Source organism: Aspergillus lentulus (genome assembly GCF_001445615.1).
Source record: "Aspergillus lentulus DNA, contig: Alt09, strain: IFM 54703, whole genome shotgun sequence".
In the NCBI taxonomy this organism is placed as follows: Eukaryota; Fungi; Ascomycota; class Eurotiomycetes; order Eurotiales; family Aspergillaceae; genus Aspergillus; species Aspergillus lentulus.
In genome coordinates, this window is record NW_028322117.1 from 788,744 (window position 1) to 1,064,424 (window position 275,681).

The following is a 275,681-nucleotide window of genomic DNA, read 5'->3' on the forward strand; positions in this document are numbered from 1 at the left end:
TAAAGATAAGTTACCTCTAGAGTATTATAAAAATTAAGAATATAATAATAGGTAAATAAGAAAGATAATTAAGAACCTAAGGTATACTTTATAAGACTAATATAATATAATAACTATAAATAGGAATTTTCCTCTAATAATACCCTTTATATTTATACTCTAGATTATAATAATATTAGTAGATTTTATATATATTTATAGATTTACTAATTCTTAAAGTAAAGTAAAGCTAATAGAAATTGCTCTAAATAGTAGAGGATTTTAATACTAGAAATATACTATAATTAAAGTATATCTTTATATAGAGTAACTAGTAATATAATTTATTTAGACTTATGTTATACTATAATGATTATTAATTATATATTCCTTAAGTTTCTGCCTAATATTACTATATATAATTATCTAGTGCCTATACTAATATATAGTATTATAAATAGTTTTATAAGTACTTAGTTTATTACTATTCTATTATTTATCCTAGTAAAGTATGGTACTAGATATTACCCTATAAAAATATAGATAGAGGTATACTTAAGGTCTTAAAGCTAATCTTTTTATTAGTATTAATATATTATATATATATAATTTTATTATTAATTTTATAAAATATAAAGCTATAATTATAATTTATAAAGATATATAACTTTTATTTACTATTTTACCTAAACTATATTATAAAGATCTAACCTTAGTATATATCTAGAAGAAAGTTATTATACTACCTTATTTAACTACCTAGATGTTAGTAGAATAGATAAAAGATCTTTATAATAACTAAAACTGTATTTTTAAACTATCTTTGTATAAATAAGTAGCCCTTTTCTTTTATATATAAGATATAGATTTTAGCTATATAGTTACTATTAATTAGATAAATTATCTAGTTATATTTAACTATTATAAATAACTTAGTCTCTTATTAGAATTTAAAGCTATAAATATCTACTATATTAATACTCTATATATCTATAATCTAGTAATTATACTATCTAAAGACTCTACTAAAGTATTATAAGTAATAGTAGATAACTCTATAATAATAAAGCTAAGTAATAATATTTAGATATATAGTCTACTAAAGATAGCTAGTAAGCTTAAAATGTAGCGGGCAGGGCCTGCTGAATGCTCAAGCCTACTAGGCACTCGCGATCTGCCTCAGGCACTAACAAACTCTTGTCTAGCAGGGACACCAGCAGTTATATAACTCTTATAGTAATTAATATAGTAATTAATCTTATTATATAATCTTGCCTACCATTTATATATTCCTTTTTATGTTCAGCCATCATGGTCCTAGTTAGAACCTTTTAGTGATTTCTTACCATCTAAATCTAGGTTATAGATTTATTAGGCTTCTAGCCTGTGATATTAGAAATTACTTGTTACTTGATAGCCAGATAAACCAGACAAACCAGATAAACCAGACAAACCAGACGAACTAGATGAACCAGATGAACCAGCTGAACCAGCTGAACTAGATGAACCAGCCGAACCAGATGAACTAGATAAACCAGCCAAACCAGCTGAACCAGCCAAACCAGCTGAACCAGATGAACCATAGAACCAAATGGAATAGCTAAAATAGATAATATAGATAGTATAGCTAGTATAAGCTATAATAATACATTATCACAGATATTAATATCACTAGAAGGACCTAATAAAGAATATATATAGTAATAGAATACTGCACAGGCAGACCCTATAGCCTAAATAGCCTAATAGTTATAGGAGATTATAGATTAAATAGCTTAAATAGAAGTATAGTAGATAGCTACTACTCCCTAGCTAGATATTACTAGCTAGACAACCCCTATAGTACTCACTCCTGCTGCTACCCCTATAAATAAACTACTAAGAAGGCTAAAACTAATTCTACCTAACCCTAACTAATATAATAGTATTAATAAGGCTGTGTATAATATTTTCTACTCTAATCTATTAAGGAAACTAGAAGTTAACTATTTTATATTTAGTAGCTACTATAACTATATATAGTATATCTTTACTAGGCTTAAGGGTTAAGCTGCTACTATAATAAGCCCCTAGATAGACTAGTACACCCAGAACTATGCTATAACTAGAGCTAATTTAGATTATATAATTAGCTAGCTTAACCTTATATTCTAAGATAGGAATTATATAGAGAAAGCTATAGAGGATAGAGTTGCATTCAGTCTGAGTTTGGGTGAGTTTAAAACCAGTTAGAACCAAACCGCTGTGATTTCAAGTCTAAATCTTAGAAATCAGAACCAAACCTGACCTGTTCTGATTTGGTTTGAGTTTCACCACAAAATCCACCACTAGGCCTAGCTAGGCCTAGCTAGGCCCCTACTAACTAACCATAGTTAGATTTAGTTTAATTTTAAGTGAGTTAAACTGCTATCATTCAGTGAATTTTTGCTGTTTTGAAATTTTAAATAATCATTAACTACCATACTATCTACCATACTATTACTATACCTATAGAAAATTAATATTTTTATATAAAATAAATAGTATTTATCATCATAATAATCTCTATTCAAAATATTAATTCAATATCTATAGGGCTGAATGGGTGGTGGTTAAAAGCATTATTAGATTATAGTGATTATCAAAGGTTAATATATATATATATATAAACCACCACTACTTTCATACCAACCTATAACAGAAATAATTATCCCCTTATATCTCAACAACCATTAGATATTTTAAGTTAATATCTATATCATTGGATAGCCTAGATCTAAACCTATCTAGTGATATCAAAATCATTAGATATATCCTGGAAATTAGTGATTTCTATCCAAAACAGTGAGGGTTGGTTAGTTAAATCTGATAAAACCTCAAAAATCAAAACTGATGGTTTTAACTGAACTTGAATTAGTTCCAACCTAGGGAAACCAAAACCAGTATAATTCCATAGGCTTAGAACTGAACCCTCACCACTGCAAGTTCAGTGAGGGTCAGATTTGATTTTAGCAGTTCGGTTATGCAACTCTAATAGAGGAGCTATACTATCTATAATAAGGTAGTTACCCCTTTAGTAATATATTAGTAGACTTTAACTAGCTATTAATAGAGGTGGGAGGTTATAGCTAGACTAATAATATAAAGTAAACCTTTATTAATAGCACCTTAAATATAGAGATATAGATATAGCTCTTTAGTATAGCTAAGGAAGTAAGCTTTAAAGGCTACTACTAGTAGCTATAGATAATCACAGACTAAATTAAAGCCTTTTATATATAAGGAGTAGCCTAAGCTAAGTAGTATAGGAAGGATATATAAGCTATAAGCTATAGTTATATTATCTATATTCCTATATCTCTAATAAATCTAGTCCTAAGTATACTAAGCCCTAGTAATCCTATAGATTAGGAACTAACTACTATAACCCTAGCTTACTAATATTAGTATATAAAATAGGTTAATAAGGCTGAGAGGTCTTATTACTATACTAAGGGAAGATACCTATACTATAAGGTCTTAGACTATATAATTAAAGACTATTAGTACCTAGATACTATTCCTCTATAGAGTAGGGAAGTAAAATTACTCTAAGCCTTCTAAGCTATTAGGCCCCTGCTTAAAGATAATAAGCTAGATATATAAGCTCTAGAGCCTACTAATAATATAAATAAGTTAGAAAACTAGCTACTCCTATGAAAAGACTCTTATAGGGGCTAGTTAAATAGTTAATATAACTAGAAAGCTAGTATTATTTATATCTTAAGAAAGAAGATATACTTATTAATTACTAGTAGTTTTAAAAGGCTATTAGATTTAATATTCTAGAATTTATAGTATCTAGTATAATTAATAAGGAATATAATTATTAAATCCTACCTAATATAGGATATATATCTTATATAGTTATAGCTAAATACTTTATATAGAAGCTATAACTAGAGTAGATTAAGATTAAGCCTATTAATCTAGAGAACTATACTAGTATAATAAGAAGTATTATCTTAATAATTACTTACTTCTCCCTAGATATTAGTAATAGCTATTAGTATATAGTCTATATATATATAATACTAAAGCTAGGTAATAGGACTAACTTAATCTTAGGGATCCCCTAGATAAGGGACTAGGGAGTAATAATAAAAGCTAAAGGGCCTTAGCTATAGCTTATAGATAAATCTATAATTAAAAATATTAAGAATAAGCTAAGGCTAGTAGTAAAATAGATTAGTATCTAGGGATTTACTATCTATAACTAATAGTAAAGAAAGAATAGGACTATATAGATCTTTACTATTAGTATTTAAGATATTAAGAAGGCCTTATAGGTTAAGGAGTATATTAACCTAGCTATAAAGTTACTAAAGTACTACTATAAGTTTCTTAATATATTTAACTAGAAGAAGGCTAATAAACTACTATTATACTATCTAGGTATAGATTACTAAATTAAACTTATTAAGAATAATAAAGGAAAGTTAATAGAACCTTTATAGAGGCTATTATATAGTATATTATAAGGAGAACTCTTAGTACTATAAAAGATATTAATAGAACTACTAGAGAAGGGCTTTATCTATATTAGTAGTTCTATAGCTATAGTACTAATATTATTTATCTATAAGCCTAGAGGTAGATTATAAATTCTATATTAACTACTATATACTAAATATAAAAATAAAAAAGGACTAATATCTACTTCTCTTAATTAATAAGACCCTAGAATATATCTTAAAGATAAAGTAGTTTACTAAGCTAGATATAATTACTATCTTTTATAAGATTTATATTACTCTAGGAGATAAATAGCTAAGTAATTTCTATACTTATTTTAGCTTATTTAAATAGCTAGTTACCCCCTTTAGTATAGTAAATATACTAAGTACCTTCTAATAGTATATTAACTAGACCCTTTAGGACTTCCTAGATAAATTTACCTCTATATATATTAATAATATACTAATCTTTATAGATAGTTCTCTTACTAAGTATTAGCTATATATCTAATAGGTGCTAGAGTATCTAAAGAATATAGGACTATAGCTAGATATTAATAAATATAAACTTAAGGTAAAGAGCACTAAATATCTTAGATTTATAATAAAAGCTAGTAAGGGTATATAGATAGACCCTACCTAAGGTAAAGATAATATTAGAATAGTAGGCCTCTATCTTTATATATAATATATATTTATTCCTAGGCTTTATAAACTTCTATTAATAGTTTATACAGGACTTCTTAGATATAGTATAACCCTTAATAGTACTAATATATAAGGGAGCCCCCTTTATATAGAGAGATAAGTAAATAGAGGCCTTTAAACTACTAAAGAAGATATTTACTATAGCCCTAATTCTTATATAGTTTAACTCTAATAGAAAGATAGTAGTTAAGATAGATATATCTAACTAGGTAATAGGAGCTACTCTATCTTAGTATAATAATAATAGAGTACTAAGGCTAGTTATCTATATCTCTAAGAAGAATATACCTGTAGAGTATAATTATAAAATCTATAATAAGGAGTTACTAAATACTCTTAAGAAGTAGGAATTAGAATTAATTAGCTTATTATAATTTAAGCTTATTATAGATTACTATAACCTTAAATACTTTAAGATAGTCTATAGACTTAATAAATAATAGATATATTAGTTATATACCCTAAGCTAATTTAACTATAAGATATACTATTAGCCTAGAAAGCTAGCTACCTACCTAGATACCCTATTATATAGGGATAGGATATAAATAATAATAGACTTAAGGTATATAATTATTATTTAGTGCTATTTAAGGTTATTACTAGCTAGGTGTATATATAAGTATTCTATAACTATAAAGTAGTATCTAACCTAGATATAAGGTTACTAAGTAAATATAATAACTAATATACTAAGCCCTATTATATAGTCTTTAATATAATATCTATTAGTAAAATACCTTTACCCCTAGAAGAATACTAGAAAGAAGCTATACTAGATAATATTAATCTATAAAAGATATACTAGGCTATAGAGGAAGGGGCTATATAATTCCTAAAGGAGTTATATATCTAAGTATTAATTACTAAGTATTTAATATTACTAAATAATTATCTACTTTACTAAGGCTATAAATAGGTCCCTAATTCTAAACCTCTATAGATAAGGATTATATAGGAGATCTATAACTTAGTATTAATAGGCTATCCTAGAAAGAATATACTATACTTAATAATTACCTAGAACTTCTACTAGCTAGAGCTCTCTATAGATATTTAATAATTTATATAGAACTATAATAAGTATAGTACTAACTATATATAGTAGTATAAGTAATATTAGAGATTACTTAAGCTATTATTAATCCTAGATTATAAGTAGTATAAGATAGCTATTAACTTTATTATAAAGCTACCTACCTTTAATAGCTATAAAGATATTATAGTAATAAGTAATAGGCTTAGAAAGGGTATAATTTTAGTACCTTATAAGTAAATAGATTCTAAGATAATTATTTAACTACTAATTAATTAATTTATTAGTTATTATAGTATTCCTAGCTAGTATAATTACTTTAGACTATAGTCTATAGTTTATTAGCTAGTTCTAGGAGTACTTTTATAAATAACTAGGTATCTAATAATATCTCTTAATAGCCTTCTACCTGTAAATAGATAGGTAGATTAAATAAATAAATATAATATTAGAGGCCTACCTTAGGAACTTCTATAACTATATATAGACTAATTAGAAGTTACTACTACTAATAGCCTAACTAATAATTAATAGCTAGGATATAGCTAGTATAGGGGTTAGCCTATTCTTCCTAGATTATAGGTATAATATTAAACTATTAGAGATTAAAGAGCTAGACTATAAGGTAGCTACTATCTATATAGCCTATTTACTAAAGATTAAGGCTAAAGTAATTATAATAAAGATAAGAAAAGCTACTAATATAGTATAGTTAGAACTAGCTATAGCCTAATAGTACTAGGAGAAGTACTTAAACTACTCTTACTTAGTAGCCCTATAATATACTATTAAATTAAAAGTATAATTAGACTTATAGAATATTTAAATAGATTACCTAAGTAGGAAGCTTAATATATAGTATATAAAGTCTATAGTGCTTAAAGCTATTAGATTATATACTTACTAATTAGATACTCTACTAGGTATATATAATATATTCTATATTAGTCTACTATATCCTACTACTAGTAATCTATTCCTAAGCTAGTTAAATAATAAGTACTAGCTACTAGTAGTCCTAGTTAATAGTAAAGTAGAATATACTATTAAGAAGATCTTACAGGAGTATAAGAAATATATTAGATAAGACTATTAAATAGAGTACTTTATTAAGTAGGTAGGCTATAAGCAGCCTACTTAGGAGCTAGCTATAAACCTTACTAATATAGTAGTACTTACTATATAGGAGGCATACTAGCCTTAATTTAAAGGGGGGGATAGTGTAGCAGATAGGGCCTACTAAATATTTAAGCCTACTAGGTATTTATAATCTGCCTTAGGTACTAATAAACTCTTATCTAGTAGGAACACTAGTAGTTATATAACTCTTATAGTAATTAATATAGTAATTAATCTTATTATGTGATCTTACCTACTATTTATATACTCCTTTTTATATTTAGCCATCACAGCCCTAGTTAGAACCTTTTAGTAATTTCTTACTGTCCAAATCTAGGTTATAGATTTATTAGGCTTCTAGCCCGTGACATAAAAATATACTTATAGCCTATCTATTAGTATAGATAAATACTAATATAGTTAGAGTACCTAAAAAAAGATAGATATAGACTTATCTTAAAGATAGCTAGGAATAATAAGTTAAGAAATTAGTAAAATTCTATCTATTAGTTCTAGATACTAGTAGATAATAGATAAAATATTTAATAGCCTATATAAGCTTAGATAAATAAGTTTTATAATAAATATTATACTATTAGGAGCTCTAGTATATATCTTAGACCCTCTATCTTAATCTATACTCCTACTACTAAAGTTTAATAAGCCTCTATTTCTATTCTTACTAGTCTTTATTATTAACTAATAATTAGTAAATAGAAAATAAAGAGCTAAGTAGTTATTAATTTCTATAGAATTAATATAGTAGTTATTCCTAATCTCTATCTAATACCGTTATAGATAAAAATTATAGCTAAGTATACTAGATATCTATATATATCTCTTATAGATATAATATTAATATTTTATTAGTAGCTATCATACCTGATTCCTAATAGTTTATAGATATTATTATATATAGGAGGCAAGAATACTTCTATATATATCCTATAGGCTTTATTAATAATATACCCTATATTTAATAATAAGTAGATTTAATTTTTAGAATAATAAGAATCTTTTATATATTTATATTAATAACTTTATACTGTGTAGTAAAATTTTTAAAGATTATATATAATATATATCTAAATTTCTATCTAAATATAATAAGATAAGAATAATATTATTACCCTAGAAAATATTTATTAGATTTCTATTAGTCTGGTTACTTAGATAAAATATATTATCTTTTAGTATAATAATAATAGAAAATAAATATATAGTAATCCTAAAGCTTAAGTTTCTAGTAACTCTTATAGACCTTATTACCTATATTAGATTTATAGGCTAGCTAAGAAACTATATATTATATTACTCTACTATTATTTAACCCTTATAAGATTATAAGTCTTAGCTATTAAGCTATATATAGCCCTATAAAGAATAAAGCTTAGAAATATTATATAGTGGGATAATGTTCATCATAATGGGAGTAGAGCCTTCAAATTATATAAGGGTAGGGGGTAGGCCTATAGCTACCCTATATATATCCTATTAATATTAAAGGATTCTAGCCCCCTTTTATAATCCTATCTAAGCTATTAAGGAATATAATAATCTAAATAACTATATATACAATAATAATAATTATTAGATATTACTATATACATATAGATTATACTAAACCTCTAATATAGTAGTTAATATTATATCCTCTCCTATCTAGACTAAACTTAGTCTATAAAGTTCTTGATTATTAATAGAAGTTATAAATCTAAGTTAGTATCTACTACTATAGTTATAGGGTTATATTATAGAGTTTAACTATTACTAAAAGATATTAATTACTAGATATAATATTTAAATATCTTTATTTCTTTATTAATATCTTTAAAATTAACTAATTATTTCTTTATAATTCTATTTTAGAATAATCTTAGTAATAGCTTAATATATTTCTATATAATAAGTAAGGGGTATAATTAGATTAATTTACTTAGTAATAATAATAAGTAAGTTACCTAAGTAATTAGTAACCTAGATTAGTAAATAAAAAACTATAATAAATATTACTTTATATATATAGTTACTTTATAGTAATAAATAAATAAAAATTAATAAAGATAGAATTAACCAATAATTATAAATAAATAAGTAAGTATTTACTACTAGTATATATAGCCTAAGTATAAATACTTCTAACTTTCTATACTTTATTATATATAATATTTTATAGTTTATAGTTTAATATCTTATCTCCTAGCTAAGCTTCTCCTTATATAAATTAATAGCCTTCTCTTATCTTTTTTAAATATAGATTATATTAGTATTCTTTATACTTTTTTCTATATTTATTTAGATAACTTTATAAGTATATTAAATATCTTAGAGTATACTAAGGCTATATAAATAGCTAAAGATAAAATTAACTATAAGTTAATAAGTTCTTAGATATTTTATATAATATTACTTAACCTAGTTTATAATATTAATTAGGCTACTTAAAATAAATAAGTTCTTTTAAAGAACTTAAAATCTAGATATATTATAATACTTTCCTCCTTGAATAATATAGTAATAAGATAAGCTATATTTACCTTATATAGATAATTAAGATATATTTTATTCTTATATTACTTCTAATATTATTTATTAATTTTAATAGTAAATATTACTCTCTTTATACTAATATATATACTAATTATATCTAGTATAATAAAGATATAGAGTATTTATTTTATTTATATAAGTCTACTTTTTAGATGTCTAATCTTAATATATATTATTTCTTCTCTTCTTTTCTATTCTAATTTTATTTCTTTCTAATTTATATAGTTATTTCCCTAAATAAGGTAGGCTTTAAGCTCTTAATAGTAATAGTCTTATAATATATAACTAGCCTTTTAAAAAAATTAATAAAATATTAGAATCTACTACTCTCTCTTACTTCCAAAACTAATTAATTCTTTAAAAAAAGATCCGTTATATTATATTTTTATCTTTTATTAATAAACCTAATTAGTCCCTAGGGATAGTAATATATTCTTAAAATCTTATTTATTATATATTATTAAGATACTCTCTCTTACCTACTTTAAATATACTTTTAAATATTTAGTAAATTCCTAATTCTTTTAAGCTATCTAAAAATTTATAATATAAGAACAAGGGGTTATTAATCTTCATAAATACTTTTTATATTTTAATAGATATATAGATTAATAATCTTATCCTCTATAATTATTATATTTATATAGCTAATATCTATAATTCCTTTAGGTTCTTCCTAATATTAGCTTCTACTAATTATTAGATATTTATAAGATTCTTTATTATATATCTATTAGATTTTAGTAATAGTATAAGTACTAAGTAGGTATAATTAAATAATTTAATATAGTCTAAATTATTTACTCTAGAACTTTTAAAGGAATTTATTATAGATAAGAACCTATTAATTATATTTATATTATAATTCCTATATTACTATTTTAAATTATATTTTTTTTAATTATATATATAAATAATTTCTTATTAGCTAGGGATTATATATAGTTAATATATTATAATTATATTTTAATTTATTTAATAATTAATTAAATTAGGTTATAGATAACTAGGTAATAATAAATATATATTATAAAAGAAGATAGAATAGTAATAGCTTTATTTATATATAAATATATACTTATACTATAAAAATAGCTAGAGATAGATATTTATCTTAGAGATATATTAGTTTATTTATAATATACTTTATTAATATCTTTCTAAGTAAGTTATTTATATTCTTATTTTTACTATTAGTTTTAAGATAATTTAGAGTTATTATATAATATTTTACTTTAAGAATCTTAATATATACTTTTATAACTTAGTATAGAAGGTTTATATTATTATCTAAAAGTAGTTCTTTAAATACTTTATAGTTAATAAAGATCTCTTTATAAAGGAAATAAGCTAATATTTTATCTTTTATATTAGATATTACTTTTATTATAATGTAACTATTATATAATTAACTATAATAATAATCTACTAATTATTATTTAGGTTTATTAATAAATATCTAATAAAATTAATTCTTTATTTTTTAAATAGCTAGATATCCTTCTTTACTATATACTATATAGTTTTATATTTAAGATTTAGTCTTAAAGACTTTATAATCTAATAATTTAGATAGCTTCTAGTAATCTCTTAAATATCTCTTTAAATTCTTGATTAAATATAGATATAAATAACTCTAAGTAAGATAAAATAAGCTAGATAACTAAACTAGTTATATAGCTAGGATATAAAATCTACTTAGAGAATTTTAAGATATAGTATTTTAATATCTTTATTAATATAGTATAATTAATTAGTAGATTAATAATTAATATACTCTATCTTTAATTAAAAGTTTAATATTAATATTTAAATCTTTACTTTAATATTACTAGGAATATTTAGATTTAGATAAGTTTAGTAAGCTATAAAAATATTATTTACTACTTATTTATTATTATTATATTATAGATAAACTAAGAGTAGGTACTTATATTATATTTACTAAACCTTCTTTAATAGAGTTAGGTTAATAACTAATTATATTAAGAATAATTACTTTAGTTCCTTTATAATATTATATAACTAGATTATATATTTAAAATTCTTTAACTTAATATATAAGATATTTTAAATATATCTTTATATTAGCTAGATACTGAAGGCTTTTATAATCTATTATAACTATAATAGGTTTACTACTATTAATATAATAATCTTATTATTATAATACTTTCTTAATTATAAGTTCTTTCTTATATATTAAGTAGTTCTTTTTAGTATTATTAAGCTTTTATTTATTAAATACTACTAGATACTCCTATCCCTTTTTATCTTATTAGAGAAGTACTATACTAAGTACCTATTTAGAGGTATTAGTCTTAATTTAATATAGTAGTTTAGGATTAGTAATCTTTAAAATAGGTATATATATTATAGTATTCTTTAGTATAATAAATACTTACTAATATTAAGTATTCTAGACTATAGATTAAAACTTCTTTTTATAAAATAAAGTATCTAATTCTTTTAAAAGTTTATAAAGAGGAGCTATAATTCTTATAAACTTTTATATAAATTAGTAATAGTATATAGCTAGTCCTAAGAATTATTAAACTTTATAGATATTTATTAATTTTAGCTATATCTTTTATAACCTTAAGCTTTATAAGTACTAGTTAAATAAATTTATTATTAATAATATAACTATAAAATTCTAATTCTCTTTTAGTAAATATATATTTAGAGATTTTTATATATAATTAATATTTTTGGAGTTAATTAAGCATCTATTAAATATAATCTTAGGGCTCTTTATCTAAGCCTAAAAAAATTAAGATATTATTAAGGTAGACTACTATAAAGTTAAGATCTTATATAATATTATTTATTATTATTTAGAATATTATAGGTATATTATAAAGGCTAAAAGGCATTACTAAGAATTTAAACTTACTAAATAATATATTAAAAGCTATCTTTAGAATTAATTATTTACCTATTTATAACTACTAATATCTAGAGAGGAGATTAAGCTTTAAAAGATATTTAGCTTAATCTACTTAATCTAGAAGCTCTTAAATTTATAATACCTTATAGGTATTCTTAATAGTTACCTTATTAAGTAAGTAATAGTTAATATATATTTACTATTTCTTATTAGCCTTAGGGATAATTATAATAGGAAAGCCTTAAGTACTAGCTAAAGAATAAATAACTATATAGTACTAATTACCTATCCTTAGTAGAATTTAAACTTAGTATGATATATATATAACTTTATTATTTAGTAATTAGATCTATAGTAGTTTAGATATTCTCTAGAATTAAAACTATAAAGGAGGTAATAAATTAGCTAAATATTTTAAAATAAATATATAACTAGAGCTATAATCTAATAGTACTTAGAGAGGAGACTACTATTTAAAAAATCTTAATATTAATAAGAAAATAGAGAATATCTAATCTAAGAGTATTTAGATAAGTATTAGTATACTTATAATCTTTTAGTTTTATCTTTATTATATTAAATATACTATTTTATAGAGGCTAATTCTCCTTCTTATTATTATTATTAGAATTATTATCTTCTTTTAGAGATTTAAAATTATTAAATACCTTATAGTCCTTAATATTAGAAGCTTTTAATAATTAACTAACTTATACTTTTATATTTAGTAGTCTTTCTTATTTCCTAACTACTTCTTATAATTAGATTTTAATTACTTTAGTATAATATAAGCCTAAGTATTATAGCCTTTTTATTTATAATTAAAATATACTTAATTATTTTAGTGCTAGATTTTTTATTTATATATCTCTTTTTTCTTTAGATAATCTAGATATACTATAATAGTATTAAGATTAATATCTATTAGATTAGTTTAATAACTATTAATTTTACTAAATAATTAAAGTTATATCTAAGTATATAAAAGAACCCCTTATTTATATTTAAAAAAATATAAAATATATTATTAAAAGAAGTAAGTATTATAATTTTTTATTTAATAAATATATAAAACTAGCTTTAAGTTAGTAATAAACCTTTAGATTAATATATTATTAAAAATTTTAAACTTAATATATTTAGTAGCTTTAATAAGAGAAGTAGTATATAATTATATTATTTAATTTTCTTAAATATACTTTTTATATTCTTTCTAATATCTATTCTCTTCTTTAATCTTACTAAAGTTATTTTAGATTTATTATTTAAAAGTATCTAAACTCTAAAGTAATAATAATAATTATTAAATTATATTTAATATTATATTTATAAATATCCTATTACTTTTTAGCCTAGTTTATCAGATAATATTTAATTATAAGAATTGTTTTAATTTTAATAGTAATTTTTTAAGTATAAGTTTACTTATTATAAAAGTACTTATTATAAAAGTACTTATTATAAAAGTACTTATTATAAAAGTACTTATTAATTCTCTTAAACTTCTTTATTATAGTATTTTTATTATATTTATTATTATGTATAGAGATAGGCTTAAGACTAGAGATCTTTTAATATAATTTAAGAACTTTAATAAAAACTAAAAGAGAATAGCTAGATTAAGAGTAATAAATATAACTCTTATATTATTCTTTAGCTAGATATAATCTTAATAATTATATATAGTCTACAGTTACTTAATCATTTAATTATATAATTAGTTTATTCTACTCTAGCTATTTTAATTATATCTTAAATAGCTATTATAAATAATTCTTAAAATTAAATATAACCTATTCTAAAATTATTACTACTAGTAGTAGACTAAGTTTAAGAGATCTTTATATTAGGAGATATAGGTTTAGTATTATTTATTTTATTAATAAAAAAGGATAGTTAATTTAGGGTTATAATTTCTAAATTTATACTTATTAATATTACTTTAAATCTATTAAATAATTTTATTAATCTAAATTTATCTCTTTTTCTAAGATTAGGATATTAAATATATCTTTATTACTTTCTAGAAGACTTAGAATCATTAATCATATTTACTATTATAATATTATATTAGGAAAGAGCTAAAATATCCTATAATAAATCTTTATTATCTTTAGTATATAGATTAATCTAAGGAGGTTAAAATAATTAATCTAATATATATCTACTAGTTTAAGAATAGTAAGGATAAAATATTATTAGTAATATTCTTAGTAGTATTATAACTATATATCATAGTTATACTATAATCTAGATTAAATTATTTAATAGATCTTTTAGACCTTCTTTATATTAGGTATTAAGTAATTACTTAATCTAGATATACTACTAGATATAATAATATTTATCATAATAGAAGGTAGAGCTTTTAAATTATATAAAGGTAGGGGGTAGGCCTGTAGCTACCCTATATATATTATACCTATATTAAAGAATTCTAGCCCCCTTTTATAACTCTACCTAAGCTATAAAGGAGCAAGATAATCTAAATAATTATATATATAATAATAATAGTTACTATATATCACTATATACTTATAGATCATACCAAACCTCTAGTGTAGCTGTTGATATTATAATAGTAATATCTAGTGATTATATTTATTATATATAATTATTTAGGTTATCACACTCCTTCATAGCTTAGGTAGAATTATAAAAGGGAGGAGGGGGGACTAGAACCCTTTAATACTAATATGACAGGTACAAGGGGCAGCTGCAGGCCTACCCCTACCCTTACATGCAAAAGCTCTACTCCCATTGCAATGAACATTAATCCAATATAGTAATATAATATAGACAGCTTTTAAGGTTATGAGATTTTAACTATGTAAGGAAGTTTATGTAGTATAATATAATCTAATATATAAATCTAATAATCCTAGGGGTAAATCTAATAGTATTAATAACTACTATAATATTGGGGTTTAGCCTGCCTAGCCTGTAGGGAAATCCTTACTTATAGTTTAATAAGATAGTAGAGTAAGGTGACTTAAGAGAAAAGTTCAGGGGAGTTGCGTCTGGGTCCTAGATCATTATTTAGGACATGCTACCCTATTATCATAGTAGTAGCTATTGATATAATATGTTCATAGATTAATGATTTTCCTAAGTGCTTCATACTGCGGAGATGGATATACACATCCTTGTCATGTGGTCATACTATACCACCAAGCACTAGTATGGTAAGGAGCTACATGACCTTGATGGGTCTTTCATGTGGTAAAGAATGTCAAGTTGGCAATGAATTTGAACCTGTAACCCCTAGTAGGCACAAAGATAATGGGGGCTATCTTTCTGGATACGGAAGGAATGCCCGGCTGGCGTCCTACCACTACACCAGCTTGCCGGCCATACCACTCTTGTAGAAATGCCCCAAGGTCTGTTACAGAACTTTGGCATGATTAATTAATCATACAGTCAAATTAGGTGTGGAGCATGGGTTGAGTTACACACAAGCATGACTAGGAATGTATGGCAAAATATGTGGTACATAAGAGTTGCCAGATTTGGTCTAGTGTCCAGTAGAATCCCATTCAAAATCCCCTCATCCAACTGCTCGCCATACTCATAATTACCATACAGATCCAGCAAAGGCGGTTGCAGTACCAATGACATCGATGTTACAAGCAATCAGGTATAGCCATGGCAAGTTAGCCATCATTGACCAGCTACAGCTCCCATACGTGGAAAAGTTCATTACAATCCAGACATCTGAAGACGCCTGGCATGCAATCAAGGAAATGAGAGTCAGGGGCGCACCGGCCATTGCAATAGTTGCAGCCCTTGCACTCGCGTCAGAGTTAAATACACTCATAGTCCACGATAAACTATCATCGGGAGCAGAAGAGGTGAAACTTTTTATCAGGGAAAAGTTGGATTACTTAGTGAGCAGCAGACCGACTGCTGTCAATCTCAGTGATGCTGCTCGCAAACTCGAATCAACCATTTCAGATCATGCGGATACCCCTGGTGCAACTGGGCGTACTGTTGCGGAGCATTTCATCCGCGCCGCAGAGGATATGATGACCAAGGACCTGGACGATAATATGAAGATTGGTAAAAATGGTGCTGAGTGGATTATCAAGCATGCACTTGCAGCACGCAAGTCAACAGCTACAGTTCTGACGCATTGTAACACTGGGTAAGCATTTGCCTTGATGATTGTGTTATCTGAGTACTGAATGGATTTATTAGCTCGCTTGCAACTTCGGGCTATGGAACAGCCCTGGGCGTGATACGAGCGTTGGCTTCAAAAATGGCCCTGGAACATGCATATTGCACCGAGACTAGACCTTACAACCAAGGCAGCCGCCTGACAGCTTTCGAACTTGTCCATGATAAACTTCCTGCTACATTGATAACCGACTCAATGGTAGCTGCACTGCTTGCTAATACGAAAGCTGAAGTGGACGCAATCGTGGTTGGGGCGGACAGAGTGGCAGCCAATGGAGATACTGCCAACAAAATAGGTACATATGGTTTAGCAGTACTAGCCAAATACCACGGCGTGAAATTCCTTGTTGCCGCGCCACTCACGACAATTGATCTCGGCACCAAATCGGGTGAAGATATCGTCATCGAGGAGCGGCCAGCAGCTGAAGTCACCAAAATCAAAGGGCCTGTCGATGGAGATCATTCAGCTGATATCGTGAAGTTAGAAACTGTGCACATTGCTGCAAAGGGTATCAACGTCTGGAATCCAGCATTCGATGTTACTCCCTCGACACTCATCGACGGCATCATCACTGAAGTCGGCGTCATCGAAAAGGAAACAGATGGTCAATTTCATCTGGAGCGGCTATTCATAGATAACTCGGCTTCGTGAAATTTCCCTTTGTATGACGATTGCTATTGCCATCATACTCCTGGGATTCTTTATTGTTCTCAATGGCAGCAAGGAGCCTGTCCAGCTGGGATTCCAGGTTTGTCAAATGGTCTTCCAGTGCTTCAGCTGCTTTTTCACCCCTTACAGAGGTCAGAAAAGTCTGTCGGATTCGAGTCTCAGGTGGAACCACGTACGAAGAGATATCCTTCAAGACCTGGATACTGTTAGCACTCTGGTGGGGTCTATTTGATGACTCTTCCAGGTTCATGTGCCATGGTTTTGCAGTAACATTGTTCAAGGCTTCATTTCCTGAATACGAGTGCGGATGATATTATAGAACCTACCTGCATATAATTCGGGGATAACCCATCTTTGTTTGCTTGGGACATTGTGATAAGTATTGGCTGGTTGTATCACGGGTGTGTTTACGAAGACCCGTCCACAGAAGCGGCGGCTTTACTAGGCAATTAAGGAATAATTAGTAATGTGTTAGCTAGTACGGCATAAATAAGTTTTGCTACTGGCGCACTTTCCCATGGTGGAGCCCCTAATGATTTAATATACACTCAGCTGCCATAGCTGTAAAAAAGAGCCATAATATTATGTAGTATTTAGCATACCCAGCATCGCTACACCAGGTGGTGCTAACTTGCGAGCTAGTCACCTAGAACTACTGGACTGTGAAAATTCAATAGGGTGCAGATCCCTACATACCTTAGAAATAATGGGAAACAGAATAGGAGGCACAAGGCCTCCATAGGGTGGAAAGGAAGTATAACCACAATATGCGGAGCTGACACAAGAGGAGATGAAACTTATCCCAGCGTGTGGGTTAATCCAGCGTATTCAAAATTGGTGTCAGTTCTTGGCGCGTTTTCAAATCAAATTCGCGCAACTTTACTTTTTAAATTGGACCTGGCACAAGGGGTTTACTTCATTACCCAATCTCTCCACCATCTAGCAGGTTCTCTTGTCTTTGGGTTATCATTGGATGATTGCTATCTTTCTGGACTGCCTTTCTATGGCTAAGTGGGTATAGACTACTACTTTAGGATGTCCTTACCCCGCGTTTTACTATCATGTATGAGGTCATGGGGTGTTCTAGCTAAAGCTAGATGCTATAAATTAAACAACAAATCCGAGCTCCAACCCTCCAACTGGATTGAGCATCATCGTTCTTGTATCGATTTGGTTCAGTGAGATTCTAACTATACGAGACTATCGCCTAAGTTTGGATTTGCTCTTGTATTCGATCAGGGTTAGACTCCATATACTAATCTGTCCATAATAACCATTCCGTCCCTCTGGAATTATCTGTGTTCGTTCGTTCGTAACAGAAACCTTATAAGGGACTTCAAGGTATGCCCATGGTACGGTTAGACAGATGCAGGTGGTCTGAATACTTGACTCTTGTTTTCTGCATTCAAACACATCCACAGCCCACACCATCCATTGGTTCGGTATCTCTGTTTCACTGATATTATATTCCTACCTCCTAGTGTACTGCCCAATCCGTTTCCAGTCCGATCAAGAGCCGCTCAAATAGCTTCTCTATAATAGTAAGCAATTCTCAACACACAGATACCCTGATGAAAGAGGATATCTGTTGGAACAAGGGTTACCCATTGGTCAATGTCAATGTGATGAGGTATGCTAATGCAAGTCTCAGTGACGCGTTCACACAAGCTCAACGGCCGGGATCACTCAGGACTTAGTGACGGAATGGCAGCCTCACTTGAGCATATCCCTCGGTATTTTGCGAAATCCGGGCCCATTGATGCTGATCCTAAAAAGACGAAAAAAGACGGAGGAGGAAAGGGAAACTGGTTGGTGTCCCTGTCATATAGCTTCAGTTGTCCTTTTACATCATTGGGTTGTATACAAGAACACCGCCTAACAGTGCGCAAGGGGCCGCTCTGGCGAGGAAGTCCAAGATTATGATTATACCTTCACGAACGCTCGTCGCCATTCAAACAGCAGTAGCCAAGGCATGGCGGGTTTTAGAACGAAGTTCGAGACCATTGAACCGGATCCAGTCTTTGAGCATCGCCTGCACGGTCCACGGAATGACTCTGTCGAGCATGGTGACTCGACGATCCACGACCGAAATGAAAGTGGTCAAACTAACAGCAATGACATCTAAGACCAGACAGAGGGGGCGGAATCTGTGATAACCTGTTATTAGTGCCGATACACTGTTGTCAAGGCACCATAATAGGATTAACTGAGGCGGATGGACCGGTACCGGAGTGAGTAGTGAAATGAAAGGCTATAATACCAAATCAATACGCTCACAGGCTCTTTATACCGTTGCTAGATGAACATTACCCATCAAGAATATTTGCAAATGCTGACGCTGACATCTGTAATCTGGGAGCCTCGGTAATTCACGAATCTGAACAGACGAACGGAGCATCAGTGTAAACAGAATACTTACAAATTTAGAGCAGACTCAGCCCGCGTGTGGATACAGCCCCAAGGATTCCTATAATAAGGATGTTCTTTTACAGGAGCGAGTTTGAGCCAGAAATAGCAGACTTATATCCTTTGTACAGCCCAACCATTGAACATTAGTATCATGCCGCTGTGTTTATCCCTAAGTATTGCAGAGAACGAGAAACATGATTAAAGCCACGACAACTGCGCTTTTGTGGACGGAGTTCCTGTTCCCGAATAGTGGGCCAGTAGACCATCGCTGAACTGCACCATAGCGCCAGTTGAATGATTAGCTGAAGATGCAACCGCCTCCTCCACAGAGATAAGGAGTTTCCTGTACCAGAACTCGAGTTTTCCCTCTTCAATCCGTTGGCGAAGTATATCATTTTCCCTGCTCAGATCGCGGCAAATCCTGCCGCGCTGCTCTTGAGGGTATGACGACAAAATAAAATCGAGATCTGACTCGTTAAGCACTACATCCAGCGGCGAGGATGGTACATAGAGTGAACGAGGATCTGCATCCGCGCAGTGTTCTGCGAGTTGAGTTCATCAGTATTCAGATAGTCAAATCCGCGAGATATGCTTACTATCTCTTAAACAAAGAGTGAGTGTTCGAAGAAGAGAGACACAGTGTATGTGATCTTCAGATTGATGATCTGTGTTGTCCGCATTTCTCTCAAATTGCCAATCGTCTCTGATCATGCATCTGCGCCACACAAGCTTCTGCAGAGGGACATGGTAGAGCGGACCCTCCTGGGTGGAAGAGTTCAATCGAATGACCCGCAAAGCCAGGTAGAATTCCTTGCCAAAGAATTCATTTTGGGTTTCCTCCGAAACCTGGCCGCCATCGATCAGTGTCAACAGATCGATCAGCTGGTCAACCCCGAGGATTTGCCGGCTGATCACTTTAGTGAGCAAGACAGATAGTACTTCGTGGAGCGATGGGGTGTCATTCACAAATTTTCCGAACTGGTCAATTGCTAGTTCAGTTTCAGCCTTTTGATCAATCGCGCCCTGCAAAGCTGGCATGATATAAGCATAGACAACTTCTTGGACAGCGTCTAATTCAGCCAAGTCCTCGAGGCGTCTTATTTCATTACCAAGGATGGGCTTGCCAGTTGCACTGCTTTCTTCCCAGGCTGCTAGCGTAGCAAGTTTTGACAAGGACAACTCAACGCGATGACACCACAGATCTGATTCACGCTCAAGAGCCAAGGTCTCCAACGATCGAGCAGCCGCTTCATAGTCGTCCTCACCGATCGCATCGTTAATCCAGCAGAGACGAGCGTAGGTCGGATTTTTGTGCAAAAAGCGGTTGATGAAAGGTTGAAACCTTCTCATCGTGAACAGAATCTCTGATTGACCCATCGATATTTGGCGAGTGAAGAAGGCATCAGCCCAGGGTTCGCCGAACTTCTCGAAGTACGTTGAGATTCTCCTACTGAGCTGTTCTGATTCATAGTTGGTGACATTTCCGGCATGTTCCGAGTCCGCCAATGTCTGGTCCTGAAGCTCAATAATGAGTTCTACCAAAGCACCCATGTCCTGGAATTTCTCCGCCAGAGAAATTGCCTCTTCTAGCTGCCCAATGCCAGCCAACTTGAATAGCTGCCACCTGCGCTGCTTGGTATGTGTTTGCTCGAGTTCAATGCCCTCATCGACTGATTTGGGATCATCCTGTGAGGAAAGCCACCTGACTCTTTCGTAGTGCATTAAACTGAGCACACGAAGTTGGCGGGCGCTGTTTTCCGCAATTTGCCGGACGAACTGCTGCTCCCGTAGATCCAAAGAAGCCGTTGTTTGTTGGGTCCATGCCCTACACGTATCGAGTTCTAGATCCAAAAGATGTCCCGTTTCAAGATAAACGATACCCTGAGACGTCCAGAATTCAGAGAGACCATCGTAGCCAGACGTCAACACGCCGTCCTCCATGTGCTCGTCTTCAAGCCCGTACTGACGAGCGTGCTCATCACGAAACCGAAAAGCTGTCTCCAAGACGGCCAAGGAAAGCTCACTGGCTTGCGCGATATCTTCTAATACCCTCCGCCCCTGCTTCGTAGAAATCCCCTTCTGAAGTTTGAGCCCCTTGAAGATCCAGGGAATAATATGTTCCATTCGAAACGTGTCAAAAAGAAACCAGTCGCGCACATTATCTTTGTCCTCTTGATACTCGGATTTTGTTTTGAATTTTTCATTCATCGACCCAATCACATGAGCCAAAAACGTATTCCCTTGGCCCATTGCCCGCCTCGCCTTATCCTCAAGCTTCCACAGGGCTCTTTGTGCAGCAAGTTTCTCCGCACTCCACAGTAGCTCGTACCAGGTTTGACGACGCAAAGGTTTCTTATGCTGCAGTAACAGACTTGCAAGATCATCTAGAGCTTTTGCTCGTAATCTCAAGTTCTGATCTAGAGTGAACGACGTGGCGGGAATATAATGAGAGGTAGACCGCAGCAATTCTCCGCAAATCTCAAGTGCAGCTTCCTCGATCTCTTGGGAGCTGAAGTCGAAGCCGCCTTTGTCAGTTAGATCGAGTGGGTTGCCTGGCCTCGTGCCGTAGAATACGGCTTGTTCGATTTTGGTTTTAGCTGTAATTTGAGCATCTTCAATCTCACTGCCTGCGCTTTGTCGAGGCCTCACTGCGATTCGAATGACGCCAAAATTTCGAACCATGACCAAGCATGCGGGGGAAGATCCTTCACCCAGTTCATCTTCACAGCCGCTGCCCAGTAGCTTGTAGTCAGCTCCGGACCGAAAGGTGACATGGTCATTGAAAGGAGAGGGAAGTCGATCGGAGTCTAGTAAGAGTTGTGAGGTGGGCGAGTCACCATATGAAACCAACGAGAGCAGTAACACCGACTGGCCAATCACAAGAAAGGCTGTCTGGCTCACTGTGGCTACATGTAACTTGATGTTGGGCTGCGGGGCGTCAGACAATGTCGGAGAAAAGTTCAAGTCTATGGAATTGGCAGCCAAGACATGAACTTCTTCTGAAAGCAAGAGCTGCACCACAGATATGCATCGACGACTTGTCTCCCGGGAAGGCGCCACAACCAGACAAAGCCGCCACGACTCCGCTCCACTATGCTGTAAACCTTGCGCATCATCTCCAGAGGACATAAGGGCAAAATCTATGATCTTTAGATCAGTATCACCGGCCGCTTCTGTGTGCTTTCGACCCAAAGAGCGACACAGATCCTGTCTGATATCAAACTGTTTCTTCATTATGCTCCCGTTACTCCAATGGGTGTCCCAGATCTCAAAAACTCCCGTCGTCGTGCCAACAATGATGTCCCGCTGCCCTCGTTGATGCGAACGGGCAGCCTTTACTGCAGCGACATCCTTCCTCCAGCAACCACCACTGAAGACGCTTTTTATGCCATTCAGTAGCCCACTACTGCTGCTTGAATTCCGAAGAAAATTGGCCATCACGTTCGGCCTTCCTTGAGAATCCCTGAAGGTAATGTGAGCGACCCTCCCCGATGAAAACGTGACAATTACACCGGAGGGCTCGCAGTTTATCACATCACTAACATATTCACCTGGGAGCAAGCCAGGTAGGTGACCTTGAAGCCCACTTTGTCTTTGTCTTGGTAGCCCAAGGGATCCAGCATGCGATATGGTCTCCCAGTAGATAATTCTTCCTGTATACGGCATGACTACCATTAAGCCTGGTATTTCGCCATTTGCGGAAGAAAGGAAAACCCCAAGGGGGGGTGCACCATGAGATTCTCGGCAAGATTCAGGAATTGTAAGTGTAAAGACATCCAAGGGGGACGATGCTGATGCAGAGGGAGAATATGGCCAAATAATAGCATGCGATGCCGTCAAGGCCAATGCATAGCCATTCGCTGTCCCGAAAATACCTCGAAAATCTACAAAAACAAATTAATACACTGGCTGAGACGGGCATGTCCATAACTTGCCTGAAGGTAGGCCTCGAATCTGGTCCGGGAAAGCAGGAAGTTGAGAGACCGTGTAGAAATCAGTCTTGGACTTTAAAGATCTTTAGCGTTAATGAAGAACTAGACAACACCCGGCGAGGACAACAAGGGAAGGCCAGAATCTTGAGGCTTTGGACACATGTCAGACTTACAAGCACAACAGCTGCGTTGACCTCGTTTGCTGGTCGCTTCAGTTCATTTAATGATCTCACTGGTAAAGATCTTTGCATGCCAGGTTTCTTCGCAACCGTTGGGTCGGACTCATCTCCGGTGTCGAGTCCTAGATCTCTTGGTAATCCTTTCTTACAGTCTGACTGAGCCTCCAAGGAACGCCCAGGACTCTCACTCCGCAGCGCAGAACGTTGTCTTTTAGCATCCGGTTGCTTCACATACTCATCAGAGCTAGTGCGCTGACGTCTTCGTGGGTTGCGCAACGAGGCCACGGAGGAGAGTCCTGCTTTGGGTACGAACATAGTTGCAGGGAGGTTGTGATGTATGACGACAGAATGATGATCTCTGTTGCTGAATCCGGTACACGCATATAGGTGGCAATCATGAAGCAGTAAGGTCGATCACGAGGAGTAGGACTCAGAGACAGCAGGGCTGGTGCAACAAGACCTACCGCTCCTCATATCACAATAAGCAAAAACAAACTATGTACTGAGTTTGGTGTACAATGCCAAGGGAGATATGAGAAGGCGGTCAGGTGCCCTGTGAGCTCCACATTGGATGTCAAACATATCAAACACGGATACCAATTGAGAAGGAATTCAGTACTCCGAATAGTCCGTAGGACGGACGGAACATAGGTACGGATAGAAGACATGGATATGCTTCTATGGAACAGTTCCTGTGTGGTATGTTTTGTACATAATAAACATGTTGATTACTAACCTTGCAAAGGCTATAGAGATATTAGTCAACTCTCGGTTCTACAAGGGGTACGTTACGAGTTCAGTATCACAATGAGGCAAGAAGCAATTTAATAATATGCAACGATAGTACCTAGTTAAGACTTCGCAGTTTGCTGCATCTGTTCCTTTTGAGAAAATCAGTATTATGGCGTAATAGGTACCTTACTTTCATGATAGATACCTTGGATAATAATCAGTGGATATTCATCAACATAAGTAGTAAATTTACAAGCCTATAGCGGATGTAACTATTTATTGCGAGTACGGTGTACAAACAGAGGTACCATATTGTTGTGATGTTTTTGCTTGTAATCACATGATTTTAACTTGACTGAAGCCTTAGAATCTACTGGCTCTTTATCAACAGTATCTTACCCATCGGACGCTCGTGTGTCATAATACTTCTCTAGAAGACACCGTTCATAATGCTCACATATTATATCCAATATGTTTGTTCCGAGCCTAAATGATTATTATGCTTTTATAACCACTAAATCATGTTGCTATTCCTCTGTCCGAGATACACCACTGTCATCCGCTATGTCTGTGGTCGATCAATCTCGAGGCTGAGCCCCCATCGCCAAAGTATCGCTCCGCACTCTACCACAACAAAATTGCACACAGCTCTATTCTTTCCCGGTTTGTCATACCATATAGTCCCAAAGATCCCTATTCCTGATGCTGATATAGGTCCAGGTCATGGCGTACAGCGTGTGGGAATGGCTAACTCCTGGGTTGACAATTTTCCTAACACGGCCAGACCATTCTTAGAAGAGATGGACGATGCTTTAGGATTCAACCTGTCTCGAACTATAGCAAATGGCCCAAATTGCGAGTTAAACAAGACTGAGAATTCCCAGCCTGCTATCATGGCGACGTCCATATTAATTCTTCGCATATTGGAAAAGGAATTCGGTTTCGACACGAAATCTCGTGTGAATGTAACACTTGGACATAGCTTGGGCGAGTTCTCTGCTCTGGTCGCTGGTGGCTATCTTAAGTTCGGAGACGCGCTAAGATTGGTTCGCCGTCGGGCGGAGATTATGGCTGAATGCACCCGTCAAGCCTCTAAACAATCCGGAGAAGACTATGGCATGGTAGCTCTGATTTGTGAACCGGATCATCTCGAATCTTTACTTTCAGCCATACATGAATTCACAGGTCATCCTTCCCCCGACTTAAAGGACGATTCGAGCCACGGATTACCCACAATTCAACAAGTTATGATTGCCAACATCAACTCCAAAAACCAAATAGTACTAAGTGGGAGTATTCCGCGGATTACGACTCTTCTCGTCCAGCTTCGCCAATTTGGTGGCCACGACCCACGTGCTGTGAGGTTGAAGAGCGAAAGCCCGTTCCACAATCCCATCATGGCGCCAGCTGCAGGGTATATGAGACATGAACTAGAATACGTCGACATTGAATTTCCCTCACAGCTGCCGTGTATATCAAACGTCTCTGGTCTACCCTTCGAATCAAGGGACGACTTGAAAAGCCTTTTGTCTAGACAATGCGTTGAAACCGTTAAATGGTGGGACAGTATTCGTTATCTTGACCAAGATCGAGGAGTCAAAAGATGGATTGGCATTGGGCCAGGCAAAGTCGGCAGAAATCTGGTCGGCAAGGAAGTTGGTAAAATTAACACCAAAGGAGGTGGCGTTTGGGCTCTTAGTGATCCCCGAGAGCTGGAGAATGTTTTGATGGCGCTGCAAAACACTGAAATCGACGTCTTAACTCAATGAATCTGCGATCCCCCATTATATACGTACTTCTCATTTGTACCGACACAATCGAGCCCTGCTCATTACATACGAAACTTACTGATAAGTCGCCGGACTTGATACGCAAATTTCCATCCAAAATGTAGCCCGGTGCTTTGATGGCCTTAAATCCACACTTTCCCGGGCAGTCACAGCACCCTATTCTTTCGAGTAACTTCTAATCTGAAACAAATAGTCTGCAACTTGAGAGACAAATAACCTGCTCAAGCCACTCTAACGTCTATGAAGCATCAGGTGCAAGTCTTTGTGGCAATTTCCTTGGCCGGTGTGGATCACTCTGAAGGTGTTCCTTGCTAGAACAACCAGACTGCCTCCTGTAGAGTTGTCTTGCAATTCCAATTGCGTTTCTCATTGTGCTGTCAAAACGAGATTCACTTCTGTACTCAGTACAATCATGAGCTATGCTCAGCGAGGGTAGCTTGAGTAACCATGGATAATCGGCATGGGCTTCCTGGCCCTGCAAGCAATCGGTGAAGCGCTAGCTCGCATTTCTTATGCTGCTCATTCTTCCATGCATCTTGCATGAAGACAGGTATGACCTTCACTTCCGCAATCCTTCAGACAAGTTGCAAGGTCCAAAAGTTGCCTCAGGGCAGGGTGAAGTTCGCTCACAATTTCGTCCATGGTTGTGTAAGTTCTAGCCGATCAGGCAGAACAACGTGAATCAGTCTCACAATCCGCGTCTGTCCGCTATGTTTCATTCAGAAAGTCCGTATATTTCCCGGGGGTTTTTGGCCATTCCAGAGCATTAATATGTTTTGAGTTGTCTCCCCAAAAGATTTAGGGGTGAGAAAGCTCAGAGCCCAGTCATTCCCGGAGCCCAGGTATCGCCGATACGCTTGACTGCCGTAATGAACTTTCGGTCGACGATTTGCGATGCATTCGAACTCGATGTTGCGGTCTTCGCAGTAGGCGTATAATCGTCCGGAAAGTAAAACGGGTTTTGTAACAGTTGAACGTATGCAGTTTGCAGCTCTCGGAAAGCCTATCATTCGACATTAGCGCTTCCATGGAACTTGCGGGCTCTCTCGAGAGTGTTGCAACGTAAGATGGTAAAAACGTGCCGGCTTCAAGTCCGATTCCCTCAATGTCGCCATCGCACCGATGCCCAAACTTTCGGCCCCAACACGTGTTGGTTGCCCTATTGTATCCACCACGATCAAGAACTTCACCCCAGTGGTTGTTAACCAGCCATACGCGGCTAATCGTTCATCGATCGCATGCAAGAGGCCCAGATCCTGGCCGACTGAAGTCTTTTTCTGCCGTACCTCAAAGACATCAAGGCATGCGTTCAAGGAGAAAGAGAAATCTACAATGGAGTCTTGGTACGGTGGGAATAGTGTGATATGGAGAGGATTGTCCTTTGAAAGGATTAGTAGAGGCATCAAATAGCAACGGATCGTCTCACAGCCTTTCCAATCACGCATATGCAGGCAATCTTGGGGCCTGACATCGCTTTGCGTGTGTGAGGCTCTTTTAGCTCCCTGGGTCAAAGATCGCTGGAAGTAATACAAGGGAAATGATTAGGCAGGAGAGTAGACTGGCGGAGTACGAAGGGAATAGCAGAGCACTGTTCCCATCAGGTCAGGAGGACCCGCTTGATCTTTGCTCCTCCTCATTTTGATGATGGCACCACGGCGCTGATAAGCCCGGGTAACAACCACCCAACCACTTCCACTTTCATTGAAACACAGCATCTACAACAGAGTCTTTTCTCACATTCGTGAACGGAATCTCTGCATTAATGATACAATAGATTGTAGGCAGAAATCAATGCAGTCTAGATGCACTTAAGTTGTCAAATCGAGTGACCTTTCTACAGTAAAATGAATTCCCATTATAACAAGCCCCATCAGGATAGATCAAGTATTAATGGACCAAATGTGATTAATCGAAACAAACAAATGTCATCATCGTAGGGGTCTCTGCGGTTACCATCTGGGGGTTCGAACTTCGAAGACATTGGAGTAAAGTTGGATTCAGAACTGTATTATCTTCCAGTTACTAAGCTAGAGCGGCCATAGGCTCGGTCGTCTTCGGCGCAACGGCGTTACCTTCCTAGTTTGGAGCCGGAACGGAACACTCGCAACTCGTACCTCAACCATTTCATTGCCACTGGGCTTGCAGGGCCTTTGAGCAACGGAGGTTCTGTTCCCCTCAGTCACCAGCTACTTCTTTATCTGATTAACAGGCGCCTCAGATAAGGCAGAAGTATTATCCCAGTATGCTCTTTACTTCTAGGCGCGCCGTTCTGGGCGCTCTCCGCGGTACGTCTATTTTTCTGTCTCCTGGCATTCGTCGGCTCATTTGATATAGCGCGATCAGTCACAGTTCCATGCCTCTTCAGAGCTCAACAGCTTGCATTGCTGTCCACCTCTCCAGTCAAATCAGCGACGGCACTCGAGCGTCAGGCGCAGTCCGGGCAGCCTTTGACTGCATCTGGAAAAGTGCGAAAGGAGGTGCCCTTGCCGAGCCAGGAAAAGAAAGAGGGTGCAATGCAATATGTTCTGTTCGTGTCCTGCCCCATTTACGTACATGCATACTGAACGTCCGATCGTACTAACATGGTCGTTTGTAGTACCACACTTGACCAAGTCGCCAATTGGGCCCGCCAAAGCTCCTTGTGGCCGATGACCTTCGGTCTCGCCTGTTGTGCTGTCGAGATGATGCATCTGTCGACACCTAGATACGACCAAGATCGCCTGGGAATTATTTTTAGAGCTTCACCTCGCCAGTCAGATGTGATGATCGTGGCTGGTACACTGACCAACAAAATGGCACCGGCCCTTCGACAAGTTTACGATCAGATGCCTGATCCACGCTGGGTCATCAGCATGGGAAGTTGTGCGAATGGTGGCGGCTACTATCATTACAGCTACTCGGTCGTACGAGGATGTGATAGGATTGTTCCTGTCGACGTTTATGTCCCTGGATGTTCGTCGAACCTCCCTCTTGACTCGTACTTTGAGATTATTCTGGAGAGCTCTGCTGACGTGATATAGGCCCACCCACATCTGAGGCATTGATGTATGGAATATTCCAGCTCCAGAAGAAGATGAGACATACAAGAATCACACGCATGTGGTACCGCCGTTAATATTGTTCTTGAGGAATGGGTGGATATCATTAAACCTTGGAAAATGTTGACTATGGCATTGTATTCTTGCGTACCTAGGAGACATACCAGTGCATACAACGAGCCAAGTGACCTTTTGACTGATATGTCTTCGGTGTTCGGATTTCGCTCAATTTACCAGCTAATACGGGCTTATCATTTGCTATCTCTCTTTCTGACAAACGTGCCACCTACCATTGAACGTAAATGGTTCAAGCGATCTGGAGCCCTAGCATTCAGGTACCTGTTCGTCTTTGTTGTGAACCTGAGATCGCTTGAGGCAACCGCCTAGCCGTTGACCATGACACCGCCATTGGGATGCAGGCTTTGTCCCGAGATGTAGCTACTGTCATGACTTGCAAGGAAAACAAAGCATGTTGCAACCTCGCTAGGTTGGCCTGGGCGACCCATGGGCACGGAGCTGAATTGTTCCATTGCAGAAGTATCCATAGTGGATGGGATCAAGGGAGTCCAGACTAGAAGCTATGTTAGAGACGACCTTTGCAATTATCCGGCATCGAAACTTACTTGGACCAGGGCACACACAGTTGACTCGAATTCCTTTCCCAATTTGTTGGTTGGACAATCCTCGAGTGAACGCAACGATTGCGCCCTTCGTAGATGTATAGTCAAGGAGGTCACCTCGGCCAATATAATGGTTAACAGATGCACAGTTGATGATCGTCGAGCCAGATCGCATATGTGGTAGACTGTACTTCGACAAGTAATAATAAGGATGGATGTTCGTGTCAAAGGTGCGATGCCATTGGTCCCTAACGAGATGGTCAATTTGATCAGCTCATGCGAGAGCTCTCTCTTCTCGTGTGCTGTGGGGGCGCTGCTAGTGAAGAGGAGCTCAAAGGACTATGGTGGGGGATCAGAGCATACTCATCTAGCTCGCTGATGTCTTGGACCATGTTCTGGAACGCTGCGTTGTTCACCAGAATGTCAATTCCTCCCAGACACTGAAGGGCGACGTCGACCACTTTCTGGCAGTTCTCCCTTTTCCGGAGATCTACTGCCAAGCAGTGACATTCTTTTCCAGCTTCCTGCACTCTTCTCTTTGTTTCTTGAGCATCTATCTCTTCCTCGGGCAAGTATACGATTAGGCTAGATGCCCCTTCCATTGCAAACAGTATGGCAACAGCGCGACCGATCCCAGAGTCGCCACCCGTAATGATAGCTCGCTTTCCAGCGAGTTTCCCAGCTGCCTTATATGTCTGGTATCCATAGTCGTCGGTCGGTATGCGGGTTGACGCAGGCTTGGGATCCTCCAGTTCCGCCTGTAGCCCAGGCTTTCTCTGATGCTGGATTGGGATCCGGTGACCTGCAGTACCGATGAGCATGGTCAAAGTTGATTCAAAGATGCGGACTTACCAGGCTGAAATTGTGATTCAGCACCGCTTGCTGGCTTTTCCGTGTACTCTTGCATGGCGGTGATCCAGTAGCAATTCGGACGATCTCGAATCGACAACTCACAACTTGCGTATATTAAGTAAAATGCAGCTTTCTGAACAAGTTAATGCGCGAGAAAAGAATTTTGGAAGATAATCACGTCAAGTTATAGTATCGCAAAATCCCGCGCATACGGCCATGTCTGCCGCAAGATCACAGCGTCAGGATGACGTTTCAAGCAACACAGAACCTAGGAATTGAGAGCCACGAAACATCTTCGAGATATAGCCAGCCACGTACAAAACCCACATCGCAATCATTACTTCGAGCTGGCCTAGGTGGTGACAATAGAAGTTCCTATGCAGATGAGCCTCGACAGTCTCCTTGACGTGACGTTATCAGGCAACGAAGAACTGGCATATGTGATGATTCAGACCGTCATGAGCACCTTATCTGAGGAGAAATGTAGTTGATATCCCTTCAAAAGTCCTCTCAGAAAGTTCTCCGAGAGCCGGACAATCGTCAGCGAGACATCACGTCCATAGATTGATATACGGTCTGCTTATCACTTGACTTCATCAGAGTTCGCGATCAGAACTATAGTGCTGGCCTCAGAGCAGTTGAACTGGTGGAACTTTGAGGCACCAGGGTATCCGGATTGTGGGAAACACCTCAGTTATCCTGGCGCGCACAAACTCTTGAGGAAAGGCCATATTTACACATTGAGGCTGCACTGTTTGATCTGCAGTGGTGCTTTACCTTCTGTAGGGCGGAGAGATGAATAAGATTTCGAAATCAAGGTAGTCTTTTAATTACTTTTCCCATTGTCGAATGAAGAATAGACCTTGGATCTGATATTGATGTGCTTGTCACGCGCCGCGGAAGTTTGTAATTGGGTTAGTACCTTACCCTAGGACTGAAGACGTTGTGAACTTCTGAGGTTTTTAACAATCTCAATACAGCAGGCTGGGAGCAGCAATTGGTTGAAGTTCAGCATTAAGGTATGTGAGTGACCCAGCATTCATTGATATTATTAGGGAGGTGCTCCGTAGTACAGAGTACTAAGGTAGTATTATCATTATCCGCCTCTGGACCGCACTGGTTAGATACCAATAACATTATAACACAGCCAGGCTCAAGTGGAGCGGGAAGCTTGGCAGAGAGTTTTCTTCATTTTCGTTTTTCATTTTTCATTTTTTTTTAAAGGAAAAAAACCATAGCCTCAATTTCCGACTATTCTTTTTCCCTTCATATTTTTTTTTTTCTCTTTCTTCTTTGCTCTCTACAATAAATTCCCCTTCTCTGTTCAAACAGCGCGGGCCGATGCCCTCTCAGGCATTTCTGCAATGGACCAAACGGTAATGCAAGACCAATCTGAGACGACAATCCAATGCACAGCATCCAGGTCGACTCGCAACGGATATAACATGCCTATCGAATCAGCGTTATCTACACCGTGGGTTTTTCTTAGCCCGACAACCTCGCTGCATGCGAATACAGTTGATTGTGCAAAGTACTTTCTGGATTCCCTTGCCCTGTCCGTCAGCAATGCACAGCTTGCTCGTCAGCGCGTTATGCGGAAGCGCAAGCGATCGGATTATGAGCAAGAGACTCTGCATAAAGTATTACAGTTGAAGGAACTATTTGTGCAAGGATTTACTTCCGATCAAATATGGGAACAGGCCACAAGAATACTAGACTCTGCCAAGCAGGAAATTGAGCAAGATTCCGCTCTGATTTCCCAGCATGTCGAACCAGCTTTTCTGGACGCAAGAGCGTCACCCGTTCAGTCACGAGAGGCGAACTCTGAAAATATCTCTAATCTTAGTGATATGTCGGTTTCTTCAGAATCGGCCGCTGATCGTTCAGACCGCGACTCTGCTTCTGATGATGATATGGAAGATATGGAATCCGTACCAGAATCACTGAGCATGGCTGAGGGCCACTCAGACGAAGATAGTAGGACTGATGTGGAAGAGTCGGAGAATGATAACCACAATAGCCGCGATACCTACGTACAAGACGCGTTCGGACTGAACGACGGCTTTTTCTCCATTGACGAATTCAACAAGCAGTCTGAGTTTCTCGAGAGGCAAGATGCAAAGGGCGAAATAGATGACGATTTGGAGAGCGATGAAGAGGAGATAGACTGGCACGTCGACCCCTTAGCTGGTGGAGGTTCTGTGCCTTCCCAAACCACACAGCCAACAGCACAGAGATCGAAGGGTTCTTTCGAGGACGGAAGTGAGAGCAGTAGTGACGAGGAGGGGCCGACTTTCGATAACGTCGCCGTCGAAAATGACATCGATTCAGAGGGTGACGATGCATATGCAATTAGTGCGGATACCACTAATTGGATGAATACCAGTGATATCAAGTACTCGGACTTTTTTGAGCCTCCTCCACGGAAGGCGACTTCCACGAAAACGCGTCCTCTTCCGAAAACACAACCTCATAGGGCTCCTGTCGAAACTGACATCGATCGCGCGATTGCTGACGTTAGGCGCGACTTGCTTGAGGACGATGAGTCGCTAGATGGAAACGATTCTTCCGATAATGAGCTAGCGGGTTCTAAACATCAGCATTCGGCTCATGAGAAACAACGTGCGCGGATTGCCGACGAGATCCGTCGCTTAGAGGCTGCTAATGTGGCGAAGAAAGATTGGATGCTTGCTGGTGAAGCTCGAGGCGCTGAAAGACCTATGAACTCCCTAGTTGAAGAAGATTTGGATTTCGAGAGGGTGGGAAAGCCGGTACCTGTTGTCACGACGGAACTTTCTGGGGACATTGAGGAGTTGGTTAAGCGTCGAATATTGGCGAAGGAGTTTGATGAAGTAATACGCCGCCGTCCTGGGATTTCGGAAGGGCAGACTGCAAAGAAAGGGAGATTTGAGCTGGAAGACACCAAGCCTCAACAGAGCCTGGCCGAGCTCTTTGAGACTGATCATCTCAGGGCCACAGATCCAAACTATGTCGACCCGAAGAATCATAAACTTCTACGAGAACATACTGAGATTTCAAACCTTTGGAAAGAGATAAGCGACCGCCTGGATACGCTGTCGAACTGGCATTACAGACCGAAAGCTCCTCAAGCAAATATCAACGTGATCACGGATGTCGCTACCATTATGATGGAGGATGCGCAGCCTGCAGCTAGCAGCGCTGTTGGCGGGTCAGCGGCCCTTGCTCCTCAGGAAATTTACGCTCCGGGTGATAACGGCAAGGTTGCTGGAGAAGTAACACTCAAGAATGGAGAATCTTTCGCCAAGGATGAAATGACGCGCGATGAGAAGTCCAAGCTAAGGAGGAAGCAGAAGAAGCAGAGAAAGTCTGACTCCGACCCTGCGAAAAAACAATCAGGGAAAGCCGCTGAAAAACAACAAATCGTCTCAACGTTGAAGAAGAGCGGTGTCAAGGTGATTGGTAGAGAGGGCCACCTCACTGATGTTTATGGTGCCAGAGACCGGGAAAGCACCGTCAAAACTGGCGCCGATATGCTCAAGCTGTGAGATTACAATCACCTCCCGTCCATATCCGATGACGGAGTATCTGGAATACATGAATTTTTTTTGGAAAGGCAGAGGCCTGGTAGATTAGCGCATTTCGGTCGTCTTGTAGCTATATATCAATATATGAAAATCTAGGTTGCCTCTTTGGCGTTTGCTCATTCTTCTATTGCTCTAAGACTGCCGTTCTCTGGTCTAGATTTCAACCGGAGTGAATAGAGAAAGATATTCTCCCTTCTGTATGTATCCGCTTCAGGGTCGTCACGAACCTCCTTGACATCAAAGACCCTCTTAGCTGCTTTCATGAAACGGAGATCTGCTCGCCTACGCCTCTTGAAACAGAAGTAGCAAACAGATTCGGGTCCCAGCAGATCTTGCAAGGTAGAAATGAGAAGGGGGAATGCCGGCTCGAAATAGACGCAGTCTGCAGCGAGTACGATCGCAGGATGTGTCGGTATACAGTCTGGGAGAGGCTCTCCCCAATTTAACATTGTGGCCGCCACTGCAGTTGAGAGATTATTCAGCTCAATGTTCGTTTTCATCAAGTGTAACATTGGCTCTTGGTCTGTGACGTAGATGGGACAAGGACCAACATTGCACCCTCGTGCAACCGCGAGGCCCACAAGGCCCCCGCCAGCTCCTAGTTCAACTCTAGGTAACAACGCATTAGTATAATCTCAGACGGAGCGATTGTTGAGGACTTTCTAATAAGAAAAATTGGTAGTGTACAAACATCGTCTTGTTGGAGAGATTATTGCGGTGTTGCCGCAGCAAGTACTTGGCCAGGACAATCCCCGCTGGCCATAATTGACCACCGCAACCCTCTTTGAGGTCTTCTTTGAGGATCAGAGGCTCTTCTAGGAGACCATCAAATGAAACCAACGTATTTCCAGCCGATTTTAGCTCTCTGACAGGGACTAAGTGTTCGCTGACATCGAAGGTTGCCACCAGATCGGATGATGAGGGGTTGGCAGGAATGATTGCTTCCATCGGGAGAAAATTTTGCACCCACGAATGATTTCTTCTGAGGTTAACAAATGTCTATCGAAGAATGTTAATCAAATTAATTGATGTGTAAAAAGTCTCAGTCAGTCACTAACGCCTGACCATCAAAAAATATAAATGAACCAATAGGGAAAGAGAATTGAAGAAGATTATGTACTAGGAAGTAGGCTCAGAAAAGATGACAGGAGAAAAGGAGGGGAGTCCATGTCCTTTGATAACTCTGATTGGGCATTTCTCCAAAACGAGGAGAAAATTAGGTAGGGACGGAGAAATTAACGATGTAGATCTGCTGCCCTTTATCTAGGCTCCAGATAGTGGCCTTCGAAACTTCATAGTTATCTTTTGTCTATCTTTAAATAGATGAGGCCTTGGCCGATGAGATAAGATAGTGTTTCTCTTGTCCTCAAATCTTCTTCGTGCCTTCTCCCTCGTGTCCTCAAATGTGGACCATAGAGAGACCAGAGGACATGTAAATTCGTTGCAATTCTACTTTAGGCCTCTAGTCGGAAAGCGGAAATACAGGCCGTAATTCTTGCTAATGTCCTACCTGGAATGAAGGAAAATGATTTTTCCTTGCAACTTCATATGTGGGTTGAAGAATTGGCAGAATGAATCGGCTCAGCGAATGTAACTCATGACTGTTGAGGATGGATCTGGCCATGCTCTGTAGTGTGAATAGCAAGAGAGATTAGTGTTCGTTTGGTTGGTCGACGCCTAAGAGTACCTACTACTAAAATCTTTTACTTCACCGCCCAAGCAAGGCTAGTATAAAGATACCTATTGAGAGGCATCATGTATGTGTGTCTATTGCTTGACGTCATGGCCACTGCCCTTCCCCACACCAAGGGATCTTGCTTCCAGCCTCCTACCATGACCGTTGGTAAAACCGACTTTATTACTGAGCTGCCTCGATTGATTGGTCCGCAACATGACTCGAACCCCCATATCGGGATCTTCACACTGCAGCTCGTCGGCGTGTCCTTGTCTTTAGATCATGACGACGTCACTGCGTAGCCTGCCAAGTACCTACTGTATGATGGCAACCCCATGTGACCTTGGTTCAGCAGTGTTCAAATAACGAATCTCCCCCATTCAACGGACGTCAATTTTGTTGAGATCCCACAACCTAACAGAATCATTGTCACAAGGCGATATTTCCACACTCAAAATGACCACTCTCCACTGTAAGTATGGCCCCGTCTCCGGGCCCTGTGGTCCCACTGATCATTATAATAACTTGAATCGGCCAGATCTCCCTCCCGTGAAACCCTCGGCGATTGCGATGGGTACTATCTTTACCCATACAGCTTCACTGGGTATTCTCGCACCTGTCTTTGGTGATACTTATCATCGTGCGCAGGCTGCCAATTCCAAGGAGGAATTCATCAAGTCCAAGGAGGCTGCTGGAGCAGCGGCGGCTTGGGGTAGCTCTCTGGTTGGAAGCGCCGTTCAGACTTATGGTGTTGCCGCCCTGATCAATGCTACTGGAACACTGAGCTATAAGGGGGCTGCTTATTTGGGAAGCTTGATTTTCATGGCCAGTTCCGCGCCAAGTGTGAGTATTCCGATTATCTTACACCAACTTTCACATGATACGCTAACCTTGCATTCTGTTCCTAGTTCATAAGCCAAATCTTCACTGAAAAGCGACCCCTCGATACTGTTGCTGTTGGTGCTGTCAGCAGGGTGTTTGAGACAGTTGGGCTTAGTCTGTTCCTTACCTGGTGGGGTACTCGCACAAATCCTTTTGATTAGGAGCGACTCCTGGTTTATAGTCAGGGAAATCATGATTTTGTGAATTAAAACCTAAATTTGAATTAAGCCGACATAGGATTCTATTGCTTGCTCACGCCGAGTCTACAATCATGCAGGGACTACGTTTCGGATCGTAGCTAGTTTAGGTGACACCTAAAGAAGGATAATTTTGACACTTTAGATTTCTTAGAAAAGTCGGATTTAACGGCCCTGTCTTCCTTGCCCATTGCTGTATGCGATTGTACGTTCGAATTTGAGGACATGGCAAGTCACTTCGGATCATGACGCCGTAACTGCTCTAAATCTACCCTTGGTAAATAATATTCGACATTCTGTTTGCCGTCCTAACTATAAGGCATGGCGACATTGCTCTCCCCATGACTGGTTAATATAGACGAATAGAGAGAACATAGAAGTATTCCCAGAGCATATAAATTCAGTCTGATACATGGTTGTGGAAATCACCTAGCGAAACTTTCTATGCACATGTAGCTAGCTAGGATGGAAGACTGGCTCTGCATTATCAGAAAAAGGCTGACATTGCCATCAGCCTGCTCTATCGTACCCTCACCGCGGTTGAACATTGTTCGCTAATAGATGGTCTACGTGCCAGGACAGAAAGAGGATAACAATTCAATTCGGATGTGCAGTTAACGAGTACTTAGACGAAAGTCCGGCAAGGATACCTAGGTTCAAACGTAAGCTGGGGTAACAAAATGCGGAGATGAAGACATACACAGCAGGATAGCCTTGACCTTGACCAAGCTGATACTTGGCCGCAGAGGCGTTCAGATTACAAGGAATTGGCGGCAGACCATCGGCGCCCAGAACGCCCTGAATGCCCCTCTTGTCCTTCTCAAAGATGGCGGCGAGGCCACGCTCTTCTCCTTGTTGTTTAACCTCAACCAACTGCTGCTCTCCTGCCTGCCCGATCTGCAGAACGTCATTCTTCGGCACTGCCCGGCTGCCTACTGTAAGAAGGCCAACAGCATCTGCCTGGTTGACTGTGCTAAGTCTGGGGTAGTTTCTCCGAACGTCGCGCTTCCAGTAAGGGTTGTCGGCAATGTCTGCTGCTGGAACAGTGACGGGATCATCATAAGATTGCGGCGGGAGAGCACCAGGAGTCGGAAGTCGATATTGCGAGTTAAGTGGTACTCCGGTAGAGCGATTGGGATCGACGGCAAGAAGACGGCGAAGACGTTCCCATATCCCGGTAGACTGGACGGTGTATTTCTAATTATCAAAAATTAGAAGCGAGAAGTACCACCATCAGAATAGTAAAATGCCTACCTTATGAACGGCTATCGCGTTCGATGCGGACTTGGCGGCTTTGAGGACGTCGCGAGCCATGATGGAGATCCTATCCAGTTTGCGTGTCAGCCTCACAATGCCTCCATTGTCTCACTGTCCATGATGAAGACCAGTATAATGGCCCTTTGGCTTACTTGAGTCCTGACCTCCTGAGGTTCTCGTCTCAACTATATGTATATTCACTTGCCCTACGAAGGGACGGAATCAAGATGGCTGTACTCGGATGGACGAACTGTGAACGGACATTTTGTTTTTCCGACACCATGCCTCCTGATACCCGAACATCCACTGGCGATCGGTAAGAAACGTACTCATACAACATGTAAGAAGCTTCCCTGGCTGATATCTTAATGCAAGAATGAGCTGTTGACCCGTCGCGCTAAACTAATATGTGGAGTTTCAAGTGAAGTTTGGTGTAACAGAAGAAACTTTGCTGAATCTTGGTCAGATAGGATATCTCGACCTCGCAAAGTGACCGCTAGAGATATGGGATTTCATCTCAAGCGCCTTCGTGGCCACACCTGCAGATATATTGTGACAGGAGTAGGACCATTGACCGAAAATAATAAGTTATAGGTTATCCATCCCTTCATCAAAAATAACACCCTTTGGACAGAGTGGCTATACTGAACTAGAACAACCAGTAGTCATAACCATGGCTTTCTTCATTTTCGTAGGTGGATTGGATTAAATTTCTCTTTCATTGCAAAGATTGTCGACGTATGAAGTATGACATGAGGTATGAAAAGCGATCTCAGGATCATTGATATCACATGGGGCTTAGAGCTGAAACGTGCTCTTAAAAATGTGACACCTAAACCCAACTTCCATCATAAACTTCCCGTCATTCTTTGGTCTGTCCCTGCGTCTCTTTGTTACGTGCTGAGATCAATTGCTGTACAGCATCCACCGTTGCATCTGGCCCACCAGGTTGCAAAAGTAGGACCTTTCCATGCTTATCAACAGCGAAAACCCCCCTTGTCGTGCCTCTAGGAGCCTTCTTAAAACCAAGAGCCGAAATGAGAGTAGACGCTGTATCGCATAGTAGAGGATAGGGGAGGCTCTGCTTGGCTTTGAACGAGCTGTTTGCTTTGATGGAGTCCGCCGAAAGCCCATATATCGATAGGCCATTCGATGTTATATAATCATACTTATCGCGAAACAAGCAAGCTTGCTTTGTGCCTAACAAGCGATGAGCGTTCTTTCGACTCCCGGGATTGTTAAAGTCGTTGCAGGAGCCAGGAACTATAGCGCAATACCGCTAACGAGAGGAGGGATGCAACCGCTCTTCCCCGAAAATTCACGGAGTACTACTCTCGGGACGTTCAAGGAAGAAATCTTGGGGGAGATAAACTCACAGCCAGGCGTGGACGCTCTCGGGTACGTGAACAAAACAATCCCTGATTTGCTTGTGTCGACGAGATGTTTGAGGGTGGTTTTCGTCCCATCATTGAGTTCTACCTCGCCACCAAAGTTATCCAAGTCGATAGTGTCACCGACAGTTGGAGGTTTCTCGTATGAGACGTGCGTAGAGCGCTCATCTTCCTTGCTTAATTGTACCGAGGTTGGACTGGCCTCCTCACTCGTCTCTTGTATCCTTTTGCTCTTTTTTTCTGTGGCAGGGGTCTGTGAGGGTGCTTTCCGCTTCCTGAGTTCTACCATGACGTAAAAAACGATATTCGAATAGCTGAAGGAGCAATTATCCTTAATGGGTGGTATGTCGTCCGCGTCTTGTGAGATGCTTTAAATGCTGAGGGAGCGAGACCGAGGAGGGCCTAGAATACCTTTTACCGAGGAGGGCCTAGAATACCTTTTATATGTTCAGGATCCTTCTAGCAATGAACATCGGGATTATGTACAGTTTCACACCGACTTTAATTTCCATGTTGGGAAGCAGCTACGACTGCTGCGAGTTAATGAGCCTCTTTTCCCGGTGGCTTAAAATGAGTTGACTGCAATAGTAATAGACCATAATAGCAACATTGAGAAATGGTAAATGTTTGGGTCCAGCAAGAAAACTACGAAGACAAAGTATGTGTAACAAGTAGCAGGAGATCAATCGGTGTACCTGATAAGACAATTATCATTAATTCATTATTAAAGCATCGTACAGGATCATTCCATATCGCTCTTCGATCTATCGCTTGTTATGATTCATACAATTTTGAACCCATGTTCAGTTCTTATAGAGAGGTCGATAGATAGTAAAAGGAACATTCAGGTAGTTTATGATGCTGTCGCATTCTGACAGCCGAGAAATTCCGATCCCTGACCGAGCCCGCCTTTTCCCCGGGTTGTTTGCGAGTCGGATATGCTAAAATTTTCTTCTCCCGCGTTCCACTGCACGCAAGCCTGTGATCGCCGTCCAGTTTCATCATTTTTTGAAGGCCTTCTTACTCATCCAGTAGTTGGATATTTGCCTCTTCTTTTATGCCCTTCCTTACTGTTGTAGACTCTCTTTAATGAACACATAGACCTTTGCCCTTTTATACGCCATCTTATCGATATTCTCGAGTGCTCAGCTTGTTTGAATCCATTTCGACTGATTCGATCAACACGACGTTCTGCAGACTACACTTTCGATCGTGCCTCTTTAGCAAGCGACTCGGTTGCTTAGCGATCCCTGCTTCTATCACCGTCTCCAAGATTTCCCCGTCATGAAGGTCTTCTCCTCGACGTGCACCTTCGATTATTCTTGGGAAGAGGTTTCGACGGCGAACTGGCGCAAATATTGCCCTTGGAATGACAAGTCGACCCATGTTGTGGCGGTAGACACCATATCAAGGACGGTAGATCCGAAGACTGGCATTGTGGGTTTTCCTATCAATACTATCATTTTCTAAATCTCGGACGAAATGGCTAACCTGGACGCCCCCTTCAGTTGCGTACGGAACGCCTCATCACATGTGATCAATCAGTACCGCAATGGGTTCTCTCACTGTTCGGGGGAAGCGCTACTTCTCATGTATACGAAATCTCATATGTTGATCCTGGGGCAAAGAAGGTCACTATGTGCTCAACGAATCTCACGTGGTCTAACGTGTTGAACGTGAGAGAAACTGTTATCTACCAGCCTTCGTCATCAAAACCAGAGTCGGTCACGGATTTCAGTCAAGAGGCCAAAATCACTGCCCTTTGCGGCGGCTGGCAGAAAATCAAGAATAAGGTAGAGGAGGCTAGCATCGAGAGGTTCAGCCAAAATGCCAAGAGAGGCAGAGAAGGTTTCGAGACTGTCCTTGAAATGAGCCGAAGGGTTTTCGGCGAGCAACGTGAGTTCGAGAACAAGAAATTACAGTCCTGAGCTGCCCATTTCTTGCTGAACTCGTCACCATCATAGTCATTAAGCGGCTGCATTTGCTGGCGTTTCTTTAGTTGTTCTATCGTTGTTGTTGTCGATGCATGCGATTGAGCCGGCGTTCTGTTCAGTTCCATCTGCTTTTGTGGTCTCACTTTTGGCGCATGCATACTCCTTACACTGGACTTGATCATACTCATCGGCTTTGATGCCCCGATTCCTACGATGTTAATGGCTACAAAAGTGATACCAACCCATGCTTGTTGATTTATCTCCTCTCGATATTATGCTAGTCTCTTATGTTTACTGGTTCTGCGTGTGCTAAGTGAAACATGTGAAGCAATATATCGTGTCTCATTAATCTAGAATAGAATAGATCTTGTCCTTTCCTTTGAAGGATCAATTCATAAATATACCTGGCACCAAATTTATTACCCACCTCAGGAGCATCCGCCCTCCTTGATCGAAAGGCCCATTTACAGCAAATGCCAAGCACCAGTTCTGGGACTTCCGCAAGGCGACATTGCGATTTGAATCAGCCTAGAAGACCGCCCAAAACAACACGACTGACACCAGCTATTTCATTCTTTGCGCTGGTTCTACTTGCATCCTCGAACTCTCGAACGACGCCTGTGACCATTATCTTCCGAAGCTTTGCGTCTGCCTTTGAGAACATCTCGCCCAAAGCAACTGTGCATACAGACGGAGTGGAGACCAAAGCGGTGAGCCTGGTATAGCAGTCAATTAATACGTCACAAAGAGTGGCGAAGGTTTCGAAATAATCCGGCTCAAATGGTAAAGACGGCGTCAAAAGGTAAGAATATTCCTCGCCCGGGAGAAGTTCGGAGGCTTCACTGGTGGGGAACGAAACAACAGCGGCAGCTGCTGTCGTAGACGAAGTGATGTTCCCAGTCATGGACTTCAAGTCAGATGGGTCGCTAGATTGCATGGGAAGACCAATCTCCGTTGCAGAGCTAGCCCTCCTGCCCTTGGTTCCAGCGTGCGCCGCTCTTTTGAACATTTGCGGGATACGTGCTCTTGCCAGAGTTGATGATGAACTTCCATCCGGTGGGTGGACTTGCTGAAATGCCTCAAACTCAATCAAAAGCGCGTTTAAGGCGCGTAGGTATTCTGACGGCGATGAATTGACGTCCAAAATTGGCGGAAGTGATAATCCGAGAAGAAGATAATTAATGGCGCGACGGGATAGTTTGCGAGGATCAAAATAGGGGATTCGGCTGATGTCAGCTCGAGAGAAGTGTACTGTGTTGAACCAATAGATACGACCTTCATGGCTGTAGCTTTATCAGTTGTTGGATTAATGAAGAAGGGCTGCTTTTTGCTTTGAACTCACGCTTTCCTAAGGTAATCCAGAGTGGATATCCTTTTGGTAGCCATGTCGTGAATATGCTGATAGATAGCTCCAGCGCTCTGAGGACCGAACGATCCTCCCCCACTTGTCAAAGGAGGGGGCCCACCCCCTCCTACACCTTCATGTCCAACACTTGATTTGTTTGTGTCTCTGCGAGAAAGGCTGGGGGTAAATGTTGACGATATCATGCTTGAACTGGGCGCTGGACAAAGAGCAGCTCCAACAGTAAGTGAAGCAGGCTCCTGCCTGCTCTCATAGAGATAGCTGGTGAAGACTCGTTTGTGCACAGCAGTCGGGAAAAAAAAGGTCGGTTTACGAGTTCCGGATATGCCTCGACCGATATTGCTCGATAATTTGGAGATCTATGTACGGAGTACGGAGTAGCTAAGTCCCCTGCACGACAATAATGCATGGGCCCGGCCCTTAGTTGATCCTGGGGGGTTCCGAGCCAGGAACGGGTTAGCCCAACCCACAAACCCCGGGAGGGCGCGTCCACAATAACAATAACGGTATCCGTACATAGGATAGCCAATCTACCAAAGGTGCATTCCAGTCAAAATGCTCTTGAGCGTCCCAAGGAACTGGACGTCACGGCGGAACACTGGCCTGCTCATCAAGGTGCCAGGAGAACCATAGTTTATAGTTAATCTTGACCAGGCAACTGTTTATCCGTCACTTATATCAATTTACGCGGGTAAATTGGAATAACTCTTTGGTTCCCAGTCTCGTTCTGCCTACCTGATAACGGCGCCTCATGCGTCCATAGCTACAGTTGATATTCTCTGTAACAGCTAGACTACCGTACAATAGAATAACACCCCACCCAACCCCACCTCCTTTTGATTCTGTAATTTCTGGCTTGATCAAGTCGCCTTGTCGCATCAACCTTCGAGTTTCGCCGATTTTTGATACCAGACCATTTCCACACCAAAATCGACGCGCTCGTCTACATTACAACAAGGATCTATTTGCTAATTGCCAAAAAGCGCCTCTCCAAACTATGAGTGTGTCGCCTGAAGAATTGGTCCCTGCGCCAGGACACTGGCCTGTGGATCCTCAGGATGATGTACCTATACGGGAAGATCGTATCTGGGTAGATGGGTGTTTTGACTTTAGCCATCATGGTGAGAAATCGTTCTCAGCTGCTCTCAAGTTATAGGTTTCCCTAATCAAAAGTGACTGAATTGATGTAGGACACGCCGGTGCTATGCTTCAAGCCCGTAGACTGGGTAATGAACTTTATGTTGGTGTACACTCGGACGAAGCAATTCTTGAGAACAAGGGCCCGACAGTAATGACGTTAGAGGAACGGTTAGTCTTTTCCTTAAAAACCCGGCAGGTCAACTTAGATTGCTGATAACCGGTACCGTGCTTTAGGGTAGCTGCCGTGGAAGCATGCCGCTGGGCCACTCGTTGTATTCCACGAGCACCTTACGTAACTTCCCTCTCATGGGTGTCACACTATGGGTGCAAGTATGTCGTTCATGGAGATGATATCACATCTGACAGCAATGGAGAAGATTGCTATCGATTTGTCAAGGCAGCTGGGCGCTTTCGCGTTGTGAAGAGAACTCCTGGCATTTCAACCACCGATCTTGTCGGCCGTATGCTCCTATGCACCAAAGGGCACTTTATAAAGAGCGTCAAAGACACCCTTGCGGGAGTAGAGGGATCCGACAATCAGGAAGAAAGGAAACAATTCGGTGTGGAGCTAATGCAAAGGATCCGGGACTACGCAACAGATGAGAGTGGCTTGCGTCCTGGTCCTCAGGTTTGGAGTTGGACCGGTTCGAAGCCGGCGAAGGTTAGCGACACGGTTGTAGAAGCTGGTGCGTTCGAAACTCTAGTAAATGGCAAAGCAATCAAGCCAGGGCAGCGGGTAGTCTATGTGGATGGCGGCTTCGATTTGTTCTCCTCGGGTCACATCGAGTTTCTTCGACAGGTTCTAGAGCTTGAGGAGTTGGAAGGCCGTCGACGAGGATGGTATGACACGGAACAGGTCGAGAAGAGACTTCACGACTTCGGTGAAGACTATCCCCCGGCTTATGTGGTTGCTGGCATTCATGATGATGATGTGATTAATCACTGGAAGGGATTAAACTATCCTATCATGAACATTTTTGAGCGGGGACTCTGCGTCCTTCAATGCCGAGTATGTTCCTTTCCCTCAATCGATGGTTCATACAACCTCTAATGATTTCTCCCAGTATATTCATGCTGTTATTTTCTCCGCGCCCTTCTCTCCTAGCCAACTGTATTTGGAAGCCATGCCATTTGGTGTCCCGAATGTTGTTTATCATGGGCCAACAACCTTCATTCCACTGACATACGATCCTTACACTGCTCCCAAAAGAATGGGTATATTTAGGCAGATAAGCGACCATTCTTTTCAGCATGTGAATGCTGGTGAGATTGTTGATAGGATACTCAGAAGCCGTGAGGCTTATGAAGAGCGACAACGCGCCAAGCTACAGAAGGGCATTATTGAAGAACTGGTTAAATCAGAAGAAAATAGTCTGGCTGGGGAACGGGGTGCACAGTGACTTGATCTCTTTGTAAAGCATCATGGACTAGTCGTTAAGCCTGTCGTCAATCAGATTATAAAGCTAATCATCTTGCAGGTGAAGTTCTGACTCTTTATTTGACGTTAATACCAGCTCAAACTAGAGATTATTATAGTAAAGTAAATTTGACAGTGCCAGTATAATGCCAACTAGATGAGCACAATTTGTAGCCTTCGTGTTATTGAGTAGATCAAAGGTAAAAATCACGTTCTCGCCTTTTGAAAATATTAGTACAGCACAACATAGAAGAATAATTCTACAATGAAGAAGATGAAATCATGAATGAGTAAACAATCTGCCCTTTATTGAACCTCACGCATAAGTCAATCAGCTGCCACCAGGACCCCTTTCTCCTCAAGCAGCTTTGCGAGCTCTCCGTTCTGATGCATAGACATCAGAATATCGCAACCTCCAATAAACTCCTTGTCAAGGTATAATTGGGGTATTGTTGGCCAATCGGAGTATTCCTTTATACCTATGGAAGGCCGAGAGATTTAGCCAGGCTGAGACTCACACGCAAATACACACAACTTGCTGTTCCTGAAAAGGTGTCACTATACATACCCTGACGAAGCTCGGGATCTTCCAACACGTTGAACGCGACAAATTTCTTCGGGTCAACCCCCTGCAAACCCAGAATCTGTATGCTGGCTCGAGAAAATCCACATTGTGGTGTCTCCGGAGTACCCTTCATGAAGAGAACGACAGGTGCAGACGCAACGGCTTTGTCGATTGCCGACCTTGTTTGTTCAGAGAGAAACCGGGCATGGAGGGCATGCGGCAGTTGGAAAGCCGTGAATCGTGTAGTCGAGACAAGTGGTGACCGGGAAAAAGGTCGGAATGTCTGGATGGATACAAGTGAGCTCATAGTTGGCGAACAGATTCGAGGGCAGGTAAAGTAGAGAGGTATGCTTGACTTACTGACGCGAAAGCTTGCCTTGAGAACATCATATCTTTGTCAAGACTGGCCGGGCTGAACTGTGGAGAAAGTTTTATCTGATACAGATAAAATGCTTGTGATATTCTATAGACGTACTACCGAAAATAAAGGTAAATGGCGAACCTTATCATGTGACGTTAGCCCCCGTGGCTCTCAGTCCCCGCCATGAAACACAGGTACCCCACAGGATCGATACTTGGGATTGCGGATGAAAAAGCATTGTCCGGATCGCATCGCTGTCAGCCTTGAATCGTCACTGACCTATTTAAATAAAGGGCGGTGCGTGCGTGACTCTATCAGTCAGATGCTTGGATGGCCCTTGGCAGTCCTGCTCGATCACTCGTATCCACGACGGCTGACATCATCGCATATGATAACGGTTCCTGTCCGAGTGTAGTCATTTTGTGAAACGAAGTTCAATGGAAGGCACTGGGACTTTCTCAGCTGAAGAGCAATTCAAAGATAAGAAAATACACATTCTTTTAGCAGCAAGCGGGAGCGTGGCAGCGATAAAATTGCCAAATATCGCTGAAGCTCTTGGCCGGCACAAAAATGTCTGTATTCGCATCATTGTGACCAAGTCTGCGGAGAAATTTCTTTCGGGTCAAAGCTCAGAGCAACCTCTACTCGATGCGCTAAAGCAACTACCTGCGGTTGATGCTATTTACCGAGACGAAGACGAGTGGAAAGACCCCTGGATTCGCGGCGAGCCCATTTTGCATATTGAGCTTCGAAAATGGGCCCATGTCCTACTTGTCGCCCCTTTATCGGCGAACACGCTGGCGAAGATGACAATGGGGATTGCGGATAATCTGCTTCTCTCCGTCATCAGAGCGTGGGATACCACTGGGAAAGTAGACTTTGGTCTCAAAGACAGAAAGCCTGTGGTGTTCGTTGCTCCAGGTGAGATGTGTTAATATATACTTGTTTACTGTCAAATTCTGTTCTAACTTTCAATAGCTATGAACACCGCGATGTGGAATCACCCGGTCACTAAAAGGCAACTCAAGATCTTAACAGACGAGTGGGGGGTGAGTGGGACAAATGAAGAAGGTTGGGTCTCTGTACTTCACCCCATCGAAAAATCTCTTGCTTGTGGTGATACTGGTAATGGTGCTATGATGGATTGGAAAGATATAGTCAACGTAGTAGAGCGTCATCTTGGTATCAGTAGTGTTAAGATAAAAGATATTCACTGCGGGAGTTGAAAGTAACCTTTATCCTGTTCTATGTTCGTGAGTGCTATCCTCTTAATGTAAGTTCTTATCGCTTTTATACAGGCCAGTGGTTTGAGCTATATACTCAGAGAACATCCCCAAAGTGATGCCGCCCCCAGTCAGCAAACATCCGTTCTTAAACCACCACCAGCAGTTCTTGACATTCTTCAATTGGACCTTCCAAATCATAATACCGAGAGAAACGGCTGCGCTGCCGCAGGTGCCGACGAAAAAGATGGGTCCAGCACCTGCTGCTACTCCTGCAGTAGCGAGCAGCGCTACTTGAACTGCTGCCAGACCAGAAAGAACTGTCTTAGTGTTATGCTCATGCCGAAGGGCAATTGACTTGATCCCCGCCGCGACGTCGTCTTTGATGTCCATATGTGCGTAGATCATATCGTACAGCACTGTCCAGGCAACACAGCTAGAATACAAGGCTGCTGCGGCTTCCAAAGCAGCATGGTTGCTAAGAAGATCGACACCCAGTGCTGGAAATCCCATGATAGCACCCCATGAAAATGTGAGACCCAGAACAGCCTGAGGGTAGTAAGTGACGCGCTTGGCGAGAGGATATGTCGTCACCAACAGGAGGCTGGGAATACCATACCAGAGACACTGGGAGGGAAATTGTAGCAGGACAGCTAATCCGGCTAGAAGTTGGGAACAGGTGAAAATCAATGCCTTCTTAGGAGATAGGGCGCCTCGCGCAATAGGCCGGAATTTTGTGCGTTCGACATACGGGTCCAGGTTCCTGTCCCATAAATCATTGATCGCACAGCCGGCGCCTCTCATGATTAATGCACCCGTGAAAAAAAGACCAGTAGTGCCAAGAATCTGCATGGGTGTGGCAGATGCCATAGGTGCCGCGAGGAGTGTCGAGAAAACACATGGGAAGAAGAGGTAGTATGTGCCACTAGGTTTATCGAGGCGTATCAACTCAGCGTACGGGATCCATGATTCGGGAAGAGAAGCAACGAAGCCTTTTTGGGGAGGTATATAGTGTGTTGCGGGGTTATTGTCCGTTGTGGCTGCTGGGCGATCTGCCGAGGATGGGGACAGGGAAGAATGTGGCCGGTATCTCATGAGAGATGTTGGCCCCTTCGTGATCGATGACCTGGGTTTGGCAGTATACGCTGATTGACGTCCTGTTGAAATGACCCTCGACGAGGTAGTCAAGGAATTGCGATTGCAAAGTAAGCGGTAGCGCTTGTCGTTCAAGAGACTACTCCCTGTTCCATAACGTCTGCAAAACTGATCAAGACGAACAGGAGGGAAGTAAGAGAACTGCAATCTCATTTTATAATGAGCTGTGATCGGAGAAGCCTCCACAGATTCTTCCTCAACGAGATTCAGTCCGGATAGAGCTGGCCACCTGATTCCTACCGCACGAAACAAGAGTTAGTCATGGATAACCAAGAAACAGCTAGAGCTGAACAAAGCTGGTTTATCACCGGTCAGATTACTCCGTACCGTGATTGAAATAGCACCAGTGCACTACCAAGTGTCTCACCACAATTAGTGTACTCCTAATTAATAGCAATATGACATCTGGAAGGGCCGTTTGGGCTTCCTTCTCAGTCTCCCCAAGATCAAACCGTCGTAGCAGTAAGATGCATGTACCTCTCTAAATCAAAATTGCTTCACATGTCCGCCAGGGTTCACACCTGTAGTTGATCCACCTGCCCCAGAGAGGAATAGCGCATGCAGGTAGTACCTAAGTCCTGGACTAATCAACACAAGGTGGGTTGACCTTCAAGGAGGACGCGAAGTATCGACTGTTCCGAAGTCGAGGATGTTGGGACATCCATAAACAACCTGGGACTGGGACACTACCCTACTATGACTAGTGAAGCAAGCTTCAAAGTCATTGTAGACCGCTACCAAAGGAACAACAACAATTCGAATTGTTTCCTAAAAGTCGGCCGCGTTCGATCATTACCTCCATGCCAGCGCGACTACTAGCCGCTCTTTTACAGTTATACCATACTCAAGCGAATATCGAACGACTGCTTGGTCGCAACACGGCTGCACACATACATCTATTTTGTTTATGAACAGACGGGCAGCTCTGCCTTATTCATTGTGAAGCATTTGAAAGTCTTCCTGGCTGAGACAATGCGCGACTGCCGGCTTTCTCAGTAACACATCGCGATTGGTGACAAGGCAGATCAAGCAATTCTGGACCTTGACGAGAATTTCTTTCGTAACTATCAATTCGTATACGGTCTTCGAAGCAAAATGCCCGCCCAGCGTCCCCGTGCGGCTTTTGAACCAATTCCACTTGATCTGGACGTCGCTGCACTCGTGGAATCTACAGCAAATTTTGAGTACGTGGTTAGAATCCATTGCAACTCCATTGATGAACACGGTCTGGACAATTTCGACAAACTCGTTCGCTTGCACGTCATTCTAGGCGGAAAGCCGTTAGTGATTGAAGGTTTTCATGAGAGGCTGGACCGCTCTGTGTTCTCTGAGAAATGGCTAAGGAACCATCATTCAACGAAGAGTAAGTCTACAAGCTTAGTGATGCTGTCTCGCACCTATGAATTCCCGTCTGATCTCAAACCCGCATTTCAAAGAGGAGATTGCTCGAAATTTGACCACGAAGAATAATCTTCCCCTCTCGATTGGCCACTATCTGAAGAACATGCCACTGTTAACTAATCAATGGAATTCATTCAATTACAAGAACTCTGATCGACAGCGGATCTATCTAAAAGATATTGATTGTCCGCAGACATGGCACGATCATTTGAAGAATCTCATTCCGCCACCCCTTTTTTACCTGAATAAACACCCGGAAGCATTCCAAGGCCCAGGTGGAGAATCAGTCACAGCTAATGAAGGGCACCAGACTCACGCGGAACCCGGAAACAAGGTTGGAAGACCTGGTGACCTCATGAGCTGCCTTCCGGCGAACATGAGCGCCGAAAACCTCATGTGTTACATCGGTCATGAAGGCACCTATACACCGGCACATTATGAAATGTGCGCAAGTCTCGGTCAGAATATAATGGTTGAGGCATCGGATGGCTCAGTTGAGTATGGTATGAAGACTATACCGGGGTCGTCCATCTGGTTCATGACGGAGAGCAAGGATCGGCGAGTCGTTTCCGAATACTGGCAGTCGACACTGGGCCATGACATTGATATCGAGGATCATTTCGCGCAGATCAATGCCTGGAAAGCCGCTCCATTCAGAACGTATATCGTTGAACAAAGGCCAGGTGATTTTATTCTGATTCCTCCGCTGGCAGCGCACCAGGTCTGGAACCGCGGAACAAGGACGATGAAAGTAGCTTGGAATCGAACTACTGTGGAGACTCTGAGCCTAGCCTTGAGTGAAGCCCTTCCGCATGCTAGGATGGTCTGCCGGGATGAGCAGTACAAGAACAAGGCAATTGTGTTCTATTCGCTTGAGCATTACTCAAAGCTCCTTGAGAACGTCGATGGGAAAAGTATGGATGGCAAGCAGCAACTGTTGCTCAAAGACTTTGAGCACCTTTTCGCACTATATACCCAGATTTTGCTATCTGAGAGCTTCTCACAGGATAAAGCAGAAGAGAAGGACGTCGAATACATCCCCTTTGACAGTAACATCACCTGTTCATACTGCAGGTGCAATATTTTTAATCGATTTTTGACTTGCCCGTGGTGCGCGGGTGGACAGACTGCCGATGGCGAAGACCCCTACGATATCTGCATGGAATGTTATGTCATGGGCAGAAGCTGCGCTTGCCTCTCGAGATTAAAGTGGGCTGAACAATTTCCTTGGAGTGAGCTGACCGGGAAATATGAAAAATGGCGCGACCAAATATGTCGGCTCAACCAGAGCAACTCGAACGGTCAGATCTTCTGGCCCCTCGCCGAGGAACGAGCTCGCTACGGCAAGAAAACGCTAGCTGAGATGTGCCAGGGGGAATTGAAAAGACGACCGTGGGTTGATATCACCAAACCAGTGACGCGTAAGATCGAGGACAATTTGAGCGATTCAGAAAGTCCCGCTCGAAAACGGAGGAAGACTCGCCTCAGCCACGAATCTGATGAGGGTGGTCGCTGCCACATCTGCAAGTATATTGAGCCGATATGGAAGCTCGCTTCTTGCGACTATTGCAACCAAAACTACTGTTACGGTAGTCTGTTTAGAGCCTTCAATATCCAACCACAAGAAACCATGGAAGTGTATCGTTGGATGTGCCCTAAATGCCAAAAGATTTGCAGTTGCGCAGCGTGCCGTCGAGACACCTCGATGAAACCATTTGAACCAACCTGTACACTACTCGGCCATGATACAAGGAAAATAGCGGATCCTCGCAGTGTGGAAAGCCTGGTCGACTTCCGGCAGTCGAATCTCAGGTGGTTAAAAAAAGCAGGCGACGATGAGATAGAAAGACTGAAGAAGCATCAAAAAGAGGCAGACGAAAAGCGTCAACGGGCTATGATTGAATATCGTATTCAGTTGGAAGATTCTCCTCGAGTATCCGCCCCGGCGACGGAATATGGCGGCATACCAGTCGATCCCGCATTGGAGAAATTAAGTGGCTCAATCCTTACCCCGCCAGATTCCATCACTCCGTGAGAAAGAAAGTTCTTAAAATGGGAGAGAACCATAACGTGTCCGGTTCGGCTTCATCTCAATTAGGCGGTTTAGGACAGATCAGACGCAAGTATGACAAACCAGTCGTGGTACGATTCACCGAATCAATGAGAGAGGATTAGTCTACTCGGCGTTTGGAAATCAGTATGGGGGTGATATGCAAGGAGTTTTGTTCTTTCAGGCCCGGCTCTATCGTTGAAATTTGAGCGCATTTTGGAACCCCGAACCATGCTGCCATTCGTCGCTGATTACATATAGAATATGTTAGTGACAAAATAAGACATCCCAGAGAGGAACAAGCGAACCTAAGGTCGTTCGACAAGCACAAGATTCGCCTAGGCGCCCTTGTAATCATAGCGGAGGTTCTCAAGATGCCTGATGTCGACGGACGCCATTACTTTCCGCGCTATCAAAATGGTCGCGAGTATTGCTGTGGTGCATAAGCTCTCGCACTTGAGGCTAGAACATGTCAACTAGAAGGTAGTGGCGGGCCCGAGACTCACCTGCCGGGATGAAATATGTAACGACCGCAGTCGGCGAGGCCATGATAGACGCAAGCGTCAATAATGCACACAATGCAGCGTTAGTAGGGATGGCATATTTTTGGGCAGACGTGATGAGGTCTGCCTTTGTGAATGGCCTTTTCCCTTTTGGGTCTGCACGCTCGATTGCATGATACTTCATAGTATAGGCCGTCAACAACAGGGAAATGACACTTAGAATGGAGAGAAACCGTTCAGATAAAGCCGATGAGCTTGAGATAATCGGTGGGACGTATATCGTTGCTGACAAGAGGGGAATGACCGAGAAGATGACCTATATGCATCATCATATTTAGCTCTGATTTCTGTGCTGATAATGTCAAGGATAGAGGAGAGTTCACAGTATACTCGGAATTCCGCTTGTCATTCTGTGCCTGTAATTGTCTAATTACGACGTCTTGTTCTACAAATCTCTATCAGTATATAGTATATACGATGAAAGACACATAACAGACCCTCTTCGTCTAGCTCTTCTCGGCCCTGTTCATCATCACCTGAATCATCAGGGTATCGAAACGCTTTGCGAAGTCTTGTAGTAGCCATGAATCAGATGTCTAGCTATATTGACCGAGGCCGTAGCATGAAAGTTGAGGCAGCTCTTTGGCAACAGAGGAGAAGGACCTCCTTAAGACAATCCAGCGTGACGTACAACGGCGGTGGCTCGGAGGGTTGGTTTGTCTTGTTTGGCAACTTTGTTCTTTTAGGTAGTCGCTGGTGCAGGACATTCTACCATCTGGGCTACCACTCACTGCATAACGGTTGCCTACTTGTTACTCGTCTTTTCCCTGCTCCTGTTAGTCCTTTCGCAACTGATCTGATAATGGCGCTTCTTACTGCGCAAAGGCGCATTGGCGTTCCCCGAGCCTTCCTGTTTCCTCGCCGCAATATGCCTCCTCACCGCAGTCTCATTCCCGCCCCCAAGGCCAACTCGGGCCCTTTGATGGAGCGACGGGCGGATCGAGAGCTTCCTTCTATCAATACTGAGAAGCGCCGATGGATCAAGACGCTGCCGATATTTGTGGTAGTTGTGGGAGCTGCAATGCTTGGCATATTTAATTACCAAAAGTCGTCGTCGAGCGTCGTGAGCAGCACGCTATATGCCCTTCGAACTTCACCTCGTGCACGGGAAATCCTGGGAGACGAAATTTACTTTGCTCAAAAGATACCGTGGATTAGCGGGGAAATGAATCAGCTTCATGGTCGTATTGATATCTCCTTTTGGGTGAAGGGGACAAAGGCTCAGGGAAAAATGCGGTTCCGAAGCATTAGGCCGGACCGCATGAGCTTTGTGCGTGACTTTACCTGATACACCACTTTCAAGACCCAGCTAACAGCTATCGCTTCCGAATAGTTTCGCACTGAAGAATGGAGCCTAGAGACGGAGGACGGCCAAGTCGTGCAGCTCCTTGACCATGACAGTGACCCTTTTTCCCAAAGCAATTGAACCACCATTCGGACATAAAACCCCACCGAGGATCATTGGCACACATGATTTTTATAGGTTTGTACATCGGAGTAATCTTCATGCATAGGATTAGGCGTTTTTTCGGCTTCGAACTGTCAGCTCCACCGGCTATAGCGTGTGGAGAAACCGTTCGAGTGATTCGGAGGAAATGCCAAACAGGATATCATTTATGTATCATATACAGACGCCGCTCTAGAAACAGGATAGTGTAATAGTACATTGAAGGGGACAAGACTCCAATATCTCCTCATGGGCTATGCAGCCGATTCGGATACAGGTGCAACCTCTGGCCAGGGCTTTTTGATAGCGTCCTGGATCCTGACTACGCATCCTTTAGGCCCGCTGACGGAACCTGCAACAAGATCAGTATCGACCATTAACAATGCTGTATTGAACGTTGGGTAGCGGGAAATATACCGTTGACAACGACAATACCGTTCTCTGCGTCAACCTTAAGAACTTTCAAGTTCTGCACGGTATTTTGCTCATTACCCATGTTCCCCGCCATTTTCTTTCCGGGATACACTCTGGAACCACCACCTTGACTAGGCCCGGCTGAACCAAGCGACCGATGGGTTAAACTGACACCGTGACTGCGGTCCTGTCCGTGGAAGCCGTGTCGCTTCATCACACCGGCAAACCCTTTACCCTTAGAGTTGGACCGGGCATCGACATACTGACCTTCCTGAAACCAGTCTGCATTGATTATTTGGCCGACAGGTAAGAGGCCACTCTCATCTTTGACACGGAACTCGTAAACGTGTCTCTTTGGCGAGACACCGTTGGTCGAAAAATGGCCTAAGAGTGACTTCGTCACATTGCTGGGATGCTTCCAACCGGCACCGACCTGAACGGCATTATAGCCATGCGTCTGTCTTGTCTTGTGTGAGACGACTTGTACTCGATCGAGCTGCAGAACAGTGCAAGCGATGCGTTTCCCAGTTTCGGCATCGTATACAGCGGTCATTCCTTTCTTGATAGCGATGGCACCGGTCCGGAGAGGTAGAGTATTCGCCTTGCGTTCCAAAGCAGCCGTAGTCGTCGACTTAAGCACAGGTAATTCAGGACCGATATTGAACCGAGAGGGTTTAGGTGGATTTAATGATTTTATACCGAAAGATCGTACAGACACATTGCCAGTGATAGTGAGCGATTGAGGACCCAGGAAGAGAATAGGAAGCTGCATCAGCTTCCTTGACAGTCGAGGCGACATAATGAGTGATCGTTTGACCGGTGATTGAATGATAATCGAAACAGTCTCGTCCCTTCGGCTTTCTTTTGAGATTTTCCCAAGCTGCGGAGAGCGTACGGAGAAGGGCTAAGGCGGTCAACGGCGTTTTGCCTGTGGTGTCAATATCGGGTAAATATACAACGGCCAATGGGAGTCCTTACTGGGGCGTATCTCTCACCAAGCACTAGTACAGATGATAAGAGGAACGGTACTGATGGAAGCAAGTTATTGAAATGGAATTTCATTATGCTAAGTCCGGGCGAAGATCGTTATCCAGGTGTATCCGTCGCCTGCACAGAGTCATGCAGAGCATGTCATCCCGGCGCCCGGACGTATCGGCACGCCGAGCACCGGAAACTGTATGGAATCCTCAATTAGTAGCTTATTATTTTCTTCCCTTCGTGGCACGTCATTAAGAGTGAAAGCAACAACTCCTGACAGGCGCCCTTCAGCTTGTTAATTAAATCTTCTAAGGCCAATTGTTCAACAGCTTGGGTCCTGCAATACCCTCTTAATCATGTCTTTGAAATTCATATCTACACCGCGGTGGTTTTCGCACTTCATCGATCAAGCCGGCCATGCGCCCTCATCATCTTTTTTCAGAAAGAATGTCACATCTTCACAGACACTTTTTACGAGCAATGTAGTTGCTTCATTCCCCTCTCGTCGAGCATTTGCTTCCTTCCCCGCTTGGAAGTCCAATCCACAATATCCATTTTTTCCCCGCCGATCGGGGTCAACTACTACTTTTACATACAATCCCCCCAGCACTCTGCAACGGTCAATCTTCCGGCGATTCAACTCATCGAGGGCAAATCAATCGGCACGGCCGGCTGAGTCAGGCTCGCTGTCTCAGCGGCTGAAAAAGCTGTCCAGGGAGTATGGCTGGGCTGCGCTGGGTGTTTACCTGCTGTTATCAGCCATGGATTTTCCCTTCTGTTTCATTGCGGTCCGCCATTTGGGCGCAGAACGAATAGGCCACTATGAACATGTCGTCGTCGAAACAGTCAAAGGCTTATTCGGAGCAAAGTCTGCGCCGGAGGAACAGAGCCAGGAAGAGGTCTCAGCTGCCCAGTCTGGCCAGCAAACCGCAGAAGCTCAGAAGAAGAATAATGGCGACGGACCCAGTATGATGCCCCCTGACTTGTCTTAATCCCTGTCTCTTCGCTGAAGTTTTGCTGATCCGTACATTCTTTTCTTTGCGCAGGTTTGTGGACTCAGCTCGCCCTGGCGTATGCAGTTCACAAGAGTCTCATCTTCATTCGCGTACCCCTGACCGCCGCCATAACCCCCAAAGTCGTCAAGGTCCTAAGAGTATGGGGGTGGGATCTCGCGAAGCGGAGGCCAAGGGGCATGTAAGCTCCGGAATCGCTCCTAGCGAAGTGCACTTCGAACATGTCGTTGAGCCCTAGGTCACTTCCTACTGTGGAAAATGATCATGTCTTTGCAAATATTGTCTTCTCTACTCTTATTCTTATTGGCATAGCGAGTTGTAAGACTAGAAGGTGTATTATAAATGGTTGTAGTTGCAAAATCTAATATCAAAGAGACGTCGCACCATATTCTTGCCCACTTGCACATTTCCAGCCGGGGTATTCCTCTCAAGCGATGCTGTTGAACAGTAACCAATAGAGCTGATATGCAAAAGAAAAGTAGACATGATATAGCCGGGCATCGACTACGTTCCCCGGTAGAGACAACAGCGATTCCATAGATAGGAAGAGACACCGGGGACGCCAAACAGTAGAAAAGCGAAAACAAGGAGCCAGCGACAGATGAAGTCAAAAGCCCTCAGGGAATGGAAAGCAATAACATGTCTACAACGACTCAATGAACATCCACCCAAGGTTGATCAAAGATGGCGGAAATATGGACCATAATATAACTGATCGAGACAAGAGACGAAGAAACAGAGCACTACATGTCAATCATGTCGTTGAATCTCAGAATGCCGTTGGCTTTCATAACACCATTGACACCGTCAGGCATTCGGTATGCCCACTCGGCGACACCCATGGTATCAGCAGCTGCCAGAGGATTTTTTCTCTCTGGTTCTTCATCTTCGTCGGATGTATCGGCTACAAGGACGAGACCAAGGCCTTTGATTGTTTCCACAAGAGCTGGGACAACATTCTATAACACGTCATGGACGTTAAGTTAGCTGTAAATCTCTCAATTTTTTGGTGTCGAATGTAGGTTGTGACATTGTGGGTACGCGATAACGAAAGGGGGGAATAACGACGTACCAGAAGACTAGAGCGGCATATTAAGCCCATGAAGTTGTTGCTCTGCGCAATACGTGCTGACTCCTTGATTGACATTGACGTTCGGCCACTGCTGTCTACATCTGGCAAGGAGCCAATATCCCGAGCCAAGTCCCGAATTTGGCCGAGATCATTGCAAAGCAGTACCGGAACTAATAGTCGGAGCTCAGGATTAGCCATAGAAACCAAGGCATGTGCGATAGCAATCACTTACAGTTCGGCTGCTTCCAGTTAAGAGCTGTACATATATTATGATTATACGAGGTAAAGACGACAGAACGTAAGAAGTCCGGATTGTGCTCTCTTGCAACACGCGCATGATCGAATACCTCAGTTAGAATGGCATCCGCGAAGCTATTGACGTCGGCTAGAGATGTCATATTCAGTTCGCGTTCCTCGGCAGGTGACGGATAGAGAATAGATAGATTGACGCTGACGCTGATCGGAAGGTGCCGCAGTACTTCCCGCAAGGAAAAAAAGGATGCTGCAAGAAGACGATGGGTTTGTGCAATATTGTTGGTAGCGTTCTCTTTCAGGAACTGTATCGTCTCAGCTTGATTCACGCCTCTCTCAGCGCCGACCGACTTGAATTCATTGAATGACAGGTGGCAGATGGGTATTTCCACACTATGATGCTGAATGGTGAATCGCGGATAAAGCACAGGTACTCTGTCCCTGGTGAGCTGTACAAATAATTGAACATGATCCCCTGACAAGCTAGACCCTGTCACCAGGCCATTGTGTTCAGAGTCGAGCGCACTGGTCGCCTTCCAATATGTCGCAAAGTGCGTAATCTCGAGAGGATCACCATGGTAAGGTTTGATGACTTGAAAGCCGAACCGTAACTGGCCGATTGAGCGTAGTCTAGGATCAAAGAGTGGCAGAGTACATGACCCGGTACTGGATTTTTCGGCCCTAAACACGGTAGGTAGAGCGACACTTTTCGCAATCACTTTCGAACCAAAGGTAGGAAAGACCTCAAAATCAACAGCAAATGATTCTAGGTTATCGACATGAAATGAGATGGTCCTCGAATCTTCCTGAATAGGGAGCATGATTGTGCGAGGTATTAAATCGGAAAGCTTCGACGAAATGGTTAAGCGAGCAGCAGGATGGCGACCTGCTTGGTCAAAGCAAAGCGAGCCTGAGCTACCTGGCTCGAATAGAATTTGGACAAATACTTTCTTATCCAGGAAGTTGTGTCCGTAGCGTCTCAAAGGAATGATGGGTGGGGGCAGCGAAAGGTCAGGAATGCCATCAGCAGTGTCCATGTCACCCGAGTCCGCTATCTCGTGATTCATTGTAGTCGAACTTGGTTCCTGCAACCTCAAGCCATTGAGGATATCGAGGGGCTTTTGAGGTAATTGTGACTCACTACGATGAGACCACAGAAGGAGCATGCATTCCAGGTGTCCTTCCCATGCGGCATAGTACATCGCGGACAGCCCTTTCTCATCGACAGCACTGGCGTCGACCCCGAGTTCTAGTAGGGTACGCAAACAGTTCACACAACCTTCACTCGCTGCGTGGAAAAGCGGTGTCCATTGATACAACTTGTCCCTTTGGTCCATATCAGCTCCGTGCTGTTTGAGAAGGAGCAATAGTTCTGGGGGCTGGGAAGCACGTGCAACCATGTGCTGAGGGTAGAGTCCCTCAGCGTCCGGAAGCAGTTGGGCATTTCGTTCGAGAAGCATTCTGACTATCGGTATTGAGCCGTGCTGACAGGCGAGGTTGAGAGGAATATGGTCTGATTCCGATGCCGGTCCAATGCGAGCATTGTGCTGGAGAAGCTGCTCAGCACATGTCAACTGATTCTTGACGATGCTATGAATCAACGGTGTAAAATTGTTGTGATCCGCGGTGTCTACAGTATCAGGGCCAACAGCCAACAGCTCGCGCACCATATCAACGCGACCATGCATACAAGCATAATGCAGAGGTATCCTGCCGTACACATCTGCTCTGGACACATCGACCCCTGCTGAGATACCTGTCTTGAAAACAAAGCCCCGCCCTGAAATGGCGGCTTCATGTAAGCAATTTCGTTCATTGATATCATCTTCGGCATTGATATCAACTAATCCACTCTCCAGAAGAACTACAAGCACTTCATCGGAGTATTCGTTGATTGCTGCGAGAAAGGCCCGAGTCGCACGATCCCGGGCATCGGGGGCAGTATGAAGCTTGGCAGTCCACTCGCGTAGGGTTTGCAGATTGCCGGTAGTGGCAGATTGCAGGATTTGCGCATCGAGATCTTCCTCGTCGGTCCCAAAAGGCGGACCAACCCGGTCAGCTGGACGGGCTGTATCAAACTGGATATTTTCGCCTTCCGCCCATGCTTCGAGTTCTAGGCGAGCTGTGGTTGCTCGGTCTGAAAGATCACGCAAGACGTCTCGATTGAAACAAGGTTGCACTTCGACGGCTCGATGGAGATACAGCTCCTTCATGCGAGACTACCAGAAGAATAATTTGTGAGTCTGGGACACGGGAAAAAAGGGTAGTACCCAATGCAAAGAGCATAAATTCGTTCCAACCTTTGATGTTTTATCCCACTACATATGCCGTCAGCCGCGGTTTCCAGTAATTTGTCAACCTCTCCGTTTTGGGTGACGAACCTTTTTCAGAATTTTGGACATAGCAGTCTCATTTATTGCGACAAATTGCTATCGCAGAGAAGATACACCGTATTAGCACCAGAGAGCCGAAAAGCTAATTCCAATGAGGCACACTCACTTGTAATTTGTTCAAGTCGCCATCGAACTGTTGAAACCCTTCGATCAAGGCCACGAAATTGGCTGGAGCCTTGGAGTGCGACATTGCCCGAGACTGAACGACACGTTTCTTGTCCAAGAGGGTTTTCAAGCGCAGAGAGAACTATCCTCCAGTCAGCCATCGTCATATGGGGACACTGGTTTTGCCCGATAGGACAGGATATTCAAACCTCGGATTCTTTCTGTAGGTAAAAGGTATTGACTTTTTCAATCTCACGCTCCTATATTGACGGTTACTCAGTATTGGCACATGCATCGGTGATTGCAAATTCATACAAGTCGGAAGAAGAACACTTCCTTATTCGCGCGAAGGGCGGTTTGCGCATCGGGAGCATCCTGTCCTGCAGCAGTAGCCTGCGCGGGCAATTTGGGCGTCGCGCTCAGTTGCTTTATGAGCTATTCGCAGAAAGCTAGTCAGCAATAAGGAAGCCACCGTCTGTAACCAAAAAGGACCGACCTTCTTCAGAGCCTTGTAGTTCACAAAGCTGGCGGCATACTCCGGAAGATCAAGCTGCCTTCGTTGAATCTGCTTCCCGAACTTCCTATATATTGAAAATAATGATCAGCTCCATAATGCCCTGAAAGCAGTATTACTTGCGCCATCAAAAAAAAGAGAAAAGGATTCCTAATGCGCCGCCGGAACCTACATCTTGAGAAGTTCTTGTGTGAAAGTAAACGGTTCTTGAACCGACGAATACCCCTACTGGCGATCAGCGTCGAACAATGAGAACCCGGATATCGGCAGTAGCAGATCGTACACCGTCAATTGATCGCGTACGAAGCAGAAGAAGGGAATGAACAGGTCAATCCGGAAGGAAAGGATGAGGGAAATTCCTGCCCCTCTCTAAGCTCGAGACGACGACAGAAGCACGATGATGTCGAATAGTCGAGTGGGTCAAGACGACAGTCCGAAATCGTCAGTTGCGGTACGTAGTAGGAATAGAAACAATATCGGTAGGCGTTGTCCGGTTATACAAATGAGAGGCCACTGATCCTCGCAATGTGATAGTTTCGAGCTCGAAGGCGGAGAGAAGAATGCACACATCCGGACCGGGCCAGAGAATCAAAAGAAATGAAAGAGGGGGAGGCCGGACATCTGTCGTAAGGGTCCCTGTTGGTTGAAGACCCAGAGTAGGAAGGAAAGAGCACGAGAGGCAGATCGGGAGGTAATGCTATAGAGTGCCGTCAAGTGTCAAAATAATAGTAGTAATTAGTAGGTAGGACCTCGTCATTGGGGGGTCTCGCTGGCAATTGCGGGCTAACAATGCCTATGGGAGGGGCTTTTTTGACCCCGCTTGTCTGGAGGGGTTAAAGCAAGTTGGAAGAGGATTGAAACCAGAATAATAATAAAAAATAATAATATATAATAATTAGGGAAATCGAGACGATTTGACGGTGATTATTATTATTGATAACGAGCAAGGGCAGTATGTACCAGAGTATCGACGGAGACCTAAGCTCTCGCCGCAGGACAGGAGAAACTAAGGTATGTACTAACGCCCTTACTAAGGCGGAACAAGAGAGTGGGGACCTCTGGGTAGCTGAATGCAGCAACCAATCACCACAGCAGATCTGCCCACGTTCTGACTATCTGAACAGCCAGCATCTGTCGGATTTTCTCTGCTGTATGGATCGAGGGCTGCCACTCCAGAAAGCTAATGTAGCCGATTAAGAAAACTAGTCCCCTTTGATTCTAATTGTTTGTTGCTGACTTACTCCGTACTCAGAGAAGTGACAGACACCAACCATAGGCTGTTCGAGGGCAACGTGTTCTGCCGAATCCGTCTGGCAGCTGTGGCTAAGAAAATCTATCTCTTCACTCGGTCTGCTAGACGCGGCGGTTGCCTGAGACATCAAGCCCCTTGCTCAGTAAGGTAGCAACCGCTCTGAATTGACTTAAGCTACTTTGAGTGGACGCTTGGTGATCTGATCATCCGAGTCATGTCTACTTCCCTCAGGCACATATCGCCGGCTCTCATAACTAGTATGGTATAAAACTATGTGGTAGGTACCTATTATCAATACAGGCATTCCGTTCAGGTGGATTAGTTGGAACTTAGGGCAGGTGCCTTACTACCACTGGCCGGCAATACTTCAATGATGATTTGTACATGGTAGATAATACATTCTATGGTTGGTTCGGTAATTTACCTTAGCAGTTATCTGTCTTCATAGTAGGTAGCTACCGCGCCCTGCAGCTTGGCCTTCTGAAGATATGAAGTTTGAATAGATAGCATACCCTCGGTCTCGAGCCAATCATCGGAATATTCAAGTCTTTGATCGTCATCTGATGTCAGAGTGCATATTACGGAGCCTTAGTATCTACTTTAAAACCTTCATAGTTCACGGTGTTGCCGCCGCTGCGCTGATCCCTGCTTGGTATATTTTTAATACTATTCATCAGTAGCCAAGAAGATTGGCTACTTATGCCGGCCTTCTCATAGAAAGACTCTCGCAGTGTCTTCATGTCATTTACTACCGGAATAACTCACCCCGATTGTCTGTGTAGGCTGGTGCTACACCGGTGGTTCCCACCACACCTGGAATACTCCGCTATAGTGTGTGGAGCAATCAAGGGAATATACACGAACGTGGCTGACGAAAGTACAAAGATGACACTGTATGTATTTTAATGTGCAACTCTCTCAGAAGAATTACAGGACCATTGCATCCAAATATACAAAGCTAAGATGCAAGCAGTGTGACTCGACCCCACAACCTCGATCCAGAAAAGTCAAAGAATAACATAAAACGCAGATGGCCATGGGAACTGGAGATATTCATGCACGTCTGGAGCCGGTTCAGAATCTCCAGCATCTCGGATATCAAAATCAAAATGCGAATCAACAGCAGGCAAGCAGCCAGAAGAGAGCCCAGAAGGACACAGCGGTGTATAAAACTGGAAAAAAAGAATAAGAGGGAAAAGACGGTGCCTTAAGAAGCGGGAATACAGAATCTCATGAACATAAGCGAACTGTTAGAACAGAAGGTACATCGAGCGAAGGAATCATGGAAAAATCCTCAAAGGATGGGCTATGGAATAATGAGAAGAGCAGAAGAGAAGTAAGTCCAAGAAGACAGATTTTGAGCGAAGAAAACAAGAACGGCGAATCGTGATGGAAGGAGACTAAATGCTGACGGCACAAGATAATACCGAACGATTGGTCAGTAAGGTGCAGTGGAAGAGGCCGGCCCATATCAATTCGAGTCCTTTGTCAGTATCCTGCGGCCGCAGAAGCACTGGACAGGACTCTACCATATTCGGCAAAGACAAGGAGGCTTCATGTCATCCTTTCAAAAGTTTTGGGCGATGCCAGCGTTTCCTTGTCGCGGGAAGACCGCCGGGTTCTCGATCCGCGTATTGCGCCGGGCCTGGACATCTCGAATCACAGGCTGATTCGGGACATACGGACCGTCTCCATAAGCCCCGTACTGCCCTTGCATATCACTATAGTATGGATTATCCTCGTAGAAGGCAGCAGCCGGATGGGTGCCAGACATATGGCTTTCTTCCGAGGCATCGGATCTATTGGCTGCGGAGTAAGCAGACGAAGCATTGGACGGACCACGGTGGATGTCAGCGGTGCGATTATTAGAAGCTGCAGGAGCAGCTCCCAGGACCCCGATTGGTTCAGTTTCTTGCATCTGCCCTTCGGAAAATTGGATGGTACCGTCGCTCGGAGTTGCAGCGTGATGGTAGCCAGGTGCACTTCCAGCTTCCGACATAGCCAATCCCGGCCCGGCGCCGCTCGACAAATTCGTCGATGCTTTGCGGCCAGCGGAGGTCGTTCCCCAACCCCGATATCCAGATGCGTCCTCCTTGGGTTCGTATGCAGCGCCGCCACCCATGATGGGCGGTAGAGTCGGATCGTTATTCGGATTGAATCCGTACTCCTCCACCTCTTTTCTTCGTTCTTCCTCCGCCGCTTTCTTTGCCTTCCATTTGCGCCAGAAGTACAAGGCAGCTAGGATGATCAAAGCAACGGAGACGACGGGTACGACTACCGCTACAGCGATTGTGCCACCAGCAGAAAGTCCAGAACCACCCGAGCTTCCTCCTGTAGACGATGCAGTTGCTGACGATCCGGATGATGTAGTTGTCACTCCATTGGCTGAATTTCCAGTCGGGAGAGTTTGAGATGTAGATTCCGTCGAAGTAACGTAAATGGTCGTCGGTCCAGTATTTGTATTGGTAGGTGATGCAGTAGCGATAGTTGTGGTGACGCCGTCGGGGCTCCGAGAGGTCTCGGAACTGGTGGATTGTGTGGTCTGTGCAGTCGTGGTGGATGAAGTGCTTGTCGTGCTTGAAGTGCTTGTACTACTTGTACTGCTAGTCGTTGGTGGTTCTGGTGGAGTGGACGTCGTTGAAGTAGTTGATGAAGTGATCGAGGACGTTGAAGTTGGCTCGGATGCGGTGGGTGGAATTGACGTCTGCTCAGCAGTTGTTTGGGCCGGCGTACCGCCATTGGCGTTGACACTCGTCGGAGCTGCCTGTGCTGTTCCTATAAGAATCGTTAATCGACCGTCTGATCGCGATTGAACGGACCAATTCTGATAGAGAGGAAACCATCGTGGGCAGGCTGGCTAATCCATACCAGAAGACATGATTCAGTCGCTCTCCTGAGGTGATACTCTCCAAGAGAAATCTAATGGTACAATCGGGAGCGCAAAAATCCAGACGCGCAGATAACGTGGGTACAGTCGTCTTGTCTTTTGACGCGAACGGCGCTTCCAACTAAGTTGCAGGGTCGAGCAATTCACTTTCTCGACGTTGTTGGGGATATCAGCAGACCGAAGGTTGACCGACCGTGATTTCGTGGAGGGCGAGCGTGGGCCCGAAGTCCCATCAACAATTGGGAAAAGAGACAAAAGTATGAGAAATGAAACAAAATAATAGTGAGTGAGAGAAGAAATGATAATGAGTGGCTGTCGACTACGACACAGTAAACGATTGCGCGCGCAGCGATTATAGGAGTTGCAGTCAAATGTGGTCAGAATTGAGGCCGACGGAGGTACAGTCTGCGGGACGGTTGATGATGATCAGGGGCGAATCGAAATAGAAACGTCCACCGGGAAAACGCAGGAAAGAAACCTGGCAGGTACCTACACAGGCTCCATGAGATGACAGTGGAAGACAATAACTGGAGATAGATGATAATAGGTACAATATAATGGTAATGATGAGGTTAATTCGACCGTTTGAGAAAGGAAACGGTTCGAAGGACGAAGGAAAAGCGAGTTAAAAGAAAGGGAATGAATCGAAGTGAGAGTGGAGATGCAGAGAATATCTAGTAATAATACAGATAAATCATGGATCATGAATAATAGATTCCATTGCTAAAGCCGGTTTCTCTAGTGGTATTCATCCCTAGTGACTTTTAAGTGGGCTCAAATTCTTCTACTTTCTCTTAAGAGGTGACCATATTCGGTACATATCTACCTGTTGGCAAATGTGTATACTAAAGTTCCCTGGTACAGTAGTATCTAGCTATTTAATGACATATTAAAGTCTTCTATTTTCAAGACTAGCACCTTAGGTTCTCGCGATAGCTCTGACTTCATTTAAGACCATAGCTAAATAAAAACATTGTTGTACATTCTTTAAAGCAAATGTGTCCAACAGTTAGGTACCACTAAGGTACTGAATTTGGTGTGCTTGCTGTAATTGATTACCATTCACCACTGGCCCATGGAACCCTCCGGTATTATTAGCAAAAGACAAATGCGGCCATGCGGTCGAATGGATTACAGTGTACTCCAAACATCCATGTACTTCGGAAAAGGAAGTGCGGAGTTACTGCAACCAGCATGTATATTTAATATAAAGGTTGTTTTCATATTTTACAACGGAGGTAAGTTAGTTCCTCATGCTCTCAGCAACAGCATCTTCTTAACTAAACAAACATCTGGGACCGAAGTGGCCTTTATTTAATGCTTGCGTCAACAGTATCCACAGAGGAATTAGTTCGCTAGATCTGTACATACACAGCAGTAGGTAGTTACTATATTTTCTACCCCCAGTATTTACTCTGTACATCAGTGTCTAGGTGAGTGTCGATTAGACAGTCGTCTACCTTACAGACAAGTGCTTCATGGCCCAGAGCACTAGGTGGTAATTTAGTGGTCTTGAAGTAGAATATCATCGCTGATTGGTGGAAAACCAAACGGATTCTTCTATTAGTTAGTACTGATATGGATACCTCGGTCATGTACGGAGCGGAGCAGTCAATGACTGAATAACAAACAGCATTGTGTTTTTCTATTTTTGTTGTTATCTCTCAGTCAGCATTAGCTCTACTTTCTCACAGAGTATGTTTCTCTCTCTTCCCTCGTCCTCCCTCAAGCTTTTCTGCGTATCTAATAATTACCCAAGGTTGCCCTCACATTGAAGTATTAGAAAGCGACCGCCGAATATTTTGTACATGCTTTTCCGCAAGTGGACTTTGGTTCAGTTCAGACGATTATGAATTACTCCCGGGCCACAGCCCTAATCCGTTGTGCAGAGCGGATCACCTCAGCCCATATCCATGGATAGGATCAGGACTACAGTCAACAGTGCCGGGCATACCTACTTACCCTACACCGGAGTTAACTGACAATTTTGTACCATGAATGAAGGGTATCTCTCGGAACCAAGGCTACCCTCGCACCAGTTCACTACAATAATAAATATGACTAACCAGCAGCTGTTCAGCTTGTGTTCAGACCTTACCCACGATTAGTCATCTAGCATGTCCAGGTAACTAAGAGATAGTCCGCACTTACACTCGCAGGAGACTAATAAACTCGTTAAGCCCATTCTGACCATGGATAATCTTGATAGATCTATTATTCAGGTGGTCTTGCATTGACATGCTATTTGTTTAGTTCTACTCTTTCCAAGTCCGTCACTTGCATGTTTCTACGTAAGAGTTGCTGCTTGGGAGAGCAGGTGGAGGTATAATTTCCGATATATCTCGAGTCTAGGAATAGGTAAGTAGAAGAACACATGGTTATATTCAGACGAACACACCATATGGAGAAGCGGGAGGATTTCACTTTGTAAATCCACTGTCGGTCTGAATCCAGATATTCAAAACAGAAATTTGATTTACCGGCTGGGGGCCAGAGATCAAACCAGGACCCATCATCTCGCTTCTGAGTACTTGAAAGATGAATTCGGGTGTGGAGACAGCACCAAGTGAAAGAATTTTAAGTATAGTCTATTTCTCCACAAGCCAGACTCGCGCCGCTCAAGGAAGAATTCAAAAATAGAGCCTGAGACGCCTGACGGCACAAAGCCATGCTCGACTTACTGTTCTTTAGAACAGTATGCGGAAAGCAGGAAATGATCACAATCACACTAACAGAACAAAGCCCCATTCACAGACAGTATCTCAGATTTCACTGCCGCTAAAGCCTTGAAATCAAGTAGATAGGAAGATCAGAGAATAGAAAAAAGAAAGAAAAAAAAAGGAAAAGATCCAGCTTCATATATCTTATGTACCCCATGGACGTAGAATTGCCAGTAACATTGATCCCAGTTTCTGGGGAGACAGCGCCCATTCCGGAACAAATAACAAGAGAAGGTCGTGAAGTACCCTAGCGACATTGTGGAAAGATAGTCATCACCTGGAGGAGCAGAAAATCAAATCTTGACGATAGCTTTCTATGTTTGCCGCATATCCCATGACGGACGGAGATTGGACATCAAGTCATCCTTCGTACCTACAGTCTCTGGGGGAAGCCGGCTGACCCGATACGCACCCGTGCGAATGTTATGCAGATGAGCGGCAGAGATCCCTGTGCGGTTGCTATGAATGCTGCCAGCGTCGCTTGCGGTCTCTGCGTTCTTGAAGCGAGGCGGAGGCGCGAAATCAAGGTTATCGAACGTTCCTGATTTACGCAATGCATGCCTAAGGAGATTGTTAGTTTTGTGATCTAGATCTTACTGGAATACAGACTTACGGGCTTGGTATCGGCGCGAGCTCATCGAAAGCGGAGGCAAGAGGTGTACGAGCAGGTGCTACCGGAGTGTAAGGGCGCAGTCCACCAAGAGGTGTCTCTGCTCGTCCTTCCTTTTTGTCCTTGAAGTTCATGCCTGGGGCATACTCGGCAGCGATCATAAGGGAATCCTCTTTCAGCAAGTGAGGAGAAGGTAGAACTTGAAGAGGTGATGGGGGCGGCATTGGCTTGCGAGGAGCTCGAGGCCCGGGCAACCGATGAGAAGCCGAAGAGAAAGCACGAGGTCCCGGATAGTTGGACCGATCGCTGGCACCACCCACAGAGCCTGTAGCCATATGCCTGGCAGCTCCTTGGAAGCGGGGTGGTGCGCGGGGGGGCGGCGTCATGGCACGACGATTGACGGGCTCAGCGAACGGTGCTGGAACTGCATCGTAATATTCACCAGTGGTAGGATCGTAGACGTAACCATCATCCTGAAAGTATTCTGGACCGTATTCCTCGTAGATAGTTTCCCTGCCCGTCTTAGACTCGTCAAAGTACTCCTTGTAAAACGACCGAATACGGTTGGCACGCTGCTCAGGATTATCTGAGGGATCCTCTGGAGGCAGAGGGCGAAGTCCCAGGGTGAATCTACGTGTGTCACGACGAACATCAAGGCTTTGATTCTGAGACTGCAGCGGCTCCTGGGGGATAGCAGGAGCTGCAGCATAATGTGGGGCCGCGTCACGCTTCTGGGCATCTTCAGCCCCGTCGACATTCACTGCCGGGATCTGAGGATGAGACTTTCTATTATCACCATAGTCGCTCGCTGCATCGCTCACAGGAAGTGAAATTCGAGGTGTTGGCATGGACGGTGACTGCTTTGAAGGCGAAGTCGAGTCAAAATTGGTCGACTGATCTTCATGAATGGGACGACTGTGTTGTTCACGGGTGTCTAGATGCAGCTCCAATGAAGGGTCCATGGCGTTCTTGGGAGGTTGTTGAGGCAAATTGTCATGGCGGGACTCCGAAGATGATATGTCCTCGCCGCTGTCGGCATGGCCACCTGGCGCTGGACTTGTTCCACGGCTACCGCTGACTCCCGGTATATGAACAGGGCTCAAACTGCGTGGCAGATTCAGCTGCAACCCCACATCCTGCCCATTTCCTTGGCCCGGCGGACTGTGCAAGCTACCACCGTCCGAAGGAGCATTATACAGTGGCGGTGACGAACGCGAAATTCTCTGGGCGTTCTGCAGTAAACCTTGGTTCATGTCATCTCCTCGCAGACTGGCTTTACTCTGTGATCTGGAGAATGCCGACGTGTCATCATGGAATCCCCTCGGTTGCGATCTGATAGATGCATTATCACCGAGGAATGAACTTGCATGGCGGTACTTATCGTCATCACCAATCATAGACCGTGAAAGGGAGTGTAACGACTCCCGGGAACCATGCAGACCAGGAGGAAGGAGATAGGGGCTTGGACCTATGTCGAGGGACATTCCCTTGGAATGCATGTTGCTTCCTTTCTCTGCCTGCGTCATTTGTTTAGACCCAGCTCTGGGTTCCAAGTCTAAGCCAAAATCTAGAGATTTATGCTTGTCATTGGCATCTTCCTGGCGAAGCTTCTTCACATTCCGCCGATGCAGATAGAATAGGACGATAATGGCGCATACAATTGGGATACTGGTCGCTCATCAGCCCATGCATAAGAAACAGACCAGGAACGAGAAATCCACGTACACTGCGCCTAGTACAATCGGCAAGGTCGTTGTACTGGACGAGTTTGTATATTTCTCGCATGCACTGGAGGTGTCACCCTCAGGACAACGGGTGCTTGCGAACGTCGTAGATGTTGACGGCACCCTTTTCACAAGGGTTGGACCTTCGGTGCCAACCAAGAGAGGCATACGGTCTCGAGGCACAATGTCTGGTCGACGCGGCGGGGAACGCACGGACATGTGGATTCCATGACGGGGAAAATGTTGATGTTTGGGATGATGATGCATGGTCGTCCTAACTCGTCTGGTCTCAGTGACTTTTTGAGTCGGACGCCCGATACAAAGATCTCTAAGGTCAGTGGACCCCTATAGTCGTCGGGTCGATTCGAAGGGGCGGGGATTGCAATGAATTGCGAGGACCAGCGATCAAATCCAGCAATCGACGGTCTCTAATCATGAATGCAAGAGTACGGGTGGCATTAGCTGGGCAAAAAAAGGCTTATAGGCAGGCCAGAGATGGGAGAATATCGCTAAACAGATTGGATTAGCAGGGTAGCGAAGGCAGATGCGCTGCCGAAATTGACACTGTTCGACCAAGGAGCGAACGGGAACGGGTTTTTCCCCCTAAAGGAGTGGAAACTGAAGCCAGCAGACTTGAGTAAATGAGTGTGAGTGACCTCCTCGAGGAGACCAAGTTAGAGAAACTGAATCAACAAGCAAGCAAAAAGGAATGGATAGGATGATAACAATAATGGAAGAAAAGGAACAAGAAAAGAGAGAACGACCAAGGGGGATAACCACTAAGGAGAGATAGCGGATATTAGACTAGCAGGTGAGGTTAGTGCAAAGATGAGGAGACAGTACAGAGTAATAATAACAATACTTGTACTAGTCACACTTGTGTGCTAAGCTTGTCCATACCTCTCCGGCTCTCCACCTAGCCTCACCTGGAGGTAATATTTAAAATCCATAACAATAATACGTTAATAACCAACATGTAGATCCTCTGGCAAGGTAAAATTCAGCTGTTGACCCTGATTGTTTTATGATAATGAAGTTTTAAAAAAGCTTCTGGGTTCATTAACTAGGTAGGTAGGTACCTTGCTGTACTCCGTAGATACGGAGTACACAGACAGCCATAGGTAGCTTAACACATACAGTTGTGGGAAGTAGGTAGTACAAACAATTTCAGGCACGACTGTGTGTGAACCAGGTACCTCAGTACCTAGAATACCTACAGGTAAATGTAAGGAGTCTGAGATCCTTCACCTCTCCGGGTAGCTTATTTTACAGGTAGTCCATGCCAGGTACTGCTGTACTTTATACTTCATAATCTGTACCTACTCCATATATGATACCACCTCTGCACTCTATGAGATAACCATCTGTCTATTCTCTCTTGCCTGGGATGAGAGACAGAACTGCAAGAGGTAAAGGACACTCTCTTGGTACCACTAGTCAGGTACGCCGTACGGATACCAATCATACAGGTTTGGTACCTGAAAAGTGGCGACGGGATGAACAACCAAGGGTTTCATTAGCCCCACTTGAACCCCCTTAATTGAAAATTATTGGTGGCTTTGTGCAAAGTATATATTATTAGCAGGTCAGCTCAGGGGTAAGACTTTCTGTGTTGGCAACGGCAAGAGTCTAGACTATCTGTAAGGTTTCTGCAACTGTTATGAGAGGTACTCTGTATGGAGTACGGAGTAAAATGGTTAACTAACCATGCTTAATTGCTTATACTGATCATTATAAAACCCCTCCCTACTGCTTGGGTTGCTTGGAACAAACTATGGAATAATTGCTAATGGACTAGATAACCTAAGAAAACTATACAGCAATGATATTCCTTGACCCTGCTCAGCTCTTTAAGCTGACACTCAGTTTTATCCTACAATATATGAGTCTTGATCTCTGAAGTACGTAGTTATGTGAGGGCATGACGGCCGCACTTATTGCCTGAATGATACCAGGCCGCCTGTACATTGTCAAGACAATTATCTGCCCTTTAGGACGTGGAAGCTATCCTCCCTGAATAGTGGTATGGATACGGACCCTGAGGAAGCCAATAGGCGCAGGGACTACTAGATATAACAAAGCTTCAACTCACGCATGTGCGTTGAGTCCGTTGGATTCCTCTCCATATTATTCGTTGACCACTAACCACTTACCATCAATTGTCCATAACTAGTTGAGGGAGTTTACTTTAAAATGAATTTGAAAATAGATAGCATATTCTATGCTTTTAAAATGGCATAATTCTACTGTGGTTCTATTTCTTTCTTTGGTTGCTACTAAGGACATGCAAAGGGTTCTCTTCATATATGTGATTTATGAGGAAGGTGTCAAGTTAATATAATGCCTCGGATGATACATACTAAGTTGTATAGGGTAGAATGTATAATATCTCTCATACATACCACTGCAGTAGTCAGGTCATCAGCTAGTGGACTAGTCAAAGTTAGTGGAGGGTTGCCATGATAATATGTTCAATATTGCTTTGAGGATCTATATGTAGTGTATTGAACATGCTTCAACCATGATCTTTATTTTTTTAGCTGTGATTCCTTCCTTTGCAAGGGAGCAGCATACATGATCATATAAAACATCCTTCACTACCATCTTTCTGAGAAAGGCTATAGTGAGTCTCATGTCCTTTATTGAATTCATAATTTCATATATTATAATTCCTGAAAATTTAGAGTCTACTACAATTTCTATTATTATCATCAACGTAGCATGGGCACGAGGAGGAAATAAGGTTATTTTTGCTCCCCTTTCAATTGTGCAGCATCATGACGTCAAAAGTAGAGCCCTACTGTTGCCGACGCCATCAGATCGGTGTCCGACCTGCCATACAAAATTCTATTTCTGTTTTGTAGCAACAAACTCATAGTCCAGACATATTGGCCATGCCTATCTACTGTTATCTTCGTTTCTTTAAATACTTCCTGTATTCTTCAACAATATCATGGAGAAGACAGGGTGAGTTGCGCCCCTCTCTTCCTTGAAGATCATGCAGTGATTTCAGACATGAACCTGGCCACAAAAAGTTATGTCTTTTTGTTTAGGAGGCCAGACTTCAATATTGCCTTTTATCACCAGTGACAGCAACTAGGTAATGGTGCTACCACTCTTACATAGTACTTACCTACCTATGTACATGACTGATTGCTTACCTGATGATGATGGTGACGGATGATGATGCCTAAAACAACCTTGGCCGCTTCTTTCTATGTGTGCCTCTTGCAGCCAAATCAAAAAAAGCCCAAATAAAAAGGGTCAATTTCTGAGAACAATATCCCTATCCATGCACTGATTGTATGGCTTGCATTACGAACAATAGAGCCTTAACTGTGGCCGCATGGAGCAGAGCGAAGCACAAAAAGACGTGGACATCAAGGAAAATTCCTCGTGTCGGGATTTTCTCCGAAGAGGCGGCTTGAGATCATCTTCAAGTAAGTCCAATTTGCCGCTATGGTTGGGTTACAAGCCCACTCGAATCGCGTAGCTTCGCACAGTCTACTTGATTCGCCTCTTCAAGTGGACGCCCGTACGATGCTGCTTTGGAAATCTTGTCTCAAACCAAATTCATCCCTATCGATATGTTATAAACTCTCCGTCCTTCCTGCCTCGCCGAAGGGAATTCTCCTAATTTCTGCTATGATCTTTAGCACTCGTCTTCTAGGACGCGTGCGTCATTCTCCGCATGGATTCATTGTCGCGGGATCTCGAAAAGGCTGAATTGGAGGCATACCGAGCCCCAAGCCGCTATCAGAGCCCCAATCATGGCGGCCGTGCCTCTCGGTCTGACTTCCTCTCATCCTCAGTCACGTCTTCCAGCTCGTCAACGCAAGCGCAAGAGGGCGACTTGTCGCAGATTCAGACTGCCCAGACGCTACGAGGTGCTGGTCTAGAACGACATCCAACAGCACTCAGTCGCATTGCGACTCAGAGAAGCCAGCATAGCGCCACTGTGGGTGCTCTTAAGCCACCCGTGTCAAAGAGGCCTCTGGCAGAATTTGGCGCAGGAAAGCCATATCCCCCACTGCTTCCAGAGAGAGAGGAATATGTCGTCGAGTTTGCTGGTCCGGATGATCCTCTGCATCCTCAGAACTGGTCTATCAAGAAGAAGTAAGACTCTCAGGGTTTGCGTCGCTCACCTCAGAAGACTAATGGCAACCAACCTCTGCATATAGGATTGCAGTATCCGCCATGCTGGCATACACAACTTTCAATGCGACTTTCACAAGCAGCATCTACTCTACCGCCAATTCTGTTGTGTCATTGAAGTTTCATGTCTCGACCGAAGTAGGTACTCTGGGCCTCTCACTGTATGTCTTGGGGTTTGCGTGTGGTCCAACATTTTTCTCGCCGTTGTCTGAGCTACAAGGCCGGCGTCTACCCATTCTGGTTGGCATGTTCGGCTTTACCGTCTTTCAGTTTGCAGTGGCTACCGCAGAAAACCTCCAAACGATAATAGTATGTCGTTTTTTCGGTGGCTTTTTTGGATCGTGTCCCATCGCTGTTGTTGCCGCGGTGTTCTCTGACATCTATGACAACCGCCATCGAGGCCTCGCGATCACGGTTTTTACCATGACAGTCTTTACCGGCCCGCTCTTTGCTCCTTTTATCGGTGGCTTCATCGTTGAAAGTTACCTAGGCTGGCGTTGGACGGAATACCTCACTGGAATTATGGGCGCCTCGGCTTTTGTTCTAGATTTGTTCTTTCTGGAGGAGACATATCCTCCGGTTGTGCTAATCGGGAAAGCTGCTGAGCTACGTCGGCGAACGAAAAATTGGGGCATTCACGCGAAGCAAGAGGAGATCGAAGTTGAATTTGGAGAGCTTATCCGCAAGAATTTCAGTCGTCCACTACGGATCTTGTTCACTGAACCGATCCTGCTCCTGCTAAGCATCTACATGGCATTCCTCTATGGCTTGCTATATCTATTCTTGACCGCATACCCAATTGTCTTTCAGCGCATCCACGGTTTCAGTAAAGGCGTTGGGGGGCTTCCTTATTTTGGGATAATCATCGGCGAATTTTTGGGCGGGATATGTATTATTATGCTCCAACCATGGTATAACAGACGACTGAGTGCGAATAAGGACATACCCATTCCCGAATGGCGTCTACCCCCGGCCATTATAGGTGGGGTGGCCTTTTCCGGCGGTCTTTTCTGGTTCGGTTGGTCAGGGTACAGATCTGATATACATTGGATCGTGCCAACTCTGTCAGGTCTCCTCACCGGCTTCGGACTTTTCTGCATTTTTCTGGAATGTCTCAACTATATTGTCGATGCCTATCTCGTCTTGTACGTCGCTCCCTCCAATATGTCTCCATCAGAAGCTATGCTGATATCTTGCCACGTAGTGCTGCTTCAGCCCTGGCTGCAAATAGTGTTTTGCGTTCTATAGCTGGCGCAGGATTCCCACTTTTTGCAACCTATATGGTACATTCGACCCTCCTTGCTAATTCCGCCTTTTGACGTCTCGTTTCGTACACTGACACGCGCACAGTTTAATGCTCTAGGCGTCAACTGGACTGTGACTATTCTTGGATGCGTCGCTGCCATCCTGATGCCCATTCCGCTCCTCTTCTACTTGTACGGACCCAAGATCCGTGAGAAGAGCAAGTTCGCAATGGAATATATTGTAGCCGTTCAGGCTCACAACGATGAGCATGCAGAATGACAATTTTTATCTACCTCAGTACGGATACAGATGGCGGCTCATTCAGGAGAGGAGAAGAATCATGGATGGTCTATGCGATCGCGCCTGATAAACTTGGAACCTCCGTGATGGACCATCTTGAACAATTTGCACATACCTTATTGCTTGTTGAGCGTCTCGTCCTATCATATAACTGGGCAGGATCGCGTTCAAAAAGTTTCGTTATTTGACTTGCGATACCCCTATGGCTTGGATTTACGTTGGTCTTGTCTTTGGCGTGACAGCAGATGGTTTGTACAAGGTCATTAATCTCAATGACAATAAGACGACGTGTGTACATGTTGGAATCCAGCAGGAAGCTTCCAGCGCCCGAATCTCGTATGAGATTGCTCTTCAGAGAGAATCGGCGTTTACTCCATATGGAGACATTAACGTCAGATACTACTGGAATACTGTCGCTTCATTCCATGGTCTTTTATTACATTATGTACTCTTTTCTCCCCCTCTAGTAAGATAACGTCAACCCAGCTTTAACCAGAATGACATGTGGCCGTAACCTTGATTTTGACGCCAACGTCGATACCGCCTCGCCTGCCCGGTGCGTGTTGTGCTATTTCAAAGCAAATACCAGCAGTGGGAGGTGTAAAAGACGCAAAACAAACCCCGGGATAGACCCAGGCAATTGTCAGACAGGACCGCCATTTTGTGACACAGAATGGAAGGTCGGCGTAAAACAAAAAAAAGGAAAATCATGACAAAGACGAGGAAAGAAAAATTAACACATTGATGGTGCCCATACAAGAATAGACGAGGAAAATGACATCGGGCGGAAAATGTACACCAAACCCACAAATACAAGATGAAGCCCTGTTCAGAACGAGAAATCTTTTTCGTAGACAAAGTTAAAACGGCCTGACATTCCGGATAGCAGAAGATTAGTGACGGATGGGGATCTCGGGCTCGAAAAGGTAAAGAAGGAAAACCATGTCGGGGTTCTATTCACGTCGTTTCGTAATGCTCGAGTTAGTCGTCAAAAGATCAAGGAACAAGGAAGTAGTACATGAGAGACAGAGAGGAGGGCATGGAAAGGTGGATGGAGTGACGTCATTCGACCCTCTAATTGACACAATGGGTTTCGTAAATCAAGTGGTTATCATCAGTAGGCTGATCAAAGATCCGGCTGAATGGCGGATCAGAAGACTGCGCTTTGTCATCGGGAGTCGTTATCACGCCCTCCTCCTTGCGAATAACTTCTTTCAGGGCTCGGGTTACCACACCGGCTCGTATGACGAGATCATGAAGAGACTGCGTATCAAACGGGAGCTTTTTGGAGCGCAAACAATGACGACCGCGGAGAGCGGGGTCATGTGAAACGCGTTGTTGATAGATCAGATCCAGAACCGACTTCGCTTTGGCAGACGTGTCACAGGAGACGCTGAGATTTGGAGGTAACTTCTCGGAAAGCGAAGCTCGCCAGGAATCCCCGCTTGTCCGCTTCGACGGATCTGCTAGGTTGGACGACTCGCCTTCAGAGTCATCGAAACTGAAAGTAAGGGAGGTCGGTGATCTCGGAGGGGAATCATTGTTTTCCTCATCGTCAAGCGTGGCTAAATTGACGATACCCTCAGCCTCCTGCCAGAGCTCACTCGATGGACCTTGAACTATATTCAGAAAGCTGGCCCGGTGACGAAGACGTTTAAGCTCCTCAACCAGTAAGGTCAATTCCTGGACCTGCCCGAATTGTCCGTGAAGGCTCGCTTGACGTTCCAGAATGGCTGCGGGAACTATCATGCCCCGTCGAGAACTCGTTCTACTTGGCCGCATGTTCTCGTTGTCCACTTCTGCATCGTCGAACTCGAAGTCGCTGTCCCAATCCTCGCTAACGCCTTTACTACCCAAGCCCCAAGTTCCAAATTTTCCAGATGTCTGACGAGATTCGCTGGCGATTGTAGGTTCTCTCGCCACAGGAACACTTTGGCTGCGAAGATGCAATGAGTTCGGACCCCTCCGCCCTGGAGCACGACTGCCACGGAACTCAGGGCCATTTTTCCCGTGAACAGTTCGGGGCCTTTCGTCCATTCCCGAGGCGTCGCGGTCGTTTCGAGACTGTTCCGACCAGTCAAATATGTTCATTTTTCGGCATGACCCAAGCGACTCTTGAGAGACGCTGCGCAATTTGTGCAGTGCAAATTCCTCGTCCTGATCATGGGATGAATTTGAGTGGACGTGAGCACGGGTATCATTGCCTTCGGCGTAGAAGTTGGAAGCTACCAGAGGATGACGGGGAAGAATGAACGGTGAATTCGTCTCACCAGGCAAGGCGGCAACCGTGCTGCGAGCATCTTCATCTTCGGATAGGTCCGAGGGAAAGGATACCCTGCTGTCTTCGCTGTCGTCTAGTTCTGCTATCTCACGGGCTCTAGCCGTTGCACCAGAAACCGCATCGCTGTCGATTCCCAAGTCGCATATAGCCGGAGCCAGTCCAAGCGGCATTCTTGGACCGCGAGGCTCGGGCGCTTCGATTCTAATCTCGTGGTCCGCAAGACTCTCTACTGGATCCTTGTCAAACATGGTTTCAATCTGCGAGCCCCGAGGACCGGAGTTGCTACCGATTGTGAAGTGAGTGCGGATTGAGTCAAATGCGGTATCAGTCAAGAAATCTGATTCATCTTCATCGCCAGACGTAAAAATACGGGTATCATCGGACCCAATCGCGGATGAAGCTGGATCTGAGGCCGCGATTGAATGGCGTTTGGGACGTTGGCGGACGGACCACAGGAAAGTTAAGTCTGAGGTGCGAAAGAATGCATTCTGGTATGCTGATAGTGCTACCGCGTCCGATGTCAAGGGGCGGTTTCCGTAATCCCGACAGAGACCCAGCTCCGCTTTGTACTCTCGAAGATATGAAGGCGTAATAGAACGCCGCGATCTCATGATCTTCGCCGTCAGGAACTTAGGATATCCTGCCTTGAACGCGTCAGGAGGCCGACGGAAGATGTTTGGGTCGGTGATGTTACGCTTCCCATTTAATTGTCTCGACTCCGAGGTGGCCGCTTTCGAACTTGGTAACTCTGGGAGGGGTGTCGATACTGCTCTCCTTTTTGGCCAGACCGGAGGTCCACTACTGGGCTGTTTGGAAGCTGCTGTGCTTGAGCCTTTTTCAGGTGACTTCGGGTCCGCTTCGTCGAGTACAATAGAAGCAGCCCCGCTGTTGCTTTCCACTAGGGAAGGTGCGTCTCGGGCACGCGGTGGATCATCAAGTTTGAAGGGGTCTCGAAACTGGACTGGAGAGGCAGGAGCAAACTCATTCGAAGTGATGTTTATTGCAGGTTCTTTCACCGTGATGGAGGTCGCCAGAAGAAGCGCTGGGAGAGCATCCGGGCTCGGTAGGATCCGCCGTAGAGCTTGTTCCTTCGGTCTTGTCGCAGTGGACAGTCTTCGGGCGAGTCTCTCGGTCAGCCCCTCCAAACTGGCTCTTAGATATGGCTGCCATGCGCCCCCCTCAATGTCAATGGAGGAGCTTGCCTCGACAGAATGCGACGCGGGATTTATGATAGAACCAGGTTCAAAGTTTAAGCTGTGAGTTGTTCTATGCCGTAATATTTCAGACCGTTGATAGCTCGTCGCAGGTCTCCGCAATTGCGAAGGTGCCCAGGGCGACGATGGCGCATGCGCAGATGAAGGTAGACCATTGGAATGCTGCGAGGGGGGTCGCTTCACAAGCTTGTTTGGTACTCTGCGCTGACTGGACAGCCGTGATAAGCCTGGGCTTGTGGGGTCATTGGACGATGGAGACAATGGACCATTATTTGAGAGGTGGCTCTCCTGCGGCTGGATCGACAGACGTCGCAACCAAGAAGAGGATGGTCGTCGGGAATGCGAGGGCGTATCGCTGTCCTCTTTTAGATGCGAAGGTGGACTGGTCATTGTATGGCCTCGACGCCGACGTATTACACCCGCAAATGAAGACTTTCTCCGAGACTGTGAGTCCCCGGAATTAACCTCTGGTGAAGCGACATCGCTGTGAGGCTGGGAAGAGTCTGCGATATGATGTGCTTTTACATCGCAGACTGTGGAGGGAAAAGAAGGAGAATCTGGAGATATGGTACCGAAAGCCGGCGATACAGTGTTGTTTGCTGTAGGCGCACGATAGTCACGCAGGAGGGTCTTTCTTCGAAATCTACCTTGTTTGGAGGAAGGTCGATCTATGCGACCGAGAGCGAAACCGGTCGCTGCAATACCGACAGTGCTGACCGCACAGAGCTGACAGAAAGCGAGACGAGTTAGTGTCAGGCCAGTCAAGCAGTGGTCGATCGCAAACACCAGTGGAGACAGATCAAGAAACTTTGCTGCCCGGAGATCACGCGCAGAGCTTCCTACTGGCGCTCAAGGGTGGTTTGATTAATTCTCTTTGTAGAGAGAATGGAATTTATGGCAGGAAAATGGCGATATCGCAGAGGATGAGGGAAGCGGCGGACTTACAGTAGAAACATGCTCCATCCTCAGAGGGTGCTGAGAACAGTGTCAGACACCACAGAACTCAGTCCAGCCACATGGGACATTCCTGTCTGCATAATCATGCACAAGGAGGAATTATTTGTAGAGAGATAAGGCTCAATAGGCGCATGTAGAGAAGAATGCGACAGTCGAATGAAGCAAACCAGTGGCAGTTGTGAATGAGGGAAGTGAGAGGTGGAAAGCTGTATGAAGATACACCCGCCGTTGAGCGCAATAACAACAATAATAATAAGAAGCGGAGATTGTCTGGGGGGTAAGGGAGGGGCCGCTGCAGCTGAGGCGAAATGTCAATGTAGGTACGGGAGTACACTGCAAGGAAGTGAAAGAATGGGGGAGGGGGAGGATTGTAAAGAATGCAAGAATAAGACGATTGTAGTAGTAACTAAAAATAATAAGGAGAGAAAGATGATCATGAAAGAATCAGATTCTGGCTTCGCTGCTCTTTTTCTTGCAGAAAGTCGTCGTGGAGAGGATAACAATTCTAATAATTATTGGAGAGGAGCTCAGCTCCCCAGAGTGAGCAGCTGGGAAGGATCTGGGTTAAGGAACAGGAAATAAGAATAATGCTCGAATTGACCACAGGATAAAGAGAGGCATGGGACGCAGCCACTAAGTAGATACGGGAGCATCAGAAGCTGGTTAGACAGGTATGTAAGGAAGGTAGGTAGTCCTAAACAGTTTGACAACTTTATTGACTAGTACTATTAGGCATTTTTAGCTTCGACTCCTCCCACGGGCGATATTCTTCTGGTTCTACTCCGCAGTCTAACCGTCTCCTTGACTCCTTGGTCCGCCTTTTTTACACTTTCGGTAGATAGTGGCATCCAGGGCGGAATATCAAGATTCTAGATACAGCACTTAATCGATGCTTGGTTGGTTCTATGGTCATGCTAGGAGGATGTCAACTCTCCGAAATCTCCATGTGGCCAGGCATTAGCTATTTCCAATGACAGACGATTCAATCGAGAATTCGATAGTCATACATCGTACAATAATTATGATTGTAGTCCTTGCCTTTCGAATCAAAGGCTATTATTCTAGGAATATCAACCTCAAACAAGTGATCGATAACTAGTACATTCTCACGGGCCACCATGCTTTGTTTACTTCCATCTCACCAGGCAAAAGTTTCTACCGGCATACTCCATACAAAGCAATGAACTCACAAGAAACTAGGTCACCGCCATAAGGTTTCGACAAGGTCTAGCCTTTTAGGACGGTGTTTGAGCAGGGAAAAGCGGTGGAACCGGGAATTTTTCTCTTTTTTTCTTTCTTGTGCACAAATCTGGTGAACATCTACTGCTGTATGGACTATGGAACTTGAATGCAGCCCCATATGGATATAGGCCACAAGCAAGCATCTTGAGGTAGAGGAACTGATGAGCATGAAACGCAGCCAGCCAGTTGAGGTGACAATAATTGGACCCACGACCGGTAAAGGTACCTACTTGGTAGCCCTCGCACTCATTATCACGGATATTGATTCAAAGGAAGGATTACCAGAATAATTTATTTGTCTCTATATTTTTTCTTTATTATTATTACTAGCCATAATAACAACAAGACCTGTTTGGTGCATCATTATTTGTGATTGAGCCTGAGGAGCTGCAGGTGGGAGGAGCTGGAGCATTAGCGCGCACGATCTTGCTAGCCAGCAATCTCGATCAGTGGAGGAGCGGGATCGGGATATTAATATTAGCCTACTTAGAAGTAGCCGCTGGGCCAGTTATCATTTCAGCTCCCTTTGAATCCCTTACATTCCCGAGATGACGACGATGAAGGGAATAGATGACCCTCAATTGATCATGCTCTATTGGATTCTTAACTTTCTGCCCTAAACAAGGACGGTTTCGTATCATGATGTGATTTGCGCCCCGTTCGGCTTTCCCGACTCCATCCTCGCTGTCCGAATGTTCGTACTACTATTTAACCTAATATATTGAATCATCAAGGGGCTTGAGCTTGAACTTGAGCTTGAGCTTTTCGAGGCAACTTGCTGTTCAGGAAGGCTGTAACGACTAAAGAGTAATCATCATAACCATGAACCCCTAATTGATTAGAGGATATCTCCGGTTCTCCACTTTCTGAGGCCTTTTTTCCCTTGCCGTCGTTAGAAATGGGATGGCTGGCTGGGGAGAACTTGTTGATAAACTAGGCCAAAAAGCCCCCTCGGCCTCGGCGAGGTTTCGCGCCTGGCGCTCAACTTGTGCAGTTGACGGGGCAATGTTCTTTTCTAGCGTTTACTAATAATCTATCGCCAAGCGAGGAGGCGTTTGACCACTAAAGAAGAAAAATTAAATATCTAGGGCGATCTTCTGAAGGTATCTGTTGTTTATGCTGGTTGTTTCTTACTCAGTAGTGAGTCACCCAAGCAAACAAAAGAACACCATGTTTCTTCCATATGGATAAGGTGACTTTTTACAGTATCTTGTGTTCCTTGGAAATAACTTCCCGACACCCAGTCTTCCATAAATCGAGGTGGATACTGATTCCTAGACGGTGTTCCAACGGCGGTATTAAAATTTCCAAGCTCTCTGTTATCCAAGGGAACAAACGGGATCGTCACTGCTTTCCAGAACCCAGAATCCAGGTACCTCATTTCAGCCATCTTGATGTCTCAACTTTCCGCTCATGTGGATTGCTATGACGACACAGCAGAAAATAGTCACAAATCCATAGCCGATGGAAGCCCATCCAGTAACAAGGGAAAGCACTGGTACAATTGATCCGATATGATGCTAATTCTTGCTTACATTTTGTTATTCATGGAAAATGGTCTTGTGTCTCGGATTCTCCAATTAACTATTGCCTCTGTACTGTAAGTCTTTACAACTGTCAGCGGTCAGGATCGGTAGGCTCATCAATTGGGCAATTTTTTGTGATGAATCCATTGCACTAGAGACCCCTCCAGCCCTCCAGCCCTCCTGTGTGGGAATCTAGGAGGGAACGTGGCCCGCACCTGCAACTGCAAGTTGTTTTCTTTTTTCCTTTTTCCCTCCCTCGAGGCTGTAGTGAGGTAACGGTGTAAGAATAATTTCTCCGAGATTCCTTCTGACTGGTCTGGCCTCTTACCTTCTCAGACGCGAAATCAAAATGTCATCATAATCATTGTCGTCGAACTCGTTATTAATATTGCTTCACGGAGGAGCACTAGGTAGAGATACCACTCTGTAGAGCTGCAGTCGCATGCCAATAATATATACATATATATCATCCGCACATCATTTGTGTCGCTCATTCTTATCAACCCGAGCCCTTGTTTTTCAATATTTGAGCATCCCAGGTGCGCGATTGATCAATATCCTCCAAGTTGATCCACATAAGTTGGGAGATAGGTGATACCTTCCGTTGGAAAATTTACGTTGATCCATCTTGTCTAGTCCAATTCTTTTCTAACAGCTAGGCTTGTTTTACAGAGGACAACCTCGCTCTCTCGCGTGGACTTCAAGCTATCTACTCTGTAGATACTACAATTGCGGCTCTTGAATGTTCAGCGAAATTCCACAAGCTTTCTAGCTTCTGTAAGCACATATTTTTTTCTTTTCTTCTTCCCCCCCTCTCTTTTTATTTTTATTTTTATTTTATTTATATATTTTTTTTATACCCCTTTTCTACCCGCGGTCGCTCTGTTGGTTGAGTATTTGCTGAAGAAGATGCGTCAGTTTGGATGTTTACTTGCTTAGGTAGACACAGCCCGTCCACTCCAAACCATTCCAGTCTACGGAGTAGAACAGCAACGACCCTTCACTTATCTAGGGGACCTCACAAAAAGAGCATTTCAGTCCCCTGCTAGTTAGCTTGAAGCGAGCAGGCAGTTGAACCAGATTACCCTTGTTCCGGCCTAGAAGATAGTGGCAGACTGTCACCCCGGACAACACTCATCTAGGGGCGTGCCATCGACACTATCAAGGACTGCGGAGTGTGTACTTACCCCTTCAAAGTCATGGATAGCCGCGCAATTATCGTACGGTAGTCACTATTTTTATTCGACCCTGCTACGGAGTACCAGCTCCTTGATTGGAAGGCAAACCAAACCAGGGTTGCCAGTTCCTTCAACAACTGTCCTCCTAATGCTGATCATCATGAACTCAAACCAATGATCCTTGCCAGGCTCTGTCGACTGGGTGCGACATAGACTATTCAACAGCCAGCATCGTAGTATCTACTATCTACTGGCTGCAGCATCCCTGCAATGCAGGCAAGAGACGCTAAATAAGGCGGTCTGTGTTTCACGAAACTGAGATATCTGCGGAGTAGACTGGAGACGCATACATAGCCATTGTTGTTGTCGTTGTTCCACGCTTGCGGTTCCCTTGACTCACAGATAGTCTGCGTGAATCCATCTGAGTATGGCAAATTTACGAAATCTTCTTACCAATATGAAGATATGACAGTGGAAGAGACCATCTTCTTTACTCGATGTTACCGAGAAACCCATAAAGCAGTCTAGTCCTTGAAGGAGACATTAGGAAGGCGGTCGACAGTGGCAAAACTCCTCAACAGTGTCTCAAACAATCAATGTGCAGAATCAAACCAACAGCATTTCGACTCCCTTTTTCGCTTTTCTTGAAAATTTTATATTTAGTCATTATATTCTCACTTAACGGCCATTCAAACGGGAAGAATTGTCCGTAGAATAGTCAAGTGTCCGAAGTAGCGTGCAAGACTTCAAGCCATCTAGGCCGCCGCCTCGGTACAGCTCTTCATCCACAAATCCGCCACCTAAGATCTGCCGACAACGAAAAAGGCGGCGCTGCATCTGAATCACAACAGGCGGAGTTGATAGAGCGCGCCTTTCTACGAAACTCTATAGGAATCTAGCAGACCGTCCACTGTATTTTGCAGCTTTCCTATCAAATCTCGCGACGTCAAGCTTGTCGAAAATGGAGGCTGAACTCCAGGCACAAATTCCTGGCTTGGATCGTGTGATCTCGGAGTATTCTGTGGTAAGTACACGAATTGTCTGTCGTCGCGGCCTTTGACATTCATGTCCTAACACGTATAAGGGCTATCTGACTCACGCCTCAAATGCTTATGTCGAGGATGCAAATGCTCCGTCACCATTATCGGAAGCCGCCGACATGGTGACAGAGCTTCTTGTTTCCGCTTCTGGAGACTTCTCCGAACGGAATGAAAAGGCCATTCGGAACCTAGTCGAAAAGTTCATTTCCTCACTGAGCTCATCTGATGGCGTTGATGCAGAGCGCAGGCAGATGCCGTTCACTGCAAAGAAGCTGGACCAGGCCATCCATGTCGGCTCCCAGAGGAACATGTCCTCCACCCTCGGCCTTGCTGGAGGTAATGTCGACCTCGAGTCAGCCAACTCCAGAAAGGTAGAGTCCCGAGTGGACCGCAAGAAGCTCGAAAAAGCAGAACGGAAGATTCGTGCCAAGCAGGAAAAGAAGCAGATGAAAACAGTGCAATACGAAGCATCCCGTCTTCTCAACCAGCCAGACAGCACGCTGTCCTATGAAGAGTTCTTCATGGCTGTCAACCCACTTCAGCTGGGATCGGATTCGCAGTCTAAAAGCAAAGATATCAAGGTTGACAGCATCGACATTTCCGTGGGCGGTCACCGCATCTTAACCGACGCGTCCCTTACCCTGGCTTACGGACGCCGCTATGGTCTTGTGGGTCAGAACGGTATTGGAAAGTCTACTCTCTTGCGTGCTCTGAGTCGCCGAGAGATAGCCATTCCCAGCCACATCTCAATTCTACACGTCGAGCAAGAGGTGCGCTTATTTAGTAAACTCTCCCTCTGGCGGTTGTTGCTGACATCAGCTTTCAGATTACGGGCGATGATACCCCGGCAATTCAGGCTGTTCTCGACGCAGATGTTTGGCGGAAGCGTCTTCTTGCAGAGCAAGAGGTGGGCCCCGCTCTATGGCCTCTTCCTTTGAGAGTGAGTTAGCTGACGTTTTGCAGAAAATCAGCAAACAGCTTGCAGCAATCGAAGCGGAAAGGTCGTCTATGGCAGACACATCGAAAGATGCCGCCAGGCTCGACCATGAGAGAGAGGGTCTCGATATAACCCTGAACGATATTTATTCCAAGCTGGCCGAGATGGAATCTGACAAGGCAGAATCTCGCGCTGCCAGTATCCTAGCCGGTCTCGGCTTCTCACCGGAGAGACAGCAATATCCTACGAAGACGTTCTCTGGTGGTTGGCGAATGAGACTGGCCCTCGCACGGGCTTTGTTCTGCGAGCCGGACTTGCTTCTGCTTGACGGTGAGCTCCGTGCCTCTCAATTCCGAATCAAGCATTAATATTGACCTAACGCGATGCAGAACCTTCAAACATGTTGGACGTGCCATCCATTACCTTCCTATCCAACTACCTCCAGTCATATCCCAGCACTATCCTTGTAGTGTCTCACGATCGAGCGTTCCTCAACGAGGTGGCCACAGATATTGTGCACCAGCATTCTGAAAGACTAGACTACTATAAGGGAGCCAACTTCGGTAAGTATTTACTCTCTTGTCCTCTGATGAAATTACTAATAGACTTCAGATTCCTTCTATGCCACCAAGGAGGAGCGGAAGAAGATGGCCAAGCGCGAATATGAAAAGCAAATGGCAGAACGAGCCCATCTGCAAGGTAAGTTATTCTTTGCCCTATTGTGGCATCTGGTTGCATGTTTCTGACGACAGACACCAGCCTTCATCGACAAATTCCGTTATAATGCCGCCAAGTCATCCGAAGCGCAGTCAAGAATCAAGAAACTGGAGAGAATGCCGGTCCTGGAACCTCCAGAGAGTGATTATGTTGTCCATTTCAAGTTTCCAGATGTTGAGAAGCTTTCCCCCCCGATTGTACAGATGTCGGATGTCTCTTTTGGCTACAGTAAAGACAAACTGCTCCTCAGAAATGTGGAACTCGACGTTCAGCTCGATTCCCGTATCGGTATTGTTGGGCCAAACGGCGCTGGTAAGACTACGGTGCTGAAACTGTTGACTGGCCAACTCCAGCCAACATCCGGCTTGATCTCAACCCATGCAAGATTACGAATCGGCTACTTCGCGCAACACCATGTCGACGCGCTGGATCTTACTACTAGTGCGGTGAGCTTCATGGCCAAGACCTATCCCGGAAAGACAGATGAAGAATATAGACGGCATCTGGGAGCGTAAGTTTGATCCGAACCATCTTCTGATTCCCCCGGACCCCTATCATGTGGACTGACGTTCGTCTTTAGCTTCGGTATCACCGGAACTACGGGTCTTCAGCGCATGGAGTTGTTGTCTGGAGGTCAAAAGTCCCGTGTCGCATTCGCTTGCCTCTCCCTGACTAACCCGCACATCCTTGTGCTTGACGAACCTTCTAACCACTTGGATATTGAGGGTATGGATGCGCTTTCTGAAGCGTTGCAGAGGTTTGAAGGAGGTGTGGTGATGGTATCACACGATGTGACGATGCTGCGGAATGTCTGCACCAGCCTTTGGGTCTGTGACAAGGGTACAGTACACAAGTTTGATGGCACTGTCGATGCCTACAAGAAGATGATCAGCTCTCAGGCCAATGAGGCTGGTGTGGTGGCCCAACATTAGAGGACAATGTTGATTAGCTATTCATACATTGACCAAAATTAAGTCAAGGAGCGGTTGATATCACAATCTTATCGGCCTTTAGCCTTCGTGGATTACTGTTGTAGATGAAAGATTCACCGCTGATAACATCTCAAGCACGGGCGGAGTGGGTCCGATCCGTCAGCTGTCAACACCGTGAGCTTGGAGCCACTAATTATGATGTACACCGCAGTACCAATAAACTGCCTTGTATCCACATTCAATTATCGACAACCTCATGCGACAGCAGTAGACCACTGTCTGCTGTAGTCAGTATACTACAAATGTCTAGCTGTGGAAAGAAAGAAGCTTAAGCGATGAATCGCGGTGATGCAAACTATGAGTTGGCGGCCGATGCCCCTTTGCTTCCAACAGAGCAAGCGGCTGTTGATGACACCGCTCACTTTGCTGCTGAGAGTCAGTCCTTGAGCTTGGACTTACGGGACTCAGGCAGCCTGTTTATTTGGATCTTGACATTCTCAGCCGGTATCAGTGGCCTTCTATTTGGCTATGAGTAAGTCCTTCGGTCTTTCGTACACCTCTTTTTTTGCGGAAGACAAATTAAGAAAATCCTCTCAACAAACGAACTGACATATACGTCCTGTACAGTACAGGCGTCATCTCTTCAACCCTCGTATCTATCGGCTCTGATCTGTCAGACCGTGTCCTAACGACCCTAGACAAGAGCCTGATCACATCTTGCACGAGTCTCTTCGCTTTATTGGCAAGTCCTTTGGCTGGAATATTGGCAGATAAGCTCGGTCGTCGGAGAGTTATACTTGTCGCAGATGTTCTATTTACTCTGGGAGCCTTGATACAGGCCGTTACTGGCCAAGTGTGGGGCATGATACTCGGGAGAAGTGTTGTTGGTCTAGCCGTTGGTGCTGCGAGCTTGGTTACTCCGTTGTAAGTCAACCATTCTACCCCCAGGAAGGAAGACGGGCCGTCTGAGACTACGTGACTTAGATCGAGCGGCTCGTTACTTTGACGAAGTAGCTGATCATGATTTTCCCCAGGTATATTTCTGAGTTGGCACCTTCCCATGCCCGAGGGAGACTCGTGACTATCTTGTGCCTCTTCATCACTGGTGGTCAGGTTGTAGCTTACATCGTTGGCTGGCTATTCTCCACAACCACCAGTGGCTGGCGATGGATTGTCGGCCTTGGAACCCTCCCGGCTGTGCTGCAATTCATCATTGTCGTTGTCTTACCCGAAACTCCCCGATGGTTGGTCCAGGCGGGGCTGGAGGCAGAGGCTCTCCATGTGTTGTCCAGGGTCTATCAGGGCCAGTCTGACAGCCATCAGATTGCTAAGCAAGTCGTGCGCAGTATCCAGCTTGAGGTAGCTGAAGAGGAAGAAGAGATGGACCGTATTAAACCTAGTGTCGATGGGACTAGGATACCATGGCTTGGGAAAGTTGCCCAGCGTGCTCAAGATCTTTTTCGCGTTGGCGGAAACAGAAGAGCATTGATAATCGCGACCATGCTGCAAGGACTACAGCAACTTTGCGGCTTCAACAGTCTCATGTATTTCTCGGCGACTATTTTCTCCATGCTCGCATTCTCGTCGCCCACTCTCACGTCTCTATCTGTGGCTGTGACCAATTTTCTCTTTACGCTGTTGGCGTTTGCGCTGATCGATGAGATTGGTCGGCGTCGCATTCTGTTATATTCAATACCTGTCATGAGTGTATCACTAATCGTCTGTGCTTTGGCTTTCGGCTCCATGGAGCTGCCAGGATTTTCTTCTGAGCCGCGATCACAGGCCCAAGCCGACAATGGCGCCACGGGTGAGTCGTTTCTTCCAATTGCTGTGCTTCTCTGCCTCACTGTATATACCGCCTCCTATGCTTTTGGACTGGGCAACGTGCCCTGGCAACAGTCAGAGTTGTTTCCCCTGAACGTGCGTTCCCTTGGATCGGCTCTCGCGACTGCAACGAACTGGGCGTCCAATTTCATTGTCGGACTTACCTTCTTGCCCATGATGGATTGGCTTTCTCCGAGTTGGACATTTACAGCCTACGCGGGCGTTTGTGTTGTTGGATGGTTTGGCGTCTGGGCCATTTACCCCGAAATGAGCGGTCTTAGCCTGGAGGAGGTCAAAGGCCTTCTCGCCAACGGTTGGGGTGTCAGAGAAAGTTTGACAAGAAATCGCGGTACAGCGCAAATTGGTTAAACCGAACTTGGATCTAGGTCTATGACCAGGCACCCATGTAGGTCTTGCTGACTTTTACTCCCATTTGGAAAATGACGTGGTCAATCAAAATTTTTTAAGCCTTTGGCGACAGTATCTGCTCGTAACTTCTGAAGAAGGATGGCGAATTTCCTTAGCATGACCGGATTACCCATCTTGTATCTCTCGAGTCACTCTTACACTTTTGACGCTAGGAGCCATAGTCGCCATCATCACTTCTTTGACCGCATCATCGGCCCAAGCTGCTGAGCTCTGAGGTATTAATTCCGACCGGTTATTGCCACTGCATGCTTCGAATAGCGCGACGTCTCTGTCTCGCGGCCGACTCCTTTCGGGCCCAATGTAGGTATGCATACCTTGTAGGCAGTCGTCACCGTTGTTGGTTCGATTGAGGAATCCAGGTTTCGATACTTCTTCTTAGAAAGACGAAAGGAAGTGGTTCTCGATTCGCGCAGTCCAAATCGGGGTGCTATGCGCATTTGTCGAGTGAGACGGAGAGGCACAAAGCGAAATATCTGCTTCCACCAGAAATGTTCGGGCTCAGAGGTAAACGATGAGAGAGGATACATCGAAGCAGATGGGTTGCCTTTATTGTCCCGGAGTGCAAGATGTTAAGTAAACATGACAGCTTGAAAGATGCAGTCAGACGACCGGCCTGAGATGAAGCCGACACGCGGTTGTTCAACAAGTCATCCACTCACCTCATCTTCGTCCCTTTCAATTACCAACGACCAGACACAAAGATCTCACTCTTCATTTGGTCAACTCTTGGATACTCAGTACGGCGAAGCGCTCCTTCAACGTCCTCTTTGGTCAACCAAAGGAAGCTGCGTCTCTTATTAACACATCTTTGCGTGACACCCATACCACACACGCTTCTTTACAAGCAACCATGTCCAGAATGCGCGGCAGTCACGAGTTAGCTAGCTACAGTGACACTCCAGGCCACCGTCGAGAAATAAGCCGGCGAAAGACAGACCCACGGGCTCGGAGTCGTCAAAACGCAAGTCCCTTGCTGCAGCTTCCAACAGAGGTACTTGCCCTGAGTCAATGTCTAGATGGACAAGTGCCTAACAACCTTAACACAGATAATTCAGTATATTGCATATCTTCTCCCGAGCGATGTCGATATAGTCAATCTCGTGTCGTGCTGTGTCCACCTAGCTAGGGCGATCTTACCGGCTCACTCGTCCATCTGGCGCCAGCGATTCAAGGACCTGTACGGTATCCCTCAGAGACGCTCTTCAAGTGAGCTCAAACTGGAGTATCAGATTCGTTCTATTGTGCTGTCTCAGAAGATCAACTTCCGATACGGCCAGAAGAAGGAGCAAACATTATGGCTGGAAGTGCTGAGAGACATGTTTCTGGAAGCACTTGAATCAGCCCCGACAGATGAACACACTGCTTCCAAGCTCCACGAGCAGATTCGTAAGACACTTCACAACTCGGAATTCCTGAATCGACCTGTGAGCGGATATGGCGACGCGAATGCCGATGCGCCTTCCGAGTTGTTTTACGCTGTTCAGCTAGTAAGCCCTTCACCCGCTATATGAGTCTCAAAATTGGATACGGGTCTCATTAAACATTCTAGTGCTTCACTCACCTGGCGTTGGACCCGTCTATGGCTTTCTATTGCCTCAGGAATGACTATGATATTGGCGCCGTATATTCATTCCAAGTCGATATCAGTGAGTCGCTTGTGAATATAGAGAAGCTGGACCTGGAGAAGATTTTGCACATTCGCAACTTCTGGCTTCGACATCTCCTCAATCCGATCGAAGCCACATTCTACTCCTCCTATACATCGCTGTGTCAGCGACCGAAAGCCACGCGATGTCTGGCCGACAGCAAGTCTTGCGTTAGTACTTATTGGTTGGGTTATTACTGTCAGTCATTGAGGAATCTTTATCCTGCTGAGAACCGTACAGGAAGAAGCTAACCTGAAGTGATCGAATCTCTGTCACAGCGTGCATCCATCCGTATCCAGATTCGCTGACTCGTCTGGAACACCGTCAGACATGCGCCGATCTGGAGACGCATTGGCCGCAGGTGGACCCGATGGTGAGATCTGCCTACACGTCAGTCAGCTTATTAGGTAGCTGACACTGGGTTCGTGTTAAGTCTTTGCGAATCAAGCTAGATCCTGACCCCTTGAACTGGCCGACCTTATTCGACAGCATCATCCCTATCCTGGGGTCGAGAACGCATTGCTCGTACTTTCGCGGCATTGAAACACAGCACGGATCTGATGACGATTCAACATACCTGGTGCGGGGCTTCACAGAACCCATTCCGACCGCTCACGGTGGCTTCCCCCATTGGCGCCGTATATGCTTTGCCATTTACGATGCGGACAGGGAACAACTTCCGCTTATACCAAACGATGATGGGACATCTGGAAAGGGAAAGGAGGATCTATGGCTTCCGGAGGAAGCCTGGCCGCCATATGATTTGGAGGTGGAATTCAATTGGGTCCATGGATACGAGGGAGTCATTCTCCCCAGTGGAACGATCATGATCGGACGATGGATTGATATGGTAGAGCCGACTGCCCGAGGTCCTTTCATTTTCTGGAATGTGTGACGACTCATTTTGCGTTAAGACACATCGCAACTTTCGGCGGTGGATACTTCTTGCTGCTCCATGATGTAGTCTTTCTCATGATTCGCTGTTCTAAGTGTTTTCTCTCGTCGGGATGAAATGCGATGGAATGCAGGATGGAGACATTTTAATGGCCCAGACCTCTTTCACCATTTAATAAGATGGGAATATGATAACAGACAAATGAAAATCAATGGAATAAAAGATCAAATCTACTCCTCAATGTCCTTTACCTTCTCCCATTGTCCCTTCAAATTCTCTTTCCACAAGCTGACCTTGTTGTCCCCTCCGCTTACAGCAAGGATGTTTCCACTAGGGCTCCAGCTAACCCGCCACAGGACAGTGTCGAATTCCAGCTGCTGGCTGGTCCATTGGCCGGGATTCGATGCATCAGAGGTCCAGATCCGCACAGTCTTATCCTGAGACGCAGAGGCGATATAAGACTTGGATAGAATGCTGGGTGACCAGGCGACGTCACGGACCCAGTCCGAATGGCCTTCCAATGTCTGGCTGAGGTTGTAAGTCTTGCTTTCCGGGCTATAAGCATAGTCATTAGTACAGTCGTCGGCTTCAAATTCAGGAAGACTCGAAAACGTACTTGTAATCCCATATCTTCAGCAGATTGTCACTGCCTCCGGTAACGAATCTCCGCTGCTGACCTGGACCAGGGTTCGAGCTGATCAAGCTACCGGGAGACGCTGCCGGGGCCCAGCTGATCGAGTTCACACCCATTCCATGAGCGTGGAAGATCTGATGAGTCCAGCTGTTGTCGCGGAACTCGAGGACACTCACATGCCCGTCTGAAGAAGCGCAAGCAAGGAGACATCCGCTCTCGTGTGGAGCCCAGGACACCATGTTCACCGACGCAGTGTGGAGGGAGAAATCGAAAACCTTTGTCCAGGTGCTGCCTGCAACGGGGGATGTCGTATTTTGGTGTTGTTCACGCCAGATAAGCACTTTTCCATCGTACGAAGAAGAGGCCAGAATCGTGCCAAACTTAGGGTGAGCCTGAGACGTAGAGTAGACAACATATTAGCCATACGAACGACACGAGGGCTCTGCATGAAAAGGACTCTCAAACCTACCCATGCCACACACCACACCGCACCTTCGTGTCTTTTGATTCCGAAGATGCCCGTGTTAGCAATTAGAAAAGTTGAGCCATTAAGAGTCGAGGTAATTCACCCTTTCAGCGTTTCAACCAAGCGATGTGTCTCCCCCTCGATCTCGAAAATCTTTATTGTCTTATCCGACGAACATGTTGCTAATCTGCGGCCATAGTAGTCCAATCCGGCGTCGTGCTGCAAGAAAGGGCCGGTCAAGTTAGTCCCGCGGTCGTGATGTAATATCATGAGGTTGACATGGCGCATTATCACGTACAATCATATCATCATGACCAGAGTTCGAAATAACCTGAGCAGCTGCCTTTGGTACACGTCAACAAGAGAACAATGCGAAGCTTAAGGGGGGGAGAGCTGCCCGAAATAAACATACCATGATGACCAATGGGACTGCCCGAAGCAAGTATTACTGCAACAGACGGAAAAAATTTTAGAAAAAAAATTAGCTCGAGAGATATATATCGCACTGGATTGCCGTTCTAGACGAGTCCGGGGAGGGGTGAAGATAGCGGCGGTGGAGGATCGAAATCAACATGCAAACAGGGACTCCGTAATCCGTACCGCCAGCTTGTCCGTTTCACTGTCGAGACTTGAGCCAAGCCGCACGAGCTGTGATCTTATCTTATCAGCTAAGCTGACTCAGCGCTCTCCGGTCAGTGGTCATGCCTAGAAGCACGTGAGACGGACCTCGGCTTTGACCCTCGGCCAACCTACCCCACGGGCGTTGCTCTACCCCGTCTTTAACTTGCCTCTTCATGCCTTTTACATGAGTATAATTTCTCGGTCACTCTAGAAAGGTACTTTTCTACTTTCTGAATAGACATATCTTTGGACATATCTCTATTCCGCGCCTTTCGCATTTGAGGCGTAGCTTATAGTCCGTTCTACGATCGATCACACGTTTCTTCCACCTTCCAAAGACTTGTTTCCACCCAGCTACCGTGCTCCAAGTCACTGACAGTATGAGTGATGCTTTGTGCGGCCCGTCTAATGCCTTGCAGAACTTCCAGAAACATGCATCTGTTGATCGGACTCTCCAACAGGATCGGCTGATCTCCCGCCGGTCGCCCTCTCAGGTAAGCAAGGTTGCGACTCACCCGGAACGCTTTTTGATTTGGATCGAACTGGTCGGCTGAACATTCTTCTTTGACAGGGCTTCAGATCCCAGAGTTTGAGCGACGGTGTTCTAGACCCCGAGTTTGCTGCTTTTGAGTCCGATCTGGCTGGACCGTCACTTCCCAATCTACAACATGCAGGACCTTTCTCAGCACATCCCCACCAGCTTCCGGTGGCTAGCCATGCCGAGAATGTGACCTGGGCGGCCGACTTTCAGAGACTACACATTTCAGGGCCTTCCCATCCTACTCAGCAGCATCATGGCCCGTCTGCAACCCCGGCGTCGGCGATGTCACGACAAGGTTGGCACAGTGAATTCCTGAAACAACAGCAGCAACGCCCAGCACCTACACAGCAACATCAGCAATATACGGGAGGCTTCCAACCGTCTTTCTCACACCACAATCCCATACATGGAGGGGTAATGAACACCTTTCCCTCTGTACATGGGCCGGAAATCGACCAGCAACACGCCACAGAGACAATTGATGAATCGGCCTTCGAAGCTGCATTTGAACAAGCAAGAGCGGACATGGCCTTACAGGAAACGAACGCAACGGAGGAGAATGCCGAGCTTGCAAGCGAGACGATCCAGCCCGATTTAAGCACAGCTCAAGAGCCCACCCAGCAAATCAAGATCGGGTCAGATACTATACCACAGATCGACCAGAACGGCCCGTTAAGCCGGGTCAACGATGCGGATGAGCTCGCTAGGACTGCAGGACAGTTACTTGACAGTGTCAGCCACGATCAGAGCGAAAAGTTCAGACAGAGCAATTTCCTGGCGCTGATGCGTCGCATCCGGGATCGCGAAGTCCAGATCGAGGATGACGAGTTTCGTGAAGTCAGTACCAGTCCGTGATCTCTCATATTTCGGCTGGCGTGGCACGAACGCTGGTAAAAATTGTTTCCATTCATAACGGCTCTTGTTCCTGCTAATTCATGATCAGACGTCGCAGTCACTACATCCCGGCGGTAAATATTATCCCGGTGGCCAGCAACAAACGCAGCGGCAACAGACATCAATTCCACCACATCAGGATGAGCCCGACAGCGTTACATTCAGCGATATCAGTAAGTCCGACACATTGGAGGGGCCCAGTATACTGCGTACGGGATGACAGTGCACCAATCCAAGGCCTGACGCGATGCAATGTGGCAAGCAGATCGTCCGCAAGTGAGCCCTTCTACGCCGAATACCGTTGAATCCATAGCGACTTCGAAAGCAGCGCCCAGGGAGATACCCAGTGCTTCATCAACTGGGGCAGGGTTGGGAGACGATAACTCTCTCTATGCGAGTTGGAATTATGGCGGGATTTGAGCCTACCTGGGTATTGGTCATTATACCCAATCAGCTTTTTGCCGTCCCTTTTTGAATACTGCAATCTGGGAGACTAAGGAGCATTCAAGGTGTATTAAGCTCAATTCAGTCTTGGACATGGCAGTAGGTGTACTCCCTTTTAGTAGCATTCATTGCATCCGCCCTCATTTATTTCTTTCTTCATAGACTCTTGATGGAGGCCAGTGATGAATGTTTCATTACCTACCTTTGTACATCTACCCGTCTTCCAGCCTCGATCATTGACCGGGAATACATCAATAAAATAGTAATATTCTGCTATTTCTTATCCCTTTACAACAATTTTACTGGGCTGATGTTCAGGGGGGTTGACAAATAGCTGGACTGCACGTGATCCTATTCTGCCTATTGATGGGAAAGAACAATACCAACTCAATAAGAGGGCTGGGGGCATTGTTACCAACCACACTTTATTTATTAGCGAATAAACACAAGTGCCAGCAACTATTGATGCACCGCTGCTCTTCGCCCAACTATTAGGAAAAGCGGGCTGTCATCATTTGGTCTGCATCAATAACGTCTTGCATGCTATTGTTCCTACTGACCTGGAGCTACGTGCCGCTAATGTCTATCATGAGTTATATAACCAGCAAGTCTCATCTTGGTTTCAGAGATAGCTTCCTTTAACAATCTATCTTCAGGTTTGATTTCAGTGGTACCAACCTAAACGCGGCTCTTCGGACCACAGCATCGTATTTAAGGTCCACTCCAAAGTCATACCTGCGCATTGCCTCAGCTGCTGCAATACTTTTAAAAGTTGCTTTGCTTTTATAGAAAATGCTGCCACCGTCGAATTCTCTCTTGCATCACTCCAACAAGCTTCGAGAAGTGGCCGCTAATGCGCGCAACCGTGTGGTCTGTACATCACCACCTCCATACTCTCCAACTGTTCCACGAGCTTCAACCCATGAGGAGAGACAGAATGCCCTAGAGACCATCGAGGGCACTGCCTGGGAAACCTGCACCAGTGCCAACTCCACTCCTATTACGATTAGCATTGACGCCTCCATTAGTGTGGTGGGCAACGGCAACACCGTCATGATCCCATCTACGGCAGGCCATCCTCAGCAAACTTCGAGAGTTTCTACTTCAATGAATTCCGAGAATTTATCCTCCTCTACTTCCACTTCACCAGCAGCTTCTGAGATGGACGCTCTGCACTTGGTTCAGAAGCAACGCCAGGCTAGATTGACCGAAATGGCAACCTCCATCATCAATGCCTTGTACGATTCGGGCCGGCTAGCGCCCCCGGCAGAAGACCACGAACCTGCACCGCTTGAAATCAAGATTAACACAGGAATCAAGGTCGAGGGGAGCCGCAACGTCATTTGCGTTGGTGCTACAGTCCGGGCCCAGAGCAATAAGAGCGCCCCGATGGGCACGGACAAAGATCGACAAGTCATTCCAAACCGAAAGAGACGAGCTCTATCAGTATGTCATTTGCACCTTCGCCGCTTGTCAAGTTGCTGGATCATGAATTCTTTGGCTAACAATCTGATACAGGAGCCTTTCGAAGCGCAGAAGTTCAAGAAGAATTGTGCGCAATAATCGCGGAGAGGCATTTCAATTTTGGCATCTCCACGGACACCCATGTTTTTCATATGCGATGTCTTGATACTTCTGGTTGTCAAAATGCATCAGGGCGTTTGTGTTTGAAAGGTCTCGCATAAGCATCGATAGAGAAAAGCACTCCTTTGCTATCTACTGAGATGTCCTGCGCCTCTCCATACTGCACCGTCAGCGATATGTACCACTACTAATTGAATCATCATTACTATGCTATGACGATTGATCGATTTCTAGTTTGAGAGCATTCCTTTTATCACGTTCTATGCCGAAGCTGGCCGAACGGCCCGAAAGTCATCCATGGCGAGACCTGTAACTGAGCTTTAAAAGCACGCCGCGCTCCACAAAATACTACAGAAACAGTCTGAGATTGACTTGCTTCAAATGACCAATGAAAAGTATATCGGACAACACCTGGAGAGACCCCAGTAGAAAGTGAAAGAGGTGCCGGTATTGAAAACCGATCAGGTGAAATGGTTCTCTTTCAGAATACAGCTATAGAAGTAAATGGTTTTCAAACAAATCCGACCAAATGATGCTCGATTCCACAAGAAAAAGCAACGTTTCAGACAACGGGCCGGCAGCTAATGCTGGTAAGGGTAATTAAGCTCGAAAATTGTAAAGTCAAAATCATATGCGCCGGCGTCCTGCCTCTTTCAAGGTTCATGAGAGATATCGTGCCAAACTCAGGAAAGGGAATGAGAATAGAGAAAAGAAGAAATACATGACTTATGTCCCCAAGCTCATGTAGAATAGCCGTGGGAAGAAAAAGGACAGCTTCATGATCCTAGCCATGGATGAATCCCCCAGAGATAGCGATTGCTGAGTTTGATGATTCGATTGGCCTGGTTTATGAGGAACAAATTTACGCCGCAGCGATGGTCATTCCGGGGAGTAGGTATAGCTGGCAGCTAGCTCTGGTAACTACCGACCAACTGGTACATCGTGGCGATGCAAGTCTCTTGACCATTCCGGGGTGACCTTGTCACGTTCGTACAATAGGCCGCAATTGTGGCAAAGAGTCTAGACATATCAAGTTAGTGGACGACTCGAATCTTAAATTGCTGTAGGAGGAGTCTCACCCTTGGACCAGCAGGACCATCTCGTACTGCCCAGACCGCAGAACCCCATACCATACAGTTGCTACATCTCCAACTCTGACGTTCCCTGAAAGAGAAACACGCAGATTAGCACGAGTCAATGATCACATGATTCACAATCGGCAAGCATACCAATCCGATAATGTACCTCCGCCTCCGCCATATCCAGCCCCCGAACCGGTATCCGGTGTGCCTCGTCCACCAGGAGTGCCTCCCCTTCCCGATGGGCTTAAGCTGCGGAAGCGCCTCTTTCGTTTGCTCCGTTCGCCTCTCCCGAGCGGTGTCTCACTATCGACGTCGAAATAACCGCTGCCCTGTCGCGACATATCTGGTGTGATCCCGGCGGTGGAAGAGAACCGGGCTGTTTCTCGCCGTAGACGTCTGATCTGGCGTTCGCGGTCTCCTTCTCGCTTCTCAATCTCTTCCTTCGAAAGAGTCTCTACCTTGGGTTCCCATTCATCGCCTAGTCCTTCGGGATCATACCGCCAACCAGCCTCGGTGCCATTGGCAGCTTGGTTATCGATCTCATTTCCGTACCCCCCCATGCCACTGATCATTCCTCCGCTCTCACACACTTCCTTCTTCAATTTCAAGACAGCTTCGTAGATACCATGCGCAATGGCTCCAACCCACTCACCGCCCAGGCCTAGGTCGGCGCAGGTGACTTGCGCGAATTCCTCAGCCATGCCGGGAGGGTGTAACAATGACCACTCGAACTTATCTGTGTACAGCCTGTTCTGCAAATTAATGTTGAGGTTGATTAGGCACCGATATGCATCATCCGGGTTTAGTATACTGTCGTTAACTAGTGCCTCTTTTGTTACCGATACACCAATCGCTCTGTTGTCGGGTGTTGCAGCTTGCGTAGGAACTGGCGTTGCGGACACATCCCGAGATGGATTTGTCTGCGAAGTGGGAGCGGGCTTCAATTGTGTACTTTGAAATAATGGATGTAGCGCAACACCGGCGTACTCCTCTAACTGCTGGCGTATCTGATTGCTGATTGCCAGAGTCATCGCTTGGGGGTTCGGTAGGTCCAAGTCTCGCACGAAGCCCATCGCAAATTCTTCAGGAGTCGCCAGAGCTTCATGAAGGTTCCACAGAAATGTATCTTTGATGCGGAAGGCGGGCAGGGGATCTGGTCTTCGGTATCCGGGAAGGGTAGGGTTGATACCAGGATCCACCACACCTCGCGGCAAGGGAAAGGGCTCGAGAGGCTGATGCGCTGGGACCTCCAAGTCGATACGAATCGGTATGAGGGTCAGAGGGAGCTGCGCTTGAATTTGTAGCTGGTCGGCACAACTGTTGTAGCACGAAAGGTTAGGTCAGCTCGGTCGTGAATGCGTTCCAGCGGGCAAGCAAGCCCGGAGAAACGAGTCAAACAATACATACGCTGGTCGTAGCATCCTCTTGATCATCCAGTCGCGGAAAACTCCCTGGACCTCCACAGGGGCATGGATTTCTTTTCCCAACTTCTCCGCCAAGGGGGTCTTGTCTGTCGCCGACTCTTCGCGCCGTAGACTTCTTAGACCAGTGGGCCTTCTGGGGCCTTCACTGTCATCAAAGTCATCATCGTCGAAGCCATCCTCTGCATAGTTCACCGCAGTAGTGCCTCGTTTCGTCGTTCGCGGCGTCGGGCCAACTTGAGTCTGCGGAATGACCGGTGTGAGCAATGCGTTCCCGTACTGGCGTATTCGAGGAGGGTAGGACGTGATATAGCCTCTGAGGGGGGACATGTTGGCCGATTAGGAGGACAAAACCATGTCCCTCGCGAAACGTGCAAGAAGAGGTTGCTGGAAATGCGAATCAACAATGGCGTCGAATTCAGCTGAGCGAGGAATTGAATTTGATTGAGACAGTGTTCTGCGAATGTGATCAATGCAGTCGCCTCAAGAGTCCGACGACTCTTACTGGATTTGCGATGTCCTGCAACTTTGGTCTGTCGAGTTCGATACCAAACAACCTGATCTTCAGAGAGGTTATGCTAAAGCTCCTTCTGTATGGTGATCGCGGTCAATGCTCCGCCTTTTTTGCCTTGTCGCGTTTCTGATGTACGCTAGACCAAATCCAACAGCATAGTCACGTGCATCACATAATGGAGAGTTCTAATGACAATTATAGATCAAAGTGACGAGGAGATCAGTACAAGGGACTTCTATCACTATTTTCTGATTATGGGGAGATCTGAGCTTGAAAACTACTAGAGCTGGAATATTAAACCAAAAACTAAAAAGGCAAAGCCAGTGCTCTTGACTTATTTTAGCCAACACCTCTGACAAATTAACAACTATTCATGATGTTGATGGAAAGAGGTTATGTGAGTTATATGTATGACATAGGGAAAAAGGAGGAAAGCAAAGAAAGTAATGCATGGAGTCACGCCAGCTAGTGAAGACAATGAGCAGAATACACAAGCGCCCAATGAATTGAATACGCCAATTCGCTTGTCTGATGCAGACATGGAAATAAGGGGGATATCGTCAACCTGGCAAATGAAAAACTGAAGCGACGCGTTAAGGACAAGGGCTGATTTTTGTTTTTATCTGTACAGCGTCACGGAGGGGATAAACAGAGGATGCGCTGGCTGCAAACGTGTCGAATCACAGGACGAAAACTATCGGAGTCCAATAACGCTCTGTCGAGGATTAGAACCATGGCGATATACCAGAGCAACCTAACTTACCATTTCAAGCGTCCAAACTCTCCGAATCCACACTTTTACTTTGCCTTCGACGCCCTCGACATTTTCCAGTTCGACACCCTCCCACCAGCATCTCCTGGCTGGTTTTCTCCAGAACAATAAAAGTTTCTGCGCCATGCCGACCGCATTATTATTGGAGAGATCACCTCTGACGTCGGTGCGAAGTTTAGCCAATGCAAGGCTGCAAATGACCGCCTTGTTGGGTTCGGGAGCACGGTGACCCCACCGGTCGTCTCTCTCAAAACCACTGCACTCTGTGAATATACTTGCAGATTTGATAGAGTTTGATGTACTTACCCTGCAGTGAGCATCTCAATAAGATGCTGCTCCGTCGATCCAGGCTCATCGCTCTTCTTCAGGCCGGAAAATATCCCATCTTGTTGAAGAAGTGCCCTGCCCACGGCACGTTTGACCTCCATCATCTCCGTATGGTCGATGTCAGGACGTGGTGGTATCGCATAGAAATCGAGGTCCTCACGTAGGACGATGATTCCGGCCCGATCTTGCAGTATGTCTCTTGGTGATCCCAGCACCGTTTCAGACATCTCTAATTCCGGAGAAGTCGAGGCTGAAGGTGAAGATGACGGGATCGACTGAGCAACCGAACGGAAGAAATCTAACATGTACTGGAGAGATGTGGGATCATACTAAGAGGGCAATTGTGAGCCATTGTCATCCATTTAGACAAAGGGAATGGCGGGAAGACTTGACGTACGTCAACGGGATAGATGTCACCCTCTTGAAATGAGCCCATATGTCCATCAGGCAGAAGACCGTTGGGAAACAGTGACAGAAGGACAAATTCAGGCAGGGTCAACAGCTCATCTCTCGAGAGTGTAAACCGAGTACCTCTATGTTACGAATTAGTATTTTAAGAGAACAGTTTTTGTATGGCTGTCACAAGAATGTGCCCTCACCGCAATTCAAGAGTGATATGCTCGTCACCACCGATGTCTAAAGTTCGCAGAACAGACTGTTAGTTATACTCGAATTACAAAAACTGCGTTCGTCCATCGCAATTCCATTCTATCAATAGCCAAAGACGACAGAGTTGCATACCTCCTAATGTGTTGATAGGCGGCCCTCCTGCCTGTTGCACCTGAGTGATAATACTCGACGGGCCTCCTGCCGCAGCCATCACGTATGTGAATGATTCAATGGGACTTGACCCTTCAGTGTATGGTGGAGGGGGTTCTCCGTCCTCCGCTGATTTCGCGCCGGAGGATTCACCTTTTTGAAAAAAGGCTTTGGTTTCCGCAACTATAGGCGATGAAGAATCGTGGTATTGGGTCCCTTCGAGCAGAGGTTGAGGAGCAGGTGTTGAGAGAGTATCCGAAGCAGACTCGGTGACAGTAACCTTTGCGTGACTATGATCAGTCACAGTATTGAATACAAGTGATGAGAAAGGCGGCGGACGAGACGAGACGAAGCTGGAGGAGGAAGCTTCCGAGCAGGGGGAATGCGGAGGCGGTGCGGTATAGAAGTCGTCGTCGTCTTCTTCCTCCACTTGAGGATACGTTAGGTGAGGAGGCCGCGCCGTGATGGGCGAGCCAGTGAAGCTTAATTGCCACAGCAAGGTGTCCAGGTGTCGAGGTTTTCTTCACAAGAAGCGTTATCGAAGAAAGTTGGCTTGAGGTCCTGTCTGAGCTGCAAAGATAAGATCGATTTTGACAGCGGTCCCGTTGATCTAAGGGATCGAGACTCAAAGTACCGGGTTCCTTGTCGATCAGGAGGCTTCGGAAATGCTCACAAACATAGGGGTCACACGGACCATGAATATTCAGAAATGATTCAATCAAAAGCCGTCATATATTCCTTTTCTGGATATGACACCTATAAGATAAATGCGACAGAACAAAGAACATCAATGATTCCCGGCAGGGGCGATTGAAGAGGAGGTGGGAGTACTCCGTAGTCTAGAGGAGGCGCTTAGGATGGAGAACGTCAGTAGCGTAGTTCCCATACAAAGTTACTGCTCACATTTCAGCAATATACAGAGTACTATTCTTTCAAATACTTGGAGTCAATGATTTGTATACATTTTTATCTCCCAAGATGAATGGAGTTCTATTTTTCACCAAATTACTGTACTAGATAGATCTCAGAGGGGAATAACAGCGTTGAAGATGGAAAGATACCAGCTCTTTATCAACAATCACATGATCTGAAGCTATCACCATAACATCCCGAGTTATCTACAGAGTACTGATGCCATGGTATTACTATGTCCAGCTGAAAATCCCCTGGATTGGTGTTATTAGCTAATCATGTTATTTGAGATAAATCAGAATGCCTTTGACTGTTAGGCTCTTTGTTACATCACCGTCTCTATCCAATCCTTGATTGACAAGTATTGTGGTATGTATTGCATTATATGTGGTACTGTTGAACCATACATGCCTTGATGCCAACATTCGCAGGATTTGGGAAGTCATGAACTGACCGCTAATCAGTTCGTCCACAGAGCCTTGGTATTTAGACCTTGCGTTCAACGAAGCTCTGAATCATGCCCTCGAGGGTGGGCTCATATTCCTTCAAAGTTACCTCGTCTCCATTTAAGATCGTGTTGCCCTGCACAAAGATCTTACGAGGAATCTTGTTCTTCAGAACAATGTCGCGCACCTTGGTACCCCACCACTCATCCACAGAGGTGATGTCGTCATACAACTTCTTGCCCGCGTCTATATCGGCAGTGCATTTGTGGATGTGTAACTTCTGCAGGTATCTTTCTACCGCAGGACGTCCGTGAGTCAGGATCTTGGATCGATCCAAATGAATCTCTAAATCGGACAGGTCTTCCTTGCTGTAAACAAGTCTAACAAAGTCATCACCAGCGTCGAGAAAAGTCCGAAGAATGCTGTAGCGAGCCTGCATATGAGCCTGGCCCCACTTCTGGGTCTTAGGATCCCAGAATTCAAGGGCGACCAGACCAGCGCGAGCCATTTGCAGATATGCAGCGAATAGGACATCGCCAGCCTCATTGTTGAGGTCAACCTGCCCGTCGCCAAATCCGAAGATCTTCAGAATCTCGAAGTCGCAACTAAGTACCATAGCCACGCACTCGGCTCGGCACTCCTCATATGAAGATGCGATGGCCCCAAAGACAGAACTCCAAGTCTGACCAGGCTTGTACCAGGTGGTGACTGGTTTGTTTGTGACTGGACTCACAGGTGGGTTTGATACATCGAAGTTATATTTTCCGGGAGCCGTCTCCTGCAGTAATTTTCCTGTTCCATGCCCAAGAAGTTCGTGAATGCCTACTTGCACCTCGAATGCCGGATCGCGGCATCTGCGGTAAACCTCCAGGTCTTTCTCGGGGATAAAGGGCACAGGCTCATTCGGGGCTTTCGCACTCAGAACATTCCCGAGTGACACGTTTTTGAAGCCTAGATTTTGGCGGATGTCGTCATAGTTTGGTAGGTTGATGCCGGCGGGGATACCAGAAGACTGAAAGCTTAAGACTTCCAGGGACGTGAAGTCTGGACTAAGAAACTTGTCCTTCTCGAAATCCTTGCTCCACGGGAGTTTAGGTATCATGCTCTCCGCACTATCCACCAACTTTCCGAAAGCGCGGGTGCGCTCCAAATTAACCTGCAGATGTTAGTAATCCGAAGTCAAACTAACCACCTGAAATAACTTGTCGTAGAACGTGACTCACCAATGCTACAAATCCTTCCCACTCTCCCCTTACTCCGTGGGGGTCTCTGTATGTCTCCACGAAACCTAGATTGGTCTCCAACACCGGCTTCTGATCCTTCACCCAAATGCGCTGAGCCACTTTGAAAGCTTCAATTGACCCGGCACCGAAGGAAAGAGCATAGGCATCGAGCATCCGCTTCTGGTTCTCATTGGCTGAGTTCAGAGAAGCCTGTTTAACACTGTGGGCAATCTTTGCCATCTCCTCCCTATGATCACCAAAGATAAGTTGAACTTTCTTTCCCTTTAACTTGCCATCCAGGTCTAGAGACTGAATGTCGCCGAGGTCCCGGTCTCTGGACGGAGGCGAGGAGACACCCGAAGCAATCCATAGCTCGAAATCGCCAGACGGCAACTTCTTAAGCCGTGTATTCTCCATCGGCAAGCCCTTCTGCTCCATCAGGTCTCCAATGGCTGTAATCTCATCCTTGGTGATCGAAGGAGAATCAGGGTAGTAGGTGGTCATATGGCCGCCTTCAGCATAACCCAGATGCATGAGCGACTGGTTACTTGTCTCATAGATTCCACCGCCGGTGCTGTTGGCCTTTTCGAACGCAGCTTTTGTATCCGGCGTTATGGAGGCCAAAGCCTCAAACGCGGCAACAGGCAAGCGAGGAATAAACTTTGAGTCACCAAAGCCCTTATAGTTACCGCAATTTCCAAGAAATTGAGCGGCGTACTCTAAGAAGAAGCGAAGGTGTTCGTCGCTGACTTTCGTCTTCTGGGCGAGACTGGCCCAGTCACCATCACAGGCATTGTAGAGGGCGATAATGAGATCGTAGATCGGCTCTGACTCGGGTGAGACTTGCCGTAGTGTGATGCGGGTACCTTCAAAAGCAGCTCTGTGATGAAGCGGCCATACTACTCGTTAATCAATGTCTTTGCAAATAGCTAGTGGGATTTTAGTAAAGAGTCCAGATAGACGAAGACGAACCTGCTCAGGTAGTGGGCATATTTTCTAAGCTTCCCATCCTTAAGAGTATCGAAGTGTGACTTGATCTCCAGCCGTACTACAGTCGGAGGTGAGTCGGCCAGATAGTGTTGCTTGGTTTTGTCATCCATCATGGTATTAGAGGCGGCTTCTGTAGACGTCGAAGGAGGGATGAAGCTTGAAAAGGAAGGAGTCAAAGACGAGAAATTGAATCGTTGAGTGAGAAGCGCCGAGCGAGGCAGACAGCTGAGGGGTAAAAGAGAAGTGGTAGTTGTAGTAGATGGGCGGTGGATGGAGAGCAACCGGTGATTCGACGGCAGACGCCTTAAGGCAGCTAGAAGAGGGAGCATTCCTGGAGCTGTTTAGGTAGGACGTCACCACTAGCTACCTACTTACCTCACTATCTACTGACTCTTAAGTCTCCGACTAAGCTAAGGTTGGGCCTCTTTCTTGGCGCAAGTGGGGAAGCCAACTGGTGCCCACTATTCCCTAATCGATGTATGGAGCAAGTACAGCACCAAGATACCTACGCTGCACTGCTGGTTTCTCCGCCGCCGTAATTGAGTCAGAAAATGTGTGCTGTATGTTGTCCGACTCCCTAAATAGAAATTCGCCCACTTGCAACATCGTCGCGTGTGTGGACGGAGATCAAGAGAAATCTATGATAACTTTTAACGGCTCGCTGCTCCCTCAGGACTGAAAATCATCAGGAATCATAAGTCGTAGAACAAAAGCAGTCAATATGGTGAAAAATGTACGAGAAATGAGAGCTAGCTCAAAATGAAAAGGGTATAGAAGCAAGCGAAGTTCTTGGTAAGAAGGCAACATATTCATAATAAGCTTTCATACTTGTCCAGACCTTGCTTCTGTGTAGTCTGCATTGAGGTTGACTTGGGGTTTAAGGAGTTGGCAGGTGCCGGGGTGTTTCCTACAAGCGAAGCTTTGCCAACGGGAGTCGAACCACCAGGGCTGGCAAACGCCGCCGCCATATTTGGTGCTGATGGAGGAGGTGGAATTGTGAAGGCGGAATACTTGGAGGACTGCTGCGACGAGCGGCCCGAAACCAAACCAGTCATGTTGCCAATGCCATTGCCCTGCATGTTCTGCTGGATATTTGAGGAGGCCGGTAGACTCCAAGCGGTCGATGACGAAGGTTGTAATGCGGGGACCGTCTGGGCCACCATTGGGGATCTCAGTCTCGCAACAGGTTCTAATGACGGGAAAGAGCTCATATTGTAATCGGGCGTGACAGAGCGAGCATTTAGATTGGACTGAGGATCCCCTCTGCTGATCGAAGACCAGGAAAAAACACCGGCAGCCTTACTCTGAGTAGAGATCTGTGGGGCTGGCGCTTGCGAAGCCAACTCCTGCCAACGGTCAAGGCCCTGACTGCCGGGCGTAGTACTCTCTCGACCGAAGACGAGACGTTCAAAGTTGTCCCTGGTGGTATCCACATCAGACTGCATAAGATCGTTTGACATACTGAGAGAGCTTCCAAGTCCGCTCTGAAAGCCAGTAGCCTCCGTTCCCGAAGAAAGCTCCCGCAATTTCTTCGTCTGCTCACGTTCAATCTTTGAGGAAAGGCGTTTGATTACCGTCATATATTCTTCGAATTGACGAAGGCTCAGCAACGGCCCAAGGCTGAAAGTCCACAGGATAGGCAGAACCTCCAGGGCAAGGAAATCAGTGTCGGTCATAGTCCCAATTTGTCCAAAGACCTTCAAGGCGGCCATCATTACGGCTGGTTCTTTTGTCTTGATGGCTTTCAACGACGGGACAAGTTTCTCCTGTATGGTATATTTGTCTAGGATGGAAGACTTGACGGTTGTCGGCTTTTTTACTGCAGCAATGCCACTCAGACCGTCCTCGGAGGCCGCATCGTCGCCAGTGGTACCTCCACAAAGAACAGTGAAGGCTTCAAGGCAGCGCACTTTGATGGCAAGGCTGCTGGTCCGGCTGAATGTGGAGGCGATTGGAGGAAAGACTTCATTCTTAACGGTGCTGAAATCCAAAACGGGAAGGATAACCGGCAAGCATTTGATTGCCGCGTCAACCAGGGAATGGGTTGGCGAGTCCAAACCAAGCCGAATCAGCGGCAAAATGTCTAATAGGGTCAGTCACAAGAGCAAAGGCATGATGAATAGCTGACTCACCGTCCTTGAATTCCTTTCCTGGGCAATTCTCTGCCACAATATTCATGTTCTCTAGCACTACCATTAGACCCGCATCCTTCTTGGAGTCACGCTCCTGAACAGTCCCTTTTCCTGATTGATGCGCGAAGAATATTTCCTTGAGCCGAGGAATAACATTCTCCGGGAGAGTTCGACGTGCGTTTGCAACGCGCTGCAGTATCGCAAAAACATTCTGCAGCGTCAAGGGCAGCATCTCACGATCCTTCAACTCTTCTAATAAAGCGCCCAGGACTTTCCTTTCCAGAACGGTTGGAGGGAACTCGGGTATTACTCGTTGTAATCCTCGCATGAATTGTGATTTTTCATTTGCATTTTTGGCTGGCAGGGACTCCAAAAAGCGGATGGTAGATACCAAGATATTGTCAAAATATTCAGATTGCTGGAATTCCCGGGCATTCAAGCGCTGAGCTGGTCGCCTTGTTATCAATTTAGGCAATAGATGCGACGAGAGATCTTTCGGAATGGTACCCGCGCAGAGGAAATTGTTGCCCTGCGACGGAGTGGATGACGGAGAGCTTAACATCTTCTTGTACAAGCTCAAATTCGAATGCGATTGCAGCGGAGAGACATGGGGCGAATTATAAAGGGCGATGATAACGAGTCCCAGTGAGAACATGTCGGCAGCAGTAGTCACATTAGCGTCCAGCGCGAAGTCCGGGGACGTATAATCAAGATTCAAATGCACTGACTGTGGAAGTCGTGGATCTTGGTAGAGAACCTCTGACAGAGCCAGGGGCGGAAGAGATGATCGAGACTCTGTAGAGCTTGGAGGCCCTGCAAATCCGAGCCCGGAGATTTTCCAGTCGGACTTGGCGTTTATGTAGATGGCTTCAGGATTCAAGTTTCCGTGGACAAGGCCTGCAGACTCATGCAGAAACTCCAGACCCTTAGCTACCTGTAAGAGTCCCTTTTGTATTTCTAGTTCATCAATCTCGAGGTCTCTCCGCCGCCGAGTTCCGTCCGCCTCTTCTACCATGTAATGGCTGGGTCTTGAGCCGGTCCTCGACATTCTCTCTTGCTCATCTTTTTCCCGTAACAAGCCGGCCAAGGACGTGGTAATTGGTTCCGTCACAAACATGAGGCCACCACCACGCGTCTCTTCCACAGGTTCTAATACCTGGAGGATTGATGGATGTCTTAGACGCGCAAGGTTGCTGGCCTCACGCTTTAACCTCTCGACCACATCCTCCTGCAATTTCTTCAATGACGAGCCGGACCGGCTTCCAAGTCCATTTGGTCTGTAATCAAGCACTTTTCTGTCAAATATGAAGACGGAAGCAGTGGTACCCGTTGATTTCTTCTTTCCATCATGTATTCTCCATGGTCCAGAAACCACGGTTGGATGAGGAGATATTTGGTAATTTGCTGATATGTTGGAACTCAGCGTTTTGAGAGCAGAAGAAAACATTTTCTTTCCCAGGGCATCAGAGCCTCAAAAAATAAAATACACTTTGAATGAAGCTAGCTTGTCTCGGCCAGAGGGGAAACACTGCAGATGTCACAAGTCAAGGTACCTGTAGACCAACCGGATGAATCCTTACTGAAAAAAAGTCAAGCATACACAGAATAATAGAGCATGAAAGCTATGACCAGTACCTGAAACTGTTTGTAGATAACGCCATTGACTTTGCTCACAAATTCCACGGAACTTTTGAGGCCATTTGGGCCCCATGCCTGATGTGGACATGCCCCCTATCAATGCTGCGGTGTCAATTATGCTAGAGGTCACGTGAAATGGGCTGCCAAAGGGTTGGCTTATGTCATCCCAACTATAGAGGAACTCCACGTGACGTTTTATCTCCAAAAAGCTGACTAACGGCTATTGCCGGCATTGCGTTCGTCCTGCTGGGCCCGCCGACGTCGGACATGGACTCCGCTGAGAGAACATTTATCCCATCAATTATGAGTTGCAACGCTTGCTATTTTAACATCTGACACCAAGAATCTTCTGATTGAGATTGCTCAGCGCTCTGCACCGGCATTGACTAGTTCGAGGTATGTCACACATTGTTTGATGTATGATAAGCGAACTGGACCTTTCGGAGTTGTCTCTTGGGTCCGGCGGGAGGAGTCATCGCCTCCGCTTTTAAGCTCCATTATTGCCCGGCCACCTAGCACTGTTTTTGCTCTTCCCCATTTCAACGATTGACGAAACTTTTTTGCTGATCTCTGATTTATTCGATCTCGAAGTGCGCAGAGCTGGTCAAATATTGCACGATCATGAGCTCGCTTCGTCAATTGGCCCGTCATCGGGCGTTGCATAGCTTTGCTTCCACGCGTGTTCGAGTTCAGAATCCGGCGACAATACAGTCATGGCAGCGATATTTCAGCGCAACGGCAGCTCCTGCATCTCAACTGGCTGGTCTTGACACTTCGAAGCTCACAATTACGAAGACCACTACACCTAAGGAGCTGCTGGCACCAAAAGATCTTGTGTTCGGAAAGACCTTCACTGGTATGGCTCCTTGTTCTCCGGAATCGGTCGTGCCAATCTAGGCACTAATGCGAATCCTTTTTATAGACCATATGCTTTCCATTGAATGGTCAGCGGCCAACGGTTGGAACGCTCCTCACATCGTTCCGTACCAAAACCTTAGCCTTGACCCTTCGGCTTGCGTGTTCCATTATGCTTTCGAGTGTTTCGAGGGTATGAAGGCTTACAAGGATAAGAAGGGTCAGATCCGTTTGTTCCGTCCAGACAAGAACATGGCGCGCCTTAACAAGTCTTCCGAGCGTATTGCTCTGCCTACTTTCGACGGCGACGCTCTCATCAAGCTCATTGGGGACCTCGTAAGACTGGACAGCAGATTCATTCCTGAGTGGGTAGTGTCATTGTCCGCTTGCACTGGCCGTCGCTGACTTGTGATAGTGCCCGTGGCTACTCCCTCTATCTGCGACCCACAATGATCGGCACTCAAAATACCCTTGGCGTTGGACCACCAGGCTCTGCCCTCCTCTTCGTCATTGCCAGCCCTGTCGGCCCTTACTACCCTACTGGCTTCAAGGCCATTTCGCTCGAGGCTACTGACTATGCTGTCCGTGCCTGGCCGGGCGGAGTTGGAGATAAGAAACTTGGAGCAAATTATGCTCCATGTATTGTACCTCAGTTGAAGGCTGCTTCCCGGGGCTTCCAACAGAATCTGTGGCTATTTGGTGAGGAGGAGTACGTGACAGAAGTTGGCACTATGAACCTTTTCATTGCCTTGAAGAACAAGGAGACCGGACAGAAGGAGCTAGTGACCGCTCCTTTAGATGGGACCATCCTCGAGGGCGTAACTAGAGACTCTGTCTTGGCGCTGGCGCGCGAGAGACTCATACCCAAGGGCTGGACAGTGTCTGAGCGCAAAATTAGGATGTCTGAGGTTGCCGAGGCTTCTGAAGAAGGAAGACTGATTGAAGTCTTCGGAGCCGGTACCGCAGCCATTGTCAGCCCTGTGCGAACCATTAGCTACAGAGGTAAGATGGTTGATTGCGGATTGAAGAAAAATGAGGAGGCCGGCGAGATTGCTCTACAGATGAAGGACTGGATTGAGGGCATCCAGTACGGTGATGAGGAACATCCATGGAGGTAAGTTGATTGTGACCTTCAATCCAATGTGCGCAAGGGTCCCAGACTGACATCGTCCACAGTTATGTACTCTAGCTGGATACTGTTTGATCACGGCCCGATTTTGAATTGCTTTTGCTATCTCACATGGGTTGGAATAGAAAAATATTTTTGTCTCTAGCATCACGGCTTGATTTTGCGAATTTCCGAGACCTGTCTAGCATGGCGCTTCCGTTAGCATGTGTTCGGGTCTGCTTGTGAGTTTGATACATTGGAACAGCCACAATTCAATTTATTACATCGCATCTCGGAGCATCGATCGAGAGGCTGAGGTTTTCACTCTGTTCGCCGTCGGTGAACCAATGCATTTTGAATAGACGTGAGGCGAGATGTAACTTCCTGACCCAGGGGGCAGCTCGTCGCCAAACGAGAACGAGAACGAGATGATCAATACTGCACCATAGCCGCTCTCAAATATGCGATATACGCATAGCCAGCATTCTAGGAATCAGATTCGGCGCAGCTTGTTGAATGTGCTCGCTGGCTTGTTACACATGCCAGTATCGCCGCTGATCTTCTCAGATCGCAGCGGGCGCTGGACGCCTCAAGCGCAGTGCTCAGCCCTGTAGGTACCGGCTACAATGATCATAAAAGCCATCCAAATTGAAGAATTGTATAATCCTTACTTTGCGAAAACTGACACTGTAGCATTGCTGGGCTTGAGGCTAAGAAGTATTGACTTACTTCGAATGGACAGAAGCTGATAAGTGGATTATAACATCTTCACCATCCGCACGACAAACCTTCATGTCGAGTACCGGTCGATCATCCTAGGTACTGCTAGATTGGTGTCTAATCGGACCGTAACAGGGTACCTCCTCCGTACCAAGGCACCCCACCGTAGCAACCTTTACATGACAGGTACCACTCTCAGCATCTTAACCTAATCTGGTATCCGAGTCGGTGCAGTTTGACCGAGTACTCCGTACTAAGGAGTGCCTTAAACGGTCAGGCAAAGATCAAGATGGCGTGCAAGCGAATACCCAAATCCATGTGTCCCATAAACCAACAGTTCTTAGACTTGACCATCTGTTCATTGGACAATTCCAATTGGACTTTCTGCGTCTCAGGGCCCTGGCAGACGCCAATCGCAGGATCTATGACAACCTTCGAATTACTCCCGTCGGTCCAATGTTTTCGTCCGACCCGGCTCGATTTCACAAGGTATGGTAGGTAAGGGTCCTAAGGACTGAAAGCCTCATTGAGACACGCTGGTCACAACCTAAGTACTACCATGGAATCCCCAATGAACGTGGATTATGATTCGCTGGATCGTATTGAAAGCGAAACACAGTCGCAGAGTCATAGTCCACTGAAACGAACGCATTGAATACGCAGCGGTTGCCTTTTATGGGCTAGCCTTGCAGCCATCTTGTTTGCGAACAGGGCTGTGCAGACTATCATAGGCAGAGCGTACGGAGTAGACTGGATAGGTAGTCATCATCCAGGCTGGCGTGTAAACAAATAGACCATGCTGTCTAGTCTGGGACTGCATGAATGACTGACAAATGAGTCCACGTTGCAAGCATCGTGTTGAGATCATTTCCGAAACTGCCAGAGAATGATCGTCGTCGTACAGATTATGGACCGGGCGAAAAGGGGGGGGTGGAACTGTGGAAGGGGGTCTCGCTGAGCCTCATACCCAGTCTCGTTTCATTCGTCCTAATCACGGGGTGGAAGCTGGAGGGGACGCAATTTTCGACTCACAGCCCTTGGATATCGGCTTCTTTTTACTTATTTTTTTACGAATAGCGTCCACAGTTGCATACAGCGTAGTTGCCTATCGTGAAGAATGTGTACAAGTATCACTAAGCTTCAGTATTCATTGTCCTCTCATGATCGTAGGGAGTACCAATAGATAGTCGTTATGGTGGCCCACTAAAGTCCGCAAACCATGTGGGCCGGGAAGACAGTCTTCTCCATGATATGTAAGCCAAAGGGGCTGATCTCATTGTTTTCTCCGTCCGAGTCACCGGAGTTAGGGCAGAGAATCACCGGCCTAGCGCCGTTGATTTCCTAAATTCGCTCAGGAGTGGAAAGTGAGCTACGAATCCAAAAGTACATTCACATACCATAGAGTTTCAAAATGGGACTAATGCAAGGATCAATTGGAGGCAAAGTCTACACTACAGCGCTGAAGAAGTGACAGATTGCGGTTCAATTGACGCGATGAATCCTACAACTGATGAGAAATGAGTAATTTTTCTGACGTCTTGGCTATTGAATTTACAGTATCGTCGGCTAAAGCCGAGTCTTGCATTCCAACGGCGGGCTTGAGGCTCTTGCCATGTAGTTGTACGGGCTTTGATTCGAGCCTTGACATCTGGGCAGAGACCGCACCATTCCACCATTCCACCAATGACCACAAAAACCTACGTATGGAGCGGTTTGGAATTATCAATCAATCTGCGAAGTTACGGCCCCCATCGCCAGATTAGTCAATAACATTAGATTCCATAACATTTTAGCAGGTTCACCTGACTCTCAGCCGCTGCGGATAAATCCTGCCGATGACTAGTGTACACCCTCAGTCTTTAGAGTCCCCGCACTTGAAAGTCTTTTACGGCTCCCCCCGCCGAGCAGCGGATAATATCCACTAATTTTGCTGAGCAATCTAACCTGCCCCGTAGCGGAATGGTCCCGCCAGTGGCCCGTCCATAAGAGCGGGTTTGATTATATCGCTCCAGGCCAGTGGGCTACAGAGGCTTGCAGGCACTGATCCCATTAATAACCTCGCCAACTTTAATGATGAAACGGTTGTCAGAAGTCAAGTCTCTCGGTGCTTAGCCCGTGCATCTTTCTGCACGAGGGACCGGATATGGCGGGCTTAGCGGAGACAAAGTGAGTTGTAGCCGAGAGCATGAGTCTGTGAGACTGCAGAAGTATATTGCAGAGAGAGTGGGAAAGTGCATGAGAATGCGTAAAAATAGTCCTTGAAGTAGTCAATTTATCAACGCTTGCATTATTTGTCATTTTCCGTGATAGTTACCTATGTAGCATGAAGACGACTAGGTATATAGTTTGCTGGTTTCGACCAGTAGTAGGCCGGTAATATATGGTTATGTTGGTTGGGCGGGGAATAATGGCAAGGATTATGGCACGCCTAATCCTTGGACTGGAGATTCGCGCTCAACTACTCGCTGCTCGATGACCCGGATCGTTTGGTGGAATGTGAAGAGCCAAATTAAGATGTTAGGCGGCATATTTACTTTGGGGTGGGGTTGCAAGAAGGGAACCGAGGAGCAGAGTTGGGAGGACACTGGCCTACCCACGAGTTTCAAAAAATTCATTTCAAGGCTGGAAATAATTAAGCCTACATATGCATGACCGGATTATGGGTATTACAAAGAAGAGATCATAATGACTCATGACTGGCGGGCTAAGTCATTTTCGCCCTCCACCGCCCTGGAAGCAGGCTTCTAGATGCTGGGTGGAAGGGTCCGCTGACGAGTCCAACCCATCTCCCTACACTGAGTGGTTCAGACCCCTGCCAGTTGAGATCGGACCCAGTAAACCGGCAAGGATCTTCATAACCACCAGCGGTGAGATGAAGATTCATAATCACTGCTCAATGGCCAGGATAAAGTAAAATTGTGCCTCGTCCGTGTTTGCTCATTGCGTTACACAAACTGTACGAACTTGGCTAAGGAAAACAGGGAGAAACAGCAGCCTTTCGGCCTCCAAATTGAGTATTAGTTGTACATAGGATGCATGGAATTGCCAAGGGCTCGGCAATCAGAAAACATGATTGGCAGACGCGCAAAACATGTCCAGCCGAATTGAGTAAATTTAAACAGCGCTAAAAAAGGAACCAATGAGCTGCAGTACTACTACCTTGTCTCAGCCCTACAGGTGGAGCTTCAGGAATACACTTTGCGGGCAGCTTGCGGTCTAGCGGACGAGCTAGTCCGGTATTGAAGGTTTAGGCGAGTCTTAATTCTTAAGAGTCAATAGCCAAGAAATTGATAAGATATTATCTAAGACCTTGAAACATTAAAGGAATGACAAGATTGGTCGACTACTCCATTTCATGCTAGAAATATTATACGCGAGCTGAATATCTTCCCCCTTTAGGAATAAAACTACGCAGTTAACTTGGTATGCAGTAATTTTTGTCTACCAAACGTTACGGATTTGTTTTGAAGAAAAATACGATAAATAAATAACTAAAGGTATAGAGATTAACGAAACAATGTGAGGGATGATCCTGATGGAGGGCAGGTACTAAACCGGCAGTCGTCCCGTCAAGTTGCTCATTCCTTTATGAGCCTATCTTGCACGAGCTGAAAAAAAATGTCAGAAGGATTAGCCGGAGCCATGTGGCTAGCAAGGCTGTTTGCCTGTGATACAGTGATTCGAGAGCTGATTGTGTAACGGAATGTCAGATGATCAAGTCACTGCCTCTACACTGCGCCCGCATTCCAGAAGATGTTTCTCATTTGATTTCTCGTTTCCGGACCATACAGTAAGGATTAACAGAGTGTCAAAGGTCCTTCAGTTGGCTAGATTTGCTCCGTAGATCAGCTCCATATTTCTCGTATCCCAAACGCACGTTGCGAGAGAGCCAAATTCTTACAATCATGGAAAACAACCCATAAGCCATACCCGTCTTTTACCCACCTGGCTGGAGAAAGGGTGAGATCCTTATCCTTAGTTTGTTGCCAAGATCTAGGGGTTACAACGTGGCAGAAGTCGAGACCGTGCGTCACGCCGTCAGCTGTAATTTTACTCTGTAATCTGGATCACTCTACCTTCACAGATTTGGATTCTTTCCGAGGCCTTTTTAGCTCAGGCCTCGCTGGCACAAGGGTGCAAGGGGCGTCTTGAATGTAAGAGCAGTCCATAAACGGAAATTGGTCTAGACGGCGCGACAGGCTGCCTTCCACTGGCTACTCACACAAATAGGTACCCACAGGGCGCTGCCAAATCAGTCTAGTAGCCGAAGACTAGTACCTAAGTATTCCGTAGTACATGAGTGAATTAGTAGAGGCTCCAAGCCTCCAAGACCCAAACATTAAATGATTTGGACACGCGGCTAGACCGGAAATAGTGGGATTGATGGTCCAACTACTCCGTACGATCATTCCCTTCGAAATTGGGGGCTATACTGGAGGCTTGGAGTGTTACTCAATCAAATTCGCCTAATGTGCGTATTTCATGTAAAATTAGCACTCGGTTCTGACAAGCACGTGGCAGTATGGTTGATTAATGACTCGGAGTCGGAGCCCGTCATGTACCTTTGATGCTTGCACAGAGTGGTGCAATGCAAAACGCCGGATACCATTTCTGACAGGTGAAAGAAGTTCTTTTAATCGCTTCGAGGCATAGACAGCATTTCTATATACATAGGGCTACCCGCACCCCTGAAAATAGAACGTACTACGAACCGGATGATAGACATACAAGATTGGAGAAACCGCAGTAGAACTTGACAGTGAATAGAGCAAATGTTAATTTGGATTGATTTAGGGAGGGTCGCCATTATTGGGAACCGTCATAACTACCATCCATTAATATCCATCTGTGCAACAGTACCTCTAATAATACTATGCTAGTAGGAATACCGTCATCTACTCTATCCAGTCACAATCCATTCCTGTGTGTTGACTCCATTCAGGCCCCCCCAACGGCAAGCCACCCAACATGTTCTAGGGTCGCTTGGTTTCATATTCAACGAGCACTCTGGGACAAATATCCTTTTTTCTTAACTCAAAATAAAGTAGAATGAATGCCACGGGATCTGTTGTATAGGAGCCTTTAGTTATTATTCAGACAAGCCAAACCAGTAGTTTGTATCAAAGCCATATTTAAGAATCTATCAAAGGTCCAGTGGTACACTGCTTCTCCATCCAGCTATACTCTAGCAACATTCTTATCAATCTCAAGACGTGTCATTCATCTCAGCTTCTAAGAATGAGGGGTGCAAGCTAGATAAGAGATAAACCGTCATCGGGGCCTCTTCTGAGTTAGCTTTTTGCGAACTGCATGGCATAGTATCACGGTTATGATTGGTATGGTGCCTCTGCAGCTCGGGAAAGGAGCAACATCGCCAGGTCAAGTAATCATAATGCGCGATGCTTCTATTTCTGAACTGCTCTAGAAAGAATGTTGCAGAAAGCATTACTGTGAATTAAATTATTAAGCCCCTGATGTAGACCCTCAGCATGGCCTGGATATGGAGTACCTACAGTAGTGATTCATATCTCTGTTGGAATGTGGATTGATTGTGATACCTTGAACCACATGGCCATGATTAGGTGGGGGGCGGTAATCCAAAGACTCAGTTAGCACTGCCTGATGTTGTCCTTCCTCCACGCTCCCTGTCCATCCCTCGATTCAGTAGTGTTATTACTCATTCTTCCTAGTCGGCAATCGGTCTGATCTCTAAAACAGCCTCACGCACTTGACATTCCTTCAGCCCAGCTGGCCGACCAGGTCCATTAGTCGTGACGCAGCCCTGCACATCTAGTCTTCCATTCAGGAAGGGTTCCTTACCAACAACACATGGTTCCAGATCCATGCCATGACCCCCCCCCTAGAAGACTAGCGGGTATTTCCAGTTTCCACGGTCCCAAAAAATAATAATCAATGAATGGAAAAATAAAATAAATCCAACAAACATATTACTCAACAATTGAAAATCATTTTTTTTTAATAAAGCAAATTAATTCTCGGAGCTCGGACTTGAGCTGTTATCTACGATTTTATTCATCATCATGGATTGGTTTCGGTCCGGATACAATGGCGGCTTAGCAGCCCATAGCTAGACGCCTGATTCTCCAGCTGATCGACCTTTAGGCTCAGACTTCTTTTAAATACTCTGATGCTTCCTGTTCCCTCTGATGGATCCTGTCTGTTGATTCTGAATTACCGGTTGCAACTTTATCATTAGTCTACATTCTACTTGGTATAGATCACTCAAACCCTCCTAGGTTCTATGATCTGTCCGAGCTTCGGTTGATCTTCCCAAACCATCCTGACTTTATACTTCCTGCCATCTATACTTGCTACTGCGCCTTTAGATTGCTGAACATACCTTCTCTTCCCCGGCACAAGATGCATCGCTCTACGAACAACTCGTACCATCAGTCTTCGAGCTCCCGAAGCTCATCCACCCACGGCTCCAGCAGTGCTTTCAGTCCCAATGCCAACCCTAACGAGGACTGGACAAAGATCTCAGATCTTGCTGAACGTCGACGGATACAGAATCGCATTGCTCAGAGGAACTACCGTGAGTATCTTCCTTACTCACTGACTGGCACTGAAAATGTGTTCTGACGATCTCCGGATGCAACAGGCAAGAAACTGAAGCGTCGCTTGGAGGACCTGGAAAAGAGGGCTGCCTCTGCTTCAGAGTCGCCAGAACGGTCCCACGAGCAACCGGAGTTGCCGAAGCATGCGAATCCTGTCAAATCTCGCACCAGGAACAACCGCTCGTCCAAGTCAAACTCGGAGGCCAGTCACAGTTCCAGGGAACGCCTTCCTCCTTACGACTGCTACAATAGCCAAGACGACCGGGGTGCCATGTTCTCTCACCAATGCACAAGGCAACTGTCAGCCTCACCCCCACCTGTGTTCTCATACCCCTCGTATCCGCACCTGGACCCATACAGACAGTCCAACTATGGCACCTCTCCCGCATACAGTTCGACTTATAGTGACTTGTCGTCCTTCCAAGGGGAGTATGGAACCCCAGTGCCTTCGATCATGCCTGTTGCGATGTCTGCAGGCGGGCCACTGAAGAGACCACATACATATGCGGACGAAGAGATCATCAGTCCCTTCAGTATGAGCTACGCGACTATGGCCGGCATTGACTTGTGTCCGACTTCTCACCATCCCGGTGAATCTAATATTTCTGTAGGTAACCTGTCTTCTGGCCTGCGTTGATGTCATTTGAGCAAAGAAAGGAGTAAGAAAGCTGACATCTGGTTCATTAGATCCCATCTCTCTGTCAATTATTTGCTGAGGATCATTCCTCTGCGTCTACACCCGCAGAGACGTCCATTCTCACGTGTCCTCTCACACCCGAGTCGGACCCGTGCTCCCCGCATTCGTTTCCCTTTCTGTGATTGAGCTGTCGTCGCTTATTTGAGTTGTTGAATTACCGAATTTCTTTTAATGATGTTACGATACGCTTGGCCGGATGGGAGTTCTGAACATTAGGGTGTTGCTCTCCGCGGTAATCTTGGCTTTTTTCTTTCCTCGCTCATTCTGGACTGTTATGCGTTTACGGGCTGAATCGTTCTGCTCGGAGAAGATCTCCTATCATATGACGGTTTCTGGGCTTTCGGATGCCCATGTGGTGATGCATGACTCGGGGCGTTCAATGTTTTACATTAAGAGACGGAAGTTCATCTTAGGAGTTGGAATGGGAATTGGCAGCAATGCTGGGTTGATTCACTCTTCCTTTGTCCATCCACCTTTTGCTCGTTTGTTTCCGTCTTTCGGTTCCACTTGGATTTATTAGAATACCAAATGAAATTGTAACCAAACAATTGGCTTTTACTCTAATCATCACGGCTGCGGAGTTACGGCATGTTGATGCTCCGACTCCTGGACTGTGGGTCGTATGGTAAATCCGGTATGTTGGATGTATTAGCCCGTATTGGTTTTTGGCCCCCAAATCTCCACAAAGTGCACCGACCATACTCCTAATCGGTTAGAGGCATTCATGGGCCTTTTCGTGCGAGGATGCCATTTCCGTGCTATTCGTCTCGAACTTCAGACGGATATTCTCCCTACTCTATATCACCGAACGTGCCCGATTCTTCGGCTACATCTCAGGCCGCGTGCTCCAGAAGGATCAAGGTCCCAGTCAATAAATGAATAAATAGAATACACTATAATCACAGAGACGATTGGCTGGGTTTGGCTGGACCGGAGCGAGTTTCCGGACGATTGTCGATACTGTACTCCTACGGAGTAGTCCGCAAGTAGCTACTCAAATTCCCAGGCAAGAATACGACATGCAAGAATACGACGGTCCATCCGACGCAATCCGTCCTACACCTGATAGGGAGACCGACGACTCAGTAGTTACGGTCCACTGCAGCTTTCCAGTGCCAGGGCCAGAGAAAATGATTGGCTTCGCGCTACAAATTGCGTTGATTCGTTCCCGCTGTCCTTCCTTGTCTGTTGCCATGGGATAGAAGCGATTCTTGATGCGCACCATTATTATTATTATTATTTCTTCAAGAAATTGACTCGCGACAGCAGCCACGGGCCAGTTGCTGGTTGATTCTCAGTGGGGCTCTGCGCAAGTATGTACTAAGTATGAACCATCTAACATGCTGCGCCTCCACAGCTCCAGCCTGATGTGGTACAGTGCATTGGTCAAGGAGACACGGACCACTGGCAAGGGGGAATCAAGCGAATTCGGGCGGCCTTGTACGTCCTGGGCTTTTGCTTTCAACTGTGATCAATTGACCTTGTGCTACATCCATGGAAAGCAGGTGGACGATGTCCTGCTCCCTTTCCGTGTAAGGCAGGAGACTGGAGCAATTAAGACACTCAGGTTACAACTGACAATTGACAACTAGGTGTCCACTGCTGGAGCTATCCTACTGCAGGATTACTCATCAATCAAAGATGCGTCTTGATTGACAATCCATCGAGACAGGATGGGATCATTCTTCCACCTGTCGGTCCTGCACGTTCGATGAGGCTAGCAATTCTACAGAGTAGCTAATTCTTATCTCGACCTGACAGCGCATATGGAGATGCCTCTGCGCAGAAATGGAACCACATGAGAAGAACAATGATTTCTAATCCCTTCGTCTAATTGTCGATTCTGGTTCTACCCTTAACAAGAGCTGTCTTGAAGCTTGACTCGGACCACTCAGGGGCCCAAAACAGCCAAATTTATACTCTTGGTCCCAGCCATCAAACTATTTTCGATCTTGCCTAGGCTGCAATATTGTTTGGGGATGATCGGACTTCATACTGGAAGCTCCGGAACGAGTACAATTCACCGTTTCGAGTCATTGCTGGGCGTTGAGACAGGGTAGTACATCCATCAGGCGCAGACCAACCAGAGTTTGTCAAGACTGTTAGTCTGTTAGATACGAGCTCGCTTCTGGTTGTGTCCTCCAACTCGGCTACGAGCATAGTGTTTTCTCAAACGGAGTTGTCCGTGAATGCTGCAGAGTGGACGCACACGAAACGAAGATCCTTCGATAGCAGCCGTTTGATTGACCAACGACTAGACTTGGTCCTCCGTCGGGTCTTCAGCCTTACACTGTATGTCTGTGCGGATCATGCGGAGTGAAAGTGACCGGCAGGCATCAGTAGTAGTATAGTAGTAAATCGTCAGCAGTCAGCACGGCTCAGCCCTGATTTAGCCGTCTGTCCAGGACAGTCTGACGTTTGCTCGTTGTCGGATTTAGACATCCAGCTTACGATTTAAGCTCGCAAAACTGAATGCTGACGATCCGCTCTAGCGGTTTTTTCTATGCTTTTTCCTTTTTCTCCCTTTGGACTTATCTAATACGATCTATCTTCTGACATCGGGCTGAACAGATGGCCGATTCAAATCCCGAGGCTCCATGGAACCCGCGATTGATAGATCCCGTACCATGCTATGAGACCCTTCCAGCCCTCCACAATCAAAAGGAAAAAGGCAAAAAAGGCAAAATAAAAATAAACTGATTGGCACAGTGCCACGGTGCGATAGAAGGGCGTGTTACATTGTTGTCATTCAACATGGTTACATGGGGAACTCATCCAATCGTTTCAAGTAGCGAGACCCCAAACATCTGGGCTCGTATACGGGTAACCAGTAGAGAGATTGAATTCTCCGTATTGGCTTCAAGGCCCCGTACTCACAGTGAAACAAGTGTCAGGCAGCAGATCGACTGCATACATTATTGTCATTGTGTAACCCAAAGCGGCTCTGAGGAACCTCGTCGATTCGACAAGCTTCACTCGACCCCTCCCAGGCCAAAAGGGGTAGGATTAGGAATAGGAAATAGGTAGGAACAACACGACTTCCAAGACTCGGTTACGGTTACTGCGAAACAGAACTCAAAATAGGTGAACAAATAGCGAGGTATGCAGACAAAGAAACCCAACTCCATCACAGTGTCACAATCACGCCAGCGATCTAGACTATCCATGGCACGCTTGTGCTCCAACCTCGATCAAGTCCTAGTCTATGTAGACAGAGGCTACAGTCCTACGGTCCTACGGAGACGGAGCACGCTGGTACCGACGGCGAAAGCCGAGCGAGCCCCACCCCTTGCATGGAGGAAATATGTAGCAGGAGCAAATAGATTATGCCAGTCCATAGGCGTTCGTTCACTGCTCGACCCCCGAATCCGATGATTGATGATTGCAATCCCTCACGCAGATGGCTATTGACACGGTGACAGTCACAGTGACAGTGACAGAAGACATGCGAATAGGAAATGTTTCACGAAGAATGATGTTGGCTCCGAATCATCTGATGGTATCTATCTGCATTGATTTCAAATGATGACCAAGCATCTCCCTACTCCAGATAAGGTAGATGGTTCAACGTCCACTGCGCAATCACTGAAGATTACGACGTGCTCAACGCCCCATCGCAGCCAGCAATTGACTAACAGATGCAGGTGCCCATTATTACAGAAGAAGGGGAGATGGACTCCACGAGGGGAGCCGATGTATGGTCAGATAAAAGACTCGCACGTTCTGATTTTGATTTGGTCCATCGGTTTCGTTCAGTGACACCTGTGTACCTGTATGAGTCTCGGGGTGGAATGTACCCCAAACCAACTCTCGCAGAGATTAATTCATATATACCTTGCAACATTCGAGGATTGTGGCCTTGTAAGATCTCAAGGTTTGATGTACAGTGCCAAGCTTTATAACAAATCGGACAACTCCATATGATTTTCCTTTTGTACTGTATTGAATTCGATAGGCTGTATGTCATGAACACAAAGAAAATAAAACTCAACGACGCCTTGATGCAGATCGAGAAACAAAGCCTTATGTTCCCCCAGCATTAGAGAGGTCATTCGCATGAGCAGACTGAGGTTTCTTGAGGTAGCCTCCGCACACACACTCTCACACACACACAAATAAAAAAAAACGTCAGTAGATATGAACCAACATGGTGAGAAGAGCAGATAATGAAAATGAAAAGAAAAAGAAAAGCCTTAAGCGATACAGTCCCTATCCACATCACAATGACAAAACCCCAGCCATCGGTATCACAGCTCGATCAGTCGTTTCCTTGAAACATTCAACCCTCCGCACCGTTGATGCTCATCTGGTCGGGATTATGCCGCCGTCTCCGCATGGGCGCTTTCTTCCTAGCTGCAATTGCGGCTGCATTCTGGGCGTCAATGTTCATCTCGGTATCGCCGGCATCGTTCGCTGAACCGTGGATGGCCTCGTACTGCGCCAACTCGTCCAACTCCCGGATATCCGTCGGCTTCATCCGCAGCCACTTCATGCGCGGACCAACTCTGGATCGCTCCGAAACGCGGAATCCGTAAATCTTCGATTCGTAAATCCTACCCGGTCCCAGGCCGGGGCAGAAGTTGACCGTTCGCACGCCGTTAATCTCCGTGGGCTGGTTCGGCGGCGGCAGATCGGGGGTCGCGCGGTTGACCCCAGACGTCAAAGACGAGGATCGAGATTGATTATTTGCATTCGTAGGGGCAGCGGTTAACATGGACGGATCCAGGCGAGGCCCAATGTCCAGGTCGGGGAAAGTCATGAAGAAAAGGTATCCGAACGTGGTCCCGAAGAAGGCCCCATCGACCGAGTGAAAACGACTGTTGGGCGGAGTGTACAGATCCTGACAGCTGGGGCAAAACAGCTTCACGGTCTCTTGTCCAGGCGTGTCGGAGCAGCCCACGGGCAGGACCTTGCTGCCGTTGCAATAGGCGCGCGGACAGACACCAAAGTGCTGCATTTCGTACTTCTCCAGCATCTGCTGGATTCCAGGTCGCGAAGTGATGTAGCGCTGGTGGATGAGGCCGTAGAGCAGTTCCGCAGAACTTTCGATCACACTCAAGTCGCTGGCGACCCGCGCATGCCTCCGGTCCCCAGCTCTGCGGTAACCCGGGGGTCGCTCATCACCGAGAATCTCGTCATCGTCCTCCTCCTCTTCCTCTTCTTCTTCCTCCTCGTCTTCGTCCTCCTCCGGTTCCACGTCCAGAATCATCTCGAGCGCCTCCTTGTACATGGGCACCTGCGACTGCAGACCCGTAAGATTGAAGTCATCCTCGATAAAGTCCTCCGACACCTCTGCGAAGAATTCATGGCCCATCAGCGAGCAGAATGAGGAGATCCATGACTCCGGCGCCCCTTCCGAAGACGACATATCGAACGAGCCGGACTCGGATGACGACGAGGCTGACGATTCAGACAGTTGACTCAGATCCAGCCTGTTCAGGCCGTCGGCCAACGCCGAACCTATCTCTCTCGACACGTTGCCGAGTAGCGAAACGGAAAACGATGGATCGAACGAAGACGGAAGCGCTTCGCTTGGATTTCTTCGTCCCTGGTCGATCGGGCACAGACCTCAGCCCAATTGCCTCGGATGATCGAGGTCGAAAGAGTCGTAAAACCAAGATGGACCGTGACTCGGTCGCGGCTTGGTCGGAAATTCAGTAAAGAGGTCGGGTCTGTCGTCTACCTGATAATTGGAGGGGTCATCCCAATGTGCGGGACGGCGAATCGTTGTGCGATGAGGAAGTGTTGACGCGATAGCGCTTGAAGGTGGAATTTCCCCACTAACACTACCGTACTGCTCTCAAACAGAGATCGAGGTCATCCGTCGAGTTCTGGGGTATAATTCTAGCAGATTTCACCCGTAGTGAGCGACCAACACAATCGATTGTAGAGCGTAAATACCAGACCTCTCTGGTCACTTTCTTAGTGGTGGTGCAGTGGTCGATCGACGGCGTCGAGGGCGTCCCGAGTTTAGGTTCGTGGGGCGGTAGGAAAAAACGTCGCTGTTATCTCTGCAGAGGACTTGACATCTGTCGCGAGACGGAAATGTGTTAAAATTGGGTTTCCTCCGTGAGAGAATGATGTGGTCACAACATTGCGAATAACACTGATGATAAAACCAATGCCCCTGATGGCAGGCAGTGTGGTGGTGGTGCTGCGTAGAACGTTCATGTGGCTGGACTCATTCTAGTCACGTGCATGATTCACTCCCGGACAAAATGGCTCGTCCAGCACGCCTACATCTACAGTGAATATCATCTGGAAAGCGAGCTGATTGAATCCAAGTCATTATATTTCCATCATAAATTCCCGGTATATCGTCATAGTAGTCTCCGACTGTTATATACATGATGGGTGCCGCGTGATACTATCAAGATATCAAAAGAGCTCCCTGATGATTCGGGAGAGCTCGCCATCGTCGCCAAAAATGCCTGAAAGTCCCTCGCCCGTGTTTTGAAGCTCTCCATCATGAGTTACAAACCCCGGTATCCCTTCGGGTGCTGTACCAGATGGGATGAAGCTACTAAACCCTCCAACAGCCTCGAACAGGTTGGTGAGCTCTTGACTCATCTGCAGTCCGTTCAAAGGACTGTTCCCCAGTTCATTGACCCCGTTCATCGATCCATAGACAGACAGATTCTCGATTGAATGGCCCGCCAGGCCCGCCATGGCGACAGCAGCCGTTGAATGGGGGTCGTTCGAGTCCGAGCCGAACGGGCGCGCCAGCACGCCCAGACGTTCCCCAATCATTCTCAACCCCTTGATCGTCTTCCAGAGCCGCTTTGATACGTAAGATTTTGTACTGAATCCGTTGATCAGATCGAGTGCCATGTAGAACTCATCCCGCACCTGGCGGTTGAATTCGTTTGGCGCGTGACATACAGCCAGAAAGAGCACCGCGAGAGCGGCGACAAGGAAGTAGTTGAAGGTAATTTGTTGAGTGCGATATATGTCAGACGCATGATTAAGCTGTGTGAGCACTCGAACTGTATCTTTGGCGACATCCACCACAGTTTGAGCATGACCCTTGTCCTCGGCGATACTCGCAGAAGAATGTAGTACGGGCCGATAAATGAGAATCCGAAGCTGATTCATGCGCAAGTAGAGCAGCACCCGTAGTCGCCGCAAACCCCGGCTTGCCGTCTCGCCATGCCTTGGAGAGTCGCCAGGGTAAAATTTCAACGCATCGGGAACCTGCTTGTACCACTGGAGAACCTGGTAGTCCAGATACCCGATCTCATCCCTGCGTATGTCTGTCGTGCCCTCAGAGCCAAGGCCGGAATACCATATCTTCGAGCTTATACGATTATATGAGATCATACACCTCAAGTAAGGCAGCGATACGTCCTAGACCTGTTAGTCAGACATGCATGACGCGTGTCGTTCCTGGCTTTTGACTTACAGGCTCAGGGAGGTTAGGGTCGACATCCTCATCTTGAATGACAAAGGGTAGCCCGGTACCAAGACTCCAGCGTCTATCCAAACTGTAGATCGTCCAGAAGATCTTGGTGACATCAGCCCATTGATCCTCGTTCGGAAAGGATTTCATCAACGCCTCCCGTCGGTGCAGACCCAGTTCAAGGCACATACGTGCAGCGAATCCTATCACTCGGTAGGCCATCGCATCGTCATCCGTGTGGAAATGGTAAGTTGCCTGTCAGAACATTTAGCCAGGGTCCCGGACGGGCCGGATATCATCAGAATGACAATACATACCACCATGCCAAAGAGCTGGATGGTCTTGATGTCGATCGGTCCCCATAGCTTAGCCTCAACGACTGGCTTGACACTCAAGAACAGACGTTGGCCCAGATCACTTCGCCCGCTCCCTTCCACGATCAACGTTATGGCGAGAATCATCTTGAGGATAATTGTATTATCATCATGGAGAGAGTCTGAGCCCGGGAATGCTCGCTGCGCGAAGCCAGTTCGCATTGCAGCCTCCATGAAAGTATAGAGAAGGTTGACTTGATTTGTGACCTTCTCAATATCCACAAGCGGATACATGATCCCGACTTCTTCCTCATAGACATGACAGAGCCGTAGAGCTTCCTCCCGTTTGATTGCCCATATTGGATCTTTGGTCGGATGTATGGACTGTGTGAATACAGCCTGCTGAGCAGGCGGCGATGCGGCCGGCGTGGCTTGGGCCGTTGTCAGATCGTCATTCATGACTCCTTCGGCGGGTGCAATGCCCATGTTCTGAAGACTGGATCTGGCGACATCGAAATTGAAGGCGGAGCTAGTGGGACCATGAAACCGCAGATGTCTTACGCGAGGTCCGACGGTAGCTGCGTGCATCGGCGTAAAGACCGACTGTGAGCCATCCCGAGAGAGGTCCTCCAGGTTCGGCGAGTCCAAAGATGATCTTTGATTCCGAAGATCGTTCAGACTAGTGAAGAGACTGTTCACCTGTTCCTGCAGAGTTGTGATCTGGTCTTTCATCGAACGAAACTCCCTATCCGGTACCGCCGATGGTTAGTCGCCGTACTTAGAGCAAAGGAAGCTAGATTAAAGAAATCGAGATATAACGTACTCTGAATCTTTGAAGTTATTGTTACAGCAATTGGGGGCGTATCGGCCTATCGCACAGTCATTTTCTCTCCCATTAACTCAAACTTCATATAATTCCAAGGGTGATGGAGAACAGGCGCTTAAAACATAGTACTGACACTCGAGTTTCAGATGGCCACAGCGCTGGCATGGCACTTGACCGTTGCACTTGATCTTGCGTCGCTTGCATTCATTGCTATAGCAAGGACCCACGTTAGTCAAACCGTACTCAGCCCCATGGCTGTATCACAACTGTGAGGATAATCATCGTGAATTTACAGCCATTCACAAAGCAAGCATGGGATAAATTCGGAGTTCCTCAGCTGGGATCATACCAGGCGATTGAGATGTAGCGATTCCGCTTTGTGCGCGTGTGAGTTCCGTTGCTCTGTTCCGCTTTCCTCTTTGCGCTGTCCTCAGCCGGGCTGGCATTTTGGTCTGCTGTTCCCGCCTGAGGGGTAGCAATATCGACATGGGATGACTCGGAAGCCATGTCAGATGCGGTCAGTATGGCCTGATCGCGTTGTTCTGCGCAGGATAAGGTAGCGAAGAGTGCGGAGTGATTCCTTTCATGCTGCTGCCGGGTCTTAATGGCCGCGCGGGGTTTCCGTTTCCCCAGAATCTTTTGAGCCAATCAGCGCAGACCCAGAGTAACATAGCACATCTCTCAATTACAATAGGTAGATAGATAGATTTATGACAGCCATAAATATTTGCAATTCAAGAATCAGCAAGCACTAGCTGCGATAGATCATTTCTAATGCCAAAATCAATCACGAAAGCATTCGACGCGCGCGGAGCAAACCCTCTCGGATAGCTGAGGCTATTGTAGTTCGGGCTCCACTACACAATTCGACCAGCAGTTGAGTATCTTTGGGATGCATCTTGAGCCAGCACAGACTGGAAACGATTGCCACGAGTGCAAACCTCCTCAGCACGGTCTTCATCCTCTGAAACATGAGTCCCTTGCGTGTATACTTGGCTGTCCAGTGGTGCCACATAGGAAAGGTGCATCTGAGATAGTAGTCAATCTGAGTAAATCTAAACGAGGTTATCAGCGGGCGTCTTCTATCAGTCGTGACTTAATCTAGTTGGGGAGACTCACGGATAGGTGGACGAGTTCCAACCTTCATCAGTTTGGTACCAGCTTGTGCAAGCTCCGCGTCGAAAGACGGTGCCCTGAAGACTTCTCTGTACTTTGTCCGTCCAGTCGCGCTCAGCATTCTCTTTCACCTCAAAACAACTGACACGTCCCTCAAGAATGGGTTTGATGAAGTTCAGAGAGTAATTGATGGCATTCTCGACCGCGAAAATGACGCTGGTATGGCCGGTCGCTGTGTTCGGGCCAAACGAAAGGAAGAGATTCGGCATATGGTCCATGGCAATGCCCAGGTAAGCCTGTGCTCCTCCACGCTCCTCCCAAATCTCGTCAAGGGTTTTGCCGCGCCGACCGAAAACCGGGAGAGGATGAAGGAATTTATTGGTCTCGTATCCGTTGGCCAGAATAATGACATCCGCCGGTATCTGTCTCACCCCATCTGTTGACTCTTTACTTTCCGGCGGATAATGTCGACCAGGGCCTAGTGTCACGCTTCTGGCTTGGACGCCTACCAAGGGCTTCGTCGTCAGCTCAAAATTGGGCGCGTGAATGCTTGCATAATAGTTGGACTCGACAATTCGTCGCTTACAGCCCAGGCTGTAGTTGGGAGTGAGTATGTCGTGATATTTCTCCGGAGCAGTCGCTCGCATGTGCTCTAGGAATTTCCTCTCTAGCCTGGAACGATTCCGTCGGGAATACTCATTGTCCTTGAAGACTTTGAGAAAATCCCACTCCAAGAAGAAGAACAGCAGGGCCCTTGCACCGAAAGCAAGGCCAGGGACGTTTTTGAACAATGGCGGCGTGTACTTCTCCCATTTCTTGAGCAACTTCGGCGTCAGTAAATCGGGCATGAACCAGGCAGGCGACCTCATGAGCTGCGTGATCGACTTGATCTTGCACTCGGGTTTCGTCAGCTCAGGGACTACCTGGGTTGCACTGCAGCCAGAGCCAATGATGACAACATCTTTCCCGGACAGATCAAGGTCGCTCTTCCATCGAGCTGTATGAACGATCTCGCCTTCGAACGTCTCAATCCCGGGTACACTTGCAGGCCATTTTTTAGGCTCGACAAGCACACCCACACCGCTGACAACAATCTTTGCTCGCACAATCTCTGTTTTGACATAGACACTGCGCTCGCCTTCCTTGGATATTCGCGCATCTCTTTCCTCTTCGGATAAGTCTCCGGTACCAGGAACAAGGTGCAATAATGTGACTTGCCACTCTTCCGCATCCTCTAACCATCGCAGTTCTTTGACAGCTGCGTTGAGTTGAATCTTGTCGACTATCTGGTATTTCTCGCAGACATCAGCCAGGTACTGAACAATCTCCGGTCCGGGGGGGTGTAGGGTAGTCCAGTCTTTCTTTGGAGCAAATGAGAAAGAGTACAGCAGCGCGGGCCTAACAAACGCTCAGCAAAAGAGTCGCTTCGAGAGAGCATAAATGCCTCGAGAGGCCCATACACATCGCATGCGGCTCCTGGGTAGCGGTTGATCCACCAAGTACCTCCGATGCCCGATTGCCTTTCAAAGATTCTGAATTGATCAAAGCCCAGAGCTTCCTTGAGTCGACATCCTGTAGCAATGCCAGACACCCCTGCACCAATCACGAGAACCGGGTAGTAGGTGTGAGCATCTTTGCCATATGAATGGCGTTTGTGAATCCTTGCCACCGAAGAGGGCATCTTGTCTGATCAAGTTGTAATAGATTTGAAGACACAGCCGGGCAATAGCAAGAAAGCATAGAACTCCTGAAAGACTTGGAATTGGAAAGACAGAGGTATAGACAGCAGAGAGAGTTGTTAAGTTATGTAGGCCAACATTCCTAGGAAGTTCCTCGGGCTTCCCCAGCAGGAACAGCCATACTAATGGCACACCCCTCCCCTTCATAATTATCATTTATTCAGAGCCGAGAATATTGGTTGCATGGATCTCAAATGAGGGGAAGCCATGATCGACAACGCCAGGAGCTGAGGGGATTGTCCTCACCTCGGTTGTTCAGTGACCTATCACGCTCAGATCGGATCGACCGAGGAAACATTATGCTTTGTGATCCTCACTCAGCAAGGGGGAGAGTCAAGACGACAGTCAACCGAGAACCATTGCTTTTCTCTGGAGCTAAAATGCTAGAGGTCATGCGATGTTCGATAATGATGAATCGGAGTGGTCCCGTCATATTCTCCACAGGAGCAGTCAAAGGTGGAGGGTGATTCGACATGACCCTGTATGGGACCTGAAGATCCACAGCACTAGATAGTTCCCGTTAAATGTGACATGTCACCTTGGTGTCAGGCTGTGTAGCCGGCACAATACTCTGATTTCGCCTTGTGATACATACAACCCTTGACCCTCCAGAGAAGATCACGACTTTCTGAAATCGAACGAAGTGGTAGCATTGGCATAGTTGTTCTGGATGAAGTATCAGCAATGGCTGCTTACCCGCAATAACCTGTGGGTTCCCAAGCGACCATCACGTGTCGTCTGCAGCAAACAACCGGGGTCAATGTCGTTAATCAGCTCCAGGGATGGACGCTCGATATCTTCGACCTCGCAGAACCGATATCGTCCCCTGAGACCCGTCCGCGTGGTTGAAATTGATGACTTCCGCAGTAGCTACTTCCACCCTGAACTTCCGGTCCTTCTCCCCCGTCAGCACTTTCGCGATCTTCCCGCATGTGAGCGATGGTTCCAAACAGTCCCTTCCTCCAACGGCCATGACCGGAGATTGAATACGGCATATCTACAAGAGCATGGCGGAGATTCAATCGTTCCTCTTGAGCTCACGCAATCGCCCGCAGAAACCAAGGCGCCGGGCGCAACTGTACCTGGATTGAACGAGCTGAGCTTCCGGCAGTTCCACGCCCCATTAAGTCTGTTCCTAGATTGGATGCGCACCGCAGAATTGCAGTCGCAGGCTATGCGACTCTATCTGGCGCAATGCCAGCTACTCGATCTTCCACCAGTTCTTCGCGATGACTTTCCCACTCCCGAACTCGTTCTAAAGGCGGGCAAAGGAGACGTCTACGATACGAACGTATGGATCGGCCACCCGCCTACATATACCCCTTTGCACCGCGATCCGAACCCGAATCTCTTCGTGCAAATTGCCGGACGCAAGGTTGTGCGACTGTTGGCTCCCGATGCCGGGCAGAGGGTATTCGCATCGGTCAGGCGCCAGCTGGGTCGGAGTGGGGATCGCGAGGCAGCTGCTTTCCGGGGAGAGGAGATGATGCAGGGACAGGAAAGGACTCTGCTGGAGCAGGCTGTTTGGGAGGATGCAGACTCGGACGGTACCAATAATGTGCAAGATGAAGGATACGAAGCTCATTTGGAAGCTGGTGATGGGCTATTTATACCAAAGGGATGGTGGCATAGCATCAAAGGTGTTGGAGAGGGCGTGACCGCGTCGGTAAGTTTCATCTACCTTCTGTTTTGAGTGCTCACGGCTCTAACTCCAAACCAGGTAAATTGGTGGTTTCGGTAGAAGAAACTGCAAAAAATCCTCGTAGTCAACTTAACTGTGCTGTATTATACCTGGTAAAGTGGTTCTGTACATTAGACCTGACTTAGATAGAAATTCATGATTATATTTGAGCATGACGCAGAGTCGTGGTTGTGGTCTCCAAGGCCATTCTAGAATCCTCTCCGCGGATCCTCCCTCTCTCCACTTTACCTCCAAAACATCAATCACCGCTATAATTATTCCCTCGCCTCTCACCCTACAACGCGAATCCCATTCTCATTGTGCAGAAATGTACACATCGCTCAAAGCCATATCCCGTGCTACAGTCCTGCATCTCAGTCTAAATCCTCTTCTCTCAATCGGAGTCCGCGCCTCAACCGCAGCCGCAATATCACCAAACCTCCGCTCATACTCAGCATTATACCCCATCTGCCCATCCTACAACCTCTACCACCCTACGCAAATCATCTCAATCCACAATCGCAACCAAGAACATCCCTTCTCTACATCTGCGACCATGTCCGCCGACTCTGCCTCCAACGAGAACCAGTCGCAACACCACCGCCAACCAGGAGAAGAGCAGGAACAGGATCAAAACAAACCTATCCTCGCGCTGCCCGAGGCTCCTTCGGCAGACTCACAAGCCACACAGCTCGACGTCAGTGGTGGCGGGTCGACTGTGAAGCTCGACGCTCTGGGTCCGCTGGTGGTCAACCAGGACGGAACGCTGTCGCGGATCGCAAACTGGGAGCAGATGACTGAGATCGAGAGGCGGAATACACTGCGTGTGCTCGGCAAGCGGAATAAATTGCGGTTAGATACGTTGAAGGCGGCAGAGGGTGAGAAGGATGAGAGCAAATGATTGATTGCATAGCATACGGCGTTTGTCGACTCGATGGTCTATTGGATGATACATTTCATGTCTATATTGAACTATACTGTAGATTTTTCCGCGATGCTCGCATGGTTCTTTGTACATTTCCTCACAACAAACATATCCTCATGCCAATCATAATATAATCGTGACAATACCCAGACGTACAATGTTGCAACATCTAGGCAGGCAGGTACATAACAGGTCGCCTAAGCGAAAATCCAATCAGCGAACCTCGAGAGGGCATTGCTAAAAGCACAAATCAGTGGGCTTGCGCGTGAACATTCAGGATTCGACAAGATCATCCTTACCTTGGCTTTTCGGGAATGTAGTTTCTCTCGTACTCGTCGATCTCGTCGAGTCCTGTCACGAGATCCACCTCTTCCGGCTTCTTCGTCTTTGTGCGGTTTGCAATCTTCCAACCGAAGTACAGGATTGGAAACACTCCAATCATCGTATAAGAGAAGAGGAAGGTCGGGATATCCCAATTTCCAGGCAGAAAGACAGTATAGCCGCCTACAAAGGCCATGACTGTCGTGGAAACAAGAGCAACGTAGGCAGTATAGGGTTGCCACCAACTCTTGTATGGGAGCGCTTCGCGTGGAATACCTTGGGCTATCATAGCTTTCCGAAAACGGGTATAGGTAAAGGTGACGACGGAAAAGTTGATAAGCTGAGAAGCAGTTACCTACCAGCTGTTAGAGGCTTTGTTTTCCAGATAGAAGTCAAGGTGATCCTAGTGTCGTAAGCGACACGTACCAGGTTAACGAACCAATCCAGGACGACAGATGCGCTGTTTGATACTTGGAGGAAGGCAAGAAGTGCAATCAGCATGACAACTGAGACACAGTAAATCGGTACACCCCGCTTGGTGCACTTAGTGAACAGTCGGGGTGCCTTGCCGTCCAGAGCAAGTCCGTACAGACTTCTGCTGGCGCAATAAACATAACTATTCCCGGCACTGAAAGCTGCCAGCAGGATCATGGCGTTGACAATGTGCGGGAGGATAGGGATCCCGAGTCTGTCCATCGCGATCACATAAGGCGACGCAGCGGCGCCAGGCAGGCCCTTGGCGAAGGCTTCGGCCATAGTAGGATCATTGTAGGGGACGAGAATGCCGATACAAAGTACACCCAAAACGAAGAACGCTGTGAGTCGATAGAATATACCGTTATATGTCCTGGGCAAGACTCCGCGGGGGTTGACTGCCTCTCCGGCTGCCATCGACACATAATCGGGTCCTGCAATGGTAAAACTGGCCTGGATCAGACATGCAAGAAAACCGAGCCATCGGCCAAGATCACCCGTTTTGTAATATTCCGCAAAGGCGCCCGGCTCGTTCCAGTATCGGAACCCGAATCGATCTCCTTTCGGGTTCCCGCCCAGCATCACAATGAATGTGAAGATAATCAATCCAATGCTGAGCAGTACTTTCGAAAGAGCAAGCCAGAACTCGGATTCGCCGTACCATTGCACTGCAAAGACATTGAGAAGTCTATCATTCTAGGAGTCAACATTCGGGCGATTCCAGATGGGAAGGGGCCTTTGCCGTTCAGAGGGCGTTACGTACATGTAAAGGACAAGCACGATGACGATGACCCCGCTGACTGGAATAACGTCGCTCCAGTAGTTTATGATCATATTACACGCGGTGATCTCAAACGGCACTAGGGCAGCCTCAAAGATGAAGAAGTTGTAGCCGGCAGCAACTCCAAAGGCTTCATCGACATAGCGGCCGGCAAATCGAATAAAGGGCGATGAAATTGGCAGGTACGTGACCATCTCAGCCAGACCTAGGATGCAACCTGTATTTAGCACGGACTACATAGCCAAGGTCTCGTAGTGTAGAATAGCCAGGGAGTCGCAGGGGCAGCATGCAGGGAAACGGGAGATTGTCGCTTCAGGGCACTCAATGGTACGAATGAGGAGAGCTGCATCGGGAGCACAGGTTGCAGGCGGCATTGCTGGGGACAGCAATTTGGGGGCTTGGAGACCGGGGTTGCGTACAAACAGTAATGGCCAGGATGACAAAACACCTAGAAGTAGATATGTATAAGATTCCAAGGCTTGATAAAAGTGCAGTCAAGTAAGACGCGCGTGCGAAGTATGACACTGTTCTGCGTTAAAGTGCAATTGGAGATCCTTGGGCTCTTCGTCGTATCTTCTCAAGATCAATTCGTTGTAACATCTCTGGTGTAGAGTCGCGCAAAATAAGTGTATCTTGCTCTCCTCTCTCTAGCCAACTCACCCTACGGAGACACCTCAAGGCCAAGATCGCAACAGCAAAAGAGGCAAATAAATCGAAAAGAGCTTATCAAATCGGGTATCTAGCGTAGTACTTACCAAATCGAAAATGCCAGGAACAGACTGCCAGGGCCACCCTTCATCAGACTTTTACCGACCTGGACATAGAGCGCTGTACCAATCGTACCCCCAATACCGATAAGCTGAATATGCCTGGGCTTCAGCTTCCGGTGCGTATGATCATAAGTGGGCTTCGACGATGCGCCTCCTATTGATTCCCCACTATCCTCGACAACAGAAGTCTTCTCTGAGTAAGTTGTAGGACAGCCATTTCTTTTTGTCAAATTGGCTGTGGCCAAATTGACGTCGTCGGCCGAGTGGGAAGATCTATCATTGCTGATAGTCGTCGGCAATGATGTCTGATGGACACTCGTGTCTGGATCAGGCCTCGACATGATTCACGACAAGTGACAAGGTTTTTGTCTCATTAACACATTCCAAACATAGAGGAGATCCGAAGAGGGCGATGTAATGTGCAATTTATAGGACAGGTGGAAAAGGTGATCGAAGAAACCAAGAAGGGAAAAAGGAGGGAAAAAAGGAGAGAAAAAAGAAAAAAAAGATAAATTCAAGGAGAGAAAGTAAAAGCAAGACTCATCGCATTGAGCAGATAGAGTAAAAGCTCATGCGAGATTAAAATGCGGGACACTTTGGAGATGCTAAAATCAGCTAGGCCAAAGCCGGCATCGAAGGTAGTATCACCAACAACCAAATCGAAAGTGATTCAGCTCGGCCAATTTCTCGCCCAATGAAAGACTGGAAGTCTTTTACTATTGTCGCGCCTGCCATTGTAGAGAGACGATTAAGATTGGATCAGTAGTGACGGCAGCAAAATACCGTCCTGGAAAAGATGGTCTGAAGCCACTCTGAGGACTCCATAAGTCCCCACAGGCATAGTCCCTATAGAAATCGACGCGTCTGACGTTGGAGGTACTGATAGACAGTTTTCGGTCCACCGTACATCAAGACAGCAGGAATTAATTTCAGCATCTCCATCTCTCTCACACTCTCTCTTATCCTGAGCTCAACAATGCCGAGCGTAGTAGCAGGACGGAGTGGCCGTTAGTAACCCTTGGAAAGTCATGGCAGAGGCAAACGGAGGACAACGGAGGGAAATCGTTGCGACGCGGTTATATCGATGGACCGGCATGGTGCAACAAGGAAACTGTGCCTGTTTGGGCTAGTAAACATGGCTAGGAGGCTGAGATTAGTTTAGTCGATTCACTAGAGAGGTATATCAGAGCTGTGTGGGCCATCTCTTGGTGAAAAGTCAACTTCGTTTTTGCCGAGGTTCAAGTGGGTTATAAAAGATGAAGAGGTAATGAAGAGTAGGACCGAGAACTAGATAATGATCATAGATGTTCATGAAGATATGGCACAGTACCAGCGGATTCTGACCGAGAATGATAATTCTGAGCCCTGATACGAATAGCAACATTATTGACGTGCAATGGCATGGTGGCTGACCCCAATTGCCTAAGGAATCAACTACCGGATTAGTCTCAGCCACTGCATCAGACCGTCAAGACCTCAATTTCGACCTCAACATGGTCAGAACCTATGAAAACATGGCTACTTCTTCAATAGAAAAATGTTATTTGTCATTGATTGATATTCAAAGTTGGTCACATAACATTTGTCTGCTTTTGGACACTGTGCTGATCAAGTAACCCGAAAAGTCCATCCTTCCCCGCATTTAGAAAAGAACGGCCAACATAATCTCGCGATCTGAACATTATGCGAAGTCATAAATCATATCTTCAGTCTGATCGATGATCATCCAAGCCTGGTAAGCGTCGGAACAGAGAGAACGTAAGCATCCGAGACATAGAGGTTTCCGCCAAAAAACCACTACTCAGGTCTGAACAGACGAATCCACGTATGGACCGTGACTCCGATCTTTTTCATCTGGCGATGGCTTCTCTCCGAGTCCGCTAGGTGGAAAAAAGCAATCGTTGTCTTCGAAGTAGAGGTAGTGAGATAGGTCAGAGTCCACCGACGTCGTCCTACTGCGCCCTTGAGCGTTTGGCCCCGTTTGTGTAGATAAGTTACGATTCGAGGGACGAGAAGGTGTTGTTTGAAAGGTTCTGGAAAGAGTTTCTTGGCAAGAGGACATTTCGCTGATATTGGTCTCTAAGAACTATATCAATAACAGTATGATAGGTAAAAACTTTGAGCTGAAGCTGGTGATCTTCAGGATGTCATCGAAGGTTATTTGAGGTTGCCTCCGCACTGTACAAAGATGAAAGACAGGTCGACATCAGCCAATGTCTATATCTCACATATATTAAGCTCATAGACACCACTCATCAATAAATACCTCTCTAGTTCAAATGCAGCCAGGCCATGTGCCAGTTGACGTCATCTTCGGAGGACATGGGTGATAGCTTCAAAGTAAATCAAGTATGCCTTTACATATGTTGACGAAAATATAGTGGCGTTCTCATTATTACTTGTAGTGATTCTTTATTTTGTTACTCTGAGAATTCTACAATGACGCTTCAAAGAGAACAGTATACGAGAATTTTTTCTTGGAAGAAAGCGGCCAGGCTTCAGCAGGGGTCCATGTGGGAACTCACCCTCCAGTTTATAGTGTTTCTAAAGGTGGAATGAAATACCTTCTCATTAGGAGCACTACAAATGTATCAAAACGATGGAATCATAGATACATCTACCTCAAGAGGGAGGGGTAGATGAGTGCCAATTGATCACCCAGACCGTCTAGATTCCTACTGCGTAACATATCAATAAAATTCCAGCTCGAGAGATAGCCGAGGGCATGCCCTCATGTACCTCTCTAGGCGTCAGACTATTGAGCTGAGTACGTTTTGATCCCCTTGCTTCCACTCAATCCCAGAAAGGAGACTTGATTCTCCAGATTGAATCGAGAGAGTGAATTGGGCCGGGTGATGTACTGTCGAGGACCGAATGCAGACAGCCCACTATCACAAGGCGCGACGCTCGATTCTGGTTCATTCACGAAGTACATTAAAGGTCTGGCGAAAATTAGCTGCATTGGTGCTTGCATAGCCATGAGCTCCAAGGGGGATCTTGATGTTGCTCAATGAGCCAATGAAAGAAGACGCAAATACCCCTCGAGGGGAACATCTCCAACAATCTCACAGACGATGACGCCGGTTGCCGGCAGATCCACGGTTATGCCGACCTCCGAGCTCCCCCGCCTGCCCCGCGTCCAAGTAAGCTCTCGTGGGCTAAACCTTCAACTTTTCTTACTCCGATTACCCACCTCCTTTCGATAATATCCTTCGTCCAAGCATACACTCACAATGGTGGAACACGAGCCAGAACCCAAGCGCTTCGAACCCAAGGTCCCCGTTCAGCTGGATCCTCCGAAGGATGACCCGATCACCGTGGAGGAATTGTCCAAATGCGACGGTATGTGATTCCTCGGTTGGATTCGTCATTGATGGAAATCAACTTACCGATTCGCTTTTTTTTCAGGCACGGATCCCAGCCGGCCAACTCTCGTCGCAATCAAGGGAATTGTTTTTGATGTGAGCAAGAATCCTGCGTATGGTCCCAATGGCCAGTATCGCGGTATGTCGATTCTTCCCTCCCATGTACTGCAAAATAATTGCTGGCTTAGTCTGTACTTGACGTTACTGATTCCTCCGTATAGTTTTCGCTGGAAAGGATCCCTCCCGGGCCCTTGCCTGCTCGTCTCTGAAGCCTGAGGATTGCAGGCCGGATTGGTATGATTTGGATGATAAGGAGAAGACGGTGCTGAGTGAATGGTTTACCTTTTTCAGCAAGAGATACAATATCGTTGGAAAGGTGAAGGATGCTACAAACTACTAGTATGCCTGATGACAACCTATGGTCAGTAACGGCGCCGGGTTATGCTATTGTATGAAGGTACTATACCCCATGAAATCATGAAATTCTACGCGATCCTTTCCATTGCCAATTCGGACAGTATAACAAGTGCTTTTATTTTTGCGTCTCTCGCCAGAATGCACCCAAGTAACGCCGGGGAATAGAGGTAATTATAAGTAGAGCTCTATACAGTCACTTTTGATCAACCAAACTAAGCCTTCCCTTTTCGAGCTTTCCGCTGCATTCTTTTCCTAGAAATGATCCGGTTGCGTTTGGCGATCTTGTTCTCTTCTTCCGCGTCACGGTCTCCGTCCTGCTCCTTGCCGCTGCCACGGCTTTCGGATCGCTTCCGCTTCTTGTCATTGGGTGAAGCTTTGCTGTTCGAATCATCTTTGCTCGGGGTATTTCCGTTGTTCTGTTGACTTTCCTTCTTGGCGCGTGCCCTGGCCTCCATCTCATTCCGTCGCTTAACTACCTGGGCGTTCTCAAGGGCGAACTCGACAATCAGTCGCTTCTTCTTGTCTTTGATCTCCGCCGAGCCGCTCTTAGGGGCCTCCACAGCGTGGCCGTTAAGCCATCTTAGACCCATAAGCGCATGCCGATGCGTGTAGTACTCGATGAAACCGTAGCCGCGGCTTCGGCCTGCTCCGCTCTTCTCGCTGATCTTGCTTCCCTCTCGACTCTCAAAGACAATCTTGGCTTGCTTCACGATACCCTTGCCCTTTGACTTCCGGTACTCCTCTGCCTCTTTCATAGCGTCGGCTGACCGAGCGAGTTCCTCCTTGGAGAGAGGTTGACGTTGACCTTCCTTGACATCTTTCGCGAAGCCGACCACAGCCTGTCGAGCGAGCTGCTTGAGGTCCTTGGAGGTGACGTGACGGGGGATGTTGCGTATCGAGAGACGGGTCAAACTGAAATGTAGAGCCGGGTTCTTCCGGATGAAGTTCTGTCGTTGCTTGAAGCTGTCCTCTCTCATCTTGATCTCGGACGGCGAAAGCTTCTGGTACAGGGAGGAGTTGGGAGAGATAGTACCTTCTTGCAAGAGGAAAAGACGGCGCTTGTCAGTATCACGAACCAGTCGCTTTGATACACCCTCCTCTTCCAGTTGGGCAGCTTGTGATTTGCTCACGGCGCGGGCGACTTGGAGGACACGACCGTCCAAGGTATAGCGGCCGCTGGGGTCAGAATTCTCATTCTGCAGGATAGAGTGCTTGAGCGCGGTGGAAGTCTTCTTTCCTTTGTCCTTCTCCGCGATCAAAGTATCTTGTTGTTTCGGGGCTTCGCGCACGCACAATGCGGCATCCTCAACCTTCCAGAAGCAAACAAAACCGGTACCACGGGGACGTTCTGTTTCCGGGTCGACGACAATTCGCGCGTATCGAAGGGGGCCAAATTGTGTAAAGTGCTCGTAAAGCGTCTCGTCTGTACACGTGAAGGGCAGATTTCGAATGAAAATCGTACAAGCATTTCGCTCGTCTTCTTTCTCTTGTCTTTCGTCTTCGTCGCCCTCGTCCTCGTCCTCATCTATATCTTCCTCGTCCTCCTCGTCGTCATCGTCATCATCGCCCATATCCTCATCTTCATCGTCGTCATCGTCGACATCTTCAATATCGGACTTCGCTTCTGCGTCATCTACCATTTCAACGTCGCTCGATCCCGCTTCCTCCGGGGTATCCTCCTTCTTCTCAGACTCCTTCTTCAAATTCTCCCATACTTCCTTTTCTACAGCCCAATCGACCGCCAACGTTCTTCCATCCACCTCTTTGCCGTTGACGGCCTGCAGCGCCTTTTCGGCATTCTTCTTTCCTCGTAAAACAACGAAGCCAAACCCGGCCAGCTGATCACCTTTCTTGGGAAGCGTGACATATTTGACTTTGCCGAAACTTCTGAAATGTACCGCTAGATCTTCTGGTTCTTTGATGCTCCAAGGCAAGTTTCGGACAATGAGCTTCGGGGGTTGGGTAGATGTTTTCTGTTGCTCCCGCTGTTTCTTAAGTTCAAGGGCAGCAGGAGCTGGCACACTTTTCCCGAGATTCTCATCAATCTCACGGTGACGCGGCTGAGCGTAGTCGACTCTGATTTTTTTCCCTTCGAAGACAGACCCCTTGAACTCCTTTAGCGCAGCTTGCGCGTCTTCGAGATCGGCAAAGGTAACGAAACCATAGCCCTTGCACAGCTTCGTTTCCGGATCATTAACAACAATCGCATGCTTGATAACGTAGGATTGGGAGAAGTATTCGGTAAGGCTCTCGGTCGTAGCTGAGGTAGGAAGCGACCGAACGAAGAGGGTCCTTCTTGGTTGCGCGGAGACTTTCTCGTCTTGGACGATATCTTTTTTCGGGGAGTCCATCGTAGTCTGTGTGTCTTGGTGGCCACCACTATTTTCGTTCAGACTTCCTTTGCGTTGTCCTGTCATGGCTGTTGAGATCGGCCACCTTTTTTCTTCGGCCATTTTTTTTCTAGCGGCAGAAAATTCCCGGCGTCAATATTCCAGTGAGAAGCGGGTCCGGGCGGTGAGCACAGCTGGCCCGAACTTTGGCTGCTGCGATTAGATAGACCGAACGGAACCGATAACAGCATCTCTCGAAGCCTTGAGGTTGACGCAAGAATGGCTAAGGACGTCGATACTGATAACGCTGATCCCGACTATGGCCTCCCTGAAAGGAGCGCTACCCCTCGGGCTGCAGGGGACACCTCGAGTTCAGCTACTGCTCAATCTACGGCCCCCAAGGTCCAGCAACCAAAACCGCAGGCGCTTGCTAGCCGAACCGGTCCCTCCGCGATTCTTGTTTCGACCAGGCAAAAGGGCAATCCAATACTGAACCACATCAAATTATTGCCGTGGGAGTATGCAGATATACCCGCCGACTATGTCGTTGGAGCAACCGCATGTGCCCTGTTCTTATCGTTGAAATACCACCGGTTACATCCTGAATACATATACTCTCGGATAAAGGCTCTTGGGGGGAAATACATGCTCCGGATTATTTTGGTAATGGTCGATATCGAAAATCACGAAGATAGCTTGAAGGAACTCTCAAAGACCTCGATCATCAATAATTACACTCTGATGCTCTGCTGGTCGGCTCCGGAAGCAGCTCACTATCTCGAACTATACAAGTCGTCCGAAAACGCTCAACCAACCGCGATCCGCACCCAGCAAGCCCAATCTTACAAGGAGTCTCTGGTGGAGTTTGTTACAACTCCTAAGAGTATCAACAAATCTGATGCAGCGAGTCTGATATCCACGTTCGGGAGTCTACAAAATGCTATCAACGCGCAGCCGGAACAGATCAGTGCTGTGCCCGGCTGGGGCGAAAAGAAAGTACGTCAATGGACCAATGCAGTGAGGGAAGACTTTCGGGTGGAAAATGCGAAGAAAGCGAAGGCACCTGAGAGGAACATTGAGCCTGAACAAAGATCTTCGGGCCTCGGCACTGTGAGCCAGACGGGGCCCGTAGATATGGATGATGATGATGAAGCAGCCTTATATCTTTCGGAAGCGGGACAGAGGAGTCGGGTGGAGGCGAAAAAGGGAGCCTCAGAAGTTGACACTCCACAACTATCCAATCAAGAGGAAATAAGTGAAGGCATTAGCGCAGCCCTTGCGAGACTTCGGGAAAACGGAGGATGAATATTTGATTGATGAATACTCTGATTGTCAATCGCGATATCATGGACGGCTTCACCATGTAGCTTGGTCTAGGAGACAGCAGGCTTCCAATCCGTCCCGCGAGGATGCTAGCAGCACACTTCCGAAATTTACGGTGTTCTGTCTGCCTGACAGGAGAACACAGGTGGACTGCTGACAGGCTGGCCAACTCAGCGCACAACGCTATCAGTTTGAAAGGCAAAGCTCGCTCGACCGCTGCAATGTGTTTACTTTCAATCATTTTCTCATAGCTCCCTGTCAGCTGCGCATGCTAGCCAAAGCATCCGTTCTTGACCACGAATGGCGGGTCTTATGCGCGAGTCATGAAACCCAGATGGCTTGGGCCCTAGGCTATCTGTCAGCGGGATGGGCCGACATAGTGTTGCGGAATCCAGGGCATTGGGAGACCGGTCAGCCACTGAGAATCAATACCGAAGGCAGCGATCTTTAGTGCAGTTATGCACCTCGTATTTCATGATTCAAGAATCGCGTTTGATTATTTAATGATGGCCCGCGACCCGAACAATTCGAACCAAGAACGCTTATATTAAATGGCTAGCCGAGAAGTCTTGCGCGCATTAATGATAAGTAGATTCGATTACTTCAAGACAGCTAGTCTGCTCCGGAAAACCGCTGGATATTGAGGTTCCGCTGAGTCAAGTCTCCGACTATAACATCACGTGATAATGGAGTGTGGGGCACTATACCCCAAAAGGGAAATCGGGATGACGCCAAACATTGGAGTTGTGCAATTTCCCGCTGAACTGGTCTAGATCACCTCTGTTCTTCAGAGGCACCAGCGAATTCAAATTGGACGCCCCAATGAAAGCCAGCGTGTAACGAAAGTTGCTTAAGTGTCCGAGGAGCGAGTCAGTGTTCTCCACTGACAAGCCGGACAAGATCTTCCCCACTCTGTCGCTTATACTCTCGACCTATACTATCGTCCTACTCGCCCGGCCAAGGCCGGATCATGAGATGATGGGAAAGGAGGATAACAACAATGCATCTTCAAAAAGACAGCCCTATCAGAATGTGCCAATTTCAAATGAAGTCGGTCTTTCGCGTCCTCCTGGTCGTCATGCGGGGGATGTGACAGGATCGTCAAGGAACTCGTCTCCTAGGGCGGTTCAGAACCCACAGTCCAAAAACTTCGAGATTGTCCTCGTTACAGATAACGAGTCGCGACGTCAGGTCCGCCGCCATGCAATGCGGCAATATATGCGTCAGCGGCGCTTGGACAGCATCGCTCGACTGGAGACGCCTCGTTTGCCAATTGGTGGTTGGGTCAGCCGCCAGGTACTATCGGAAGCCTCATCATCCAGCATTCCACCCTCTCCAGTTGAAGTCCCTGTCAAAGACACTTCTCCGGAGGAGGAAAAATTATCTCCGGTAAAAGATGGGGAGCCATGCACCCCAGAAAGTTGGCTAGGGCCACTGATGCCTTTGGCGTCGAGATCGTCCGAAGTCAAAGCTGAAGAACCGTCCTCTCCGTCCTTCCCTATCGTTAGCTATACATTATCAGATCCTCGTTCCAGCCCTGGTCATGGGGCCGTGGAGGATCCATTTAGCTGTTATCCTATACCTGTTAGTCACTCCGACCATGAGTTAATTCAACACTGTAAGTTCTTCTTTGAAAGCCCGTGCTCCCATACAGACCACGCCGATCTTGATAGCAGAGCAAGAGGGCCGTCTGGCAGAACAATCTTGATCTCGTGTTGGCTGATGGCTTACACTGCAAAGTTATTGTGACATATCCATCCATGATGTATAAATTTGCCGATTCCGTCGCGAACAACCCAATGATGGGGATTTTCCGCCAAATCGCGCTGCATGACAGTCTTTCATTTCAGGCGATGCTTGCTATTGCCTCAAAACATCGAGCTGGAGTGGAAGGCAAGTTGGACTCTGTTCAGAGTCTCACTCATAAAATGCGGGCGCTTCGATTAATAAACGAGCGAATACAAACAGACTCCCAAGGTCTGCAAGACGGAACAATATACGCTGTAGCCACAATGGCAGTGATTGAGGTAAGTAAAGTTCCCCTATGGTCTGGACTTTGCAAGTTGCTCATGCCGTCAAGAAATGGTCAAAGGATGCTTCTATTGAAAGGATGCACTGCATGGGACTAGCATCCATGGTTCGGAACCGCGGCGGAATGCGAGGCATGCGGGCTTCTAGTCCTTTTTTAGAGAAGGTTCTGTACTGGTAATGCTTTAACACAGTCCAATTGTAGCAGGCATGATCAGGCTGACTTGGCATAGGGTGGACATAAGCTGCGCACCCAAAGCAGTCTACACCTCATGTCTTCCATGGACCGGTGCCGTACCCGACACTTCTCCGGAGAGTCTTGACTTTCTTGCTCCTGAGGTTGCTCCTGATGTGCACCTCGCTATTCCCCACATACAGACAACAGTAGTATCATCGGAGAGCCTATGCGATCAATATAGTGCTTGTGAGGATTTTCTGCGATTTTTTCGCTGTCTACATGGGCTGGAGAAGGCTGCGTTAAGGATTCCCGGTAATGTCACCAGAAGCAGTGCAGCTCCTCGCATCAGACGCTTCACTCCGGGAACACCGCTCCATTCCATTCTGACTATGCTTCCCGATTACGACCACGGGATTCGGGATATCCGATTCATCGATGAATACACTTGTATGTCCTGTCTGTTCTTCCTGGCCGTCGCACTCTACGACTCCTATCGCAACTCTACCAATTTTGACCGTTACCTCGACTGGCTGGACCTGGAAGTCCAAAGGCTCAACCCCTTCACCAACCCGAGCATCACATCTGTCCTCTGGATCTTTCTCAACAACGGCGGCTACCCACAAGGAGAAGCAGGCGACACCGGCGAGAGATGCTGGGTCGTGTCCCGCATGGTACGCATTGCCAAACGCCTCGAGTGGAAACGTCAGGGCACCATCTGGGACCGTCTCCGACAGGTCCTGATCAACTTTATCGTCGCCCAGCAGGAATGCGCCCTGGGGTCGGATAGCGTTGACGAAGAGGCGTTGATCGCCCGGCAACAGAGACGCCTCCAACCAAGCGAGTATTTCTGGGACGAGGACGAAATGCGCGAGGAAATATTGGGATCGCAATCGTCGTCGATCCTGACGCCGTATCCTCAGTCGCAGACAACTATTGTGGTATAATCACATGCCCTGATTCTTGGCCGATATCAGAAAGGCATAGAAAAATGAATTGTACGATGTTTCCGGGAAAACAACTGCAATATACCAAGAACATATTACGACGTGATGATTGATGACATGTATTCCTATACTAACATGGAATCTGCTTCACTGTACATGATTGTACTATTGTACTTAGCAACCCTTTGATAACAAGAATTGTAACCTCATAATACGAAATGTCAGAAGAAGAATCCATCCAAGCTCATTGACATCTCATTACTAGGTCTATCGTATATGCACATCAATCAGGTGGGTATTGGACTGTCTCTCTATAACACGAAACACAGAAGCAACGGCCATCCATCCATCCGGCACGCCATCGAAGAAAAAGACAAGATCACTTCCAGGGCAGACAATCATCCATAAACGAGGAGGAAAGGTATAACAAGCAATTAATCCTGCCGGATCTCCCGTCAACAGCGGCATATCATAAGGAAATAAAATAAAAAAAACCAAACGATCAATTCCCATGTATCGAACACATCGAGGTCTAACGAGAAGAAAAGAATACTGCTGGGTATTGAGGCTGCCTCCGCACTTCCCCCACTTTTTGCTTTTTGGTAAATGAGTTCGAGGTAGTTCATTTTGATGCTGGAACATCGGCACAAATCATTAATAACATTAAAAGAAGCACGAGCGCTGGGCGGATCTATGGCATGACATTAGAGGGATTCTACGTCGGCTTGTCGCATCCGATTCTGCCAAGGAGGGCCTTGCGATCGCTCTGATCGCCGAGTGGGATTCGGCCCCGCGCGCGAGGTCGCACGCTGGCTGAGCCGTTCGAGGCTCGTCGCCAGTCGGCATTCGCCCCGTCCACACCGACTGTGCTGCTGTTGGGCGCGTCCTTGCCCGCGGATCGGACTTCCGCTTCCTCTTCGTCGTCGCTTCGAGTGTCCTCGGCATTTCCGGTTCGGAGCACGTTCACGGCCACGCGGACAACCATCACAAACCATATGAGAGAGAGCAATTGTAACGCCAGAAGAAAACCAAGGAAAATCCACTTGACGGTGCGATTCATGCAGATGGGGCCGTTGATGTCCAAGAACGGGTTAAAGAGGTAGCGGAATCGGTTCGGGTACCCATCGGTGGAAATCAGCTCCGCGGTGGTACCGGAGTAGCAGCCGTAGGCCATTGCATCAGGGACATCCTTGTAGATAGACCAGCAGAGTAGAGGGTAGAAAATGTGACGCGTAATCAACCAGGTCACCATGAACAGACAGAAGGTGATGTTGCAGCAAAGCTCGAACTTGAAGTACTTGAGAATCTTGGCAGTCTGTCGCGCAAATGTCAGCTCGACCAATTTCGGAGGGGAGATGAATCTTATGGCATACCGGCAGCAACAGGTCGACAATGTCCATCAGACACAGTACAACGTTCGAAACATTATAAAAACCGTAGATATAGGCAGAGGTCAAGAGAGTGCTGGTGAGGATGTGGTGAGTCAACATCTGGTAGTGATCCTTTCGCCTTTCTTCCATGTTGATAACCAGGATCTGCTGGAACCAGAATGACAGCTGCGCCAGGAGATACCACTTCAGGTTTGCAGAGACACCCCGCGCGGGCCATTGAGCCCAAATGGCCTTGAAATCCATCCAATAATAAGAGTTTGTCCAGATATACTACATCCTGCATGTCAGTTTACCCGTCTAGAAGGGCAATGGATGCAGCGAGACAAACCATTCCAAACGTCCAGAAGAACGCATAGTACATCCACATCCACGCCTGCTCGGCAAACCGATTTGAAGCCTTCCGCTTCAATCCCGCATACCTGGCAGCTGGTCGGAAGATCCATTCAATGGCAGTCGCTCGGACGGCGGTGAATGTGATTGCGGAGCTGATAACAAAGTACACATCGTCAAAGCCTTGGACATAGACCCCTTCGGAAGGCTGGTAGTACGACAATTGGAAGAACGGCGCCGTGTATGGTCGGAGTGTGGGGTAGAGGTTATGAGCAGCCAAAAGCGTGCCAAGGATAGTCAATGAGACTCCTAAATACGCATACAGAGCAACGATCAGCCATTGAGTCCAACTCTGTCACAATGACAATCGAGCGCATGCGGTGGGTTCCTCCGGCGCAGATCCAGGTTAAGCGATCGATTGGAGCAGTGTAAACCCATCAATGGACTCCAACCCAAACAAATTGGAAATTGGACGCATACCGATTTGATTCGCGTCCATCCATTCCCGAAAGGTCGCTTCTTTGGCAGCAGTTCGGTGACCGGTGGACACACAAGTGTTAAGCTCCGAAACGGATTGCGATGGCGTGGACTCGTCTTTTGCCATGACAGCGGTTTCGTGATCCCGAAGATCTAGGGTTCACTGATGCTCGGAGGAGCAGCAACAGTAACCGTGTCTGCGAAGAAAATTCCAAAAAGTCAATCGCTAGCCACAGAAAATGAGTATAATGGACGAAAGTTTCGCAGGTAGGTTGGTCGGATAAAAAGAGAGTACCTAGAACTGCTCCGGATGTACCCTGGAATAGCTACTTGACAACAACCAGACTTCTGTGACTTTCTGCCACTGGGACCCGCTGTTCCGCAGCGGGTACCTGTTGGGGGGGTGAGAGAAACGGCTGAGAGGAGGGATGGTGTCTTTTCAATGGCAGACACACAGAAAAGAGTCAACAAAATAGTGCGTTAGTAGAGTTGGTGCCAGTGACAGGTGTCAATGACAGTGATAGACAGAGATTGGAAACCAACCTCAGGAAAAGTCGGCCTCGTTTGTTGAAACCCTAGAGGCAGACTTAGCCTTTCGTAGCTATCCCAATGTCCCTGGAGAAGAGGAAGTGGTAAAGGTATCCGTCGTACGTATGTTGGTGGGCACATGAAAACGGTGGAACGTAATTTATTACGCCAATGAAACACAAGATAATGAGGGGATTGTTTCGAATTATCCAGACAATCCACAGGGGAACCCCACAATATGGCCTTTTCGACTCTTATGGACGCGTACTTGGAACTTGCTATTTGCACTACGTTTCCACTGTCCATCATGCACCCTACAGTCCTCCCACTCACGTAAGGTATGTAGGAACAATAGGTACTTTCATGTTGATCATACACTGCTCAGGTTGTATACTCCGTAATACATCAACAAACAGGCTCACCGCCCATCAACAAAAAGGCCCTGGACCCTTTCCCTTACAGGTACCTTACGTTCTTACCTGCCTTGGCCTGAATAAAGTTTTCGGCCTCCGCATTTGCTGTCCCGCATCTCTCGCTTTCTCCCCAATCGCAGCAGCTGAATACTTCACACCCTCTATCCAGGGGTTGTCCCGCATCGACTACTTTTGCAGCTAATGTATGCTTCCTGGTCGTCTGATCATCGAGTTCGTGATGCAATCAGATCATCACAGACATATGTACTCAACGAATCAGAGCAGCGGATAATAACAATGTCATTGGAGTATGTAGATGTTTGTGTGCTATATACCAATGTGCTAGAGCATGGCGATAAGCATACTTTAGATTGACCTTGACGCACCAACTACACTGGGGTACAACTACCTCTCCGGCGGATCGACCTCATCTAAGCCTGCCGTGACGCCATTGACATATTCAGCCGCACTGACACCCAGCTTGGCCAGATCTACTCCTCCTTGTCCCGCCATCGCCCGGGACATGGCTCGCACCACTTCCTCTTCCTCCCAGATACTGCTCGGAGCCATTGAAGTATCGCCACCCGTGTTGCCAGCGCCCATCGCGACAACAGTCCGCCAATACGCATCATCCCGGTCCTTCAAGACCTTATCTCTAACCACGGCATTCCGCGTCACGCTCACAGCATGCAATTTCGAGCTAGCTCCAGCCAATGACGTTAGCGAAGTCGAGACCAGCTGGTCGACTTGATCGGCCTGTGAGGGAGGCGCGAAGAAGAATCGGTTCGTGGCGGTTACATAGATTAGCACGGCGCAGATCCCGTCAAAGATCGCAAAGACCAGCGGACGGAGCAGGGTGATTTGGTGGTACAAGCTCGATGGCGGCATCATGCCCGCTCGTACAGCAGCCGAGGCAGACTGGACGGGGTCGTATGTTGAGACAATGTAGATGTCGATGGCGGCCAAAGCCAGCCCGGCGATAGTGAACTTGTTGCGCCAGCTGGCGGCTTCCCGGCCGGCAAAGGGTGCCGAGGTCACCATGCCCACGAGGACCATATGCAAGAGATGCGGGACCAATGTGTTGAAGGGGAGGTAGTAGAGGAGGTATGTTTTCAGGTTGTCGAGCGAGCAATACTCGCAGGATGTCAATGCATCGGGTCCGTAGCGCAGGTACACCCGCCGCGCTACCACTGAGGTGAACTTGGATCGCAGCAAATTGTCGGTCTCGCTCAAGGTATTGTCTGGCCGGAACCGTGCCAGCCTGCTAAAAATGACATCGGTCGGGGTGTTGATGCGCGATCGCGTGAGGGTGAATATACTTGGAGGAGGAGCATGAGGGTTAAAGGGGAGGCTGAGGAGGAAACACAGCAGGATGGCGAAGAAGAGGACATTGAGGGCACGGCGGGTAGCCTGAGGGAGGGCACGAGGTGTGGGACGTGATGCTATAGCAACTCGGAGACTGCGGTAGAAGTTGATGGCCCGAGGAAAGATGACGGGGGCGAAGAAGATCAATAAAGACTTGATGCTGTGGAGTGGTCAGAATGAGAAATTTGACGTCAGATAAGATTCAGACACTCACGTCGCAAACGATATCCCGAGTTCAACCATCTTGCCCGTCAATTTGTTTCAACCACCTGTCTGCCACATGTCCTTGAGATGGATGATGACAGCTAAGTCGATGAGGCTGATGGCCATATTGCTGATCTTATCGCCGATGCCAAGCGGCGCTTAACGTTGACCAATTAGCGGTCGTTTGTATAGTTCTTTTGATTGACACACCAAGAATCATTTTGGCCAGCTGAATTTGAAAATTAAAATGCTACAGAAATACAACATAGGACAATGTCTGAATAAAGTCATGGGAGTGCAGCCAGTAATGCCAAGCTCTGTAAGGAAAGAATTTTTCCAGTGAACGCCCTCGCTAATATACCCTTGGGACAACAATCCGTTCAAACTCCCCTCTCACCGCAAAGATGGTAAGGCCTAGACCTGCGAAGAATACATTGCCGGATGATGAGATAGGTCTGGAATGGTCACACCCGCTGAGTCTCGCGAGTATTTGGATGACGCGGCATCGTTCAAGTTCATTGGTGGGGATATCTTCAGTGGAAAGCGAGTCATGCTCCGCATGGAGACCTGCCTCCTCACAGGTGAATGCGAAGGAGTATATGTTGGAAGTGAGTCCTCTCGCTTTATACCGAGTTTGAACGATCGCTGGGAGCTTGCTCGGGTGACGACTTTCTGAGGCGCTACCGCCCCGTAGACCCGTACATGACGTGCAGTGACCCCAGCGGCGCGGTCTGAGAAAATGAAGCTCTAAAGTAATCAACAAAGTCAGCGTTCGCTTCGTAGGCCTTGAAAAGATAAGGTCCACTTACCGACACCAAATTGATGACACTCATGACCATAGCCAGGATACCTGCGGATACCACAATCCTCCAGAACGCAAGGCCAAGTGATTCCTGACTCGTGGCAGGCGTATTCAGATCGCCCAAGACACCCATTCCAAGTATAAGCATTGCCACAGCCAGTGTGACGAAGCCGGAATCTTGGCCTAGCAAAGGCCAATTGCGGTCAAAGTAGCCGCGAAAGAAGGGTAATTCTGAGAGTATAAGAAAGACTGTCGTGCGTCAGTATTCTTGTCAGGTCCACGCTTCACCATAGTTGGGGGACCACTTACTGCTGATTCCTGCAGCCATGACATGGGAGACTGCTTGGAAGAAGAAGAAGCTGCTTAAGAGAGAGATCTTCACTATCATCACAATGCTGGCAGCGATGATGTCCAGGAAGACGATAATATTGAGTACTCGTATGGCGTTCAAGATCACAAATCCCGGACCAGCCAAGGACTCTTTCAATGAAGCCATCATACTTAAAGTATGTGTTATCGCAAGCGAAAGCACGTTTCTGCACGATAAGACGCCACTACCAAAAGATCATGCAAGAATATCGAGGACTCGGATCGATTTAAGATGCGTATTCAGATGATGCTACGAGAAACAGTAGAAGAAAATGGAGAAACGAAAGTAGAGGCACAAGAACTGACCAGCAGGACTGTGGTGGCTCAGAGAATGAAGAAAAGAGAAGGAGAGAAAGAGCAGTCTGGCGAGGTCTACTCGAATGTTAAAGAAAGAGCAAGGGATTGAACAATGAGGCGACAAAAGATAAGAGCCTTATTGAACCAGCATTATTCAGGTTCTTTGCTTTGGGCTCTGGCGCCAGACAATCCTTGTTCTATTCAGAACAGGTAGCGAGGCCCGAGTCAATGTAGAAAGACAAAGGTTGCTGACAATGGGCATGGATTCTGAATCTGAAACACAACCTAATGGACATTGAGAATCAAGCCATCTATTCATGCCATGAACAATGGTGATGTCTTCAGAAATGGCATAGACAGTTGGACACTGATCCAAAAATAATCTTGCTCCTCGAGTTGCGGTTTATCCTTACAATCATTCTGCAGAGCGCCGTCTCGTAAGTACGGCCCATCACAGTGGTCCTACTCGAACTGGAATTAGCCAGCCTTGGTTTGTATGCTACTGTTCCCAAGCCTGTATTTTCTCAGGCGTCTAGCTCGGTTACAAGTCCTCATTGCGAAAACAAAGCGAGTAGCTATCACTGCGAGATTCTCAACCAGCCTGAAACAACCGTCTCATTCTCTTGCCTTGCTACATCTGACGATTGGCCGTCGTCCAACTATTTTTTGCTTGCTTCAAGCGATGTTTGGATAGACCTCACTGGGCTCCAATGATCCTCTCCCGGCTCTCGGATCCCAAACGAGATACTTAGTCTCGAATCGGGCGCTTAATCTTGTAAGGACCCGCAGGAACTTGTTGTATGTTAAGAATTAGTGCCCTATAGGCCCGCGACTTCACAAGATTAGGCGCCTGCGAAGGCTATATGATTTCATGATGCCAAGTTCTCCATTGAGATTTCGGGAAGATACTATCTTGCGAGGCTGAGGTCAGAGCTCACCAGCGGACTTAGGACCTAGTTCCCGGTGCAATTGATGACATCGGCCTCGGTAGAGTGGACGCAGGATATATCTACGACACTGAGTACCACACTGCACCCCGGTCATATTCGACCAATTAGCCAACTAGTCCAGCCGCCCGAGATCCTAGCGCTTCTATAGCATTCAAAACGCGAGCGCGATAAGTCCGACTGTCATGGTAACCCAATATCATGTCCCGAGCATGACTTTTTCCCTGCGGTTCAAGCTTCTGCACAGGATGCGGAAGCAAGTGCACGTCTCTTGGCCGGCTCAGTTGGCATAAGAGTGATGAATGGAGCAATAAGTGATGCATGGCATGGTCCTTCTTAGAAGGGCTCGATTTCAATATCAGCTTGAAATATCAACCACCTCGCTCCTTTTTTTAGAAATGTTGCTTCGAATCTGTGGCATGCCCATTTCTGTGTTGATGTGTTGATGTGTTGATACTGCATTGGTCAAGAGGTTTATCTCGTCACCTTGCGATAGTTCACAGAAGACAATCGCTCTTATTGCTTGTTACGAACTCAATCCCAAGGCAATAGATGCGAAATGTGTCATATTATTATGAGTTGGATCAATCTGATTCCGCTTGTGTCGTGGTATGGGGCAAATTATGGAAAAGCTGGGATTCGGGGGCTCGGCGGAGTATAAAAGGAAAGCCATGGACACACACAGAAACTTCACTTAACGGCCTAGACCTTTGCTCTCTTCTACCTTGACTCCTTGCCAAGTTTGGAGCTCGATATACAAAATATTGCTCCTCGCCATTCCCGATTGCAAGGACAACTCAGAACACCTCAGTAGTCAAAATGACCCGCGGAAACCAGAGAGACAGAGACCGTGAGAAGGCTCTCAAGGCCAAGGCCAAGCAGGTCAGTTTTCGTCCCCGCAACCGTCCCACAGGTCTCTCAGCAATACGTCAATTTACAAATTCTCCTTGGATGTAGAACACAGTTGCTAATCTACCTCTCATGTCTATAGAAGGCCGCAAATAACTTGAGTGGCACCGAGTTCCAGCGCGCAAAGGAAAACAACGCTGCAATTATGCGCGCAAAACAGGCAGCGGGTAAGCGCGCCCAGGAGTTTTACGCCTGTTGCAATAGAGCTTGAATGTGCTAACGCATTGCGCCTTTCTCTACAGCTGACGCGAAAAAGGCAGCCGAAGCAGCAGCAGCAAAAAAGAAATAACCACCCATTACGGAATTCGTCAGCAGCTTTATCACCGGCAATTCCGATCTCAGCCGCGCTGCTTTCCCATCATTATTATCAACCCTTCGGCCGTCATGCTCCGGTTCGGTGCATAATCTCACTTCTGGAACCTCATAGGACCCTCAGACCCTGGCTACTTGGCCAAGTTTGTTGCACGGATTGCTACCCTGGATGAACGAGGTGGCTATATCATATTTTGTCAGAGGAACGGAGGTTGGCTATAAGTCCCTCGGGTTGCCGTTCCGTGGGTTGATAGGGTATTTTGGAGTTGTTGGCGCGTTTTACTCGTTTACTAGAGCATTTTTACAATTAGCGAGGCGTTTCTTTCAGAACATGGCGTTCAGTCTACGTTGTAAATTCAACCGACACTGGATCATTCTACTAGGGGGACATGAGGTCTATGACGACGGGGGACCTGACTAATTACTCGTTTGCTACCAGACGTGACCAGGCTACTCGATCGACCGTTACAGTTCTGCTGTTATGCTGCCAGTTCGCCGCTCGACCAACATGCCTTTGCCCTGGCCATCCATGTCTTCCACGATTCCTTCGACTCGCTTTTGGCAGTGTGAGCCAGCGTATCCATTGCGACGAGACGAGTCTGTGTTACCTCCTCCCGTCCACATAGCTGACACCAAACAGTTTCCACCACATCAAATCTCGTAGTAGCCAGGTGTACAAACGTCCAAAGACTCTCGCCTTCCCAGCGGACGTGCACTCCAAACTTGACAGCTTTGTTGATGATAACCAGAACTGTTTCTCTGCACGAAATAGTTTCCAGCAAATAGAGCAGAAACATCCAGCCAGATATATCCGCTGGATGAGCGAGACACCAATCCAAAGTCTTTTCGGTGATGAGCAAAGCCAATCGGACAGAGCTATCCGTTCTCTGCTCGCTTTCGTTCAATGTGTCTGCCAAGGCCACATGAAGCCGGCGCATAAAGCTGAAAGCATAGTAATTCTTGGGATGGAGCTCCCCTGCGCGAAGCACAACGGCGAACTCGGCCTGGAACATTTCCTGGAACTTTGCCGCGGCAGTTTGCGATAGTTGAACTGTCGGGCCTGGCAGCTGGAGTGCAGCCATCTGGTTCAAGATCCATTGACGGTGTTGCCATAGTGTCGGAGACTTGGTGTGCCGATGTAGAGGAGAACATAGATAGGTCGTCATAAGAGAGCGTTCTGTTTCCAGGGCGTGGATCAGGCTCTCGCGGCCATCTTCGTCCGTACTGTGAAGATCCTGGCCCTTGATCAAGGCATCTAGCCGCCTTTTCCGCCAGTTGCATGCCGTGGTATGTTCACAGTCAAAAAGCAGGATGATCTCAGATGCAATCGACGCTTCCTCTTGTGTAATTGCATCTAGGCACTTCCTTTCCGGGGCATCGAGGTCAGGCATAGAGCCCAAATGCTTGAAGAAGATACATCTGGCGGTCACAAAGGCCTGTACCAAATATTTCTTGGTGATGCCTATCGAACACCCATCTTGAAGGAGTGGGCCAAGCTGCGGCGGCAGAATCTCAACTTCAAGAATGCGACTGTCTCTGCTTCTGAAAATTCGAGCAAGTTCCTGGTACGCATTTTCTGTAGTAGACATTTGGTTGTCCTTGTTATCTGGACCGCATTGGCAGTGCAAATCTCAGAAGCTCCGTCTATCCATCGTGTTGCATGGCATGGCAATAGAGTCAGGCTATTGATTGTTATCGTTTGTTTAGTGGTACCGCCAACAGGCGGAACGCACAGATCGAGGCCACCTTGACAACGTCATTTCGATCACGAGCTCTCCTCCACCACCCTCACAAATGCGGCTTTGATATCGTGCCTATCTCCTAGGGGTTCTGAATTTCCGACACGGCTTTAAGAAACTTGCGTCACCTAGTTTCTTCAAGTGGGATCGGGGCTCTTTAATCCTGGCCTCGATACCTCTTTGCGAACCTCTGATAATTCTTACCCTTCCGACGGCCATATTCCATACGCAACAGGATGCTATCGCTCATTCTGACGATATTCTTTGTCCACGTCGCCATTTACTTGGTCAATACCGTCGGCGCAACCACAATTGATACTCTGGTATGTTCCTGCTTAGTGGACCACCGGCATGGCACCTGCTGCCAGTTTGCCACTGCCTTAGACCGACGGGAGTGATCAGCCATTCTAACTGACATGTCCTGCAGCTATGGATTCTATACCTCAAGCTCCCTACATCGACAGCGAAGCATGCTCGCGAGCAGAGCCGCCTGAAGCGCGAAGTCGTCCAGCTCAAACGCGAGATGAACAACACGAGCTCCCAAGATGAGTTTGCCAAGTGGGCTAAGTTGAGAAGGAAGCATGACAAAGCTATGGATGAATATGAGGCGATGAGTGCGTATCCTGCTCTTTTTACGCTGAAAAACTACGCTCCTCACTGCACATTACGAGGTTCAAGCCCAGCTGATTGATCGCTTTCAAAAATAGACAAGAAACTCACGGCGCAGAAGACCTCGTTCGACTGGAGCGTCAAGATCGCTCGGTGGCTCAGCACCAACGGTCTCAAGATTTTTCTCCAGTTTTACTACTCCAAGACTCCTGTCTTTGCGCTTCCCGCAGGCTGGTTTCCTTCCTACGTTGAATGGGTACTGTCATTCCCCCGCGCACCTCGCGGATCGGTGAGCGTCCAAGTTTGGAATAGTGTCTGCGCGACAGCGATTGCTATCATGGCAGAGATTGTTACCTCTCTGTTGCTGCAGTTGAGAAGTCGGACTGCAACCCCAGCTTCGACAGCGAAGGCTCAAGAGGCGCAATGAATAGAATGAATGTTATCATGTTATAAATTACGCATTACGGAAAATGTAGACTAAAGATGCATGGAGTAACTTGATTGCTTTGTTCTATAAAAAGCACACCGGAGGGAACATGTTCGTCAGATATGAAAACAATCGTTTATCGTCACAACCCCATGCCGTAGCAGGAGTATCAGGGCTTGACTCTATGATTGGTATATCATCACACGAACGCAACGTGCATGTCAACGAAAAAAATCAAAAACAAAAAACGAAAAAAAAAAAAAGAAAACCGAGTCCGGCCCCTTCGACAGGGCTTCTGTGACCAACCAGCCACCGCTTTGCAATAAGCTACAGACTCAAAAGTAAAGAGCGATGAACTCCTCGCCTCAAGAATGAGCCCCATTGAGTTACCCGATCCTCCCAAAGGAGGATCAGGGCAATCGCATGACTATCCAAACACGACGAAAGGCAACCCAATGAAACAACCCCTCTCCGACACCCCGCTATACCACCATTGTTTCCACCGCGAAGGGCGTAGGATATAGGCACGGGCGCCGGGAGGGAGTAGGGCAGTCAGCCGCTATCAAATTGCTTCTATGGCGGCGCGTTTCCGCATTGCCTGCCACGGATCCAAAGAATCGGGCAGGGTGTCCGGGGACTTTCTCCCAAAGCTAGGTTCCTCTGGTAGGAGGAAGGAGAATACCGGGTAGATATTCTGTGTGTGAGCTTTGAATGCGATTCTTTGAGCGAGGAGTTGAGGAAAGAAGAAACGGAGTTGACAGGAAAAAGTTTCGGTTTTTTAATACTCGGTTGACCCGCAGGTAGAGTCTAGTCTATTTGAGGATTAGCGTATCACGTGATATAGATCAATATCCGCCAATCACGTTGTGTTTGCGTTAGGTATGAGGTCTCAGAAATTCCATACTTCTAGAATAGTTATGCAGTGCACATCGATAGCAATGAGTAGAAGTAAGATGGGCTTGGATATAAATTCAACATCATGGCTATGAGTGATATAGACTTGTGAGGTTCTACTTGAAGCCGAGCAGGCTAGAGCGGTTACAGCAACTCTTGTCACAGACATATACATTCAACAATTTATCCCAAACAATAGCAGACCCTTTTGTGCTAACATGATACAGAGAACACGAAAATGATAGCCCTACGCCTTCACCTTCTTAGCCTTCTTGTCCTTGGCCCCAGTTTTTGTAGCTGGTGAAGCGGCAGCTCCGTTTACTCCCTTTTTCGCCGACGCCTTTTCGCCATCCTGCTTGGGTGTCCCCTGCTTAGGAGTCGATTGGCTTGCCTTCTTCTCCTTCTTAGACTTCTTAGGAGTCTCGTCCACGGCGGTCTCCTCCTTGGACTCCTTAGCCGAGGGTGCCTCGATAGCCTTCACGGGCTCATCGGCAGTCGCATCGGCAGCTTCGATCGCTTTGGTCTCTTCTTGGACAGGAACATCGTCGACGCTCTTCAGCTGGGGAAGCTCATACTCATAACCCAGAGCCTTCAGCTTCTCGGCCTTTGCAAGTCGTCTCTTCTGTTCCCGCTCAATGCGCTCCGACCATTGTTCCCTCGTCTTGCCCTTTTCCAGCCTCTTCTTCTCGATGCGGTTCCACGGGGTGCGCTTGAATCGTCTGTTGGCACCCTTCCAGACCTCCGGGTGCAACTGATCGGAGGGGACATATTTGCATTTCAGGATATGGCCGTACATCAGGTAGTTGTCCATAGTCTCCGCGACAATCTTGGCAACAGTGTTCGAGGCGAACTCCACGAAAGCGTAGTGCTTTGAGCGACCGGTGATGCGGTTACGGGAGAGACGCAGGCGAGTAATTTCGCCAAATTGGGAGAAGTAAGCGCGCATCTGATGTTCGTAGAAACCGTGGGGAATACGTCTGTGGAAAGGAGATGGTAAGACTTTGTCACGGCGGAACAGCCAGGCAAAAGAGGATTGCGGAACTTACCCAATATAAACTGTTCCAGGCGTTTCGGGCTCACCGTGCTTCTTTTGCTTCTTCAAGATCTTGCGCTTCGCCTTCTTGGAATCGGGGATCTTGGGAACCGGCTGGTCAGGGTCAAATCCTTCGTCTCCGGATTCGTCCTCATCGCCACTGCTCTCAAAGCCCTTGATCAAAGCGGCGGTCTGATCGTCTAGCGTATCATCTTCCTCGCCTTCAGAGCTGTCATCAGAGACCACAGGGACCTGCTCGTTATCCTCATCGTCCGACTCTTCGACGGCAGGCTCAGGCTTCTTTGCCTTGGGCTTCGCAGCAGCAGCACTTGTCTTGGCTTTTGTAGCGGGCGCAGGGGTGCCGTCTTCCTTCTTCGACTTCTTCTTACTGGGCTGCTTCTTCTCTTCGGTATCGGCCTTGGGTTCGGACGCAACAACTTCCGGCTCACTCTCGTCGTCGGTGAGGAAATCCGCCGCACGCTTGCGAGGCTTCACTTGTCTTGCCGGCTCGCCATTGAGCTTCACTTTGGAAGCGGACTTTTGCTTTGTAGCAGCGGCATCCTTCTTGTTCTTCTTCAGAATAGACTTGGTGGTTTCTTTGGGAGCTTCGCTAGGCTTGGCCTCGACCTTCTTGGTCTTCTTCGCGGGCGAGTCGGCGGCTACTGTGGTGGCAGCTGTATGATGTTAGAAAACAATGCAATGGCAGAAAGCCATGATAGAGAATGAACCTACCCTTGCGCTTCTTATCCTTCTTATCGGGTGCCATATTTCTGGTTATTGTGTGTTGTATGCTAGGTTGAAGCACCGCAATCTGACCCTACCAAAAAAAGGTGCGGGAAACTTTTTTTTTTTTGGTCTCCCATTTTTTCTCCGACGGGTCGACCGCCAAGCGGTGAGCTTGGTCTCCGCAGGCACCACAGCGGGTTTCATCGACACAGGAACCAGTAACTCATCATCTACATAAATATAACTGCTCACAAAATGGGAAAAGCCAAGAATGCGAATAGGCCTCTGTCACAAGAAGAAATATGGGACGATTCCGCCCTCGTTCAAAGCTGGGACGAAGCAGTCGAAGAGTATAAGGTACGTTTCCTGTACCTCTCACGTGACTTGTATCTAACGGAGTTGCAACAGTTGTATCACAGCATCCATGCCAAGGGAGAGAATGTGGAAGATGTTCTAAGAGAAGCAGAGGCTGCCGAGCGTGCCGGGTTGGATCAGGACGGACAGCAGCCTGATGAAGCTGTCGATGCCATGGAGGATGATGACGCAGCAGCGGCGACAGCATCTGCTACGGCAGAGCAAAGCTCATCAATGCAAGTACCAGATGTGAGCCGCCCCTTGGCGCATCGAGCAAGCGAACTTGTCTTTCTAACTCTTTTTAGGCAGCAGAAGAGCACCCGACCCCGACTGATCACCAGCCGTCCGGGCCGAAACATCCAACCCAGCCTGCTCCTGTGGGAGGAGCTGCGATGCCCCACGCTGCTTTAGCACAAGGTAACCTTCGCTGCATAGCCTTAGCGCCGGCGGTGACTAACTTTGAACATTTTAGTCCAGGATGAAGGGTTGAAGAATCTGATGATGGCCTGGTATTTCGCCGGGTACTACACCGGTCTATATGAAGGGCAACAACGAGCGAGCCAGAACAACAATTCATGATGTTGTCCTTAGTACTCGAAAGGGATGCGACTCTGAACTAGGAAACAGATAGCCTGTTTGAAGGCCTGCTTGAGACACGGGAACAAGCTCACAGGGAATCTTTGAGCCCCAGAGCAGAACAGGTTCCACTGTTCGACGAAACTACGCAGAATGGTGTGGTCGGGTATACATATATCTCCACATGTGAGCCTACGTCTTCGGGAGCGACTGGATCAAACTGCAGACAGCCTGACCAGGGATGGAGACAAGAAGGATTTATTTGATCATTAGCTTATTGTCCAGCACTGTCCATCCGCCGCCATGACCTCCAATATTGTACATATAATTTCGCTATGAGCATCACAACAGATTTGGCTCGGTGCTCTGTTTCCCTCCGTTCGACCCCGAACGTGTTTCCAATTTCCCAAGCAAGTGACGTCGATGCATGATGAAGTACATCCAAAGACGGAAGTTTACAGCCTGTTCCATCGTCTTAACATGCCGTAGACCCGTGATATTTCTGAAGTTCAGTAGGTAAAAGAAATTTCGTTGTCATTTGAGATTCTAATTAATGTACTAGTCGACGGACCAATCTTGTTTCCACCGCACCACAAAACATCCGACACAATGTCGCTCCCAAGTAGGAAAGCAAGGCATTGACTGCACTCAACGGTTCCGACAAAAACCTCTCATCCCTGGAAATCAGAACTTTAGCCAACATTTTCAACCGCCCCAGCCGAGCTACACGCCTCCACTCTGTTTTCGACACATATGTAATCTACCGAGTTGGCAGAAGGCTTCCCAGACCCTCACCACCTCCCAACACACCTCCAATGATGGGAATGTGCGAGAGCATGTTTGTGCTGCTCTGCTTCTTCTTCTTCGGAGCAGCAGCAGCAGAGCTACTGGCAGCGGCGGGGGTCTGCACCGTGGTGCGAGTGCCCGATGGGATGGGCTGCGGCGTGGTGGTTCCCTCCTTCACATTGGCTCCATGAGAAGCCGAGGGCTTATCGGGGATGTCGTTATTGTCGTTCTTCTCCTCCTTCACATTCTCAAAGGCCTGATTGAGTTAGTATGTGAGTCTGAATTGAACAACATGCAGAAATACGCACCTTGAGAGCGTTGAGAGCGGCTGCTACGGCATCACCGGCGTCCAAATCGTCGTCACCACGCTTGGCGGGCAAGGCCGAGGCCATGAGGGCCAGGAAGAAGCAGAGAGCAAGGAAGGATAAGCTGAAACGAGCCATTTTGGATGAGGTGAAGAGGTGGTTTTGCGATTATTGTGGATGTGAAACCCGAAAGGAAAGGATATCTCAAAGGAGAGGACGCCGTCAGGCACAGAGGAGAGTTATTTGGCTTGCAACTGCAGTGCTTCACACCGAGACAGTCAAGGAGGAAAATTCAACAGTTGACCACCAGCGAGGTCGAGACCATGCTTTATAGACAACATTCTCATACTGGGGAGTGGAAGGGGGAGTGGAATGTCAAATCAGAGAACCTTTGCTCCCCTTATCGGATTGCGCGTCTCTACGAGACTACTTAAGGAATGTCACCAACCTCGTCTATCGAATGTAAGAGCAAATTCTCCTGACGGAGGTTCGCGTATGCGAGTCCGCGGGTCAGCTACGTGCCTTGGTATTAAGCAAGGGAGGAACATCAAACTCACCTCTGCAGCTTCAAGGCATTGGCCCTTGAAGACTTCAAAGTGGGTTTACATTCTGACCCAAGGAGGCAAAGAAAGAATGTAGATCGTGGTCTGCCCTTGGAAGCGCCACCTTACGTAGCTGGCTTGACGGGGCGAGTCCGCTTCAGAGTCAAGATATTCCAGGCGAAAGCTTAATGATGTTTGAAACAGAGCTGCACGCCAGGGTTGATGAAGTACGATAGGTGATAGCGCATCAGTGAGAAGTAAAATTGATTCATTCATGGTTTGGAATTATTGAAATATAAGGGACCACGACACATTCCACCATCGATGGTACTGCTAGTTAATACCTGTGGAAGATCATGCAGCCATGCAGAACAGTACTACAGGAATGTACCTCCCTTCTTTTGACACGTACCGCTCCATGTGATTGAGAGCGGACGCAACACGAGGGAGGTCTTAAGCAACAAGATGTTGACTCATTCTCGGCACGATTTTGACCTCGAATATCATGGAAGAGATGACGGACGAGACTTCGAAAATGCCTGATGATCGTGTGTAGAAAAGCGAGAAAGGTTGCGGCCTACGAGGAGTCAATACCATAGTGACCTGTAGGTTAGTTCACGAGCGAGCATTCAGCATTGATCGACGGATGGTGTCCAGGAGATGATCATCTTCATCCCATTTGAACATCCATTCCATAAATCGCCGATTGCGATTGAAGCAAAAAGGAAAGTAGTACTGGACATCCGCCCTAGAAGATATCGGAATTGACTCCCTTCAAGGGATGTATGCTCAAAAGCGAACCCAACCACCTCGTGCGCGTATGGCAGGTGTTGGGATTAGAACGAGCACGCGATAATCGCTCTCGGTCTCAAATCTAAAATTTGCAGACGGAACGGAAAAGCTTTGATGGTCAAAACAATCCATCAACAAGGGTATGTTGGAGACCTGGTAAGAGAAAAAAGAAGAGAAGGAGGTGAAGGAGAAATGAAACGCAAAATTTATTCCGTGGTGGAAGACTCGAATTAGGTAAGCAAGCTTGTGCGGTCAAACTTCCTACCGATGCCGAAGAAGATTTGAAGTACGGAATAGGTAGTTGATTGCATAAACAATGGTATTTACGTCTCGTAAAGTATACAAAATGGATATATCGCTGCTAGCTGTCCTTCGAATCTCATTAGATGGCAAACTCATGGTTATTTTTTGAACCAAAAAGTCCTTCGACTTAGAAGCGAGCGAGCACTCTCTCCTGAGTGTCACCCAAGGCCCACTCGTCGGTGTGCTTCTTGCTGAGGACCGACTTGACTTGCTCGGCTGTGAAGCCTTTTGCCTCGACGGCTGGGTTGTATCCCAGTCCAGTGATCTTTGCGACAACGTCTGAAGGAACTGCAGCTGCAACCTTGCCGTCCGCACGCTTATATACAGTAACGACGACGGCGCCACCCAAGCCAAGGTTGTGCTGCAGTGCCGCATCTGTTCCCTGGATCAATCGGTTGTTGGCCCATCCTCGCAGGTGCCAGACCAGCTCAGCACACTGCGCAAGGCCGGTAGCACCCAGGGGATGACCCTTGGAGATGAGACCGCCTGAGGGGTTGATGACCATCTTGCCTCCATAGGTGATATCCCCTTTGCGAACCATCTCGTGCGCCCTGCCAGGCTCACAGAGCTCGAGTGCGTCAATCGTGATCATCTCATTGGCAGAGAAGCAGTCGTGCAGTTCGCAGACCTTGATGTCCTTGACGTCGACGCCAGCCTCAGCAGTGGCCGCCCGACAGGCGTAGCGGGTCATCCCAAAGCCCATCAGGTCGATTGAGCTTCTGTTGTAGAGAGTGGGTGTGTCCGTTGCGAGTTGCTGACCTGCGATCAGGATCGCCTGTTCTTTGAGGTGAGGACGAGCGTCCAGGAATGCCTGGGAGACGATCACAGCGGCAGCACCCCCGTCCGAGGTTGGACAGCACTGCAGCTTGGTGAGGGGCTCGTGAATCATAGGCGCCTTGAGAATCTGCTCGAGCGTGTATTCATCCCGGAACTGCGAGTAGGGGTTTCGCTTGGAGTGTTCATGGTTGATACGAGCGATTTCCGCAAAGTCTTCGTTCTTGGCTCCATACCTGGAGGAAGTTAGTACGGCAGGGTAAATCATGCAGCATATAGTATGGTTCAACATACTTCTCCATGTACTCCCGACCAGCATTGCCAAACATCTGTGCAGCACCGGGGGCATTGGTGACTCCTCTCGTCTCAGCCATCATCATACCGAAGAGACCAGTCGGATTGGCCCGGTCGTTGTAGACCGACTGCAAGCTTCCAGGGCTCATCTTCTCGAAACCAACAACCAGAACACAGTCTGCGGCGCCGTGGGAGACCATGGTGCGAGCCATGGCCAGACCGGTTGAGCCGGTTGAGCAGTTGTTGTTGACATTGTAGATGGGGATGTTGGTCAGACCGAACTGATAGAAGACACGCTGGCCGCAGGTGCTGTCACCGTAGACGTAGCATGCAACGCCTTGGTCGACATCATCGTAATTGATGTGCGCGTCCAGCATAGCCTTGACACCAGCCTCAAATCCGAGTTCATGGTAGTCGACCTTGCCACGAGGCTTGATAAACTTGGTCATGCCCACGCCTAGGACATAGGCGGGTGCTACTTGTTTCTTTCCCATGCTGATTAGTGGGGCCCTGAGGGGTACGTAAATGTTGTATCTTTGCAAGGTAAAAGGGTAGGGATATTGAGCACCGCATCAAAGGAAGATATGATTGTCATAGATATAACATTTGTCGTCAGCGAGCGTGTGGAGAGCTCCTTGAATGCGGAGAAGAAGAATTGTTGTGATTAGACCGGTAGTTGTTTGAAAGCATCCCCAGTGGATTGCGGGGAATAAGCCCGCTGCCGCGACCGAGGTCCCGAGGATACTTGGTTGATCATGCTGCCATGCATCCATCAGAGTGCATGAAGAGGATATGTACGGGTAGTCGTATGGTTCACATGATTCTCCCCTGCATACTCGGGGTTTCTTTTCATGTCCGTATTCTTGATTGACTTGGGATAAAGATAGAATGAAGGCAGGCGATATCATACCGCATGTGAATGGAGGTGGGCCTTAGGGTGAATCAATACATTTCCACATTGAAGACCTTTCAGGGACATAAATATTTTAAGACTTAAGGGTCTATCGCAAAGACAGTTGAGGTCATAAGCAATGAAGAGCTGTGTGCTGTTAATGTTCAGCCCATTAGAAGTAGAGGTGGTTAAGGACTGAAAGAATATGAAGACCTAAGATGAAGCCTAAGCAGCAGGTGAAGGCTATCGCCAAGGAAACTATGGAGATATGGTTGAGGATATCTGGCCTTAAAGGGGAATAGCAAAGAAGAGAAATAGGTGAACAGTGAAACTATGTGTGTTATATTAGCGTTTTCTAACAATGTGCTCTGTATAGTAACACCTGCTTTAGCGCGCTGTGCATGAATATATTTTAGATAGATGACTGCACGCTCTAAGTTCCCAACTTCATATGTACTACCTTACCCAATGGCATCTATGCTGAATGAGTGATCATCATTGACATTTGTCCACAACAGTTCTATGGTAACTTCCCAACCTACTGTCCTTTGTTACTTTCCCTTTAATGCTATGGCTTGCTGATTAAGGGTGGGTATAAGCTCACCTGTATATTCAGAGACTGCATAAACAGACTAAATAAATTCATGGATCACAGCGATCTCCCCTACTGATCCAAGGGACGTCCTGAATAATTTGAGCCAATGCCATCATCGATTTCGTGTGTGCTTGTTCGATCGATCGCACCTATAGGTAGGTAAGTAGTATCACCCTTTGGGAAACTCTGCTCGTGCTCCGGCCTGGTAATACATCCATGAGAGGTACAATAGTGCAACAGTGTTTCGTCCTCAGTCGAATGGTCTTGTACGAGTTTCGTCAATGTACTCTCCTCTGACAAGCGATGGCCTGATACTGACCAGTGACCCATGCCTGAGGAATCATAGTGGCCCGCCTGCCTTACAGTAGTCCGAGCACACACCCTTTTCCAATATACGGAGTAGAGCCAATCAAAATGGCAGCTGGATAGGGCGGGGTAAACGCGACCAGCACCAGACTGGCTTCGTCTGCAGCAGCATCTCCCTTGCCACGACCGCCACATCGATTCTTGAGTACAGTCCTGCATGATAACTGGTTAGTCTGCCAGGGAATTGGGGACGATACTTACCTTAGGTAGCTAGTAGCTACTCCATAGTGAGTTAGTGCTTTTATAGATATTTCCCTAAGAGCTACGAAATGCTCAGCTGCAATTATGCCCATAGCTCAAGCTTAACAGCTGGTATATTGTAGAGTATCTTCTCAAGCAGGAGCAGGAAAGAATTGATCTGCAAGCGACCCTGTAGCCCGGCCATTATACCCCTTCTTCATTACATGCAGTCCGACTCCTCCAGACGGGCGCACTGGATGCTTCACGACGACGTCACTGAGCCAGAGCCCCTAAGCCATTTCGAGAAGTCCGTGATCCACCACCGCAGGACGGCCCACATGCCTGCCCGAATTCTGAGGTTTAGTTGCTGTTCGGACTTTGAACTAGGCTAGTCGCTGGTGGGAGTAATCAACTCAGTTCATGGGTCGTAGTCTGGCTGTCTGTTTGTCCTTCTAGCGATCTCTCCTCTTCATACTCTGTCAAGTGGTGACCGTTTTAACTGGTATTTCCACTGAAGAGGAGACATCGACTTCACACGAGGTAAGTGCTTGATTATGGTCCCCCATGCAAGTTCCGGGATTTTTCTTCTGCTCGCAGAAACGAGAAAATGCTGATGCAGACTTGCTGATTGAAGCTCTGTCTCTGCTATGGTATAGTGCGATCGAATTGCCTCGTCAGTTCGAAGCTTTTGAATGCCGTAGACAGGCCAAGATTTCCTGAATCACCATTGTCGCCAGAGCTCTGCCAGTTGCTGTCCTCCATTGCCGGTCATCCTAGCCCCTGGCTCTCCTCAAAGACGAAAGCAAGATCATATACAGGGGCTGTTTCAGTCCGCTTCATGGACAATTGTGGGACGCTGAACGGTCTGCTCGCACCCTGAGAGACCGCTTTGCGTTCCATAGGGTTCCCCAGCCTACTGCTCACGATATTGGATGTTTCCGCGTCGCACTTGACTTCTGCCGACTAAGCAATCAATTGTAGCAGAACTCCTCTACCTTCTGCCCCAGATGGGCAACTTTCAGGGATGACTTTGGACAAACACACTGAACATGCGCCCTTTGTGTCTTCACCTCCACAACCTTCCACTGTCAGAATGCGAGCGGATAACACCTGGATTATGGATGATGCCACACGCAACAAACTCTTGAAGAAATACAAAACCCAGGTGGCGTCGGCGACTTCGACAATCTGCGCGACTCTCTCTGTGGTAAGTGTGGATTATCGAGTGCTGACATAGCGGGATGGATGCTGATATGTCTGGTCTTCCTGAAGACTCCCTTGGAGAATATCAAGACCCGTATGCAAACGTATGTTATTTCTTTTCGCAAATTCACTGCAAGAAGGGAGCTGGCAGAATTGACTCCGGAACAGACACAACTTCCAAAACGTCTTCCAATGTGTTCGCTACCTTTGGCGTACCGAGGGACCCCGGGGCTACGTCGCTGGTAGGTTGACACCGCTCTTGAGATCTACGCAATCGACGGGTCTAATGTTCGAAATGCAGGAGCTCTGCCTCCTCTGGCAAGTGTCACCGCGGTCCGTGTCGTGAATTTCTCCACGTACAACGTAGCCAAACACCGCATCTCCGAGTTTGTCGAGAGAATTACCGGCGAGTCTCCTCTGGCAACCTACAACACGCCAGGCAGCAGTCCCACTGTGTCCACTCTTTTGACCTTTACTACCGCGGGCTTCATTGCAGGCCTGATCACCTCTCCGCTTGCATGTGAGTTTCGTGATTGAATCCAACCGCCACAATTGCTGATTCTGTAAGGTCCCTTTGAGCTGGCCAAGAATGTTGTACAGACATCCGTCTTGGTCTCTCATCGTTCCCAGGCGTCTCCCGATGCGGTGCGGGACCCATCTCTGCGCAACAAACCACGCCTCGGCACAATCGAGGCGATCAGGCAGATTGTTCGCCGTTATGGATTTCGCGGCCTGTACACGGGCTTCCATCTCCATGCGATGCGCGATACAATTGGATCCGGTCTGTATTTTAGCGTCTATGAAACTGTCAAACAGGTCGCGGCAAAGGAACTGGGACCGGACAAGTCTCCTTTTGGAGGTCCGATGATTGCCGGTGCCATTTGTAGCACCGTGCCTTGGTTCTGTGTAAGACACTTCTTCTCTAATGAAAACGGTCAATTGCTAACCTTTGCCAGACCTATCCGCTTGATACTCGCAAGACCCGTGCCCAGAGCGTGCTGCTTGGCAAGTCTAAGGAGGTGGGCGAGGCATCAGCGGCCGTCTCCAAGTCGAGTATGTACAAAGGTCTATCGATCATTCTTATTCGTACGGGAGTCAACAATATGATTCTCCTGAGTATGTTCGAATACATTAAGATGCGGATCAACCAGCTGGAGGGCTAGCGGAAACTGCATTGTTGATTTTTTTTTTTTTTTTTTTTTGCAAACAACGGAGCTGGTCCTTGGCGCACTGGGATATGCATTGTATTTCTTGCATGGTTTGGGCTTATGTTTCGAGTACATAAATACATGAGCTAGAAGCTCCTAGCAAATATCAGGATGAATCAATGATGCCAAAATCTACACCCTAAATATTAATGGATCGATGCCTCAGGCAGAAGGACGTCATCCGTTGCCAGGCCAAGGCAGGCGGGGTTGGGCGTCTCGCTGTCAACAAAAAGTTCCCAACGGCGACCACTTTGTCTGCGACGCTTCCCATGCCTCAACCACCACAATGACATCGTACGTGCTGTTGAAACCGTTTCAATGATGTGTTTACTGATGGTTTGCTTAGAAATATCCTTCAGGTTCCATTTCGGCGCTCCCATGCCGTTTCCTTGTCCGATGCGATCACCCAGTACATTTCGTCCAAATATGACCAGCGACCGGATATGTTCGCAGACGATCTCTTGATCATCGACCGTTTGCGAAATGAGGCGATTAATGTCCAGGAGCCCCATGTCAGCGGGATCAGTCGACTAGTCACGTATTCGGCGCAACTGAAATGGCTGGGTGGGAAGTTTCCGGTGGATGTGAGTGTACTGGAACAAGCTCTTTGCGCGTACAGCTTGCTGAATGAGTGCTATAGGTGGGGGTGGAATTTCCATGGTATCCTGCCTTTGGATTCAATACAACAAGACCTAGTATGTGATTACCGGTATACCAAGGATGACTCCGGATGAGCACTGACAGTCGCCAAGTTTCACAGAATAACCTTCGCTTCGAATTGGCCAACATCCTTTTCAATCTTGCCGCGCTATACTCCCAGCTAGCCTTTTCGGTTAACCGGACGACTTCCGACGGACTCAAGCAGGCATGCAATTACTTTTGCCAGTCTGCCGGGGTTCTCCTGCACCTACGAGCCGATATCCTGCCCGACCTGCGAACGGCCCCGCCCGAGGATATGGATGAAATGACCCTGCAGAGTTTGGAGCAACTTCTCCTCGCCCAAGCACAGGAGTGCTTTTGGCAGAAGGCCGTCAAGGACGGTCTGAAGGATGCATCGATCGCCCGGCTGGCGGCCAAGGTTTCTGACTTTTACGCCGAGGCCGGCGACTACGCGGTCAAGTCCAACGCGATCAGTCCTGAGTGGATCCACCACATGACGGCCAAGCACCATCATTTTGCGGCCGCAGCGCAATACCGGCAGTCGCTGGATTGCCTGGAGAAGCGCAAGTACGGTGAGGAAGTGGCGCGGCTGCGGGATAGCGAAGCATGCGTCAACGAGGCGCTCAAGGAGTCTCGCTGGATAAACCGGGCCGTGCTAGGAGATCTCAATGGGCTGAAGAGCCGTGTGTCGGAGGACCTTAAGCGGGCGACCAAAGACAACGATGTCATCTATCTCAACCCTGTGCCGCCCAAGTCGGAGCTCAAGATCATCGACCGCGCGTGTATGGTTGCGGCCAAGGCGCCATCTCAGGTGACGGATGCGATATCCATGCTGGGGGAGAACGGGCCTCTGGGGCAGCCGCTGTTTGCCAACTTGGTGCCATATGCAGTCCATATTGCGGCCAGTATCTACTCGGACCGCCGCGACCGGCTGGTCAACGAGAGGATTATTGGGGAGTTGGAGACCATGACAGACAAACTACGGGAGTACGTATTGGCAATTACGCAACGCTTTAGTGGAATTATGCTGACTTTATTAGTTTGCTATCATCGCTGAACTTGCCAGGGTCATTGCAGGCGCTTGAAAAGCCGCTTGGACTGCCTCCGACGCTGGTGGCTCACGCTGAGGAGATGCGGCAGCAGGAGGGGCTGCACCGACTGCGGAGGTCGCTTGAAGATATAGCTAAGGTCAAGGCCAATGACAAGGCGGTCTACAATGAGGGGGTAGAGCTACTGGCGGCCGAAAAGGCGGAGGATGATGCGTCGCGGCGGAAATACGGAACTGATCGATGGACCCGGCAGACGTCCGAGGCGGCAGCGCCGAAACTGTACACGACGTCGAGCGAGATCAGCGGGTATTTTACATCGGCGCAAAGCAGCGACAATCTTGTGGAGCAGAAACTACGGGACTCGGAGGCGGTCTTTCGGGTGCTCACAGGCACCAACCGCGACCTGGAGATGTACGTTCCCAGCAGCCGACGGGCTGCAATCCCGCCTGAGGTGGAGCGGGAGTTGATCCGGCTGCGGGGATGCCTGAGCGAAGTGAGTCGGTTGGAGAGCCGAAGGAAGCGGCGAGCGCAGGCGTTGAAGGAGAAGGCCCGGGCGGATGATATCACGCAGGCGCTTTTGAAGGAGACTGCGCGGTTGGAGCGGGAGTTTCCCATGCAGCCGATCCAGGCAAGCCAATTTGAGGATCTGTTCGAGGAGCAGCTTCATTTGTACGACACGGACCTGGAGATGGTTGCGCAGGAGGAGCATGATCAGGACCAGATTGCGGCGCAGGTGCGTGAAGCCAACCGGGCGTTCACCCGGGCGCACACTGGAGATGCATCGACCAAGGAGCGGGAGAAGGCGCTGCAGGAGCTGGAGAACGGGTATTTGAAGTACAAGGAGATCATCTCGAACATTGAAGTGGGCCGGAAGTTCTACAACGATCTGGCCAAGATTGTGGGGAGGTTCCGGGATGACTGCAAGGCGTTTGTGCACCAGCGCCGCATGGAGGCGAGTCAACTAGAAAGGTATTTTTATTGTCACTTGTTTTAGGTGTGATACTGATGGATATAGTGATATTGCAAGTGCTGCAGCGATGGCTTCGTTGAATATCTCGCAACCTCACCTCCGGCAGCAGCCGCAGCCGCAGCCGCAGCCACCACAACTATCGTCACCTCCAGCACCTGTTCAGCCGCCCGTTCAGGTCCATCAACCATCACGACCACCGGAAGAACCGCTGACGGCGCCGCAACCGACTCGAGCGCCGGTGGCACCGCCCGCGGTCCCGACGCCTGGCATGTGGTCACCAGAGATGGGGATCCGGTTCGGGGGAGGGAACAGCCGAGGACAGCCGGGGCAATGGGATCCCAGCGATGGAATCAGATTCGGTTGATGTATGCATAGACAGATGTATCAGATGTATATACATGGAAATGATACCACTCGTATATAGCGAGCTAAGTCGCCCGACGCATCACGGCGGCCGCCTCGGCAGCCAATTCCCTAGTCTTGATGTCCAGGTCTTCAGCCAGACTCAGAAACTGGAAACGATCAATCCACATCTGCCAGCGGCTTTTAGAGACAGTGGCCGCCGTCTCCCCCGCAGCACCAGCACCAGCACCAGACTCCCGCTGCGGAGGCGACAGGGATAATCCCACGGGAAACTCTTCAGTCTCATGCCTCCTTTCCCATAGTTCCTCCCCCATGATCAACGCCCAGATGGCCGCACAGGAGACGAAAACAGCCATCTTTTTGCGTTTTCCAGTCCCTGGAGGCGCACCAACACCAGTCCCTGTAATACCCTGCTGCCGCTGATGGCGGTGGTGATAATGGTGCTGCTCACCCCTCTCCAGCGCAACCCTCAGAATATGAATGCCCACATCTTCTAATCGGACGATTCGCTCCTTGGTGATGAATGCTAGGAAGGCGTGGAAATTTTCCCATTGTTGTTTTTCATTCTCGCTTGGGGCGGAGGACTCGTTTTCGTCCTCGTACTCGGATAGAATATCGGCGATGGCTGCTTTTAACTCAGATTGCTCTGCATCTGGGGACTGGTTCGTGAGAGGGAGAGACCGCAGGGAGTCAATGAGGGATTGTTGCTCTGGGGAAGGGAGGTCGGGTTTTGGTGTTGATGTTCGTGGGGTGTGTTTTGCGGTGGTGAGGAGGGAGGGCCATGATTCAGTTGGGCTGGACATTTCTGATGTTTACTGGTGTTCATTTCATGTTGGTTTTTTTTTTTGTATCATATTGTCTTGGGTTGTTGAGGTTGATGTAGATAGATATCTGGTGGTGTGGTGTGGTGTGGTGTGGTGTGGTGTGGTAGTCGATGACGTATGACGGTTATCTTATCGATATGGGAATGGCTGGTTGATAAAATAATTGATATTGGGTATCATTCGTTATGCATCATATATACACCATTGTGTTTCACAATACCAGAGGTGCAACCAGGCAGCTGGCAACTACTCCTTCTCACCGACCTCGACATCCACCCCACCCAGGAAGAAATCTAGCTCGCTGGGGCCTCCTGCGGAATTCTGCTCGTTCTCCGCCAACTGCTCCAGCAGACTCAGGAAGGGATCTTTCTCGATGGACCCTGCCTCGCTGCTGCCGCCGCCGCCGGCGCCGGCAGTATGTGACGAACTGGCCTGGGACTGCGCGCCGGGTGTCATGATCGTTTGGCCGGTGTGGTTTTGATGGTTGTTGCTGCTGCTGCTGTCGAAGGGGAAGGTGGCGTACTGCGGGTGCGAGGGCGGAGTGGGCGCCACGTGCAGGGACTCTGTCAGGAAGGCGGGCGGCGAGAAGCCGAACATGGCTGACGGGGGTGGTGGGGAGAAGCTGTGGTTGTGATTGTGATTGTGGTTGTGGTTGTGGTGAAGATTGGAGTGGGGATGGTGATGACCGTTGCTGGCATCCGAGGCAGAAGGATGGGTCAAGTCGGTGTTGCCGAGCGTGAACGTAGATTGTAGCTGCGGCGAGGGCTGGGGATGCTGCGAGGATTGAAAGGTGAGCGATGGGGACGAGACGCCAGGCGGCTTGGTCGCCGTGCTGGTGGTGCTGTGCGAGCCGCGGCGCGGCGACGGGCTATGGTTCGATGGAAGGGTGACGGGCGCGCGGGGCGGTTGGTTATGGTAAATGGGATATGCGGTCATGGGTCGGTAGTATGGGTCCAATTGGGGGCTACAAGAGTCAGATCATACTGGCGTCAGAGCAAGGAGAGGGCAAACCTACGTATCATCCATATCCACCAGGCGCACGTGCGACCCGTCGGCCGTCAGCCCAGGATACCGATCCAAAAAGTCTTCCAGGTGGAAGACGGGCGAAAAGCGCATGGGACTCGTGGCCAAAGTGCGGACCAGCTCGGCGTGGCAGGTATAGATGGTCTGCAGCATCTCGCGCTGATGCTGGACACCAGCCCAGTAGGACCCCAGCCAGGTCAGCTGGTGCATCTCACGAGTAAGGAACTCGGCACTGGACGAAAACACCTCGCCCTCGCGGCCCTTGTAGTGCACGCCGTGCACGTGGACCGTTCCCGCCGTGCAGACGCAGTACCCCACAAAGGCGGGCCATTCGATCAGGGGGGAATTGCGGGCCAGCTCAACGAGCTCGGCGATGGCGTTGGAGTGCGAAAAGCACAAGTTCGTGGCCTCGATCTGCCAGGACTGGTGCTGGCCGGTGCCGCGCAGCTCCACCAGGTCGATCGGCAGGAACGGGCGGTAGATCAGACAGTGGACGAGATGATAGATCAGCTTGCTCAGCAGCAGGATGGAGCTCTCGGGATGGCCAAACAGGGCTTCCACCGAAGCAAAAACGTCCTGGGTACCGGTAGCCCAGATGTCCAGTTCCTGACGGATTTTGGACAGGTTGGACAGCGAGTGCCAGGGGAAGTGTGAATCGCCCTTGACGCCACCGGCGGCCAGGTAGCGGTTGGTGATCCCCAGAATGCGGGTGATGTCGATGAGCAAGGCGGTGGCCCCAGGTTTACGGCGCGGGTCGCTCGAGTACTGGATGTTGGGGCCGACGGTGTTGAAGAGCTCCCCTTCGACGTTGAGTCCGGCCGCATGCGGGGACCAAGCGGGAAGCCGCAGGACGATGGAGTGGTCGGCGATGAGGCCGGGCCGTTTCGAGCCGCAGGTGAGGAAGCGGTCCATGATGTAGACGGCCCAGAAGAGCCGGCGGCGCATCTCGCGTTCCGCCGCGGGTAGACTCTTCGCGGGCTCGCGGTAGAGGTCCAGAGCAATGGCCATGGAGGCACAGTTGGCTGTACAGTCAATCAACATGCTGTTCTTTCACGAGGCGATTGGTTGCATACTGAAAGTCATATAGGCCTTTTTGCCCAGACCATGGGCAAAGTATGTCTGCGAGAGTAGAAGCAGGGCCTGCAGCCCATCCATGGTCGGTTGATCGACATCCACCATGCGTCGGGCCTGCAGAGCATAATCCAGGGCCATCCGCAGGGACTGCTCGGGGGTGTTGGGCGAGCTCGTATATCTGCAATGGTCAGTACCGAACTAGATGCAGGGAACAACAAAACAAACCGCAAGGTAATGGCGTAGATGGCCATGGCCAACGCGGCAGGCAATTGCCCCATCTGATGACTCTGCCGAGTCACTGACTCGTCCAGGATGAAGTAGGGTTTGCCATGGATGCGGGCAAAGTACGCATCCAACATGGAATCCGGCAGGACAAAGTGATGCACGGGAGGCGACGGCTGCGAGGGAAAGGAGAAGGGTCGTGGAAACGGTTCGGATGGGGGCACGTTGGTAGTGGATGCGCTGGAGATGGATGCGCGGCCGAGAGAATGCATCGAGGCGGACGGATCAGGAGGTTCCTTGTCGGGCTCGACGGGGGAGGTGGGCGAGATGGGATTTTTGTTTTCATCCTGCAGACGTTTCTCGAGACCGTCGACACGCTTGAGCAGAGCTTCGAGGACGTCTGTTTTAGGGCCGCGCTTTTTGGGGACGGCATCTACGACGGTTAGTAGGGTACATGACAGGGACGGGAAGGTATGAGGCGAGATACCGTAGACGCATGGGCATTGAAAGACCTTGCATGCTTCACAGCTAGGACGCATACGATTGCATTTGATCTACAAATTAGAATTGACTCTTTTAGACAGGAGAGGACAACTCACCTTTCGCTTTCGACATGATTTGCAGTTCATGGACTCGCGCGGTTCGGCAGTGACTCGGCGCGGAGTGAGCCGGTCGATACTGACAGCGGGGCGAGAAATAACCGACGACATGATGATTTTTGAATGATAGATCGAATAGATACAGAGAAAAGAGATTGGTCAAGACATTGGGAAGACTGAGACAGCAGAGAAGAAAGGGAAAAAGGAAGCGGAGGGAAGAGAGCGAGGAGTAAGAGAAGAAAGAGGAAAAAGGATGAGGATCAGTTAAATTAAAGTGGCCGACTCCAAAACGCACGATCAGGATCAGAATCAGGAAGGATTCAGTCCAAGGCTTTCAAGACTTCGGTAGTTTAAAGCGAAAAGCAAAAACTAAGACAGGGATGAAGATCATAGACAAGTCTGCAGTAGTCGACTAGTGGTAGCAAGCAAGAAGAAGGAAGAAATACGAAGCATGAGAAGAGAACGGCCAGGGAGTGGGGAATCTGGAGATGGAGAGACGGAGGATTGTCTAGTGTCGGACCAGAGACGATTCCCGGTTAGATCCATGATTCAGCCAGAGACAGCTAAAGTAGTTCAGGACCACTTAGCTTGGGTCTTTAGCCTGGAGACGGAGATGATGATAATTATTCTGTGCCACCGGAGTGCGGGGAGTTTACAAGTCTCAGAGTCTAGATACTCTCTACAGAGTACACACACACCACCCAAAGCAGAGACCGCAGAATCCGGGGAAGTCGATCATTTCTTCATCGGCTGGTCAATCTGACCTCGCTTCCACAGAATAGATTAATCGCTCTCTCTCCATCACGGACCGAAGTGCCGTCCTGTGGCCCACTGGCCTTTTACTCCATTCGAGACGGACCTCCAAGATCTAGTCCATATGCAGTCCGCAGTACGCAGGAGACAAGAGACACGAGGTCAGTATCTGCAGGTCATCATTCCCCTGACTCGATTCTTCAGCCATTTGACTAGCATCACTAGATAAACCATGTCCATAATGTCTTGACTCTCTCTGCATCACTTGTCACACAAGTCTCTTTCCTCTTTGCAGAAGTGTCTCCGATCGACAAGGTACCATGCCGAATAGTCTTAGCTCTACTCCCGGTACTCCGTACTCTACATGTGAATACAATTAACTATGGCTAAGTCAGGGTCAGGGCTAAGATGCCTAAACGCGCAGCCAAAAATACCGGCCACTCTCCGAATACCGGTTGTTACCTTACCCATACCGGGGTCCCCACATTACTACTCCAGAGTCCATCCAGAGTCCATCCAGAGCCCAGCCAAGAGTCCAAGACAGCATCGCCACTACGATAGACTGTAGATAGATTGAAGATAGGTTGTAGATGCGACTCGTAGATTCAGATCCAACGAAGAATGTAATGCAATACATCTAATAAATCCTCCCCGAAGCCATCCGCACAAAATCAAACGGCACATTCTGTCCCACCAGCAGCCGCATCGTCTCCACCGTTGTCCACGCCGTCACCTCGTCGATCCCGTACGCCGTCCAGCCCGCACTCACCGCCACACCCACCGGATCTCCCTTGCGCTCCCCCGAACTCGCCGTCAGATCCAGGTACACTTTGCCCCGCGTCGATCGCGGTGACGTGCGCCCGTTGCTCCGGTAGTGTCGCAGCAGCGGCTGCACCAGCAGCGACTTCTCCGGCGGCAGCGCCGACACCATCACGAACGGCTGCTCTACCAGCTTTACTGACTGGATCGAGGTAAAGGGCTCCAGTCCCGCCGCTAGCGGACCTGTCGCGCGGAATCCCACTGTGTAGATCGATCCCACCCCGAGACTGCGTAGCGCATAGATCGCTGCGGATGCATCGCTCTCCGAGCCTGCCAGGATAATCGCCGCCCGGCCCCGATAGGCTGATGGCACGTAGTCGCGTGTCAGCGTCGCCCGGATCCCTTTCCATGTGGCGTTCTCTCCAATTAGCGTTCTCGTCCCCGATCCTGGTTGTGACTGTGGTCCCGACCCCGGCTGCGATTGCGACTGCGGTCCCGACTCCCCCACGACAATTGTATCCACCAAACCGATCGCCCGTGCGGCCTCGCTGACAGCGGGAATGTACGACGTCGCAGCCGAGATAGGTGGGTTGACCGAGGCGCCGCCGAAGCTGGGCTGCGTGATCACCCCTTCGATCGTCCCCTTGGGGCCGCGGTCGATGGACGTCAGCGTGTGCGGCAGACTCAGCTCATTAAAGCACTTCTCCATGAACATGGACTGCGGCGTCGCGCGGAACGACCCAATCACGTACAGATCGCGCTTCGGCAGGGCGCCCATGATGTGCATGGCCTCGTTGATTTCGGCCGCGGTCAGCTGGCCCGGCGCGGCGATCATCGGTAGCAGCGGATGCGTGATGGGCGAGAAGACCGTGTTGAGCGCGCGCGACAGCTGGCCCATCTGGCCCATGTTGACCGCCGACAGCAGCGGGACCGCCGCCCCGCGCGCCTTGACCGTCGACCGGAAGTACTCCAGCTCGTAGTTGGCCTCGATCGTGTGGACCATGGCGATCATCTTGACGATATCCGCGTACCGCGCGCTCTCCGCGAAGATGCGCGCCGCCTCGGGCGACGTCCACTTCCACGTGCCCGAGAAGTCATGGAACGCCGACATGATCACGCTGTGGCCCTTTTGCTCGGCCAGCCGCCGCCGGATCTCCTCGGGCAGCCACAGCTCCACGTCAATGTACTCGCACCCCCACTGGATCGCCCGCCGCAGGTACCGGTAGAACAGCATCGGATCGTCCATCGGGAACTTGCCGTTCTCCTTGGTGCAGCGCGTCGTGAAGATGATCGGCAGCTCCGTGTGCTGCCGCAGCAGCATCACCTGCTGGCCCACGTACCGCAGGCTCGGCACGGGGCTGGCGACCCCCTGCGGCGACGGCTCGACCAGCAGATCCACCCGGATCTCCACCGCGTCCGATCCGACAGACAGGATGTCCAGGTTCGGCAGCGCCGCATGCACATCGGGGAACGTCGTCGAGATGAAGTTGGTGCGGGTCTTGGCCTTGAGGTCCTCATGCGGCCGCGTCTGGCCCAGGATCAAGGACAGAAAGCGCGTCAGATCACGCCGCAGAAACGGGCTGTGCGAGTACAGAAACTCATAGTCGCAGCGGTCGGTGAGCGGCTCGTCCGGCGACGAGCCGTCATCGACACAGTGCGTGTTGATCACGATCAAAGTAGACGGGTCGCATTCGTCGAGACTGCGCGCCAGCTCGGCGGCCAGGATCCCCACCACCACGGCATTACTGCCCTTCACCAGGGAGGACAGCGACGTTTCCGTGGTCCATGGTTTGCCCAGAACCTCGGCGACCAAGTGCACAATGGTGTCCTGGCCAGACCCGTACACTACCACCACCGTCCTCGGAGGATCCGCGGGGACAGACTGGGGAGCGGCAACGGCTGCATTGGCCGAGACAGGAGTCGACAATGGGGGATGAGCACCATTGACAGGCGACGGGGCGCTGGTGCTATTGTTGGTAACAGAAGGAGTGGTATCAGCAAGAATGGTCATCGCCATGGGCTGATGAATGGCTGTCTGCATCATCTCATTGCATGGGCAGAAAGACTGCTCAGTTCATAGTTGGTCCAAGTCCAATGAATAAACGACAGCAGTTGAAAGTCTCGGACAGATGATATGACGGTATCATTCATAAAATAAAGATAAGACTTGTAGCCCACTGTGATGCTGTTCTGCTGGCAATGGCACTCTGGGGTAAAACCCACACAAGAGGGAGTTTAGCCTTTAATGTTGATCACTGTCGATGTAGGTCGGCAGGTAGGGTAGGTTATTACCCGGAGAAACGAGGGCGAACGGGTATCAAATATATCAAATAGTCGAGCAAGATAAAAAAGGAGAAATGATAGAGAGAGGGATAGTGTAGTCTAGGACAGAAGGGAGAATAAGGATCGAACAGGACAGGATAGGATAGGATAGGATCTGAGCAGGATCCAGGTCAAGGTCAGGGTATCATCCACCAGTGCCAGGACGCTGGAAACCGACCGGCAACGCCGTAGTCGATGGTTGTATCGGACTGACAGTACGAAGATTACTACCCCTGATAGAAGCAAGAAAGCAGCAAGAAGCAGGCAAGATCCCGAGGAAGGAGACGAGTTAGAGACTCAACAATCTCACTAGTCATCGGAGAGTAACATTCTCCAAATGATTCTTCTTCTTCTTCTTCCTCTTCTTCTTTGTGTCTGTTATCCCATCGACGGCAAATGCAACGATGCATCTTTTGTCTCCGGCTGAATTTCCCCGGGTTTCCGCCTCCACTGCCGGACGCTATTTCTCCGCCAATAGAATCCCTTCTTACAGGGTACAATACGATGTTCAGTTATCAGCAGACTATCTTCCATCATAATAATAAAAATAATGATATAGAAGAGGGAAAGAGGTAATGAAGGGATGGGATATTTGGCTAAATACGCATGACAGCCCTGGTCAGACAACCTCTACACAATAACCCTAATGCTCATCATGCAAGGCAGCAAGACCAGGCATATGGAACTAGGTAATCTGTATTCTGTAATCCTCAAGACCCGGTACACCAGCTCGTAGTATACTCCCCAGTGGGAAGTAGACTCCGTAGTAGAAAGATCTACCTGATGGAGTAGGGTTAGAAGGACAATCATCCAAAACCTCCGATGATACGAGGAAAAAGAATGCTCATGGCGTTACGGAGCACAACCGCCCCCCTCTGACTGGCCCTGGTGCTCCTGGGGCAACCCACCCGCCTCAGATCTATGGACTACTTGAGATGTTACCTTAGGATAGCTCCATAGTCATGGTACAACGGTCCCAAGTCAGCCCTCTCACCTTCTCAGGGGGCTTCCCGGCTATTGACCAGTCGTGTCTGCCGTATTGCAGCTCCCGTCAGTCGTAGGTCGAGTCTACATCTTCTGAGCTTCCGACTTGGCAAGCTAAAACATGGCGAAGGAAGAGTTGCAGCAGAGGACTGTACATCTGCAAAAGTAGCCAGTCTGACAGTCCAGACAGCTAAAGCCGGTCTGTAAGCCTGGCCTGGCATTTGTGGAAGAATCTGCACTTGAGACATGCTTATCTGAAGGATGATCCGCCGCGGCTTCCCAATGGCCCAGTCACTATCGCTGCCGTCGATGTCATCGCTGACCCTGTTGTCCTGCGCGATTGCATATCCTCGGTGAAGAATATATACTCCGTAGTCCCTGTCATCTGACGAAAATCCTGCCCGGTCACTGAATAGCCAGTCTGCTACAGATAAACCCAACTACTCATGCAATCCCGTACCCTCATTCATTCCAGGCCCACAAAACGCAGGCCACATTCCATTGACATGTTCACAGATGCAACAAGACGACTCTTCCAAAATAAGGCAACATCTCTAGAAATAAAGTAAACCAAAAACAGCCGGAGAAATACCGGCCAGTCATTCGGGGTATTAGAGAACAAAAACAGGAATCAAATGCCAAATCCAAATCCAGTCAAGCAGAAGACCAAGCAATCATATCCGCTGTCTCAATGTAAAAAAGTAAGAGAAGATCGGTATGTGTACAAATATGCTGGCGTCGATCTATGTATCGTACCTCCATGACCTCGAAAAAGTCAGGTTTCATGTCAGGCCATCCCGTCGTCAGTAGTGACATGTGCTGCGCTCAAATCAATGCGTGCGACTCATCCACATTCCCTCTGCAGAGGAGCAGATCCGGAAATACTCTTCAGCATGGAGAATGGCCTGCTTCGGACGTGCTCCCGTGGCGCGGACCTTCCCGTGCCCATGCAAAGTAACATTGCTAGTCCGTACACTGCTCGTCCCACCGCAGCTTTTCGAGCGCAGGCAGGAATATCGTCCTCTGGACGGTGGATACGCCAAATCGTAATCGTCCCAAGTCTCAGGGTGCGAGTGACCTGACGATGCTCTATCTGTGACAAAAGTGAAACAAACACGGTAACTGACCCCAGTGTTGAGAGATGACACGCGCATGCCACGTGGACAGCGTCATATCCAATCGTGTTCTAGGGCATTTCAACCCCCTTCAACATCGAATCTCTCCATCTTAAGGAGGAGAAATAGCAAGCCCGTTCATAAGGTTAGGAAGCGGCTTCCGGCGAGCATTGTTGGCCGTCTTTGAGACCCGCGGCGCTCCATTGATCATGCGCGGTTCCTTCATCAGGCTGGTGTCGAGCTTGGCCGGGGCTGTGACGGATTAGCATCATTCTACAGGCAGGCTAACAAGTTTGCAGATCGCCAACGCACCTCTAGTGACAATGCGGGTATAATCCCCAGAAAGAGTCTGCTGGCCCCTGCTGCTCGGTGGAAACGAGGTCGCACTGGCTGTTCGCCAGAGATGGTTCGAGGTATCGGAGAGGAAATCGGTCATGGTACGGCTAGAGAACAGTGAAGAACGGCCCCGGTTCCGTTTCGACAGAACAATCTCATCGAACAAGGCCAGTCGGGGGTCCTTCGACTTGGGATTCACCCTTTCTCTTTCCCCAATGAACTCGTTAAACCCTAATGAGGTCAGCATACGCCCCATGTGTTCCCGTTTCCCGCGCTTACCTTGTGTGTGCTGCAGGACCGCAATGTACTCCGCATGCTCGCTAGGCAGGCTTTTCAAGAAGGCTTCCATATTAAAGCTGTACGTCAGACCCGCCTTTTTCTTGTCGCCGGTGGCCGGTTGAAGGAACTTCTTGTAAGTGTAAAACAGGCTGGCGAAACATCTGACAAAGGCGGCCCGAACCTGCTCCGGGTGGAACGCTGCAGGACACACCAGACAGATCTGGAGAGCGCACCGGTTATGCACTAGGGTCTTGCAGGCACTGCACCGGTACATGCCGTCCTCCGCTCGCTCATCGCACACGGCACAGACGGCCTTGTCATCGGCCGGGACCATCTGGAGGCAGTGGCCCTCAACCCAGCACGTGCCTTCGGCATTTTGGATGGGCTGCGAGACAGACTGCGGCACAATCGTCGAGGCTGCCACCGTGGACTGAGCATAGACGGACGGTGCATAGGTGGAGCCCGAGTTGTAATCCGTGTTCAACGTTGTGACCGATAGGTTAGGCGCATGGCCAAGGAAAGGAGCACTCGGCCGTCTCGGAACACCAGGTCTCATCTCCATCCCAAAGGACGAGCTTCGCCGGGATGCGGCATCAAAATGACCCGACCGTTTCTCCCGCAGCGAAGCCTGCAGAGCCATACCCGAATCGTTCCGGGAGCTGGGCGGGAAGTGGCCCGAGGTCGGTGAGTTGTCCCTCGGGGAAGGTGGTGACCCGGTCTTGGACGTGGACCCGGTGCTCGGTCGGTCGGAGCCTTTGGATGAGAAGCCCCTGGACGCAGCTTGCTCGTTACGTGCATACAGATAAGCGTTGAAGATGAGTGGTTGGAACGTAGTCGGCAGCACAGGCTGTTGGCCAAACGCACTCGAATTGAGACTGACATACTTGGCCAGTTGCGTGGACTGCGCCCGGGCGTTGAAGATGGACGGATTTTCCGACATGAAGGCATCAAAGGGGAACGTCTCGATTGCGTAAGCTGGAGGGCCAGTGGGGACCGCGCACCGACTGTGGTGGGGCGCGGCAAGTTGGAGCAGCGACAGCAGCTTCCGGCGCTGATGACGCGGCAGGGGCGTTGGCTGCACCGTGCTCTCAATCACGTCTGCATCCAGATCCACCAGGACAAAGTCATCGGACGGCAATTCGACCTTCTCATATCGACGTTCGATACCCACAATGTACGGACAGGGGGCCTCTAGGGCCTGGATCAACCGTGCTGGGAGCACCGGAATCAGCACGCCGGTCCACTGGAGCGGGAATAGCAGGTCGACCAGGGCTCTGGTGGCCAGATAGAGCATCGACGTGTGGGACGAGAGAAAGATGATGCGAGACTCGGTAAGAGCGTACTCGAACAGGATGATGATGTTCGACAGGGACAGCGTCCGGAACAACGCATAGAGATCCGTGTTTCTGGAACCGGGCAGCTCATTGACTGCCTCCTTCCGTGCGAAGAGGCGCAGCTCCCGGACAGCCAGCTCGACCTGCGTCTTGGACGAGTTGGGACTGAATGCCTCGGTGCACAGATTCATCACGTATCGCTCCAATGGTTGCCAGACACCCATGCGCGGTGAGCTGGGAGGGACTCGCTGAACGCCGCCGTCGGTCATGGGCACAATGATGGCCTTCAACCACTCCTTCCAGAAACTAGTCATGTTCTCCTCACGCCCCAAAATACCATATGCGCGGGGGATCCAGAAACCGGTTTCTCCGTCGGTCAACCCTTCGATCTTTGACGCCGCCCCGTGACGCACCGGCCGCAGCAGATCGGTCATCAGTCCAATCTTCTCCTCCACAGCGCTGATCTCATCCTCCAACTGTTCTCTCGACTCCGACCCGGACGCTACGGTGGGAAGCTGTGCCAGGAGTCTTGACAGCTTGGCCCGCTCGGAGGCCAGCCGTTCCCCGAGACTGGCCGCCAGCTCTCGCTCCTCGTCCGTCATGTTCTCTTTCCTCCACTCTTCACAGCGCTTCTCCAACTCTTCAGCCGCTCGTTGGTTCAGAGGGATCCAAATGATTACGCAAATTGCATGCAGTCGCGACCCGTTGTCAGTCGTCATAGTAAACCCATGCCACGTGGATCGAGGCCGCTGGTCGGAAGACACGATATTAATATCATTGGGAAACGCAAACATCGGCACGTAATCCGGGAAGTTTCCGCGCTGCTTCAGCTCCTCCGTCATACCTTTTGTCGGGTATCGATCGAGAAGAACGGGCTCGAATCTCCGTTTCAGGGGGTGCATGGTGGGGGAGAATTCTAGGGGTTGCGGAGCGGGGATGACAGAGTTGTAATTGCTGAGACGCCGTGAAGTGCGAATAGAAGCTGTCAGGGAAAGAACGGAGGTTAGTTTATTGTCGACACAGATGGACGGAGTATGGCAAATGACGCCGAATATGTACTTACCCTGACGGGCAACTGAAGGCTGCCGCTTCATACTGTTCATATCCCGAAAGGCCATATGTCGTCGTACGCTACCGATTCCAGATCGTAGTAGGCTCGACGGCTGTGACGGAGTCTCCTCCGAGGTGATCTTCTGAGTGCGCAACCGAGACCGGGGGCGTGAAGCGGGCGTGATGGCCCCGGCACTGAGGCTCAGGTCGGATAGAAACGAGTCTCTCTCGGACGCAAACTTGAACAGCGCCTTGTCGAAGTCAAAGTCCTCCAGGAATGACGAGCCCCGGGGGGATTGCGCACCCTTGATCGTCAAGCTGCTCCGATTGCTGTTGGAGCCGTTCACGTTTCCCTCGCCGGAGTTTTCCGAGCGCATCGAGAATCGCTGAAATGAGTTCCGGCCGGGCAAAGTCGAATTGGGTCTCGAGAGCCCGTCGAGACGGGGGTCGTGAGCCTCCTCAGCGTCCGCATCCTCCTCAATGGTATCTGTGAGAGCGGGACCGGGAGAAGTGGCGCTGTTTGCCCTATATTCATCGCCCAACCTTCGAAAGGTCTCTAGTACCTCTGTGCCATCCACGCCAGCTATCCAAAAGTAGTCCGCGAGAGGCGTGGTTGACACCTCTGGGGTGGAAGAGTAAGGCATTTTTTTGGGGGGGGTCGGATGAGGGGGTGTGATGTGCTGCTAGCAGGTGGATGATCGTTCAATTCGTCACAAAATCTACCGTGTATTTTATCGTCATCACATGAAGTCAAAAATAAAACCGAAAAAGCAAGTGTCAATCAACTGTGACCTTGAGCGCGAAACCAGCGCCAATGGGGGAGGGTGGCTTCAACGATCAGGAGCTTCGGGATCAATAGGGAGAGAATCGCGGTGGAGACGAGGACGCATAAGTAGAGGAGAATTGCGACAATGGTCGCGGGATAGGCTGGACAACCTTGCTGGAAGGATGAGCCGTCCAGGTATATGAGATTGGAACAGAAGAAGCAAAAGAAAGATGAGATGAGTGTGGAGAGAGAAAAGCAGTTGAGTTTGAAGAGGGGAAAGGGGGAAAAATTGGGAATGCGTGGAGAAATTGATCTACTCCTGCTGCATGCAAGCAAGCAAAGCACTAGAGGGGGAGGGGGGTGGAAAAGGAGTAGTAGTATCTAGTAATAATATCTAGCAGTGGAGGACAGATAAATTAATATCTATCTACCAAATAATAATAAAAAGGGGAGAACAACGGAAGAATAGTAGTGAACAACTACTAAGAAAGAAGCTCACCACCCTCTCCTGACCTTCTTTCTTCTCTTTCCTTTTCTTTGCGAGATCTCTCAATCGCTTTCCATCGTAGACTGCTACTGAGATACGGTCCTTCTACGACTCCATCTCGGCCGTATCCTGCCCCTCTACTAGCTCTACGTACCCGTTTCTTCCTCGTTCTTTGCTCTCTCCAGCCTACGGTCTCCGTTTTCTTTGGTTCAATCACTCCAGTGGTTCCAGTCTACTCTCCGCTCCGCTGTGCACACGCACACCAGGCGAACAGCACCGTCCATGCACTCGAGTCTAGTCCAACACTAGGATGACGGGTATACCCACTTCTACCTGCGCAACTGGTGGCTGATTGTGATATTTTACTTTTCCTTTCTGTTATCTGCGAGGGACATGGTATTATGAGGTAATCGACGATCAAAGAATTGCTATCAGCCGAAACTAGCGACGGAGAATCTCGAAAGACGACGGTCATTGGAAAGGCAGGAAACTTTTACTTCCATGGAAAAGGAAAAGGAACAGAACAGAAAAAGAAAAGAAAGAGGCAGGGCATAAAGGAACGGGAGCCAACGTGCAGACGAAACCGTGATGCCCCGTTGGGGCCATTGAATTTCGACCGCACCAATGCAGGAGAGACAGCGATAATCTCGAAGGATCCAGGGCGCTGTACCGAACTCCTGCAGCCTGCAGGTTGACTTGGGTAAATTCAAGGAGGTAATTATTTGTGTTCAATTATTTTCGTCACGCTAAAAAGTTCTGGTGACACATTCACGTACTTTAATCCAGCCTCTCCACCGACAATTTCAGCCACGAGTATGACATGACAGACCGTCCTTCATCCTCTTCGACCGGACGGAGAGCGTCTCTCAAATCTATATAGAGTATCTACTGTACCGAGTACCTAGTTACCGACACTCACAGCGATCAGCATTAGGAACAACCTACCGGGGGTTTCAATGTTCGGATCCAGTGGGGGCAAACCCGGTGGATTTCAAGTGAGCGACCCCTGCCTATCAAAATTCTAAAACAATACCTCTAGTCCCCTGGGACTTGAACGGCTGGAGAGAAGCACTACTGTCCGGTCTGGAAATGATCATCATCGGATGTAACCTTTTCGGTGGTGGTGACCGGTGGACTGGCAACTAACTCCCTTGCTCGATATCAGCATTTGGCTGTCAACCTCCCCGCCATCAGGAATCTTCCAGTCGTCCAGTACGGTCAGTACCTCCCTCAGCTTCGGCAACGGCTCGGGCGTTTAGAGTCTCGAACTGTTTAGAATCCGGGATTTTCAGCTGTCGTACGTCCGAGTGTCTAGATAGAACAGTCTGGCCTTTGATGATATGCTGGATGATTGGATAGGAGAATCCTCCCGACCAGCTCAACAACACAATCGAAGCAAATGGCACATGGTGGATATCTCGAGGTTACTGTTTCCCGATTTTGAAGAAGATAATCCCTTGCATAGTAAATGCTCCAAGTTCAAGATGTAAGTAGATCTTATGGTGTGTCAAGTCACGATCCAACGTAGGAAATGTGGTGTTTCCTGCCGAGGCTGCAACATTTTTTGTGGAGTGAAGGTACTAGTAATAACTATTCATAATGCTGAGTGCATAACATTTCAGCCCTCAAACCGTCAAGCATTGTTTCGTTCGTATCTCCGTAACCAGCCCCGGCAACAGTTCTTGATGCTCGTCGCATCCCCAAATCCAGATAATTCCGGGGCTGGTCTCTTCACCCCGGCCCCAGCCATGGAGGACCGTTGTCTTGACGCAGGGGGTGTAAGGGAGGAGGAGTAGGGATTTCTGCAGCTAACCAGCCTCGTCTACCTTACTAAGGTACCGAACTGACTGCTTATGACTTACATCCATCATCCGTGAGTTTTTGATGCTGTTCGTTGCGGGGGTTGGCACCTGGCGGTTCTGTTTCACATTTACAGTCGGGAACCCATAACCAAGGATCGTCTCATGGTGCTAAGTACCGAACTCCTCATTATTGTTCTCGAGTTCAACCGTATCGGCTCTACGTTTGATCGCCAGTATACAATGCATCGTGATTGGCATCGTGCTACGGTGACTCCGTCTCAGATGTTCTCGAAACATGATCTCAGAACTACCCATGATTGTTTCATCCCATCCCGTTGGGCGCCTTGTCACTCGCTCTCCTTGACTCCTTCTGCATGTCTCGAATCCCGAGCCCTGACGGTGACAGCCTTAAGAACGCCACGGTACTCCACCTTGCAGATGCCACATCCTTTAGGCCAACCCTATCAAGGATCAACCCTGTATCAATAGAGTACGCGTTGTAAGGATTCATGACCCGTTCATATCAGATTCATTCCATAGAGAACGTTAAGCATCTCTGGATATAATAAACCATCAAATACTCTCTCCTCTCCTCTCTCCTCTCCATCAACTCCAGTTGCGTGAAGCTTCAGTGCTCACCAAGAGCCTGCCACGATCGAAAAGCCTCAGGGAAATTCGGCTGTCGTCGACCATCTTCCCTTTCATATTCATACTCGCATTCGGCACTCTGTCCTAACAATTCCTCACCTTCCCTCACATCAAGAATCGGGACCATAGATGGCCGTCCATGAGCGCACTGAAAAGGCAGCACGCATCGCGCCAGTCGACCTATAAGACTTTTGCACTCCTCGGCCGTCAGCATATCATTGAACATGATAGCTGTTCTGCATGCCCGAGAGTTCAGTAAGTCAATTATCCCCTGAGGGCAACTCTTCAATCGTTCCACCCAGTTGTCCTCAGTCTCAACCCCCAACTCGTCCCGATGTATCTTGAATCTCTGGGTTCGTTGATCACCGAGAGCCAAAGCTCCCCGTCCGTTCTCTTCATGTTTCCATATCTCGCCGCGGATCAAGCCGCTGACCAGGTCGGGTTCTAATCGACACCGCTCAGCAATCAGTGTTGGAAGTGAATGCACTACAACGAGGGCAGCTCTAGCTGATGATTTCCGCTTAACAGTGTACCCAACACCCCAAGATGCAAAAAAGTCGGCATGCTTTCCAAAAAGAGTGGCTTCCATTAGCGGGATATCAAAAGTAATAGGATCAATCCTGATGGTTTGAACTTGACGATAACCGTTAGCGAACATTTCTCCAAAAAGGCTCTCAATTCGACATCGTTCATCCGCAGCATGTTGATCGATTAAGACCAGGACCGACTGTGAGCTATGGCCATCAGCAAGCTTTGCGAGAATAAACTTTCGATCCACCTGTGCAATGATGTTGGCCGTCGCCAGGTGACTCTTGCTTAATCGGCCTCGGAATTTCGCCAATCCAAAATCTTCCAATCGGCAAGACTCTGCCGAGCCGTCAAAAGGCTGAATGAGGCCCTTATCACTCGTATTTCCGTGCCTTTCACCGCTGCCAATCGCGGTTATTGGTCTTTCCGGTCGACTGAAAGCAGGGTTTTCCCATCGTCTCAGGAGGTTCTCAACCCAGATATTATGACTTGTGCTTGAGATTGCCGAGCTTGGCCTTGACCTATCGACCGCTCGCAGTGTCTGAATTGTTCCGGCAGACCGGGGGCGTTCGTCGACTTTAAATTCAGTAGATGGTGATCTAACGTTGATTGCTTGGCCCGTTCTTGCATTGATCAAATGAGTACGTCCGGTATGGGGGTCAGTCCACGGTATCGACGCATCAACATCCGACCCATCGTTTTCAGTAATGCCCAAATTGTTACCGGCCGATGAATCATCTGTCTCTCGACAAATTGACAACGATTCTCTATTAGGGTACTCCGAAGCCGGCCCTGAATCTGTTTTCTTCCACCCATCGGCCAATTCATGCTTACCAGTAGGCGGCTCTCTCGCACATTTGACCCTGGACCAAGTCGCAAAATCTGAAGTAGTGTTCGTTGACGTTGGCCTTCGAAAGGTCGGCAGCTTCAACTGGCCTGCCAAGGCTTCTTCAGCAATGGAAGATCTGTCGTGTGAAGATACCGATTTTGCAAGGTCGGATCTGCCTGCCCCTGGCGACTCAACGCTCGCGAACCTAGATGCACCTTTCGTTTGCCGCCCTGCACGTGGTCGTAGGCCATGTTGTTTCAAGAACTCGCTTATCGCGGCCGCAAGCACATCAATAAGACGCTGGACGGACTGGTTTGACTCCGGTACCACCTCATGGTCTTCCTCGTAGAGTTCTCTAGGATCATCGACGTCTATGCGAATGTAGAACATCGGCCATTTGTTCACTGCCTTGCTTGTAAACCTAGGACCTGGGTTTCCGTCGCTGCTTACAGGGGCCGCTTCAACCGCACCAAAATCGGACAAAGCAAACAAGCGGTTGATTTCACTATAGAGCAGGTCCGTGCTGTTGCGCGGGTAGACTGGATCAATCCCAATGGAGATAAACTGAACCTTCCTCGTGGGGCACGGCACAAGGGATACAGCGGCGCGCATCGAAATCCCATGGACGCATGCTGACACTGAGTTCCAGCTACCAGAGTTTTGCAATTCAATCAGACCAGCCTGAGTAAGTATAGAAGCGATGCGTTTGATATCCAAGTCTCCCCTTACTTCTTGACCTCCAGCGTGCGAGCGAATCATGAGCTTCCTCTCTTTCCCAGCGGTAGAGACCACCAGTTTACTGATGTGGTCATTTGCCAACATCAAAGAAACGAGTAGTCGCCGGAGATTATCCCACTGCCGCTCGAATTCATCGGGTTTCTGAAGGGCCAGGGCCCGACTTTTCACGCGTACGGGCATATTGCCAAACAAGTCATTGACAGTGACGCGCGTCCCACGACCGCTGGAACTCAACTGATGCGATGATGGTGCTGGAATCAAGCGTGCGATTGGAGTCGAATGATGGAAAATGACACTGTTGGTGCTGTCGTGGTGGAAATGATGTGAGGTCACCGTCAACAGTGACAGAGAAGCCAGAGAAGCGAGGAATAGCCCTCTACGACCGTAGACAGCTCTTCCTGAATTTAATTTCGAGGTATCTGCATGTGAGGTGAGCGAGAAGACAGCTAAACAGTACGAGGCCCACGTACGATGTGCTTTCCCTAGTCCCCCGTCCGTCTCGAATTCGGCCGGGGGTATCCCATCACCGTCGTCCTCAACAACACATCCCCCGCGGTGAAAATCAACCGTTACGGAGACCGTATGTGCATTTGCATCCAGGGCGTTCTTGACGAGTTCCACAACCACTCTGTTTAGATCGGTTATGGAAGTTGAAGATTTAATCTTCGCCACAACTTCCGGGGGGAGTGGCTCTATTCTGCTGTCCTCTGAAGACATGACAGAAGCAGGTGAGAATTCGACTGATGTTTTCATGCGAAACAAAACTGTTTTCACATGATTATAGCATTGTAGGCCCTTGGCCAATCTTTAAAAGTAGTTGCCACCAGAGTGGCATATGAAACACCGTTAGACTATGATGTAGCATCGGATCTAAAGTAAGACAGCGACAGCACTAGAGATTCAGCTTCATAAATCAGGAGCGACAGACCAGTGCCGCTTCCACGCTTGTTGTCTAAGTCTGGAAGAGTTGTTAGGAGGGAAACAACTGCTGCAGTTGATAATATGTGTCACGTGACAGATTACGTGTTACCTGCACCTATTCATCTCCTCATCCAAGCACCACGGAAGGGATAAGAGGTAAACGAGCACAAATAGGTCCCTCTTTCTCTTTCGCAGGCGGTTTATACGAACGTCGTTAAATCATAATAGCAAGAGCAATTGTCCTTAGATTCTGCATCGTACACCCTAGGGACAGCCGCCGAGGATGGCGACTCTCATCCACAGGCTTGGCGGGGATTGCATGGTCTAGGCTGTAGAGGTTTTTGCCACGCTGTTTTGGACTGAATATGGATTTGCAGAGGCGTCGAATAAGACTGAGAAACCAAGTGATGGCGTTCATGGCGAATCATGTTGGGATTGAATACCTATGAGGGAGGAGAATAGGAGCAGCTGCGGTGGACGCGTGGTAAACACAGATCCGCGGCCAGGACGGAGCCGAATTCAGTTATTAGCAGTCGCTCAATCCCATTATCGTGTTATATATTATATATATATATGCTAGTACCCATCATCAGCTCCACAGAATTACTACTAAGTATATACAGTCATCTCACGTCAGACTCATGATTCGACCCTCATCTCTCCCATGGGACTTCCACCCCCAGGTCGGCTGCCACTCGCATCGCTGAGACAATACAACCCTCCAAGAGCACCATTCCATCCCAGCACCATCCTCCCGCTAGATACACGCCGTTATCGCCACTGCGCCAGTTGATCGCCTTAGAATCAGCGCGTCTGCCCTCTTTGCCAAAAACGCGATTGATCAGCCGCCGGCTCTGCGGACTTCGCAGCACGCGCGTAAATGACGCTGATTGAATGACTTTGGTCTCATCGATAGGCGTTAGCGGGTTTGTCGTAACAAGGACCGAGTTTGGCTGCACGTGAACTGATTCCGTGGTCGACGCGTTGGAGCGCAGGTAAATGTGCTGGGGGGTGCCGGCTTTGCTAGAAACCCTGACTCCTGGCTTGACACCCGTTCCCACCTGCGGGAGATTGGCAAAATCCGTATGAGCCACCGTATTCACCGCGGTCGTGGGAACGTCGCTCAGAGCCGATGACAAGGGCTCGAAGATGTGCGCCACGACGTCCGGGGACACAGCCAGAACAACCAGGTCGAACAATTCGGTAATTTCCTGAGCCTCGCTATCCGCTTTGCAGTAGGTGAGTTCAACTCCGTTCGGAGTCGGCGTGACTTTGGTCGACTGGACACCAAGCCGCACGTCTAGCCCACGCAGGAGCGTCTCCTGGACAGTATGGACCCCATCTGTCACAACATAGTGCGGTCGGCGATGCGTGAGCTTCTTGTATTCGAGCACATCCACTGCAGGGAACCTGAGCAGCTCCTCGTGCGAGCACGTACAGACGCTCGAAATCAGCGGCAAAAGGTAATTGGCGTTGTAGTACTGCGGCATATGGATGCGGCGAAGATAGTGGTCGAATGATTCATCCTCCATCGGAGTGACAAGAAAGCAACACACGATGAACCACAAATAGCACACCAGTGCAAAAACAGCTTCGGTAAGCCACTGGAAAACGTCTCCCTTCTGAGGGAGTAACGGGGACAGCTGGTGGAAGTTGGAAGTATGCACCATATACGGCTCTTCCTCCTCCTGCTGCCGTCGCGAAGACAGCCGAGAGAAGCTAAACACAAACGGTTGCGAGTGATATCGGACTCCCAGATAGTCATACATGCGAATGAGGTTGCGATAGAAGCCGCCGGCAAAGGCGCGCATGGGCACGTCGGCCCACACTGATTTGCTAACCCCTGGCTCCGAGCAGGGGATTGGTATCGACTCCGCACTCAGAGAAATTCGGTCTTTCTATTCATCATCAGTGACAGATGATTTTGTCTAGTGAACATCAGTAATATCTACCTTGTCAATTAGTCGGACTCGGAACCGTTGCTGTGGATCATGGTGTAGCAGGTAGGCGGCCGTCAAACCCGCCATTCCTGTGCCCACCACCGCGACATGTCGACGATGATGCTCCTTCATGGTAACACTTATTCAATCAAAAGTACCTTAAGGGAATTATAGAGGTCGCAACTCTTGAATGAAAGGACGGAAAATAAGAACTGACGTCGGGAAGAAGGCGTTTATTTTTTTTCTGGTGATAGAGACCCGCATCGTTCTTGGCTGAGGAATGAATCCATCAATCAATCATCACGAATTAACGATAATATAATCACCCCCGGCAAGGGACTCTTCATAGTAGAAAGCATGTGCTGTTCCAGCCTCTAGACTAGCTTGTAATAAACTGGCTTCGACCCTTAACTCACATTGGTGCCGTCTCCGGCGCAATTTCAGCCACTGAGCTTGCATTGGTGACCTTTCAAGCTTCAGGGGTTGGTCGAACATTGCCATTGTTCAGAGTGATCGTCGGCTGACTTCTTGAAGCTTACTTCCAGCGCCACGCCGTCATACTTCCAACATTTCTCCTGGGTTTGCTGGTATTTCTACATTTATGACTGTGACCATCATTCGCAAGTTAAGAATCGATGTTGGTATACACATTAAGCAATACGCATTAACCACTACGTACTAAGTTTAAACTGCAGGTATACATACGCAGTCTTAATTGTCAACTAGCAAGAAATAATAAAGTTAACCATGCTAAACAATGCCAGCGGGATATCAATAGTCTCCATGCATCCAACAATCAAGGTATACCTAGATACAATAACCAGTAAGAAACCCAAACGCCCCGGTTAAGGAAAGTCGACGCCGATCCCAAGCAAACAGACCTCCATCCTTCCTTCGCAACCCGGAAAAAAGGGTAAAAGCAGGAAATCATTGATAATATTCTAACCCACTCTGTCATGCAGATATTTTGCGTAACTTCGTTGCGTAGCTCACGGCAGACTCTCCTGCGTTTAAAGTGTTATCATGTTCGGCGTCATTAACTCTGTGTCGTCGCAGTTGTTGTCGTCTCAGTCGTCCCTTAAGGCACTTCATCAAAGGAGTCCTCCTCCTTCAATTCTGCTGGCCGCTCTTCCTTGTCCTCTTTCTCCTGGTCGCCTTCATCGCCAGTTATCTCACCCCATCCTGAGCTTCGACGACTGACCCTCCCCGTCATGGGCTGATTGACGGACCCGCTGGCGATCGCGACACCCATTCCGCCTGAGATGCTCGCCGCATAGCTGTCGTTGCGACTGTGCGAATACGCTGCGCTCTTGACACTTGCACCATCTCCCGTGCCTGGGTTCGGTTTGTTATGGTAGCTCCCTCGCTCGCCGCTCGTGATCGCTCCAGACGCTGAGTATACACTAATCCGCTCCGCGCTAGCAAGACCCACCATGCTGGGACGATTGAGCACTCCGGGTGTATTGAACGTGGACGTGTTGGATGGCTCTCCAACATTTGCACTGAGCACGCTCAGTGGCAGACTCTCGCGACTCCCACCAAATACGGAGGACGGCGCAAGAGCGCGGACCGATGCGTTCGTATCCAGCGAGTTCCTGCGGCGCCGTTTTGAAGACGAAGCCAGAGTGAGGATGGATGCATTGTCAGTAAGAATATTGTTGGCAGTTGCAGTGCTGTATGTATGGGAGTGGCCGTGAGGGACAAGGTGGGGTGGCACCGCGGTCGCGGGGGAGGAAGGAAATGGCTGGGAAAATTGTACTTGTTGATTCGCGGTGCTGTGCGTCGAGTTCGCATGCGCTAAACCCTGATGTGTACTTTGCACGTTGTAGAAGTGGATGGACGGCGCGGTGGATTGCACGGTAGTTAGGGTAGTTGTCAACGAACGAACCGACGGCGCGGGCGAAGAGAAGGTACTTCCTTCGCCTCCGCCCTGAGAGCTGATCCCTCCTCCTGCTGTCGCCATCGTTCCTGCCTTGGAGTATGCTGCCTCTGAAATGGCGGTGTCCCCATTCGTTGAGATGGTCGGAGCCGTTGACTTTGCACTTGCCGCAGGCACCTGATTGTCGTATCCGGAACAGGCAATGGAAGGTTCACTATATGAGCATGATCGTGGCCTATTCGCAGCATTTGTATCTGAGACCGAAGACACAAAATCACTGCTGTATTCCCGGACAGCGTTCGTGGTACCGGAGAGGGGGTAAGGGTTGTTCTTATTGTTTCTCTTGTTCTTGTGAGCGTCATGACGTTTATGGGACCAGCGAATTGTGCCGGAATCGGTCGAGGAGCCCTTCAGACTAGTGAGTCTCTTCATCCAGCTAGAAAATGGGTGGCGACGTCCACTGCGAACTATCATCTGTCAATTTGGGTTTGTCTCATGAGGGGCAGAATGCTTGCGAAGACGAACCATGAGTCCGCGCAGGGACATCAGCTGTGGCCATTTTGGCCGAGTAACGATCTGCAGGTATTGCAAGGTGAATGATCAGAGTTGAGGATCCCCAGATAATCGGTGTTGCCAATCAATGTCGAGTGAAGGTGGTCGCAATACAGGCGACAGAGGGACAAATCGGGCAATCAGATAAGCCACAAATCACCGAAGCATAGGTGGCTGCTGAAGTCCGGCTTCACGTCTCTTCAGGTCTCCAGCTGACCGGAAATGATCTTCAATACTGCAGAAGAAGAAGAAAGAGGAGGAGGAATGAAAGAAGTCAGGTTAAACAAAGGGAGCAAGAGAGTATGATGGCTGGGTAAATACTTGGCTGCGTCTACAACACCGTCAGGAGTCCCAAGGGGGATGACTGTCAGCACGTGATGGCTGCCTCGGGCCCCAAACCAACCTGCCCTGCCGCTTCTCCTCACCTCTCCCCTTCATGCTGACTCGAAATGGCTGTATTTGAGCTGAGACGTGAGCGGAAATAGCGCTTTAACAATTAACAGAACTTCATTTCTGTCCGGTAGCCAGTTCCTGAAGAAACTAGAGAAATAAGCAGGAAAAGCACGAGGTGGCACACTATCTGCGCCAAGTCCACCTGGATTATATGATATTTAGAGGACAGGGGACTCTGGGTGTCTTAACAGAAGTATTCTTATTGCTCTTCTCCCATTTGTCAAGTGTCCTATATCATATTTGTGGGAGGAAAACAGAATAAGCCACCAGTCAGTCAGATCAAAGTGGCCCTAGTTTCCTGAATTTATGATGGGCAATCTCATTAGTTTGTTCCTCAAGGGACTTGTCTTCCCCTTAAAGATCATAGTGAATATCACAGCGCGTGTTATTGACTTCCTCGAGGCAAAGGAATTGTATGGGTTAGACCATGCTATCCTAAGTGTGGAAGTCCCCCCAGCGAAGGGAATGTGGATGAATATGGGGTATTGGAAGGTACATCAGGAACACTGTCACTACGGCAAGTTGTTCTTTCTACCCTAACTGTTCTGTTCCTCTAATGGACCGCATAAACATGATATTAACGAAAGACCTAGCACACGAGACATTTCCCCGAAGCTTGCGAAGCCCTATTAGAGCAAGTCCTGATTACAGCAAAGCTTTTGAATGAAGATCGGACACCAATCACGTTCGATGCAAACAATGATTCCAAATCAGAATCATTTCTTCAAGAAATGAAATTGGTTGATGTGGGAATGGGTTGTGGCGACCAGTCTCTCTACTTAACCAGGCAACTGCTTAGGGCGACTGACATTCCCACTGCTTCTGCAGGTAGCATGCGAGAAGCTCATTCAGTCCGGCCACTCTTCGACTCGTATGTTGGTCTCACGGTCGTAAAGTCTCAAGCAGATTTTGCCAGAGATCGACTTTCGCAGGTTCGACCTATCACGGACCTCGAAGGAACTTCTCAAGAAACAACAGACGTCAAGATCTTTGCTGCCAACGCAGCGGATCCTTCTTCATGGGAACCGAGCCTTAAGCGCGCTGTTTTCGGTCAGAGCGTAAAAGGGGAGCCGATACAAGGGTGCATGAAGAGAACTCATACATGGCTATTAGCGCTTGATACGTTGTATCACTTCAAACCCTCTCGTGATCGGTTGTTCAAATCTGCGTACCAAGATATGCAAGCCTCTATAATGGCATTTGATCTCCTGCTCTCAGATCAAGCCACGCCTTGGGAGAGGTTTGTATTGCGCTTGATGTGCCTGGTGGCTGGGATGCCATATGGAAACTTCGTCACAAAGACAGGGTATAAAAAACTTCTGACGCAGGCCGGGTATGAGAGTACCCTGATCGAAATGCGGGATATTTCGAAACATGTCTTTCCTGGCATAGCAGATTTTCTGAGGAAACAGGACGCCGAGTTAAGCAAGTACGGCATGACTATAGGCAGGTACAAGGGGGCAGCAAATGCTTTCGACTGGTGGGGTCAGACCGGAGTAGTCAGAGGAATTATTGTTGTGGCACGAAGGTCAGAAGAACCTAGGCCCTGAATAGGACATGACATGCAATCTGCGGCATTATATACAACAAGTGGTTATGCTTTTTTTACAACGCTTGACGCCGCCGGTCATGCTTGTGGAAAGCAGTCGCCAAGCTTGAAACGGGCGCCGTGATGCATCACTCTTCATTTGGCCTTTGGCCACGGTATATCGACATCCAGGCACGCTGCAGCCCTCATTGCAGACATGACGCACCCCCTAAGGAGCACCATTCCGTCCCAGCACCATGCGCCAACAGGCCAGACAATTCCACCCCTATTGCGCCACATTTACTCCTCCTCTTGTCGCGTCTGTTGAGGCCGGCCGTTGGAACATATGCTGTTCACGACTTTCTACTCTCTGCGGCCCGCAAGTCCCGGGGTCAACTGTGCGCGATGAATTGATGAATTATCTTACTCGATTCGATGGGTGCAATTGGGAAATTCGTTACCAGGACAGACAAAGGAGGCTGGTTGGCGGATTCAGCCCATGTGTCATCGGAGGACCTGTACATAACCCCAGGCTGCTTACGTGCTTTCTGCTTCTGCAGCTAGCAAACCACCGTCCGGAAGGATGAGTGTATCGGATGAACAATGCATTCCCCTTTAACAACGGGGATCGACTGAAGATGCTTCTCCAGAGGCTTGAATATAGTTATGGGCTGTCTTTGGCTGGTGGGCGAGGAGTGGTGTGGTTCGGGGAATGGTGATTCCTGCGAAGAAAACAGGGTCTATAGTTCTATTGCTCTTGTAAATTACACATATCTACTTCTTTAGTCATAAGCATCCAGCATTTTTTGTACATCCCCCGAATGAGCCGCCGTCCACGAGCCCACAACCAGGAAACAACACATCACGTCCCAGCTGACGCTACTCACAGCCGGATGCTCGGACATGGCGCTCAGGAGTCGTCGCCAAAGCATCCCTTCCGCCGTCGCCGTCAACGCATATGTCGACTGCGCCACCAGAACCACCATAATCGCAAACAACCACTTGAAAACCCTCGCATACCATCTGGCAGCCACAGCCACCGGCTCACTCTTCCCCCATCCCCTAGGCAGCATACCTGGCGACAGAATCCCGGGAACAAACAGCAACAGGTGCGGAATCAGCAGCACGGGCATAAAGTAGCTCGTGTGCGCGACCAAGGGGACGACCGCCGCACTGAGCAGCGAGATAAGCACCGGACTGAGCTCAAGCAGCGCCGGCGGCACCCACAGCGTTTTGCGTTCACGGGAGTGGTCATCACTCCGAGACGCAGTCGCAGGTTGCTGAGGAGGGGACGGAGACTGACGCGGCAAGGAGACCACCACCGTCGCGGCGAAGAGACTCTGCGCGAAGGAAATAGCCACGACCTGGCCGAGGAGCATATACGTCCAAACACGGGGGATGTTGAATTGACGACCTATTATCCATCACATTAGAATCTCGATGCTGATTCTATGAGATTGGAGGCAAACTACCCATAACACCCAGAAAGATACTCCACGCAATCGTAAACAGGAAAATCTGTCCGCTCCACCAATGCCGCTCCGGAGTCTCGGAGACAGCCTCCCACGCCTGTTTGAATAATCCCGTGTTGCGCAGCCACAGTTCCCCTTTCATGGGGAGAGAGGCGCGCTCGAGTTCATGCAACTGGGCGAGGGTGCACTGGCCCCGCCATGAGCGGTAGGAATGAGCGAAGAAGGCGAACATGTAGAACCATGTCGAAGCTAGACTGGCGCAGGCCAGGAGGATGAACAGGACGAGTTTGTGGAAGTGTTTGCTCTGCCATTGGACGTTGGTTTTACAGGTCTGGTAACGATTGTAGATGGTGAGGCATGCGTGGCCTGCTAGGGCGGAGGCCAGACTCAGGTAGAAAATGAGGATTGGAAGTGAGCGGTATTCTTGAAGCATGTCGACGGTAATTCTGCTATAATTTGGCACACGAAACTCTACTGATGTGGGATTCGTTGCTATCATGACAGGATGTCCGAGGTCTGAAGTAATTTAAATACGGAAAACGTGCTGTTGATCTCTGATGCCGTGCATAATCTGCTTATCCTCCATCAGTGTCATAATAGTGCACACAGCACTAAGACTCGCCTACCAACTGTGTAATAAAAATCTTATCCATATCTATTGAGATGAATTAAAAATGAACTGCGGCCTAGATGGAATCCATCCAATATGGCTCGCTGATAAACAGACACATTAACATATCGTCAATCATAAGACTCGCTCATCCACCCTTTGCTCCGTGAGACGCCTTCCTCATTGCCTCCATATAATGGTCAACCAGATACTGGTTCAATAGTATAAACAGAGAAGCTGCAATAAAATGACGGGAAACAATATATTCACTTTGTTTTCTTTTTACTCTTTTTTTTTTGATTTAGCTCTGCTCACGCAGTGCCAACACCGATCTTGGACTCGGAACTACTCCGTTCAGCGTTGGCCTTCTGAGAAGAGAGGAATTTCTTGAACATGTTGGCAATGTCGGTCTCTGATTTCTTGGTCTCCTCCGCCGACTTGCCGTTCTTCTCTGTAATCAGGTTCTTCAGCCATTGATTCTCCAGCTCTAGCGCGGTCACGCGGGCTTCAAGAGCGGCATTCTTCTCGGTGGTCTCCTTGACCGTCTTCTCCAACGCTTGTTCCCGGAGCTTTTTCTTGACGCGGAATCGCGCGCTAGCAGCCGTGTTCCGGCGACGCTTGTCCTCCTCCGCGGCAATGCGGGCAGCCTCCTCCACGCTGATAGGTGCCGACTTTTGCGTGTTCTTGCGCTTGGGTCCCGCTGCAGTCGTTGCAGAGGGAGCTGGAGCAGCTACTGGGCTGGTAGCTGGGCCAGAAGGCGATGTTGCAGACGAACTCGACTGACTCGGGGTGGGGTTGGCGTTGAAGGGTGCATTTGAAAGCCCTGAAGGGATGGATGGGATCTTTGAAAATTGCGTATTTTGAACCGGAACCTGAGAGTTGATCGAGTTCAAGTTGGCTGCCGAAAAATCGGGCATGTTGCCGAAACCATCTAAGAGTGTGAGATTAGCCTCAAGCTACAACCGATCAAAAACGCAGTCCCCCGGAAGCCAAGCTGGACAACACAAGTATAGGAAATCATTGCAGGATAAAACATCATGCTGCAGCAACTGAAATTGACGAGAGCGATCTGCTACACTCTTGCCAGATGAATGCAACGAGGATAGCGATGAGAGATGTCACGTGATATCGCGCCATACTTGATCCCATTCACGACAACGCTAAATTGCAAATTTGATGCAGGAAGCACATAACCTTTTTTAAGATAGCCGCACAAAGACAGGGAAAAAAGGTTCATGCAGACAGGGGTGGGTTTAGGTGCTTCGCCTATCCAATGATGGCCCGTGCAACGGAAATAGCGAACCGCAACCATGTGCACCCAATGATCAAAAAAAGGATTGCGCAAGATATCACGAGTCGTATGAGACAATGAGGGGAAGAAGAAGCAAAAAATGTCTGAGCACAATTGACAGTAAGAGCATGATTGATCATGCTAAATGAACAGGGGACAAGCCTTCAAGCACTTGCGCGGGGAACAATTCCGCCATATGACCAGCTTGGGTTAAGGGAAAAGATCAGACCACTAGAACTAGGTTTCACTCACCATCTAGAAGACCCAGAAACTCCATATCGGGATTGTGGGCAGTAGGTCCTCCATTCTGCTGTTCCGTTGTCTTCGCGCTGTCTTCATTTACAGCATCAAATGTAGGCAGGTTGAGATCTCCGAGATTGTCGAAATCGAAGAATTCGGTATTTGTGAACAATGAAAGTTCAGCATCGAGGCTGAAAGTATCTTGTCTCTGTTGCTGCTGCAGAGCCTGGTCGTACGGTGAGGGAATGGCATTCAAATCCTCGAGGTATTGAGAGAAATTGGGCGCGCGGCGGCCGTTGAAACCGGACATGATGTTTGAGTGAGGCTAAGCCTCTATCAAGTTATCGAGACAAATCGAGTAGTAGCTGTTGGCTGTCTTCCTTGGCTTTCTTTTCAGATGCGTCAAAGACGAGGGGCGGAATGACTCGAGTATATGACTCCGCCGTATCAATCTGAGAATATGTCGTGAGCACTTGTCTGATATGCTCGAATAGTCGCGTGGAGGTCGAATTGACTATGGAAGAGGGTCCGGAGATGAAAGAGTAGAAGAGAGAGGAACGAAGAGACCAGACAATGAATAATCCTCAACGGTGGAACGCGGGAGATCGGGGAGCGTGGATGGGAATTTGCGCAGGGTGGGGGGTGGGCTGATGATTAATCCGGCGGAAGCAAGTCAACGCTCTTGAAGATGAATGGTCGGGCGATCCGATTTCACTGATTAAAAATCCAAGAAGGGTGTCACAGCCGGCATTTGACAAAACCAAACGACTAATAATCTATTGTTGCTTGATAGTATTCTGTTCATTTATTTTATCACTTCTACAGCAGCAATACAAAACATGGTCATCTAAAATATAGGATCAAATATCTTTCACTCAAATTCCCTTCGTCACTGACAATAATAGATAACATTCAAGGTAAACCCTCCTTTGTCTCGCCACTGTGCCTCATTGACTTTCCGTATCGAGAAAGGATTACATCGCATGCGAGTCATCTTTTTCGGTGACCGAGATCGGAGTCAACCAGATTTCACAACCCCCTCGAACCAGGCACAGTCCAATCTCCGGAACCATTATTTCACGATGAAGTATGCGAATGGCGGTAATCTGTCGACTACCTGTTTTTGTCAATGCACTCTACTACTATGGTCAGTGCTGTGTCCTGTGTTCAGTGTGACTGCCGAATACTGGTAGGGCTGTTCTCCTCATAATCACAAGGAAAATGACTTCCCGCACATTAATAATCAACCTGCCTTATCTCGTATTCCTTTCCCTTGTGCGTTGATGGTTGGCTCCAAAGCCTCAAGCTGACGGATTATTCCGGTTTAGCCTTTTTTTTTTTTTTTTTCCCATTTTTTTTGTCCATGACGCGGTTTGCGCATGAATATCAGTTGCAGTCCTAGCCATGACCCTTGCAAATATACTGTCGTAGCTCTGATGCGGCAGATAAGCTACCCAACGCGTGAAGACTTCCCTTGGCCTTCTTTCTAGTTTCTTCAGGTGTGTGTCCGTGCACTATGGACTGCGTGTGGAGTGCGGAGTGCAACACTATTAGTAATGTTACTATCTTTGATGATGCCTAATTACCCTGAGAAGATTTGTGGAGCATTGAATAGGCATGCTCGACCACAAATCGAGTCTCAGAGTCAGGGCTGCTATATCTGCATTGCGGTCACTGTATCCTTGTGATGTGAAGGAAGAGATCTGTGGGGTAACAACCCTGCTCAAATAGGGTTACTGTTGGGTTACTTGAAATCAATCCACGTTGCGTCGAAGGAATGGATCTGGTCTTTGGATATGCGCATGCTAGGGAACTGAAGACTTCTCCTCTGCGTTCTGGTCGCAAATTATCAGACCACAACCGTCCTGTACCGCCGGAGCCGTTCAACGGTCACTTCTCGAGCTCCTCCATGGTATGCCTTGATGTAGCCTCTTTTGACACATTGAGCTCAAATTCACCCTTTCCCTCCCTAAGATACGTGAGCTTCTTGCATCAACGCCTTCCCTTGAACGAATCTAAAGAGTCACATTCGAGTCAGTCCCTACCTTTCCAGTCATTGAGGACATCAAAGCACCAAAGCACCAAAGCACCAAAGCACCAAAGCACCAAAGCAATTAAATATGGTAGCACAAGTGTACAAGACCTTCACAGCAGAGCAGGTTACGGACGACATGTTGGTCAAAGCTGCGGGGCTTTTCAACGAAAACTACGGGGTCTGGGCAAAGCTATCAAAACAAGCTGGTGAGCAGGCTGTAGAGTTTCTTACACAACATATTTCGACCGTCTTTGGCAGGAAAACCGGTCAAGTTGAGTGAACGACGACTGCGTCAGCAATATCTACTCCGTACCACCGACGACGCTGGAAGTTTCCCATTAGGGTGACCATTAATAAGAATCTCGTCGGGAATGCGTTCTTCTGCCGCTGGAAGTCCACCAAGGGCAGAACTGTTTGCTGGATCACTCAATTAGTAGTAGATAAGGATCACCGTGACAGGGGACTTGCAAGTTGCCTCTTGAGAACACTCAGAGAGGATTTCGATGATAAATACGGTGTCATGAGCTTTCATCCGGCTACTTGCCTGGCAGCCGCCAAGTCTGTCGGGCGTAAGTGCAACTCGAAGATGCAAGCCTTTGATTCTCATGGTGGATAGTGACTATCGAAAAAATATCCCTCGATTTCATTCGCCAAAACGCCCATTCTATCCTGCCGACTTCCCCAGTTCCTTGTATCCGGGATGCTGAACTGTGCGGAAGCCTATTCAATCCAGATGATACAAGTGGAATTGTCTCGGGTGTGAACACCGACTTCTTGGTCGACCACCATTGGACGCGCTGAAATCAGTTCAACGAAACTGGCAGTGGCCATTGGGGGACCTGCCAGACAGATATGAATATCTCCTTGTAATGCCGGCCCAACAGCCTCAATCACGTCGACGCCGCCAGTAAAGATCTGATAACATCTGCTTGCGAAGGACTGGAGTCCTGACATTGTGAAATAGTTCAATATGCTTGCAAATCACAGACGGAATATGACATATGGAGTTGGTCCCACTGCGCTCTAATGTCTGCTGGAGGTGTTTTCCCGTATGCTATCAGCTCTTGATAACTGTGCTCTTGAATGTAATTCAGCTCATCTATAAAACCTTCTACCACAAGAGTGTTTATACCTGTAGGTCTAGAGGCAGATGTTGCATTTCTACATAAACCTGAGTTCGCGAATCGCGAGGTTGATGTCAGACCAATACAATGTCGTGATGGAACAGATGTTTTGGAGTTAGGACTTCTCCAATCATATACAAGAGTGAGAAGTAGTAGCTATGGTCATCGCCACGTGAAACCCCAACTTATCTCCACGTGACCTCATTTGCTTTGTTTATTCTAACCTATTATCATTATTTCTGTCTTGGGCCTGGAGTCGCAATCGAGCTTTACCAAGGAATCGTGCACCACTGTCATATAACTCAGCCTCATGGGTTATGCTTCGTTCATAGTATAGAGAGGATCAATTCATCGCAGAAATGGCGCGTCCGAAGGCTATCCGAGCGCCTACAGCCGCCAGTCTACCCAACACTCTCCGCATCCCCTCCTCGACTCCGTCTCTGATAAAGTCATTCTCACGGCTATCCCGTCAGGCTCTTCTGGACCTGGTGTTCCAGTGGCTTGATGATCGCAACGCGCAATCATTTCCACCATACCTTGAGCAAGACGAAGCCGAGAACCCCGACGACGACGAGCTCAGCCCGTATCCGGCCGCCGAAACGATCGAGGACGTCCGCAATGCTTACCAGGATTTACAAGATAGGAAGGGCGGCAAACGCGAAGTGATTGATCGTATACTGGAGGGCGACTGGCGACACGGTATTACTTTGCGGCAGCTGGCAATGGTGGACATTCGGTATATGGAAGACCATCCAGCAAGTCTGCGATGGACCGCATTTGAACTCAGTCGCATTGGCATCGACGGTGCTCGATCCGCAGGAGCAACGACGCCTGACGTCTCCGCATGTCTACCGCGCATCCACGCCGCCACTTTTCTGAGCAACCTTCAGCAGCAGATTTCTCCCCTGGTGAAAGCGCATTACCATCTCGTCCGCTCGTCCTCGCTTCCGCTTTCATTCCTGCGCATCTTAGTGACAAATTCTCCGTACCAAAACCCTCGCCAGCCACCTGAGGCTCTGGTGGACTCGTCGCGAGTGATGTACGTCGCTTTCCCCGACAGCTGTCCATTCATCTACACGTCCATAGCGACATCGCCCGTTGCGAAATCAAATACATCCACCAACCATGCCGTCGCAACCGATGCACGGAGTCTGCAGCGCATTGTACGAGATGCCTTGCCTAAAGCGTTATCGCGGCCACAAGAACGATATGCCTTGAAAGCGACCTCTCTGACAGCGAAGAATCTGCAAGCTTTGCTGGCGCTCCGCGGTCCTGGAAGATCAAACGCGGCCAATGGGGCGTTCAGTATATTCGCCGATGCGGTACTGGAAGGGAGTCCCTTGGACCCACGTCCGTCGGATACTATTTCTCCAGAAGAGCACTTCCACCAAGACTCAGACCCTGGCAAGGAGAACGAAAACCAGGAGGACAGCGGCACGAGCAAAGAAACGGAGCCTACTTCCCATATCGCCAAGAAGCGCAAATTAGCCGTTCACTCTCGTTTTGGCACATCGGGAACCCTCTCGTCTGCCCCTCTGGACCGCCTTGACGTGCGCCTGCTTGATCCGGCGAACGACGAGGATGACCAACATGATGTGGACCGCACGCAACCAACAGTATCTCTCACATTTGCTGGCTCGGACGTTATCAGTGGTATTCGCAAGCTTGCCGAACTAGGTGTCGTTGAGCCCGAGCGTATGCCGTCTTGGATGACGGGCGAAGAAGCAGTCAGCGTAGCTGTTGTGCGTCGAGGAAAGCGAATAATCAAAGATGGTTGAGGGGAGGAAACAGTCTCAAGAAACTTGATCGCCAACTAGCGAATCTTCTGAAGGAGAATCACGCTGGAAACCCTCCTCCCATGCAACTGCCGTGGAGCAGTAAGGCGGCCCGCGAAATGCAGCCGTACAGACCCCAAGACTTCAATACGTCCATACACTGAACACTGGACCAGCGGCGTCGTCAAGGCCGATAGCGCAGCAGACGATTACCTGGCAAGCCTCTTGATGCACACCGACCGGGCGAGCAGAATTTCGTTTTATCAGAGCCTCATAGGTCGATAGATAAATTACTGCACATCTACGGCTTAGACGGCGGTGCCTCGGACAGCAAGTGAAGTATCATTGGGATACATCAAGCAACACAAATACAGATAGGGGTATATAGCAATCTAGCAATCCAGAACCCAGTGGCTGACGCCCTTGCACCATGTAGTACGCAAACCCACTACCATCGCGAACGCCACGACCTACGCGACCCATAATAGGACGATCCCGGGGAAACCCAGGGCCGATAATATGTTGAAGAGTCTATCACCAACCGTTCATTAGCAATCTTTCCAGAAACAAGAATCAGACAAAAGGGACAAGTACAGAGACGGTCTCGTACCGCGTTCGCCTGGCATGCCGAGCAGATGGCCCACATTGACATAGCCCTCTTCGTTGACGTATCCTTCCTTGGTGAGCTGTTTTAGATCCAGTTCACTACTACCGGTCTCCCATGCAGAACGGCTAAACGAGAGTCAGTATATCGTCACCATCTTTGTCTCAGGGAGTAGAACTCACCAGTAAACGCAACGAACGCCCTGCGCGTTCTGTGTTGCAGCCCATTGCTGGAAACACGCCTTGTGGACGTTATTCCCGCATGCTGCGCGGCACCAGACGATCTCGTCTTTTCCTGGCTCGAGTTCCATAAAGCAGATGGGACAGTCTCCTTCGATGGGCTTGCGTTTGCCGTTGTTGTCCTCCGATTGTTCTTTTTGGCTGCTGAGGGGGGATGACTGGTACATTTCACGGAGTTCCTGCATGCGGATCACGTAAGTAACTTATACAATTGTGTCCTTTGGATAGACTCTTACCGAGGATAAGAATGCCAGCTGGTATTGTAGGTGTTCCGGGGCTTTGAGAGCGTTTACTAGGACTTCATAGGCCATAGTAGTTAGCGACTGTAAGGATAGAATAAAGATATACCGCGAGTAATGAGGGAATTAGGTCACAATGTTGGAAGAAATGAGACCACATACCGTAGAATATGTGCTTGCATTGATTTCCTTTACCTCCATCCGGACAATCGCAGGAAGGCACCTTCCCAATAACGACCTTATACAGATTTCCAGTCGTTCCCGCCATTTTAAACACGACTTCGGGCGCATCATCCACCTCGGTGACACAATGATCCACGACGCACATCCTACTCAATGGCCGGATTAGTGAAAGTCGCACGACCGGGGTACAGCCAAATCCTACCTCTGGGTTCGTGCTCGCCTCATCCTATCCATTATACACTTGGGCGCTTGCTTACGGAACGGCCTAGCGCGTCGTTCGGGGCTCGGCTCGCCAGGAAGGCGCTTCTTGGGGCTTCGAGTTTTCTTGGTCGGGGTCGTGGCGGGTGAGTCTGCTGTCAAGTCGATCACCTCGATGGAGCAAGCTGAGGCTGTGGAGGCGGTATTCACTCGTCTGCGCGCATTTTTTAATGGAGTCGTCGAGAGTTTAATGTCATCATCGGCGTCTCGCTTTCTCTTGGTTGTTGACCGCGTATTGCCGGGGGTGCTTGCGCTGTAAACTCGACCCTGCGCCGGCGAGGAGCTGGAGATTATTCGACGAGATATCGCCGCCCGTGTACTTCCCATATTGACTAGTAGCACGAGCCGCGCATACAGCAACTCGAATGACGGGAAAATGTGGTAGACGTTGGTTGACCGATCTGAGGTACGGTGGCGTTGGATAAGTTGATAGATTTGTTTTGAGCGGACGCGACCTGGAACGCTGACCTAACCACATCCACCAATTGGCGAAGGCGGACGTAGGTCTGATACTGGGTTGATTCTTTTGATGTCGCACCTTGAACATTTGAATATTCTCTCCCTTGTGCCTATCTAGATACTTCAATAGCCAGTGGATGACACAAAACGGCGTAGGTATATCATCATCTTTATGTGGAGGTTTGTTGGGTTTGTGTACTTTGTCCTGTTTGCTGACCCCGATAAGTTATCAAGATAGCGATAACAAGGAGACAGCATTCACTTCAACTATCTCGAGATTGGCTGTCAATCTCAAAGTATTAGCCGAGCTTTCTATTTCCATGGGTTATGATGTCTCCATTGACTCTAACTACAGCACTCCCAGTTGTCAATGGCCTGAAATATCCTCATATGTTATATTTCGGCTGTTGAAGAGGGATCTCTAGATCACTGCTATACCCTTTTGGGAAGGATTATGTAACCCCACATGACTACATCCTAGACCAAACAGATGATTATCGTTGGTGTTTTCAACGATTCCTCATGATCTGATAGACTGAAGGAATTATTCCTTCAGGGCAGACATATGGCTCGTCCGCGAGGCTACTCGGGCGCTGATAGCTCCAAAGAACCGCATGCGGTCTCCCTAAAAGGTATGCACAATTGAGACCTCAACTGAAGCTATCTCTCGCTGATCCAGCCTCAGTATTGCGGTAAGCCGAGCTCAAAGAAGCATTTGGCCGTATGCTAACGGAGCAAGGCTATCACGACCTTCACTATCCAATCAATATCCCCTTCCAGCTGCAAACACCAAGATCTCAAGTAAAGCGTCCCTGAGCTATCCATCCGACAGTACCGATGACAAGTTCATCCTGAGTCCTAACGTAAGCCCTCAACTCCATCCACCAAGCACAAGCTAACAATCCCGCAGCTAACTCTGCCCCCCTCTTTTGGGTCGGCATACGTCGGGGAGACATTCGCCTGCACGCTCAGCGCCAACAATGAGCTCCCAGAGGACGAGACCTCGCGCGTCGTCACGTCCGTCCGCATCGTGGCCGAAATGCAGACTCCATCCCAGGTAGCATCACTAGACCTGGAACCAGCGAACGATCCAGCCCAGACAGAGGGCTTGCAGAGGGGGCAATCCCTCCAGAAAATCGTGCGCTTCGACCTCAAAGAAGAAGGGAATCACATCCTGGCCGTCAGCATCAGCTACACCGAGACGCTGATCGGGTCCGACGCGCAGGCTGCCGGCGGCCGGGTCCGGACGTTCCGTAAACTGTACCAGTTCGTCGCTCAGCCGTGTCTCAGTGTCCGGACGAAATCCTCGGAGCTGGCTCCGTTGGAGGTGGAGAATAAGTCGTTGGGGCCGTATGGGAAGACCCGGCTTCTGCGATTCGCTCTGGAAGCACAGTTGGAGAATGTGGGGGATGGCACCGTGGTTGTCAAGGTTTGTGTGAAATATATATCACTGGAAGATATCATCATTTCTGACTGCAAGACAGCAAACGAAACTCAATCCCAAACCGCCGTTCAAAGCCGTTTCCTTGAACTGGGACCTGGAGAGGCCGGACAAGGTCGACTCGCAGCCGCCCACGCTGAACCCACGGGATGTGCTCCAGGTTGCATTCTTAGTTGAGCAGGAGGAAGGCCAGCAAGAGGGACTCGAAGCTCTGCAGAAGGACCTGAGACGGGATGGCAGGGCAGTCCTGGGGCAGCTTTCGATTGAATGGAGGGGTGCTATGGGTGACAAGGGGTTCTTGACTACTGGAAATCTGTTGACAAGGAGGCGATCCTGAGGTAGCCCTGGTTCTTAATCACCTTGCAATAATGAAGTCTCAAGGACCTCCATGAGTACTGGCTTTGTCATGCATCAATAGACTAGTTATAGGTGTACCCCTCTATTATCTGAATAATTGCTCCGCCACTGGTTTAAACAACAGATGCATAGAGATTCCCATACCGGCTGCTGCGGCTTCATCCACCAGAGATCCACAAGCATACATTTGTTGCCATGCTGTACCACCCGCCATGAGATGTTCAATAGTCTAACAGCTACTGCCTTACTGCCTGAACTTCCTGAGCGCCGCAGAACGATGATACTTCGTGTTCTCATTTGCGCCGAGTTCTTTGCATTGCTCAAGGTTAAAGAGATGGGAGAGTGTAGAAGAAGTAGGTGAATAGGAAGAAAATGAATGAGATCAATAATTAATTGACCTAGAACCTATGAATATATACAGTACAGTACAATGCCTTTCCTCCAGCCAAATGCGATCCATATCCATATCCAAACCAGGTATCACAGATTCCAACCAAGTTTCCTTTCCAATGCAGTCCAATCCAGTAAATCAATCAATATAGTAAAACAGTTCCTCGCGACGAATTGACGTTCCAGCATCCACAACCAAGGGGGTATCTATTCCTGTTTTCTGTAGCCTTCGGAGCCGCGAAGCTCAGTGTAGTAGGGGTCTAATCCCAGAGCACCTGTGCTATGCACACTTTTGATATCCCGAGGGTACTCCAAATCAATCCGGTCGCTGTCAGAACGATCGCAAGAAGAAAATGAGAGCAAGAATTTTGAGATCACAAGCGCCGCCCGAGATATTAAAGGTATCGACAACGAAGGTACGGATCAAAATAAGCGATGGCATCGTATAAAGCATGAACAAAGATAATCAAAATCTGCTCGATCAGAAGTCGTAAAGTCGTAAAATAAGCTCAATGGCCGTCAGTACGACCGTAATCAGCGTGAGAAAAAGAAGGTATTGGCAATAGAATCAACTATTGGTAGCGACCGACTTGGCCTTGGAAGGATGAGTCCAAGCGAAGAGGTCAAATTTGTCCTTGGCGTTCTCCATGATAGAGGAGGCGCTAGACTCGGGCTGCAAAGTCGGCCGCGGCGCGATCTCGCGCGGCTCCAGAATGAGAGAGCGACGATAAAATGTCTGCAGGCTCTTTTCGCCATTGGAACGCACCCGCACCAGCTCGTTCTGCATCCAGGTCTGAAGTTCGGGAACTTCGGTAAGACGGTAGGGGATCTGGAACCGCTGGAGCTCGCTGATGATCTTGGCGGTCTTCATATGTTTGTCAAAGTTGATGACGGTCATCTCGCCGTCATCGGTAGGCAGGCTTCGCAGCGGCTGGTTCCCGTGATCCACGAACGTCAGGTCTGTGAGGTAGGTGCCAACGAAAGGAAGACACGGCGGAACATGGGTCTGCAGTCTCTGCCGCAGGACAGCATAGTTGCGCGACACATCCACGATGCCCCGTAGGGTCTCGAGAGTGGCTTTGGTCTTCTGCGATACCACCTCCCAGGTCCGCTTCAGACGCGAGATCATTGACGAGTTCAGAGAGCAGATAATGGCCATCAAAGTGTCATAGTTGTTGAGTTCCAGGCACTTGTTAGCAATCTTAACCCACTGCTTGATGATAGCCGCCCGCTTCTTCGGTTCCTCCAGCTGCAGGATGGAATCAGCCACCAGATGGGCGAGATCGGTGGACAAAGTCGACATGGCACGGACATTGACGGCCAGTGAAGCGCTCTTTTTCATCCACTCCGTCGCCAACAGCTCCTCGGGAAGAATGGCGCAGAAGATGCGTGACTCCTTGATGGTGAGCTGACGGGCCAGCTCCAATGGATCAAAGTCCAAGATGCTGATCGCAGCCTCGCCGTTCTTCCACTGTTTCAGCAGGTTCACCTCCTTCTTGCTGAGAATGGGAGGGGGGAGAGGGGTGTCCGGGTGCACATATTGTGCGGTTGCGGTGTTGGTTTTTCCCATGGACGAGATGAGACGGGGCACAACGGGTCCTTGGAGCGTCGAAACCTTGTCGGTCAGTTCCATAAGGCGTTTTCCAGCGGAGGGGAGGGATTGCATCAAAGTAGTGTTCGCAAAGTTGACAATGAAATCCAGAGCCGAGTCATCGCAGTCATGACGCCAGTGTGACTCCAGCCAACCCTTGAACACGTTGTACACGCGGAGACGCACGGGTCCCGCGGCGTGTGGGGTATCGCCAATGTAGTCGAACCGATCAGCAAGGGCCTCGGCAAACTCCAGTGGCGTCGCAAATAGACGGAAGGTGAGGTAAAAGGTCGAGACGAACATCGCGTCTGGCGTTGATCCATGAGAGGTGAGCTTCTCGATCAGCGCCCGAAGGCTGCCGCCCATGACTTGACCATCCTTGAAGATCAATTCATGCGCATAAGTCTTCTCCAGAATATTCACTTCGGTCTCCTCTCCCTCCTCCGCCAGCGTCGAGTGGCTGACGCAGCTCTTGAGCGATGGAGCCTGGTAGCAGCTGCCAATGTCTGGGGATGTGGCGCGAGTAGAAGTTTGAGACACGCCACTCATTTCGGAGTCACGGAGGTGGCTGTGGTAGGTGAAGCTGCTTCCAGTACTGGTCACTCCACGGCCAAAAGACTCACCGACCTCGGACTTGGGATGGCTGATACGGTTCTCGAGTATCTTGACACCAGCAGTCGCATCATAAGTCGAGGAGAATGAGGACTTCGCTGGGCTGGAGGGAGGGATACTAGCGGATGGCAATGACGCCTCGTCGGTTGCGGCAATGGTGGGGCTGCTGAGGGTGCGGGAATTGAAAGAAGAAGATGGAGTGGTATCATCGGTAAGACCTGGGGTGGGAGGGGAGGAGTCGAGATCTGCGTTCTGGGGGATCTGCAGGGGAGGTGGTGGGAGTCGTAGGGATGTTCCAGGTTGATCGCCTTTCTGCTGTTGCGATTGCGACTCGGGTCCAGCACCGACCAATGGCGTCGCAACGTCTTGCGGCAGTGCCTCGAGTTCGAAATCTCCAACCTGCTCCAGCACCAGGCGAGCTTTGGCCAGACAGTTCCCTGCCGCTCGGACACAGTCGGTGGCGGCGTCGACCAGTCGCTTTCCTTCATCGGGCATGAAGACAAGCTCGTCGTCGGGGGACTGGGCGGGTCGGAAGGCGTCCCGTGCAGCGAAAACGAGCTCGGACAGTCGCTCATACATCGTATCCTTGGCGCGCTCGAGGAGGGCACTGCCTTGAGAGTCGTGTTCACAGACGGCCTCGACCACAGTGAGCAGACCCCGGCAGGACCGGACAGCCTGCTCGGTTGTGACAACTAGCTCGGTTGAGGAGCGAGACTGCAGGTGGAGACCAATGAATGAACCCAGCACGCCGAGGAAAGCATCGTACGTGGCGTTGAGTCGTTCTGATGCGAGATTCGCGTTTCGGGAAGCTGCAGCAGGTCCCGAGTAAGACACCCGGTGGGAGATGGATATCCTTTTCGTGGCGACGGAAACGGGCCGTGGCTGCTCAGACATGTCCACTCGGGTGGAACAGCGACTCATAGACGTGCAGCTGCGGTTGAGAACCCGCGACTCGTTTCGTTCGGTCTCAGCCTCCGAGGGGGCCCTTTCCGACATGGCAAATGTCTCGGATGCAGGTGTAAGGGGAGAAGCGTAATCCTTGGGTTGCTCCAGCTCCGCGATTGTTCGACTCAGTCCAACCTCCTCGTTCCAGATATCGAGAAACCGCACACCGCGGGTCACGACGCGGAACGCCTTGAGGAGCATCTCATCGACCATGTACTCGACCTCGTCCTGTAACGGGTTTCCGCTAGCAATCACTTGAAAACTCTTGGTTGTACGAACAAGCGCTGTAAGGTCCGAAAGCAATGCTTTTCGGTTTCTTCGCAGACCCTCGTGCCTTCGGACAAGGAACGAGTCGCGGGTGAGACATTCTGATTTTTCCTGGAGCACTGTCAATTGCCTTGTCTTTGGATCACCTGGCTCAGGACACTCACCAGAAGGAAACGTACTCCGGCGATCAGGCCCCTTACAAGATCCTGATTTCCAAAGTCACGAAGAGACGACCCGCATCCACCTCGGATAATATCCCAGAAGTCGGTCAATGCCTTCAGGAGGGGTCTCATGGGTAGTTGGTCGTAGGCTTCGCAGTAATTTGTGGGTAGCCAGCCTCGGGCTCCGGTGTCCAGAAGCGTTCCGTCAGCCCAGCCATTGGTGTGTACCGAGTGTACCAGAATGATATCTCCTTGGTCCAATGGCAGAGTAATCGTATCTGGCGAAACATCTCCCGGCGGATGGAACGGATAGAATGCACGTAGATAGTTGTGGAAGACGGCCCTGGGGGCCTCCGTCCGATCCATGCTGTTGTCTCTGGATGAGGTTGCGCAGTAAGGCGTCAGAGGTGGTGACATCTGCAGACTGTGCTGTGTAGAATAGTAATGAGTGCTAGAATGGTCTCCAGACTCTGAAGTGGTCGACCCGCAAGGATTGGTGATTGTCTTTTCGACTTTTAACGGCGCAATGTGTCGCTTCATTGGTTCCATGTCTCTATTCCCTTGCGACCTATTCGTTCTCTTTCTCGTTCCGATAGCGTTTAACCGGCGCGAAGGTCACTGACCGAAGCGATTAGGTGAGGCAGAACTCAATGAGCATCCTCAGAGGAGACAGTTCTTTAGAGATAGTGTAAATGCAAGAGGAATTGAAAGTGGAGATATCAGGGTCTCTGGCCTGAATGAATCAAGGTCGTAGCGATGACGCCCACAGCGGTCCGACAAGCGGCCAGGTTACTCGTCTAGGGTCAATGGTTAGCGGTGGCTTAGTCCCTTTTACACAGTAGGGACGAGGGATGACGGTCTCAGTGTGGTCGATGAGGATGTGGTTGCTAGGGTTTATTGTTGTGCACCTCAACCTAGGGAATGTTGGCTGCCAAGGGCAGTGGGGAGAAGGAATGGAAGGAATGCTGGGGACAGAAAATATTCTTGGATTTCTTTAATTTGATCTTGGAAGAAGCGAGGGCACAGACATACCTATGGTCTAATCTTCAATAACAACGATAGGAAATGATTATTGAATAAGCTGTCAACATGGCCTGCAGCAGCGTCAAGGGATAGCGCACGCTGCGTACAAATCTTGGGAGCAAGGAACGGGCACACGTTCCAAGTCGCAACGAGGGTGAGAGAGTAAGAGATAATCCGGCGAGCACGAGAAGGAGGGTCCGGAGAATTGAAGGTGGTCGGGGAAGGGATGAAGGAGAGAAAAGACGACGAAGATAGGGCAAGCGAGTTCACTCGTTGTTCTGGTGGTGATATAAGTGAGAATCTTCCCTTGATTCCGCCACCCGCAAGTAATCTCGAGTAAGAGTAGTAGTAAGTAGTGACTAATAGCTGAAATAGTTGATCTCTTCTCTTTTCGAGGTTCTGGAACTATGCTGCTTGGACTGCTGCAAGGACCACTTGGACACTTGGACCCTCGAATCCGGGGGGAAGGATTACGGAGACGAACGGAGAAGTCGAACAATAGCGTTGAGGAAGAGTCGATGAGATTCTCGTCCCAATTGATACAACACTCGACCGTCCGACAATGAGGGGAGTGGTCGTTGGTTTGTCGACTCTGGTCCGCCTCAAACACCAAGCAAGGGCTGAGAAACACCAACAGCAGGGAGGAATGAACGGTCCGTCTGGTTGACAAGTCGAGTCTCTGGTTTGCAGCGAGGGATTGCCACCGGCAGCAATTGTTTAATGACGATGATGCTGTTAATCTGAAGATGAAGATGATGATAATAAGAGTATGAAAATAAAAATAATGAATGATCGTAGACCAGCAATGATCTTGGAAGAAAGTGGGAGAGAGAGGGAAAGGAGTACTGTGATGTTGACAGATGGAGAGGAGACAGCAAAGTAAGTACTATCAGGCTATTGGCACAAGTATGGTCTGGACAGTAGTCATAGTAAGTGGAATTATAAAATAAGAATTAATATTAATTTAATTAATAGTAGTAGTGTCTTAATATTATTTTTTTATTTGATATATCAAACAAAGAAAAGGAGAAATAAGAATATCAATGAGTCGCCATGGAGAAAAAAAAAAAGGACTAGAACCAGTCGTCGAGCACGAACTAGACTAGCAAATAGTCCGTTGGCACTACTTTTCCGTAGTCGAACGATAATCTAGGACGAGTAAAAAAGAATAAAAAATCAGCCAAAAATCCCGTGCGAGGGACAAAGGATCCAATTCTTTGCTTAAGAAGGTGGAGTAGCTATGCTCTCCATAGACAGACACTAAGACAGGGTGGAATCGGGAGAGCATGGAGTGTTATACGCAGTGCAGCCTACAGAGAATATCACTTAGCACCCTTATTATGCTGTCCTCAATTCTGAAGATAGTCCAATCTCCCCCCATGTCGTTTGCTTCGTGTGTTATCATCATCATGCTCCTCGCCAAATGTGTGATGCAATGCGATTGACCTGGTGTTTTTCCCCGAGGACAGAGAACTAAGAGCTTGACCGTCGACGAAACGCAAGCTAACGAAGGTCGCCAGAGCCAAAATCAGAATATGCTAGGATGGATTTGGTAAGTGATCTTCCATCACATTAGTCCAGAGTTCTGCCCAAACTCCAAGGTCCTGGTGATCCCCCATTTGGTTGGAAGATGACGATGTACTACTCGTACGGTGCCGTGCTGAATCGAAGACTAAACCGATCCTAAAATGATCACTGGTTTGAAGACTGGGGGGAACTGGAACCTCTATCACGCATTCAGTGGAAAATATCTATCAAAGTGATCACATTATCACAGACTAAGAAACGGCTCGAGGACGATCCAAACGGACCGAGTCCCTTTTCTCCCTGTCCGACTACTCCAACTATAATCACGATCCTTGTCCTTAGCCACGGAAAAAAAGGGAATTGACGTGATATTTGGTATTTATATTAATAAATCGGCCTATTATATTTCGAGAAATAGATTAAATGTACCTACCAATGCGAGGACGTAAACACCATAAAAAATACCTTAGCCAACGCTGAGTCCTGCGGTTCCACTGTGCAAAGACCCGCATATGGGACAAACAACAGAGGCAAACCCCGCCAGGAATTAGACAGTTTCCTTAGCATAGTCAAGGACTGAGTCTAGGTAGTCCAGATAGATATCTATCCAGCAAGTAGTAAACAAATGCTCCCTTCTTTTCTGTGGCGAGCTCAAGTTGGCCGACCTCTCCCTCTCACGTTGCCGTCAAAGTCTACAGAGATTGATCCTGAATCGAAGTGTTTGATCAATCCTTTGAGAGAGCGAAATTTGCCTTTTGCTTGGCAGTTCCGGTACGTGTCCGTAGTTCAAGCTGTGTGTGGGGATCGACGGCGCAGCAACTGTGTCGAGTCGAAGGTACTTCTCGACGCGTTGGTGGCAGACTCATATTTAGGACGACTTAATATAAACAATGCGAGGAGTACTTCTCTACCTCGCTGGTGCGGTTGACTTTGCTTTCGACATGGTTCTTTACCATTCTCTGGCTCGCACAAATGCAAGAAGAACAGATCGAAAATTTAGTGTTTGGCAATAGCAGAATGCAGCAAAACCAAAGGGGAAGTCAGTCCCAGAAAAGGAGCTCATTTCCTGACTAACGGGGCTTTTGAGATTGGAGCTGTCAACTGTCGCGGAGACGGGCCTGATCCTCCCACATGTCACTAGTACGAAGTACTAAGTACGGATTTCTAGGTAGATAGCTTTCTACTTTGTCACATATCCAGTCTAACACTCTTCTACCTGATAAAGTATCTGAATCTACGGAGTATATTAATCAGGTTACACAGTATACACGATTAGTGGCTGGCAGTAACTCATCATAGATACTGCCAATTGTATGCATTCAAAACAACTTACGACTGTATCTAAGAGTGTCTATATATAACCGCCCCCACTATCAGGCAATATCATTACGAGCCTGCCACAGCATGAGTGTCCAGTTTTTCATCCAGGCCAACCAGTCCCTGAGTTCGAAATAATCTTGAACGAGAGTACGCAAAGGCGCTTGAAATTTCGGAATACTTATTATTGAGGTTCGATATATGTCACAAAGTCTTCAATCAAGACATATCTACAGAGTAGATACACTGTGCATCTCTGCCATGCCGTCTTGACCCACGGTAGGCAGCAACAATGATCAACACCGTTAACATCGTTGGCCTCTTCAGGGAAAGTCCCAATTATCGGATAATCCCAAAGTTCATGGCATACCTACCTTACAGGGCAGTCTTCCGCGTCGCTTACGACTGCGTACTCCGTAGGTATACTCCGTACTCCGTAGTATTGGATGATTTGACGACGCAAGGGCGGATCTGATATGCCCGTTTCACACTTCCATAGCTTCATTTCACGCATACGTCAAAACTTGTCTGGGACTCGCTAGCACTCCATACATCGGACATGTCAGATGATTTACAATGACATAGAATATGATGGGAGATAATATGATGGCCAGACAGCCAGACACCAGAGACAGGACAGTCACACAGACACAGGACACCTTATCGCCGATCCACTCCCCTGGAATACCAGCGACCTGGTCCGGGGCGGGCTAATCGGTAATATACTTTCTGGTTGTATCACCTTTAGGGAAGGATTTACTACTTGTGGATACAACACAAGGGATCGAGTACGATTTTCGCCATGTGAGCTCAGTTGTGGCTATAACTCGTCTACATGCTACACTTGGTCAGTTGCTTGGATGATTCGCATGATTTGCAAAGATTGGGTCCAAGGTACTAATAGATGCAAATATATATTCAATATCAGTACTACTGATGCAGGGACGATCCTAGGATCTCGATATTAGATAGTTCCTACATTCTGCGGGTCTACGATAAATAACAAGATAGCAAGCTCCATCGCATCGCATCCTGATCCTGATCCTGATATTGTAAAAGCACACGATCCCGCGATGGTCTGATGCACAAGGCCCGATATAGCAGTAGCAGAACTACGTGGGAGTAACTGTAGTAGGACTAAAGCCCTTGCCACCAGGCTACGGCATGTTCCCCGGCCCCAGAGTACTTCGTCTGGCGGCTTGGCCCCAAAATCCAATTTTGAGTCCAGTCGTCCCGTCACCCAAGAGACTGAGGCAAAGACAAAAGGCAATGACATCTTGCGGTGGGCCGGGTACGTATTTTGGTCTTGCCGCCCGTGCCTCGGATTGGAGAATAAACCGCGCGACACTTGAAAATCCTTCGTGACGCGGCGTCTGGAGGAAGTCCCTCCAGGGGCCCTTGTCGTTGCCAGGAGCTTGTTCAGACGGGAAGCGTTGCTTCTCTGGATCGATCTAATCATTGTGGCCTGACTACTACTACTATTTTCTAGGAGCGTAGTGGACCATCTACCGTTGTCCCTCATACAATCTACTACTGGGAATCGGCTTGAAGCGATGATAGTTGCCGACCGTAGATTCCGCAGCTTCCGACCCAGAGTGTCCAGAATTTAGACTCCAAACAAGACTAGATAGGCAACTGGATAAGAGGATATATGTCGATAGCACGGAGAGTCCAGCATCCTGAGCTTTGCTTATTTCGCCTCGCACCAGACACTACCTTAGCTTATTTAGGTAGGTAGGTCACCCAAGATAGGTAAAGGACCGTGTGTTCCCGTCCCTAACCAAAACTCCAGCAACAGCTCAGACTGAGCAGCCTATCACAGGGCGCACGTGCTCGCTGTTATATGCGGGCTAAGGCTCTAAGCTCTTCAGAGGCCCTGGCCGTTTGCCACCGTTTCTTTGTCTGCTCAAGAGCTAGCTAGCTAAGCGCTGCACATGGAGCTAGCTACCTGCTCCTAACCTACAGAGTCCTTGTTAGCAGCCGCTACAAGGATGCTCCAACAACTACCGAACGTCAAGTCGGCTCCGAAGCTACCAAAAGGCAACTCGAAGCGCGACCATGGTTCGCCACCTCTTGGTTCAGGAAACAAAACAATATCAATGGCGAGATTCGCCTGACCCTGGTGATCATTGTTGATCTGGTCATGACTCGAATCCATGGCGAAAATAGATTAACCCACGCATGCGCTTGACTGCTTAGGGCCGACGTTCCAGTCCCCGGTCACCGACACTAACACTAGTCACTAAAAGCCAGGGGGCGAACAGGGGCTTATTTTCCATCCCGCGGCTTAGGCCTCGGTCTGGATCTGCCGCCGTACCGCAGTCACTGTCCACAATCATACGTCCGGTTGTGTGGCTCCTCGTGGAGTTCTATGACTGTGGACTTGGTCTCATGGACAAACACTCTCATGATGTTAGGTGCTACTGCCAGGGGCAGGGTCATTGGACATTGAAATTAGAAGGATTCGGCCAAACCAGTTCACTGGAGCAACCAGAGCAACACCTGGGACGGCACGATATTGCCTGTTTGTCCATCATTTCCATATTGGGACACGGATGGAACTCATGATGGAGACCGCAGAGGTGTTCTTTATCTCAACTGGGTTAGGAGTTACCTCTTTGGGAGAGAGGACTGCTGTATGAGTCTGAGACTACTCCGTACGCAGTCTTCAAAATGGTCTAGACAGGAGAAACACCTTACTCGTAGACATGTCCAGCGGTTATCTGTCAAAACACCGCGTGGTAAGGACAGTTCCGTGACACAAATAGTAAAAAGACAAAGTGCATACTCGAGCTGTGATGGCCAAGGGAGAAGGCACTCAGGGGTAATTATTGAATCTAGCTTAGACTAATAGCTACTGCCTTACTGCCTGGACTTGCAGGCACCAAGTATATACCTCCTCACGTGCTGCTGTCAGCTGTTCGTCCTGGTTTATAGTTTGCTCAGAAACTTCTAACGCTGAATCGGTATCCACCAGATGCAGAGTACAATTAGTTTTCTTCAGCTTGGTTCAAAGTTCAGTCCGACTCAAAGGTTAAATGGGACTCACCCAATCCTTCGAACATCCTGAAGCGGCGTGTTTCATACTGCCTCTATGGAGTAGCTACTTAGTTCGCTCCACCCGCCCATTGGTATTCCTCCATGATGCCTGATATTCGACATTGTCTAGTTTTCGATGGACCCCTCATCGGAGCACTTTGGTCTCGCAAAGGCTGATAATCGATCGTGGTTGTGGACAAGGTGGGGTCCTTGTCCACAATCATCCGCAGAGACGGGATCGAAATCGACAGTCATCACCAAACGAACTGTGGAACTAGGAAAGCCGCTTTAGGTCCCAGACAGCCGGTACTATATGTGCAGAATTATGCTGTATATTGTCGTGCACAGGGATGCAGATTGTCTACACTTCCTGGAGACAGATCTGAGGGATATTCTGTTACTACGTTGACCTCCGTACCGCCAGCTTCATTGCCTTGACCCAATGAAAGGTATAGGTGATTCGGTTCATGTTCGACATACAGGTCTATGCGCACTGTCTATGTTATTTCTTGATGATTTCTATGGCTCAGACTGGATGCTCCTTTACCTCGAGCACGGAATTGTTCTTCCAGATGCAGATGTAGGAGTCACCTCTTGTGCAGAGTGGATGACCACTGTGAATGCTGTTGAGAACTGCTCAACCGAGGTGCTGAACTCACAAATCAAAGGCTTCAAAGCTGGCAGCAATAATAGCATTGTTCGACTCTGCAGTCTGCACGTTCACTCCTCCACTTCCGCCCCACCAGTCCACCCTTCTTCTGTCCATTGGTTCTTCAGTGCGACGGCTTGTACACTTCTGCAGGGGCCGGCATATGGCTATGTCACGAACGTCCATTGGCCAATCCAGTCGGGGACCTGACAGACTGAACGTCCTTCTCAGTGCCCGTCATCGGACTGGGAGTGGGGGAAAATATTACACTTCCCCAGTGGTTGGTCCGGCCTTATGGATGTACGGTTACTTGAGTTTACCAGTTGCCGTGCAACTCCACTGATCGTGCCGGGTTCACTGGATAATTAGGTACGATTGACATGATCCGCCCCGTGCAATTGTCAATAATGACGCGTCGGTTGAGTTTCTATTTTCTTTTTTCTCCCAGAAGTATTGGCCAATGACCAGAGGGCTGGTATCTGGAGGCGAGCATCCAGGTGCTGCTGACTCTGCACAGATGCCCAATGCTACAATACAGAGTGGAATGCAGTTCTAGTGACAAGGGTTACTAATTATTTAAGCTTGTTATACTGAATGGCATGCTCCCCTGTCGTCAACGTGGACTCATTCATTAAGGTTGAAGCCAAACGAGGCTTGAATAATAACAGGGGTTCTCTTCAGGGCTGTTGAGCAATCTGCGATCGCTGATTCTAGTCCAAGTCCGACCGAAACAATGTCAATCAAAACTGTGGTGAGTGAGTTTGTTTCCGCGCTTGCATATCACATTCTGCAGGTCCATTCTGCGCAAAGTACTGAATATGAAGTTCAACTTTACAGGAAACCGATCACATTTTCTCCTGTTCCTGTCACTTGCTGAAACTTGGAGTCGGGGTGCTGCGGAGTCGGCAAGTCTAGATGGCAGACAGGCTGAAGCCGAGGCCAGATTGTTCCTGCGAGATTCATCACGTCGAATATCCTCCAATGATAAGACTCATCAACACAAGACCTCGTGCAGATGGCCGCCTCGTTCCTGGTGATCACAGCCTGTCGGGACACGGTTACCAGATGCAGACAACCCGATGCATCATGCATGCTTGATTGCTAAGGTGGCTGCAGAATGGCTTCGGATATAGCCTAGTATTTTGGCCATCTGCATCTTCAGCCTTGCGATTTCTGGCGTCTGACTCGACAGCGACGGCTGGCGCGCTCTCCTTTCACGTGCACACGTCGATCGGTGTGATAGAAACGAAGAGGCTGCAGGACGGGGCTTGTCAAATCTGCAGTTTGCACTCGCACTAAGCACTTAGTTTGAAGTAGCCAAATCAAGTCAATCTGGCAATTGGCAGCTTTGGTTTTGCTGCCGCGTTATGCATGCTGTGGAGCCTAGTGTCTCGTGCGGCGGAACTAGCTGTCATATTGACCATTGACTGAATTGACAAGTCAGCTATAATTTCATGCATTATCTGGATAACGTCTCGGCGTAGCTATTCTTCTGTCCAATATGGATTCGATAGCTACAGCTCAGTTCGATTCTGGACTGCAAACCCATATATGCTGTATCTGCATCTGCATCTGCCCTACCTTTCGTGGTTGTATATTTAGCAATAGCAGACCGGGGTCATAAGCAGACCAGATCACAATATCATTATACAATAGTTTCTTTCAATCTCCATTCTTGAAATCTGCCCAATGCACGAGACGGAATATAGTCTACATTGCTCATTGACGGAGAAATGCATCCTTCGCATTCCTCCAGCCACAATCAGGCCGGGGCACCTTGCCCTCACAGACTCTCAGTTATACGCGCTCACTTCACAGTCGACAATTGAACTTCGATACTGCTTATAGTGTCTGATTCCCAGAAATCCCACTACTAAAGGAACTCATCCATCACCGTACAGAATACAAAGTACCTGGTATCCGTAGCTGTAGCTGACCACAACCCGCGGAGGTTGTAACTACCTAATAACCGCATCAAGGGATAAGGTACCATCACCGGCCATCCCACCCCATCCAACATAAGACACAAAAAAGAAAAGGACAAACGCGTCGATCCTCGCGTAGCGCATACCAGGCCCAACCTCACTGTGGACAATTGACACACAGACGGGGGGACATATATCACCCCCCCGGCAACACGACCAACATCCTCATCCTCATTTCTTCTTGACCGTAGTCAACCCACAGACTAGCAACTTGTACATGATATCGATCTCACCATGGAACTAAAAATAAAACCCCACCTATCACTCCTCCTCCTCCTCCTCTCCGTGGCCATCGCCTGGGCAGCCCCCATCCAAAGTCCGATTTCGACCCTCCACACCCGCCAGGAACTAGGACCAGAAGCAGATGCAGAAGCAGAAGCAGAAGCCGAACCAGAAGCAGAAGCTCTGGACTCGCTGCTGCCATCGCCGTTTGATTCACCATTGGACTTGCCGTTGCCTCCGTTGCCTAAGCCCGAGCCTCTAGATGTCGATAGCATGCTTGCGAATTCGCCGCTTAGTGACTTTTACAAAATGATCAAGGAGGAGGTTAAAGGTATGACACCCGCTTGGTTTGCCCACGGGTATGTGGCCGCTGATTGCTGTTTGCTGATGCAGTGTTTAGTTGATTTGCCGAATATGAGGCATAAGAATCGGCCTGTATGAGCAGGTCTGCACGGAACTGGGTGAAGTGACGGGCAGGGTGGAGGTTATAGTGGGTTTCCTTTATATAAGATTATAATTTACTTGGTGTTAAGAGGTGCTGTCTTGCCTTCTAACCTGTCTTTCTTGTTTTTGTATATGTTTGCTAATATATTCTGCAGGTCTCCTTGGGCTGGAGTTGGTTTGATCGGGTTTACTGTTGGTGGTTGGGTCTTTCATTTCGCTCGGTGAAAAGGATTTGGGGTGTATTATAGTCCAATGAACGGTACAGGATGGTCAGGGTCCTTGCCGGCGTTGGCGTTTTTATAATGGATTCAGTTTCCTCCTGCATAACTTAGATCACTGTATACCTAGAACATCCCCTCCATATCCAGATCCAAAAACTCCGGGTTCCCAACCGCCATATCCGCCGCATTCAGTACATCGTCAATACTCGTGTCAAGCCCCGTCCCAGACGAATCTAGCCCCGCTGCCGCCGCCGCATTGTCAATCATGCGATGGATGTTCTCTGCATCGTCGGGTCCGACTCCATCGTCGGCGGCCCCCGCGGCATCCAGCTCCATCTGGCCGGCGCCCACACCCACACCAACACCCCCCAGCTGCATGTTCTGGATGATGTTGTTGACATCGAGATTAGGAACCTGAGACGGCGGCGCCAGCAGCGCGTTGACCCGCCGGTACAGCCGCACGATCACCTCCGCGCGCAGGGGGTCCTTCTCCGAGATCTTGGGCACGTTCTCGTGCTGCAGCGCCAGCACGTCGCGCAGGGTCAGGATCCCGCACCGCGGCAGCGCTTCCTTGTTCGGGTCCACAGGCTGGTGGCTGTTCTGCTCGACAGAAAAGGTCTCCGCCATGGGCGCGCAGATCAGCGTCGCGGCCAGGTCCAGCGCCAGGGGGCCGTTGCCTGCCTCGGTCTGGAGCTTCAGCTCCTCGATCAAGGCGGGAAACACGCGCGACGCCCCCAGCATCCGCACGCCGGCGATCAGCTGGCGATGCGTGTACGGAGGAGGTGCCATGCTGACCTCTGGGTTTGTGCTCCATAGCACCAGGGACTGGAACGTGCTGCGGATGCTGCCTAGCAGGCCGCCGCCGGAATGCGTCGTCCAACTCTCCAGTTCGGAGCGGTGGCTGCTGCCCACCCGTTGGAACGATAGGCAGGGCTCCAGGGAGTCGAGGATCGGTTTGATATCGGTGCGCGACGGGTGTCGCGTGCGGACATCTTTGAGCTGCTCTTCCAGCGTGCGAGCAGTGATGTTCAGCACGGTCCGGTGGATCTCTCTGGCTTCGCCAGAGATCGAACTCGGATTCACCAAGGAATGTAGCGCCTTTAAGGGGATCGAGGGGTCGAGTTCCGTCTCCCAGATATGGTTCCCCAACCATGTCAGCGCGAAGATGAGAGACGGTAAGAGAAACGGCTCGAGCAGATCTACTCATGTCAGTATCTTTCCAGTAGTCCATTAGTCCAGACCAATTAACATACATTCAAAGCCCCCTTTCAGAGTATCAAACTCGAGCTTTCCGGTCTCACATGCCTCCAGGCTCTGACTGAACAGTGTAGCCACAAGCAGATAGAACTCCTGTGGACTGCACGCCGACATGGTCTCCTCACTAATGCCTTCGGCGATGAACAGAGCTGCAATCCAGGAGCCCAGGTTCTTGTTCTGTTTCTCATCCAGAGCATCGAGTTTCTGGCTGCAGGATCCTCGCTCGAGCAGTCTGAGCACAAAGGAATCATTACTTGAGATCCCCAGATCGGCTGGTCGCAGATCAAATCGGTACTTGAAGGCCAGCACAAGCAGCAGAATACTTCCAAACTCATCGTACACCGGTTGATTCTCGCCTTGATCCTCGTCCCAGTGCCACGAGTCCAGTAAAGCGCAGAGCGGCTGCAGAACCTGCTTTGGGTTTCGGAAAATCAAAACCACGTCCAGCGCCTGAGGCCGCCGAGATAGCGAATTGCAAATGTTCTTCAATGTCATGCTTTCTTTCTGGCTGCAGAGATTATGCATGACCTGTCTTCGTTAGCCGACACCGTGCCAATCAAATTATGACGCAAGGACAAACCTCTGTGATTGCGCCAATGATCGCTCCTGCATTTCCCTCCATAGACTCAATCTCGTTGATCAACTGCTCCGCACGTTCAGGATTGGCGTTGATCTGAGACACCAGTTCGTCCTTGTTATACCCCACAGGAAGAGTTTGCATGGGATTCTCACCCAACAAGCGTTCTATGCTGGATTCGGGTATCAGTTTGTGCGAGGCACAGGCGAACAAAAATTCTTGCCGCACGTCGGACAGGACCGTGTTGCCTTGCATTTCGAACATCTGAGAAAATGACGGGAAGGTGTTGGGGTCAAGTCGGCTCAGAGCATGACTGATGCACATTTCCATCGGGATGGAGACCATGGTCGACGCTAACATGGCTGCAAAGAACGCGGGGAGCTTGTTGACCAAGAAGGAGCGAAAGACGAACATCGTTCGACTGGATTCATTGCGATACATGCCGTTTGACAGGACGTCAAAAGCAGCGGTGAGGATTTCCTCGATGAGAGCTTCGTAGTGTCCCTACATATGTCAGTCGACCCTATCTTACCGGGACGGCACGGTACCTACTCCGTATCGATTGGCGAGATAGTTGATCAGCATACCATCATCCACTAGGGGCCGGCCCACGAGCTAAAAGGTCAGCTTTGTGCAGCCAATCACCAAAAAGAGATACCTACCATCGCATTAATAAAGACGTAGAGACCTGCTCTCGAGTTGATCACTGGTCCATCCATGACGGACGCCTCAAATTGCAGAGCGTTGACATTCATGTTCTCCATCATTGGAACATCCAAGGACTTTGGCGCCCGTTCCCCGTACAGATTGAATTCCTTTTGGAGACCATCCAACCTGTTACGCAGAGGTAACGACACCTCAACGCAGAGGGGGAGATATGCCGAGAGCGCTTGGCCCAGCTTGACCTTTAACCCTGCAGCGTGTGAGATTAACTTAGCTCTCAGGAAGTGATGTGACATACCTTCATGAGACTCGGCTGAAAGAACCTCTAATCCCTTTCCGGTTCCAGACAGAGCAGCGAGGAGAATGCCCAACGATTCGAACAGCGACACCACATCTGGCGAACTCATCATTCCACTCGAGTGTTGACCGGGATCGAAATGACTGTTGTGCCACGAGACAACCGCATGGATCCAGTCAATAATAGAAAAGAAAATTGCGATAGCTTCTGCGTTAGTTTTGGGAGTACTTCCCGTTGATACAGAAAGCATGGCATCTTGGATGACTCGAATATCAGTCATCAAAGTATAGCATTTGGAACCGTCTTTGCCCTCTGACGTAGGCAGTTGCGGCTTATCATGTATAGACGAATATTTCAAAAGAGAGGTCAGCACAGTAGACGTTCTGACTCTGCTCATTCGGCACAGGCAGTCTATGTAGAGCGGGAGTAGTGGATCCCACTTGATGCGGGACTCGGACCGAGTCTGAAGCAGTGCATCAAGCAGTGCAGTTTCTGCAATCGGACATTTCTGAAACAGTAGCTTTGACAGATTTCTGAACTCGCTGGCATCGATTCGATGTATCAAACATTGATGGAAGAATGTTCCCCATTGGACCGGGGAGGTCATATTCTGGGAAGGTTCAATCATCCTGGCTTAAATTCAAACATAGCAGACACGAGATGATTATCTATAAATAAGCATTTGGTCATCCACGCTGGTTCGTGGGAGACATTTTGCTGACTCTTATACCAGGTCTGGAGTATGTGGTGGGAACTTGAGCGTCATTATTTGTTTGGCTGGAAGGGCGAGTCACATGATAATTGTCACATGACAGGACAGGACAACTGAGGTGCTTGTCATTGTAAGATCAACCATAGAACAGATCAACAGAGCAGTGAGTACGAAGGTAGCGTCTATGGAAGGGTTAGATGAGTGTTCATGAGTGCCAAATGCATCGGCATCTTTAGTAATGTATTAAAGTAAGTGTTTTACCAAAAGAAACCTAGATTATTTGCATCTATATTTTTGAAACTGAGGCATCAGCACTATAATAGCCATGCACGATCAATGCTTAAATACTAGCTATAAATCACCATCAACATAGTAGAGAACACTACCATAAGACAATAGCAAAGTATCTTGTACTCTGGACCCTCCCATCTGGAGATTCCTCATGTCAAGGCTAGCAAACCCATGAAGTCCAGTGATGTTCCCAGTCGTAAGGTGCCCAACGCGCGTAAAGACTACCTACAAACCCATGTTGTAATACTGGAAGAATTTGCAGAATAAGTTGCAAAGAACAACTCGACAACTATACAGAGTATTTGCATGTGGACCAAGAAACTAGAAGATCCCCATAGTCACTAACATCAATAATCCCCAGCTAAGCACAAGATTGGCTCATGACTCCCGATCTAATAAAACCTCCGGACAAATAATATCTCGGATCAGCCAGATGCTCGCACCGGGGCTAATCTAGTCCTTTGCTCCCCGCCCAATCATGCGCTGATAATGGACTTGCCTCTTTCAGTCCTGTAACTGACCTGCAATTGGAATTATCTAGAACTATCAACTATGGAGTAGACTCCAATGCAAAGCCTATGAGTGACTTGCTGCCCAAACACGGGACGCGGCCCACATTCTCACTACGGAATAGGTAGGTCGTCAACAATCAAGCAATCGGTGGTGATACCTAGGTAATGTTCAGAATTGGGTGTGAATGCGTGGGATACTCGGCGTAATTTGCAAGTCTCATGCAACACAGTCCTAGTTATTAGCATGTCGTGACTCTGTGTATGCCATCTCCGCGGAGATTGGAAAATGAAGGAAGATAATTCCGAATAATCAGGAACTTCATGTACATCAGTACAAGACGGGTGAAGCCTGCAGGGCCCTAGTGGGGGATTCGAATCGAGGCATTGAAATGTTTTACACGTACTCTGGGGAGGGGCACTTCATCCTGTATTTCGGCCGATACGTGGAATTTCAACCTAGATAAATTAGACGGGTAATTCTGTAGACGGGTAAATCTTGCTTCTTATTATGCAATTCTGTCCAAAGGTGCAATATTGCGTAAAGTGGCACATATCTTGTAAACCTCTGCGTCAACTTTTGGTAACATCAATACCACCACTGTATTTAATCATTAAAACTGCTGGACCCGCCATTCAGCTAGCCACTCAACTGATGCCACTGGTTGGTTGCATTGCTGAGCTATTAATATTGCAAACTCTCAAGCCTGGAAGACTCAAACACCCCTAACCACGGAACAGTGAGATAGAGTCTAGGTCGCTAGACGCCCGGTCCAACATGTTGAATACCAGGTAAAGATTAACCAAGGCCAGATCATACCTATACATGGTATTCTCCTGAGCACTGATGATGCAGGCTACACTCAAGCAGGTATCTGTAGTCAAAATTCCGTCCGAAATCAAGTGGGTAACTGAAAACCAGCGCATCTCGATAGCCCTACGGCCCCTACCGCCACCAGAGTCCCATTCTTCTCCACAAGCAAACCAAGGAATTGACTGAGTCCCCTCCCACGCCGCTCCCTGGGGGCGTCGTAATCACCGGTCACTGAGACAAACCGGTGGGGTCTCAGGTCGAGGAGTAATTGATGGATCGGACAGCCTCGAAAATCTGCCCTGGAAACTTGAGCAATAGTTCCATAATCCTTCTCCCAGATCCAGACGCGTCCGCCGTAAAAGGCATGGCTCAGGGGGTCTGGTCCGGAAAACACCCCGTGGCCATAGCTTACCACAGCCCTCGAACAATGAATTAATTCTGGCGGTAAATCTTCATTCAGGAGAAGTCCTGTGCATTCTCCAAAGACTCAGTCGGGCTGGATCTACACAATGACGAAGCATTACATAGAAGAAATATTTCGAGAATCAGTTGTCTCGGTCGTCGGTGAACGTGCCATAGGGAACAAACCTAGGCGCGGGAAGCTACCTCGAACTCTCAATGTTATCTTCTTTTCACACATCGGGAGTGTCGTTTCACAAGAATGATGCAAGGTAGTGTAGACGAAGCACATCGGTTCTCTGTCGCACTCCAAGATAAATGTATGATCAGTGTGTATGGTCATCGTCTCTTGGCGAGGTCCAACTTCACTCGGTCGAACGAGTCTGTTGTGTATGATATAACACCTTTTGAAGGGTAATAATCTCAAAGAGGTTATTCGATGGGAACGTAACATCGGACATTATCACCGTGGAGGTCACCCTCCTGAGCTTCGAGGACACGAAATATGTGAAGAGGAATCTCGGAGAGCATCCGGAGCCCGGGGTCCAACCATCCAATCTTCCATTGCAAGCCACTCACTCCAACTTCTCTCCGCGGCCTCGATCTCGGAATCCACCGTCCCTTGCAGGGGCCGCAGGAAGGGAATGGTTTCCAAAGGAGGCATATCGTAATCTCTCTTAACGGCAGCCCAGCCGCCGCTCTTCGCAGCGAAGAGATAGTTGCGACGTTCCTGTTCGTGGAGATATCCAACGCCTGCGGTCCAGTCATCGCCGAAGAATCCTTGAAGGACCCCTGGAGAATCCATGCCCGTGGCTACTAGACGTCGAATATAGGGGATGAGTGACACAGAGGGGGCCGGATGCGGGGACGACTCTGAGACAGAAGACGGCAGTCCTGCAGAAGGGGTTGATGCTTTGCTAGAAGAGCTGGAGACAGGGTGCGGTATTCGTTGGAAGGGTAGACGAATGTTCAAAAACGCGCACAGTGCTTGGACGGTGACACTATGTTGTGCATGGTCTAGGAAGTACCGCTGGCAGCTCTGGTAGTGGGGGTACCACTCGAAGATATCGAAGGTGCCATGCGCTGCTCCCTGGGACGACCCAGGGAGGTCAATTATAGTAGCGTGATCGAATTGCTGAGCGGAGTCCATTTTGGCGGCCCCAGACAAGGGAGTTGACTGATCGGAAGGATTTCTGTGTAGAGAGTACCCGGCTTAGCTCTAGGTCCCTAACTAGCCATTGATCTGCTGGTCTTCGAAGAGACGAAGGGAATTGCAAGAAGCTGCCACTGGTGATGATCTTTGCGCTTTCGGGAGTTTCCAGGAAACGCTCAGCTAGACGTAGAGCGGAGAGGGACAGAACAAACGGGGGAGAGAATTACTTGTTCACAAAGACACTCCTACCTCGGCGGATCAGGAGAGACACCCTTCGTCGAGGAGACTCAGAGGGGGAAGATGTGGAGCGGAATAGGTTTCTAATGGCAAAACCTAGGCTTTTACCTTGGCCGGAATCGTTATCAGACATCTGCTAAGTGTGCTCCATCTAGAGACAAGATGATCTCTAGCTTATGCCATTAATGTAGTCGAACCGAGATTATTGAAAATCGAGTGTGTAGCGGGGAAACTGAGCCGACGAATGCTTCGGGGAGGACCGACCCATCGAGAACAGGAAACAGAAAGGACTATAAGTATATGTCGAGTAACAAATCGTTGCAACCAGGAAGACCAGGAAGAAAAGAGAGAGAAAAGAAGAAATTGATGACAAGGGAGGCTGCGTGGGAAAAAAAGAAGCGGAGCTGGGACTCGCACTTGTATAACTAACCAGTTGAGAGCGAACAGAGCTGGAACGGGTCTACCCGATCAAGCAATTAGGACTGTTTATTTGAGGGCCTAATATAGAACACTAAGTCCCTAAAATATTATTCGACCATCGAGACAGCTATCGTTCCAACGATTCCATTTTCCGAGTACCTCTCTACATGTGGGTAATTAGAATTTTTATTGAGAAATGACAGGCCATAGCTAGCAAGGAAAACGACGGACGGCAGTTACAGCAGTTGATTGCACTGAGACATAGTAATTCGATTCAGATTGATCGGAAGGAGACACTGGTCCATTGGACGTGGAGGCTCAGATCGATGCGAATCGAATCAGTGGATGCAAATGGGGGTGACCAGTGGCGAAAGAGCCGTGTTCATCGCGTGTCCGTTCACTCCTGCTGGTGGATCCTAACAAATTGGCCCGGATCAGAAATGAAACATCTCTGTCCAGCATCTGGAAGCGATGATAAAGGAAGGCATTTCTATGGCTCAGACCTGGCCCCAAGGATCAATTGGACGAAACTGTCTTCACAGGTTACCTAGAATTACCCTGTCTAGGTTGACTTTTCCGACTGGCTTTGTCATGTTCTGGTTGGGTGTGTGACTGCTATTTGCAAAATTTTGGGACTGGTACCCTGGTAATACCAAACTTACCCATGCCTGTACCTGAGCCCACCTCCAACCTAGGTAAGGTAGCTCCTTCCCATTGGAGGGATACGGAGGGAAAGTTGATACTTACCTACCAGGCGCTCGACGGCCCCTGTTTCTAAAGCAGCCTCCAAGATCTGAGATCGTCCAATCTAATCGATTATATTTGAACACTTAAAATAACCTTGATAGTATCTAATTCACTCTGTCCATGACAGCCCCAGATTCTTCCTTTTGGGTTCCTTAAACGCCTACGAGCCATTGGGCGTGCGGAAGAGCCGCCGACATTTGCCAATGGCTAGAGATGCCTCTGGTAACTCAATCACTTCTCGAGACGCAATCAGCGGTGAGCATCTCAATACGAATCCCTGTAGCCGACCAGACTCAAGGACTTCTACCTCTAGCCATATATCAGGCCTGAACCGAACGACACATCATTTCTCAGCTCTCTATCGGACATGGATTTGTCACACTGTGCATGACGTACCAATCTTCCACATCACCCATAATGCCCTAGGATAGGCCTGAACGGCGAACCTGCAATGGACATTGCCTTGAGCCTATGATAACAGTTTATTGCTGTTAATCACTGTTATGGCCAGTTGATCGGGTTTACCCGCATTCGCTACCATACTTCTGACGACAACACGTCTATCCCAAGTAGTAGAACCGCACATTCTTACCCAGCAACACGAAGGTAATCAGGAAATGTTGAGATGAGCGGTGAGAGTGATACATCACCGCGACGTCTACAATGCAAGTAATATGCGCCAAGCCGGAAATATCTTTCCAGCAGAGATTTGTTCCCCATAGTAGTGCAAAGCAGCTTCTAATAGTTCTAGCTCCCGTCCCGTCCTCGCGGGTGGGACGTGGCCATGCTTCTGGAATATCGGTGAGAATGTCTACTCCAGTTTGGAAGCCATCCTTCATACCATAATGGGCATTCTCTGCGAATGGCTTTAGAGCCAGGTTGCTATCTAAATGATTGGTCGTTGTGCAGGAAAAGGAGATATGCAGGTTTACCGTTATTGTACAACGCAATCCGCTATTCAGTTAGTTATGCCCTACCCTGATATATGTATTTCAGACCGATCAGACTGATCACATCGAGCAGATTCCCTAAGTATGCACGAGCTCCAATAGTGGGCCGTTAGGCCGCGCGATTCCAGGAATCTACCTGCATGAAGCGATCACCTACATTCTACTAAATAGTGACAGCTCTGGGACTCGACACTGGGTATGTTGAGTCACCGGTCAGTCTATCGAAGACCATATCGACAATCCCTACCTAGATTCGATAAAACAATAACGCTTCATGCATGGTCCACGGGTGTAATATATTTCAGGCGGTTGAGTTGCAAATTACGGATACCTACAATACAGTACCAAGATTATTACCGGATCAACCAGGAACCACGGTCTTCCTCTTCACTAGAGAAGTTTGTTAAGTACCTTGCGATCATGGACTTAGACAATAACATCTGTCCATTGAGGGCTCTGGTAGGAACATACGGCCTCAGCTCTGCATGGATGTTGAACTCGGAGACACCGATACTGACGCCCCAGGATCTGCAATACGACGACACAGCCACAGGATCGTGGCTCGCACAGGTGGCTCGTGCATCATCAACTGTACCCATCAAAGCCAATACTAGACTACAAGGCATGCGGACGTTGTACACAGTACCCCTTAGTCTATGGAATGGAGATGACATATTCACAGTTCTGGTGATATTATTCCCACGTCTCTATCAGAATTGCAGTGGACAGCCCTGCAACAATGCTGCATCGAGCTGCGATTGAGCAGTATATGTAGCAATGAGATTGTCCATTGCAATATCCGCTACTCAATTGGCCTACGGGGAGAATCATTCCTTGTTTTGTATGCGGACGGATTGGAACCCAGGGGTTGGGTCGCATGAATTCGCCACCTCGTACCTGGTCGATAGACACTTGCGCAATGAGATTGGCGTACTTCGAGGTCTCAGCTCGGTTCACTCCTTACTGAGCGAGGAATAGGAGGATCGACAGGATGACGCGGTAGGAAGACTCGACTGCGTCTCCGTACATCGTGAGAGCTGCAAATAGATACTGGCGGTCACTCGATGTGTCTATGAGGATATGATAGGTATTATTATTGCGTCGAAATGCGGTTGTGTGGAAGGATATGAATACAGGATTGTCAATAGTCTGACATGTCCTTCCCATGCTGCTCGTTCAGGCTCGCATGGCAGTGGGCTGTATTGCCATGCTATGGACTGTCGGCGCCCCGTCAGTACCTGTTTCGGCCGAAATGGGTGGTGAAGGGGTGAGTGATCCAGTTATCTGCGTCTAGGGGCATGCATAGCAGAGTAGGAATGATGCAATGATCATTGCTTTGAACTCATATGTGACATGTCATGTCCACGCCCCTATTGCAGGCCTTGGATCTGCTGGTTCTATTGTAATATCCTCAAGGAAGAAGAACAAATAGTCGAAGAGATCGGATACGTCCAACTGCACTCTATTTCCGTGCTCCTTACTTCGCTAATAGTCTGACCCTGTTACCTGGTAAGGCGATGCATTAGACAAGAGCTTGGCATGTGATCCTCCAGTACGGCGTAACATATGGAGCAGTCAGGTGGAGATGGTTCGTTAGAAGGGGTCAGTATTGTGGTATGAGCAAGAGATTATTCGACCTCGAGAACATCAGACAGAAGAACTTGATCAAATCTGAGCAGTATGCTGTAATAGGGATAAGCGAGCAATCAAGAATAGTTCATCTTGAAGCGTTGTACGATGAGGTTGGTGATCGTCAATCAAATGCCGCGGAAGGGAAGAAATGCTGATATATGGGGGGAAGGGGAACTATCTAATGTAAGACCAAACTTCGGAGAACGAGACTTACTCCGGAGTAGCTGCCTAAGGCATCAAAATTACTCCATAGGAGCCAGACAATCTTCCATCTTGGCGCCCATAGTCCGATCTATCCGAGAGCGGAGTTGACACGAGTCCCACGAAGACTGCTATGTTGCATTTGCATTTCATTTACCCGCCCCAGGCGACATTGCAGTGTCTGGCAGTCTGATTCTGGCACTCACCCGGTCACCGATGAGGTCTTATATGGCAATTCGAATTTCCCCGCGTGAAAAGGTGATATGCGAGGATAATACTCTGGACAAAGCCGTCTCGGCCGTATGATCGCGGTGCAAGCCCAACCCCACGGGATGCGGATGGCCCACGCTTCACCGGTAGACCGGGGAATCCCGATCACAGTGTTCCATCTATGATTTTCCCCCAATTAGGAGTACTTTGCTTATTCTGCAGAATAACTACACATACTTTCCTGGAAACGCAATTCAATGTTGATTACTTAGGAGTACAAAGAGGTTGAATACCCTTCCTCATTGTGTGGGCGGCTTTCCGCCTAGACACAAAATCACCACATCGGATCGATTTCTCCCGATAGCACTTTATTATGGATTAAGGTAGCAATGAATCAGACGAGGGGTACTTTGTTACCTAGAACTAAAGGCGGCAGACGAGCTGTAGACTAAAGCGGTTAGTGGCAGCTGATAATCAGGTAAAACGATCAGATAAGATTTCTGATGGGGTCTGTGGAACCGCCAGGGACGCAACCTCATTGGGTTATTCCACACGTGATGTGCTGACAGATCACAGATGTGGTTGGTGTGAGTCAGTGGCCACCAAAGCTTGGCATAGCTGGACGGTCGCTAAATCTCCTTAGCAATTCTTACGGTTGGAGAGATAAGAGAATGGGGTTACGGAGTAGAATTATCCGATCCTGTCAATAATAATAATCAGCAATTTCCAAATCAAATCCCATAACGCCAAAGATATGGAAGGACAAAATCTCTGACCGGTGGCCACACCCACGATGATTTCCCGGAACCCGAAAGCGGACAGGCTTGGGCGGGTTTCCGCCGATAGATAAGCAGCCTGCAATCTGTGACCTTAAAGTATCGAATAACACTTACCTCCACCCGAACTTCGGAAGTTTCCCCTGTCCAATCACCGTCCTTTTCCTTTTGTTCTGGCAGTGTTTCCTCCCAATCCCGGCCTTGTATGCCGGTAATTCTACTGCTGATCTCGACCTCTCGTTGTGCTGTCCTCCCACTCGTCCGACTCCGGCATCCTTCTTTCGCCGTCCTCCGCTGCCCCTCGCAACCCCTCCTACTGTGTCGTCCATCTCCAGCATAAATACATCTCCACGTCTCTTGTTCTTCGCTTCTTTCTCGCTCATTCATCTCATCATCTCTTCCCTTCCTATTGTCTCTTCCCACAGACTGTTATTCGACAGTCGCCACTTGACTGACCTATACCAGAGACAATCCATCGAACTATATTCAAAATGTCCAACCTTCCTCACGAGCCAGAGTTCGAGCAGGCTTACAAGGGTGTGTTACACAATCTTAGATTTTGATGTGGCTTCAGGATGATCTAACAATTAAATACAGAGCTTGCCTCGACCCTTGAGAACTCGACTCTGTTCGAGAAGAACCCTGAATACCGCAAGGCTCTCGCCGTTGTCTCCGTCCCCGAGCGTGTGGTTCAGTTCCGTGTCGTCTGGGAGGATGACAACCACCAGGTCCAGATCAACCGTGGATTCCGTGTCCAGTTCAACTCCGCTCTTGGTCCCTACAAGGGTGGTCTCCGTTTCCACCCCTCCGTCAACCTGTCCATCCTGAAGTTCCTTGGTTTCGAGCAGATCTTCAAGAATGCTCTGACCGGCCTGAACATGGGTGGTGGTAAGGGTGGTTCCGACTTCGACCCCAAGGGCAAGTCCGACAACGAGATCCGTCGCTTCTGCGTGGCCTTCATGACCGAGCTGTGCAAGCACATCGGTGCCGATACCGACGTCCCCGCCGGTGACATTGGTGTCACCGGTCGTGAGATCGGTTTCCTCTTCGGCCAGTACCGCAAGATCCGCAACCAGTGGGAGGGTGTCCTCACCGGCAAGGGCGGCAGCTGGGGTGGTTCTCTGATCCGTCCCGAGGCCACCGGCTACGGTGTCGTCTACTACGTCGACCACATGATCAAGTATGCCACCAAGGGCGCCGAGTCCTTTGCCGGCAAGCGCGTCGCCATCTCCGGTTCCGGTAACGTCGCTCAGTTCGCTGCTCTCAAGGTCATCGAGCTCGGCGGTTCCGTCGTCTCCCTGTCCGACAGCAAGGGCTCCCTGATTGTCAACGGCGAGGGCAGCTTCACCCCCGCCGAGATCGAGATCATCGCCCAGCTCAAGGTCGACCGCAAGCAGCTGTCCGAGGTCGCTACCACCGAGGCCTTTGCCTCCAAGTTCAAGTACATCGAGGGTGCCCGCCCCTGGGTCCACGTCGGCAAGGTCGACGTCGCCCTCCCCTCCGCCACCCAGAACGAGGTCTCCGGCGAGGAGGCTCAGGCCCTGATCGACGCCGGCTGCAAGTTCATCGCCGAGGGCTCCAACATGGGCTGCACCCAGGCCGCCATCGACATCTTCGAGGCCCACCGCCAGGCCAACCCCGGCGCCGCCGCCATCTGGTACGCCCCCGGCAAGGCCGCCAACGCCGGTGGTGTCGCCGTCTCCGGCCTCGAGATGGCCCAGAACTCCGCCCGCATCAGCTGGTCTGCCGAGGAGGTCGACTCCCGCCTCAAGGGCATCATGGAGTCCTGCTTCCGCAACGGTCTCGACACCGCCGTCAAGTACGCCACTCCCGCCGAGGGCGTCCTTCCTTCCCTGGTCACCGGTAGCAACATCGCCGGTTTCACCAAGGTTGCCGAGGCCATGAAGGAGCAGGGTGACTGGTGGTAAACATATCACCCCTTTTCCAAGATTATGATGACGACTTTTTCTGAGCGATTACCCCTTTTCTTTTTTTTCTACTTTCTTCTCTTCTGGTTGATCCCAAGTGCATTGAATTTGGACGATAGAGGCGCCGGGTTTCGGGTGTTCGGATTTCATTCTTGTATAAACTTCTCATGATCTAGAGCATTAGCATATATCATGATTCAATATATACCATTATCAAAATTCTCTTCAAATCCTTCAAATTCACATATTGGATTGGAATCTTTACTCGAAAATTCTGCAGTCGTATCGGTCGAAGATCCCTTGGACCTTGCTTGCTGTGTTCTCAAATGAAAAGAATTAGATTAAGACATGTATCATTAGTACTGGAATATATTACAAGTAAATGTCGTTAGCGGTCTTCAGATACCAGACACCATCCCTCATCTACCCGTGAGCAAATACTGACAAAACTGCCGCCCTCAGGTATCGAATATACATATATGTACTCCGTGAACATATGATAGCCCCATTGTCACTCGGAACACCGTCGCTAAATGCTCAAAAAAGGAATTAAACAAGACTATAAGAGATTTTTTGTTCCAAATCGACCAAGGTTGGGTATCATGCGGGATAACGGAAATGAAAGAAAAAAAATTATACAAGTCGTCATGATTCCGGCCACGGGGCGAGGTCGTGCATGAGCCCGCCGCCGCTCCTGGCTGATGATGACGATGACTGCTTCTTTGGGGGATCCGTTCGGCCTGGGCTCGACACCGGAGAATAAGTTGTTTCGGGAAGGCTGATGGTAGGAAGTGGATCACTCAGCACGCTGCGACGGCGGGATAAGACCCCGCCAACTGATGGGTTGTCCTTTTCGCGGGGAACGGGAGCGAGGGTGTGGTTTGGGGCCGCGCGGCTCCGACGACGGCGGTGACGGCGAAGGTACTCGTTGGGGACGGGATCGACCTGCTTCTTGGCGGCAGGGACAAAATTCAAGTACAAGGGAAAGATAGCGCCGGCGCAGAAAAGCGCAACAAGAACGCTGTACGAGTAGGAAACACCCCCGGCAAGCTGGGCGGCGTACTGCGCGAAGGGGAAGTAAACCCCACCGCTGATGGCCGTGGCCAGCAGCGAAGCAGCCGTCTTCGTATGACGGGCGGTGCCACGGAGGGACAGGGCGAAAATCGTGCTGAATGCGCCGCTCTCAAAGAGGTAGACCATCAGACTCATGGCGACCGCCGTGGAGCCGGTTGTCTTCATGCATAGCACTGCAAACACAATCATGCCAATGTACGAGAGCATCAGAACCCATCGTGGTTTCAGGAACCACTGCATGAAGGCGGTCAGGAACCGCCCGACGGCAAAGACGGTGTGTCCGATCGTCAAGTATTCGAAAGGGCCTAGGCTAGAGCTACAATTGGGTTAGCGGTCTGGGCTGGTCATCGAATGCAGTGGAGGGATTCTGACCTTGGATTCGCAGCAACGACAAAGGAATCGAAACTCTGCGAAAGAACTTCTTGGCCTGCCACATAGAAGAATTGGGAAAACACCCCAAGCCCCAGGGTCAACCAAACCACAGGCACTCCGAGCACTTTGGTCATATTGTCCTCGCGGCGACGATCGGCTAGTTCCTCCAAATCATCATCGGACGCCTCGGGGATGGGCAGATAGTAGAAAGCCACGGCTAGGAGCACGTCGAACAGGGCGATGCCCAAGTAGGTCCATTGGATGTCGACCAGGGATCCCACATCAGTGACTCGTTTGAACAAGACCTTTTTGGCCAGAAGAGGCGAAACAACGCTTCCAATGGCCTGAACGCCCTGCGAGATATTGAGACGGATTTCCGAGTTCTCCAGCGGCCCGCAGAGAGCAATGAACGGGTTGGCGGCCGTCTCCAACACCGCGAGGCCGAAGCCTACGATGAAGTTCGAGACTGTAAAGGCAGAATAAGAGGTCAATACGGCCGAGGGCCAGAAGATGAGCGTCCCGCACGCGTATATACATAGGCCCGTTATAAATGTCGACTTGAACCCCCATCGCTTCAGCACAGTTCGACCGACCAGTGGTGGGCCCACTAAGTACCCACCAAAGTATACAGCATGAAGACCAAGGGAGCGCCACGAGTCCAGACGGACGATCTGCTGAAATTGAGAGTTCAGGATGTCCAGTAGCCCATACGCGAAGCCCCACATAAAGAAAAGGATGGTCGTCAGGGCGTTCGGGGCTATCGATTCTTTGTTCGTCAACTTGAGCATGCTGGGTGGGTTATTCATGTTCACAAAGTCGAAAAAAGTGATACTGTGCGGAGAAGACGTGCTGGTCAGGGTAGCCGTATTGGCTTCTGCATCGTGACGAACCGATTCGGGAGACGTCAAGAACTCCAGCATATCCATGGATCCTGGTTGCGTTGCTCGGGCGTCAGCGACACTACCACTGCTACGGCTTCCTGACCGTGACGGTTTATTCCGGGTGCTGCCGGATTGCGAAGGCGACGGCGGTACATTGACAGGGACCGCGACAGCTCCCTGGGGAAAGGCGGTGGGAGGTTCGACCGAAGGAGGATGAACCACATCAGCCGTGTTCGGAGTGTTGTCGTCCGTGTCTCTGATCAACTTCGGGATGAGACGAGCCACAAGGGGCTTTAGACTGGGAACACATGCGCACATGACCGACACGTTGACTTCGACAACCGACCACATGAACGAGAGAGATGCGTACCCTAGATGCGCCGTCAGTGATCCTATAAAACTCGACGGATAGGTTGGAAGTCATACAGCTAAAATCGTCGCCCGAGGCAGATTGATAATGGAGATCTTTGACCGCGATTTGACGGGATGTGGCCGCATCCTGAATGTAGGCGATCCGGATCACATCGACCACGGCCACGAAGAAACCGAAGCTGAAGGTGATAACCAGGATAATCTTCTGTTTTCGAGGTAGGCGCATCTGCGTCAAGATCGGGTTTGGGATGAACAAGATGGCTAAATCAGTAATGATGTTGACCGGCGAGGAAGAAAGGTATAAAGTGAGGATATCGATACACTGCGCGTCCGGCGGCAAAGGATACGAGTACGCAGCGTACACCGGATGACATTGAAAGACATTGACGAGAGTGAGGGCCAAGCCAGCTGCATTGACGGCAAAGAGAGTCACGTAATTGGCCCAGCGAAAGACCTTTTCGCCCTTGGTCAAGGTCAGGTAGAAGACGAGGATGGAAGTTTTGACAGCCATCAACGCAGGATTCTAGGGTATGGCATCAGCGACCGCCCGTTCGTGCATTCTAGGGACCAGATCACTCACGTAGAGGACGGTAAAGGCATAGTCGGCACGGCTGAGACCGGGTCGATTGTCGGGTGGGATATCATAGTCGTGAAGACCCAGACCCTTGCTGGTCGCGTAAAAGAGCGAGAACGAGAAGCCAAAGTCGATCAACTGAGAATGATTAGCGGCTTTCCCATGCAACCAGGAAGGCGTCGAGGACTGCGGAACGCCTCAAAGAGTGCGCGACATACCCAAGCCAGTAGCATCAGATAGTCATGCAGGCCAACCCTCCGCACGACGAAGATCCGCGACACGAATCGCAGAGCTACAAAGACAGTCGCGAGAGCGAAAAATATGATCGAGACGACCAGTACCTCTGGTCTGCGATCCGCCATGCTGGACGAACACGCACAGACCAGTTGAAGCCTGTCCTCTGGCTCTCCGGACCCAGAACCAACCCACGAAGGTTTCAGACCCGCTCAAAAGCGATCTATAGAATTAAGCTCCCAGACGGAGGATATATGTTCAAGACTCGACTGCAAAACGACCCCATTGTCACCGAATCGCAAGTTCGGAAGGGGGAAAGCGGGACGACTGGCCAGCAGTTGAGGGAATCCCGAAGACGGCGAAAAGCGTAGGGACTTAATTCTTTAGTGGTTCGCAGGTCCTAAGGAAGGGCGGAGAAGAAGCGGAAGGTGACGAAGATGTCGAGGAAAGAGTGCAAAAGAGGAATTGGACTGAGGTTGGAATGAGCAATAATAATAGATGGGATGCGAAGAGATCGGGAGATTGAGAGGTTAGGAAAATTGAAGAAAAGAAAGTTAACCAAGAGAAATGACGGGTAGAGAGAAGATTCTGGGGATGTGAGGGGGGGAATAATAATGAGGGATTTCCTCAAGCGGAGAAAGCTGGTAGTTATTGGTAGTACTTAGTCAACTCGCAACTTTATTTGTGTGGCTCGCGTGGGTCGACAGAACCATACCTATGTATTCTGTAGAGGAATAAGTAACTGATGAAAGAGACAGTCTATATAATTGATGCTATTAATGAGATGATCATCTCGAGACAGATCGCTAGCTGTTGTTTTGCTTTTGGTGAAGAGGGAAAAACATTGGATTCTTGAACTTTGACCATCCTGACGGGGAATAGGACAATAACAATATTCCTGGGCATGCAGGGAAGGGAAAATAAAATGGAAGGGCGATCGTTGGAATGTGAGCCGCATATTTGTCATTCTTTAATGAGCATTGATCATTTCTCGTATGAATTACTCGGGAGATGTTGATAGCCAGGTACTTTTGTTATAGAGTTCTCTATCCTACCTTAAGACGGTCGACCTTATGCTAAGTACCAGAATGATGCCTGACTTCTAAGGTATTATTTATTGTCATGTCACCAAATAATAAGACGGTGATAATAATAACTTGTGGAAATATCTAAGGTACCTCTCTATACCATCGACGTAATCATGAGCCATGTCTCAGATCCTTCGACCTTCCAAAGGCTTCATCTCCAACAATCTTTTCCCAACGCTCAGAACTAGTCTACCCCGGTTATTACTCCGTACTTTCCCTCAATATCCCATGCGGCCTGTTCCCCGTCCATGGCGCTGTTGAAGTTTCACTTGTTGCGTATTATGGAACCAAACGCCTCCCTCATCGTTACTCGTCCATGATCCATCAGCCACAGGAAACCGACGAATCTGTCCCATCAAGCTAATATTAAGGTTTCCTCTGCAAGTCGAGTCCAATCTTCTTGTTTCAGGGGAAGATCATCGTTCCCCTCTTTCCATCAATCCGGATCACCACTTGGATCTGCTGCGCTTCGGAGAAAACTCCCTTGCAGATTATTGGATGATCTCTGGATACTCAGGGATAGAAGCGACATATGCAGGACTAAATGAAGGTTGACTTTCGGGTATAACTCATCATTAAGATGATGGATATGGATCGGTTTTCATCGAGTAGGTGAGTCCGCCTTGATGCCTTGGAAGCCGGGTTGGTAATCTTCAAACTCAAGGGCCAGGATTGAGTCGATTTCATTGTTAGTGATTTGGTCAATAGCATCTGATATCCTCTCATCAGCATTATCTGTGTCTCATTGGGCAAATGCCTCTGTATTTTCTGTTGATGGCGGACATTTCTCGAAGGACCGCATATCGATCGCTTCGACGATATGTTCATCCCATCACTACTCGACGACCAGGGAATTCTCCTCTCCTTCACATAGAACATCGCAGTCTAGATCGATCATCTGATTACTGTTAGTAATGAATCTGCGATGAAGATGCAGAGATCCTCGCTTAACCTCCAGATGCGACTCTAATGTGGAGACTGTCTCCTACCCCCGCATGTTGTTTTTTCATCACATGGCTGCTACGCTGCTATCAATCTCGACTTCCCAGCTTAATCGACTCTCTACCTCCGAGGGAACCAAGACTTATCGATGTAACCTTTGCGCTCTTCACAGCTATGATCTGTGCCGGATTCCGTCGGTCTGCAAAATTCTGTGGACGACTTTCTGCAGAAATGCTGCTAAACGAGGCTCCACCTGGATTGACAGCCATCTATAAGATGACGGCCTGCTCAGCTGAAATCTCTCGCCATAAGCAGGGATCCGCGCCTGGAATATTCGGGCTAACTTACTTGGAGACCTTGGATCAGAATGAGATTGACCACTTTTGTTGCTGCTCTCGCCTCACTGGCTACCATTCACGGCGCCTCTGGCGAGAACTGGGCCAACACGATTTGGGATGAAATCAAAGAGACAATCACCTGTGCTGGTTGCGAGGTCTGTTCTCAGTTACAAGTCTCGAGAAATCTGGATAGCAATTGATCTGTGACAGGGACTCTTGGGAACTCTCAAGCTGGTCGCTGGTCTCGGTCCGAATGTCTTGATCAATGTCCTGACCGATGTGTGCAAGCTGGCCAAGGTATGTCATTGTCAAGCATAGCAGATGAGACTTTGGCACCCAAAACCCTGACTGCTCTGTCAGGTGGAGGACCCCGACGTCTGTGCTGGTATCATCAGAGCCGAAGGGCCCGCCGCATATTACGTCCTTAAGCAGCTCAAAGTGGGCTCGCATACCTCGAAATCGTTCTGTTCGCAGATGGTTGGCCTCTGCGACTATCCCGAGGTTCGACCGTACAACATCTCCTTTCCCGTCCCCAAACCCTCGACGCATCGCCCCCCTCCGAGCCGCCAGCCTCCGATCCGGGTCGCGCATATTAGCGACACGCACGTGGATCGGGCCTACGAGACCGGCGCCAACTACGAATGCTCCAAGCCCATCTGCTGCCGTGCGTATACCGAGAATGACGCCCCCGGAAAGACCTTGTTCCCTTGTGGTCCGTACGGTCATCCCAAATGCGACCCGCCGCTTCGGCTCGAGGAGAGCATGATGGCCGCCATCGCCGCCATGGACCCGGCCTTTTCTATTTACACCGGGGACGTGGTCCCCCATGATGTCTGGTCCGTCAACCAGACCGAAGTACTGCACGATCTCAATGCGACATACAGCCTCCTGGACCAACTGGGTCTTGTCTACGCCGCACTGGGCAACCACGACACCGCGCCCGTCAACCTCTTCCCCTCCGAGCGCATTCCCGTCTCCCACAACCCGCAATGGGCCTACGACGCCCTCGCCGAAGACTGGACGAACCTGGTGGGCGGTCCGCTATCCGCGCCTGTCGTGCACGCGACCGACCAGTTCGGATCCTACTCGGCCATCCACCCGGGAGGCAAGCTGCGCATCATCTCATATAACAGCGTCTTCTACTACACGTACAACTTCTACGCCTACCAGGAACCGATGGAGTACGATCCGAACGGGCAACTCGCCTGGCTCATCTCCGAGCTGCAGGCCGCTGAGACGGCGGGCCAGCGCGTCTGGCTCATCGCGCACATCCCCACGGGCGGTACCGACACCCTGCACGACTACTCGCACTACCTCGACCAGATCATCCAGCGGTACGACGCCACCATCGCCGCCCTGTTCTTCGGCCACACGCACACCGACCTCTTCCAGGTCTCCTACGCCGACCCGGCGCACCCAAGCGCGGACTCCGCCTCCGCCGTCGGCTACATCACCCCCTCGCTGACCCCGACCTCGGGACCCCCGGCCTTTCGCATCTACGACATCGACCCGGTAACCTTTGCCGTGCTAGACTACACCGTCTACACCGCCAACATCTCCACCGAGACCAGCCCCGAATGGAACAAATACTACTCCGCCAAGGAAAGTTACGGCTCCCTCCTCAACCCACCCGTCACCGACCCAACCGCCGAACTCACCCCAGCCTTCTGGCACAACGTCACGGCCCTCATGGAAACCGACCCCTCCGTCTTCCAGGCGTGGTGGGCACGCACAACCCGCGGGTTCAACGTGCCCGAATGCAACGAACAGTGCGCACGTGACCAGATCTGCTCGCTGCGGGCTGCAGACGCGCAGTATGGCTGTGTGCGCGGCACCCTGTCCATTACCAAGCGCGACGACGGCCTGAACCTCGGCGGTGCTGCCCCTGCCCCTGCCCCTGGCTCGCAAGTGCACGTGCATTCCGCTCGGCCGCAGTGCGAGGAGGGCGGGCTGGCGAGGGTGTTGGCGGCCGTGATACGGGAGACGGATGACTTGCAGAAGTTGCTTTTGCAGCGGGCTGAACTGTATATCTAGTTGTTCCATTGTCTACCTATATCTAGAACTTACGGAGGATTAGTATTTAGTCTACGTACTCTACTCGGTACATACGGAGTACGGAAGGGCACGTGATCGTCAAGATTAGACATGGTGACCATGCCCCTGATGATCCATACGAGAAGGGCTGTAAAGCGACCTACGAGACCAAGGTGTTAGTCAATCTCCTCAGCCTCGCAAACCAAACCCAATTAGGCCTAAAATTCAATACTACGGGTCAGGTGAAAAAGCTGTTGCCTAAGCTGAAGAACAAACTTTTCTATCATTGTTCGTAAACGGTAAAACATAGTTCCTAATCTAAGAATAAACTGCCGTTCGTTGGATATGATGATGGGCGGAATTTCCGGATTCTCGTCCAATCGTATCGCAACCTGTTGCGCCTAGACCTCCCGTGTCTGTGTGTGTTTTTCCCGTGCCGTTGATCTGATCGTAGTCGTCGTAGAAGAAAGAATAAGGAGAACAAAGGACTGCAGTCGCCATTCCGAGCTGGCCGGAAATGAAGCGATTGCGTGCTCGGATTTGCTGCTTCCTCGCTTGTCTCATTGCAGCAAGAAGGGGAAAAAAAAGCATTTGGCTCTTGAAGAAGATGACCAACGTTTTATGAACATGAACATAAATCGATCCGCGAGGCCAACGTGGCCCATGGATTCTCTTGGTATAAAATGGTCAAAAGAGTGGAAGAAGATAAGTTTAAGAAACGGAGGAAGAGAAAATTGTCCAAAGTCCAAACATGCTACAGCCCTTTAATTCAAGGAAGCGATCAACGCTTTAGTTGAAGTACCACGACATGCCGTTGATACGGCCTGCACCGAAATCAGCCAGCTCGCCGAACAAGTGCCGGGAAGCGTCGAGATCGGTGGACTTGCAACCCATGCACTTGTCCACGGCGGTAGCAGTCTTGGTGATACCGTTGTAGGTGATGGTCACGGTCTTGCCGCAGTCAGCGTCGGTCATAATGCCCACAGGAAGCGCGACCACGTTCTCGGAAAAGCCGTCGTTGGTCATACCGCAGCTGCTGGGAGCGCTGGCGGAGGTAGCCGTGTCGTAGTACGTGAGCTGGCCAACGCAGGGGGAGTCCTTGGAGCAGGGACCACTGTATCCGCTGCTGACGGCTTTTTCAGTGCTGCCGCTGTTGCCGCTGTTAGCAGCGGGCGAGGCGGACGGGGCAGCCTGGGTAGTAGTAGAAGTGGAAGGAGTCGCAGGCTGAGGAGCCGGCTCCTCAGGGGCGGGAACAGCAGGAGCAGCAGCAGCAGCAGCGACAGAAGGCTGGGCGGGCTGAGGCTCAGGAGAGGGCTGAGGCTCAGGGGTCTCGGGCTGCGTCGAGGCCTCGATCGGCTTTGGCTGCTCGGGAGCAGGTGACGGGGTCGCGGTCGGGGTAGACTCAACGACAGGAGGAGTGGGAGCCTGCGGAGTAGGGTAGATGGTAGTGGTCACATCGACGGTGGTCCAGACGACAGTGGTGACGGTTGTCCACACCACGTCCATTTCACGCTTGTTAAGGTCGACAGGGGCGGCCGAGCTGATGGCAGCGAGAAGAGCGCTAGCGAGCGCAAGGGGCTTGAAGATGGGAGCCATTGCGAGAGTATTGATATTGAAATCCAAGTGATTCAACGCAAGTGTTCTTTTGTAGAGAAGGTGGTTTGTCGGATTTATCGACTGGGTTTTTGATAGATTGATTGAGTGAAGGAAGGAATGGGGTTCAGTCAGATAGACAGACAGAGACTGCGCAGCAGTATGAAATATCGACTGATGCTTCAAGAGAAGGCTGGAGACTGGAATGAAGGAACGACAGGAAGCTGTCAAAGGGAAGGACTGTGGTGGTAGACGAAGGGGAGAAGAGAGAGGGAAATTGGCGCGGAGGGAGGAATTCAGTATTTAAGAGAATCCACCTGGGAATGGACTAGCAAGTCGCCATGTCTTCCAGGCATCGAGAGTCGAGACTCTCCAACAGTGTCAGACTAACCAGAACAGGGTAGAGCAGGGTAATTGTTAGCCTCTCACTAAGGGACTTCCTACTAACTAAGGTAGGGTCTAAGGGTATGGCAAGTGAAAATGAGCAATAATACTCTCATTACCCACACAAAAACAATACTGATTTACTGATTGTTACCTGCGGGCCCAGTGGGTCAGTGGACCAGTGATAAAATTCATGGATACTGGCCAGCATGGGATGAACCCATGGATCACAACCTGTCTGCAATGCGTGGTGGGTTTTGCTGGACAAATCAGACTGCTTTTAAGGCTGTCTGGTCCCACCCACCCACCGTTCTCTCCCAGTGCCCCCAATCCTCTCACTGTTGAGGGTGAGATTCAGGCACCGTAGGTAATACCATGAAGTGGTTGCCAGCATTCTTGGGCCGGGCCGTTTCCCAGTAATAGGTTGCTCTGGTTTCTGGTCATACGGGGAGAGCTCGTAACCTTGGAACATCAGCCAAACTGGCCAGCTCACCAATGGTACCTGACTCTGCCGACCAACGCATCGACTGGATACTTTTTGATCTGTCGATGGCTCGATGCTCACCAGTAAGATGCCAGTATGACGTGTGATTGAGATGAAATTTCAGGCTGAGCGGGTACCTGAATTCGGAGGCGTCGGAAATCGAGAGCGATTGGCTGATTGGCTCAAAGGGAAAGTCGCCGGTGAGGCACCCCTGCTTGGTGTTAACTCTCATCAACTCTAAGCCTAATAAAGCTAGGAGTGGTGAGCATACAGGTTATGATTGGCTGATTGAGGAACTAATTCATTTCGTTCGTCGCCTCTGGTTTCCACTAACAAAGACCTCCCTTCGGTGCCTGAATCTGGATGCGCCTCAGCGTCAGCCACAATCCTTTCGCACAATAATGAAACATAGGAGGCTGTGTATGATCTTTTTTTGTTCTTGAACATGAATCCAATCTGTAACTTGCTTGATGCTGGATGACACAAGAGAGTCTTTTTCCTTACAACCCGAGCCGAGCTCTCGAAAGACAGGCCTCATCTCCACCAACAGGGTTCAGGGATACGAACCCGACCACTCGTAATGAGGCAAACAGCAGAACCAACGACGAGAAAATCCGATTCGTATCCGGCCACTTTTCGACCGTCTGACATGTGTTCTTAGGTGGTCCCCTGTGCAGACCGGGAGTACTGGTCAGGTACGAGACACTGTGCACGCCACCCAGGCACACCAGTCCAACACTGGCTGCCACTTGCCAATTGAGACAACAACGCAGCAGCAACCATCATGATTTGCGGATGTAACCGATGTACTGGGTCAAAGTTCGCAGACTCATCGTCATCCTTATTACATCTTTTCGACTGGTGGCGTCCAGAATCTAGAATCAGGACTTGACAACACAACTGTCCAATAAACTAAACTATTCAGTCCACTGGCGGGACTGTCGGACTTTGACGGGGACTGTCAATAGGCAGAACACCCTTGACACAGACGAGAAATGGTCTGATTCTCGCAGGTCTCGACTCAGATCAATGGAATATTTCATACTCGTTCAGTACATCATTCTTAGATATTTTATTGAGAATTTTTTGTCTTTTAGAGGAGGTGGGGGAGGAGGTTGTGTGTGTGTCTGTGTGTGTCTGTGAGTCTCTTTGTAGTAACTCTACCCCTCGGTCCGAAGTACACCCTACAGATCCTGACAGTGACGATATTCCATGGCGCCCCTCATCAAAGAAAACAGACAAACTCTCCACCGGATCTGTCCGTCTGTGGCAACTGTTAACAAACTGGACTGGCAAGATTCACGAGCCTTGACCTCCAGGCCGTTCATGACACAAAAATCTAGACGGTCTAGCGTCGAGTCTGGACACTTGTCCCTGCAGCTCTTAATTAAATCGACCAAGCTGCAGGATTTGCAATCCATCGGTTTTGTCTAAGTATGTAGATTGCTGTCTGAAATACGGAGTTCTAAGGTGCTAATTACGTAGGGGCCACTTGCTTGATCCATACGCGGTAGATCCAGTCTGCCCTCAGTGGCTGTTTGCACGATTGGACGCAAAATGCTTCCACTTCATATTCCAAGCATCCCATCGTTCGTTGACCCACTCCATCTACTGACACATCATTACTTAAGATATGAGGACAAAAGAGGAAAGAGTGTGTCATGGACTTAAAAAAAAAAAATTCATTCCTATTCATCCGAGTCGAGACACGACAACATACTGCACCGTAACAATCGACCAGTTAGGATCTAAGTACACGAAAACCCTTTTTCCTCCAAACAAATAACATATGAAGAGTAACATGAAAAGTTTGCCAGTATTGCCAGAGAAGAGCCAACATAAGAAAGGGACCATCAAGCTCATAATATAAATACATCAGAAACTGTACCAAATAGAAGCGCCTCAAGCGCCTGCAATCAATTACCATAACCCACCCCGACTAGCCTTGGCACATCAGACAAGCCTCCTTGTTTTCGATGCTGCACTGAAGAACCTTTTGAGAGTAAATGTCGCTCTCACGCTCGCCGCTCTCCTGCTCATCGTCTTCCTCCTGGGAGCCATTCACCACGGTTTCACCATCTGCGGTGACGTCGGCAACAAGAGCTCGCGGGCTGCCGTCCTCACTGTGACCATTGAGCGGAGCGCTCGTTGTACGAGGAACAGCAGAGTATGTGGTGGAGACGGACCCAGCGGCTCTCTTCTTGTAGGCAGCATTGGCCCGAGCAACGTTGGTATCGGCAACCTTGAGTTGCTCCTGATCAACAGTAAACTGGATGGGAGCGGAGGCAGCCATGGTACGCAGGTAGTACATGCCAGTCTTCAGACCCATCTTCCACCCAGCAAAGTGCATACTGGTGAGCTTGCCCATGGTAGGCTCCTTCAGGTGAATGTTGAGAGACTGAGACTGGTCAATGAAAGCACCACGGTCGGCGGCCATTTGCAGGATGGTACGCTGAGAGATTTCCCACACGGTCTTGTAAAGAGCCTTGATATCGGCGGGGATGTTGGGAATGTTCTGAACGGAGCCACCATCTGCGATGATACGGTTCTTCATGTTGTCCGACCACAGACCAAGGTCGACAAGATCCTTGAGAAGCCAGGGGTTGACGACCTGGAACTCACCAGCAAGAACACGGCGAGAGTAGATGTTCGAGGTGTAAGGCTCGAAACATTCGTTGAAGCCCAGAATCTGACTGGTGCTTGCAGTGGGCATCGGTGCTACCAACAAACTGTTGCGAACACCGTGCTGGGCAATCTTCGCCTTCAGAGAATCCCAGTCCCAGAGGTCCGTGGGGGTTCTGTCCCACATGTCATACTGGAGAATACCTTGAGAAACGGGGGAGCCCTCGTAGGTTTCATAAGGACCAAACTCCTTGGCCAGCTCACACGAAGCAGTCAAAGCACCGTGATAGATGGTCTCAAAAATCTGGGTGTTTAGCTGTCTGGCCTCGGCAGAGTCGAATGGCAGACGCAGGGCAAGGAAGGCATCGGCCAAACCATTGACACCAAGAGCAATGGGGCGATGGCGCATGTTACTCTTCTTGGCCTCGGGAACAGGGTAGTAGTTGATGTCAATAATCTTGTTCAAGTTGCGGACCAAGACCTGCACAACCTCGTGCAGCTTGCCGAAGTCGTACTCTCCACGGGCCGCATCGACGAAAGTAGGAAGCGCGAGAGAAGCCAGATTGCAGACAGCAACTTCATCAGGAGCACTGTACTCAATGATCTCCGTGCAAAGATTGGAGCTGCGAATAGTTCCCAGGTTCTTCTGATTGCTCTTCTTGTTGCAGGCATCCTTGTAAAGCATGAAGGGGTTGCCAGTCTCGGTCTGAGCCTCAAGAATAGCATACCAAAGCTTTTGAGCTTTGATGGTCTTACGGCCACGGCCTTCCTTCTCGTATCTATTCAACGATTAGCACATAACCACAGGACTGTTGGCCACAGCGCAAACTCACTGTTCATAAAGAGCATCAAACTCGTCGCCATAAACATCTGCCAGGCCAGGGGCTTCATTGGGGCAGAATAGAGTCCAGTCACCGTTGGACTCAACTCGCTTCATGAACAGATCAGGGGTCCACAGAGCGTAGAACAGATCACGGGCTCTGACTTCCTCCTTACCGTGGTTCTTGCGAAGATCCAAGAACTCGAAGACATCGGCGTGCCAAGGCTCGAGGTAAATAGCAAAAGCGCCAGGGCGCTTGTTTCCTCCCTGGTCGACATATCGCGCAGTGTTGTTGAACACGCGAAGCATGGGAACAATACCGTTAGAAGAACCGTTGGTGCCACCAATGTAGGAGCCTGTGGCACGGATGCGGTGAACATTAAGGCCAATACCGCCGGCGGTCTTCGAGATCATGGCACAAGTCTTTAGGGTGTCGTAGATACCCTCGATGCTATCCTCCTTCATATCGACGAGGAAGCAAGACGCCAGCTGGGGCTGGGGAGTACCAGCATTGAACAGAGTAGGAGAAGCATGAGTGAAGTATTTCTGGGACATGAGATGGTAGGTCTCAATGGCCTTTTCGATATTGCTACCGTGAATGCCAACAGCAACACGCATTAACAAGTGCTGGGGACGCTCAGCAACCTTGCCGTTGATTCGCAGCAGGTAGGACCGCTCGAGTGTCTTGAAGCCGAAAAAGTTGTAGTTGAAATCACGATCGTATACAATAGCAGAGTTGAGCTCATCAGCATGTTTCATGACAATTTCATACGTCTCTTTCGAGATCATTGGCGCGGGCTGCCTGTTCTTGGGGTTGACATAGTGGTAGAGATCCGAGATGACCAGCGAGAACTGCTTCTTGGTTTGCTTGTGGAGGTTGGAAACGGCTATACGGGCAGCTAGGATGGCATAATCGGGGTGAGTGACGGTCATGTACGCAGCAGTCTCGGCAGCCTGTAAAATGAACGACGAATAAGCAGCTGTCTTCCATCATTTGAATGGGTTATAAGCCATACCAAGTTATCCAGCTCAACAGTGGTGACACCCTGGTAGACACCAGAGATGACCTTCTGCGTGATAGCAGCAGCATCGACGTGTTCAGGATCAAGGCCATAGCACAGTCTTGATACACGTGCAGTGATCTTGTCGAACTGTACGCGTTCTTTGCGTCCGTCTAAAGATTTCCCATGTCAGCAAGAGGTCGATGACCAGTGGCAAGAAACCAATCCGCCAGGGAGAGTTGAAAACTCCCTGTCGTGAACTAGGGTAAAGAAAGACTATGAATCTGGATCATCGAATTCTTACCTCTCTTGTAGACAAACATTGTGACTGATATTAGAGGACTCGAGGTCGAGGGTGATGAAGGAGAAAATGTGCAACGGGGTATAACGATATACAGGAGGTGAGGAAGGTACTCAAATGCTTACTGTTGAATCTAAAGGATGAAGAAATGAATGAAGGGTTCGTAATCTAAGAGAAGGATGTTGAGTAAAGGGATCGAAGGGAGACATGAGAGGAAAAGAAGTCGGAGGGGCAGAGGTATTTGATATGTCGCCAGGGCGAACGCGTACCCTCCTGAGTATTGACGCGAATTTTCGTGTTTGGACTAAATGGTATCCCCTTGAAGATACTGCATCCTTTGTAATCAATCCCAGATTTGTCAGAACTACGGTGGGCCGGGAACGCGCAGAAGCGCAGTCACGTGATTTATAGAGGGATTGCTTGTTTATTTGTGATTGATTGTGCAAGGTTCCCTTCTTGACACCGCGAAATAAGACTCGTTTTCGATGGTACTTCAACGAACCATCAGATCATGCAGGCTGAGTTTTACAGAGGACAGAAAATAATCTCTGTTTGTACAGATATATGTACTCTTCTATGAGACGGTTCAGAGTCAATCCATGACTCGAACTAGAATGGACAGAACAAAAATGAAGCAATGAAAAGCCGATTCGCAAATGTCGCAGTGCAACTGTCGATCAGATGAGCATTTCTTATAGATCACACCTCTACAGGGTCGCAGCAAAGCCGAAGAAGACGACAGCCGCAAAGGCAGCTGCGGAGACCTGTCGATCAGAAGAGCCAGCGGAGACGGTCTGGGAAGTCGACGCGGCGCTGGAGCTAGAAGTTCCGGACTTGCTCTCTCCAGAGCTAGAAGATCCAGTCGCAGTAGCAGTGACGAAACCGGTGTTAGATGCCGAGCCCTTAGTGGAAGTTCCGGTAGCAGATTCAGAGGTACTCGTAGAGGATTTGATATCTTGAGAAATGTGTCGTTAATGATGTGGCCAATTTATCATTCTGAAATCCTGCGATGCGCCTTGATGCGCCTTGGAGAACATACCAACTTTGTAGCCTGCAGCGTCGCAGGTGTCAGCGAACCACGTCAGGGCTGCTTGCTCGCTATCACCACAAATGTCCGCGATCTTTTTCTGCACATCATCGCCATTGGTAACGCACACAGCCTTGAGGTCGGCGGGATTCTTCTCAGCTCTGTTGTCGCAGGTATCAGCTAATGGTCCCTTTGCCAATACCACATTCAAGGATCGGATCAAGCGTACCCTACAACCGAGAGAAGGCAGGCAGGTGTCTGCGCAGCAGCGACAATGTTGCCCAGTGCCAAGAATGAGAGAACGAAAGTAGACTTCGAGAAGAACATTTTGATGGTTGAGCGTCGAGACTTCGAACAAAGGTAACAATACGAGTTATATGATCAGGAGTGAAGACCCGTAGAAGCAAATATGGTAAGGTGAATGAGTGACAAGATTGTAAACAAAGAGCGACTGTACGATTCTATTGAAAGAGTGTAGGTTGAGAAATATGAATCAAATGAATGTCTGCGTAAAGAGCGACAGACAACAATCAGTAGAATGGATAAAGATCTCAAAGCAGAATCATCATCAGTTGGAGAAGCAAAGCGGGAATCTTAGGGGGCAAACGACCTTCGCGGAGCGCCTTGTGTCTCAAAACAGTTATGACCCTGCCGATCGATAGTCCCTGAGCAACCTAGGTAATTTGTTGCCCAACACCAATCTTACCATACGGCACAGGTAATCCTGGATGTGGTTAGAGAGCTGCGACGCGATTGGTGGAGCATCTTGGGAAGTTAGGCTTATGTAATATATTCTATACACAGTCACCCTTACTGATACAGTGGAGGTTACCCACATGTCTTGTGCCGATTTGGTATCTGGGGTGGTGAGCGTTACTTGCTTTCATATTTCTTTTAGGAAGCAGGCCTAAATAAGTAGTCCTGATTCTCAGCACGTAAGTCATAATGCAAATTGACAGGGGCCCAGAGGCCATAAAGAGTCATCATGTGGTGGTTGTATATGGTCGGAACGCCCAAAACGAAACATGGCCATTGATCTAGAACGATAGGGCAATCACCTATCCCACCGGGTATCATAGTAACTGGTAATAATCTCTTGAACGTCCATCCTGTTATCCACAATCTCCCGTCCGTTGACGAGATCGTTCTCCATCGCCCGTTTGTCCGCCTCAGCTTCATCCTTTGCGATGCCTGCTTGAACATGTCGCCGGACTAGCCTCTTCCGAGCAGTTTCAAAATCGACCTCAACGAACCACAGCTCATCCATGAGCTTTGCCGCAGAGCTCCACGGCTCCTTGTTCAAACTGAGGTAGTTTCCCTCAAAGAATATTATTCTGCTCGTCGGAGAAATGGGTATATCGTCGTCAACCGGATCCTTCACCGCATGATCGAAGCTTGGAGCGTACAATATGCTCGTTTCCGACGTTGTCGGCTCCCTCAATGCTTGCACTAGCCTCAGAAACTTCTCGCCGTCAAAGGTGAAAGCCGCACCACGTCGCGCAGCAGCGTAGTCTGGATCCGGCATTTGAGCCAGTTGTGCTCGTGTGAGGTGATAGCCATCCATAGGGATGTCCGCCGCTATGGGCGGCTGATTTGCATACTGTTCTGAGTAGAGCTGGTTGATGCGATTGGCCATAATGCTGGCAAGACCTGTCTTCCCAGAACCTGGAATGCCGCTGATAGCAATCATCAAGCGAGCATTTTCTGGTAGAGAATGGAACTTCTCTGTGGCATAGGTAGTGAGTTATATGTAGCAAAGCTTATTAATGTTTGGCATATGACATCGGAGATGGATGGGCTATCAAAAGTCAAATGCAGCTGAGTAAACTCACTCCATACTTTATCCACTAGTCTGTCTACTTGCTCCTCCATGCTGTGAAAGGTCGAGGGTCGACGCAGATTAAGATGCAACCTCGAGATCAACAGAGAGAACTTCAACAAAAAGACGGCAGGGTGAGAGCTCCCTGTATCTCGGGTATCGGAAAATGCAATGGATAGTATCCAATTGCTCTCAAAAGGTGCTTCTATGGTAAGTTCTAACAGGACACAGATGCATATATATGTCGAAATAACAATTTATCGCAGCTTAGAGAAGCTAATGTTGAGATAAATAAACGCAATCGGCGGGGCTCGGTCATTGGAGTGGGGTTCTCTCTTCGCAGCAGCGGAAACCCCAGCTACGTCACAAGAGGACTCGACGGCTTCTAACAGACATCATCGCTTATTGGGTTGCCTACAGAGACAGAAGACCAAATGAATGGGCAATTTACCTAGTCGAATTTAATCAGGGTTGCACATTATGATCGCTGATCGGTATTCGAAATTCCGAGCTTCGAGTAATGCTAAATGACCGATCTTCAACCTCCAGGAACATGAGGACTAGCCATGCACGTCTTTTTAAGGTCCCAGCGTGATTCCAGAGAATATTCAGTCACTAGTTTAGACAACACTCGGTTTTGACTGAGCAAATCACTGTTCTTTGTGTTTAAACAGCGAACCAGCAACAACTGGGGCATATGTGCACAGATATTCTGACACGATTTATAGGACCCTCAAGCAACACCCAAAGCAAAGAGCTCCGCTCACTCGAGCTATTGAAATGAAACCAACTTCGGAAACCCAGGAACGCCCATCATCCATCTCGCTGAGACCGGAAACACCCCGAGCAATTGCCCTTGATCGAGAACCAAGAAGGAATTATCATATCACAGGTCAAAAGATCAGATAAGCATTTTCATAACGGTCTAGCCGATGCATCCGTAGTTTCGGTTTCATTGGAACCGTTGTTTGTGCCAAGCCTGTGGCCAATGGCGGGAGACAGTCCGGCTGCTGCCCACCAGTCATCAGGTATGACTTCCCTACGAGCAAGTCGATCCAATATCGCTTGCATCTGCTGCAGTTCTGGATCGGTAGAAGAGTTGGAAAAGGCGAATGAAATTGTGGGAATAGGAGGATGGCTACTCATTGTTGAGTGCAAGTCAGCTGAGCGTCTGGAAGTACCCATTTGGTGCATTCGGTGACGGTTGCGACGCCACAAAGAGAGCTGATTAAAATCTCCTTCCGATGCAGAATCAGAGTCGGTGGAACTAGGATAGTCACATGGATTGATATATTCTGGGTACGGATCCAGCACCATTCGCACGTTTGCTGTACTTGAATCGAGGGAGCTAGGAAGTGTCTGAGAAAAACTTCCTGGATTTCTTGACCCCGCGCTCCCTGATGCATTCAGCCCGGATGCCGACGCTGAAGCAAACGAAGAATCGGCGCTAGGAAGATTGTCATCGGGCGTAATTGTAGTCAAAAGGGTTTCCCACGCGTCATTTGAAGCGTCATCGTCTGGACTCATGCTGCGTTGACGGTCACCAAGACCATCAACAGTCATGTCACGATGCATCGTCCGGTTGGCCTCGTTGACAGACCGCCGACCAACTCGCCTTAGCAAGGGTACAGTCGACCCAACGACCTCATAACCCTCTGGGGGGAAAGATGAAAGGCTTGGGCGCGTCTGGGGCGGCGGAGATACTCTTCTGTGGTATGCAATAGCAGGCGCAAAACTTGGCGTAAAAGCGGCAGTATGCTCTGAGCTCTGTCGGCGGCCAGAGTCAACCCCTGGCGAAAGGCGGCGATACGAGTTTGAATTAAAGGTATTGCGCGGAATCCTCAATCGCTGGCCGGGACGCCCATGGCGAAGCGCTTCGTGCAGCAAGCGCTGACCAGCCTCGCGCCTGTTGGCATCGCTGATCATGGAACTCAAATCGAACGGATCTTCACCGGAGGTAGCATTTGTGACAGGAGACCGTATGTGATGCTGTAACCCATGCGCCTCGCGCTCAATCTCGTCTACGATCTCACGAGGGAAGGGTGAACGTAACGAGGCGCCTCGTAAGGTGGAAGTACTATGACGCGATGGGCGACGAATAGTGGCCTGGCGACGGATTGCAGAACGCGCAGCGGCAGAAGGATCTTTAATGGGTTTGTTCTTGCTGGCCTCAGGAGAGGGCTCACGGTACATTCTGCGCGCGCATATCAGTAAGGGTGGCTGTCCCATGCGCCGACAGGCGACAGGCCCAGAGCGCGTTGAAAATCAGAATACTAGTCAAACTTACGGGATACCCATGACTGGAAAGTGTACGCGGATCTAGCAGATAAACCTCAGATAATCCCATCAAAACTGCCTTTTAGAAAGAAAGCCACGGCCAAGAGGTCGTGAATTATTCAGAAAGACAAGCGCGACGTTTGCGGAGGGGGGCGCAAGAATAATGATGATGGTCTGCCCTTGTACAGACAACGGAGTACAGGGTAAAGTTAGGCCCTCCGTAGTGTGGACTAATTAATGGAGAAAGCGGCAAGATCTCAGCTTTGCTCCATCAGGGAAGCAGAGGCAAAGATATTCGCGCCTGAGGCTGCGACTATGGAACGTAAGGAGGCTGGGATGTGGCGCTCGAAAACCACAGAACTGTGCGTACAATGCAGTACGGAGCACGCGGAGTTTCCCTTAGGGGAAGTTCAGCGGCTACGGAGTAAGGCCCCCTCATTTCGGGAAAATCAACTGGTGCCTCAGGACTCAGGCATCAGATCCTTATCGCCCGGCAGTCAAATTATGTCAACCGGCCTCCGAGCCCTCAAGTCAGCCGAAATTGATCGGAAAGTTGCAAAGATCTGCACTGCTGAGCTTGAGCAGTTTCATATCGATTTCTTTTACCATATTTTGAAATCCTTGAGTCTGAGCCGACTTTGATTGACTCCATGACTGCCTAACCAGCCCGGAATCGTTCTTGATCATGAGGATTGTTTCTGATACAACTACAGACGTCACACGATCGGAGGAATGATTGAGCTCGGTCTTGGTCGCATATCTAGGCTTCTCCAACAGACTCCTCTGTCATGGAAGGCCATTCACATAGCTGGAACCAATGGCAAAGGCTCCATTAGTGCTTATTTGTCGCACATGCTGACTGCGGGTGGTGTACGCTGTGGTCGCTTTACTTCTCCTCATCTCATCGATCGATGGGACTGCATCACCATAGGTGAGAGCGTTGTGCAGGAGTCTCTTTTTCGCCAGATTGAGGAGAGAGTCAGATTAAGGGATCAGTCACTGGGAATAGGGGCAAGTGAGTTTGAGCTGCTCACTGCCACGGCATTTGAGATCTTCAATCATGAACACGTCGAGGTCGGTGTAGTCGAGGTGGGAATGGGTGGTCGCTTGGATGCTACGAATGTGCTGAGCGATGTATTGGTGTCGGTCATTGCGAAAATTGGGCTGGATCATCAGGCCTTTCTGGGCGATACGCTAGAACTAATCACCCGCGAGAAAGCCGGGATATTGAAGCCTGGTATTCCATGTGTGGTTGACGGCACCAACGCTCCCGAAGTGATTAGGACCCTTGAAGATCGTGTTAATGAGTTGAAGATCGATGCTGTCTACGCGCATCCTGATACAATATGCTCCCAGTCACCATCTCTGGGCCGTATCTTCAGGGAGCTTGATCTACAGCGTCATCAACGGGCTAATATGTCCTGTGCGGTATCAGCGCTTCGGCTCGCCCTAGCGAAGGTTCGCCCAGAGCTCGAAATGGACATGCTTCTGCCTTCCCTCAAAAACGTAGAGTGGCCAGGACGTTTGCAGAAAATCTCCCTCAGTCCTCTCACCGCCCGCAAAGAGCCTGTCTTGCTCGACGGTGCGCACAATAGCCAGTCGGCTGAGGTTCTCGGAGAGTACGTGGACAAAAATTTGCGTCCTCAGGGTAACATCACTTGGGTCATTGCCGCGTCGCGTGGGAAGGATGTGACCGCGCTCTTCCATTCGATAGTCAAATCAGGGGATAAGATCGCTATCACGGCATTCGGTCCTGTCGATGGAATGCCATGGGTGAAAGCAGCGGATACAGAAGAATTGGCTCTCTGTATTCAATCAATTCCAGGTGTCCAAGACGTACGTACATTTGGCGAGGACGTTCTTGCTGCCATCAACTGGGCTTGTACCGAGGCTGGCGAGTGCCCCTTGGTAATTGCAGGGAGCCTGTACCTTGTATCAGACGTTCACCGTCTCTTGCGTGAGGCGCGCAAAAGTGCTGGAAATATACCGGGGTCATTAGAAGCATAATAATTTGAGATACCCTTTTTAGAGCAGCGTTTGGAAATATTACCATGTCATGCAGATAGACCAGTCGATCATCATGCTCAAAGAGCGAGAAGACTTCATTGCGAAGGCGTTTTGGGCATAGGAAGACAATGCAAACGACAAAGGAGATTAGTCCCTCACTTGTAACGATGGTTAGCTTGAGCAGGATACCACTGATATCGTTAGGTCGTCAAGATCGTAAGACCGGCTCTGATAAGGCTGATCGGAGATACTGAAGGAGCCGGTCGCTGCGTCATGGTCCGTACGGGAGCTGACCCTTGTGGAGAAGCAAAAGTTCAAAACATTGCTTTTTACTTTTTCTGCAACAGCGAACACAGCAGTAAGTATGACTTTCCTGGTCCATCATGAGCTTATTCTTCTACGATAAGTTCAACTAATAAGAAGACAAACTTAGCATTTCAGAAGCAGGCCTCTGATGTGCATGTGTAGGGACGCGTGTATGCTCAGCGCATGTCGATGACCGTGAGAGCAAGAAGGGCCCCTGTATGTTTCTTAAACTTCTCATCATGCCATTTTGATGACGAACGGTTTTTTTCTGACACATTCTTCTCCCTGTACCAGCTATATTACTTTACTAACAGTCTTCTTCCCATGGCAGAGCGTGCTGACATGACTGATCCGACCAACCCCTGGCTCCTGCCTTTTCTTTATCGATCATTTTCCATCTGAGACCACCTGGTCCGAGACAACCGCGGAGACTAGCGACTCAATACAAAGGGGGCACCTACCTCTGAATTCTCCGGCAATGGTCTCTAGATCTAGTGAGGGGAATGAGGGGCCCCCTCCGTCCTCGAGGACTCCTGGAACTCCAGCCAAAGCGCGAGTCGCCAAACTCGGATCCAGCCCCTCGAAACGGGACGAAAAATCCGGCGAGGGCAGAGTGGTAAAGTCATCTGCGAAAGATGTCGCCGAGCTCAAAGATTATGTACGTATATGGCACTTGTATGTGTACTCAATCGTTGAGTTGCTAACGCTGGCACGTTGAAGCAATTGGGCGACTGTTTGGGTAGAGGCGCATTCGGTTCAGTGTATAGGGCGCTAAACTGGAACACCGGGGAGACTGTTGCTGTGAAGCAGATCAAGTTGGCCGACCTCCCGAAAAGCGAATTACGAGTTATAATGGTATGGCATTTGGATCCGACGGTCTGTTACGAGGGACGCCGTACTGACGATATATGCTCTTGCAGTTGGAAATCGACCTTTTGAAGAACCTAGATGTGAGACCCAGGCGCAAACAAACACAGCCGTTCCATGGAGCTGACTGAATGGCCGCAGCATCCTAATATCGTCAAGTACCATGGTTTCGTCAAGTCTGCTGAAACCTTAAACATTATCTTGGAGTAAGTCTCTTGTCCATCGAACAAATAAATATCGAAGGTGCTAACAAACGTAGGTATTGTGAGAATGGCTCCTTGCACTCCATCTCCAAGAACTTCGGTCGCTTTCCCGAAAATTTGGTCGGGTTATACATGTCGCAAGTTCTCCATGGGCTTTTATATCTGCACGAACAGGGTGTCATTCATAGAGATATTAAAGGCGCAAACATCCTCACGACAAAGGAGGGACTCGTCAAACTTGCAGACTTCGGTGTCGCCAGCCGCACTACTGGACTGAGCGAATCGAGCGTCGTTGGTACGCCGTACTGGATGGCTCCCGAGGTGATTGAACTTTCAGGCGCAACTACAGCCTCAGATATCTGGAGTCTCGGGTGTACGGTCATCGAATTGCTTGAAGGAAAACCACCCTACTACAATCTTCAGCCCATGCCGGCGCTGTTCCGTATTGTTAATGATGACCATCCTCCTCTTCCACAAGGCGCCTCCCCGGTAAGTCCTTTGTCCCCTGTCGATTAGGCCTCCTTTCTAATGACGATACTAGGCAGTCAAAGACTTCCTGATGCAATGCTTCCAGAAAGATCCTAATCTTCGTGTCTCTGCAAGAAAGCTCCTGAAACACCCTTGGATCGTGAATGCTCGTAGATCGGACTCAGTGGTGCCGAAGAAGTCTACGGAGTATGAAGAAGCGGTCAGAAGCGTCCAAGAATGGAACGAGGCTCTGCGGTCTCCTGGTGCGGGAACTTTACGGAAGCCATTCAGACACGATCATCAGACTCCAAGTCCGCTTCGTCGCAATCAGCCGCCGTCTCGAAACACCCCCACTAAAGACGCCCTTCCAGCCCCCGTTGTCAGCAATGCCAAAGATCAATCCCTGTTGTCGAACGCAACTGCCGAAGATAATTGGGACGATGACTTTGCAACTGCCATTTCTCCTAGTGCGCTGCAGCTACCACATCTTCGACCGCATGATAATTTCGGAGGAATGCTTTCCTCTGAGAAGCTCAAGGCATTTGCCTCACTAGATGGGACGGTTGTCAAATCCGAGGATAGTTTTGAAGACTTCAACGACTCGTTTCGGACTACTTTGCACTGCGGAGAGTCGGATCCTCTGCAGACTATCCGACCTTTTCCATTCAGGCAGACCGGCGCGGACGATGGATTCGCCCAAAATTCGCCGCTCCAGATGGAGTCCAAAAGGTCTACTCCTTTCGTACATAACGTCCCAAATCTGACGCAGAATCCTGTTCCACCTTCGAGACAGTCTCGTCCAGCCTCATTTTACAAGGAGAACTCAGTAGAGGATTATTCTGATCTCATAATAACTGACGAAGACGTTCTAGGCCGAAAACTCAACATTGTGAAAGTAAGCATGGAGGCCAATATTGATCCGAATGTTGATGATTGTTTGTCTGACCAGTTTCAGGAGACCGATGAAGATCAATATCCCTCGAATTTCGCAGACCTTCCGCCGTCAAAGGAGATAGTCCGATATCAAACACCCTCTCAGGATGACGAGCAGGAACCCCAATTACGGAGGCAGCTCTCAACCAAGCGTCATAGATCAGCGGTAGAAATTCACAGATTTGCCGAGAACGAGAGAGACGAAGACTTCTCTGATATCTTGGGGGCTGAGGAGGTGGCCCTAGACAAGCCGGACAGCGATGGTAGCTCGGATAGAAGCACCTTGATGCTCAATTCACGACACTCAAACAATTCTTGGCTCGGAGACCAAGACGACGAAGATGATCCATTCGCCCAGTTAGAGGAAGGGCTCGATGAAATGGACTTGGAAGCCAACATTGCGCGCGATAAGTATGCTAGACTCCGTGGTCAAGTCGAAGGGCTAGTGAGCTCTTTGAAGACCTCTCAAGATGAAGACGTACTTGAGGATATCTCAGAGCAATTGTTGACGATATTCTGTGATCTTCCGGAAACGAAAAATATCATTATGAGCGCCCACGGCATGCTACCGATACTAGAGATTCTTGATACATGCCGCCGACGCGACGTCGTCTCATGTCTCCTGAAAATTGTTAATGCAATTATCTATGAGGATTACGAGATTCAAGAGAACTTGTGTTTCGTTGGGGGAATCCCAATCATCAATGAATTCGCTTCGAAGAAGTACCCGCGCGAGATCCGACTGGAGGCAGCTGCTTTTGTACAGCAGATGTATCAAACTTCTACCCTGACCCTTCAGATGTTTGTCAGCGCCGGAGGGTTGAATGTTCTTGTGGAATTTTTGGAGGACGATTATGAGGATGAACGAGATCTGGTCCTTATAGGCGTCAATGGAATTTGGAGCGTCTTTGAGCTGCAAGTAAGTCCAGTTCATCACAGACTCTATGCAGTCAACATCTGACACTGGCAAGGGATCAACGCCAAAGAATGATTTCTGCAGAATTCTGTCTCGCAGTTCGGTCCTAGACCCTCTTTCACTCGTATTGAGCCGAGTATTGGACGAAGGTGGAGAACTCGCCGAAATAGTCGAGGGACGCATTGCCAGCATCTTCTTCGTCTTCTCTCAGGCTGAAAATCATGTGAAGGAGATGGTTGCCGAACGAACTGTTTTGCACAGTAAGTTTGGATACTTGCCTCGCGAGATCATAGCTTTCTGACTCCAAATACTTAGGGGTGCTGAAGGAACTGAAGCGCATGACTCCTGCTCATCAAATTACCATGTTGAAGTTTATCAAGAACTTGTCCATGCTGTCAACTACACTTGACTCTCTGCAGAACTCAAACGCCATTGACGTGCTGACTGATCTTTTGCGGTCAACCATCAAACGGCCACACTTCCGAGAAGTCTCCAACCAGATCCTGAATACAATCTACAACATGTGTCGTCTAAATAAGTCCCGGCAAGAGGACGCTGCGTTGAACGGTATCGTGCCGCTGCTCCAAAAGATTGTTAAGACTGAGCGACCCTTAAAGGAATTCGCTTTACCAATCCTCTGCGACATGGCACATTCCGGAAAAGTTGGCCGTCGTGAGCTATGGCGCAATAGAGGATTGCCTTTCTATATATCCCTGCTTTCCGACCCTTACTGGCAGGTCACTGCCTTGGATGCCATCTTTACCTGGTAAGCTCATTGTGCCTTTCGGCAGACGTGGCTTAAACTGATCTCCGTAGGCTACAGGAAGAAACGGCGAAGGTCGAGGAGCACTTGCTCAGTTACCACCCCGATCAGCCATCATTCACAGAGTCCATTATCAGATGCTTAACAGTCTCGAAGGCTAATGCTTTTGAGAATCTCCTCGAACCGCTTCAAAAGCTCCTTAGGCTGAGCCCTCCCATAGCATTGACATTCGCCCGGGAAGACATGTTTGTCCGGATCAGGCAAAAATTGCATCACAACAAAGCTGCTGTTCGCTTGAACCTTCTGCGAATCATATCCAGTATCTGTGAGGCCAGCGAAGACCAAGGTGGTCTTCTGGCAGAGTATGGCCTTCTTGAAGCAATCAGAGAACTGGAGCATGATCCGGCTATCCTCGTTCGGGACATGGCTGGAAAACTCATTCAGGCTAATGAGAGAAGCGAATCCTATGGATTAGGGAAGCGCAGGCCAGGTGTGAGGCGAGGAAGTACAGCTACTACTCCGCCGGGTCTTTTGACAAACCAGTCTGCTCCGAGTACTCCTTCGATGCCTCGCACAAGTCAGTCGAAAAGCTACTTCGATGGACGCGAGGTCCAGAGGCACCCGCGAAATGCTCTCAGTGGGTCAGCGCTGGCGCTGCGGCCTGCTAGTAGAGATGGTGCAAGTCCCGCTCTTGCCGTAGGTGCAAGCAAGGGCTCCAATGCCTCAAGCGCTTCCAGAAATCGGCTACCGCGTGGGATGTCTAGCAATAGACTGTCCCACGTCGAACTTCTACCTGAGGAAGACAGCAGGTCGCAGAGCTCATTGTCACGTCGACCCTCCATCCTCCCGCGACGCCGGCGTCAAACACATGCTGATGGTGACTGGTGACTTTGGCATGGTCTGCACTCGCTTTCCCTTCTTCTACCTCTGTCCCCTTTGCTTCGACACCGCTTGGCATTTTAGCTCTCAATCGAGAGTTTCTAGATTTCCACAGCCTTTCATCCAAATGCATTGCATCATATGGGCGTCCCTGAAGATTCTTCGTGTTCTACCTGGTCTGCAATGAGCTAACATTGTTATCAGTCTTCCTTGGCGCATTTCATGTATAGTAATTGAATGGGATTAGTCGAACTGTTGAATAATATAAAAATGGCGTTTCTCTCATTCGGAGTCCGTATATCTGGATATCTTAGGATGTTTTAAGTCGTGTGCTAGGTTTGCTGCAATGGGATACCGAGTGCCATACGATGTGCAGGAAGCAATCTGTACTAGATCGCCAGTACACTACGAATGGCGTATGAGATCATGAACAGTTAGGTTATTTCTCCGAGTTCGTTGAACTAAGAAAGATTTGATCTATGAACAGCCTGTGACGCTCAGTCTTCCATATCTGCACTTACAGATCACGTGTAACATACTTCGGGCCGACAGCGGGCGAGAAAAATTCCCGAATTGCGGCGACAACCGCCACCTAAGATTCCTCCTGGCAGAATTTGTGTTCTATACAATGAAATGACCGTGTACAAACGGAGTGTACTTTTGGGATTCGAGGTTACGAGTGATCTATGGTCGTCTAGTTCACGGTGCTGATTGTTTTCGGTATGAGAGCGGCGCTCCGCAACCCATTGCGGGCATCGGATTTTGATCCAGCGGCATTGTTCAGATACAATCCGAATAGGTTCTTCTTGAGCCAATCTTCAAAGCGCAACCATTCGTCTGCGTCTTCTCTGCGGTCCCCGATCTTCTTTCAAACTCCATTAAGAGGCACATGTCAGCATCATTCACACGCACGACCGTCATTCCGCACATGTCCGTCTTCGCGATATTATTCTACAAAATCACCCACCTTGCCGGAGGAGGTCGAGTCTCGGGACAATAGATCGGACCATTCAAGTTCACAGGAGTCGCGGACGAGGATCCTAAAGTATGCAATCATCGCTGGTGTCGCCGGCGCTGCAGCGGTGACCTTATCGGACGATGCACAACATATATATCGCGCTGCGCAGCGCACAGGCCGAGTTGTGGGGACTCTGGCTGTCTGTATCAACGAGTAAGACCTGGCTTCTTGCATCTCAGACTATTGGCGTGTCACTTACATGAGCTTTCCTAGTTACCGAGTCACCCTCAAGCAAGAGACTCCTACAGAAGAAGAACGACAAGAGTCCATCCGAGCATGTCACAAGCGTTGCGCAGAACGAACCCTACGAGTTCTCGAGAAGAATGGGTCTATCTTTATAAAGTTGGGCCAGCATCTCAGTAGCATGGGCTATCTTCTTCCGTTGGAATGGACGACGACCTTCGTCCCTCTTCAAGACAAGTGTCCCGTCTCATCTATCGAATCCGTCGAGGAAATGTTCGTTACCGACACAGGCCATCGCATCGATGAATTGTTTTCGAGTTTCGAGCCATTGCCCATTGGCGCCGCGTCTCTCGCCCAGGTCCACATTGGTACGCTGAAGGAAACTGGTCAGAAGGTTGCTGTTAAAGTGCAGCATCCTGCATTGGCCGAATGGGTGCCTTTGGACTTGGCATTGACACGGTTTACTTTCTCGATGCTGAAGCGATTCTTCCCCGAATATGATCTAGAGTGGCTCTCGAATGAAATGGATTTCTCGCTACCTCAGGAATTGGATTTCCGCATGGAGGCAGAGAATGCCAGGAGGGCTAGTGAGTACTTCAAAAAGCACTCGGATGCTCCTTTAGTCATTCCGGAAGGTTTGTTGTCGACTATAATTGTGAAACAGAAGTTCAGTGGCTTTGCTAACGCCTCAATCAGTCATGTGGGCGCAGAAGCGAATTCTGGTTATGGAGTTCCTCTCAGGCCATCGTCCGGATGATCTCGAATATTTGGACTCCAACCATATTGACCGCGACGAGGTCTCCGCCGCGTTCGCGCATATCTTCAACGAGATGATCTTCGGAGACAATGCCCCGTTACACTGCGACCCTCATGGCGGTAATATTGCCATTCGCAAGAACCCCAACCGACGCCGTCACAACTTCGATATCATCCTCTACGACCATGGCCTATACCGCGACATTCCACGCGACTTGCGTCGTAGCTATGCTAAGCTCTGGCTGGCGGTTATCGAGGCGGATGAAGGCCGCATGCGCGAGTATGCGCGCAAGGTCGCAGGTATCACGGACGAGCAATTTCCCCTGTTTGCGAGCGCAATCACCGGACGAGATTACACCGTGCTAGCCAAAAAGGATGTCGCTTCTCCGCGCACGGCTGCCGAAAAGGAGAACATCTCCGGTGCGCTCGGGGAGGGCATGCTGCAACAGCTTGTTGAGCTGCTCGGCCAGGTACCCCGGATCATCCTTTTGATTCTGAAGACAAACGATCTAAGTAAGTTATACTCGCTCGCAATGCGCTCGTTTCCATCTTTTTGTTTTCATCTCGAATTCCCAGCTAACATCGCCTGCTCCCCACCTTCAGCCCGCAGTCTTGACGAAAATCTACATACCCGACAGGGACCCGTACGCACATTCCTTATCCTAGCCCGCTACGCCACTCGTACCGTCTTCGAAGAGAAGATGGAGAACATCAACGAGACCGGCGGCATCCTCCGCCCACTCAACTTCTTGCAGTTCCTCTGGGCCTGGACAGGCTATCTCCGGGTTGAACTGAAACTCTCCGTCTACGAGACTCTGCTGTCTATGAAAAGTCGGCTTGGGTTGATCGGATAGAAGAGCGGCCAGCTCTTCTACATACCGTTCGATTTTCTCCAGACCGACGTCCTTGTAACACTGTACAATCTTCTTTCAATCTTCATCATCTAGACACGACGGATCGGATGGGTTCGGTCTGTCTGTGCATCATCAGCGACGGCGTTTTTCGTTTCTTTTCTTTTCCCCCTCTTCTGTTTTCTCCACATGTATAGAGATTTGTACAAAGATTTCTTTTGTAAGCCTAGACATCTTTCATTTACATAGATCGAATATCTGTTCACTTCAGCCTGATACCTCATAATTTAATGCGATACCTTGCTTAGAGGACGGCTCCAGGGCATGCCGAGGACGAGTTTACTTACAGCCCTGTTGAAACTAAAGTAGCGTACGAAAACTACGTGATAATGCCTTTGAAATGGAATCATATCTCACAGTGATGCACATTCTTATTGACGAACCTATGACTGAACAAGATTCATGATCATGATGCCATGTTCCAAGGCACAAAGTAAAAAGCATGGAGAAATGAGAAACGAAAAATATACATAGACAAACAATTCAACCCGTCAGTTGAATTCAATGAAGCAACGCATGCTTTAATGATTCAAGCAATCTGCAGTCTCGGTACGCCAGTCAATCGAACAAATAAACCCTAACAGATCTCATCTGGTATCGCCGTAATAGTGTTTGATGAATATATGGTTACTTTTCATGCACAAGCGGATCACAGACTCGCGGTGCTACCGTCGGTCTTTTCCACGTTGGGAATGGAAGCCGCAGTGCCAGAAAGATCAGTCTTAGCGGCCTTCGGGTTCTTGGTGTAGTAGTCGTTGATGGCGGACTTGATGGCGTCCTCAGCAAGCATGGAGCAATGTAACTTGACAGGGGGCAGGCAAAGTTCCTTGGCAATGTCGGTGTTCCGGATCTTAGCGGCCTCGTCAAGCGTCATTCCTCGCACCAACTCGGTCAGGTAGCTGGAGCTGGCGATCGCGCTACCACAGCCAAAAGTCTTGAACTTGACGTCGGTGATCTTGCTGGTGTCCTTATCGACTCGGATCTGGAGCTTCATAACGTCACCGCAAGCAGGTGCACCGACCAGACCGAGACCGACATCAGGAGCATCCTTGGGTAGTGAGCCAACTACAAATATGTCAGTTCCTGAAGAAGCATGTACATGGTTGATCAAGAGCTTGAAGAATGCTGAGACTTGAGATCCTCCTCGAGCGCATAGGAGACAGATGGAAGCCGATTGGTCATAACGGTCTTCTCGTACAGCGTTGTATAGTGACTGATTCTTTCGGATAGTCGAAGTCCAGAATTCGATCAGAGTGTCCTCCCTGGTGTAGAAGACCGCGTATAGGATCCGTCTTCGTTTGATGAGACTTCGCCCCGCGGTCTTGACAGGAGTCTTCTTGAAACGAGAAAGACCACGGCTGATGATTCATCTGTCTCCCATTGACGCTTCGAGGAAAAAGAGGAAAAGAAAGTAGCATATCAAGATTGCAAACATACCGTTGCGTGGGTTGTTGTAATGATCTAGCAGTGCAAATAAGGTCAGCATTTGACTGGTCATCCCAGACTGATCGATATACTTATCTTTCTCGTGATAACTTCTCCTCTGAGGAGCAGGAGACGCCCTAGTGATAGGTTGAGTCTGGATGCCGGAAATGGCCGGCGTAATGCGAGGCGACACAACAGTGCCGACTGAGCGAGGGGCGACAGTAGCCAAACGGCGGAACATGGTTGATGGATGTGTGATTGACTTCCGTATAGCTAGCGATTTAAAAAGTGATGCGTGGTTGGATTTATGATGAGGCAAAAAAGAGAAAGCTGATGGAGTATGATGATGTACCCGAGGTTGTGATGTCGACGAAAGATCGATTAATTATTCTTCGGGGGCTCGCCTGTGCTTATATGCGCTAAACCAAAACCAGCAACACCATCGCCTCCGCTCCGTCCGGCCTCGGAGATAACTACACTATGACGTTCGGGGGTGTTCGCCATCAATTGTTTTAACCAGAATAGGCACTAAAATGCCGACTCCAAGAGCTGATTAATTCGTATTGAACATCAAATCAGGGCTGGCCCTTATTTACAGTTGGTCCACCGATCCAATTTGCGGTACTGTTTTCTACGATGGTGTTCTGAGGCGATTCTAGCTTGACGCGGAACTGATTGATTACCCCCGCGATACCGTGGCTGGGAATTTGCAGCCAACAGGGGCCTGTATTTGTGGTACTGGTTAACGTAATCAGTTTGCTTATCTTCCTGCCCTCCATCTGATAAAGGAGCTCGGGGATACTGTTACGCCGTATCCGCCCACCTTCACTCCACCAAGATCTGCCTTGGAGACATTGAATGGAAGCTGTCAAGACGGATTGAAGTCATCTTACCATGACTCAAAAAGGAGGAACGGGAAAACCCTTGGGGAGGACACCCGGAGTAAGTGCAACCTATTGAATAGCCTTCCAGCGCTGTCACAGCCCTGTCTCACAAGTGGCATTCTATTGCCCCGAAGTAACAACAAAGTAGTCTCTCAATGCTCCAATAGCTGCCTTTACCATGGCAATCATTCTATGCTCCTACTGCATCAGTTCGATCAACTCCGCTCGCCGCGAAGCACAATCGTCCCCAGTCACCGCGACTACAAGGGTCCAGAAGTTCTCCGTGGAAAAGTCTGACCAATCATGGGTACAGCAGGCATTAGAAGAGAGCAGAGATGCAGAGCGGCAAAATCGGTCGAGGTAGTCTTGCGTTGGATTTGTACGATAGCAGAGGCTTGAGATTGACTGAGTTAAAAAAGGAGTCCAAGAAAGAATGCTCATGATTGTTGCGGCTTGGACTAAGATAATGCATTATGCACTAAAATTTTTGAGGTAACCTTTCCACACAATGCGTCGTTGTCAAGTTCATCTCTCGAAGTCCATGATCAGAATTTTCAGTGTATGTGAATAGTCATATCCAGAGGGTATTGTAATCTGGATCTACCATTTCATTTGAATGTTCATCATATCAAAGGAAAGTCGAGGATAACTTGGGAACTCATGCCCTCCTTGCAAGACAGCATACGGAGATTGAATCTGCATTGATGACCTCATTAAGGTTTAAAATAACAGCTCTGATGATAATAAGCAATGCAGCGGTGCCCCTTCATCAAAGGCAGGCCTTGCATGAAATTTTCGCTGTCATAAGGCATGTTGTTGTTTCTGAGACGGAGGGAAAATTGCTCAAAAATTGAAAAATCAATATGGAGTAATCTGTCGCTTATTTGATCACGTGATTTAAAGTGACATCATCTCGCGGTACCTGAACAAAAACAAACACTTCAGAGAGGTACGGAGTAGAGACATCATTTTGGTGTTTTGAGGGCGATCTACTGAGTCTGTGTATCGGAAACATTGCTCAATGTTTAGTATTATCTGCTTGGTGACGGTATCTTCGAGGACTTGAGAACGTCGATATGGTTTGAATAAAAATGTATGTCTGTATGTACAAAGATGCAGGTCATGCAACGCAACCGTCAAGGGGGAAATAAACGACAATGTGACAACAAAGACCGCTTTGTAAGATACATATTCTGCAAAGCATGATGAACATATATCAGTGAGTTCATAAGTCCTACAAATGTCGTAGCGATGACCATGCTCTTAGGCCTTTTCCTGGAGTGAGCTGAGCGTAGGACAGCCGAGTGATCGCCCATTGCTCCAGGGTACCGATTATAGTGTGGTCAAAGCTGTAGACGGATGAGTACATATTCAGCTCAACTGCCCACCTAGCGAGAATGGAAAGTCCGTAAGTCAACCTCTAGGGGTTTCAAGATCGCATTGTTCAACCGAAACAGGAAAAGAACAAGACACGTCTAGTATGCGCCATTCGCTGCTTATTTACTCATCCTGCTGCAGTATGGCTCTTTCTCTATCATTTGCCATACGCAACTTCATTTCTCCCTCATGTTGCAAGTGACCGATCAGCTTACGGAGATACTCGTATGTAAGCATTGTGGTCATGGCAGCCGGCACAGCCCGGAATAGATTCACCCCGATGCCGGAGTAGAATGCGCGCCAGCCTTCTTCCCTCAGAATGGTCTGACATGTACGGAGCACGCCCGTATACCGCGGGCGGTTGGGCATGCCGTCCGATGAAGCCGCTCCTGGAGGCCTCCCGCGGTCTTGTGGGTGATCTAACCCTCCACGAAATGAGATCCCTTCGGGAGAAGGCGCTGGAGATGTTCTTTGCTGCGTCTGAAGTCTTGTCCGTAGCACTTCATGCGGGTAGGTTAAAGTGCTGGCACAGACTTTGCTTAAAAATGTCGCACAAGATATGCCAATCCAGTGGGAGCCACCGTTATCAGGATGTTCCCCTATCCCGTACCCCGTAAAGGCCATCTTCAAGTATTCGTATAGCGGGAATTGAATGGCGACGTGCGTTAAGCCGAGTAACGCCGGGGTCAGTCCGGAATAAAATGACCTAATCCCTTCCGTCCTGTACATTTTGCGGGCTGCATCCCAAGTGCTTGAGTACTGCCATGGAGCCGTGTAGCCTTCACTGTTGGACTTGAGGCTTTGTGACATAAGCCGCGTTTTAATGACCCAGATTGGATTAGTCACTATAGTAGAGCAAGCACCTGCTGTTATTGACGCATAGCCTCTGGAAAGCCACCAGCTATCTGTTGACGTGACGCGGATTATTAGTCTTTACATTCTACCTTCAGAGAAAGGAACACCGCAGAGATACTTACCGGTGGTTTCGTAGAAGTATTCTCGAGATCGGTCATAGACAGCCAAATATACGGCCCAGGTAGGCAGATATCCCAAGAGCATGGGACCCAATCCTTGATATAGACCCCGAATTCCATCTTGCCGCCATATGATCCGCCCGGTACCTAGCATACCACGATAAAGGGTTTTCGCCTCAACGACTCCGCCGCCTCGTCGGAGAAATCCGCCCTGCGCCTGCAGCTTCGTCTTGATCACATCAAGGGGGCATGTGACAATCCCAGAGGCCACACCCGCACTGGCGCCGCAGAATGGCGCAATGTAGTAATCCGGTATCTTTGTGGACCATATCTCAAGATTTGTGACGAACTTGGAGCTGGACCGAGCTTCAGGTGGAACTTGAATGTCTGATGACGCAAGGTCGTTTGAGTGCGATATCTGCTGCTCCTCAGAGCTACTGGCGGCTCCTGAATTGCCGTGACCGTCGGAAAACATCGCTCCGGTCCGCTTCCCTAGCAGCTTTCTCTGTCCGTCTTTGCAATCAACGAGGGCTCCCGGAACCGAGCATGTCGGTGCTCGCTCCGGAACCCAGTAAACCCTATTCTAACCAGGTCTCGACGTAAATATTTCTTCGTCAATTAGAGCGGTAGCAGGAAGCGACACAGTCTGGCGTAGCGGCTGAAGGAATAAGTGTAACTGAGCTGATGTTGGCGAATGCGCTGATATGCCTAGAATTTTGTCTATTCGGAGGTGCAGACAGGGCGGGGCCGGTAGCAGTGACAGCTCCAGTATAGGAGAAAAATGCAACTCAACGGATGATGAACCCCATACCAAAACCGGCAAGCGATACCGGGTTTAAATATGTAAATGATAGGAAGTCTGAGCGAT

General features: G+C 48.1%; 74 protein-coding genes across 74 annotated transcripts; 31 read left to right on the forward strand and 43 right to left on the reverse strand.

Annotated features, from left to right (window-relative positions):
* Positions 1–16,368: 16,368 nt before the first annotated feature.
* Positions 16,369–17,585, forward strand: ALT_5090 (S-methyl-5-thioribose-1-phosphate isomerase; the record flags this gene model as incomplete). Its single annotated transcript, XM_089599860.1, has 2 exons — positions 16,369–16,901; positions 16,955–17,585. 2 exons carry the CDS (start codon positions 16,369–16,371, stop codon positions 17,583–17,585), a joined length of 1,164 nt encoding a protein of 387 aa, XP_089455737.1.
* A 2,625-nt stretch (positions 17,586–20,210) lies between these two features.
* ALT_5091 (putative nuclear pore complex subunit Nup133) lies at positions 20,211–24,438 on the reverse strand (the record flags this gene model as incomplete). The annotated part of the gene is made up of 6 exons (XM_089599861.1): positions 20,211–20,554; positions 20,609–22,660; positions 22,724–22,978; positions 23,048–23,475; positions 23,556–23,665; positions 24,118–24,438. The coding sequence occupies 6 exons, from the start codon at positions 24,436–24,438 to the stop codon at positions 20,211–20,213; spliced, it is 3,510 nt and encodes a 1,169-aa protein (XP_089455738.1).
* A 1,310-nt stretch (positions 24,439–25,748) lies between these two features.
* On the forward strand, positions 25,749–26,624 carry ALT_5092 (ACP S-malonyltransferase; the record flags this gene model as incomplete). Its single annotated transcript, XM_033555494.2, has 1 exon — positions 25,749–26,624. The coding sequence occupies one exon, from the start codon at positions 25,749–25,751 to the stop codon at positions 26,622–26,624; it is 876 nt and encodes a 291-aa protein (XP_033411385.2).
* A 2,263-nt stretch (positions 26,625–28,887) lies between these two features.
* ALT_5093 (NuoB/complex I 20 kDa subunit family protein) lies at positions 28,888–29,760 on the forward strand (the record flags this gene model as incomplete). The annotated part of the gene is made up of 4 exons (XM_033555492.1): positions 28,888–28,930; positions 28,980–29,172; positions 29,242–29,597; positions 29,666–29,760. The coding sequence occupies 4 exons, from the start codon at positions 28,888–28,890 to the stop codon at positions 29,758–29,760; spliced, it is 687 nt and encodes a 228-aa protein (XP_033411383.1).
* A 306-nt stretch (positions 29,761–30,066) lies between these two features.
* Positions 30,067–31,210, reverse strand: ALT_5094 (oxidoreductase, short-chain dehydrogenase/reductase family; the record flags this gene model as incomplete). The annotated part of the gene is made up of 4 exons (XM_033555491.1): positions 30,067–30,254; positions 30,307–30,551; positions 30,667–31,105; positions 31,156–31,210. 4 exons carry the CDS (start codon positions 31,208–31,210, stop codon positions 30,067–30,069), a joined length of 927 nt encoding a protein of 308 aa, XP_033411382.1.
* A 1,537-nt stretch (positions 31,211–32,747) lies between these two features.
* Positions 32,748–34,682, forward strand: ALT_5095 (rRNA-processing protein MPP10; the record flags this gene model as incomplete). The annotated part of the gene is made up of 1 exon (XM_033555490.2): positions 32,748–34,682. The coding sequence occupies one exon, from the start codon at positions 32,748–32,750 to the stop codon at positions 34,680–34,682; it is 1,935 nt and encodes a 644-aa protein (XP_033411381.2).
* Positions 34,683–36,852: 2,170 nt separating this feature from the next.
* ALT_5096 (DUF1761 domain-containing protein) lies at positions 36,853–37,439 on the forward strand (the record flags this gene model as incomplete). Its single annotated transcript, XM_033555488.1, has 3 exons — positions 36,853–36,868; positions 36,935–37,239; positions 37,305–37,439. 3 exons carry the CDS (start codon positions 36,853–36,855, stop codon positions 37,437–37,439), a joined length of 456 nt encoding a protein of 151 aa, XP_033411379.1.
* Positions 37,440–38,072: 633 nt separating this feature from the next.
* On the reverse strand, positions 38,073–38,789 carry ALT_5097 (NADH-ubiquinone oxidoreductase 21.3 kDa subunit; the record flags this gene model as incomplete). The annotated part of the gene is made up of 2 exons (XM_089599862.1): positions 38,073–38,672; positions 38,730–38,789. The coding sequence occupies 2 exons, from the start codon at positions 38,787–38,789 to the stop codon at positions 38,073–38,075; spliced, it is 660 nt and encodes a 219-aa protein (XP_089455739.1).
* A 1,206-nt stretch (positions 38,790–39,995) lies between these two features.
* On the reverse strand, positions 39,996–40,412 carry ALT_5098 (thioredoxin peroxidase DOT5; the record flags this gene model as incomplete). Its single annotated transcript, XM_033555486.2, has 1 exon — positions 39,996–40,412. The coding sequence occupies one exon, from the start codon at positions 40,410–40,412 to the stop codon at positions 39,996–39,998; it is 417 nt and encodes a 138-aa protein (XP_033411377.2).
* Positions 40,413–41,407: 995 nt separating this feature from the next.
* ALT_5099 (putative mitochondrial protein sorting (Msf1)) lies at positions 41,408–42,051 on the forward strand (the record flags this gene model as incomplete). The annotated part of the gene is made up of 2 exons (XM_033555485.1): positions 41,408–41,560; positions 41,632–42,051. The coding sequence occupies 2 exons, from the start codon at positions 41,408–41,410 to the stop codon at positions 42,049–42,051; spliced, it is 573 nt and encodes a 190-aa protein (XP_033411376.1).
* Positions 42,052–42,580: 529 nt separating this feature from the next.
* ALT_5100 (uncharacterized protein) lies at positions 42,581–43,443 on the reverse strand (the record flags this gene model as incomplete). Its single annotated transcript, XM_033555484.1, has 2 exons — positions 42,581–43,340; positions 43,400–43,443. 2 exons carry the CDS (start codon positions 43,441–43,443, stop codon positions 42,581–42,583), a joined length of 804 nt encoding a protein of 267 aa, XP_033411375.1.
* A 974-nt stretch (positions 43,444–44,417) lies between these two features.
* On the forward strand, positions 44,418–48,061 carry ALT_5101 (ethanolamine-phosphate cytidylyltransferase; the record flags this gene model as incomplete). Its single annotated transcript, XM_033555483.2, has 7 exons — positions 44,418–44,541; positions 44,611–44,728; positions 44,795–45,569; positions 45,625–45,775; positions 47,366–47,824; positions 47,882–47,952; positions 48,056–48,061. 7 exons carry the CDS (start codon positions 44,418–44,420, stop codon positions 48,059–48,061), a joined length of 1,704 nt encoding a protein of 567 aa, XP_033411374.2.
* A 110-nt stretch (positions 48,062–48,171) lies between these two features.
* On the reverse strand, positions 48,172–48,996 carry ALT_5102 (putative para-hydroxybenzoate-polyprenyltransferase Coq2; the record flags this gene model as incomplete). The annotated part of the gene is made up of 1 exon (XM_033555480.1): positions 48,172–48,996. The coding sequence occupies one exon, from the start codon at positions 48,994–48,996 to the stop codon at positions 48,172–48,174; it is 825 nt and encodes a 274-aa protein (XP_033411371.1).
* Positions 48,997–50,680: 1,684 nt separating this feature from the next.
* On the forward strand, positions 50,681–52,717 carry ALT_5103 (putative JmjC domain protein; the record flags this gene model as incomplete). Its single annotated transcript, XM_033555479.2, has 1 exon — positions 50,681–52,717. One exon carries the CDS (start codon positions 50,681–50,683, stop codon positions 52,715–52,717), a length of 2,037 nt encoding a protein of 678 aa, XP_033411370.2.
* A 1,380-nt stretch (positions 52,718–54,097) lies between these two features.
* ALT_5104 (cytochrome c oxidase assembly factor 1 family protein) lies at positions 54,098–54,721 on the forward strand (the record flags this gene model as incomplete). The annotated part of the gene is made up of 2 exons (XM_033555477.1): positions 54,098–54,565; positions 54,629–54,721. 2 exons carry the CDS (start codon positions 54,098–54,100, stop codon positions 54,719–54,721), a joined length of 561 nt encoding a protein of 186 aa, XP_033411368.1.
* Positions 54,722–54,996: 275 nt separating this feature from the next.
* On the reverse strand, positions 54,997–55,955 carry ALT_5105 (mitochondrial 54S ribosomal protein uL3m; the record flags this gene model as incomplete). The annotated part of the gene is made up of 2 exons (XM_033555476.1): positions 54,997–55,094; positions 55,160–55,955. The coding sequence occupies 2 exons, from the start codon at positions 55,953–55,955 to the stop codon at positions 54,997–54,999; spliced, it is 894 nt and encodes a 297-aa protein (XP_033411367.1).
* A 940-nt stretch (positions 55,956–56,895) lies between these two features.
* Positions 56,896–57,332, forward strand: ALT_5106 (uncharacterized protein C106.07c; the record flags this gene model as incomplete). Its single annotated transcript, XM_033555475.2, has 2 exons — positions 56,896–57,100; positions 57,181–57,332. 2 exons carry the CDS (start codon positions 56,896–56,898, stop codon positions 57,330–57,332), a joined length of 357 nt encoding a protein of 118 aa, XP_033411366.1.
* A 558-nt stretch (positions 57,333–57,890) lies between these two features.
* Positions 57,891–70,844, reverse strand: ALT_5107 (ankyrin repeat protein nuc-2; the record flags this gene model as incomplete). The annotated part of the gene is made up of 11 exons (XM_089599863.1): positions 57,891–58,106; positions 58,220–58,389; positions 58,452–60,690; positions 60,971–61,111; positions 61,179–61,229; positions 61,285–61,404; positions 61,466–61,550; positions 64,418–65,510; positions 68,716–68,903; positions 68,956–70,620; positions 70,678–70,844. 11 exons carry the CDS (start codon positions 70,842–70,844, stop codon positions 57,891–57,893), a joined length of 6,135 nt encoding a protein of 2,044 aa, XP_089455740.1.
* Positions 70,845–74,367: 3,523 nt separating this feature from the next.
* ALT_5108 (MFS transporter) lies at positions 74,368–76,355 on the forward strand (the record flags this gene model as incomplete). The annotated part of the gene is made up of 5 exons (XM_089599864.1): positions 74,368–74,792; positions 74,858–75,849; positions 75,901–75,976; positions 76,036–76,114; positions 76,182–76,355. 5 exons carry the CDS (start codon positions 74,368–74,370, stop codon positions 76,353–76,355), a joined length of 1,746 nt encoding a protein of 581 aa, XP_089455741.1.
* Positions 76,356–77,450: 1,095 nt separating this feature from the next.
* On the reverse strand, positions 77,451–80,261 carry ALT_5109 (uncharacterized protein; the record flags this gene model as incomplete). Its single annotated transcript, XM_033555470.2, has 1 exon — positions 77,451–80,261. The coding sequence occupies one exon, from the start codon at positions 80,259–80,261 to the stop codon at positions 77,451–77,453; it is 2,811 nt and encodes a 936-aa protein (XP_033411361.2).
* A 5,474-nt stretch (positions 80,262–85,735) lies between these two features.
* ALT_5110 (putative AAA family ATPase GCN20) lies at positions 85,736–88,400 on the forward strand (the record flags this gene model as incomplete). The annotated part of the gene is made up of 8 exons (XM_033555469.1): positions 85,736–85,798; positions 85,859–86,584; positions 86,641–86,721; positions 86,778–87,081; positions 87,141–87,314; positions 87,364–87,450; positions 87,511–87,979; positions 88,049–88,400. 8 exons carry the CDS (start codon positions 85,736–85,738, stop codon positions 88,398–88,400), a joined length of 2,256 nt encoding a protein of 751 aa, XP_033411360.1.
* A 335-nt stretch (positions 88,401–88,735) lies between these two features.
* On the forward strand, positions 88,736–90,593 carry ALT_5111 (putative MFS myo-inositol transporter; the record flags this gene model as incomplete). Its single annotated transcript, XM_033555468.1, has 3 exons — positions 88,736–88,932; positions 89,028–89,324; positions 89,435–90,593. The coding sequence occupies 3 exons, from the start codon at positions 88,736–88,738 to the stop codon at positions 90,591–90,593; spliced, it is 1,653 nt and encodes a 550-aa protein (XP_033411359.1).
* A 910-nt stretch (positions 90,594–91,503) lies between these two features.
* On the forward strand, positions 91,504–93,194 carry ALT_5112 (uncharacterized protein; the record flags this gene model as incomplete). Its single annotated transcript, XM_033555467.1, has 5 exons — positions 91,504–91,644; positions 91,700–92,140; positions 92,203–92,469; positions 92,628–92,672; positions 92,733–93,194. 5 exons carry the CDS (start codon positions 91,504–91,506, stop codon positions 93,192–93,194), a joined length of 1,356 nt encoding a protein of 451 aa, XP_033411358.1.
* Positions 93,195–93,424: 230 nt separating this feature from the next.
* Positions 93,425–94,709, reverse strand: sec13 (GTPase-activating protein SEC13; the record flags this gene model as incomplete). Its single annotated transcript, XM_089599865.1, has 3 exons — positions 93,425–93,749; positions 93,811–94,220; positions 94,707–94,709. The coding sequence occupies 3 exons, from the start codon at positions 94,707–94,709 to the stop codon at positions 93,425–93,427; spliced, it is 738 nt and encodes a 245-aa protein (XP_089455742.1).
* A 586-nt stretch (positions 94,710–95,295) lies between these two features.
* On the forward strand, positions 95,296–98,357 carry pex20 (the record flags this gene model as incomplete). Its single annotated transcript, XM_089599866.1, has 5 exons — positions 95,296–95,409; positions 95,487–96,293; positions 96,400–96,523; positions 97,639–98,240; positions 98,313–98,357. The coding sequence occupies 5 exons, from the start codon at positions 95,296–95,298 to the stop codon at positions 98,355–98,357; spliced, it is 1,692 nt and encodes a 563-aa protein (XP_089455743.1).
* Positions 98,358–99,286: 929 nt separating this feature from the next.
* On the reverse strand, positions 99,287–101,211 carry ALT_5115 (putative RSC complex subunit Sfh1; the record flags this gene model as incomplete). The annotated part of the gene is made up of 4 exons (XM_089599867.1): positions 99,287–99,398; positions 99,458–99,542; positions 99,624–100,777; positions 100,868–101,211. The coding sequence occupies 4 exons, from the start codon at positions 101,209–101,211 to the stop codon at positions 99,287–99,289; spliced, it is 1,695 nt and encodes a 564-aa protein (XP_089455744.1).
* An 878-nt stretch (positions 101,212–102,089) lies between these two features.
* Positions 102,090–103,950, reverse strand: ALT_5116 (putative general stress response protein Whi2; the record flags this gene model as incomplete). The annotated part of the gene is made up of 7 exons (XM_033555462.2): positions 102,090–102,110; positions 102,159–102,423; positions 102,474–102,823; positions 102,892–103,027; positions 103,094–103,130; positions 103,236–103,774; positions 103,931–103,950. 7 exons carry the CDS (start codon positions 103,948–103,950, stop codon positions 102,090–102,092), a joined length of 1,368 nt encoding a protein of 455 aa, XP_033411353.1.
* A 701-nt stretch (positions 103,951–104,651) lies between these two features.
* Positions 104,652–110,403, reverse strand: ALT_5117 (putative protein kinase Scy1; the record flags this gene model as incomplete). The annotated part of the gene is made up of 5 exons (XM_033555461.2): positions 104,652–105,767; positions 105,835–106,714; positions 106,807–107,049; positions 107,653–108,907; positions 108,957–110,403. 5 exons carry the CDS (start codon positions 110,401–110,403, stop codon positions 104,652–104,654), a joined length of 4,941 nt encoding a protein of 1,646 aa, XP_033411352.2.
* An 812-nt stretch (positions 110,404–111,215) lies between these two features.
* ALT_5118 (branched-chain amino acid aminotransferase, cytosolic) lies at positions 111,216–112,638 on the forward strand (the record flags this gene model as incomplete). The annotated part of the gene is made up of 4 exons (XM_033555459.2): positions 111,216–111,450; positions 111,517–111,814; positions 111,865–112,563; positions 112,626–112,638. The coding sequence occupies 4 exons, from the start codon at positions 111,216–111,218 to the stop codon at positions 112,636–112,638; spliced, it is 1,245 nt and encodes a 414-aa protein (XP_033411350.2).
* A 7,020-nt stretch (positions 112,639–119,658) lies between these two features.
* Positions 119,659–120,492, forward strand: ALT_5119 (bZIP transcription factor; the record flags this gene model as incomplete). The annotated part of the gene is made up of 2 exons (XM_033555458.2): positions 119,659–119,833; positions 119,900–120,492. 2 exons carry the CDS (start codon positions 119,659–119,661, stop codon positions 120,490–120,492), a joined length of 768 nt encoding a protein of 255 aa, XP_033411349.2.
* A 4,339-nt stretch (positions 120,493–124,831) lies between these two features.
* ALT_5120 (casein kinase II subunit beta) lies at positions 124,832–125,920 on the reverse strand (the record flags this gene model as incomplete). Its single annotated transcript, XM_033555457.2, has 1 exon — positions 124,832–125,920. The coding sequence occupies one exon, from the start codon at positions 125,918–125,920 to the stop codon at positions 124,832–124,834; it is 1,089 nt and encodes a 362-aa protein (XP_033411348.2).
* Positions 125,921–126,930: 1,010 nt separating this feature from the next.
* On the reverse strand, positions 126,931–131,888 carry ALT_5121 (baeyer-Villiger monooxygenase; the record flags this gene model as incomplete). The annotated part of the gene is made up of 7 exons (XM_089599868.1): positions 126,931–127,899; positions 127,955–128,206; positions 128,269–129,010; positions 129,441–129,633; positions 129,911–130,146; positions 130,211–131,605; positions 131,668–131,888. The coding sequence occupies 7 exons, from the start codon at positions 131,886–131,888 to the stop codon at positions 126,931–126,933; spliced, it is 4,008 nt and encodes a 1,335-aa protein (XP_089455745.1).
* Positions 131,889–132,706: 818 nt separating this feature from the next.
* Positions 132,707–134,528, forward strand: ALT_5122 (uncharacterized protein; the record flags this gene model as incomplete). Its single annotated transcript, XM_033555453.2, has 2 exons — positions 132,707–133,612; positions 133,809–134,528. 2 exons carry the CDS (start codon positions 132,707–132,709, stop codon positions 134,526–134,528), a joined length of 1,626 nt encoding a protein of 541 aa, XP_033411344.2.
* Positions 134,529–140,131: 5,603 nt separating this feature from the next.
* Positions 140,132–140,663, forward strand: ALT_5123 (putative progesterone binding protein; the record flags this gene model as incomplete). The annotated part of the gene is made up of 3 exons (XM_033555451.2): positions 140,132–140,240; positions 140,307–140,402; positions 140,485–140,663. 3 exons carry the CDS (start codon positions 140,132–140,134, stop codon positions 140,661–140,663), a joined length of 384 nt encoding a protein of 127 aa, XP_033411342.2.
* Positions 140,664–140,892: 229 nt separating this feature from the next.
* ALT_5124 (mRNA-binding ribosome biosynthesis protein NOP4) lies at positions 140,893–143,031 on the reverse strand (the record flags this gene model as incomplete). The annotated part of the gene is made up of 1 exon (XM_033555450.2): positions 140,893–143,031. One exon carries the CDS (start codon positions 143,029–143,031, stop codon positions 140,893–140,895), a length of 2,139 nt encoding a protein of 712 aa, XP_033411341.2.
* Positions 143,032–143,289: 258 nt separating this feature from the next.
* Positions 143,290–144,315, forward strand: ALT_5125 (DNA repair protein RAD10; the record flags this gene model as incomplete). Its single annotated transcript, XM_033555449.2, has 1 exon — positions 143,290–144,315. One exon carries the CDS (start codon positions 143,290–143,292, stop codon positions 144,313–144,315), a length of 1,026 nt encoding a protein of 341 aa, XP_033411340.2.
* Positions 144,316–146,096: 1,781 nt separating this feature from the next.
* On the forward strand, positions 146,097–147,483 carry ALT_5126 (uncharacterized protein; the record flags this gene model as incomplete). The annotated part of the gene is made up of 3 exons (XM_033555448.2): positions 146,097–146,360; positions 146,414–146,538; positions 146,595–147,483. 3 exons carry the CDS (start codon positions 146,097–146,099, stop codon positions 147,481–147,483), a joined length of 1,278 nt encoding a protein of 425 aa, XP_033411339.2.
* A 715-nt stretch (positions 147,484–148,198) lies between these two features.
* ALT_5127 (sphingosine N-acyltransferase lag1) lies at positions 148,199–149,808 on the reverse strand (the record flags this gene model as incomplete). Its single annotated transcript, XM_033555447.2, has 4 exons — positions 148,199–148,798; positions 148,857–149,144; positions 149,203–149,513; positions 149,685–149,808. 4 exons carry the CDS (start codon positions 149,806–149,808, stop codon positions 148,199–148,201), a joined length of 1,323 nt encoding a protein of 440 aa, XP_033411338.1.
* Positions 149,809–151,027: 1,219 nt separating this feature from the next.
* Positions 151,028–152,230, reverse strand: ALT_5128 (uncharacterized protein; the record flags this gene model as incomplete). The annotated part of the gene is made up of 2 exons (XM_033555446.2): positions 151,028–152,147; positions 152,202–152,230. 2 exons carry the CDS (start codon positions 152,228–152,230, stop codon positions 151,028–151,030), a joined length of 1,149 nt encoding a protein of 382 aa, XP_033411337.2.
* A 375-nt stretch (positions 152,231–152,605) lies between these two features.
* ALT_5129 (uncharacterized protein) lies at positions 152,606–153,492 on the reverse strand (the record flags this gene model as incomplete). The annotated part of the gene is made up of 3 exons (XM_033555445.2): positions 152,606–152,938; positions 153,001–153,242; positions 153,303–153,492. 3 exons carry the CDS (start codon positions 153,490–153,492, stop codon positions 152,606–152,608), a joined length of 765 nt encoding a protein of 254 aa, XP_033411336.2.
* A 2,814-nt stretch (positions 153,493–156,306) lies between these two features.
* ALT_5130 (uncharacterized protein) lies at positions 156,307–157,416 on the reverse strand (the record flags this gene model as incomplete). The annotated part of the gene is made up of 1 exon (XM_033555444.2): positions 156,307–157,416. The coding sequence occupies one exon, from the start codon at positions 157,414–157,416 to the stop codon at positions 156,307–156,309; it is 1,110 nt and encodes a 369-aa protein (XP_033411335.2).
* A 386-nt stretch (positions 157,417–157,802) lies between these two features.
* On the forward strand, positions 157,803–158,602 carry ALT_5131 (guided entry of tail-anchored proteins factor 1; the record flags this gene model as incomplete). Its single annotated transcript, XM_033555443.2, has 3 exons — positions 157,803–157,889; positions 157,994–158,180; positions 158,274–158,602. 3 exons carry the CDS (start codon positions 157,803–157,805, stop codon positions 158,600–158,602), a joined length of 603 nt encoding a protein of 200 aa, XP_033411334.2.
* Positions 158,603–159,743: 1,141 nt separating this feature from the next.
* On the reverse strand, positions 159,744–161,295 carry ALT_5132 (RNA-binding protein; the record flags this gene model as incomplete). The annotated part of the gene is made up of 3 exons (XM_033555442.2): positions 159,744–160,473; positions 160,543–161,203; positions 161,262–161,295. 3 exons carry the CDS (start codon positions 161,293–161,295, stop codon positions 159,744–159,746), a joined length of 1,425 nt encoding a protein of 474 aa, XP_033411333.2.
* A 215-nt stretch (positions 161,296–161,510) lies between these two features.
* ALT_5133 (survival motor neuron-like protein 1) lies at positions 161,511–162,188 on the forward strand (the record flags this gene model as incomplete). Its single annotated transcript, XM_033555441.2, has 4 exons — positions 161,511–161,612; positions 161,664–161,858; positions 161,915–162,026; positions 162,082–162,188. 4 exons carry the CDS (start codon positions 161,511–161,513, stop codon positions 162,186–162,188), a joined length of 516 nt encoding a protein of 171 aa, XP_033411332.2.
* A 757-nt stretch (positions 162,189–162,945) lies between these two features.
* ALT_5134 (uncharacterized protein) lies at positions 162,946–163,414 on the reverse strand (the record flags this gene model as incomplete). Its single annotated transcript, XM_033555440.2, has 2 exons — positions 162,946–163,227; positions 163,280–163,414. 2 exons carry the CDS (start codon positions 163,412–163,414, stop codon positions 162,946–162,948), a joined length of 417 nt encoding a protein of 138 aa, XP_033411331.2.
* A 1,626-nt stretch (positions 163,415–165,040) lies between these two features.
* On the reverse strand, positions 165,041–166,475 carry ALT_5135 (putative sterol carrier protein; the record flags this gene model as incomplete). Its single annotated transcript, XM_033555439.2, has 2 exons — positions 165,041–165,923; positions 165,982–166,475. 2 exons carry the CDS (start codon positions 166,473–166,475, stop codon positions 165,041–165,043), a joined length of 1,377 nt encoding a protein of 458 aa, XP_033411330.1.
* Positions 166,476–169,107: 2,632 nt separating this feature from the next.
* Positions 169,108–173,468, forward strand: ALT_5136 (putative pH signal transduction protein PalA; the record flags this gene model as incomplete). The annotated part of the gene is made up of 12 exons (XM_033555438.2): positions 169,108–169,221; positions 169,287–169,321; positions 169,386–169,459; positions 169,519–169,737; positions 169,786–170,123; positions 170,174–170,333; positions 170,617–170,719; positions 170,772–171,009; positions 171,066–171,120; positions 171,178–172,072; positions 172,126–173,103; positions 173,150–173,468. The coding sequence occupies 12 exons, from the start codon at positions 169,108–169,110 to the stop codon at positions 173,466–173,468; spliced, it is 3,528 nt and encodes a 1,175-aa protein (XP_033411329.2).
* A 64-nt stretch (positions 173,469–173,532) lies between these two features.
* ALT_5137 (DUF3632 domain-containing protein) lies at positions 173,533–174,270 on the reverse strand (the record flags this gene model as incomplete). The annotated part of the gene is made up of 1 exon (XM_033555436.2): positions 173,533–174,270. One exon carries the CDS (start codon positions 174,268–174,270, stop codon positions 173,533–173,535), a length of 738 nt encoding a protein of 245 aa, XP_033411327.2.
* A 267-nt stretch (positions 174,271–174,537) lies between these two features.
* ALT_5138 (transcription factor domain-containing protein) lies at positions 174,538–177,320 on the reverse strand (the record flags this gene model as incomplete). The annotated part of the gene is made up of 6 exons (XM_089599869.1): positions 174,538–175,255; positions 175,307–176,336; positions 176,388–176,566; positions 176,614–177,043; positions 177,152–177,164; positions 177,210–177,320. 6 exons carry the CDS (start codon positions 177,318–177,320, stop codon positions 174,538–174,540), a joined length of 2,481 nt encoding a protein of 826 aa, XP_089455746.1.
* Positions 177,321–178,599: 1,279 nt separating this feature from the next.
* ALT_5139 (type I 3-dehydroquinate dehydratase) lies at positions 178,600–180,732 on the reverse strand (the record flags this gene model as incomplete). Its single annotated transcript, XM_033555434.2, has 1 exon — positions 178,600–180,732. The coding sequence occupies one exon, from the start codon at positions 180,730–180,732 to the stop codon at positions 178,600–178,602; it is 2,133 nt and encodes a 710-aa protein (XP_033411325.2).
* A 2,522-nt stretch (positions 180,733–183,254) lies between these two features.
* ALT_5140 (dDENN domain protein) lies at positions 183,255–186,785 on the reverse strand (the record flags this gene model as incomplete). The annotated part of the gene is made up of 3 exons (XM_089599870.1): positions 183,255–183,394; positions 183,455–183,709; positions 183,758–186,785. 3 exons carry the CDS (start codon positions 186,783–186,785, stop codon positions 183,255–183,257), a joined length of 3,423 nt encoding a protein of 1,140 aa, XP_089455747.1.
* Positions 186,786–189,824: 3,039 nt separating this feature from the next.
* ALT_5141 (putative DNA mismatch repair protein (Mlh3)) lies at positions 189,825–192,656 on the reverse strand (the record flags this gene model as incomplete). Its single annotated transcript, XM_089599871.1, has 1 exon — positions 189,825–192,656. The coding sequence occupies one exon, from the start codon at positions 192,654–192,656 to the stop codon at positions 189,825–189,827; it is 2,832 nt and encodes a 943-aa protein (XP_089455748.1).
* An 857-nt stretch (positions 192,657–193,513) lies between these two features.
* ALT_5142 (uncharacterized protein) lies at positions 193,514–194,932 on the reverse strand (the record flags this gene model as incomplete). Its single annotated transcript, XM_033555430.2, has 2 exons — positions 193,514–194,758; positions 194,813–194,932. The coding sequence occupies 2 exons, from the start codon at positions 194,930–194,932 to the stop codon at positions 193,514–193,516; spliced, it is 1,365 nt and encodes a 454-aa protein (XP_033411321.2).
* A 946-nt stretch (positions 194,933–195,878) lies between these two features.
* ALT_5143 (uncharacterized protein) lies at positions 195,879–197,238 on the reverse strand (the record flags this gene model as incomplete). Its single annotated transcript, XM_033555429.1, has 2 exons — positions 195,879–197,146; positions 197,205–197,238. The coding sequence occupies 2 exons, from the start codon at positions 197,236–197,238 to the stop codon at positions 195,879–195,881; spliced, it is 1,302 nt and encodes a 433-aa protein (XP_033411320.1).
* A 2,756-nt stretch (positions 197,239–199,994) lies between these two features.
* Positions 199,995–201,117, reverse strand: ALT_5144 (uncharacterized protein; the record flags this gene model as incomplete). The annotated part of the gene is made up of 2 exons (XM_033555428.1): positions 199,995–200,626; positions 200,685–201,117. 2 exons carry the CDS (start codon positions 201,115–201,117, stop codon positions 199,995–199,997), a joined length of 1,065 nt encoding a protein of 354 aa, XP_033411319.1.
* A 488-nt stretch (positions 201,118–201,605) lies between these two features.
* Positions 201,606–203,135, reverse strand: ALT_5145 (putative bZIP transcription factor (MetR); the record flags this gene model as incomplete). Its single annotated transcript, XM_033555427.2, has 2 exons — positions 201,606–202,225; positions 202,838–203,135. The coding sequence occupies 2 exons, from the start codon at positions 203,133–203,135 to the stop codon at positions 201,606–201,608; spliced, it is 918 nt and encodes a 305-aa protein (XP_033411318.1).
* A 3,208-nt stretch (positions 203,136–206,343) lies between these two features.
* ALT_5146 (CENP-N/CHL4 family protein) lies at positions 206,344–207,762 on the forward strand (the record flags this gene model as incomplete). The annotated part of the gene is made up of 1 exon (XM_033555425.2): positions 206,344–207,762. The coding sequence occupies one exon, from the start codon at positions 206,344–206,346 to the stop codon at positions 207,760–207,762; it is 1,419 nt and encodes a 472-aa protein (XP_033411316.2).
* Positions 207,763–208,229: 467 nt separating this feature from the next.
* Positions 208,230–209,609, reverse strand: ALT_5147 (RING finger protein; the record flags this gene model as incomplete). The annotated part of the gene is made up of 6 exons (XM_089599872.1): positions 208,230–208,290; positions 208,354–208,491; positions 208,546–208,781; positions 208,839–208,900; positions 209,004–209,170; positions 209,227–209,609. 6 exons carry the CDS (start codon positions 209,607–209,609, stop codon positions 208,230–208,232), a joined length of 1,047 nt encoding a protein of 348 aa, XP_089455749.1.
* A 697-nt stretch (positions 209,610–210,306) lies between these two features.
* ALT_5148 (trafficking protein particle complex subunit 13) lies at positions 210,307–211,519 on the forward strand (the record flags this gene model as incomplete). The annotated part of the gene is made up of 5 exons (XM_033555423.2): positions 210,307–210,373; positions 210,427–210,433; positions 210,481–210,604; positions 210,652–211,170; positions 211,226–211,519. 5 exons carry the CDS (start codon positions 210,307–210,309, stop codon positions 211,517–211,519), a joined length of 1,011 nt encoding a protein of 336 aa, XP_033411314.2.
* Positions 211,520–212,497: 978 nt separating this feature from the next.
* On the reverse strand, positions 212,498–215,922 carry ALT_5149 (guanine nucleotide exchange factor; the record flags this gene model as incomplete). Its single annotated transcript, XM_033555422.2, has 2 exons — positions 212,498–215,455; positions 215,509–215,922. The coding sequence occupies 2 exons, from the start codon at positions 215,920–215,922 to the stop codon at positions 212,498–212,500; spliced, it is 3,372 nt and encodes a 1,123-aa protein (XP_033411313.2).
* A 9,357-nt stretch (positions 215,923–225,279) lies between these two features.
* On the forward strand, positions 225,280–225,737 carry ALT_5150 (uncharacterized protein; the record flags this gene model as incomplete). The annotated part of the gene is made up of 2 exons (XM_089599873.1): positions 225,280–225,626; positions 225,713–225,737. 2 exons carry the CDS (start codon positions 225,280–225,282, stop codon positions 225,735–225,737), a joined length of 372 nt encoding a protein of 123 aa, XP_089455750.1.
* A 318-nt stretch (positions 225,738–226,055) lies between these two features.
* On the reverse strand, positions 226,056–232,602 carry nut1 (putative RNA polymerase II mediator complex subunit Nut1; the record flags this gene model as incomplete). The annotated part of the gene is made up of 7 exons (XM_033555420.2): positions 226,056–227,131; positions 227,186–227,717; positions 227,770–228,270; positions 228,319–228,381; positions 228,429–228,679; positions 228,728–229,039; positions 232,032–232,602. 7 exons carry the CDS (start codon positions 232,600–232,602, stop codon positions 226,056–226,058), a joined length of 3,306 nt encoding a protein of 1,101 aa, XP_033411311.2.
* Positions 232,603–238,269: 5,667 nt separating this feature from the next.
* ALT_5152 (glutamate dehydrogenase) lies at positions 238,270–239,706 on the forward strand (the record flags this gene model as incomplete). Its single annotated transcript, XM_033555418.2, has 2 exons — positions 238,270–238,315; positions 238,376–239,706. The coding sequence occupies 2 exons, from the start codon at positions 238,270–238,272 to the stop codon at positions 239,704–239,706; spliced, it is 1,377 nt and encodes a 458-aa protein (XP_033411309.2).
* Positions 239,707–240,351: 645 nt separating this feature from the next.
* ALT_5153 (putative MFS monosaccharide transporter) lies at positions 240,352–243,341 on the reverse strand (the record flags this gene model as incomplete). Its single annotated transcript, XM_033555417.2, has 5 exons — positions 240,352–241,096; positions 241,153–242,404; positions 242,460–242,928; positions 242,986–243,117; positions 243,198–243,341. 5 exons carry the CDS (start codon positions 243,339–243,341, stop codon positions 240,352–240,354), a joined length of 2,742 nt encoding a protein of 913 aa, XP_033411308.1.
* A 2,269-nt stretch (positions 243,342–245,610) lies between these two features.
* ALT_5154 (sphingomyelin phosphodiesterase) lies at positions 245,611–247,615 on the forward strand (the record flags this gene model as incomplete). Its single annotated transcript, XM_033555416.1, has 3 exons — positions 245,611–245,736; positions 245,792–245,878; positions 245,942–247,615. The coding sequence occupies 3 exons, from the start codon at positions 245,611–245,613 to the stop codon at positions 247,613–247,615; spliced, it is 1,887 nt and encodes a 628-aa protein (XP_033411307.1).
* Positions 247,616–248,404: 789 nt separating this feature from the next.
* ALT_5155 (RlpA-like double-psi beta-barrel domain-containing protein) lies at positions 248,405–249,211 on the reverse strand (the record flags this gene model as incomplete). The annotated part of the gene is made up of 1 exon (XM_033555415.1): positions 248,405–249,211. The coding sequence occupies one exon, from the start codon at positions 249,209–249,211 to the stop codon at positions 248,405–248,407; it is 807 nt and encodes a 268-aa protein (XP_033411306.1).
* A 2,804-nt stretch (positions 249,212–252,015) lies between these two features.
* ALT_5156 (ribonucleotide-diphosphate reductase subunit RNR1) lies at positions 252,016–254,842 on the reverse strand (the record flags this gene model as incomplete). Its single annotated transcript, XM_033555414.2, has 4 exons — positions 252,016–253,477; positions 253,532–254,472; positions 254,535–254,692; positions 254,824–254,842. The coding sequence occupies 4 exons, from the start codon at positions 254,840–254,842 to the stop codon at positions 252,016–252,018; spliced, it is 2,580 nt and encodes an 859-aa protein (XP_033411305.1).
* A 685-nt stretch (positions 254,843–255,527) lies between these two features.
* Positions 255,528–256,174, reverse strand: ALT_5157 (putative GPI anchored cell wall protein; the record flags this gene model as incomplete). The annotated part of the gene is made up of 3 exons (XM_033555413.2): positions 255,528–255,775; positions 255,860–256,008; positions 256,077–256,174. 3 exons carry the CDS (start codon positions 256,172–256,174, stop codon positions 255,528–255,530), a joined length of 495 nt encoding a protein of 164 aa, XP_033411304.2.
* A 727-nt stretch (positions 256,175–256,901) lies between these two features.
* Positions 256,902–257,537, reverse strand: ALT_5158 (kinase-related protein; the record flags this gene model as incomplete). Its single annotated transcript, XM_033555412.1, has 1 exon — positions 256,902–257,537. One exon carries the CDS (start codon positions 257,535–257,537, stop codon positions 256,902–256,904), a length of 636 nt encoding a protein of 211 aa, XP_033411303.1.
* Positions 257,538–258,581: 1,044 nt separating this feature from the next.
* Positions 258,582–259,895, reverse strand: ALT_5159 (uncharacterized protein; the record flags this gene model as incomplete). Its single annotated transcript, XM_033555411.2, has 1 exon — positions 258,582–259,895. One exon carries the CDS (start codon positions 259,893–259,895, stop codon positions 258,582–258,584), a length of 1,314 nt encoding a protein of 437 aa, XP_033411302.2.
* Positions 259,896–260,675: 780 nt separating this feature from the next.
* On the forward strand, positions 260,676–261,950 carry ALT_5160 (dihydrofolate synthase; the record flags this gene model as incomplete). The annotated part of the gene is made up of 1 exon (XM_033555410.2): positions 260,676–261,950. One exon carries the CDS (start codon positions 260,676–260,678, stop codon positions 261,948–261,950), a length of 1,275 nt encoding a protein of 424 aa, XP_033411301.2.
* Positions 261,951–262,734: 784 nt separating this feature from the next.
* ALT_5161 (cytokinesis protein sepH) lies at positions 262,735–270,096 on the forward strand (the record flags this gene model as incomplete). The annotated part of the gene is made up of 13 exons (XM_089599874.1): positions 262,735–262,914; positions 262,977–263,111; positions 263,177–263,206; positions 263,265–263,329; positions 263,383–263,815; positions 263,868–265,646; positions 265,699–265,903; positions 265,959–266,409; positions 266,460–267,102; positions 267,984–268,456; positions 268,517–269,121; positions 269,183–269,755; positions 269,819–270,096. The coding sequence occupies 13 exons, from the start codon at positions 262,735–262,737 to the stop codon at positions 270,094–270,096; spliced, it is 5,850 nt and encodes a 1,949-aa protein (XP_089455751.1).
* Positions 270,097–270,802: 706 nt separating this feature from the next.
* ALT_5162 (iron sulfur cluster assembly protein 1, mitochondrial) lies at positions 270,803–271,819 on the reverse strand (the record flags this gene model as incomplete). Its single annotated transcript, XM_089599875.1, has 3 exons — positions 270,803–271,511; positions 271,591–271,614; positions 271,671–271,819. 3 exons carry the CDS (start codon positions 271,817–271,819, stop codon positions 270,803–270,805), a joined length of 882 nt encoding a protein of 293 aa, XP_089455752.1.
* Positions 271,820–273,962: 2,143 nt separating this feature from the next.
* ALT_5163 (mitochondrial nicotinamide adenine dinucleotide transporter 1) lies at positions 273,963–275,288 on the reverse strand (the record flags this gene model as incomplete). The annotated part of the gene is made up of 2 exons (XM_033555406.1): positions 273,963–274,744; positions 274,817–275,288. The coding sequence occupies 2 exons, from the start codon at positions 275,286–275,288 to the stop codon at positions 273,963–273,965; spliced, it is 1,254 nt and encodes a 417-aa protein (XP_033411297.1).
* Positions 275,289–275,681: the final 393 nt, after the last annotated feature.